General features: G+C 42.0%; 2 protein-coding genes, 1 long non-coding RNA gene, 1 other non-coding gene and 2 pseudogenes across 6 annotated transcripts; 3 read left to right on the top strand and 3 right to left on the bottom strand.

The window, feature by feature from the left end:
- Positions 1–15,096: 15,096 nt before the first annotated feature.
- Positions 15,097–15,869, top strand: LOC101150702 (inhibitor of growth protein 2-like; annotated as a pseudogene).
- A 6,140-nt stretch (positions 15,870–22,009) lies between these two features.
- LOC101150334 (heterogeneous nuclear ribonucleoprotein H-like) lies at positions 22,010–23,288 on the bottom strand (annotated as a pseudogene).
- An 11,306-nt stretch (positions 23,289–34,594) lies between these two features.
- On the top strand, positions 34,595–105,672 carry IL31RA (interleukin 31 receptor A). Its single transcript, XM_031003371.3, has 15 exons — positions 34,595–34,875; positions 42,750–42,840; positions 51,820–51,937; positions 55,278–55,459; positions 66,041–66,192; positions 72,982–73,147; positions 79,334–79,413; positions 82,842–83,058; positions 88,981–89,163; positions 90,232–90,333; positions 91,142–91,288; positions 93,413–93,553; positions 96,353–96,446; positions 97,721–97,802; positions 99,521–105,672. The coding sequence occupies exons 1-15, from the start codon at positions 34,813–34,815 to the stop codon at positions 99,995–99,997; spliced, it is 2,295 nt and encodes a 764-aa protein (XP_030859231.3). The 5' UTR covers positions 34,595–34,812; the 3' UTR covers positions 99,998–105,672.
- Positions 105,673–119,484: 13,812 nt separating this feature from the next.
- On the bottom strand, positions 119,485–178,319 carry IL6ST (interleukin 6 cytokine family signal transducer). Of its 3 annotated transcripts, none has more exons than XM_031003279.3 (17): positions 177,864–178,319; positions 165,797–165,884; positions 159,253–159,331; positions 152,578–152,883; positions 151,295–151,415; positions 147,160–147,326; positions 146,377–146,531; positions 143,425–143,584; positions 139,921–140,003; positions 138,737–138,947; positions 137,525–137,707; positions 134,961–135,062; positions 134,639–134,785; positions 134,174–134,314; positions 129,831–129,927; positions 125,475–125,556; positions 119,485–124,627 (listed from the first exon to the last, which is right to left on the bottom strand). In XM_031003279.3, exons 3-17 carry the CDS (start codon positions 159,314–159,316, stop codon positions 123,890–123,892), a joined length of 2,757 nt encoding a protein of 918 aa, XP_030859139.1. In that variant the 5' UTR covers positions 159,317–159,331; positions 165,797–165,884; positions 177,864–178,319; the 3' UTR covers positions 119,485–123,889. The 3 variants fall into 3 exon arrangements, with proteins under 3 accessions (XP_030859139.1, XP_030859138.1, XP_030859140.1); XM_031003278.3 differs by having other exon boundaries at positions 137,525–137,728; positions 177,864–178,315; XM_031003280.3 differs by lacking the exons at positions 146,377–146,531; positions 147,160–147,326; positions 151,295–151,415; ... (2 more) ...; positions 165,797–165,884; positions 177,864–178,319 and adding an exon at positions 142,650–142,695 and having other exon boundaries at positions 143,425–143,484.
- Positions 178,320–178,343: 24 nt separating this feature from the next.
- On the top strand, positions 178,344–186,896 carry LOC109023905 (uncharacterized). The gene is made up of 2 exons (XR_008673376.2): positions 178,344–178,744; positions 185,013–186,896. It is a non-coding gene; the product is annotated as an uncharacterized lncRNA (long non-coding RNA).
- On the bottom strand, positions 183,779–183,882 carry LOC115931347 (small nucleolar RNA U13). The gene has a single exon (XR_004067852.1). It is a non-coding gene; the product is annotated as a small nucleolar RNA U13 (small nucleolar RNA).
- Positions 186,897–272,601: the final 85,705 nt, after the last annotated feature.

Raw genomic sequence — 272,601 nt, 5'->3', positions numbered from 1 at the left:
TGCCCAGCTAATTTTTAGTAGAGACGGGTTTCACTATGTTGGCCAGCCTGGTCTCGAACTCCTGACCTCGTGATCCGCCCGCCTCCACCTCTCAAAGTGCTGGGATTACACGCGTGAGCCACCGCGCCCGGCCCGAAGTTATTAATTAATTGTTAAATGAACGAACCCAAATATTTAAGACCCAGTGAGGTGTAAATACTGGGGAGACAAAAATGATTGGTATTAAGTGTTACTGTTCACCTAAACAATCCAAAGTGACATGTCCCTGATGTATATCTTGTTATAGGAATTTAGTTAATAAATGAGGCATCACATATGAAAAAGGAAGGCATATCAACAGATAGTGTTAGGATAACTGGGTAGATGCCTACCTCATGCCATATTTAAAATTAACTTCATGTGAATTATAAAATATTAAAGCTAATAGTTAAATATTAACCCTTTGAAGGGTTGACTTTAAGCTAAGGAACAGAAATCAAAAAGGAAACAACAGATTTGATCACTCAAGGAAGGATTAGTTGCCTACATAAAAAGTAGTGAAAAGTAGACAAGGAAAAATATTACTGTGACCACAGTGGTTATCAGTGTTCTTTATATGTGGATATACTAATAGAAGAATACAAAGAACATAGAAACTCAAAAAGGGCACCAGCATGGCACATGTATACATATGTAACAAACCTGCATGTTGTGCACATGTACTCTAGAACTTCGAGTATAATAATAAAAAGAAAAAATGTTGACAACAAGAAAAAAAGCTCAAAAAGGGAAGTTCAATTAATAAAAATATGGGACATATTTCACTTTTATTCTGTTATCTCACTTCTGGGAAAGGCTAAATGAATGAAGGTGTTTGGATTGTTATTTGTAATATCTGTATGTCTTAATTTTCTAGTTTTGTTTAGGAAGAGTATAGACCAGTCTTGTCTCATTTTTTTCATTGCTTTTGTTTTTTTTTTTTAACAGATTGCTCCCTCTGAACTGATTCCTTTTAAGCTTTTGCTTGATTTGTCAGATTACCATAGTAGCATTACTGAATCAAATATAAAAAAGGAAAGGAAATGTATCATACATCTGCCACCATTACAGATGAACTGTAAATGTCCCTCTGTTTAATTACTCTCCTCATTTCTAGGTATAGGTTTGAATCATCTCTTTAAAAATTATCAAAGTAACATGCATAAATTGGAAAAGAAAATGCCATAGAAGCATTTATAATAGAAAGCAATATTTTTCTGCCCCTCCCCTTCCAAATTGCCATTCCACATCCAACAATCAGCTACTATTAACAATTTCTGTTCACTGCCATCATATAACAGGTTGAGTTTCCCTTATCTGAAATGCTCGGGACCAGAAATGTTTCAGATATCAGATTTTTTTTTTTGGATTTTGGAATATTTGCATAATATGTAATGAGAGATCTTGGAGATGGGACCCAAGCCTAAACACGAAATTCATTTGTTTCATTATACCTGATATACAACTTGAAGATAAGTTTTGATATTTTAAGTAATTTTGTGCATGAAACAAAGTTTGTGTACCTTGAGCCGTCTGAAAACTAAGGTGTCACTATCTCAGTCACCCATGTGGACAATCTGAGGCATCACATTGGTGCTCAAGGTTTCAGGTTTAGGAGCATTTGGGATTTTGAATTTTTGGATTAGGGATGCTCAACCTGTATTTTTATCTCACCAACCAGACGTCTGTTGACTTTGATATATAAAGACTTAACTCACATCTCTGACTCGCCTTAGAAGTATACCTGTGAGATGATTTTAAAGGCACCTTTTCCTTTCCTCTATTTGTATGTCATAACATCTGTAAACTGCACATTTACATTTCCCAAGTTAACATTTGCATTTTCTATAACCATAAAGTCTCCCTTATATACACAGATTCCAAAATTGAAAATCAAAAGCATGTGTTTATATAAATATTGTTCACTGGATGGGCCAATTCACACAGTCTTGATTGCCTCACCTTTACTATCTTCCTAATTTTATGACTTTTGTGTCTGCAGGGAGAATGGGAAGTGTCAGGGTCAAATGAAAACTGCTCAGAGCCATTCCACATACCAGCTTGCTTTGAATTTGGATCATACAATTTTTGAGCAATTTGTTTACCCTGTTTGTAGTGTTTTTTTGTTTTGCAGGAGACAAATCATGCATTTTTCATATTACCTTCCCAGGTTTGATGTTAATTTTCTTAAAAGATCCCAAAAGATATTTCGTTGTCTTCACTTTTATGATGAATGCGACTTTTGTGTGATACTCAGGGTGCTTTGAAAATTTTTTTTTTTTCTTGGTCCCTAGGAGTGTTTTTTGTATTTGATAATTTTTTCCCCAAGTTTTCTCTGTTCTCTATTTTTGGAGCTTCTATTAGATTCCAGAACTGAATTCTCTATTGTATCTTTCCTGTTTTTTTCGTCTTTTATATTCTAGTATATGTTTTTTACTTTCAACCGTTTTATTAGCAATTGTTTTTAATTCTCCAGCGCTCGCTTGCTCACTCTATATATGTTTAAATGTTGCTTAATAATAGTGAATTTTCTGTTTTACTAGTGCTTTTTAAATTCCTGGAATTTAACCTAAGAAATCATGTCTTATGTTGATGATTTGTTTTTCTGCTGCTTGGTGTCAGATATCTTAACCCTTGATCATTTTATAAGTTGTAGGTACACATGCTTCTCAATTTACAATGGGATTACATCCCGATAAACCCACTGTAAGTTGAAGATATCAGTAAGCCAAAAATCCATTAAATACACCTAAACCTGCTGAACATCATAGCTTACCCTAGCCTGCCTTAAACGTGCTGACAACACTTACATTAGCCTAAAGTTGGGCAAATTCATCTATAAAAAGCCGATTTCATAATGTGTTGAATATCTCATCTCATTTATTGAATACTGAAAATGAAAAACTGGTTGTATATGGGCACTCACCATTAACGTACACAGCTGAAAGCACACTGGGCCGAAGAATGTTTGAAACATCCAGAATTGCTGGATGACAGGGATGCCACGGTGACAGGGCAATCAATTTCTCTTCTGGTGAGGCTCGAGAATAAGCACTTGGGCATCCACACAGAACGCTGTAGCGTTTGGGTGGTTTACACTCGTAAAAGCTGTGTCTGGCTGCTGCTAAAAGCTAAAAGCTGTGTCTGGCTGCTGCTGCCCATCATCACAGTCTCCATCCACCACATACTGCTAGCCTGGGAAAAGAGCAAAATTCACAGTACGATTTCTGCTGAATGCATATCGCTTTTACACCATTATAAAGTCAAAAAGTCATGTAAGTTTAACCACTGTAAGGGTCCGTTTGGTATATTTAATGCAACTCAAGATCAACTTTCATCAGATTCTGCAAGCTCTTCCATTTTTGTACTTTTCCCCTCAGCCCTTAGAATTGAGTGTCCTTTTTCTAATTATTTCAAGGTCTGCTCTCAAGGCAGAGGTTGAGATGTGACTGATAAGGCTTAACTTTTCTTCCTTGAATTCTTTGCATTTTAATAGGAGTGAAAGACTGTGGCCTTAGCTAAAAGGAAGCTCAAAATGTGGAATCGCAAACACCAGCTACATATGTGAGAGTTGGGGAATAATGGTGATGTAGTGGGGAAGGAACATCAGGGGGTACCTGATATCACACAGGATGGATAACCTACCTGTTCCACCAGTCCCTGGGATCTTGGGGGTGGAGTAGATATGTCTTTTCTGATTTCATTGTTTGCACTTATAACATTTTCCCCTATTTATTTACTAGAGACAGGGTCCTGCTGTGTTGGCCAGGCTGATCTCGAACTCCTGGCCTCCCAAAGTGCTGGATTACAGGTACATGCCACAGTGCCTGGCCTTGATAACATTTTTATTATATAGGACGGCAGCAGTGGTCAGTTTTCCCCTCGCACCTTCCCCATAGCTTCACACTTGTGCTGGTTTGCGTAGTTCTCTATCATTAGTGCCCTAACTTGGGAGCAGTCATTTTTTCATTTTGTTCGGTGTGGCCTTCATCGATTTTTTTAGCGTATTGGAAATAGGGTGGTATTTTGTTTTCTAAAGCATTTTCTAAAAACTTCGACTTGCCAGTATGTGCTTATGCTCACTGTTGGATTTAGATTCCCCGGTCCACACCGAAGCGCGATCCTAGTACCTCCAGCGTGAAACAGTCCAGAAAGGAGTCGTCGATGTCCCGGGGCCCTGGCCGGGAGAACGCCTCGCGGGGCGGGCTGGTGGGTGGCTGTGTGCGGGGAGCCGCGGCGAAGCTGCTTCCGCCCGCGTGTCCCGAGCTCGCGGAGGCGGGCTTCCACGGGCGGCCCTGACCCGGTGGTCCTGACGCTCTCCCAGCCAGCGGCGGGAGGCTTCCCAGGGGCGGAGCGAGAGGTTGGCCCGGTAGGATCGGGGGACTGAGCCGAGAGTCACCGCGGTTCCTGCCCCGGGAGCCCGGGCTGGCCACACCCAGGTGAGTGGCACTGTGGGGCGCGGCGCAGCTAGGCTGGCCCCGCGGGTTTTCCTCGGGCTCTCACTTTAGAATAGCAGTTCTGATCTCTTTGGATCACATAAATTATAGAACCAAGTTTTACATAAAATTGCAGGGGCTTTAACCTTTAACCTCCTTGAAATCCATTAACAGACCCCAAGGGAGCCAAGAACTGCACATTGACCCCTGCTCTAGAGACAGATGGTGCCATGAGGGATTCCATGCCAGGAGGGGACAGGGGACCAGGGGTTGGCGTGTGGGGACACTGATGCTGGACACTGAGCAAATGAGATTTGTCCCAGTTCTTTGATCTTTACCTAAGTGATTCATTGTTTTGCTGTAATTTTTAGGATGTTTATCAAATCATCAAAGTAGGTCATCTGGAAGATACTTTTCTGTGGGAGATTTCTTGAAAGATTTTTTTGTCTCCATCAGAGTTTTCTGGATTTAGAGTCTCATATTTCTGTGGGATTCTTTTTCAGAATCAAAAATCTTTTCCCTCTCTTTCTGAACATAGGAACTTACTATCCCACCATCTTGGATATTTTAACTTGGTTTTAGTTTTGGAATGAGGCTTACCGTGTGGGAGATTGAAGAATTCTCAACAGAAATCAAAGCACTTTAAAATAGTTTTAAAAATTATGGATAGCAGGAGAAGCTTCTTCTATATAACAAAGTAAGCCTGATACTAGTTGGAGTAGCCTTAACACTGGCTGTATTTGCCGACTTGTATAGTACCTAGCGTTATCAATGACCTGCTTTAGGCTTTGATTTGCTTATGTGTAAAAGGAAGATAATAACTAGATTTTTTCCCCCACATCTCCATCTGATGAAGTCACACAGTCCATACAGTTACATAAAGTATTTTTAAGAGGCAGCCCTGTGTAAGAAGGCTCAGTATCATAGCTGAATGCTGGTGCATTTGGATTTTAGTACTCAGGTCTTATTCTGGTATTGCATTAACTGCTTTGTCGATTTTAGAGAGTTGATTCTTAAGAAGTCAGTGATCACTTTGCCAACTCTAGTGGTTGAATCTCTATTATGATACAGTTTGCCCTTGGCATATCATACAGCAAGAGTGATGCCTGTTAATTGACCATCTTGGCATCTTATTATATACCTCCTCTAGCAATTGTTTCATTAATCTTAGATTGTTCCATTACTGGAGATTTATTCATGATAATCCACTGATGCCAATCAGCTAAGCATACTTCCCAATGTGTTCATGCCAGTTAAATGTTGCAATACAAGTTCTGGCAATTTCATCTTAACATGTTTGTTCTTCAGCTGAGTTATTTTATTGGGCTAGCAGTCATCTGGATAGGTGGAAAGTTTGGTTCCAATAATTTACTTCAGTTTTATAAACAGAATTACTGTTGCTATGATGCCACAAAGAAAACACTATCATTTGGAGTAGAATTTAGAATGTATACGTGCCAAAATAAGTTCAGTTTATCATAGTGTGAATACTATAAAATATGTACTGAGAGTAATGCCAATCACTTATTTAAATAGTAACAAACCTGTAGTTTTCTCATCTGTGTATGTAATTCACTAGGAAAATGAACCCTACTCTGGTGAAATGACTCAGATTAACCAAAGTTTGAATCCTATTACTAATTGTGTGATCTTGGGGAAGTTAATTTTTTAAATTTGAAATAAAACTTACCTACAATAAAATGCACAAATCTTAAGTTTACAGCTTAAATGTTTACCTATGTGTGCTCCTTGTAACCATCACCTAAATCAAGATGTGAAACATTTCTATCACCCTAGACAGTTTCCTCTTGCTCCTTTACAGTCAACTCCCTGGCCCAGAGCACTATTTTGATTTTTATCACCATAAATTGGGTTTGCCTGTTCTTGAACGTCATATAAATGGAATCATAGAGTATCTCTCTTTTGTATATGGCTTCTTTTGTTCAACATAATAGCCGTGAGATTCATCCATGTTGTTTTGTGTAATAGTTTCTTTTTATTGTATCATATGAATAACTACAAATTATTTTTGTAGTCTCCTATTGACAGGCGTTTGGATTGTTTTCAGATTTTGAACAAAGCTCCTACAAATATTTTACTACAAGTCTTTTGGTCAACACAAGGACTCATTTTTCTGGGCATATACTCAGAAGTGGAATTGCTGGAACATAGGGTATAACTTTTTATTAGAAACAGCCAAAGAGTTTTCCAGAATGGTTGTACCATTTACTATAGCCACCAGCATTATAAGAATGTTCTGTTTGCTCCACATCCTCACCATCAGTATGTGTTACTGTTGTTTTTAATTCTAGCCATTTACTGTGGTTTTAATTTATATTTCCCTGATGATTAGTGATATTGGGCGCCTTTTCATATGCTCATTGGCAGTTTCCTTCTTTCTTCACCTGTTTACGTGTCTGTCCAGTCACATAAAAGGGGGTGGAGAAAAGGTGGTGAAGCGGTGTTGTTTGTCTGGGGTAATGCCTGAGATTCATTGTCTCATGCCAAGGAAATCGAAGATGCGGCCATACAAGGAGTGGATTTAGGAGCAGAAAGTTTAATAGGCAAAAGAGAAAAGAGAATAACTCTCTCTCCTGCAGAGAGAGAGGGATGCCAGAGTGGGTCTTCTGGTCCCATGGTGAAGTGCACAGGGTTTTATAGTCTGGCTTGAGGAGGCAGTGTCTGATTTACATAGGGCCCAAAGATTGGTTGAACCAGGTGTGATGTTTATATAACAGTCGAAGAAGTTGGCCACCCCAATCTAATCTTTTATTATGCAAACAGATTTTCTACCTGGCTGGTGCCATGTTGTCTGCTCCCTACTGTACATATGGCTGACAAAGAAAAGGGAAGATGGAGCCACCATGTTGAACATGCCTAGCCCCTAGGTAGCCTTTTCCTATTGTCACAGCTGCCAGCTTTCACCCGTGCAAGCTTCTAGCTTGCTTCTCTATGTCTGCGGCTCAATTTTACAGGCTGCTTTTTGTTAGAAAAGAAATGATTTGAAGGCTGCTTTTTATTAAAAGGGAAACCTGATCAAGGACTTCCTTACCCTCACTGTCTGCCTAAATAATTTTTTTAAACTCCTATATCATTGGGATCAAAGGATGAGGTGCTGTTTTGCTCTTCAGTGGTGATACCAAGAGTTGTGAAAATAGTTTATCCTTAGGCTAAATTACAGTCCTTTGGGTTGCTCATTATATCTTTAGGGTGACATTTGCTGCTGTTACAACCCCAAAACTTCAGTGGCTTAACAAAATAGAAGTATGTTTTTTGCTCACCTGACTGTCCAAAAAGGGTATTCCTGGTAGGTAGGTGTCCTTCCCAGTAGTTACTTAAGAATCCAGGTTCCTTCCATCCTGTGGCTCTGCAGTCTGATACAGCTTCCAAGATCTTTATGCTTCTCTTCGTCAAGCCAGAGAAAGGGAAAGAGTTGGGGAGGAGAGAGACAAAGTGGACTTGTGGAACATTTTTATGGGTCAGGCAAAGAAATAAGCATATACATCTCAGATTCCACTGTTACAAACTTAGTCACATGTAACTGTAAGAGAGACTGGGAAATGTGGCCTTATCTGTGTGCTCAGAAAGCTGGGAATCAGCTAGCAGTTTTTGCCAATACTGTTGAAATGGGTTGTTCTCCAGGATGGTCAATGGATTTCTGTAGTAAATTGAGTCAGGACAAGACTTCTTGATCTTCTCGTATCAAGGAATCTGTAAGCTGCTAAGAGTTCTTAAATAAGACACCTTCCCATTCTCTGCTTTCTGCAGCATGAAGGAGAGTGACCATGGAAATATAGATAATGATAACTGAAATCCATTCTGTGATGGTACAGAATGCTTGGCTGAAAGCTCTTCTCCATTCATGATGATTTTTAAAATCTAGTATCTAATATTTATAAAATAAATGCAATTTGGAATAAAGTAATCATATTTCATCTTTCATAAATAATCCAGAACTTAGGATTTTAAAACTTTAAAATAGTGATTAAGTAGTTTTAGTGACTTATTAGAAAATGACTTCTAAGACAGTCCGTGGGGAAAAGCAAAGCTGTTTCTTTCACACCTTTTTTTCCATTGGGCTACTAATATACTCCTATATTTGAGTTGCCAAGTCATTATACTGTTCTTTTGTCTTAAAATCCTCTATCAACGAGAGAGAAATTACTGTAAATCATTTAAACCTTGGGTCAGCAATCTTTCTAGCTCTTAAGAGTTCAGTACACATCATTGTTAGAGGAAGGAGAGGAAGAAGAAGGTAAAGGGGGAACAGAAAATGATCATGAGTTGAGGTGCAGTAGAGCTTCTCCAATTCCTATGTCTTGTAATAAAGTGGCCTTGTGTTGTCTAAGCTTTTCTTTGACAAATCATTACTCTAGAACTGTCCTGTAAAAATATAATGTGAGCCATATATGTAGTCGATATATCCCAAATACTGTCATTTCAACATGTAGTCAAATGTAATGATTATTGAGGTATTTTACATTTACGTACTAAATCTTTGAAACCCAGTACGTATTTTGCCTACGCTTACATCTCAATTTGGACGCAAAGTTATCATTGGAAATATTTGATCTGTATTTAGAGTGTATGAAATGTGTAGTTATAGAGTAGATTCACACACCCAAGTTGTCCAAACATACTTGAAAGTTTTCCAACAGCTGAATCAAGTCTCAATTTTTAAATTTAAATTTAGATTAAGAAACATTAAATAAAATTAAAATTCAATTTCTTATTGCACTAGCCATGTTTCAAGTGCTCAATAGCCACATGTGGCTAGTGGCTACCACATTGACACTACAACTGTAGAGTCTAGATTGAGTTTAGACTGTAAGCTCAAAAAATGTTTGTGGATTGAAAATATTAATGTAGTTTTAAAATGTCTAAAATAGAATTGAAAGTAGTGCTTAATAAATAAGCTAATTTAATTGAATAGCTGGAGGGAAGCCAGACTTCCAAAGCTAAACCTTTATTTCAAAAACCTATTCCTGGTAAACATGCCAAGTGCAGATACTTAGATCAGAATGGCTATACCTTTTTTTGGAGAATGCCTCTTTCTAGCCCAATGGCTGGCAATTCTGGTCAAATTGCATGTTAATTGCCACATAACGGTTAGCTAACCAATTGTGGAGGAAAATTTTAAGCTGTCATTTCTGTAATCCATTGGTTTGCATTTGGGCATTATAAAGTAAACATGAATGTAGTCAAAACAATTAGGGTTGAAATTCTGAAAATAATTATGTCCCATTCCATATTCCATGTCACTCTGCAGAGGAAACCATTTTATTGTTATAGGGGCATGCACATCTAATTTTGAAAATCTAACCTGCCAAATATCCTGTGTGAAAAAAGCACTCTATTCTTTGAGAATGTGACTCTTCTACCCTAATGCCCAGACATCTTTTGTACTACCCAAATTTTACTAGTTCAATGCTTTACTCGAGTCGACCTTCTTTCACAAAGCTTTCCTTGATTACTGTAGTTCACATTGATCCCTCCCTTCCCTGAATTTCTTTCTCACTCATGGTAACAACCAAATATTTTGTCAACCAAATACTATGTATCTACAATGCTGTGAATTGTTTCCCATTTGATTATTGAGTGTCATCACATCTAGCACATCCAACTCAGTGATTGATAAGTGGCAGTTGCTTAACATTTGCTTGAGTACACAGAAAACAAGAACACCATAGAAATCCTGGGTAATAAACATAAGAACCTCTGACTGTTCCATGCTTTGTGCTCAGATTGCTTTACTGCATTCTCTTGTCTTGAGTAGTGTCAGGAGCTCGGCTCAACTGGAGAGAGAGTGCTGAACTGCCAGGTGTTGTTGGAATACTGGATTAAAAGACAATCAAAATGAAAGTGACAGTCAAGCTTTTCATCACTTATTGCAATAGTATAAACAAGAGTCTAAACCAGAGAAAGCACCTGCTCCATTCCATTCCTCTTGCAGCCCCCATGGAATGGCCCACTAGTTGAAAGTCAAGTAGACCAGCACAGAGAGAGGAGTTGTCCTCACTGTCTGAGAGCTCCAAACAAAAGGCTTGGGCAGTTTTATGGGCTCAGGGCCTAGCAGGAGGCAGAGGGAAGGGCTAGGAGTGCAAAAGCACTGAGTCAGGGTGGAGCAAATCGTCTTCGAGTTTTCCCGATAAGGATACCTCTAAATGGAGGCAGCTGAGCCAGGAATGCAGCTACGTGTAAGGTCATGGTGGGCCAGGGGACTGTAATGACTTCCAGAGACTGCAGTGCACTGGCAGTGCCACTAAGTCTGATGTGGAGAGAGCAGCTTTCACCCGTGAGGCCTGTCAGATAAAGTGTTTGTAATTGCCTATGATCAGGCCTGAAAAATCACTCAGGTTTTTTTTTTTGCCAGGAACCAGGCTCCTCAAGTAGGAAATCACTTCTATTGTCAAGGCCCAAAACTACTCTCATCTATTCTAGAAGGCACATTTTCTCACACTTTAACATCTCTGAAAGCAGGATGCATTTTACAATTGATGTCCTACAATTGTAGTGTCAGGTAACAGTTTATGATCTAGTTCTATGAAAAGCTTCTTTTGACACTTGTGTAAAGTCAAGAAAACACTGGCATCAAAAAGTCTTAGGTTTGATGAGATACAGTGTTCTTTTACATCATAAACAGTGTCTACATCACATCTAGAGTTTGGCAGGTTTTGTCTTTGGCATCTCCATTTTAGGCCTTCCTAACATGTTCCAGTGAGCTTCCCAAGACTATGTAAATTCTTTGTCTGCCAGCTGAGAAGAATACAGTTTCTTTTCTGTTTTTTCTTTGACCAAAGTCTCTTGTTCTGTAAAGGTCAACATAGTCTAAAAAAAACCCTATCAGATCATATATCCTTTTTTTTCCCTTACTGATGTTTACCTTTTCCAGGGATTTTTGGAATCTTAAATCATGCCAAGCCTTTCTGGGAATAGCTTGAAGAATTCTGAGAAATAAGTGACATGACTAAAAATGAAATTTCACTCATTTGGCTAGCTGATGGGTCTAAAGTGGAAGGAGCTGGGAAGACCCTTCACACATGCAGTGGATCCCCTCACTTGACTCTGTTGGGACTGCTGTGAACTGTCATAAGCTCTGCCAGGGCAGAACAAATTAATTAAACTGTGGAATGTTCTGTGGGCTTCAGCACCCAATTGGAACCATTTTCCCCAAATCCAACTGTTAAACGTGTTTAGGATTAAGGACTGGGGATAAGATTCTGATGACATTCCAGTGGTGAACATCTGCATTGTTATTTGTCTTTAATGCAATTTGGGAACTAAATTCAAATGGTAGATAGGAGGAGGAAACCAAAGGATCCTCAGGGACCACATAAAAAATGTGGCAAGCAAAAGCCCTTTTATAGAAAAAAGATGTGGAGACCAAATTTTGGGATAGTGGTCCTGACAGCCCTCTCTGCCAGTGACTGAACAAGAGGCTCAGGCACTGGACTCCCTGAAATGGACTCTACCTTCCTTCTTTTGTGTGACCCTGCTTTACCTTTTCCGTATATTCTCCCTTCTAACACTCCCCTTAGCCTTGGGTTATTCTGATGTGCACCCCGCTCAAGAACCACTGGCTAGACTTTAGATATAGACAGCATGTTTAGGTAGATGTATAGTAACACCTCTGTTCATTTTCTGCCTTCTTGAAATTTGTTTTAGTTACCCATCGCTGCATAATAAGTTACCCCAAAGCTAAGTGGCAGAAAAACTACATGTATTATCTCACTCTTTCTGTGCATTAGGAGCCTGGGCATGGCTTAGCTGGGTACTCTGGTTATAGGTCTCTCACAGGATACAATCAAGGTGTTGGCTAGGATGCACCCATCTCAGGGATTAACTGGGAAATGATCTGCTTCCAAGCTCACTTGGGGTTGTTAGCAAGGTTCAGTTCCTTTGGGTTGTTGGACTAAAGGTCTCAGTTTCTTATGAGCTGTTGACCAAGGGCTGCCCTGAGTTCCTTACGATAAGTGCCTCTCCCTAGTGCAGTTTACAGCAAGGTAGCTGACTTCATCAGAGCAGGCGAGTGAGAGGGCTGGAGGGAGGGTGAGAAAGACAGAAGTTCCAGTCTCCTAACCTGATCTCAGAAGTGACATTCCATTACTTTTACTGTACTCTGTTTGTTAGAAATGACTCACTCACTAGTTTCAACCTACACTCAAGAGAACATTATGTAAGAGTGCGAATTGGGAGACATTTTAGAAGCTGTCTACCACAGAATGCAAATTATTGCATGAATGATATACCATTTAGAACAAGGGTATGGGTTTGAATCCTATTCCACATGTCTTGAATGTAACAATGTCACAGCATTAAAAATTCAACTTGAATCTGACAGTCCCCATCCTACTGGAATAGCTGGAAGTTTTATCTCAGTCATTAGCGGGGAACCCCTCACCTTGTCACACACACTCATGCTTGTGCTGAGGTTCCAGGGTCATGAGCACCACCAAAGCCCTCAGGAAACTCTTCAGTTATCAATTGCCTGTCCACACTGCTTACTTCCAAGTTAGTTGTGGTGCTCTCAGCTCCATAGGCAGTGCTTTCGGGGCCAGTAGCCTTGCTGCTGCTGTGCCATCCTGGGGCAGGGAGTCTTTGTCAAGGCTGAGAGCTCCTGTTCCCAAGACCTGGCCACCCTCAATGTACCCTGTAGTCACCCTCTTTGGAGCATGACTACTAAGAGGAACACAGGCCACCAAACTATATGTGTACGTAATCTGGCTTTTGTTGTTAGTGTAGAAGTGACATACATTCTTTTGCAGTTTTCTACATTCTAAGCCAAAGTCTGAACTCAGCGTTCTATGACTTAGAATAAGCAAGACATTTTCCACAAATATAACTATAAGTAATCTTCAACGTAAAAGCTGTATTACAAAAGCAGAACACAAAACGTCCTTGTTGTAGTTAATGTAGAATCTTACAGAATTGTTTCTCACAAAACAACAGCAGCAACAACAACAACAATACACACACAGACACACAATGATAACAAAATGAAGAGTACACATAATCTTCCAAGAAAGAAAGCTTCATCCCAACTTGGTTAATGGGATGTTTATATTCTTAGTGTCTTCAGGATACCTTCTGTGTGCATACATATCTTTTGGTTTTTTAGTTTATCCATATAGCAAGATGTAATGGCCATCTGTGTCAACTGTCTTTTGATTTTTTCAAAATTCTTTGACAAATTGCAATATAAGTCCTGTGCTCTCTGGCTTTAGCTCTACTTGGCCAAGACTGATTTCCATTCATGCATTATAATAAGCACCCCAATAATAGTGCAGGCTGTGTTTGGATCTGGTGGTTCCATACCACGTAGCCCTAGACCTTGATTTATTTTTATCTGCTCCTTTGGACCCTTAGGATAAATACAGAGTACATGTATGTTTTAAATCAGCTGTCATATTCCACCTTATGACAGGCTTTACTTTGTAACAGATTAACTCACTCTTCCCTTTCACCTTACATATCCTGCAGACTTCCAAGGAATGAAGGAAAAGATTGCAGTTACCAGTGTGGGATTGATATGGTTTGGCTCTGTGTCCCCACCCAAATCTCACCTCGAATTGTAATCCCCACATGTCGGAGGAGGGGCCTGGTGGGAGATGATTGGATCACGGGGGCAGATTTCTCCTCTGCTGTTCTTGTGATAGTGAGTTCTCATGACAGCTGATGGTTTTAAAGTGAGGCACTTCCCTGCCTCCCTCCAGGGCGCTCGCTTCTGCCGCCATGTAACGTGTGCCTTTGCTTCCCTTTCACCTTCCACCATGATTATAAGTTTCCTGAGGCCTCCCCAGCCATGTGGAACTGTGAATCAATTAAATTATTTTCTTTATAAATTACCCACTCTCAGGTTGTATCTATAGCAATGTGAAAACAGACTAACAGTGATGTATCCCTTGTTCCAGCTTTGGGGCAGATCTGTGTCAGAGGCAGTGGTTAGTCTCAGGGACAAAACCCCTTTCTGGTAGGGGTTTTGATTTTTGTAAACCTTGGCTTTGATTCTGTCATCCTCTCCTGAGAAAGTAGGTAGGTGGCTTCTGTGCTCTGTGTTGTTCAGGGAAACGGATGCTTTGATTCTCATGTGGTGATATAGTTTGGATATTTGTCCCTGCCCAAATCTCATTTTGAAATTTAATCCCCAGTGTTGGAGGCAGAGGTGGGGCCTGGTGGGAGGTGTTTGGGTCATGGGGGTGGATCCATCATGGCTTTGTGCTGTCTTCCTAATAGTGAGTTCTCATGAGACCTGGTTGCTTGTGTGGCACCTCCCCCTCACTATCCCTCTCTCTTGCTCCTCTTTCGCCATGTGATGTGCCTGCTTTCCCTTTGTCTTCTGCCATGATTGGAAGCCTCCTGAGGCCCACCCAGAAGCAGATGCTGCTATACTTCCTGTACAGCCTGCAGAACTATGAGCCAATCAAACCTCTTTTCTTTACCCAGCCTCGGGCATTTCTTTATCGTAATGCAAGAATGGACTAACACAGGCCTGGAAAATGGCTGGTCGCGAGAGGGGCGGCGGCGAGCCGGTTGCTGGGGAGGGAGTCGGGGCTGTGCGGCGGCATTGGTTCAGCCCCAGCAGAGTCCGAGTCAGGGTTTGCAGCATGTTTTGTGGTGATGTTTCCAATCTCTTTCCCAACCAATGGATCAGGACGGCGATCAGTAGCTTGGACGGTCGCGGATCCTGGCTCCGCAAACGTTAAAGGAAATTGATGATGTCTATGAAAAATATAAGAAAGAAGATGATTTAAACCAGAAGAAACGTCTACAGCAGCTTCTCCAGAGAGCACTAATTAATAGTCAAGAATTGGGAGATGAAAAAATACAGATTGTTGCTCGAATTGGTGGAAAATCGGGCAAGACAAATGGAGTTACATTCACAGTGTTTCCAAGATCCTGCTGAAAGTGAACGAGCCTCAGATAAAGCAAAGATGGATTCCAGCCAACCAGAAAGATCTTCAAGAAGACCCCCGCAGACAGCAGACCAGTGAAAGCCGTGATTTATGTCACATGGCAAATGGGATTGAAGACTGTGATGATCAGCCACCTAAAGAAAAGAAATCCAAGTCAGCAAAGAAAAATAAACGCTCCAAAGCCAAGCAGGAAAGGGAAGCTTCACCTGTTGAGTTTGCAATAGATCCTAATGAACCTACATACTGCTTATGCAAGCGTCTTATGGGGAGATGATAGGATGACAATGAACAGTGTCCAATTGAATGGTTTCACTTTTCATGTGTTTCACTTACCTATAAACCAAAGGGGACATGGTATTGCCCAAAGTGCAGGGGAGATAATGAGAAAACCATCGACAAAAGTACTGAAAAGACAAAAAAGGATAGAAGATCGAGGTAGTAAAGGCTATCCACATTTTAAAGGATTATTTGTCTTTTATATAATTCGTTTACTTTCAGAAAATGTTTTAATGCATAAGACTATGCAATAATTTTTAATCATTAGTATTAATGATGTATTAAAAGTTGTACTTTGAAAAAAAAAAAAAGAATGGACTAACCCATGTGACAAAGCCTGACGCTACACTGAGGCAGCCTTACTGGCAGAACTCTCATCACAGTCACCAAGCCTTTTCAAATACTTAGCTCAGTGCCCACTGAGGAGCCTACCTGCACCACATCAGTACCATTGTAAGCATGATTCATTCCATGTTCATTAAGTGAGGGAGTGTCACAAGAAGATGAATTTCAAGAACTATTTGAAGAAAGAGAAAGAGAATGGTGAGTTCTTCTTCTAGGGTACCATTTGGAAAACGGCTATTCCCAGTGAATTATCCTTCCCAAATAGCATTTTGATGCTGTTGTTCCTTTCTTTGAGGTTCACAATGGTTCTTAATTTTCATCTAATTTATGAGACCCAGTTATCCAGCACATGAGCTATGGGAGGGCCTTTCCAACATAGCTCACAATAAGCTTACTGCTCTGGCTTGGCAAAAACACTCCTCTGCTCCTCAAACACTCCTCCACTGTGCTCTGGGATGTAGCACCTGTCAGTCCTTTATTCAGAATGCTCTCACTCTGTGGAGCCACATGTTTTTCCTCTTCTGAAATTCTGTTTGAGACCCATCACTCTAGGAAGGCTTCCCTACTGGCTCACTTTGATTTGATGGTAAGTATGTTTCACATTCTGCTGAGACTGTGAGCCTTTCGTGAGAAGGGACTGTGTGGCACTAGCATGTTAATATGTGGGTGCCCAATAAGTGGTAGCTGGCTGGTTGTGCCAGGATCCCGTTGGTACTTATGCTACATTCCACTCACTGCTGTGGGCTCAGCTTCCATCCTTTGTGCCAGGAAAGAAAGCCATGGGAGAGATAGGATGTGACCAGAGACGAAAGCCTAGGAATCACAGAAAATGTGTGTGACAGTAGAGACAAAGTAATGCAAACTGCAATGATGAATTTTAGTTATGGTTGCCATGTGTATTTGGGAAAGGAATTAGATGATTCTGATTAGCACCCCTCATTAAGAACCAGACCTGGCCGGGCACGGTGGCTCATGCCTGTAATCCCAGCACTTTGGGAGGCTGAGGCGGGCAGATCACGAGGTCAGGAGATCGAGACTCATGCTGGCTAACACGGTGAAACCCCATCTCTACTAAAAATACAAAAAAGTTAGCCAGGCATGGTGGCAGGTGCCTGTAGGGAGGCTGAGGCAGGAGAATGGTGTGAACCCAGGAGGCGGAGCTTGCAGTGAGCCCAGATCGCGCTACTGCACTCCAGCCTGGGCGACAGCGAGAATCCATCTCAAAAAAACAAAACAAAACAAAACCCAGACCTGTGGACAGGACTGGCTATATACGTATATACGTTGTGGAGCTTAGTGCAAAATGAAAATATGGGGCTTGGGCTCAGAAACTTAAGACTTTCAAGACAGCTATAATAGCAAGGCCTTAAACCAAATTCAGGGACCTTCTCATTGTAAGGCCCTGAGTAACCCAATTGTGCAGCTTGTGCATCTTGTCTATAAAAGATTAACAAGTAAGAGACAGAAGGTTGAATGTGACTCACCGAAAATAAAGATTTCTTTATTTAAAATCAAAACCAAAGAAGCCTATTACATTGCCAATAAAAATTATAGAGTCATGTTAGACTAAATCTTCTTGGTCTCATGGGATACACAGAGAACTGACTCTATCTTCAGTAAGTCAGAGATTTTGAAGTAGAGAAAGTCACCGACTATGTGCTATCTCTGAGAGTAGGAGTGAGTCAGATTTTTATGTTGATAAGAAGAGTGGGCCGGGCACGGTGGCTCACGCTTATAATCGTAGCACTTTGGGAGGCCGAGGTGGGGGGATGCAACATGGAGAAACCCCATCTCTACTAAAAATACAAAATTAGCCGGGTATGGTGGCACATGCCTATAATCCCAGCTACTCAGGAGGCCGAAGCAGGAGGATCACTTGACCATGAAGGTGGAGGTTGCAGTGGGCTGAGATCATGCCATTGCACTCCAGCCTGGGCAACAAGAGCGAAGCTCCGTCTAAAAAAAAAAAAAAAAAAAGTGAACTTTTTATGTTGAGAAACATGGCTCTAGAAGAGATACAAATTTGGATATGAAAGATTGCTGTGAGATTTGCAAGAGACAGTGATTGGTCTGTCTATACCTTCATTCAATAAATATTCATGGCCTAATATATTGCCAAACGCCAAGCTGCATGGCCAACTTCCTCTTGTATTGTGGAAATTTCCTGTGCTTGCTTTACTTCGGGGCTTTTGGGACATAGGGTGTTTATCAATGCCTGTGAATGGGAAGGGGCAGGAGCAGGCTTGGGCAGAGGGAGAACTCTGAATTGAGTTGCAGGTCCAACAAAGCCTGGGGATCTGCATTTCTTTTTTATTTGTTTATTCTTCTTTTAGAGACAGGGTCTCACACTGTTGCCCAGACTGGAGTGCAGGGGCACAATCATAGCCTCAAACCCCTGGTCTCAAGTGATCCTTCCTCCTCAGCCTCCTGAGTAGCTGGGACTATAGATGCATGTCACCAGTACCAGCTAACTTTTTTTTTTTTTTGAGACAGAGTCTCACTCTGTCACCCAGACTGGAGTGCAGTGGTATGATCTCCGCTCACTGCAACCTCCACCTCCCAGGTTCAAGCAATTCTTGTGCCTCAGCCTCCTGAGTAGCTGAGATTACAGGCATGCGCCACCATTCTCAGCTAATTTTTGTATTTTTAGTAAAGACGCGGTTTCATCATGTTGACCAGGCTGGTCTCAAACTCCTGACTTCAACTGATCTGCCTGCCTCGGCCTCCCAAAGTTCTGCGATTATAGGCATGAACCACTGCACTTGGCCCAATTTTTTATTTTATTTTTATTTTTATTTTATTTTTTTTGTAGAGATGGGGGTCTCACCATGCTGCCAGGGTGATCTGAAACTCTTGGCACTAAGCAATACTCTCACCTCAGCCTCCCAAAGTGCTGGGATTACAGGCATGAGCCACCACGTCTGGCCAGAATCTGCATTTCTACACAAGTTTCCAGTTAATGCCCATGTGACTGATCATGGCCACAGTTTGAATAGCAAAGTTCTGTAGCAAACTGACTGGTTTTCAGCTGATAATAAAACAATGAAGGAAGAAATGAACAACTGCTAACTGTGTCTATGGGTTCTTCATGGTTTCTTTTTTAATTATAATGATGTGGAAAAACTGTGAGCTATGCTTAATTATGTGATGAAAATGCAAATAATACTTTCCCTTCATGGTCTTAAATATTTTTGAAGATTAATGAGGTGAATGCTTGAAAGGCTGGTAGAGTTTCCAGAAAGCATGGTACTGCTTTAGTGCTTGGCATGAATATGTAGTGGAGTCCACATGTGAGTATTTCCTCGGAAAGTTGTTATGTGATTCTATTATATTTCAGAAAAGGAGACTTCAGAAACTGCATTTGAAAGTTTCTTATTCACATCACTGTTCTTAGGGACAGTGTGCACAGAGGTTTGGGCATTTTACTGCAGCTTTCCCTGCTGAGTTAGTGTAACCACAACCATATTCCGTGATTAGCCTATTAAGCTCCCAAGCCCTGGGAATGGGATTGTTTCTTCTTGAAGGTATAGAGTTGGAGGTGAGCACTGCAGAAGGCATAACTATACAGTCTAGAGATTTATTTTTTGAAAACAAACCGGAATTTAGTGATCTGAAAGAGTGTTATCCATCAGGGTGTCTGCTTATAAGACCACAAATGTATTTCAAGGATATTGCAGTTGCTCAACATTCAGTAATTCCGTCTGCCCTTTTGGATATCCACGTCAACTGGCCTTTCTCGGCCAGGGCTCTGTGCAAGAATTAAGCCTGATTCCCTAAAGGTATCCATTGTATATAGTACATATTGTATGTGATAGGAATTAACTTCTCTTCTGTACATTTAGATTGGTACTAATTATGTTCCATTCTTGGTAAAATAAGAGTCACTTAAATTCTTTTCTGTGTTTTGTGGTTCAGATAAGGAACCTGGATGGAAAGGCTGCCAGTGATTCTTATTGTTTTCATAGAGCTATAATTATTAACTGGCAGATTGCTGTGTAATTAGTTCCTGCTATAATTGTTAATTACAATAATTTAATAATTATTAAATTGAAGGAAGAAGGAAGGAGTCAGAAGTTTAAAGAAACAGTAACATATTTGCAACCTCCATTTGAGCTGGGCCAGGAAAATAGTCTTTGACATAACACCAAAAAGTAGTATAGTGCAGCTGAAGATTTTCAGAGGCGGCGTAGAGGATGAGAGAGGTAGAGGCAAGTCTGGAGTAAAGATCTCGAGCAGCGCTGTCCAATAGAAATACAATGTGAGGCCGGGAGTGGTGGCTCAAGCCTGTAATCCCAGCACTTTGGGAGGCTGAGGCTGGTGGATCATGTGAGGTCAGGAGTTCAAGACCAGTCTGGCCAACATGGTGAAACCCTGTCTCTGCTAAAAATACAAAAATTAGCCAGGGGTGGTGTCGGGTAGCTGTAATCCCAGCTACTTGGGAGGCTGAGGCAGGAGAATCGCTTGGGAGGTGGAGGTTGCAGTGAGCCAAGATCACACCACTGCACTCCAGCTAGGGTGACAGAGCAAGACTCCATATTAAAAAAAAAAAAATCACAATGTGAACCTCATTTTAAAAACTAAAAAAGATAAAATTAACTATAATAATATATATCATTTAACCCAAAGTGTTTTTAAATTATGATCAATATAATTATTTTTAATGAGAATTTTACATTCTTTTTTTGTATTAATCTTCAAAACCTTGTATGTATTGGATTTCCAGCACGTCTCAGATTGGAATTGTCACACTTCAGTTGCTCAGTAGTCACCTGTAGCTAGTGCTACTGCATTGGACAGCACAGCTCTAGATGCCATATCACTACAAAGATTATGTAATTTATAATTAAACAGTAAAGTTGTATTTTTCAAAATGTCATAAAATACAAATATGCTAAAAGTAAAAATAAGTCATTTGTAGATTTTCTCTTTTTTTCCTGTCTCTCTTCCATCTTTCGTTCTCCCTCCATTCCTTCTGTCTAAGCCTTGGGGCACTCTAACATAGAGAAGTCAGGGAGAACAGGAGGCCTAGGTAAAGGGACTGAAAAAAGACCGGTGAGACAGGAGGAGAACCAGGAGAGTGTGGTGCTCCAGAAGCCATGGTATCCTGGAACCAGCTTCTGTCAGTTCACGAGGGCTGATTGGTAAATTTTCTGGAATTTAGTAAACAGGTTGAAATATGGTCATTGATAAAAATTATATAACTTAAATAAATTGTACTTTTAAAAAGTAGTACTCAAAACTCATTTCTTCTTAATTTTTTTAAAAAAATGAGGATTTATTTGACAAGTTTTACTTAGCGCAATATACGTAAAAGGAAATCACAGTACGATGAAAGATTTAAATCAAGGCCTCAGAATCTCATACAAACATCAAGACCAAAATCCTAAAGTATTGGTATTGCATCTCAAATTTTTCCCATTAACTTAAAAAAAAAACAAAACTTAAACTTATGTGCCTTACAGGTTATTAAATTAGAATTAACAAAGAAGCCAAAATGTTTCACTTTAATTGTAGACAGACACAGCTCCTATATTGAGTTTTACAACAAAAAAAACCCACGTCTTTCAGCATGCATCTACACAGTGTTCAATGTAATGTAGCAAAGGGCAACAGTGAACATAATTCAACTCCTTTTACCTCAATACACTTACTGCTTAAGAACATCCTATAATATAACTAACTTGAGCAAAGCTGGAACTTGTTTAACAGTTATAGTTTACTCAACTTCACTGTTACATCCTAGATGAGTATTGTGTTAAAAAATACTGAGCCTTAAGTCTTCATAACAATCCTGATTTCTACTTAGAGAGTAAGCATAAATCATAAGCTTGTATTGCAGAAACTGTTAAACTGAAGTTTTGGGTTTTTCTTAAAAAAAAATTGAGCAAGGGTCAGTGATCAATTATATTCCCCATCCACCACTCATACTGGACATGGTAGACATCCCTCCCATTCCATTCACACCTATAGATGCACAGCTTCCATTACTGTAGTAGCTGCTGTTCATTGCTCCTTGGCTACCTATGCAATGTCTGATTGAAAATCACATGAGTATTCCTGTAAAACTTGGTCATATCCACTCATGCTGCTGTGGCCACCATAGCCACCTCCATAACCACCACTCAGCTGCAGGCTGGCTGGGCCACCATAACTGGACTGGATTGACAAGCCCATGCCCCCCATCATTTGGCTACCGTAAGCAGTACCGCTGGCTCCTGCTGCAGAATTCAAGGAGGGTTCTACATAGCTGTGTTGCATATTTGCTTTGTCTTTTGACATAGCTGCCACAGCATCTTCATGAGTTGCAAACTCAACATCTGCTTCACCAGTTACTCTGCCATCAGGACCAATTTCAATGTGTACCCTCACAGGATTGAGCAGTCAAAAAAAATTACAAATGTCATTCTCAGTAGCTCTGTAAGGTAATCCACACGTATATACAGTGTCCTGTTGTGCTCTGGAAGGTAGAGCCACCATCCCCATATTTGTGATCAGACATTCCTGAAAAACAATAATTGAGGTCTCTTCCAAATCTATCTGACCCAAATCCATAGCCATAGCCATTATAATTGTCATAGACTCCATATCCTCCACCATAAGCACCATGCCTCATCCTCTGTAAGCCAGCTCCTCTGCCAATGCTGTTAAAACCTCTGCCAGAACCAGGTCTGTCATGGGACCTGGCCGCTGCATGGCCATAAGCTTTTATGGTGGATTGTAGTGAGTTCTAACTTCAGCCCTGCTGCTCTTAAAGATTTCAATATACCTGTGCCCTATTCTTTCCTTGTGTTTCTTTAGAGCCTTTTTGGTTATTTCCTGTGAAGCAAACTGCACGAAGGCCTCCCCTGTACTCCCACCCTGGAGTCCACTGGCAATGTTATCCCATTTGGTACGATTTCCAACCCTGAGAAGAACTGAACAATTTCTTCTTTGCTGCATTCAAAGGGAAGTCCTCTAAGCTGTACAAAGCCATCACTGGCCGTGTCAGGACTATTTGGACCGGTATGCTTCAACACCCAATCCATTTCAACGTTGTTTGACTTGAATGCTTCAACAAAACTGTGTCACATAGTTTCTCTGTCCTTTTTCAGGGCCAATTTGACTTCATCTTCTGATTCAAGTTCAACAAAAGCCTTGTCACCCAGCCTGCCTTCTCTGTTGTAGATGAAACGAATACCTTGAGCCTTATTTTGAATTTTGCAGTCAGAAAAAAACGCTGCACTTCATCGGCCAAGCAAGACCAGGGCAAGCCGTGGACCTTCAACATAAACCGCTCGCCACCTTTGGTGCCCAACATCATTGTCTCTTACGTGGTCTGGTGTCAAAACAGACCAGACACCTGACTTTGGCAGGGCTAAAAAGAAATGGCCCACTTCTTAATTATTTTGGTGGACTTTACTAGTATCTATGCTCCTGAGATTATGGCTGTTGCATCTGTGTGGTGGAAATACTACATAATGGGGTGTACTACTGTTCATCTCTTTCTAACTCAGCAGTCACGCTGGTAGACTGAAATTGGCCACAGTGGGAATACTTACATCACAGAAATCAGCAAAGGCAACAAATCGGAACTTTTGAAAATTTTTTCTGGAGAACCTGTTGTTAAACATTTACCAGCACACTACTGCCTGGAAGCCAAGAGAAGATGGAGTATCAAGGGGAAAGGAATCAGTTGTGTCAAGTGCTGCTAAGATGAGGTTAATAACATAAGGTTTGGGAATTGAACATTGGATTAAGCTCCATGGATTTCACAAAGACTAAAAAAGACAAAATCGCTGCCTTTGTGGAACTTACATTCTGATGATTAACTTGGAAATTTAATAGCAAATAGAACAGAAAAAAATGTCCTGCCTTCATGGGTTGGGATGTAGTAGGCATTTTGAAGGACCTGCTGTTCTTGGAATAGTAAATGTCATTCTCTCCACCTTCTAAGCTTTGTATGTTCTCTGTGTTTAGACTGCCCTTTGCTGTCTTATTCTGCTGGTGTACATCTGTCTATTCATTTCTCTAGGTTTCAGCTCAAATGTGTATTCCTTTGGGCAGCTGTCTCTGAACTTTGCAGGCAAAATTAAATGCTTGCCCTGAATATTCCTGTGTTTTTCTTATGCCTGTATTTTTCTCATTGCTGTAATGATGGCCCATTTCTACATCTTTCCTTGATGAGCCCACTGACTGATAATGGCTGCGATCTTCATCTTTGTATCTCAGGGCCTGCCACCATCCTTGGCACATAGTAGATGCTATGTTTCTCTACATCTTTAGAGACTGAAGGAATCAAGTAATTAATCTGGGATTAAGATATTGAGATCTGATCCAAGGCAGAGGGACCACAAGACCTACTCCATGGGGGGATGTAAATGGTTGTCAGTAGAACTGTGCTTATTTCTGTCTCTGAACCATTTGACACTCTCTCTTTATCATTCTCTCTCCTGATTTGAATATCTAATCTGGGGCCTGAAACAATCAATGTGCTATATTACAAAATAAAACTTGTTGGCTTTTCTATTCAGAGACCTTTTATTGCTAAAATTTTCCACTTGTTACCTTTTCTTTCTCAATCAATTTACACTTTGAATTTATTCATTTGTTTAGCAATTTCCATTTTATTTTCACCTCCTCATGTTTTCTTAAAACTAAGTTACTTCTTAGCATCATGGTTACATCAGGGATCATTTGGTTGCAAGGAACAAAAACATGTTCAATCTACTTTAATAAGCAGCAGTTTATTGCATTGATATAATAGGCAATGTCATGGGCATCCACAGGCAGGGACTTAATACAACAGGGTCTCTTGTGTTCCACATGAGCACCTGTACTGAACTGTCAGTCATCACATGGACTCTCACCCTTGCTTCTCTCTTTGCTTTTATTCACTCTCTCCTTAGCCATCTTTCTTTTCTCGCATGTCTAAAACAGGGCTGCCAGAACCCATCACCTGATAGCTCCACTCAGCTGACTTTGTTTCACATTCCCATGTGAGAGGATCCGGTGAGTTAGCCAGGTCTATGAACCACGTGTAACCTGGGATCCTATCTCGATGAAAGGGTGTGTTCTTCATTTCCTAGGGATGTTGTAGCAAATTACCACAAACTTGGTGGCTAAAAAACCACAGAAATGTATTCTCTCACAGTTCTGGAGACCAAAAGTCCAAAATCAAGATGTCAGCAGTGTTCCTTCTGGAGTCTCTGAGGGAGAATCTGTTCCGTGTTTTTCTTTAAAAAAAAAAAAAAAAAAAAAAAATTTTTTAAGAGATGGTCTTGCTATGTTGCCCAAGCTGGTGTGGAACTCCTGGCCTCAAGCAATCCTCCCACATCAGCCTCCTAAAATGCTGGGATTACAGGCATGAGCCGCTGCCCCTGGTCTTATTTCATGCCTCTCCTTCTCCTAGCTTGTTGTGGCTCCAGCAATCCTTGGTGCTTCTTGATTTGTAGACACATCATGCCAATCTCTACTTAGTCATGTGGTTTTTCCTTGTGTCTCTCTGTGTCTGTCTCTTCTGTTTCTTACAAGGGCACTGATTATTAGATTAAGGGCCACCCTAATCCAGGATGATCACATTTCGAGATCTTTACCTTAATTATATCAGCAAAGACTCAATTCCAAGTAAGGTCATATTAGGGTACCAGGTAGACATATCTTCTGTGGGCCACTATTGGACCCACTATGGGAGGTGTATGGGAGTATATGAGAGGTATAGTCAAAGGCTACCAGCATGGCTTTGAGGCCCCATTGCAGGTGCCAGTAAATGCCTAGTTGTTCCACACCTCTACCAGGAATACTTGTCACTTTATCATTTTGAACATTTACTTTCAATTAACATGTTCTGCTGAAATGTCCCTTTCTCTGAATAACTTTCAGGGACTCATATCCCTTAGGGCGGAATTAATGACTTACCTTTCCCATTTCCCATAGCATTTTATACACACCTCTGACAACACTTGCCATTTTCATTTATAGCACTTTGTTTACGTGTCCATTTTCCCACTTAAGTTGTGGACTTTTCCTGGGTGGAGCCCGTTCCTTACTCAGTTTTGCTTCCGCAGTGTCAAGCACAGGATCCAACTTTGAGTTATGTTTGTGGAATTGCGTTGAAAGTCGGGGCTTCATGGATTGAATCTCTCCCCTTCCAGCCTTAGTGTTACTTGATTCAATTGTGTTAATTGTCCATTCCAGCCAGTTTCATCTGGGATTGTACTCTGTTGTGTTCTCTGTTACATGCTCAGCTCTGCCCCGTCTTTCCTGCTGCCACAACCTATGTTAGCCCTCATCAGCATACTTCTGCTGCCCAAATTCTTTAGGCCCTGCATTCTCAAGTTGTCCCCACCACCCCTTCTGTTCAGGTTAATCTTCCCTTTTGCATGCATGTGCCCACACATGGGGATCCACTTTACATGTTTATCTTAGCCATGGTCGATGCAGTTAGGATTTCCAAATTACATTATCAGTACCAAATTAGGTTTGAAAAAGGAGAGGGAGCATTTCTTTCTTTTGCAATCTTGTCACAGTGTTTCCTGTGGTCCCAGAAATCATGGTGGAAAGAAAATTGGGATTTCAGGAAACATTGCTTGATTCTGCAGGAAGTGAACAACGTTTTCTAATGATTTCCAGAAAAAGAAATGTCATATTTTTCTGGAGTACTTTAGGAGGAAGTAGTGCAGTCAGTGGTGGGAAATATGTCCTCCACTCCCTGTTAAGTTCTCTGGGGCAGATCTTACATATTGCCAGTGAGTTCCTGCTCTTATTTAAAGAATGAAGATAATGATATTCTGCAGCTATGAATTTTGAGTTCAACTATGTAGTTGCTGATTTTCTGCCTACTGGGTTTGTCCATTTCCAATACAGGGGTGTCAATATCTTCAACTATCATAGTGGATTCTTCTATTTCCCATTGTAGTTCTGTCAGTTTTTGCCTTATGTATTTTGATGCTCTGTTGGTAGATGCATACAAATTAAGGACTGTTATGTCTTCTTGGAGAATTGGCCCCTTTACCATTATATAATGTCCCTCTTTATCCCTGATAACTTTTCTTGCTCTGAAGTCTGCTGTTTCTGAAATTAAGGCAGCTACTTCAACTTTCTTTTGATTAGTGTTAGCATGATATCTCTTTCTCTATCCATTTATATTTAATCTATATGTGTCTTTATATTTAAAGTTGGTTTCTTTTGTTTCCTTTTGTTTGTGTATGTAAAATGCAATCTTCCTTCTGCAGCTTTCTTTATTGAGGTGTTTGGTATATATTTGGTGCTAGCATGGCCATTGCTAATTCATGAATTTTTTTTTTACTTTATTTATTTGTAATTTCAACTTTTATTTTAGAATCATGGGGTACATGTGCCAGTTTGTTACATGGTATATTGTGTGATGCTGGGGAGCCAGAGGGGAAAATAAACCACCTTTCCTATAAAGGCACAAAAGAATTACATCCAATGTCTCCTCAGAAATCATATAAGGAAGACGAAAGTAGAATGAAATATTTAAAGTGTTAAGAGAAAAAAAACCCCACCAACCTAGAATTGTTTATCCTATAAAATTATCCTTCAAAGTGAGGGAGGAATAAAAACTCTCGGACAAAAATTGAGATAATTTGTTGCCGGTAGACCTGCCTTGCAAGAAATGTTAAAAGTTCTTCCAAGAGAAGTAAATAATATGAGTCAGAAACTCAGATCTACATAAGGAAAGGAAGAGATCACAGAAGAAATAAGTGAAGGTAAAAGAAACACTTCTATTTTTCTTATTGTGAGTTGACCTAACAGATAAGTTTGTTCAAAGTAATAATAATTATAACAATGTATCTGATTAATATAGTTTATGTGTAAGTGAAAAACAGTCATTTTACTTTTCATTTTCTACAGTTTTAATGATATACCTAGGTGTAGTTTTTCTGGAATTTATCTCACTTGGTGTTCTCTGAGTTTATTGGATCCTTGGTTTGTTTTCTGATGTTAATTTGGGAAAGTCTCTGTTTTTACTGCTTTAAATATTGTTTCTGTTCTTTTTTCCTTCTTCCCTTTCTGGTATTCCCATTATGAGTATGTTACACCTTTTGCAGTTGTCCTGAAATTCTTAGATACTGTTGTTTATTTTTAGTTTTTTTCTCTTTGCTTTTCCACTTTGCAAGTTTCCATTGTCAAATCCTCAAGCTCAGAAATTATTTCTTCAGCTATGTCCAGTCTACCTATGACCCCAATAAAGGCATTCTTCATTTTTGTTAGTGTTTTTAACCTCTAGCATCTCTTTTTTATGCTTCCTTAGAATTTCCATTCTGTGCTTACGATATCCGTCTGTTCTTGCAAATTGTCTACTTTTTCCACTCACCCTTACCATATTAATTATAGTTATTTTATATTTATAGTCTGATAATTCCAACATCCATACCATATCAGGGTCTGGTTGTGATGCTTGCTTTGTCTCTTTAAACTGTGTTTTTTGCCTTTTAGTATGCCTTATAACATTTTGTTGAAAGGTGAACATGATGTACTAGGTAAAAGGAACTGGGGTAAACAGACCTTTAGTGAGGTGATGACAAGATGTGAAGGGAGAGGAAGTGTTTGACAGCCCTATGATTAGGTCTCAGTCTTTTAGTGAGCCTGTGCCTCTGGACTGTGAACTTCACAAATTGTGTTAATTGTGATACAGGTGGATTTCACTTAGGTGGTACAGGATGGCAAGAGAGGGCTGTAGTGGGGTATTTTCTTTCCCATTAGGTTAGGCTCTTGTAAAATAGTTTCTCTTGAGGGCAGGTGATATGGTTTGGCTGTGTCCCCACCCAAAATCTCGTCTTGAATTGTAATCCTTGTAATCCCCACATGTCAAGGGCGGGACCAGATGGAGGTAATTGGAACATGGGGGGCTATTTCCCCCATGATGTTCTCATGATAATGAGTGAGTCACATGGGATCTCACAGTTTTTTAAGTGTCTGGCATTTCTCCTACTTGCACCCGTTCCATCCTGTTGCCCTGTGAAGAAGGTGCCTACTTCTCCTTTGCCTTCCACCATGATTGTAAGTTTCCTGAGACCTCCCCGAGCCATGTGGAATTTATAAAGGAAACCTCTTTCCATTATAAATTACCCAGTCTCGGGTGTTTCTTCATAGCAGTGTGAGAACAGACTAATACAGCAGGCCTTGTTAAGAAGAACGAAATGCTCTAGTATATTTCAAAATTGTTACTCCCCTCTGTCCCTCTGCTACCTGCTATTTTTCTCTAATCTTTGCTATGAGAACTTGATGGTTCTTATACAAGCTCCTGTAGGTAAAACTCGCAAAGTATGAGGGCCTCTTTATGACTCGGGCTCCCTGGAGTTTTTGACTCTTATACTTGTCCACACTGAGCCTTGAGTGATTTAACAATGATAATTCAGGTTTTCCTACCCTGGTACTGGTTCCTGTGGAAATGAGTTTGTGTTCTGGGGAGCTGTGATTCTCTGTATATCCACCTATCTGTCTCTCCAATTTTGGGGACAGTGGTTTGTCCTGTGACCTCACTTCTCTGATGGATCTAAGAAGAATTGCTGATTTTCAGTTTGTTTAGCTTTTTACTTGTTGTTAGGACAGATTGATGCCATTTAAGCTCATGGGGAACCAGAACCTGGAAGTCCCAGCTGTAAATATTGAAGGCATAATGATTTCTTAACTTTTATATTCTGATTCGTATTGTTTGGTTCTCTGCCTTTCCAAAATAGGAATTGACCCCATAATATTTCTGTACATTTTAACTGGGAATGTTAAGACCTGGATAAATTCTAATCTTGGCTCTGCTGCTAATGATGTTACCTTGGGCAAAACAGAGACTGAGTTTTCTCATCTATAAAAGTGAAGGGTGCAGACTCATTTCTAAGTTTCCTTCTAGCTTTAAAATTCTGAGGTGGGCGGATCACGAGGTCAGGAGTTCGAGACCAGCCTGGCCAACATGGTGAAACTCCGTCTCTACTAAAAATACAAAAATTAGCCAAGCTTGGTGTCGTGCGCCTGTAATCCCAGCTACTTGGGAGGCTGAAACAGGAGAATCGCTTGAACCCGGGCAAAGTTCAGTGAGCCGAGATCGTACCACTGCACTCCAGCCTGGGTGACAGAGCAAGACTCCATCTTGGAAAAAAAAATCTATATTTTATGATGTTACAAAATATTCTCTGATTTTGAACACTAATATCAGTACTCTGGGTAAACCTGTGTGCTCAAGCAGGTGCCCTATTATACTTTCTGGAATTTAAAAATAAACTTTTTATTTTGGAATAAATTTAGATTTATAGAAAAGTTGTTAGCCAGACATGGTGGCTCACACCTGTAATCCCAGCACTTTGGGAGGCTGAGGCAGGTGGATCATGAGGTCAGGAGTTTGAGACCAGCCTGGCCAACATAATGAAATCCCATCTCTACTAAAAATACAAAAATTAGCTGGGCATGGTGGTGTGCGCCTGTAGTCCCAGCTACTTGAGAGGCTGAGGCAGGAGAATCACTTGAACCTGAGAGGTGGAGGTTGTGGTGAGCCGAGATCATGCCACTGCACTCCAGCCTGGGCAACAGAAAAATAAATAATAAATAAATAAATAAATAGAAAAGAAAAGTTGCAAAGATAGGGCTCGGCGCAGTGGCTCACACCTGTAATCCCAGCACTTTGGGAAGCCAAGGCCGGTGGATTACTTGAAGACCAGCCTGGCCACCATGGTGAAACCCTGTCTCTACTAAAAATACAAAAATTAGGTGGGCGTGGTGGTGCACTCCTGTAATCCCAGCTATTCTGGAGGCTGAGACAGGAGAATCACTTGAACCCAGGAGGCGGAAGTTGCAGTGAGCCAAGATCGCACCACTACACTCCAGCCTGGGTGACACAGCAAGACTCTGTCCCCCCACAAAAAAAGTTGCAAAGATAATGCAGAGTTCCTGAATACCCCTTACTGTTTTCCCCATTGGCAACATTTTATATTATTATGGTACATTTGTCAAAACTAAAAAGCAGATCATGAATAGTACATTACTATTAGCCAAACTCTAGGCTTATATTTGGATTTCACCAGTTTTTCCATTAATGTCCTTTTTCTGTTCCAGGATCCAATGCAAGCTACCATATTACATTGAGTCGTCATATCTTTCCAATCTCCTCTGGTCTGTGACAGTTTCTCAGTCTTTCCTTGGTTTTCATGACCTTGATGGTTTTGAAGAGTGTTGACTAGATATCCTGTAAAATGTCCTCAAACTTGGGTTTTTCTGATGTTTTCCTCATTACTAGACTGGGCTTGTGGGTTTTTGGAAAGAAACCACAAAGATGAAATACCTTTCTTGTCACATTATATCAGGGATTGGTTATATCTATATAACATCACTGGTGATGCTAACTTTCATTAATTGGTTAAGGTAGTGTTTGCCAGGTTTCTCCACTGTAAAATACGCTTTTTGTCTTTCCCAACTCTGTTCTTTGGAAGTGAGTCATCAAGTCTAGCATACCCTGAAGGTGGGAGAAGAGAGGGAATTAAACTTCATTCACTTCTTAAAGATAGCAGTATCTACAGATCACTTAGAATTTTTCTATAAGGAAAATTAGTCTCTTCTTCCACATTTATTTATGCAATCATTTATTAATATTAATATGAAGTAATGTATATTTATTTTATACTTTGAATTATAATCCAGTATACATTATTCACTTTTTTGCTTAAATTGTTCTGGCTTTGGCTGGAAGTTCTTTCAGACTGGTTCCTGTGTCCCTTTGACATGCTCTATCCTTTTGCTTTTTCAACATTTCCTTACTTTCTGGTACTACAATATACTCCAGGCACATTTTGTATTTTCGTTGCCCAAGTCCTGAAATCAACCTTTTCTCCAAAAAGCTCTGGGTTTTAAAACAAATTACAGTTTCTCTGTTTTGGTTTTTATAAGCATTGCCATGATGACCATCCTTGATGTTATATCTCTGGAAAACTCCATGATTATTTCTTTTAGATAAATATCTAAAAGTGGAATTCCCGGATTAAAGGCATCTAAAATGCTTTTACTATGTTTTCCACTAACAAGGCATGAGATGGGGGTGCTGCCTCAGGGGCTGCAACTCAAAGACCACTTCAAATGGGAAACACTATCCATCCATCAATCAATTTATCTATCTTAGAACTCTCTTTCTATGACTTTCTTATTTTCAAAACAAACAAGGAATAAAGAAAGAAAAAAATGAAACAAATAAACAAAAGACCTCTCATCTAGACTCTCTAACCACCCAACAAATCACATTGCTCCTCCTAGGAGGAAATGGTTGAGGTGTCAGACTGAGAATGACATCTATTTCCCTTCATGGGGAGAGCACTTGTTAATTCACCTATTAATTCACTTTTAAAATATAATTTTACATTTTATCAAAGTAATACATATACATAGTTTGAACATTCGAGTGGCACTCTAAGACTTATCACGAATAACAGCAATACAGTGCTATATCCCTTCCCATTGCCAAACTTTCTTCACAGAAAAAATCACTTTCATTTCTTTTAGCTTTTTTTTTTCTGGGGTTTATTTCCATATCTATAAAGAACATGTTTATACTGCAATTTAAATTTTTTTCAATTTTAGACATTATCTATTGACTTCTTACTAACTATGGAAGATAAAGACTGAAGTCTCTTACCAATTCTATACACAAACACACACATATGTGCATCCTTTCCTAACCCCATTCTTTCAATATAGTTATAACTTTTGTTAAATCCATTAATGTTTTCATTGTTGTGACTCTATAGTTATTCATAGCTGAGCCACATATTGGGCTTTAAATATATTTTCTTATATAACATTTTCTTTTTCCTGGAATTAATAATTATGCCATTTTTTGGTTTCCTTAACTTACTGAGCCGATTACTCATCCTTCTCCAAACTTTCTAAGAGAACTGCAAAACTTTTCAAGTTTCAACATCTGTCAGATCCATTGGGTCCCCTCCATGTATTTTTTCATTGGAAATATCCCTCCTTGAGCCTGGCGTCTGCCACTCACTTGGGCTAGTTGCTCTCCAAGCTGGCTGCACTCTTATCATCTTGGGATCTCCCTTGGCCACCATTCTTGGAATTCTCTCTCTTCTATTTGAAATTTGCTGTTTTTGGGAGCCCATTTTTCCTTTTTGTTTTGGCTTATGCTCTTGTTTTTGTAGTCACTTTTTTCAATAACATCTTGAAAATGGTCACATGGGAGATAAAGTTCTTGAAACTTGGCATGTTGGAAAATGAAGTTTCAAGAACTTTGTTTTACCTTTCTTTCTGATGGATCATTTGGATGGGTAGAGCATCCTAGGTGAGAAATAATTTTCCAGTAGAGTTATAAAGGAATTAATCCATTGCTTTCTAGCTTCTGGTTTTGTTATTAAGTCTAAAGCCATTCTCATCCTTGATCCTTTGTATGTGACTTATTTTTTTCCTATCTGTAAACATTTTTTTTCTGTTTATTGTTGATATTCTGAAACTTCACTGTTTTGTACTTCAGTGTAGATTTATTGTCATTTATTATGCTGTTTACAGTGGGCCCTTTCAATCTGGAAACAAATGTTCCTCAATTCTTGGGAATTTTATTGTATCACTTCTCTCATTATTTCTTTCCCTCCATTCCTCTGTTCTGTGCTTCTGGACTGCTGGTAGTCAGATGTTGGCTATTCTTCATCTCTTTGTCTTTTCTTCTATCTTCTGGAAGATTTCCTCAACTTTATTTTCTAGTCTTTAGACTTCAGCTCTCGTATTTTGAATCTCCAAGAGTTCTTATTCTCTATGCCTTTATCATAGCATCCTATTCATATTTTGTGGGTACAACATTTTTTCTTATATTCTATGAAGATTTAAGTAATAGTTTCTTTTAAAAAATATTCTGCTTTCTGCATTGCCTTTCTTTCAAGTTTTTTCCCCCCATCTGCTGTTGGGATGGGAGAAATTTAATGAATTTGGCTTTGTGGGGTTAGGATTAGGTAGTCTGTTTCTTTTTCAGATTTTCAACCAATCTTATGATTTTTGTTTCAGAGGTATAGTCAATTCTCATTATTCCTGGCAACTATGTTCAATAAAGTCGCCACAAACACTGAATTAGAAAATACTGCTGATTGTGGTGGCTCATGCCTGTAATCCCAGCACTTTGGGAGGCCGAGGCAGGTGGATCACCTGAGGTCAGGAGTTTGAGACCAGCCTGAACAACATGGAGAAACCCCGTCTCTACTAAAAATACAAAATCAGCTGGGCTTGGTGGTGCATGCCTGTAATCCCAGCTACATGGGAGGCTGGCCTGAGGCAGGAGAATCACTTCAACCCGGGAGGTGGAGGTTGCGGTGAGCTGAGATGGCGCAATTGCACTCCAGCCTAAGCAACAAGAGTGAAACTCTGTCTCAAAAAAAAAAAAAAAAAAGAAAAAAAGAAAATACTGAATTATTCTCTGTGGGGGAAATATAGAGTTAGGTGCCTCTGAGCCTCTGGTCACAACATTTTTGTCAGCTAATCAATACATAACCTTGTTTTGTGTGTGTTTCTGTTTAAAGACATCTTATTTAATATACATTGTTGATTCATCAACATTGAACTCATGGCTAATAACAGTACTATGACGCATGCCTGAATAGAGCTTATTTAACACACATATTTTCTCCATGAGGCACAGCCTCCTTCTGCTTAGGAACACCAGACAGCACTCCAGCACTCTGCTTGGGGGGCATTCGAAACAGCAAAATCACTCGTAAAAGGCAAAAAATTGCAAAAAAAAAAAAAAAGTAATAACCAGCATGGCACTAAATAGACCATGAAAAGACATGTGTGTGCAGTATGAAAACTGAGACAGGAAGGCAGAGTGTCAGCTTGTTCCACCTCAGCTGGGAATGTGCATCAGGCAACTCAAGGTTTTCACCACGGCATGTGTCTGTGAATGTCCGCAAAACATTGTGAGTATTGATTTGGGGGGTTACAAATAATTCCTAGCAAGTAGGTGAATTCACAAATAAGGAAGCTGTGAGTAATGAGGGTTGATTTTACCTACCTAGTGTCTCAAATCCTGAGCCGTATGAGATTCCGTGGCATAATTATGTTTGCTTCTTGTTGGCAACCTTATTAGGCATTTCTAGGTTTCTGCTTTCTCATCTTTACCAGTTCAGTTATGGCTTGATTCATTTCTCTTTTTCCAAAGATTTGTTGACATCTCTTATTTGCTGTTGCCTCTTCCCATTTGTTTTGTCTTGTGGTTCTATATCTTTGCATAATTTTTGTGGAGTTTCCTGAGAGAGTGGAGATAAATGTATATGCTCAATTGGTCTTGTCTTAACCAGAATTCTATTTAATACACAATACCTTTAGTGAGCCGTTATGCATGTAATAGGTGTTTACTAAGTATTGGTTGAATAAATTCAAGAAATGCTTGCTATTTTTGTGCTAGCATTTAGCTTTTCTCTATAGTATGTTATAATGGAATTTTATTTTATTTTATTTATTTTTTGAGACAGAGTTTCACTCTTGTTGCCAGGTTGGAGTACAATGGCATGATCTTGGCTCACTGCAACCTCTGCCTCCCGGGTTCAAGTGATTCTCCTGCCTCAGCCTCCCGAGTAGCTGGGATTACAGGTGCCTGCCACCATGCCTGACTAATTTTTTTGTATTTTTAGTAGAGACGGGGTTTTGCCATGTTGGTCAGGCTGGTCTCGAACTCCTGACATCAGGTGATCCGCCTGCCTCAGCCTCCCAAAGTGCTGGGATTACAGGCGTGAGCCACCACCCCTGGCTGGAATTTTAAATATCTCATAATTATAATCTGCTAGGTAAAAGACTAGCTCTCTTTCTCCCCCTTATTCCTCCTACTTAGTGGAACATTGCCTAAGGAAGATGGGGAATGGGTTAAAAATTAAAATGTGGGGCTGGAAAGCATAGCTTGTTTTAAAACTTAGTTTTCTTTCCTTTTGCATCATAATCTCTTCCCCGGTCTATTTATTTCTCGTGGTTTTGTCAGTCCATTACAAAAGGTTGCAAAATTGTGGTACTAGAAGGGATCCTAGAAATAATCTAATTTGAACCTTTGATTGCTAGGAAACTGAGAGTCAGGCTGCCTTGGTTCAAGTCTTGGCTCCACCACCCATGTAGGACATGTTGCTTACTGTTTTGACCTCAGTTTCCTTGCCTATAAAGTGGGAATAAAAATACTCCTGATGTTATAGGATTGTTGTGAAGATTAAAAGAGATAATTAATGTGAAGTTCTTAGTACTATGCCTGACACACAGTAAGAGCTCCACAAATTATTAATGATGATTATTACTAGCGGCTAAACTGAAGCTCTGGTTTCTCAGTTCAGTGTGTTTTCCTTTAGACGTAAATAAGAATTTGTAAGCCTCTTTTTGGAGTCAGCTACCATTATTTTCTTTCCTTCATCTCCTTCATTGTCTAAAGACAGTTAACATGATTGCGTATTTCTCATTTCAAGCTAAAGATACTCTCACTGTTTCAGCTATTACCACATTTGTAAGGACTTCCTGAAGAGAAAATTTAAAAGTTAGTCACTTCTTTTAGTTGTTTCTGGTCTTTCAGATGATCCTTTTTTTTTTGCAGAGTTGAGTGTTTTTGTTTTTGCTTTTGTTTTTAGTTAACAATAATGTAATCCATTTCCCAGCATAAGTGGGTAAGTGCCACTTTGACTTGGGCTGGGCTTAAAAGCACAAGAAAAGCTCTCTGACAATCAGAGTGGAAACACTCCCACATCTTAGTGTGGATAAATTAAAGTCCAGATTGTTCTTCCTGTCCTGACTTGTGCTGTGGGAGGTGGAGTTGCCTTTGATGCAAATCCTTTGAGCCAGCAGAACATCTGTGGAACATCCCCTGATACATGAAGGTGAGTGCTAACTCATTTAGAAGAGTGATAGTTTGATCATCTTTTTCTACTCTATAAAAGTCTTTTTCTGTTTTCTTCAGTGAAATTATGGGTCAGACCCACCACGTGAATTTCTCCTTGAACTGGTTGTTGATAGTTAAGGGAATCTAATCTTTTGGCAGGCAATATTTTAAAATGCTGAGATCAGAATGGAGAATCATGAGTGTTAGAGGTGAAGGATTGGGGAAAATATCTGAAATAATGGATTTATCTTTCAGGAAACTCTAGGCTAGAGAAAATTAGACCTAGAGGATTCAGAGGAAAATCCTTGTGTGTACTGGTATTTCATGGCAGGAGAGCTGAGAGACAGTAAATCACTAATAGCTACCACATGATTTTAGTGGAAAGAGTCCAGGTTTGGAATAAGACAGTCGTGAGTTTGAATCTCATTTATGCTGCTTACAAACTATTATTTTTGGACCATTTACATGATATCTCTTGGCCTCAGATTCCATATCTGTAAACTAGAGATGAGTAATACAAACCCTACACGGATTTTTAGAAGTACAGGATGTAATTTGTATAGTGTAGTTAGCACTTTGCAGGCTGTCACTGTTCCAACATGATAGTGCTTTTGCCAGTCTCACTACTGGCTGTCTCAGAATGTTCTTTAAATGAAGGCAGCCCACAACCCAAATGGATTTATAGACTTTGAAACTGGAGGTAGGCATCCGACAGCTCGTAATCTCATCTTGGGCAATGTATATATGATCAATATCCTCATCCAAAAAGTAAGGATGTCATTATTTTATTAGGCTGAAATTGCCAATATTTAACTGTTTTTGACTTAATAAAAATAGCAATTTCATTTGATTTAACCTAAAACATAATATAGAAATAAAATTTAAAATATGCAGGCCGGGCAAAGTGGCTCACACCTGTAATCCCACCACTTTGGGAGGTTGAGGCAGGTGGATCACCTGAGGTCAGAAGTTTGAGACCAGCCTGGCCAACATGGCGAAACTCTGTCTCTACTAAAAATACAAAAATTACCTGGGCCTGTTGGCAGGCACCTGTAGTCCCAGCTACTTGGGAGGCTGAGGCAGGAGAATCACTTGAACCCGCGAGGCAGAGGTTGCAGTGAACCGAGACTGCACCACTGCACTCCAGTCTGGGTGACAGAGTGAGACTCCGTCTCCAGGAAAAAAAAAAAAAAAAAGAAATAAAATATAAAATATGCAACTATAAATATAAAATATATAAATAGAAAATACAAAAATATCTGTCTCATTTACCTGAAGGGTGACAAGAATCTAAGGAGATGGTATACATGAAAGTGCTTGTAAATCTAAGGCCATTATTATTGCGACTATTATCATTACTGCAAGCTCCAAATAAACATTTAAAAGAGACTGAGAACAGGGCACCCTTCTACTTGATCAGTGAAAGTAAAACTATAAACCAAGTCCTGTGGGTCTTGAGGAATTCTGAGGCACTGAGAGAGGCTGAGCAGTGCATCGCTTGGCTACCTCCCTCTCAGTGTTATGAGTCTACAGGTGCTTGAACTTATGGCCGTAGTGCTGGCCCTAGAAGTTACTCCCTCTTCTTTGCCATTTTTTATTTTTTTATTTGAGACAGTCCCCCTCTGCTGCCCAGGCTGGAGTGCAGTGGTGTGATCATAGCTCATTGCAGCTTCAAACTCCTGGGCCCAAGCGATTGTCCCACCTCAACCTCCCGTGTAGCTAGGACTACAGGTGTGCACCATGACACTCAGATAATTTAAAATATATATATATTTTTTTAGAGACAGAGTCTTGCTATGTTGCCCAGACTAGTCTTGAACTCCTGGTTTGCCATTCTTTAAAAACCCAGTTCTATACTGCAGGAGATAGTGTTTGGCACAGAATGAGAATCAACAAATAGTAGCTGAGTGAATGTATGAATGAATGAACCAAAGGAAGGCAAGCCCTGGGAAAATCACGTAGTGGTACATTCTTGTACAAGTGAAATGAGATGAAGCTCAGCATCCAGGACACAGCCTTGAGTGGGAGCTGAATGGCCAAAGAGCACCCTGTGAAGTATCCATTTGATGGGGGATTGCGTGGGAGTAAAACAGCCACACTCTATTTCCTTTGCTTTGGTCCTGTGAGACAGGATATGGGGAGGCAGGGATAATTTAACATGCTGAAATGTGTAGCATTTCCCAGCAGAGGCAGTAGCTTCCGTCTTTGCTTTCTTCTCGCTGTGTTCCCAGCCACTGCTGGTAGCCAGTAATAAGTGCTTAGATTTGTTTGCAGTTGTTCTACTCCAAACAGTAGCTGCTACTAGGTTTACATCTCTTTTGTTGTTGGTTTTGTTGTTGTTTGTTTGTTTGTTTTAAGATGGAGCCTTGGTCTGTAACCCAGGCTGGGGTGCAGTGGCACAACCTCTGCTCACTGTAACCTCTGCCTCTTGAGTTCAAGCAATTCTCCTGCCTTAGCCTCCTGAGTAGCTGGGATTACAAGTGTGGGCTACCTTGCCCAGCTAATTTTTGTATTTTTCGTTCAGATGGGGTTTTGCCATACTGGCCAGGCTGGTCTCAAACTTCTGACCTCAAGTGATCTGCCTGCCTTGGCCTCCCAAAGTGCTGGGATTACAGGCATGAGCCACCACGCCTGGCCAACATCTTTAAACATAGGACACCACTAGTTACTTAAGTGGCATCACTGTATATTCTAAGAGCCTTTTAGTTCAATATGGCATATTTGCAGTGTTGTTGGAAGATTTTATAGAGCTCTGCTAAATGCTGTACTCAAATGAGATCCCACCAATGTGAGATTGTTTCTAGGAAATGACCCCTTTTTGAAGACCAGTTATTCAAAACTGCTGCATTTCAAAGTTAAGGCTGATGACCCAGGGATGCAGGAAATGATTGATGGCTCTCCTCAAGAGCACAGCAGAATCTTTGGGAATTTCTTATGGCCCAGATTTGAGGAGGCTGGTTCACCTCATTTAAGTCTTCAAGAGAGTGATATATTGAAACCAATAAGAAATAGTCTTTCTAATGCCTGGAAGGCTCATATTCTTTGTTCAGGGCCTTCTTCCGTTAAATTAGTAATCAGAGAGGGCATCAGAGAATCAGAGCAATCAGAAAGGGAGATTCGGGGTTTTGAAGTGTCTTTCATCAGGTTCGTGGTGAGGTCTTGTGGCTGCCCTGTCAGAGTCTTTCGCTCCAGGGACAGGAAATTTCATAATTTCCTTTCGTAGATAGTACTGGATAAAAACTGCCAACTTCTGTCTTTTTTAACCATCAATATTTTACATTCTAAGGTGACCTCTCCTTTCTTTCCTCAAAGCCTTCTGTTTAGGTTACAATTAGTTGAGTACATTCCTGCAACTAAATGATAATGAAGGTTTTCCAAATCCAACTCTTTGAGATTATACACAGGTTTCTTTGGCTGGAGTCCTGAATGAACTCAAGCTTATCAACTGCACATCTACCCACCACAGATAACCAGGATCACCTTGAACTCTCTACTGGACTTATTTCTAAGCCCCTGGGAGGCATCTCACCTTTTTGCATTTTTTTTTTTTTTGAGACAGGGTCTCACTTTGTTGCCCAGGCTGAAGTGCAGTCATGAGATCACATTTCACTGCAGCCTCAACCTCCCAGGCTCAAGCCAGCCTCCCATCTTAGCCTCCCAAATAGCTGAGACTACAGGCACATGCCACCATACCCGGCTGATTTTATTGTGTGTTTTGTAGAGATGGGGTATCACCATGTTGCTCAGGCTGGTCTTGAACTCCTGAGCTCAAGTGATCTGCCCACCTCAGCCTCCCAAAGTCTTGGGATTACATGTTGTGAGCCACTGCGCCCAGCCTTTGTTCACATTTTTTACCAGCAAGCAGTCCTTTTTGTGGTGAGAGGAGAATGTGGGAAAGGCTGTGGAGGACAAGCAAGTATTAGAATGAGAGATTTCATCCTAATGGCAAGGCTTGTTGACTTCCCACAGTCATTAGCTCATTTCTCTTTTTAGATGCTCTTTGCGCTCATTTCACTATTGTAACTATACTTACTATGTGATATATGAGACTACTGTCCAGGCTTCTGTCTCTGCAAGTGGACCAGTGGTTCTTAACCCATTTCTGTTCAAACCTACTGCAGAAATATGACATGAGAGTCCTCAGTAACAACAGTTCACTCTGAAATTGGTAGTTTCCAAAAATATTCCTGCTATCCTCTCCATCCTTTTCTCCCTTCCCTTTGTTAAAAATCACTGAACTAGAATATGAGCTCTTTGAGGTCAGAGATGTGCTCTTCTTTGATTCCAACCACCTAACACATGGCTGGGACAGTGCTGAACACATAGAAGAATACCTGAGGTCACCAATTTGTTTGTGAGAGGGCCAGGACCACAACTCAGGCAGTCTCAATTTCTAGAATGCTACACTTTTCAACTACTGTAACTTTTCCAGTTTTGTCTCTGGGATGATTTAGTACTGCTGATTTTTTTCTAAGGTTTTTTTTTAAATTTCACAAATAATAGCTGAGTATTTTTATTGTAAAGGAGTCAAGCAATAATTACCATTAACTTAAAAATATTTTAATATTTTATTCAACATTTAATATTGATAGGATTTTAAATGCAAAACCACTTGTCAGAATAGCAATTTTAGTTTTAGCATCTATTATTATTCATTGATTCACTTATTAAGACTGCCAGCATCTTGGCTTTCATAGCCTTCCTTTTTAATGTGCTTTTAGGACTTGTAAATAATGTGAGCTAGGACTAAAGGCGTGTCTTCTTCTTAACAGATGGAGAAGATTAAGACAACATTCTGAATAATTAGACACAAAAAGAATGTTCTTAGTGTTATAGTTATTTTTAAAGACACCTTTTTTCTTCATTGAAAAATTGAAATGTTTCCCTTTGAGTTATATACCCATTTAAATCAAACTGGCTATCTTTATTATCTTAGGCATTTGCAATTCGCTAACGATTTCAGTTGGTTCATATGTGAGAAAATGTTATCCCTCTAATTTTCTCCAGAAATCCTGCATGCACATTTTTCTAAAGTAACTTATTTTGTAAAGAACCCTTTTCTTTTTTTTCTATAATGATCTGGCAGATGAAAATGTAACATCATTTATTTCTTCCTGAAATGAATTACTGGTTTTACATTTGCTTTATTCTTAGACTATCCCACCATCTCATCTTAGATGAGATGAAGAGCCAGCATTCTTTTTGTTCCAATAAACAAGTAAATGCCACAAACAGTATTGTCTACCAGGTACCAGGCACTGCCTTAGATACCAAGGCTTCAAAGAGGAAGAAGAGAGGTTCCACTGTTAAGAAGGTCCCTGTATGTAGGGAAGCCATCAGGTAAATTGCTGACCACCATTCTTGTGGCAGATGCTCTAGGACACATGATATAGTGGGGCGTGGGGCACAAAGGAGGGACCAACTGGCAACTCCATGCGGGAATTCAGAGAGGGCGTCTTAGGGAAGGAGAGCCTTGAAATGAGTCTGGAAAGGTGATTAATTTGTCAGAAATAAGGGGAAAGGAGCACTGTGGGCACGCATAGAGCATGGAGATGTGAGATAGCGTGGTGCTTGGCAAAACTGTGAGTTGTTCCATTTGGCTGGAGGTCCTAGGCACTGAGGCAAGGGCCAGAGGATGGCCTCGGAGCTGCACATACTCATTTTTTTTTCTGGAGCATATTCTTGGTAGTTGGTATACTTTTTATAAGACATAGCGGAGTAGACTATGGACGAAAGGAAAACGTGTTGTAATTGCAAATCTTTAAAATGTTGACTGGGGTTGATGGAGTAATTATGAAGGATCTAGGTGATGATAGTAAACAAAATAAAAAAAAAATAGGATCCTTCCTCCTTCCAAAATCCCCAGAATCTATTTGCCATTGGAAATAGAGCTTTTGAAAAGAGATACGAAGCAAACCAACTCTTGACTGATGTCATTTTCAGCTCTCTCCCCAGCCTTCGTGTGTTAACCTGGGGATGATGTGGACCTGGGCACTGTGGATGTTCCCTTCACTCTGCAAATTCAGCCTGGCAGGTAGGTTGACCTGGGCCCTTTTACAGATCATGTGATTATTATTGCCTTCTTTGGACAAGAGTTGTTAACTTTAAAGCGACACCTGGACTATGGCCATCCACAGATAGAAAAGGGGACTTGTGAACACCCTGAATTTGTGTGTGTGTCTGTGTGTGCACACATGCATGCAATTTCACATATACTCATGCATGTGCAAATGTGGCAAGATGGCTTACCATATTTCCAAAGGGAGATACAACCCCAAAAATGCTGAGATCTACTGTTTTAGAATATAGTAGTCTCCCCTTATCTGTGGGGGAATATGTTCCAAGATCCTCAGTGGATGCCTGAAACTGTGGATAGTACCAAACCCTATATATAGTATATTTTTTCCTTCACATATATACCTATGATGAAGTTTAGGTATGTTTAGGCATGAAGAGATTAAAACAATAACTAATAATAAAATGGAGCCATTATTAACAATTTACTATAATAAAAGTTAGGTGAGGTCAGGCACAGTGGCTCATGCCTGTAATCCCAGCACTTTGGGAGGCTGAGGCAGGCAGATTTTTTGAGGTCAGGAGTTTGAAAGCGGCCTGGCCAACATGGTAAAACCCCCTCTCTACTAAAAATACAAAAATTAACCAAGTGTGGTGGCTCACGCTTGTAATCCCAGCTACTTGGGAGGCTGAGGTGGGAAGATCACTTGAACCTGGGAGGCGGAGGTTGCAGTGAGCTGAGATTGTGCCACGGCACTCCAGACTGGGCCAGAGCAAGACCTTGTCTCAAAAAGAAAAAAAGTTATGTGAATGTGGTCTCTCTCTCTCTAAATATCTCATTGTACTGCACTCACCCATTTTCAGATGGCGTTGATCACTAGTAACTGAAACCACAGAAAGTAAAACCATAGATAAGAGGGAACTACTATAATAGGAAGTGCTTATCTCCATAGTTTTTGTGTTGTTGTTATGGCTTCATATAATACACATACATAAATACAAAAATAAGCAGTTTTCATACTATTTGTCATAAAGGGAAATAATGAAACAACATTTCTATAGTATTCCAACTCAAGACTACAGGCCTGATATCCATACAATAGCTTGTAGATCTAAGATCCATTTGTTTGATTATATCTTATGTTTAAAACAATATTAAGAGCAGAGACACTGGTCTGGTAGTGGGAAGGTGGGGAAGGAGTCATGTAGCGTATTCGTGTGCTTGGGCTGCCATAACAAAATACCTCAGACTGGGTGGCTTAAGCAACAGAAATTTATTTTCTCACAGTTCTGGAGGTGTCAAGGTGGCAGCAGGGCTGGTTTGCAGGTGGCCTTCCTTTTGCTGCCTCTTCACATGGTCATCCCTCTGTGCCCACACAACCCTGGTGTCTCTCCTCCTCCTAAGGATGCCAGTTAGATTGGATTAGGGCCCATCATAATGGACCCATTTTAACTTAATTACCTCTTCAAGTGCTCTATCTCCAAATATAATCACATTTTGAGGTACTAGGGATTAGGACTTCATTATATGAATTTTGGAGAGACATAATTTAGCCTATAACATGTACTAATTGGGGTCACCAAGAGGGCAGTCATGACCCAGAGATAATGAGAATGCCTTCAGACTTCTGGCATGGCCTGCCTTAGCCCCTTGGGGTTACACCTGTGGCACTCAGGAGCTTGATAGACCAGGGGTCCCCAACCCCCAGGCTGCAGACCATGTTAGGAACTGGGCCACACAGCAGGAGATGAGCTGCTGGTGAGCCAGAGTTACTGCCTGAGCTCCGCCTCCTGTCAAATCAGCAGCGGCATGAGATTCTCATGGGAGCACGAACCCTATTGTGAACTGTGCATGCGAGGGATCTATTAATAGGTTGTGTGCTCCTTATGATAATCTAATGCCTGATGATCTGAGGTGAAACAGTTTCATCCCGAAACCATCCGTCCCCCAGGTCCATGGAAAAATTATCTTCCACAAAACTGGTCCCTGGTGCCAAAATGTAGGGGACTGCTGTGTTAGAAAATAGATGATACAGGCAGGCAGGACTATTGCTCTCCCTCTCATCAGCAATTGCTCCCAGTTATCTAATCTAAACTTCTAATTACAGACACTGTGGCTCCTATCAAGTCACCCTTTCCCTCAACTTGTCTTTTTCTGTCTTCTATCTCTGTTTTCCACTCTTTCTATGCTGTACATATACCAGCTCCTACAAAACTGGCTCCAATATCCACCATTCTTTTCATCCAGAATATCCTTCCCTTGGTCCTGCTCAGCCTTGCTCTTCTTCTATGTCAAGATATTTTTCAAAACACTGACTTTGCAACAGCACCAAAGTGATATGAGTATAGAGGGAAGGAGGGAGATGGAGAACATCTCTATAATTTTGGAAAATGTTCCTCTTGCATATGGGAAATTCTCTGATAAGCAAGAACATTCTCCCAATTTTTCTTAGAGGAAAGTGATGAATGTTTTTCCCCTTATTTCTAGAAATAGGGGAATATTGCTATGGTTCATATTTTGAGGGTATAGGGAAAGACAGATAGGAGTGACCAGCAAGCCTAACCTTCAGTTGTTTGTGTTTATAAAATAAAAATTCTATTTTGACTAATTTTAGATTTATAGAAAAACTGTGAAAATAGCATAGAGAGTTCCTTTCTACCCTCATCCAGTTTATCCATTGTTACTATCTTATAATAAAATAAATTTGCCAAAACTAAGAAACTGATTTTGGCACATTACTATTGACTAAATTCCAAATTTTATTTGGATTTCACTAGTTTTTTCCATGAATGACTTCTTTCTACTTTATTTTTAATTTTTTTTTCTGAGACAGAGTCTCGCTCTGTTGCCCTGGCTGGAGTGGAGTTCAGTGGTGCAATCTCAGCTCACTGCAACCTCTGCCTCCTGGGTTCAAGCAATTCTCCTGCCTCAGCTTCCTGAGTAGATAGGATTATAGGCGTGTGCCACCATGCCTGGCTAATTTTTGTATTTTTAGTAGAGACGGGGTTTCACCATGTTGGCCCGGCTGGTCTCCAACTCCTGAATTCGTGATCTGCCCATCTTGGCCTCCCAAAGTGCTGGGATTACAGGCGTGAGCCACTATGCTCAGCCTGAATGACTTCTTCCTATTCCAGGATCCAATTTAGGGTACCATATTGCGTTGAATTGTCATGTCTCCCTGGTCTCTGCCGGTCTGTTACAGGTTCTTAGTCTTTCCTTACTATTCATGACTGTGGCAGTCTTAAGGAGTACTGACAAGTATTTCTGGGTTTAGGGGGAAAAAGGCAACAGAGGTGAAGTGTTCTTCATTGTGCATCACAATTTTACCCATGTTTGTGACAATCTTCTGAGGGAGAATTGAATAAGACTTAAAATAGGCACACTGATTGCCAACAAAGAGGAAGGCAGGACAACAGATGTGTAGGCTCTGCCAGCCAAGGCAGTTCTAGTACATAGAGCCAAGGTTGTTCAGCTATGTGGAATCACTCCAGATAACTGAAACTGGAAAAGGTAAAGAAAATCTAGAAAGTAGAAGTGAAGTCTAACATTGTTGATTTGGTTCAATTTTATTCCAGTTTCCCTCAACCCCCTAATCTGTGATAAAATGAATCTAAAATCCTCATATGCAAAATTTAAATGTCATGAGGACACAAAACTAGGGAAAGCTATTGTTAAATTCCTCCTCCAAGTCTGAGAATACTGGAGAGAGCAGGCTATTTAGGTATTAGTCAGGGAGAGTTGTTTATGCTGTAATAATAAACAAGCCTAAAATGTTAGTATTTAAAACAGCAAACTACATGTCCATCACAGGTAAGCAGGGGCTCAGGCTGGTGGGGCTCTGCTATCCTCACACACACCATGTTAGCATCCGTTTTCAAGGCGTGCAGTAACAGGAGGAGGAGAGAAAAGAGAGTCATGCGCCAGCACTTGGATGCTTCCTCTCACATGGCAAAGGCCAAGGCAAATCCCATGGCCACCCTATTGATGAGCACTGGAAATATTGCTGAGCATTCATTTTATCTACCACAAATCTCTTCTGTAACACCAATATCAAGAGAGCCTTTGTAAGACTATTGTTCTCTCTTACCATGTGCCAACCAGTAAGGGAAAAACAAATGTAGTCTCATAAGAACAGCCTGGGTTGAGCGGAAAATCATTTTTGGAGCCACTTACTCTTCTCCTGGCGGCTCCAGAAATCATTGACACCTGGTGACACTTAACGGTTCTGAAAAACAGATATTTAACTCTCTTTTTAGCTTATGGCTTCTAATATATGTTAACCAAAGCTTTTGAAGAAGCTTAGGAGAGGTATTTAAGGAAGAACAGGAAAGAGCAGGATTCACTTAGGTTTGACTGGAGTGTATTTAGATCCACGAGGATCTACTCCTCCATTGATATCTTGGTGGCTGGCTTTGGATTCAACCAACGCAAGGGAGAGCAAGAATGAAAAGGAAATACAATAAAATATGACTGCAGGAGGCCGTAATGAAAATAATATAAGACTAAGACTGTTCTAGGGAAACGGGGAAAGGCTTCTTGTTTCCTTGTTCTCTGGCCAAGAATCAACTTTGAAATCCTCCGGCGAGTTAGTGTGACCAGTATGAGCGAAATGGGGGTGGGGCAGCCTACCCCTTTGTGAATATTTGTAAGAAACTTGGCCAGAGACTGAGGATAGATCCACATACATACACACAGACACACACACACACACACACACACACCACACTACACACACACACAAACACCACGCACACTACACACACACCACACATATACATCACACACACCACGCACACACCACAAACATACCACACACCCCACACTACACACACACCGCACATACTGCACATATACATCATACACACCATGCACACATCATAAACATACTACACACACCACACTACACACACACTATAAACACATCACACACACTACACACACTACACATATACCACACAAACACATCACACTCACCACACACACATCATAAACATACCACACACACCACACATATGTCACACATACCACACAAACACATCACACACACCATAAACATACCATACACACCACACACACACAGACCACACACACACACCAACACACTCCAGCGGACACACACTATATACGCATTATAAACACATCACACATACTACACACATACCACACATACACCAAACATACCCTGCACACACTACATACACACCACGTACACATACACACTACACACACACACCATTCACACATATACTATGCACACATACTACACATACCACACACATCACACACATACCCCACACACATTTTACACATGACATACACACCACACACTACACACACCCCCCATACACACACATGCACTGTACACGCACTGCCCTTATCTCTGAGCCATGGAGACAGGGAGTGAGTGGGACAGTGTGTGAGTTATTCCTCCTGGGTGTTGCAAGCTAACCCTTGGTTCACCTCTTGTAGGACTTTGCACTTCCTCCTGACAGTTGGGAGGCATGAGGTTTGTTAACATTCTGCTTGCTGACCCCAAAAGTCCTCAAGGAGGGTTCCAAGCTGCGTGCGCTCTTTGAGAAATGTGTTAATGGTGTAGCTTTCAATCTCTATGTAACGTGCAGTATTATTTGATTCAGATCCAGTTAACTTTGGTCTTTTTAAGCATTTGGATCTGGAGATCACTGGCTTCCTCATGGTTTTCAGCGTGCAAGTAGCAAAGATAGAAAGCCTTTGAACTGCTTGTTGGATGCGTGCTGTGGGTGCCTGGCTCATGTGCAGGACTAGGAGGAAGGCAGCTTCTCTGGAGACAGCGAGAAAAGTTGACACAACAGGAAGCCATCTAGCTCTCCCTCACCCTCATTTGTCATTCTCAGTGGCTCCTTTACCCATGTAGACAATGCTCAGTTCATAGACCAAATACATGAATGTATATACAAACACACACATTTACAACCCTTTTAAAATCCCAAACCTAAACAAAACAAAACAATGAATGCTACCCATTCTGGAACCCCTTTACACCACCTTCTTGTTATAGAGTAATACCTCTGACAGAGTTGAAATATATATAATATTATTCAGATGTGCAGAGAAATGGAACATCCCTATTTTCTATGATCAAACGAGTCATTTTCTAAAGTCCCCTTACCACTGGAAAGTCAGGCAAGGGTGAGAAAGAGGAGGGTAGCACTTAAATTTGTTAACATTGTGTCATTTCTTCTGGTTTAGGATGTCTTTGGCTAGCTCAGTCTCTTTGGGGTTCCTGCCTTGCCCTCTGCTCCTCCTTAAGATTGTGTCTGAATATATGAGCAAGGCTTATGTGACTGCAGACTTGGATGCATGGGAATAAGTCCTTGTGTTGCCCTCTGTCTTCCCTGAACTGTCTGGTGTGGTCTGATCCCCCTCTGCCATCTGCCATGGGACAGCTGGCTTTGCCTGTGCTTTGGGCCACAGCTTATGCTCCAGTTGTTTGTCCATGGTCCTGAAGTTCCTCTGTGAATGGAAGCTGCTTCATCCTCATCCCAGGCCTGGTCCAGTCTCACAGCTGTATCCTTGCCCCCAACTTTGAGGGCACAGGGAAATTTCTGGATCCCTGTGTGCTGCATTCACCTGCATAGAGCTCACATGAGAAGCTGCACCAGGCCACCCTCTGCCAGCACATTGTTAGGACTTCCATGCCACCATAGAGTTGGTGCTTAGTGGAACATGAGGCTTCCCCTAGACTAGTGGTCCCTAGCCTTTTTGGCACCAGGGACCGGTTTCATGGAAGACAATTTTTCCATGGACAGGGGGTGGGGTTGGGAGTTGGGGGATGGTTTCAGGATGAAACCGTTCTACCTCATATCATCCGGCATTAGTTAGATTCTCATAAGGAGTGAGCAACCTAGATCCCTCACAAGCACAGTTCACAGTAGGGTTCAGCTCCTATGAGAATCTAATGCTGCTGCTGTTCTGAGGCAGGGGTAGGGGTGGGGGCGGGGAGCTCAGGCGGTAATGCTCGCTCACCTGCTGCTCACCTCCTGCTGTGTGGCCCAGTTCCTAACAGGCCACGGACCCGTACCTTGCCCAGTGGTTGAGGAATCCTGCTAGACTACAGCCTGGCAACCTCCCCTGGACTTGCTGTACCTGGTGAAATAGGCTACCAGCCAGATGACCTTGGTGCATGGGACCCATCCGCATGTTTGTACCGCTCTATCAAGAACACTGACATCAGAATTCTTTGCTTTACCTTCCTTTCATTCCCTCCCCATCCCTGCCCCCATATTTACTTGTTAGAAGTGATCAGCTTTTTCCTACTTCTTGTCTGGTAGAGACTTCCTTCCTAGGAAGCGCTAGACCTTCCTTTGATATATAAAGGTAATTTAAGAAGTTGCCCTCCTCTCTCAAAAATGCCTGCTTCTTAAGACTATGATCTTGCCAAAGGCTCAACAAAGAAGTTAGTATAAGCCTCAGAGCTGAACATGGCCCTTAGTCTAAAATTGCTCTTAGTTCTTAGTTGTGCATGTGTGTTTGTGTGTGTGTGTGTGTGTGTGTGTGTGTGTGTGTTTAGGATCAACCCCTTGGTCATCTAGTGAAGTCTATGGGCTGATTCTCAAAACAATGTTTGTAAATGTACAAATAAAATAAATAGCATTACAAAGATACCAAAATATACTGAAATGAAATCATCAAAATATTAATGAAATCATCAAAATATTAAAGAAACAAATTTGTGATCTGGTAATATGTGGTCTTCTTTATTAACACATTAAATAAGAAGACCTAATAATTGCCTTAATTTAGGTCTAATATTAATAATTACCTTAATTCAGAAATAGTGATAATAGTATTTCATATTTGTATTAGTCCGTTTTCACGCTGCTGATAAAGACATATGCGAGACTGGGAAGAAAAAGAGGTTTAATTAGACTTACAGTTCCAATGGCTGGGGAGGCCTCAGAATCATGGTGGGAGGCAAAAGGCACTTCCTACATGGCTGCAGCAAGAGAAAATGAGGAAGAAGTAAAAGCGCAAACCCCTAATAAACCCATTAGATCTCGTGGGTTATTTACTTATTTACTATCATGAGAATAGCACAGGAAAAACCAGCTTCCATGATTCAATTACCTCCCCCTGGGTCCTCCCACAACACATGGGAATTCTGGGAGATACAATTCAAGTTAAGATTTGGGTAGGGGCACAACCAAACCATATAAATATTTTAAGGTACCTGCAGCAACGAAAATATAATATGAAAATATTTGTGATTTATAATGGTGACAAAGTCACAGGCAATGATGCTATTACTGTAGTTTGTTGATTACACTTATGACGGAAGGAAATCCTAAATTTCAACAGTAGGTTAGTGACAATTAAAGATGTAAATTTTCCCCATTTAAGTTCATGGACCCCTGAATTCTACCCATGGACCCCTTAAAGGTCTAGGTCCCTGTTCTAGATGGTAGTATCTGGTTTCCCTATGAAAGTGTGGATGCTATGGGGTGGGGAGCTCTCAGGAGCAAGATTTCTAAGATATGAAGATACAGTTGAAGATATTTCATAAATTTCTCTATTGTACAATCTTCTGGAAAAGAAAATTGTTGATACACATGGTTGAAGTGTGGCATGGTTGTATTCTTGCTTATGCCCACATCATCTGTTACCCATGAATTATCCAGAGTGATTCTACCATTTGATGCTTTACTGAGTATATCACAAATACTTTGTATGTATTTCTTGGTGTTTTAAAAATGCTTCCTTCTCAAATGTTACTTTTAAGTAAGAATGTAAAAAGGGATTTCTTAAAAAGCAGAAATCTAGCTCTTGAAAGGGAATAATTAAAGAGATGAAGTTAGATTCTTTCCATTGAACCTGATTGCTAGGTTACACCTAGCAACTAACCAAAAAAATCTAGCTTTTGATCAGCATATTTTCCATTAAAAATGTTCAATGCTGGCAATATTTATTGTGTACTGAAATTTTTGTGTTTGTGTGTGTGTGTGTGTTTAATTTATTTAGCTCTGCCAGCTAAGCCTGAGAACATTTCCTGTGTCTACTACTATAGGAAAAATTTAACCTGCACTTGGAGTCCAGGAAAGGAAACCAGTTATACCCAGTACACAGTTAAGAGAACTTAGTAAGTACAGGAGCTTGTGTTTTATCAGTCAGGGCATGGGGGAGGCAGAGGCTTCTGATTCATTCATGATTCACATCCCATATGAAGCAAAAAGTTTCCTCAATGACAGCTTCTGGGTGATTACTGTGTGCAGCCAGTGGCTTGTGGACGGGATCTGGAGCTGCAGAGGGAGGGGAGGCATAGCCAGTGTTGACCTCCTCCTGGATTCCCCATTGGCTGAGATGAGTCACCAGTTATAAGCACAGTGGAAAAATCTGTTTATTTACTACACCCAACTATACCCTGCCTCTTTCCAGAATGTGTTATAAAACTGTTCATTCTTTCTGGATCCAGATATAGTAAGTAAGGTTGTAAACCCAGAACTAATAGGCAATTGACCATGGTCTGCCACTAATTTGCTGTGTGACCTCTGTCAAACAGTATTCCACAGGACAATGATTCCCCAATTTTTTTCACTACCTCAAGCATCCCCCTTTATTCCAATTCTGTAGAATGAAAATTTTATAATTTTTAATTATAATTCTAGCCAAAAGCTAGATGTTTTAAGTAAATATTTGCAGGTTAAAAAAAAACTTTTTTTTTTGAGACAGAATCTCACTCTGTCACCCAGGCTGGAGTGCAGTGGTGTGATCTCAGCTCACTACAACCTCCATCTCCCAGGTTCAAGCAATTCTCCTGCCTCAGCCTCCCAAGTAGCTGGAATTATGGGTGCACACCACCATACCTGGCCAACTTTTGTATTTTTAGTAGAGACAGGGTTTCACCATGTTGGCCAGGCTGGTCTCAAACTCCGGACTTCAAGTGATCCGCCCACCTCAGCTCCCAAAAGTGCTGGGATTACAGGCATGAGCCACCGTGCCTGTCCTTTTTAACAAAAATTTTTAACATAGCTCATTACTTCCTTCTTGTGAATAATGAATAAGGGGGCCCATGTTGGGAAGCACTGTAAGATGGCCTTTAGTCTTTTTCATTTCAAAACAGTCTGTGATTCCAAATTCTTTGTTTTTAAGCAAAATCTCACATTGCAAGGGACCACTTTATGTTTTCAGTGGAAGAAATGAAAAAAACAAGCAGTATTCTCAGCAGCACTGATATAGCTACGAGAACCTATGTCAGAGAGATGCTTTAAAACAGGAGTCAGCAAATTTTTCTTCTAAAGGGCCAGATGGTAAATATAGTAATATTAAGAAGGAGATCGGTCTCTGTCAGAACTTTTCAACACTACTGTTACAGCACTCATACAGCTATAGGCAATATATAAACCAATGGGTGCGGCTGCTTTCCAATGAAACTTTATCCATGGACACTGAAATGTGAATTTTATATAATTTTCACACGCCCCAAAGTATTTTTGTTCGTTTTACTTATTTTTCAACCATTAACAGCATGTAAATAGTCTTAAGCCTACAGGCTGTGCAAGAGCAAGAGATGTGCTATATTTGACCTACAGGCTGTCGTTTGCTTATCCCTGTTTTAGAAAATAAGCATGATAAAGGCCCAATAACCCATGATCCAAATGACTTTTCTTCCAGATTTGTCAGTTCTAGTCCCAGTGTTGAATATCAGTTGCTAGTAGAATGAGAATCTGGGCACCTTTATAGGTTTACTGCTATTTTTCTGTCTTATAGAGACATTTCCCCTCTTCCTCCACCTTTCCCTTTGGGTTGTTATTATTATCACCAGTTGGACATGGAGAAATAGAAAACGCCTGGGAATCCCCAGGCCTATACCCAGCTCCCCTTGATGGCCTCAGGCCAGCTAGGCTGTCTAGAACTCCTAGGCCACTTGCATTTTTGTGAATTTATCACCAAGAGGATCTCTTCCAAGCAAAGTGGAAGGGTTTCCCTGTGGATGGCCTACCTGGGAGCACTTTTCAGTGGGTCATGGAATAAGCCAAAAAACCTTCTGATGTCCAGAAACAATAGGAAAGAATTTTTCCTGGGGAGTTGGGAATGCCTTCATGGAGATAGTGATTTTCGAACTGAGGCTGAAAGGAGGTCTAGAGGTGTGGAAAAGGAGAGAAAGGTTATTTCTCAAAGGTCACAGCATGAATAAATGCAGAAATATTCAACTACAATTACAGTAATAACAGCTCACATTTATTGACTCTGTGCTGGACATTTTTAAAGTGGCTTATGTGTATTAGCTCATTTCATCCTCATAACCCTATGCTACAGATATATTACTGTCTTCATTTTACAGATGAGAAAACTAAGGCACAGAGACGTTAAAGAACTTGCCCAAGTCACACAGTTAATAGGGGCAAAGCCACGATTCAAACCTGGTCTGATTCTAGAACCTGTGCTTATAACCACGACACATTGCCCTGGAGGCCATTTTTGTACTGTAAAATAACCATCAACCACTCTTGAGGTCCTTTCTAGTTTCAAAATTCCATGATTCTATGTGTCTATGTCTCCCTGTATGTATTCCATGTGTATATGTCTTCCCACACACCAGCAAACACTGGTACCTTGCAAGGTGGGCCTTCTTTTCTGTTCTCAGCCTGCTTTATCTCCTCCACAACCCCCAGAACCATGTGGACTCTAGCTAGAACCACCCATCTGATTCCCACTAATATGTGTATTTGTTTTCATTAAGTTATAGCTTGATAGTATATATCTAATCTGTCATCTTTCTATCTGTTTTAAAGATTTTTCTGAAAACAATATATACCAATGTTCAAAAATTCAACCTGAAAAATTATAAAGAATGTAAAAAGTTACCCAGAATCCCACTGCCAAGGGTAACAGCTTGAACATTTTGATGATCTCTCTAGATATCTCCACAAAGTTATGTAAATATCTTTATGTTTATGTAACTGTGATCATTCTATACATGATATGCATCCTACTTTTTTTCACCAGCAGTAGATGCATCTTTCCATATCAATAAATACAGTATGTTAAAAACCATCACTTAAATTCTATTTATGTATCTACCATAATGTATTTAACAAATCCTTACATATATGACTATATTTTTACATACATATGTAAAAGAATAAATTTTTAAGGCTAGAATCTGGAGTTTTCAGGGACCTACTCATGATTTCTTGCCAATAGGACATGCATTGCAACTATAGCTTTTCATGGCTTACAGGGATCCAAAGAGGTTTTCATGGCTCCTAAAGCATCTCAGGCGGCAGAAAGCAGGTAACCTTTACCTTTCCTTGGAGGTGAGGAAGGAATTTGGAAAGAGGATAACCAAATATCCTGGACTATACAGTTCTCAAGAAAACCCAGAGAAAAACTAACAAATTACTGCTTAATACATTAAATGTGGTTATGTTTCCAAACCATTGTACTAAACTCATGTTGAATCACTTTTTCTTTCAAAGCGCTTTTGGAGAAAAACATGATAATTGTACAACCAATAGTTCTACAAGTGAAAATCGTGCTTCGTGCTCTTTTTTCCTTCCAAGAATAACGATCCCAGATAATTATACCATTGAGGTGGAAGCTGAAAATGGAGATGGTGTAATTAAATCTGATATGACATACTGGAGATTAGAGAACATAGGTAAGTGTTATTTGATACTCTTATATACTCTTTATCAAATGTTTACCTCCTTCTTCTCTGTTCAAGAGGTATCTGTGGACTCAAAAGCAGGCTCATCAAGTTCACGGATATGTGTTGTGGGTATACAGAAAATTCATCTTCTAATTAAAGAAGAAAGGAAGTGGGGGAAGGAGGGAAGGAAGGAAGGGAGGGAGGGAGGGATTCACCAAATGGGAAAAAAGGAATGAGAAACAAAAGCTATTTTGTGGGCCACTGGTTTCTCTTGTAGTTTGTAATTGCACTCAAAGAAACAAAAAGGTCTCTCCCCACCACCCCACCCTGCCAATGTCATTGCTCATAAAGGAAAAGAGCATAAAATTATTATTTTTTAAAATGCCTCACCACTTCTGACTTAAAAAAAATCTTTTTCAAAGACTCATTTTCACCATATACTTTTAAAATTATAACTGTATTGAGATATAATTCACATTATGTAAATTTCACCTTTTTAAAATGTACAGTTCAGTGGTTTTTATCGTATTCACAAAGTTGTACATATGTTACCACTGTCTAATTTCAGAACATTTTTATTGCCCTCAAAAGAAAATTCATACCCATTAGCAGTCAGTCCCCAATCCTTTGTTTTCTCTTTCCTCCATTCTCTGGCAACCACTAATCTATTTTCTGCCTGTATGGATTTGCCTATACATTTTATAAAAATATAATATGTGGTCTTTTTATCTAAAATTTCTTTCACTTAGCATAATGTTTTCAAGGTTCATCAATGTTGTAGCATGTATTAGTGCTTTAATTCTTTTTATAGCTAAATAATATTCCACTGGATGGATATACCACATTTTGTTTACCCATACATCAGTTTATGGACATTTGGCTTGTTGCTACCTTTTGATTATTATGAATAATGTTGCTGTGAATATTTGTATCCAATTTTTTGTGTGGACATGTTTCAATTCCCTTAGATATATACCTAGTGAAATTGCTGAGTCACATGGTAACTCAATGTTTAACTTTTGGTAGAACTGCTAAACTTTATCAAAGTGGCTGCACCATTTAACATTCCCACTGGCAATTTATAAAGGTTATGATTTCTGCATACCCTCACCAACACTTGTTATTGTCCATCTTTTTTTAATTATAGCCATCCTAGTGGGTGTGAAGGGATACCTTGTTATGGTTCTGATTTGCATTTATCCAATGTCTAATGATATTGAACATTTTTCATGTGTTTATTGGCCATTTGTATATCTTCTCTGGAGAAATGCTTATTCAAATCCTTTGCCTATTTATAATTGAGTTGTCTTTATTGTTGAGTTTTAAGAATTCTTTATATATTCTTGGCACAAGTTCCTTATCAGATATGTAATTTGCAAATATTTCCTCCCTGTTTGTGGGTTTTCTTTTACTTTTTAAATGGTTAAGGTAGAAAAATATTTATATGAAGTCAAAAATGTATATATTTTTTATTTGATTGTTTGTACTTTAGGTGTCATATCTAAGAAACCATTGCCTAACCTGAGGTCAGAAAGATTTACTGCTGTAGTTTTTTCTAAGAGTTTTGAAGTCTTAGTTCCTACATTTGAATTATTGATCCATTTTGAGTTAATTTTTGTATATGGTGTTAAATAGGGGTCTAACTTTATTCTTTTGCATGTGGATATCCAGTTATCCCAGAATCATTTGTTGAAAAGATGATTTCTGACCCCATGGCCCCATCCCACGTTGTTGAATTGTCTTGGCACCTTTGTAAAAATCAATTATTTCACCATAAATGTAAGGTATTTTTCAGGGTCTTCAATTCTATTCCATTGAACTATATTTTTGTAATTAGGCCAATACCACACTGTCTTGATTACTGTAGCCTTATGATAAGTTTTGAAATTGGGAAAGTGAGTCCTCCAACTGTGTTCTTTTTCAAGATTGTTTTAGCTGTTGGGTCCCTTGCATTTCCATATAAATTTTAGTATTAGCTTGTCAATTTCTGCAGAGAAATCAGCTGTGATTTCAATACGGATATTGTCATCTTCATAATAAACAATCTTCCAATCCATGAACATGGAATATCTTTCCATTTATTTAGGCTGCCTTCAGTTTCTTTCATTAATTTGTTACAGTTTTCAGTGCAGAAGTTGTACATTTCTTTGGTTCAATTTATTCCAAAGTATTTTATTCTTTTAAATGCTATTGTAAATGGAATTGCTTTCTTAATTTTATTTTCAGATTGTTCATTGTTAGTGTATATAAATACAACTGATTTTTGTATATCGATTTGGTAATTGGCAACCTTGTTGAACTTGTTTATTGGTTCTAATAGGTTTTTTAGGTGGATTCCTTAGGATTGTCTGTATACAAGGTCATGTCATCTGCAAACATAATCTTATTTCTTCCTTTATGATCTGGATACGTTTTATTTTTCTTGTCTAGTTGCCTTGTCTAGAACTTTTAGTATAGTGTTGAATAGAAGTGTTGAAAGCAGACATCCTTTTCTTGTTCCTGATCTTAGGGGGAAAGCATCTAGTCTTTCACCATTTAAATTTGATGTTAGTTTAGCTATGGGTTTTGTAGATACCCATTGCACATTGAGAAAATTTCCTTCCACTCATAGTTTGTTGAGCATTTCCTTATTGTGAATAGGTGTGGGATCTTGTCACATGCCTTTTCTTTATCTGGTGGGATGATCATATGGTTTTGTCTTTTATTAAAATGGTGTCTTACATTGACTGGTTTTCATAAGTTAAACAAACCTTGTATTTCTGTAATAAATTCCACTTGGTTGTGGTGTATAATTCTTTTTATATGTCGCTGAATTTGGATTCCTGGTTTTTTATTGAGGATTTTTGCTCCTATATTCAACATGGATACGGTCTGTAGCTTTCTTGTGATATCTTTGTTTTTGGTATCAGGGTAATACTGGCCTCATAGAATGAGCTGGTAAGTGTTTCCTCATCTTCTATTTTTTGGAAAAGTCTGTGAAAGACTAGTGTTAATTATTTTTAAACCTGTCAATAGATTTCCTCAGTGAAGCCATCTGGGCCTGGGCTTTCTTTGTGGGAAGTTTTTAACTTGGTTTCTTTATAAAACTTTTTTTTTAAGACCTCCCTTTGGAAGACTTCCTCCACACTGTAAACATTGGTGTTAATTCATGATGATAGACCTGGAAGGGGACAAGATTATTCCCTTTTTCTCAAAAACCTTCATTATTACTATTTTTACTTTCTTAAAATAAGTGTATTATTACTTTAGCAATTAAAATATTAAAAAGCAAATTCAGTTACAAAGAAAACTCAAAACAAAACAAAACAAACTTTCTAGTCCTTCTTTCAACTAGATTTAGTATCTATTTAAATATTCTGTAATTGCCACTGCCTAAAACTTTGAGGAGGAATTTTGGCCTAAATTGATACAATACTGGAATTATAAAATTAAACTCTGAAGAAACTCTGTTTTTATAATATGTTTCTAGGACCTGGTAAAGTGTTGCTAAGTACTAAGATTTTTTTTTAATCCTTTAATGAAAGCATTTAATATCAGAATAATAAGCATAATAATTTTATAATAATTAGGTTAGTACAAAAGTAATTGTGGTTTTTGCCATTACTTTCAATAGAACTTTCCTTATTTAAATTCAAGTGGATAGAACTATGACAGTGCTTTTAAGAGCAATTAAAAATATTTTGGGCTGGCGTGGTGGCTCATGCCTGTAATCCCAGCACTTTGGGAGGCTGAGGGGCAAATCATGAGGTCAAGAGATTGAGACCATCCTGGCCAACATGGTGAAACCCCGTCTCTACTAAAAATACAAAAATTAGCTGGGCGTGGTGGTGCGCACCTGTAGTCCCAGCTACTCGGGAGGCTGAGGCAGGAAAATCACTTGCACTCAGGAAGCAGAGGTTGCAGTGAGCCGAGATCATGCCACTACACTCCAGCCTGGTAACAGAGCAATACTCCATCTCAAAAAATATATATATTTTGATCTCTAATTGAGATACGTCCTCCCTACCCCCAGTTTACAGTGATAATTTGCTTAAACCTTTTTCACAGATAATGCCGGAGTTTACTTTGGTCCAGCCTCTGACATAAATTATTACAGTTAGTGGTATCTAAATAAATAAACTTTAGCTATGTTTGGTATGCATCAGTTTTTGACTTAAAATGTATTCTGTCTGATTTTAGTATGCCCACCCTGCTCTCTTTTGTTTACTATTTGCATGGAACATCTTTTTTCATCCTTTCACTTTCAATCTATTTGTATTTTCAGATCTAAAGTTAGTCTTTGTAGATAGCATATAGTTAGATCTTTTTTTAATTTAAATTTTTTATTTTATTTTTTATAGAGACTTGCTATGTTATTCAGGCTGGTCTTGAACTTCTGGCCTCAAATGAACCCTCTGCTTTGGCCTCCCAAAATGTTGAGATTACCAGCATGAGCCCTTGTGCCCAGCCAGTTGGATTTTTTTTTCTTTAATTATCTGCTGATCTGTGTATTTGGGTTGGAGAGTTTAACCTATTTACATTTAAAGTAATTGTTGATAAGGAAGGACTTACTTTTGACATTTAAAATTTTTCTTTTATATTTTATAGCTTTTTTATCCCTCTTTTTTTCATTATTGTCTTCTTTTGTGTTTAGTTGATTTCTTTGTGGTGACATGTTTTGATTTCCTTTGGTGTATTTTCTTTAGATACTTTCTCTGAGATTACCATGGGGACTACAAATAGCATCTAAAGTTATAACAATCTAATTTGAAATGATATCAACTTAACTTCAATTGCATATAAAACTCTACTCCTACACAGCTTCATTCCCCACCCCCATTTTATGTCATTGATGTCACAAATTACATTTGTATCCATTGTATACCATAAAGCTATAATTGTTTTTCATACATTAGTCTTTTAAATTCTTTGGAAAATAAAAAGAGGAATTATAAACCATAATTACAATAATACTAGCTTTTATATTTGCTTGTGTATTTATACTAGAGATCTTTATATCTTCATCTGGCTCCAAGTTAATGTCTAGTGTCCTTTCATTTCAACCTGAAGGACTCCTTTTAGCATTTCTTATAGGGCAGGCCTATTGGTAATGAACTCTCTCAACTTTTATTTATCTTGGAATGTCTTAATTTCTCCCTCATTTTTGAAGAATAGTTTAGCCAGGTATGTAATTCTCAGTTGACAATTTTTTTTTCTCTTTCAGCACTTTAAATGTATTATCCCACTGCCTTCTGGGCTCTAAGGTTTTTGATGATCTTAGTTGAAGATCCATTGTATGTGATGAGTTGTATCTCTCTTGCTGCTTCCAAGATACTGTCTTTGTCTTTCTGGGGTTTGGTTGTAATGTGTCTTAGTGTGGGTCTCTTTGGGTTTATCCTACTTGGTATTCACTGGGATTCTTGGATTTGTAGATTTGTGTATTTCATCACATTTGGGGACTTTTTCGCTACTATTTCTTCAAATAATCTCTCCACCACTTCCTCTCTCTCTTCTCTTTCAGAAACTCCCAAAATGTGTTTATTGGTTGGCTTGATCCTGTTCCATAGCTTCCTTAGACTCTGTTTATTTTTCCTTATTTTTTTTCTTTCTGTTCCTCAGACTCAATACTTTCAGTTGTTCTATCTTCACATTTACTGATTGTTTCTTATGCCTGCTTAAGTTTACTGCTGAACCCCTGTAGTGAATTTGTATTTCAGGTATTGTGATTTTCAACTTCAGAGTTTCTGTTTGCTTCTTTTAAAAAAATAATTTATATATTTTTGTTGATATTCTCATTTTGTTCATGTATTATTTTCCTGATTTCCTTTAGTTATTTGTCCATGTTTAACTTTAGCTCTTTGAACATATTTAAGGTGATCATTTTAGGGTCTTGGTCTAGAAATCCTGATGGCTGGGCTTCCTCAAGGACAGTTTCTGTGGATTTATTTTGTTTACTTAAATGGGCCATGTTTTCCTGTTTCTTTGTATGCCTTCCAATTTTTGTTGTTGTTGTTAAAAATTGGGCATTGGAAAAAACAGCTACCTCTCCACGTCTTTGCAGACTGACTCTGTGCTGGGGCTGTTCTTCATAGATTGGCTGGGCTTACTCTGAGCCTAGGGATCAGCCCAAGGTGAAAACTTAAAGTCTTCTCAGTTCTTTTCTGAGTAGGCCTGGCTGGTGCTTTCTCAGTTACACTGTATATACACACAGCTGCTTTTTTTTCTTCTTTTTTTGAGACAGGGTCTGGCTCTGTTGCCCAGGCTGGAGTTCAGTGATGCCATCATAGCTCATGGCAACCTCCCCTTCCTGGTCTCAAGCCATTCTCCCACCTCAGCCTCCCAAGTGGCTGGGACTACAGGCACACACCACACCTGGCTACTTTTTATATTTTTTTGTAGAGGTGGCATTTCACCATGCTGCCCAGGCCAGTTTCAAACTTCTGAGCTCAAGTGATCTGCTTGCCTCAGCCTTTCAAAGTGTTGGGATTACAGGTGTGAGCCACTATGCCCGGCCACAGCTGCTTTTGAATGTCTTAATTTCCCAAAGAGTCTTACCCAGTTTCTCCTTATGATTTTATATAATTTATTGTATGTCTGCATACATAATCTCTTGCCCCAGGCTTCCATGTGTCTGTAGTCTCCCTGTAGCTTTTATGAGCAGTGCCTGGCTCTTTTCCTGGCTGAGATTAAAGTTAGGCAAAACAGAGACCAGTCGTTTAGTCTGCCCTCAGACAGGCTGGAATATAAGTAAGTGTGCTCTGTTCTCTTTAGTTGGTAGAAGGGAAATAGGACCTGAGATGCCACCTTCTTCAAACCAAGACCACTGATGTTTCAGGGAGAGGGTGGGGCAAGGGCAAGTAAGACAGCCACAAAACTATTTTCCTGCCACTTTGAAGGTGACTTTGTCTTGATTTGGTGTTTATAATGGTTATAAACCTTGGGTTGATTTCCAGAGCTCCTACAAGTTTAGTTCAGCCAGTTTCTGTCCTTTTTTTTTTTTTTTTTTTTTTTTTTTGAGATGGAGTGTTGCTCTATCACCCAGGCTGGAGTGCAGTGGCGCGATCTTGGCTCACTGCAACCTCCGCCTCCCAGGTTCAAGCGATTCTCCTGCCTCAGCCTCCCAGGCAGCTGGGACTACAGGCGTGCGCCACCATACCCGGCTATTTTTGTATTTTTAGTAGAGACAGGGTTTCACCACGTTGGCCAGGATGGTCTTGATCTCCTCACCTTGTGATCCACCTGCCTCAGCCTCCCAAAGTGCTGGGATTACAGGCATGAGCCTCCAAGCCCGGCCCTGTCTTTTTTTTTTTTTTTTTTCAATGTTTTCATGGGAGAACAAGAACTTAGAGCTACCTAGTCTGCCATTTTGCTGATGTCACTTGATATAAATCAGTTCTTAATGAGATATTCTGAGAGCTATTTTTATTCAGAGGAATAACTAATACTTTCTATCTCCTTCGTTATAGAGTATTAGAGTTAAGTGGAACTACAGTAGGTATTTGTGTTTATTCTGACTGGAGGTGGTTTAGTGTAATGAGCAAGGGCAGCAACTTTGGTGTGGATACAAATGAGTCTTAGATTGGCTTCTTATTAGAAAGTTATTTTCCCTTTTCCAATACCAGTTTCATCTTCTGTAGAATGGATATAATAAATGTTAGGTGGTTGAGAGGATTCAACAAAATGATTCACCTAAAAAAATACTTATCAAGTGCTCAATACATATCAATAATTTTATGGAAATATTTAATATGTCTATTGTATACAGCTCTACTTACTAGTGGCCACACGGATTGATGACCACCCTTTAGTCCAGGCATCAGTACAAATTATTTTTTGAGTAGCTACCAAGAGTTTTCTGAATATTTTTACCCAGTTAATGTTTTAAAGTCCATGTCTCTAAGTAGGGATTTTGCTTTCTAAAACTCTTCAAGAATTACAAAGACCCCATTCTCTATGATGTGATTATTTTACATTGCATGCCTGTATCAAAACAGCTCATATGTCCCATAAATATACACACCAACTATGTACTCAAAAAATTAAAAATTTTAAAAATTAAAAAAAGAATTACAAAGACTAAAAAGATAATACTATTCAATTCTAGCTAGCAAGAGTCTGGTGAGATGGGTATTCATACAGTGTTGATGGAAACTGAAATTGGTATAACCTTTCTGGAAAGCAAAATGGCACTGTGTGACAGCAGCCCTAAACATGGTCATGCCCTTTTACCCAGTCAGCCTCTGCTAAGGGGTCTAAGGAAACCACCAGAGATGTAAAGGAAAATTCAACCATCATCCATTTACTCATTCACTTAACAAATATTTGATACCTGCTAAATGTCAGGTGTTAATTCTAGACTCTGTGATCAAGACCAGCCTTTGTCCTCAAGAAGTTTTAAATGAAAAATTAGAAACACTATTGTTAGCGGTGGAAGTTATCTGAGTTACCAGCAGCAAATCCGTGTGGGTCTGCAGCAACCTCAGTTCTTGCCTCCTCGGAAGAAAGAATTCAACTGAGGGGCATACGACAGAAGAAGAAACTGAGGCATGTTTTAGAGCAGGAGTGGAAGTTTATTAAAAAGTTTTAGAGACCGGGCGCGGTGGCTCATGCCTGTAATCTCAGCACTTTGGGAGCCCGAGGCGGGCGGATCACAAGGTCAGGAGCTTGAGACCGTCTTGGCTAACATGGTGAAACCCTGTCTCTACTAAAAATACAAAAAATTAGCTGGGCGTGGTGGCAGATGCCTGTAGTCCCAGCTACTAGGGGGGCTGAGGCAGGAGAATGGCGTGAACCCGGAAGGCGGAGCTTGCAGTGAGCCGAGATCGCACCACTGCACTCCAGCGTGGGTGACAGAGCAAGGCTCCATCTCAAAAAAAAAAAAAAAGAAAAAAAAAGAAAAAAAAGCTTTAGAGCAGGAATGGAAAGAAGGAAGAAGGTAAAGAACACTTGGAAGAGGGCCAAGTGGGCATCCTGGAGGTCAAGTGCCCCGTTTGACCTTGGACTTTTCTACGCCTTGGGTTTTCTACGCCGGCCTACTTCTGGCACCTTGCGTCCCATTTCCCTTGATTTTTCCCTTACGGTGAGCTGCCCACTTGCACGGCGGCCTGCTAGCACTTAGGAGGTGAGCATGCGCAGTGTATTTACTGGAGTCGTACGCATGCTCAACTGAGGCGTTCTTCCCTTTTCCATTGGAATGCCCCCAGAAGCTCATATACCAGTTAAACTCTGCCATTTTGCCTCTTAATGGCCATGCTTGAGCCCACTCGCCCAGTTCCTGAGATTTTTTTTTTTTTTTTTTTTTTTTTGAGATAGAGTCTCACTGTGTCGCCTAGGCTGGAGTGTGGTGGTGCAATCTCGGCTCACTGCCACCTCCGCCTACTGGGTTCAAGTGATTTTCCTGCCTCCTGAGTAGCTGGGATTATTGGCGCCCGCCACCATGCCTGGCTAATTTTTGTATTTTTAGTAGAGATGGGGTTTCACTATGTTGGCCAGGCTGGTCTTGAACTCCTGACCTCCTGATCTGCCTGCCTCAGCCTCCCAAAGTGCTGGGATTACAGATGTGAGCCACTGCGTCCAGCCCAATTCCTGAGATCTTACTGGGGAGCTGCCAATCACCAGTTACAGGTGTTTTTATATATTGGGAAACTGCCTTTCCCTGGTGCTGGCTACAGCCAATTATTAGGTTTGCAAGGCAGCGTGACAATGGTCTGAGCATCACCTGATGGTCACCTGACTTTCCTGGTGGGGTGTAGGGGGAGCCCTCTCCTGTCCTTCTCATGCCTGATTATCTACCTACTGTAATACCATGAATGTGCGATAATAGAACATAAGTCAAAAAATTATGTTCATTCATAAAGTAGAATATTATGAACCTTAAAAATCATGTTTTGAAGAATTATTAATACAAGGGGATATATGCTGATTGCATAATGTTATTTTTAAAAAACAAAAGCTTTATTTAGCGTAATACCAATTTTGTTAGAAGATAATGCAAATAATTATACAGAAAACAGCTGAAAGGAAATATACCAAAATGGTAATAAGGGTTATCTCTGGTTGATGGGATAATGGATGATTTTTAGTTTTTCTTTGTATTTTTCTACACTTAAAAAATGTTGTATAATAAGCATATGCTACATTTATAACTAGAAAAATGCATATTTTCAAAGAGAGAAATTTAAGGCTAAAATGTTTGCAGTGTGCAAGGAAAATGAGAGTTATTTTCTGGTGTTTATAGTGGGTATTCCATCATCCTAGGGGTCAAGGAAGGAGAGGCCTAGGGGAGGTGAGAGTAAATAAGAGAGGCAGCCTATTTTCTGGTTGTGTGGTCTCTTTTTACCTCCCTTTGCTTGGCATAGCATATGACCAATCAATAAGAGGCTGATTTGCTGAAAAATCACAGGAATGCATCCTTCTCTCACTGAGTATTCCTTTTTCAGAGGTGTTGGGGTTGGGGGGGTGACATTCCTTTTGTACTGCCTTTCAAATGCCATCTTCGTTCCATATAGCAGACCACAATGCACATATCATTTTTTTTCAATTTTGGGTGGATGCTATTAGCAAATTCTTATCTTTTTGCAGATATGAGAGTTGTATGATTTTTATTTTCAGCGAAAACTGAACCACCTAAGATTTTCAGTGTGAAACCAGTTTTGGGCATCAAACGAATGATTCAAATTGAATGGATAAAGCCTGAGTTGGCGCCTGTTTCATCTGATTTAAAATACACACTTCGATTCAGGACAGTCAACAGTACCAGCTGGGTAAGTTATGCCATTATAATAATATTCCTATTAGAGGCCCAGAGGAAAAGAATCATTGACAACTATTGTTGACCTGGAATCATTATTTCACTTTTTACATTAAAAATAGAAGAGAGACATTGCTAAGTACTTCTCCTTCCAGTTTTCCATTTTTCCATCTGGACCTTTTAGATTGGAAGAGTGTTCTACAATAGGAATTTTTGCCTTCTGAGCACAGGGACATAATAAAGAGTGAGAAATTTACTTCTGCATTATATCCAAGTTTGTGTCTGGCTATGTTGGCTACCAGAGAGTCTATGGTTTGGCCATTTTATTTTTTATTTTTCTGACGTTTTATAAAATCATGAGGTATAACATACATTTGGAAAGGTGAACAAAACATAATATTACATTTAACAAATTATTATTAAGTCAGTGCTCATGTAGAAACCACTGCGGTCAAGAATAGAACTTCTCCAGGATGCCAGAGCCCCCTGCTTGCCCTTTGCTCATGACCTCTGTTAGAGCTTTTACCCTGATTTTCATGGTAATCTTCTTTGCTTTCATTTTTTACCATTTAAGGCTGCATCACTGAAGAACATAGTTTAAGAGACTATGCCCTGTTTCCTTGAGTCCCAGGATGAAGAAGCAACCAGTAGAAATAGAGGAGGAGCATATAAAGGGAATCCATATATTTTGTATTTTCTAATGTTTGGCTTCTATCTCTCAATATTGTGCTTTTAAGACTTATTCATGCTATATAATGCTGTAGTTTATACATTTTCATTGCTGTGTAGTATCTCATAGTATGAACATGATGGAATGGTGGCTTTAATTTGCATTTACCTGACCTTTAATGAAGTTACACACCTTTTCACATGTTTATTGGCCCTTTGGATTCCTTCTTCTGGAAGCGCTGATTTAAGCCTTTTGCATGTTTTTTCTATTGGCTGGTCTGCCTGATTTTTCAGTTGATTTGTAGGCATTCCTTACATATTCTATTTATGAGTCTTTTATTTGTTACGTGTATTGTAAACATCTTTCACTATGTGGCATGACGTTTCACTCTCTTAATGGTGACTTTTGAGGAATAGTCACTTAATTTTAATATGGTTAGAGTTTTATCAGTCTTCACCTTTATGCTTAATGCCTTTTGTGTCTTAGGAAATGTTTTCTTACCTCAAAGTCGAGAAAATATTCTGCAGTTTCCATCAATGCAGCCTGAAATTGTATCACCTTTTTGTAATCATCTCATATTTATTGCCTTTTTATAAATTTTAGACAGGGTCTCACTCTGTTACCCAGGCTGGAGTGCAGTGGTGTGATTGCAGCTCATTGCAGCCTTGAACTCTTGGGCTCAAACGATCCTCCTGCCTCAGCCTCTCGAGCAGCTAAGACTACAGGCGTATGCCACCATGCCTGGCTGATTTTTAAATTTTTTTTGTAGTGTTGCCCAGGTTGGTCTGGAACTCCTGGTCTTAAGTGATCCTCCTCCCTCAGCCTCCCAAAGTTCTGAGATTACAGGTGTGAGCCATCATGAGCAGCCACATTATTGACTTTTAATCAACTATTAGCCAATTAAATATTTAAGACTTTTTACCTCCTGAAGACTTGCTAGTAAAACATACCTCTACTATCTTATCATTTGTTGGTTTTTAACCTAAGTTCAGGTGTTTTATTTATTCTTATTGAATTTCTTCATGTTGGTCTTATCTATCATTCCAGCCTATTTAGAATCCTGTTTGGTCACCCAAAACTTATGATTAACTTTTTACTTTTTAACTTTTCAGTATCCCCAGATTTGATAACACTTCCTTCTATACCTTTATCTAATTATTAATAAAAATGGTGACTACATCAGAGCCCTGTGGTAAACCAGTAGAAACCATCCAGAGGATCAACCCCTCCTTTGGATATGGTCATTTATTCAGGTTTCTATGAATATACCTAATTACCACTATCATCATTCAGCCTACTTTTTTTATCTTGTCCAGGAGGCTATCATGCGACCCTTTCCCTTGTGGAAACCCATAGACACCCTGTTTACTGCAGCATGCTCTCCTTGTCTGGAACTCTTTCAGAAAAGCATTATTTGTCCTATTGATGCAGAATTTTTGCTCCTTAATTCAGCTAAATCCGGGTTCTTGTGTCAACAGGAAAAATTAGGCACGTGGACATATTGAAGGGTGAGGAGAGAGGAATTTATTGGGCGAAAAGGAAAAAGGAGAAAAAAATTCTCAGCAAAGCGAGATGGGCTCCTGCTAACAGGCTACCACCTCACAGATTGAATACCAGTCCACCACACAGGAGCTAAAGAGGCCAGGCTCCTTCCCCCTGCACAAAGCGTGAACTTCCCGTGGCTCCACCCCATTCTCCCAGTGCACAGGCGGGTCCCCAGTCTGTTGTCGACATACGCGGACAAGACCCTGGGCAGGTTTCCTCATCTACACAAAAGCATCTGATGTAAACACTTTGGCGGGTCAGAGATTCTCTGGGAACCCCCCTTATCTGCCTTCTGCCTCTATCTGTGTTCAGAGAGATGATAATGGCCACTTCTCCCCCCAGCTTCCTTTCTAAGCCAGCTCTGGAACCATTCTCTTTGAACCTGCCTACATGGAACATTAGATTCATTAATTGTAGTTTGGGGAACCCCTAAGCAGAGCAGTCCCCGGTATAGCACAAGCTCCTCTTCATACCACATGTCATGGTCTCCGTGAACCTGAGAAACTTCTGGGATAATCTACTGGCTATAAACCCTTAATTCCTTCTATTTGGCTGAGTGCAGAGTCACTACAGCTGCTGGGGGATAGGATTCAACAAGAAAAATAAACCAGGACCAGAGTCCCTCTGGAAAATTACTATACCGCATATAACACTAAGTGAGGGCAACCAGTATAAACTACCCAACCCTTGGCATCCTGTACCCCGTATCTTTGACAAACTCACCCACATCTGTACTCATCTTTGCTTCCTGCCAGTCCCAGAGGTAAAATGTCCTGCCTCCTGTTTTCCTGGAGGATGCAGGAAGGAAGGTGGAAGTCTGTACTACTCTTTCTCTCTCCTTAGCTAGCTTGCTTGCTTGCTTGCTTGCTTGCTTGCTTGGCTTTTTTTTTTTTTTTTTTTTTTTTGAGGTGGAGTTTCACTCTTGTTGCCCAGGCTGGAGTGAATGGCATGATCTTGGCTCACTGCAACCTCCGCCTCCGGGGTTCAAGTGATTCTCCTGCCTCAGCCTCCCAAGTAGCTGCGATTACAGGCTTGTGCCACCACACCTGGCTAATTTTTTGTATTTTTAGTAGAGATGGGGTTTCACATGTTGGTCAGACTGGTCTCGAACCCCTGACCTCAGGTGATCCACCTGCCTCAGCCTCCCAAAGTGTTGGGATTATGGGCATAAGCCACCATGCCTGGCCTTCTCCTTAGCTTTCAAATACAAGCAGTTATCCTCAGTTGCAATCCCAGCTAAACCCAACTCTGCTCTTCCCAACCTTCTATCAAAGATTTCCATTGTTGATGGAAAAGGGTCCAAATTATTAACTCTGTGAGACCTGGCCTCTACCGATCCCTTCACGCTCTTGCTCTTGCCTCTCTGGTCATTCTGAATTGCTTGTTTCCCTTGCATCATGTTCTCTCACTCTTTCTGTGGCTCTTCCTAGAACACCCTCTGCTTTTGCACCTCTCCTGCCCCAATCTCTTCACCTTTCAGAACTCAGGCCTGACATATTTCCTTCTGAGGGCCTGGGCCTGGTCCCTCCTCTGCATGCTTCTGTCATTGCACTTAACAGCAATGCATTTCAACTTTCTCTTCCAGTTACACTGTAAATTCTTCAAATGCAGGGACCTTAGTTTTCATCTGTTTTCCCTTTGCCTGGTGCATGCCTGTGCTCAATAAATATTTGTTTAAATGTAGCCATCTAAAACTAATGCTAAAATTCCAACATGTCGATATAACAAGACCCATATTTATATGATATTATGAGTAACAAAGAGCTTCCTTATACTCCAAATTATTTAATCCTTGCAAATATCCTGTAATTGAGGCCTTGCTATCCCCATTTTTGCAGATTAGGAAATCAAGATGTTGAAAGCTTAAACGATCTATTCAAGATCACAGGGCTTGTCAGTTGCAAACCTAAGCTCAGGTTTTCTGTCTCCCAGGTTTGCCATCCATGTGACCTTACCTCAACACCCTCCAGATTCTTTTGTGGCCCTAGTCTAAAGGGTTTGCACCTTTGTATAATAAAGCCATGTGAGCCTCTTAGAAAGGGATCTCAAAACTATTTTAAGAATTTGATTTATGGACTGGGTGCAGTGGCTCACGCCTGTAATCCCAGCATTTTGGGAGGCCGAGGTGGGTGGATCACCTGAGATCAGGAGTTAGGGACCAGCCTGGCCAACATAGTGAAACCCTGTCTCTACGAAAAATACAAAAAAATTAGCCAGGAATGGCCGGGCGCGGTGGCTCACGCCTGTAATCTCAGCACTTTGGGAGGCTGAGGCGGGTGGATCACGAGGTTAGGAGATCGAGACCATCCTGGCCAACACGGTGAAACCCCGTCCCTCTAAAAATACAAAAAATTAGCCGGGTGTGTTGGCAGGCGCCTGTAGTCCCAGCTACTCGGGAGGCTGAGGCAGGAGAATGGCATGAACCCAGGAGGCAGAGCTTGCAGTGAGCCGAGATCGCCACTGTACTCCAGCCTGGGTGACAGAGCAAGACTCTGTCTCAAAAAAAAAAAGAAAAAATTAGCCCGGCGTGGTGGTGCGGACCTGTAGCCCCAGCTACTGGGGAGGCTGAGGCAGGAGAATCGCTTGAACCCCGGAGGCAGAGGTTGCAGTGAGCCAAGATCGTGTCACTGCACTCCAGCCTGGGCAACAGAGTCAGAAAAAAAAAAAAAAACCACACACACACACACACAGAATTTGATTTAGGTTTTGTATCAGAACTTCTGACTCATCTACTAAGACAAACACTCTGGGTGAGTTAGGATTTGGCACGAAGCATAGATTGTTAACAGTGAACATGATGAAGCTAATTAATGTTTTAGTAGGGTTCCATTGCCTGTGCAGAGTTGGGGAAGTTTTGGATCTAAGCCTGTATATAAAGGATCAATTGATCCTGGATCCTGTTGGAGCCAGAGGCACCTTGGCTGGACAAAATAACAAAGTAAAGGAGCCTTACAGGCACCTTGATTAAAAGACTGAGCAGCGGTTTCATCTTCTCTGAGGCCGGGGCTGGGAGGAAGAGGCTTCCGTGGCTACATTAGGCAGAACTTTCTGTGTAATGTACGTGATGAGAACCACTACACAGGCTGAGCATGTGCTAAGGGTACAACAAAGCAGGAGGAAAAATTGAAAGGTTAAAAAGAAGAATATTATATATTTTTTAAAGCATGACAAGTAAAATAGAGGTTTATTAGACTTCCTTACACTTGCTGTGTGGATTAGTATTTTTATTTTAAATCACATTTGGAGGGCACCATGTGGTTGGGCCTTTCCTAGCAATCTTAATCCTGTTCTAGTTGGATCCCTAACTAACAACAGGTTGTCTCAAGTTACGCTCTCCACAACCCTAGTCTGCCATCACAGCATCTCCGGGGCCTGTTTGAAGAGGATGCTCAGGGAACCTGGGATTTAGCCCCCAAAGTGTCATTGCCTCTTCTTGTTCCACCTCCGTCTCACCAGGCTGGGAGTTCCAAAGTCCATCTGCGGCTGTCAGCTTTCTGCCATAGACACATATCCTCCTTCTGCCCAATTTCCTTAAAGCACAGGAGCTGCAATTAGGTACTAATTTTCACAGCTGGGACATAGATGCAAGTAGTATCAGGACTTCCTTCTCTTGCAGGATCCATGGGACGATGCTGTGTGCATACTAGTTAAATAGACATGCCTATTAGTGCAGTTTATTTTTTTTATTAATCAGCTCAAAATAAGCTTTGTAAACCTTTAGGTTTTGGGTTTTATAAACTTTAGGTTTATAAAGCTAATATTGAGCTAAATGTTTATATTGAACTAAAGGTTTATATTGCAGCAACAATGACTGTGCTCAGAAAAGGAATAGCTAAATGTTTAGTTTCTCTTGGAGAGCTGAGTCCCAGAAATTATATAAAGCAACACCTTCACTTTACCAATGAGAAGCTGACATCTAGAGAAAATAGCTGATTTATTTACCTCTTTCCTCCCCAAGAGAGTATCAAAATTAATTTATACATTCAGGCCATTGAGACTTTCAGCAGCTTGACTGGTCACCCAAAGACCAGTGCTTTGAAGTGAAAGATTTGGGTAAAACAAAAAAGCCGAGGAGTGAAGAAATCTGTGTTCTGATCCTATTCTGTAGATCTTCTAACTTTCATTTAAATGGTTATTTAACTTTCCTGGGTCTCGTGGATGACGTGAGGATTGCATTTGATGCAGCTAAGGTCTCTGTTTCTGCTGTTCCATGAGGCAGTATCTCTAGGTGTTGGAGTCACCTCCTAGGCCCAGGTTGCCCTGGGTCATGAGGCTTGCGTCTTCTAGAACAGCAAGCAGCAGAGCTCTGCTCACCCAGACCAGGCCAGAGGCAGGAATCTCTGCCCCATAAGCTTAGATACAGGAAATGGGAAGGGAGTTGGTGGTTCATGGGGATGTTCATATCTGTGTAGGTACCAATTGTTCCCAGGCACATATGGAAGTCTGTTAATAAAAATTATATATTTTAAAACTTGATTTAGAGTGTTACTAGTTCTAAAAATGTAAAAGTACACTAGGTAGTGAAGAGGAAAATGGGAGGATAACGTGTGGTCTCCATTTCAGTTTAGGATTGTCTCTGTCTTGTAGATGGAAGTCAACTTCGCTAAGAACCGTAAGGATAAAAACCAAACATACAACCTCACGGGGCTGCAGCCTTTTACAGAATATGTCATAGCTCTGCGATGTGCGGTCAAGGAGTCAAAGTTCTGGAGTGACTGGAGCCAAGAAAAAATGGGAATGACTGAGGAAGAAGGCAAGCTACTCCCTGCGATTCCTGTCCTGTCTGCTCTGGTGTAGGGCTGCTTTGGGCTAGACTTGGTGGGGTTTGTCACCACCTGGTTGGGAATCATGGAATCTCATGACCCCAGGGGCCCCCTGTACCCTCGAGAGTGAGCCTGCACAATTTTGTGCCCCAAAGGCAAAGGATCACATTTTAATACTCATGAGGTTCTTATACTATACATGAAAGGGTATCATATCATTTGTTTTGTTTTGTTTTGTTTTTGAGATGGAGTCTTACTCTGTCACCCAGGATGGAGTGCAGTGGTGTGATCTCGGCTCACTGCCACCACCACCTCCCGAGTTCAAGCAATTCTTGTGCCTCAGCCTCCCAAGTAGCTGGGATTACAGGGGCCCACGACCATGCCCGGTTAATTTTTGTATTTTTAGTAGAGAAGGGATATCACCATGTTGGCTAGGCTAGTCTTGAACTCCTGACCTCAGGTAATCTGCCCACCTTGACCTCCCAAAGTGTTGGGATTACAGGCGTGAGCCACTGTGCCCCGCCAGTATCATATCATCTGAAGGTATCCTGTGATAAATTAAAGATACATATTGTGAACCCTGGAGCTACTACTCAAAAAATAAATAAAGGTGTAACTAATACAATTTAAAAAATCACATTTTTAATGACAGTGAGGAAAGGAAAGAGGCGTGGGTTGCAGGTTGATGGAGTGCTTACTAAGTGTCAGTATGGTCATTAAGAGCAACGCTTCCAGTCAGTGGGCTTGGCTTAAATCCCAAGCCAGGTGTCTTTGGGCGAGATACCTAAACTCTCAGTTCATTCTCAGCAGTTTCCTCACATTTATTCCCCTTTTCTATATTGAAATAGAATATGTAAGTTGAGTTTATAGTAGTACCTATTTTTTAGTATTATTTTAAAGATTAAATGAAATAATGTGTTTAGCCCATAGTAGATATTCACTAACTGCTAGACTTCCTATTCTTATTATTTATCCTCCTACTATTATATTTAATCCTCCTTAAAGCACTATAAAATATGTAGAGTCACTCCCATTTTGGAAATGAGGAAACTGAGTTTCAGAGACGCTAATAAACAGCTCAGGGTCACTCAGCATGTGTTACTTTTCTCAAGAGCCTTGCCCAGAGTCTGACCCTCAGTGGATGATCAATAAATGTGTGATGAATGTATCAGTTTTCTATTGCTGCTGTAACAATACAAATTTAGTGGCTTAATGCAACACTAATGTATTCTTTCATAGCTCTGGAAGTCAGATGTCCAAAATCAGTTTCACTGGGCTAAAGTCAAGATGTCAGCAGGGCCATTTCCTTCTGAGACTCTGAGTGGAGAATCTGTTTCCTTGCCTGTTCCAGCTTCTGGTGGCTGCCTGCATTGTTTGGCTTGTGGTCCTTCTTCCATCTACAATACTTATCCCCCCATCATCACATCACCTTTCCCTACTCTTGTGTGTCAAACCTCTCTGCCTCCCTCTTATAAGGACTTTTGTGATCACAGTTAGGACCCACCTGGCTAATCCAAGATAATGTTCCCATCTCAAGATCCTTAACTTAATCACATCTGCAAAGTCACTTTTACCATATAAGGAGACATTTACAGGTTCCAGGGATTTGGACAAGATTTTTTTTTTGAGATGGAGTCTCGCTTTGTGGCCCAGGCTGGAGTGCATTGCCACGATCTCCGCTCACTGTAAGCTCCGCCTCCCGGGTTCACACCGTTCTCCTGCCTCAGCCTCCCGAGTTGCTGGGACTACAGGCGCCCACCACCACGCCTGGCTAATTTTTTGTATTTTTACTAGAGACGGGGTTTCACCGTGTTAGCCAGGGTAGTCTTGATCTCCTGACCTCATGATCTGCCCGCCTCGGCCTCCCAAAGCGCTGGGATTACAGGCGTGAGCCACTGCGCCCGGCCTGGACAAGATATTTTGAGGGCCATTTTTCAGCCTAACAGTAAATGAATGACTAATTGAATGAATACTTGGTGATGGCCACACATCTTCTGAATGATGGACAAGAAATTTTAAAATGCCCACCCTTCTAACCTTCCTCTGAGGCTTTAACCTTATTTATTTATAAGGGATGTGAGTTTTAGAATATGAATTCCCCCATGGCCATGATTTCAGGCCTCATGATTTCAGATGGTTTAGGGATACCCATATTGTAATAGAAAATTAGATTTCAGTCTCATACCCAAGTTGCAGACTGGTCTCAGATAACATCTGGGGTCAACTTCTGTGCTACCTCATCCACACAATAATGATTTATTCCTTTGGATCCTGGTTGAGTTTCCAGTATTAACACTAGTATTAACAGATGTTTGGTGCATTCACCACTATGGTCAGATGCCTGGAACCAATTTGATGCCTTCTGAATTTTGTGTTCCCCACTGGAGATGTTCATGCAGTATCATTTAGCAAATAGTTCTCTTCCTTTGCCTCACTTTTCAGCAGGCAAGCTGATGATTAAGTGCTCCCTTGGGTGCCATTGTGTTTTGCCTAGCTCTTCCCCTGCTATGGCTGTCACTCTTCTTTCTAGTGACCTCCTGGTGCCATCGTGGCTCAGAGTCTCAAGCTTATCACAGACCAGCCAGTCCCTCGTGTCAGTTTTCTCAGCTTGTTTTGCTGCCAGAAAAAATATTTGCTATTTCATCTGATTTATTAGTTCAGCTAGCTTGATTTAATTAGCAAACACTTATTTATCAAAGTCACCACTAGAGAACTTTTGCTTTTGTCCTTCTTCATTTTTTCGGGATCCCAGAAGAAACTGATTAAAATGCACCCCCCAGCCAATCCTCATTTCTTGTTTTCAAATTTATAAAGCGCGTGTTTTCCTATTTCAATGAAATGCCATTTGTTTAATGCGTACCACTTCAAACCTTTCTAATTGTTTGAAAACATGTATTCTAAGTTGAATGTGAAGCACTGCCTATTTTCTTTTGGATTTCAATATATTGATTATTAGAGTTACTTACCTATATTTAGGCATTTAAATATCTACTCACTACATGATACAGATATAATTTGATTCAAATCCTGGCTTTATTTCTTAAAAGCTTATGATATTGAATACCTGCTTAATTTCTCTATGCTTCAGAAATGATAATTAGTAACATTATTGCTGTATCTAATTACAGGGCTGTGGGCATTAAATGAGAAAATTCAGAGAAACTGACACTTGCTAAGAGTTAGCTTTTATTATTGTTGTTCTTTAGCAGGGGTACCTGTATATGTCTAACTGGTGGTGGTTGTGGGGATACCCATATTGTAATAGAAATAGTATAGCATCAATTGTTGCTGCATCAGTCCAGACAATTGATGCCTTTGAATATGTAGATATTTTGGTTGATTTGGAAAATTTTAATTTTTTTTTCAGAGTGCTCAGTTTCCCCCTTTGATTAAACTGAAAATCCATTATCAATTTATGGTTAATGGAAAGCTGGCTATAATAACTATAGAAGACTTACATGATAGTGAGGCAGCAGTTTCACTAACAGCTGCATCTGTGGGAAGTCTATACTGAGAAGACTGTCTCTCTTTGGACCATATTTGCAGGAAATAGTGGCCTCAATGAAAGAAGGAAATATCAATTTAAACTCATTTATTATTACCATCTACAAAAACAAAATGGCTGCCTATGAGATAATTTTTTTTTTTTTTTTTTTTTGAGACAGGGTCTCACTCTGTTACCCAGACTGAAATGTAGTGGTGAGATCTCAGCTCACTGCAGCCTCCGCCTCCCAGGCTCAAGTGATCCTCCCACCTCAGCCTCCCGAATAGCTGGGACTACAGGCGTGTGCCACCATGCCCGGCTGCCTATGGGCTAAATCCAAGAAGAATTTCACTCATATTTCTAGTCAAGTGCCTGGAATGATTATTTAATAATCAGTTTAGCTTTGCCTGTATCTATCCTTGAGATGAATATTTAGGACTGGGTAGTAATGAACACCTTGTCTTTAGATTTTTTTTTTTCTCACTCTCAATATTACTGGCCTTAAGTTTGACTCTCCACATGATTGGAACAGAGAGATTCTGCATGTGAGAGATGGAGTAAAGGTCCCTCTCATCCTGCGGGTTTCCTTGGAAGGTCTAATGACTTTGTAGCCCTGTACAAAGGCTGTCTTCTGGGAGGAACTTGGCCACTGCTTATATCTCACTGGCTTGTAGACAGGGTGAAACCAGCCTGTTGCTTCCTGTCTGAGAAACTTGAGTACCGGCTGTCCTGTCTTATGATTCAATAAAAGCCTTTGAGAAATCAGAAAACTCATGGCAGAGCTTTTGAGACAACACCTCAGTGGGATTCAGATGAAATAATATGTAAAGTCAACACAGTTCAATCTCCTTATAAGCAATTCTAATGGAATTGCATTTATCTCATTGGGAGATCCTGGGCCTAACAGCTAGACTGTGTTAACTAGACTTTGGCTTCTGCAAGAGTAGTTGTAGAAGTGTGACTCTCCATTAAAGGCAAAACAAGTTATTAACTCAATTGTACTTGGTACATTTTCCTCATTATAAGGTTGTCTTTAGCTGGAGTTCAGTTATTTTACTTTTTTAAAAACAATTCTTTTGAGACACGACTCGCTCTGTTTCCCAGGCTGGAATGCAATGGCACGATCTCAGCTCACCGCAATCTCCGCTTCCCGGGTTCAAGCGATTCTCCTGCCTCAGCCTCCCGAGTAGCTGGGATTACAGGCACACACCACCACACCCAGCTAATTTTTTATATGTTTTGGTAGAGACAGGGTTTCACCATTGGCCAGGCTGGTCTCGAACTCCTGACCTCAAGTGATCCACCTGCCTCGGCCTCCCAAAGTGCTGGGATTACAGGCATGAGCCACCGTGCCCAGCCAGTAATTTTACTTTAAGATATCCAATCACCTACAGTTTAAAAGATCCCTGAGGACAATCTCTTACTTCTAAAAAATAGTTTAGATATTGGTCTGAGTGGTAGACTCATTCTTTGTGGACCTAATTACATTATCTCCAGCCATGCTATTTCCTCAAGAAAAAATTCAGAGTGTAACTACTGCAGCTTTGACTAGGGACATTTACTCTCTTCTCCAAATCGTGGGCCACTAGCCTTCTCGACATTTGTTTAGAACTCTCTGCTTTCCTCTCATGGCTAAGGTGGGTGGGTCGTTCTCTAATCAGTAGCTCAGCATTTTGATATTTCAGGTGCATGTCAGGGCATTCAACTATAAATTGCCAGTGAGCCATCTCCTGACAAAACTTGCTTGAGACAGGATATTTGAGAGATACAGTCCAGAAATCAAGTGAAATGTAAATTCCTTGTTTTTTGTTTCATCCCTATATGGTTAGATCATCAGAAGCCTGTACACTTGGACTATTGTCTCAGACTGTGTTGTTTACTGGAAAAAGGCATGTGTCAGGATTTATGCCCTGGCTATTTATAGAAAACAACTATGAAAAATGCACATATATGATATTTCTGTGCTTTTGCTCTATTGGGATTACAGATATTGGCTTTTACGTTACTCTGTGTCCTTTTTGAAAAGATCCACGTGATAAATTCCATTTATGATTTCAGTGTTCGTAACCAGAAAATAGTTTCCCTTCATATGAATTTCTAGGTTTCCTTTTTATTGGGCCATGGGAAATAGGCACCTCAATGTGATTCTTTTTTATTTTGGGAAAACCAGCATTAAATTTAGAGCTCAAGGAGGGACCTAGTGAAGCTTATTGTCTTATTCCTTTGTCATTTAATTTTTTCTTTTATTTTATAACATCTCAAGTATGTAGTTTTATTTTTTTGGAAGTAGACTTGGTATAAATTGTATATACATATATCTCCTTGTGAGTTATCTGTGTCATTCCCAGCTATAATATGTATGTTAGATCTAGAGGACATTAGATAGTCACATTTTGATCTAGATTTGGGTGACAAATTATATTACAATGGGGCCTATTATACTTTTCCTTTATCTTACATTAAATCATCAGACTCAAGAGCAGTTTTATTTTTTTATCTTTGGTTGATTCCAGTTCCTTGACCACAAAATGAAGACATCTTTGGTCATTGCAAAGCTGCCATCCCTCCACTCCTCACCTTATTCCCAATGGCTCCCTCAAGCAAATCCTTCCCAACTGCTCAGCTAACCTTTCCTGTCTCCTCTGCAACTCCCTTATCTCTGGGTTGAGTACGTCATTCTTGTTCCTTACAGCTCCATGTGGCCTGGAACTGTGGAGAGTCCTGAAACCAGCTGAGGTGGATGGAAGAAGGCCAGTGCGGTTGTTATGGAAGGTGACCTCCCTCTGGATTCTTTTTCTCTCTCTTTCTTCCCCTTCCCTCCTTTCCCTCCCTTCCCTCCCTATCCTCCCTTCCATCCTACTTCCCTTCCCTTCCCTTCCCTTCCCTCCCCTCCCCTCCCTTCCCTTCCCCCCACCTTCCCCCTCCCCTCCCTTCCCCCACCTTCCCCCTCCCCACTCCCTCCCTCCCCTCCCCGCCTCACCTTTCTCCTCCCCACTCCCTCCCCTCCCCTCCCCACTCCCCTTCCCCCTCCCCACTCCCTCCCCTTCCCTCTCCTTCCCTCTCCTTCCCTTCCCTTGCCTTGCCTTGCCTTGCCTTCCCTTCCCTTCCTTTCTCTATCTCTCTCTCTCTTTCCCTCCCTCCCCACCACCGCCTTTCTTTCTTTTTGGCAGAGTCTTGCTCAATCACCCAGGCTGGAGTGCAGTAGTGAAATCATAACTCACTGCAGCCTTTAACTCCTGGGCTCAAGTGATCCTCCCACTTCACCTTCCCAAGTAGCTGGGACTACAGAAGTGTGCCAGTACACCCAGCTAATTAAAAAAAAAAAAAAAAAAAATATATATATATATATATATATATATATATATATATATATATTTTTTTTTTTTTTTTTTTTTTTTTTTGGTTGAGGCTGGGTCTTGCTGTGTTGTCCAGGCTGGTCTTGAACTCCTGGGCTCGAGAGATCCTCCCACTTTAGCCTCCCAAAGCATTGGGATTATAAGCATGAGCCACCTGCCCAGCCTGTTTCTTTATCCTGTTTAAAAGCCCTTGGTCTCTTACCCTTCTAAAAACTGTGATTCTTGAAATTTTACCTCCAGAATTTCCTTCCCTAGAGGGCTTTATGATGCTCCAAATCTCACATTGGTTGGCCAGCTCAAAAAAGCCCTATAGGTCATCTTGCAGATGGCCCAAACATGCATGACAGACGCTGGTCCCCTCCTCTTTGGTCTGAAACATTAACATTCGGGGTGGGTAGAAAGTGAAAGTGCAGGAGGCACCATGACCTTCTGGAGGAAACGATCACTGACCAGCCTCTGCTGGAAGGCAGCAGAGGAACCCCCCTCTGCTGGAACCCCCCTCCCCACCCAGCTGTCTAAGAAGAGCTCTGATCAGGGTCAGCTTGCTGGTGTGTCCTCGAGTCATTGGCAACATATATGGCACATGTGTGTTGAAATAGTGGGGCACAAAAACAGAAGAGGGACCACATGGTCCTTCCTAGGGCGGAGGCCTGGGAGTAAGGAACAGGAGAAGTCAGGTGGGGAATGCAGAGAAGAAGAGGGAAGAGGACCTGAGAGAGGGAAGTGAGAGAAGGAGTAGAAAATGGGGGGACAGGGGAATAAACAGAAAAGGAAAAGGGCAGATGGAGAAAAAAAGAGTGAAAAGATGGGGAAGAAGAAGGAGGAGAGGAGTGAGATGCCAGAATTCCTTCGTGTGCCTCCAGAATTCCCAGGAAATGCTCATGATGTTAGCTCATATTTGCTGAAGTCCAGGCAAGTTCAAAATCCTGTTGAAAATGGAGCAAGTGTCCTGCTTTGCCAGATGACATTCCAATTACCTCAGGGTTGGAGGCTCCCGCACCATCGCCCACTCCCTCCACACCCGCAGGGCTATGGGACTCCCTGGGTTGCGGAGGCGGTGCTGCCGCCGCATGGGACAACAGCCAGAGATGGCGGGGAATCCTAGAGAATCAATCCCAGATGCTGTGCGGTCTTTCTCAGCCATCAAGTATGAAAACAAATGATTGTGGCAACACATTTTTTGGGGGAGGAAAGCCAACAACCGCACACGCCCACATGTGGTCTTAGCTACATAGCAGTGGCGAAGGGCCAAGTAGGGCAGCTTGCAAAGTAGAGAAGATGGATTTCAGTGCCCGCCTCCTCCCTGTCGCCTGTTGGGTCTGGTCTTTTTCTCCACACCACCCCCCCCCGCCCCCCCGCACCTTCAAAAGGAAAGAGCTCTCTAAGAATTTGAGTTGGTTAAAAAAGAATGTACTAAAATGCTCTAAAATTAAATAATAGTGATAGTTGCATGACTGAACATACTATTAATAAAAGCCATTGAACTCACATTAAAACAGTGAATTTTATGGAATGTGAATTGTATCTCAATTTTTATTATTTTAAAAAGAATATGTTATTTTAAAAAGTTATTTAAAATGTTAATATGTTATTTTAAAAAGATTTTAAATAACATGTTAATATGTTATTTAAAAAGAATATGTGTTATTTAAAAGAGAAAATGGGGCTGGGCGTGGACTGGGCCGGTAATCCCAGCACTTTGGGAGGCCAAGGCGTGGGGATCACTTGACGTCAGAAGTTCAAGACCAGCTTGGACAACACGGCAAAACCCTGTCTCTACTAAAAATACAAAAATTAGTCGGGCATGGTGGTGCACACCTGTAATCCCAGCTACTCGGGAGGCTGAGGCAGGAGAATTGCTGGAATCCAAGAGGCGGAGGTTGCAGTGAGCCAAGATCAGGCCACTGCACTCCAGCCTGGGCGACAGAGAGAGACTCTGTCTCAAAATAAATAAATAAATACAATAAAATAGAAAATGGGTCGTCTTGAGAGATAAAAGGCTCCTGGTCATTAGGAAGATTCTAGCTGACCTTTTATGCCTAGACATAAAAGTAAAGGAAATTCCTGAACTGGGAAGGCAGTGGGACGAAGTGCCTGCTAAAGTCCCACTTATAAGTCCTGGACTTATATTCAGGTGTTACACTCCATCTATGTGTATAATCAGTAACAGAAGGGGAAGCCCTATCAATTCTGGGAAATACTCACCATGCTGTCTCCTAGGCAAATGTCTGGTGAGTGGGCCCAAGTTCAAGGCTGAAAATAAGAGTTTAGCTTAAAGTCCCCAGGATTCCACCTTAAACTTCTCGCCAAGGGTTTGGGACTGGCCGGTCAGCCCTCTTAGCTAGGACGCCTGGCTGGGGTGCCTGGTCCAGGGAAGCTGGCTCCCTTCTCAGAGGGAGAGGCATGGAAATAAAAGACTAGGGCATAGGGTACTCTCCAACCTTTGGATACTCCAGGCAAGAGATGACTCAGAGCCAGACCAGACTTGGGATGGGCTCAGAGGACATGTGTCAGCTTTTTAGCCCTTACTCCTTTACATGAGTGGGATGGAGCGAAAGATACAGGCAGAAGGAAATAAGGGTGGCTTGTTTACATTGTTTTGGGCATTCTTCTAGTTTAGCCTCATGGAATTAGACGAAATTTAGTAAATCCCCTCTTCTGGCACTTGAAGTGTTACTATCACAGTCCAGGATCTTATTCATCCCTGGAGGGTAATTACCTGATTGTAGTTTCGTATCTAATAGTTAGCCTTATTCCCCACCCTCACCCCCACCGCTTCTCACTGTCTCAATGCCTTTCTTTTTCTTTGTTATTGGCAATAAATTTTGTTTTCTTTGGGTTCAGAAGGCAAGAGGAGCCCCAGTCCTAGAGAAAACACTTGGCTACAAGATATGGTACTATCCAGAAAACAACACTAACCTCACAGAAACAATGAACACCACTAACCAGCAGCTTGAACTGCATCTGGGAGGCGAGAGCTTTTGGGTGTCTATGATTTCTTATAATTCTCTTGGGAAGTCTCCAGTGGCCACCCTGAGGATTCCAGCTATTCAGGAAAAATGTAAGTAGAGCATCAACTTTTTCCTTAGGTACCTGGTGCCATCGGTTGGCCAAGGAGCAGTCCCTGTGCTCTCAAGGGTGGCTGTTTCTCTTGAGTCAAAATGAAAATGGAGTGGGGACTTTTTAGGTTGTGGTGAAGCAATGAGAATTTGCTGGTAATTAATGAATCACTTGAAGTCATGTTCCTTTGGAACAAAGCCTGCGTTAAAAATCAGAGACTTTATAAATTACAGAATACGAAGCCATACACCTAGAAGTTCTGTGTGCAGCTTTGATTTGCTCTGGTCTGAGTGAATGTAAGCTGGGTCAAGTCCTATGAAACTGTCCTATTTCTCACATTTGTCCTCCGTGACCGAAGCTGCTCTTGAACTCTTCTCCCCACAAATGGGTACTCACCACATCCCCATCCTTGGTTTAATGCTTGCTGTCCTGTTTTCTTCCTTTTCCCCTTCCATTTGTCACTATGGAAAAATTCTAGTGTTTATACTTGCCAATAAATTGTTCATTACACTTTTGGTTAAGTAGTTTTTGACATATTACTGCTCCCAGGCAAACTCATATTTATCCTGTTTTGGAATAAAAAACTTTCATTCAAAGAATTGCAGACAATAGATTTCCTCTTTTCTCTCTTTTCTCTTTCAAACTTAGTACTATCCCTTATTCTATAAATTATCTTATTTATTTTACTACCTTTTTCTTCCTCAATAGGATGTAAATGCCATGAGGGCAGTGATTTTTTGTCTGTTTTCCTTTCTTTTTTTTAACCTAATTCCCAACACTTAAAATAGCATAGAGCAGTTGGCATAGAGCAGGTGTGCAGTAACTATTTGTGGAAACATATCATCATTAGGAATGTGCTCTCCAATTCACCACCTTTCTCTATTTGCTTACACCTAGACTGGTTCAGACATTTACACAACCAGTTCTAGAATTCTCTGCCTGTGCTCCCTTCCATCTCTTCCCTTAAACCCTCATTTTATAATTCCTAGATATTTATATTTTTGTATTTTGAGCTACACTTGATATTATTTTAGTTAGCATTTAATAGTACTCCCTGTAGTCCTCATTTCCTGACATCCTAGTTCCTGCCTGTCCAACACCCTAGTGATGAAGTTCCTGACAAATGCACGTGTCATTGGGGCACACATTCTTTGTTAATAGAGGTGCTGTTGAATAGTAACCTCAGTTTCCCAGTGTGGCCCCAGGATGGGAGGTGGTAAAGAATAGGGTATAAAAGCATGGGCTTTGGAGTCCAGCAGCCCCGGGTTCAAATCTTTGCTCTTCCACAAGATACCATTAACCTTGGGCAAGTTACCTAACTTCTCTGAAGCTTAGCTACTCGTAAAATGGAGCTATTATATAATAATACCTACCTCACAGAGCTGTAGTGAAGATTAAATGAGATCATGTATGTAAAATGCTTTGTCTGGTGCTAATTATTACTATTGTCATTATTATTATTATTATTATTAATTTTTGAGATGGAGTTTCGCTCTTGTTGCCCAGGCTGGAGTGCAATGGTGTGATCTCAGCTCACCACAACCTCCACCTCCTAGGTTCAAGCAATTATCCTGCCTCAGCCTCCTGAGTAGCTGGGATTACAGGCATGCGCCACCACACCAGGCTCATTTTGTATTTTTAGTAGAGACGGGGTTTCTCCATGTTGGTCAGGCTGGTCTCGAACTCCTGACCTCAGGTGATCCACCTGCCTCAGCATCCCAAAGTGCTGGGATTACAGGCGTGAGCCACTGCTCCTGGCTTATTGTCATTCTTAATAAAATTTCTGATTGATCAAATTTCTGTTACACACAGATTATCGACTTTAAAAATATTATAAAATACACTTTAAAGTTATGCTAAATTCACTTAAGTTTTTTTTGGCTTTGTGTCAGATACGACTGTGTGATCATCAATTATAAGGGTCCTAGATCAGGTATTGGCACACTGCAGCTTGCAGGTTAAATCTGGTTGGATTTAACACAACCACACATATTTGCTCACATATTGTTTATGGCTTCTTTTGTGCAACGGTGACTAAGTTGAATAGTTATGACAGAGACGACCTAGCCCACAAAACCTAAAATCTGAAATATTTGCTATCTGGCTCTTTACAGAGAAACTTTACAGATGCTAGTCCCAGACATAAAAGAAAATAATGTTCTGGATGTGCACGATGGCTCACGCCTGTAATCCCCGCACTTTGAGGCCAAGGCGGGTGGATTGCTGAGTTCAGGAGTTCAAGACAAGTCCAGGCAACATAGTGAAACCTTGTCTCTACAAAAAAAAAAAAAAAAAACAAAAATTAGCTAGGCCTGGTGGCATGTGCCTGTAGTCCCAGCTCCTTGAGAAGCTGAGGGGGATGAATCGCTTGAGCCAAAGAGGTTGAGGCTGCAGTGAGCCGAGATTGTACCACTGCACTCCAGCCTGAGTGACAGAGCGAGACCCTGTCTCAAAAACAAACAAAAGAAAGTAATATTCTACAGAATTTTGCTTACTAAAGTGGAGGCAACTGGAGAATGAGAATAATAACTGGAGAATAATAAGATAATTTTTGTAAGTATAACTATCATTAAGTAATAGTTATCATATATTGTCTACTAGTATGTGTCAGGAATTGTGCTAAGATAACATAGGTTTTCCCATTTTAGCCTTGACATGACTCATGATGTAGATGCTGTGAGATCTATTTTATAGATGGCAAAGGGATTCAGGCAAGCTTAGTAATGTGCCCAAGGTCTCTGGAGTGGGATGATTCCAGCTCGGATCTGCAGGATTCCCAACTTGTACCATATCCCACAACCTTAGATGTGTTATTCATAAAGTGACTTGAATTCCGGTCACAGATGCTGTGTGACACTGAACTGGTTATTGACCTGTGCGGGCCTCCACGTTCCCCTCTTGGAATAAGGGCTTGGAATGAGGTTCCTTCTGCTCAGCACGCCCTGGGTTTTGTGAGACCCGAGACAGCAGGCAGCAGCGGCGTGGTCCCAGGCAGGGCATCGGAAAGCCCGGCCACTGTGTCATAAGGCCAGAGGAGGAAGATGGGCCCAAGTTGGGGCAAAGCTCAGGATGGGCCAGGATGGTTGGCAAAGGAGAAGCAGCACCAGCACGTGAGCCCCGGGTGACTGTCTTCATTGCAGATCACAAGAAATCAATGGCTTTCACAGTCAAAGCCCCTCCCTGCTTCTTCAAGGAAGGATCTGTGTTTCCTACCACACCTGGGGATGTTTGGAGTAATTGCTCAGAAAGCTCTCATTGAATGATGGAAGGACCTGGCGATTCGTTTATATTGAGTAGAGTGATGACTTGGAAATTTCCCTTTTGGCGCCCCTTGGTGTGGCCAGGCTTTCCCCTTTCAAGGTTGACTCATGGCTTCCTGGGGCCGGCGCCACGCCCCTGTGGTCTCCGCAGTCTCTGCAGTGCACTTGGCGCTTTAGACCCGGATCTCCCTGCTCCTCAGAGCTCCAGTGTTGGTGAGAAGGAGTGTGGGTTTAGACACCAACACTGGCTTCTTCAGGCCAGGATTTGTGGGCAATCATTTTTTTAAAAAGTGCCTCCAGGGAGATGAGGAAGCTGCGGAAGCAGGCCAGGACAGGGCAGAGGCTGAGATGAAGGTGGGCTTTCAGGGCTGCCAAAACAAAGCACCGCAGACTGGGGGGCTTCAAACAACAGAACTTTATTGTCTCATGGTCCTGGAGGCCAGAAGTCCCAAATCAAGGTGCTGGTTGGCCATGCTCCCTAAAGTCTCTAGGGGAGAATCCTTCCTTACCCCTTCCAGCTTGTAGTGGCCCCAGGTATTCCTTGGCTTGTGGTAGCTCCAGTAACTCCCATAAATCCAATCTCTGCTTCAGTCTTCACATGGCTAGCTTCTTGTGTGTCTCTGTTTCCATGCCCAGATTCCTCTTTTCTTATAAAGGGCCCAGTGTCTTAACTAATTACATCTGCAATGGCCTATTTCCAAATACAGTCACATTGTGTGGCACTGGGGATATACTTTTGGGGGATACAATTCAACCTGTAACAGGTACAATCTGAGATAAAAGCCCCAGGGAGGGGGGTTCCCACTGGATCTTGCAGGGGACTCTATCTAGAGTGTGAGTGACATCTCATAGTCATCCCAGCCAAGCAAAACACAAGCACACAGTAAGAAGGAAGCTGAGTGGGTCTGGGTGGAGTGCCAACATTGGCTGCTAGAAGAGTCTAGTTACATCTCCAAGGCTCCAGCAGGGACTTTCAGCCAGGACTGGCTGGGGATGCTTCCAGGCGGTGAGTAGGGGAAGGCTGGAAGGAGAAACTCAGAGCCCTAGGGTTAGGTGGGGTCGATCTCCAGGCTCTGTGCTTCTTGCCCCGGCCTCTGCTCCTTCTGTGGCTTCACATTTCCTCCATGCCTCAGTTGTCCTTCTCAGAGTTACCTTTTCAGGTTGACAAATTACCTGGCCTTGCTGCTAGGACTAGCCCCTGGAGTGTCTCATAAGGACCCTGTTTGGGAAAAGGATCCGTCAACTGTGGCTTACAAGAACAAGACTCCTAAATATACACACAGCCTGCTGGGGTTTGTTGCCAAGGAATAGCAGGATGCAGGACCCCTGGTCCCCACCCCAGATTCCTACATATGGCCTAGGCTTCCAGCTTCAAAAGACTTTTGGGTTTCTTTTCTTTTTTTTTTTTTTTTTTGCAGGACACTTTTGCACCTGTATCCAGGATCATTTCTGACATTCATTGAAACACTCTTCCTGGCTGGGCGTGGTGGCTCATGCCTATAATCCCAGCACTTTGGGAGACCGACTGAGCTGGGCAGATCACTTGAGGTTAGAAGTTTGAGACCAGCCTGGCCAACATGGTGAAACCCCATCTCTACTAAAAATACAAAAAATTAGCCAGGTGTGTTAGCATGCACCTATAGTCCCAGCTACTCGGGAGGCTGAGGCACAAGAATCACTTGAACCCAGGAGGTGGAGGTTGCAGTGAGCCAAGATCATGCCACTGCACTCCAGCCTGGGTGACAGGGCGAGACTCTGCCTCAAAAAAAAAAAAAAAAAAAAGAAAGAAAAAGAAAAAGAAACGCTCTTCCCATGGATTCGAGTTTTGCAGGTTGAGGAGTGCAACGCTGGTGAGCATTGGGTGAGGGGAGATCACGCCCTGGAATTTCTGAGCCCCGCCCAGTTTGTACCTTCCACCTCTGCCTTGCTGCACCTCCAATAGTTCTCTTCTGTGTGTTCGAATATTTTCAATAAGATCTCTCTCTGATTCTGATTAAGTTCCAGATGTTGGATTGCAAGCCACACACTCAACTTTTCTATTAAATAAATCCTTGTGACCTGTTTCCAGATTATTTTGGCCAGTCCTGCAGAAAATGTTGCCATTTATGTATTGATCCACACTAGGTAATTTGGATGGCAATGTCTTTATCTTTCTGGTACAAATGCAATACTTGCTGCCTTGAGGATAGGAATTCATATCCAGTTTGTGCAGAGCCAGACTATATAGTGAAAGCGTAAAGCCATCTCCCTGGTATGATTTTAAGGTCTCCATCTCCCAGCTTCCCAGCCACACAATTCCCCAGAGCCTGAAATTCTACCTTTGGAAATTCTCTGTCTCAGGTTTCCTTTCCATTTGACTTGCAGAGACACCTGTGGAAGGTAAGTCTTTTTAGTCATCAACTCTCTAGTGAGATCGTTTTCTGGAAACAGGTCAATTTGGGGTTAGGTAAAGGAAGATTAAGAAGCCACTTACTCCTCAAGGTGTTGTGTAAGGAAAAAGGATGCAATAAGGGGAGTGAAAAGAGCCCCATCCGGGGAGGCTGCAGTGGAGATCCTGAACTTTGGCCTTGTTTTACAGCTGAGGCAATGAGGATGCCAATGTGGTTGTTGCATTTGGGGAATGAGTTGGGTAGCTGTGAAGCAGTCCTTTTCTCTCCTTTCAGCATTTCAGTGCATTGAGGTCATGCAGGCCTGCGTTACTGAGGACCAGCTAGTGGTGAAGTGGCAAAGCTCTGCTCTAGACGTGAACACTTGGATGATTGAATGGTTTCCGGATGTGGACTCAGAGCCCACCACCCTTTCCTGGGAATCTGTGTCTCAGGCCACGAACTGGACGATCCAGCAAGGTAGCCAGGGTGGAACCCACAGGTTCCCTCAGTGCAGCGTTTGGTTTCATTTTCATCCATTTTTAGATCTTTAACTTTGGCTTCAAAGCTGTTAGTGTGTTTAATAGCATTTGACAAGCTTGTGCAAGCTTAATGAAGTGTCACGCTTCTTGGTATTTCCAAGGCAAGGCTGGCACAGAAAGCTGTGGGTGTCAAGCAGACCAGGTATCTGATCGGTCTCCAGGTGGAAAACACCATCTTAACACCCACCATCAGAGAGTCCTTCCCGGATAGCTGGGTCATCCCATGGATAACTCCAGAATGTGGATCCCAGCTGGCCTACCTAGGATACTTTCTTCAGTTCTGATTGCCTGTTTAAGAGTTAGGCCCCCTTCCCAGGTGATTGTTATAGGAATAGCCTTCTTTTCAGGAAAGTCCCTGCCCTACGTAAGATATGCGAGTGAGGCTTTACTCTTTATTTTTAATTTTGTTTAAATTTTTATTTTCTAGAGACAGGGTCTTGCTTGATTGCCAAGGATGGAGTGCAGTGGCACGATCATAGCTCACTGTAACCTCAAACTCCTGGGCTCAAGTGATCCTCCTGCCTCAGCCTCCCTAATGAGGCTTTACCCTTTTAATCCTGTCACCACAATCATTTCTTAATGCTTCAAACATCCATATTAAGAATAATACACAGGCAGGGATGCAGGCAAGTAGAGGAGATAGAAGTCACAGTGTTTGAGATCCACAGGGTGATGATATGTTGTTCTAGGACTTAATTAGGCAGCGTGTTCAGTGATCCTATGGATCTCTCTGCTGCAATAGTATTTGGTCAGAACAGACCTGGGGATTCCCTGCCTCCAAAAAAGAAAAAGCTAAAAAGCTAAATTTAAAAATAAGAATTAATTAGAAAATCTGAGAAAAGCAATAGCTATTACAGACCATTCAACCTAACCTGTTTATTTTCCAGAGGTGGAAACTAGAGAAATGGAATATCTTCTATAAGTGTTTGTCCATAACTCTTAGTCTAGTATTCCTCCCACTCTGCCGTGCTCTGCACTTACACTTTTTTTTCTTTCTTTTTTACAGATAAATTAAAACCTTTCTGGTGCTATAACATCTCTGTGTATCCAATGTTGCATGACAAAGTTGGCGAGCCATATTCCATCCAGGCTTATGCCAAAGAAGGCGGTATGAATGGACAAGACCCTGTGGGGAAAAGGAAACAGTGTGACCTGTACCACATGCCAATAAGGCTGCAAGTGCCTGTAGCTCATTCCCAGCCATCTTAGGGCTCATTTGTGCTTCATCTTGTAGTGAGCTCTGTATGTTATGAATTTGCTGAATTCTGAAGCTGGGGTAGACATTAGAGATCATTGAGTCCAATCCCCTAATTTCACAGATGGAAAATTAAAACTCAGAGAGGTGAAATAACTTGCCCAAAGTCACAAATAAACAGTGCAAATAGAGCTGCTACCAGCAATAACACTGAATTAAGACCACATCAGGGAGCCTAGAGTTCATCCTAAGCTAGGGATGTTAAAAAATTATTTTTAATTATGTAGCAATAAGCAAAGGCTTTACTGGTGAATTGCTCAAGCTTTACTTTTATCTTTTTGGAAGTTCATGTCTTCCAGATTCAACACTGGAAAATATCTTCTGCCACTCAAAGGTAGCCTACGGAGCCATATTCTTCAACTATTTGATAATAACTACACTTTACAGATATGAATGAAAAAGCTGGGTACCAAATTGGAGTGAGACATCTATGAGAAAGGACTTTTTCAAGTGGTCTTGTTGCCACTTCTCTTCTTGCTTAAGAGAGATGGTTCTAGAAAACAATTTTCCCAAACAAGCTGATTCATCAATTCCCTACTCAACCCTCACCCGTCGCCTCCAGCACTATGGTTTGGTCTGAGTACTGGCCAGGGCCTTTGTGGGGGAACGATCTCCTGGAGTGCAGTTCAGTGATTATCATTTATCCCTCTGTCCTTTCCAGTTCCATCAGAAGGTCCTGAGACCAAGGTGGAGAACATTGGCGTGAAGACGGTCACGATCGCATGGAAAGAGATTCCCAAGAGTGAGAGAAAGGGTATCATCTGCAACTACACCATCTTTTACCAAGCTGAAGGTGGAAAAGGATTCTGTAAGCATGCCCATAGCCAAGTGGAAAAAACCCCCAAGCCCCAGATAGATGCTATGGATAGACCTGTCGTAGGCATGGCTCCCCCATCTCATTGTGACTTGCAACCTGGCATGAATCACTTAGCTTCTTTAAGTCTCTCTGAAAATGGGGCCAAGAGCACCCACCTTTTGGGGTTTTGGGGGTTAAATGAGAGTGAAGTGACAGTACCTGAGAGGAGAGTCCTGAGGAAATGGAAGGAGTTGTTATAATTTGTCGTGGTTGGGCCCTGAATTGACCTCCTGGGAGCTCCCCGACCATCATTCCCAGGAATGGCGTGCCTGGCTTAAAGAGTGAGGAGGAACAGACCCTGTCACCATGACTTCTACTGCCCCTGCCAAATCATGCTTTTGTTTTTCAGTCCACCTTTTCTCCTGACATCTTAAATACTGGGCAAGGCTTGGATTCTTGGTTAGGCTAAATAATTTTTTCTTATGGTAAAATACATGTAAAATATTTTTCCAGTTTAAACATTTGAAAGTGTACAATTTAGTGGCATTAGAAGCATTCACAATATTGTGCAACCATCACCACTATTTCCAGAACTCTTCTATTTCTGCCCAAATAGAAGCCCTATACCCATTCATTAGTCACTCCCCATTCCTCTCCTCCCACAGCCCCTGGCAACTACCAAACTGCTTTGTTCTCTATGGATTGCCTATTTTGGATGTTTCATATACATAGAATCATAAAATATGTGGTCTTTGTGTCTGGCTTCTTTCATGTAGCATGTTTTCAAAGTTCATCCATGTTATAGCATGATTTTGTACTTATTCATTTTTATGGCTGAATAATATTCCATTGTGTGGATATTCCATATTTTGTTTATCCATTCATCAGTTGATGAACATTTAGGGTGTTTCAACCTTTAGGCTATTGTGAATAGGGCTGCTATGAACAGATGTCTGCTATGAACATATGCTGCTGTGTACAAATATGTGTTTGAGTTTGTGTTTTTCGTTCTTTGGGGCATATACCTAGAAGTTGAATTGCTGGATCATACTGTAATTCTAGTTTAACCTATTGAGGAGCCACCAAACAGTTTTCCACAGTGACTACTCCACACTATACATTTTTTACTAGCAATGTATGAGGGTTTTCATTTCCCTGCATCCTTGTCAATACGTGTTATTTTTCATTAAAAAAAATTATTATGGCTGTCCTGGTAGGTATGTAGTGGTTATCTCATTGACTTGCATTTCCCTGCTGACTAATAATGTTGGGCATCTTTTCATGTAGTTTTTGCCCATTTGTATATCTTCTTTTTTTTTTTTTTTTGAGACGGAGTTTTGCTGTTGTTGCCCAGACTGGAGTGCAATGGCACGATCTTGGCTCACTGCAACCTCCACCTCCCAGGTTCAAGCGATTCTCCTGCCTCAGCCTCCCAAGTAGCTGGGATTGCAGGCGTGTGCCACCACGTCCAGCTAATTTTGTATTTTTAGTAGAGATGGAGTTTCTCCATGTTGGTCAGGCTGGTCTCGAACTCCCGACCTCAGGTGATCTGCCTGCCCCAGCTTCCCAAGGTGCTGGGATGACAGGCATGAGCCACTGTGCCCAGCCAGCCCGTTTGTATATCTTCTTTGGAGAAGTGTATTTTTAATCTTTTCTCTTATGTTTAAATTGGGTTGTCTTTTCGTTATTGAATTTATAAGAGTTCTTTATATATTCTGGATATAAGTTATTTATCAGATATATGATTTGTAAATATTTTCTCCCATTCTATGGATTATCTTTTCATTCTCGATATTGTCTTTTGATACACAAAAACTTTGAATTTTAGTGAAGTCCAGCTTGATCTATTTTTTTCTTTTGATGCTTGTGTTTTTGGTGTCATATCTAAGAAACCATTGTGAAATTCAAGGTTGTGAAGATTTATCCTATGCTGTCTTCTAAGAGTTTTTATAGTTCTAGCTCTTATATTGAGTTCCTTGATCCATCTTGATATTTAAGCAGGACATGAATAGGGGTCAGAATATGAGACAGCTGAGCTTGGAAGCACAGGTTCCAATGCTCTTATTTTGGTGCTACTGGGACACAATTTTCAGTCTGGTTTGGCTGTGGTGTTTGACCTTTGTATTTTTCCTTTAGCCAAGACAGTCAATTCCAGCATCTTGCAGTACGGCCTGGAGTCCCTGAAACGAAAGACCTCTTACATTGTTCAGGTCATGGCCAGCACCAGTGCTGGGGGAACCAACGGGACCAGCATAAATTTCAAGACATTGTCATTCAGTGAGTATTTCCTTCAAGCCTTAGATACCTCTCCCTCATGTTTACCTTACATCAGAGAGAAATGACATCTGCCAAAAGCTGGAGGAAGCCAAATGAAAGGGCAGTGCCTAGTGCCCTGCCATCCTGCTCTCTGTTCACCAACCTTCCTGGAAAGCATATAGGTGAGGAGACGGGAGGGAAGAGCAGGCAAGTTGAGAGCCGAATTTGGAAATGCTGGTCATTTTGGTCATTCCTCATGGGCAGCCACAAATCATCTGGAGGAGGAGGTGTCAAATTAATGCCAAGTTCAGTCTTAGCACCAAACCAGCTCCTGTCTCAGGGCTGTCTCCCCATTCACAGTCACCAGTTTCTGCATGTTGTAGGTTACGGTATGTATTAGTCTGTTTTCACGCTGCTGATAAAGACATACCTGGGACTGGGTAATTTAGAAAGAAAAAGAGGTTTAATGGACTCACAGTTCCACGTGGCTGGGGAGGCCTCACAGTCATGGTGGAAGGTGAAATGCACATCTTACATGGTGGCAGGCAAGAGAGAATGAGGACCAAGTGAAAGTGATTTCCCCCTATAAAACCATCAGATCTCATGAGATTTATTCACTACTATGAGAACAGTATGGGGGAAATTGCCCCCATGATTCAATTATCTCCCACTGGGTCCCTCCCACAACATGTAGGAATTATGGGAGCTACAATTCAAGATGAGATTTGGGTGGGGACACAGCCAAACCATATCACTGTACAACAGGGCCTTCAAGGGAAAACCTTGGTTAACTCAGGACTACTGACCCATAGGAAGAGGCTTAACCTCATCATTTGTGGAGGTTTTTTTTTGAGCAAAAAGACATATGATATATTTAACTTACCCGCTTTTACATTAAAAAATAGCAAGAAAAATTTACTAGAGACAACAAATAATGTAAAATAAAATGTAGCTTCATATGATGGCTGGTTAAGGGAGATATTTAGAGGCAGGCAGATGGAATGAGGAGGGGGATGAAGCAGAAAGAAGGAAGGAGAATGGGAGAAACAGATGTATATTAATTTTGCTAAGTCCTTGAGTGACAGAGATTTGATTTTTAAGTACGTACTAAAACTGTCTTAAAGAATGAACAACCCTTTTTAGATTAAAAATCAAGGAACACTGCCAAGTTTTTGCAATAACTGAGGCAAGCTAAAAATTGCTTGAAATATTCTTGAAAGCCTCTTATGCATCACATTTTTCAAGAATAAAATGCTTTATGACTCTGGAAAATGTGAGTATGACATGTTTTTTTAACAGAGAAAACATATTCTGTTTTGATGGACTAACATTGCCCTCTAGGAACTCTTTTTGATATGCTGTTTAAATTTTTTTAAAGCTGTATTGAATTTTTGCAACACTGGGCACAAATTTCATCAGCTCAAGGAGTTTTCTCCAAGGGTTAAATGAAGGCAAGATCCAGCCCTGGAACCTAGAAGTTTCCTACCCTGGTCTATAGATTATAAATCACCCTTCTTCCATTTTTGATCCTCTATAATCCATTTTCCACACAGCAGCCAGAGTTTCAAACCCTGAATTCTCTGCTTAAAAGCCACAGTGACTTTTATTATATTTTAAAGAAAATCCAAACTCCTTCCTATAACTTTCAAGGTCTTTCATCATCTGTCCCTTATTGACCTCATTTTTCCTACTGCTTTCTGCCTCTATTTATCTTCCTTACCTTGTTCCTGCTTCAAAGCTTTTGCATCCACTGTTTCTTCTGCCTGGAATGCTTTTCTCCATGGTTTTGCATGGCTGGATCCTTCTCACTATTAAGATCAGCTTGAATTTCACTCCTTCCTTGGACACCTTAGCTAAAGTTGCTGTCTGGACGCAGTGGCTCATGCCTGTAACTCCAGCACTTTGGGAGGCCAAGGCAGGAGGATCACTCAAGGCCAGGAGTTCAAGACCAGCCTGACCAACATGGTGAAACCCAGTCTCTGCCTAAAATACAAAAATTAGCCGGGCTTGGTGGCACGTGCCTGTAATCCCAGCTACCAGGGTGGCTGGGGCAGGAGAATCACTTGAACCCAGGAGGCGGAGGTTGCAGTGAGCCGAGATGCACCACTGCACTCCAGCCTGGGCAACAGAGAGAGACTCTATCTCAAAAAAAAAAAAAAGCCTAAAAATTAGCTGGGCATGATGGCTTCCACCTGTAAGTCCTAGGTACTTGGGAGGCTGAGGCAGGAGGTTGCTTGAGCCCAGGAGTTCGAGACTACAGTGAGCTATGATCATGCCAGGGCACTCCAGCCTGGGTAACAGAGCGAGACCCATCTCAAAAAAAAATTATAAAAATTAAAAAGTAAGTGCTCAATAAGTATTCACTGAATGAATGCTGTTGGAATGAATGCTGCCAGGAAGACACCTAGATGGGGAGGCACAAAATTCTGTTTTTTGTTTTTGTTTTTGTTTTTGAGATGAAGTTTAGCCCTGTCGCCTAGGCTGGAGTGCAACGGCATGATCAGCGCTCACTGCAACCTCCGCCTCCCAGGTTCAAGCGATTCTTCTGCCTCAGCCTCCTGAGTAGCTGGGATTATAGGTGCACACTATCACACCCAGCTAATTTTTTGTATCTTTAGTAGAGACGGGGTTTCACTATGTTGGCCAGGCAGGTCTCAAACTCCTGATCTGGGGTTTTTTTAGTAGAAAGAAATTGAATTTAACTGAAAGAAACTAATAAGACATTGTGTTGCTGAAGCTACTAGAAGAAAAAGTTAATCATTGATTTTTGTCAAGAAGGTGAGGAACTCACTACTGACTTTTGTTCTTTCTTTTTCAAAGGTGTCTTTGAGATTATCCTCATAACTTCTCTGATTGGTGGAGGCCTTCTTATTCTCATTATCCTGACAGTGGCATATGGTCTCAAAAAACCCAAGTGAGTCTGCAGACAACAGTGGGTGCCTTAAAAATCAGGGACAAAAAGGGGTTGAAGTCATCATAGTTGCTTCGTAGGAGAGGGCACTCTACCATTAAGGGGTGTTCATTCATTTATTAACTTGGTGCGTATTTATTGAGGTTATTAAAGGCCACGCTCAGTGGCTCATCGGAATTCTGATCAAGCAAGAGCACTTTCATTTCCCAGAGCTCTATGCCCAGGTCTAGGCCTTTTTGAGGCCAGGAGAGTGCCAGCTGCCCCACAGGCTCTGTCTGCTCCATTTGCCATCTGAGACTTGAGTTGGAGAGCAGACCCTTTCTCTCAGTGTCTAGCAGGGCCCCTGGCTGCAGCAAGAGGCCTTCTTGCAAGCTTCTGTCTCAGGCAGAGCGGGGAGCAGTGTCTCCACGGTGTTGGAGTGCTGGCCAGTCATCTGTGGGTGCAAGCTTATTGCTTGCTTGTGGTGCAGTGTTGAGGGTCTGGCTGCAGGGGCCTTTACCCTGCTTGCCCTGGCCACTGTGGGGAAGAAAGCATGTCTTCAGGGTCTTACACTTTCTCTCTGCAGTGAGCCTTATGGCACCCTAATGGTCCTCCCCTGGTTGAGCTGTCTCTCCAAATTAGACAGTTGTGAGTCATCTCTGTCAAGCAGCTGCACTTAGTTAATGGTCAAGCTAATATCAACCTCAGTTACCAACTGTAGGTAATAACCAAGCCACCAGCATAGATTCTTGTACATTATGCACTTAAGTAATCATTTTGATCTTAGCATGCATCAGAATCAGGCCTCACCCCCGAAGTTTCTGATTCAGTTGTTCTAGGGTAAAGCCCCAAAATGTTCATTTCTAACAAGTTCCCAGGTGATCCCAATGCTGCTGGTTGGGACCACACTTGGAGAACCATTGCAGGAAAGTGTGGGTAGCTTATAAGGTTTATAAAATGTTGTCCTTCCCAGAGGATAAGCCTCAAAGGAATGACTCTGTGATGGTGCAATTTACAGCATTGGGACCAGGTATGGAGATGCTGGGATGGGAGAGAGGGGAAGATAAGCTTTGTATGGGGAGAGTCTCCTTTGATCACATCCCACAGAGAACTTGCAATGTCACCCCCCAACACACACCACAAAACAACTCCACTTTCCCAGGTTCTATTAGGCAGACGTGCCCTTATTTAGGAGGGAACCTTACAATTCCCTTTAGCACAGCCTCACTCTTTTGACTCAGCCATATGGTGCTAATGCTTCTTGGATTCAATTCCCATCTTAAAATCTCTCTCATTAGCAAATTGACTCACCTGTGTTGGCCCAGCGTTCCCAATCCTGCTGAAAGTAGTATAGCCACATGGCGTGGAGATGATTTCAAGGTAAACTCTCCTGTTTTTATTAAGGAAATCATTGCCGTGGGAGGTAGACGAGGTGAATGGAGATGGGGAAAGAGTCCTAGGCTGAGCTTTTTTCAAGGTTCACATCAAGAGAACTGGAGTTGAAAAGTCTCAGGGAATGGCAGGCAGGGCAGATGGACTCAGCCTTCCTGGAATGACTTTGACTTCATGCTTTGACGAGGGGAAAGGGCTTCACCAGGCTCATGAGGACCCAGTGCGTTCCCAGGTGGAACTGGTCCCATAAAGGATGCTGCAAAATAAAGACACTGGCCCTACCCTTCCTGACCTGATGGGCTAGTTAGAGAGAGAGGAACCTTGGCTATAGGATTTGAAGCCATTTACAAAGCAGCCAAGAGCACATTAATGTAAAGACTGCCTAAATATCACCAGGGAATGTTGATGGGCATGGCAGTCTGAGGCTGCCTCAGGTTGTTTTTCTCAGGTTGGGGACGTCAGAGTCAGGCTTTATTTAACTGGCATTGGGGTTTTCTAGTGAGTATTCCTTAACTAGAAACCCTCCATTTGCATAAATTTTTAAGTGGAAAACTGTTAGGGAAATTTTAAGGTTTAATTTCTTGCTTACGTAGAAACAAGCCCAATCAAATATAACCTTTAAATCCTTGTTACTGAAAGGCTGTTTCCAGTTTTTCCTTGATGCACAAATTTTAAATATTAGTCCTTGTTCCCACTCAGAAGTCTTTTTTGAGCATGGGCATTTTGTTATAATGGGCTTTCTTTCTATTTCCTCCTCTTATCAGTCCGGTATACTGGACTGATTTATACCCCCATTTACTTTCCTGCTTATTAAATGTCATTTAGAGAGTAAATGGATTCATAGGCAGTGCTCTCTGATAACTAACATGCTTTTTGAATAATCCGTAGGTTGGGCCTCTAGAGCCGGCACTTATTAATCACTTACTACATGCCAGGTGCTGGGCTAGGCCCTAGGGATACAAATGACAAAGTCACTGTCCCTGCCATGAGGCCACTTCTGATTTTCTGGTGAGGTTGAACAAGTCTGTCTCTATGATGTGGTTTTTCCATCCCTAAGAGTTCTAATTTTAGTTCTTCCATCTTAACTGGGGTTTTGTGAACATGGGATTGTGTGGAAAATAGCCTTGCACACTCTAGCAGAAGAAATTGTTTGAATTGGCTGGGTACAGCGGCTCATGCCTATCATCCCAGCATTTTGGGAGGCCAAGGCAGGCGGATTGCTTGAGCTCAGGAGTTTAAGACCAGCCTGGGTAACATGACAACCCCATCTCTACAAAAATAAAAAAGTAGCCAGGTATGATGGTGTGCGTCTGTAGCCCCTGCTACTCAGGAAGCTGAGGGGGAAGAATTACCTGAGGCTGAGAAGTTGAGGCTGCAGTGAGTAGTGATCATGCTACTGTACTCCAGCCTGGGCAACGGGAGTGAGACCCTGTCTCAAAAAAAAAAAAAAAAAAAATTATATACATATAAATAAATAAATTTTTTAAATTGTTTGAATCCAGGGCACTGTTTCTCAGGAAATGTGCCACTCCTTCCAAGCTCTGTGGAAGGGCATGCAGAGAGGGTTGGCCACCACTTCTGGGCCTGGGAGGAAGGTGGGGGCTGTTCCAGAGGTGGGCATTTGCTGTCCCAAGCCTGACGAGTTTTTGGCTATGTCATATGTGACTCCTAAATGACCACTTGGGATGTCCCTTTTTCTTTTCCAGGATAAGCTAAACCTGAAGGAGTCTGATGACTCTGTGAACACAGAAGACAGGATCTTAAAACCATGTTCCACCCCCAGTGACAAGTTGGTGATTGACAAGTTGGTGGTGAACTTTGGGAATGTTCTGCAAGAAATTTTCACAGATGAAGCCAGAATGGGTCAGGAAAACAATTTAGGAGGGGAAAAGAATGAGTATGTGACCTACCTCTTCAGGCCTGACTGTCCCCTGGGGAAAAGTTTTGAGGAGCTCCCAGTTTCACCTGAGATTCCTCCCAGAAAATCCCAATACCTACGTTCGAGGATGCCAGAGGGGACCTGCCCGGAAGCCAAAGAGCAGCTTCTCTTTTCTGGTCAAAGTTTAGTACCAGATCATCTGTGTGAGGAAGGAGCCCCAAATCCATATTTGAAAAATTCAGTGACAGCCAGGGAATTTCTTGTGTCTGAAAAACTTCCAGAGCACACCAAGGGAGAAGTCTAAATGCGACCATAGCATGAGACCCTCGGGGCCTCAGTGTGGATGGCCCTTGCCAGAGAAGATGTCAAGACTCGGCATGCAGCGCTTGCTTGGCCCTGCCACATCCTGCCTAGGTTAAAGTTTCCCCTGTCCCTGAGCTGCCAGTTGAACTTGGTCGGCACAGATGCGACCTTGTACTGGGAAGAAGGGATGGTGATAAGCCCGAGTTTTGTAAAGGAACAGCAGTCCCTTTTCGTTTGTTCAGATACCAAGCTCTCACCGAGGCCTCCTGACAGATTGACTTTGGAGGAAGGGCCCAGGTTCTGAGCCCAAAGGACCCCCAGGGTGGACATATCTGGCCTCCCAGGAATTGGGTCATGGTCCCAGCCTTTGCTAGGGCTGAGCCTCAGAGTTCCAGAAGGCCTTTCCCTGCTGCCAGAGGACAGTTGTTTTGTTGGCTCTTGGGTGGTCTGGTGGGAGCCTGGGCTCTGGTCTTCCCCTACGAGGTAGCCCTGAAGCCTTCCTGTCTCCCCATAGTTGGGACTGGAGGTGGAGTGGACCTTCCTAAGGGGTTGTCTGAGGCTCCTCACATCCTCTTAGATCTCAAGTGTCTGTAGCAACACCGCACCTGAGAATCCTCACCCTCAATTTAGACTGCATTGACTACTAAAAAATCAAGGAAGGGGGAGGGCCCTGGGGAATGTACGCTGCCGGGCGCAGCTCTGTCCTGTCTCCAGGGGGCCACTTCCCAGCTGCTGCTGCCCTTCTATTCAGCACCCAGCCTGGGAGCAGAAAGGCACCTGACATTGCAGTGGTTGTCATATAGGGACGCTGGCCCCTCACACTGGTTCAGAGCCCAGGAATGCTTACTTAAAAGGCCTCTTCCCGGAAGCAGCAGGGCAGGGCCTGGGAACATGCAATGCCTAGCAACTTTGCAGCCCCAACAGGAGGACTTCTGCTCCTTTTCTCTAGCTGAGCACAGAGCTTGTGACGGTTAGTGGAGCCTTTCACGAAAGTGTGGATTGCTGGCTTCAGCAATGAGATGGTACTGGGCTCCTCCTGTAACTATAGTGACAGAGTCAGCTGTGACTCCCTTGACCTTTGTGGGAGGCCACTAGAAGCCTGGTGAGATCAGGGCAGGTGAGGCAATGAGTGAGTGGCCCAAGGTGCAGTGAACCCAGCACTTGCCAGCCAGGAAGGCTGATGGTATTTTTTCTAGGAGAGTTTGAGGAATCAGTACTAGGATTGCAGGCATGAACTTTGTAAGCCTCCCACTCAGGTGTGCAAAACATCACTTTACTTTCCTAAAACTAAAATTAATTGCTAGCCTGAGACCTGACACTTCAAAGTAACCTCAGCCCAGTATGATGATTTCTGAGTTGCCGTAGGTTTGTGACTCAGTCACATTTGGGGTTTTGCCCTCCCCTGTCCTGCCTGGGACTGGCTCTGAGTGCCGAGGATGTTCAATGGTGCAGCGTCCATGGGGCAGAGTTGGTCACTCAGTGGCGTCCTCTGGGTCATGTATTTGTCCAGCCGTGGTTTTGTCTCTGGCCTCGTGTGTTTACTATGGTCCCTCCTGTCCCTGTTGGGTCACCTACCACTTACCTTAGCCAATTGCTGCCTCGTTACTGTGGGCACAGGAAGGTGTGGCTGCTCTCTCAAAGCTCTGTCCTCATTAACATCTCCAGCGGCTGCAGCCACCCCCCCACCACCCACCCAGGACTCAGTACTCCTGGTTTACGGAACAGGGACTTCTGGTACACCAAGGAATGAGGGAGGCCCAAGGCAGGGCACTGGGGAACAAGACTCTAGGGCAATGCCCCGTCCCATTGTCCTGCACTCAAGTCCAGGTGTAGGAAGGGACCAAACAAAAGAGATGCGTCCAATTCTCATGCCGCCCCTGATGTCTGCTCTCCCTGCTCTCCACCCCTTCTGTGGTGTGGGCTCTTCTGTGAGCCCACTGTCCCCAGAGTTCCAGATGGGGCCTTTGGCAACCCCACCTTCAGATTCATGAACATATGGGGAGATTCTAGCCTTGCCTCCTGTCTTGGCCCGAGGATGGGGGAGGGCACGGGTACCCCCACAGCTGTTCTTTCAACCCTCCTGCCCACCTGTAGTTGGGGGAATTTTCTCAAATTCTGTGGGAGGTAGGTGAGAGGAGAGCCTGGAACGAGTTCTCCCAAACTTGTCTGTCTCACACCTGGATGTAGATGAAGCTTTTGAACCTAAAATCTAAGAATTTGATGGGAGAGAAAATGGATCCCCAATGGCTCCTGTGAGTGGATTCCAGAGATAAGGATGTTGCCCTCTGGCCCCTGCTCCTTCATCATCAAAGCCGGAAGCGTCTTCTGCTGGACAATTTGCAAATCCCCACCCAGCCCTTCCTGTTTCATTTCTTCTTTCCTTTCTCTCCTCTTGCCCCTATCTTGTGCTTTGTTTTCCCCCATTGCCAGAGCTTCTCATCTTTTAACACTTGCTATTTTTTTCTTGTTTCTTTTCATTCCTTTCTCCCGTTCCATCAGCCTCCTTTGATCATTTTCCATGGTTTTATTATCTTTGAGGGGTGGGAAGATGGTGGCTCTGTTTCTTTCTAGGTGAGAGGAGCTGTTTCTGTGAGTCCCCAGAATGCACTGGTGGGCCACACCTCAGCTCTCCTGAGCAGGTTCACAGATTGTAAGCCTCAGAGTTCAGAGCGCTGGTGACTTCCTCTCCTGGATCGAGTCACCAACTGTCCCCGCTCTGGGCACCTGGGACTGCCTCTGTGGCTGGGGAAGGCCATCTGTGTTTTCCCTGTTTACTGTCAGAGACATTGTGAGGACACAAACAGGAAGACTTGTGTTTTTGCAAGGTCATTAAAAATGGATAAACCAGTTTTCTGAGACCCTGGGATCCATGCAGACAGCTAGGTTAGTGGCCTTTCTTTAACAGTAAGAGCAGAAAATTTTAAAAGAACGGCAGAGAAACCAATCTGTGGCTTAAATAAAAAGACCACAAGTTCCTTCTGGTGTCTTGGGAGGCAGCGGTGTGAAAACACCACGCAAGGGTCTGGAGGAGGCAGGAGATGGGGAGAGATGAAAAAGGAGAGGCCCACAGTGTGGATCCCTCCGGCTGCTCTGCTGATGCTCTGTGTGCGAGGAAAGCCTGTGCTGGCCAGTCCACCCCAGTCTGATTCTGTCCCCATTTCCAGCACGCCCCTAGTTACTCCTGCTGCAGCAGGCACCCTGCCACCCAGGGCAGTGGCCCACGGGCCAAATCCAGGCCCTGTTTTTGTAGGTTCATGAACTAAAAGCTATAATGACCTATTTAATGGTTGAAAACAAAAAGAATAACATTTTGTGACAAGAAAAGTCCAAGAAATTCACGTAGTGTTGACAAAGTGTAATTGGAACACAGCCGTGCCCATCGTTGACCTATTCCCTATGGCGGCTTGCCCCTACAAAGGCAGAGTTGAGTAGTTTCAACACAGAGTTTTTCCCACAAAGCAGAAAACGTTTACTCTCTGACCCTTTGCAGAAAAAATTTGTGGACGCCTACCATAACCCACAGACATGAAACTCAGACTGCCACTATGTTTCAACTTTGAATTAGCTGCAAATTAAAAAGAAATCAGGATATGTCATTCTGAATTTCTGACCAAATAAGGACTGCCCTCTTTGAAGGGCGCAGACACACTTACTGGTTCCCCACCAGCCCTCCTAAATTCCTGTCCCCTTCCCATAGCTAAGGTCGAGAGTTGGTGGCTTACACCAGTGGTTTTTCAACAGGAGTGATTTTGACCCCCAGCCTCCCAACCTCAGACATTTGGTGATGCCTGGAGATATTTTTGATTGTCACGACTGGGAAGGTGCTACTGGCATCTAGTGGGTAGAGGCCGGCAATGCTGGAAATTATCTTACAATGCGCAGAACAGCCCTCACAACAAAGAATTATCTGGCAGAAAATGTCAGCAGTGCTGAGGCTGAGAAGCTGTGGCCTGAACTACCCTCTGCCTTCTAGATCCACACACAGTGTTCACATGGGTGAGACTCCCCTCTAGGTGTCCCCTCTTTTTTCTAATTTAAAATTTGTTTTAAATTCAACTTTACAGCAGTAATCCCAAGAGTTTTAAATAGCAATTATTTGTCATGCTTAATTGACTCCTAACATGATCTGTGTGCACCTGTACACGTTTTTCAGCTAATTGCAAATCATACTGAATACATTATGTTCTCCCATATATAAAAATTCATGCATGAGCAAAGCATTTTGAACATCCATGAAGAACCCCATGGCGGGCCTGCATGGTGTGGTTTGCTAAGGCATCCCTTGGTTGATAGGATTCGTTTAAAGGTCTTCCTAGTATAGAGTGCAAATGCGATAAACATTTATCTTTTCTTACCTTTGTCCTGTCTCTTTGGGGCTGTTTTCAAAAGTGGAATTGCTGGTCAGAATTTTATGGTTGTCACATTTTGCGTGACTGTGTCCCATCAAAGGTTATGCTGATTTACAGTATCACCAGACATGTCTGACGGATCCTTTGTCCTTTTCCACTGAGAATCAGCTGTCTACCACTGTGAGCTTGATTTTGTCAATTTATCGGGAATAGTTCATGAAACTTTATAGTTATTTGTGTTGCTTTAATCCTTGTGAAGCCAAACTTTTTTTATTGTTGCCATGTCCCTGTTTTGACATTACAGAATGTTCTCTGCCTCCGTGCTCCTGGGGACATTGACAGACCAGCTGAGTTGCTAGAAATAAGAGGGACTCAGTAGGCCCTTAGCACAGCTGGTGGACTTTGCCATTTGGTTGACTATTTAAAATACTTGTTTTTGTAGGGCATTTGAAAAAGAAATTTCACACTGGTGTATTTTGTTAATTGTTTCTACGTAAATGTTGATTATTGACAAGCCTACTTGTAATCAAAATGTGTAGTGTGGTCAGTGTCTTGCACTCTTATTGTTGTTGGTGGGGGGGCGGTTCCTGAAGAGTGGAGTGTGACTAAGGATAACAGCAGTCCTCATTCCCTTTGGACACTGGGGTCAGTGGGGAGAGAGTTTGCTCCGAAGCACAAACAGCTCCAATCCATGCTGGAAGAGACCCCAGGCCACAATAGCCCTTGACACAGAGCTCTATGCAGGGCTGTGCTGCCCAAGACGCTTGCCGTGTGCTGATGAAAAGGGCTGGGGAGAAGCGAGGGGCAGGGGAGGGGCAGAACTCCACAAGAGGGCAAAACCTGCTGACAGCAATGCTCTCGTGGCTGTTCAAGGGAAGTGAGATACTTGTACTATGCATTTCATTTTTAGGACTAGAATTCTCTCTTCCTGCCCAACTTCAATATAAGTGTGGACTAAAATGCGAGAAAGGTGTCCTGTGGTCTATGCAAATTAGAAAGGACATGCAGAGTTTTCCAACTAGGAAGACTGAATCTGTGGCCCCAAGAGAACCATCTCTGAAGACTGGGTATGTGGTCTTTTCCACACATGGACCACCTACGGATGCAATCTGTAATGCATGTGCATGAGAAGTCTGTTATTAAGTAGAGTGTGAAAACATGGTTATGGTAATAGGAACAGCTTTTAAAATGCTTTTGTATTTGGGCCTTTCATACAAAAAAGCCATAATACCATTTTCATGTAATGCTATACTTCTATACTACTTTCATGTAATACTATACTTCTATACTATTTTCATGTAATACTATACTTCTATATTAAAGTTTTACCTACTCAGCCAGGTGCAGTGACTCACACCTTTAATCCCAGCACTTTGGGAGGCTGAGGTGGGCAGATCACTTGAGGTCAGGAGTTTGAGACCAGCCTGGGCAACATGCTGAAACCCTGTCTCTACAAAAAATACAAAAATTAGCCAGGCGTGGTGGTGCACACCTGTAATCTCAGCTACACGGGAGTCTGAGGCAGGAGAATCACTTGAACCCGCGAGGCAGAGATTGCAGTGAGCCAAGATCGTGCCTCTGCACTCCAGCCTGGGCAACAGAGCAAGACCCTGTCTTAAAGTTTTACCTACTCAGCTATCTAAACTGAGGCTCCACAATGTAAATACATGAGAGATCAGGGAAGCCTGGTGGCTGTGGGAAAGGGCTCCAGTTGACCAGGACTCGGCAGCTCATTACACTCTTTGCTGCAGGAAATGACTCCTGCCTGCATTTGCTGTGGAGGATCCGAGACCCACGCGCGGGCTCTCATTGTCTTCCTATTCCAGACTCCTTCCCGCTCCTGGAGCTGCCTCTGGGTCTCAGCTCTCTGCTCTGAGGCTACGCCACAGCTACAGCTCCCTGACCTGTTCCTGTTCAGGCTCCCAGGAAACCTCAGAGTGGCAGGTGCCTGCTGTTTCCTCTGTCTCCCGCCCAACCCACCATGGCCTCTCCTGTACTTTCAATTTGTTTTTCTTTAGGCATTCCTTCCCTTCAGCTTCTAAACACAGTTGGGTCACTTCCATTAAAGAAAGAAAGAGCCCCCTGGATCTTCCTTTCCCTCTGGCTGCCCACAGACTCTTGTCACAGCGCAGGCCGTGGTTTAAAGGGAACGTGGTCTACAGCCCGTCTGGCAGCTTCTCCAGGCAGCTGAACTTGTTTCCGTTTTTGGTAGTGAGAAAATTGCACCGCTAGAACTTTCTAGAGGTGTAGAAAGCAGGGAGTCACTCAACCCATTCTGGTTTGGGGGACTGCCAGATTTTTTTAAAAAAAAGGGGTGTAGAAAGCAAGCCCTTGAGACCAAACAATCTTGGGACAAGGAATACGGACACAGAACAGACTGGTAAGTACCCAAGTATATGACAAACATCCACCATGGATCTAGGAGAAGCCCTGGGGCAGGGCGATATTCACCCGCAGAGACCCCCGTTCATCACTAAGCTTATGAAGAACCATTGACTGGCATTTAACGCCAGGTGCTGTGCTCAAGGTGTGGCACGCAGTACCCAGTAAGCCTCACAACTGCATTGTGAGTAGGTAGCTCTGGCCAGTGGCAGATGAGGAGGCTGTGCTCAGAGAGGCTAGATGACTTGGCGGAGGCTCTCTGAGGCTCTAAGCGGGAAGTGGGGGGTTGGAGCCCAGCCCTTTGACTTTCCTTGTGCTTTTCTACCTCGGGTGAGTAAGATGACCAAGGGACTGGGGAGATCAAGAGGAGTGGAGACTCCAAGGGGACCCCTTTTTGGTGAGACGTGTAGACCATTCCCCTCTCCCCTGGGTGCCTGCAGAGCTCTTGAGACTGGTTTTAGAGCCAGTGAGGTCTAAGAGAAATGCTGATGGCAGGTGTGGGGATGGAGAGGGGAACCATGTCCATGTTCACAGCCTTGGTGACAAGAAGACAGAAGCCCCCAGGGACCCAGAGCTTCAGAAGGGTTTACGATGGCTACAGAAGCAGGAAGTCCCATGACAGTGTAGAATCTGTAAGCACCCCCAGGACCTGGGCAGGGCAAAAGCAGGTCTGCTGGAAGAGTGGATGTCCCATGACTGTTGGAATAAGGTACCACGTGGGTGCCTCCTCCCACCCCTCCTTCCCCCTCCCCCACCCCCACCCGCCCTTGGGGCAAAGCGAGACTCGTATCAAAATAAAAATAAGTTATTGGCTCACGAGTTACACTTTCAGAGTCCACAGACTTAGCAAGGATTCGTGTCCTCTTGCTGCTGTAACACATTTCCATAAGCTCAATGCCTTAAACAACAGGAATTGATGATTTCACAGTTCTGCAGGTTGGAAGTCACACAGGGCTACACTCCAGGTGCTGGCAGGGCTGTGTTCCTCTCTGGAGGCCATAGGGAAGAGTCTTCCTTGCCTCCCCCAGCTCCTAGGCGATGCCTTTATTCCTTGGCTGGCGGCTCCTTCCTCCGTCTGCAGAGCCAGCGGTGTTGCGTCTCTCAGTTCTGCAGTCACACTCGCTCTGTGTGCAGGACCTGGGCTGCACAGCATGAAGGCCCCAACTAAAGCCTCCGTCTCCGTGTAGGGACTTTCTCCCGAGATGCCAGGTTTGTCCTTTTAGGAGTTCCTGGCCCATAGAAGACTGTGGCTATATAGTCTTACGTGAGATCATAACCCAATGGGAGCTTGATGAGAACTGAGCCCAGAAACCCATCAAAATCTCATCTTATTGTTGTCAAAGCTATAGGGCCAAAGGATCTAGGGCCTAGAAAACCTAGCCCTAGATCCATGGCCCAGGGGGCTCACTAACAGTGCCCCTGGAATTAGACATCCCAGGTCCCTGGCCCAGCTGGATTCCCACAGGCCTTGCTCTGCAGGGACAAGATCCTGAGAGAGCAGGAGGGGCAGACTCTGGGGGTAGAACCAGGGGCTGTCTTGGCCTCGGCCCATCAGAACCACAAGCGCAGGCCCATGGAAGGGCGAATAAGGGGAAGTCCAATAACAATAAGGTCCAAATGAACTTCCATCTGAATTCAGAATTCTTAAGCATTAGCAAGTGCTGGAGTTTGTGCAGGGCTCAGGGGTCCAGGAAGGTGCACCCCAGTTAGTGAAAAGCCTAGGGTGCTGGTTTAGTCAAAACCACGACTGCATATGTGCACCTCACACATCTCCCAGGGGCTTGATTTCAAACCTTCCTTCATAGGAAACAAGCCACAGGACACAAAACACATCCAGTTGGCCTTTTGAAAGAAATAATATGTATTTACTTAGAAACAAAATTGCACTTTTCCCTATAAGTCAACAAATGCTAAGGATTCTGGATGTCAAATACCTCCCAAGACGTTTTATCAGACAGACTTTGTTGTCCTTCAGGAAAAAATATGAGTTCCAGGAAAAATGACAGGCATGCAGGATGCTGATTTCCTTCCTGATGGTAAGACAGCAGCCTCCTAAACTGACGATTTCATGACTTCTCAGGGGCTGGGTCCGGAGAACACCTTACTTTAAACAAAGGGAGAATGCTCTGTCCAAAGGCATCTTCTCTTGAACCCAAAGCAATGTTTTCCCATCATATATCAGAATTTTCACTCTTTTCTCGATCCTTATCCCCTCACTACCCCTTCCCCATCAAAAATATAAAACAAGAAATTTTAAAAAAATCTTTTTTTTCTTAGAAACATGGTCTAACTTTGTTGCCCAGGTCAGAGTGCAGTGGTGTGATCATGGCTCACTGTAGCCTCCATCTCCTGGGCTCAAGGAATCCTCCCACTTCAGTCTCCCACATAGCTGGGATTGTGCCACCACATCCGGCTGATTGTTTTGTTTTTTTGTAGAGATGGGGGTCTTGCTTTGTTACTCAGACCAGACTGGTCTTGAACTCCTGGCCTCAAGCAATGCGGCTGCTACAGCCTCCCAAAGTGCTGAAATTACAGGCATGAGCCACTGTGCCCGGCACAAAATCTTCCAAAAAACAAAACAAAATGAAAACCCCAGGAGTCCTGAATATCATCCTTCGAGTGCTCCTGACCTCCTTGTCTGGGAGAGCCCTGAGTGAAGGAGCTCAGGACGGTACCCCTGAGGCCTGCACTCCAGCCTAGGTGACTGAGCATGGGTGACCCGTCACTGTGCTGCCGACAGCAGAATGGACTGACAGGGCTTCCAGATGGACACCGTCCCTGTAAGAGCATCTTAATGCCTCAGGCTAAGTCCCATGTCAGAGTCAGGGCTTAGCTAACTTAACAGGTGGGAAGCTAACTTAACTCACGGCATGTTTACAAGTGTGATAACATTTATAAATTCTAAAATAATAAAGCTAATTGTATTAGTCTGTTCTCACACTTCTAATAAAGACATACTTGAGACTAGGTAATTAATAAAGGAAAGAGGTTTAATGGACTCACAGTTCCACATTGCTGGGGAAGCTTCACAATCATGGTGGAAGGCAAAAGGTACGTCTTACTTGGCAGCAGGCAAGAGAGAAGGAGAACCAAGTGAAAGGGGAAACCCCTTATAAAACCATCAGATCGGCCAGGTATGGTGGCTCCTGCCTGTAATCCCAGCACTTTGGGAGGCCGAGGCAGGTGGATCACCTGAGGTCAGGAGTTCGAGACCAACCTGACCAACATGGAGAAACCCTGTCTCTACTAAAACTACAAAATTAGCCTGGCGTGGTGGCACATGCCTGTAATCCCACCTACTCAGGAGGCTGAGGCAGGAGAATCACTTGAACCTGGAAGGTGGAGGTTGCAGTGAGCTGAGATCGCACCATTGCACTCCAGCCTGGGTAACAAGAGTGAAACTCCATCGCAAAAAACAAACAAACAAAAAACAAAAAAACACCATCAGATCGCGTGAGACTTATTCATTACCACGAGAACAGTTTGGGGGAATTGCCCCCATGATTCAATTATCTCCCACTAAGTCCCTCCCACAACACGTGGGAATTATGAGAATATAATTCAAGATGAGGTTTGGGTGGGGACACAGCCAAATCATATCACTAATGAACCCACTTAATTAAATATTCTTCAATTTTGTGATTTTCTTTTCTTGGTTATTTGCCATCAATTGTTTTCTTCAGGTCAAGCATATTTTTGTAGGTCCCCAGAAAAACTCACTGGCCTGGGAGCCTGCCTCTCTGTTGCCAGGTGGATAGAATATCTCTGGCTAAGTGTTGTAATGAAAATGCCCTGCTGGCGTCTAATTGGAGACCATTGCCGGGTGGTCCCAGGTGGAGGGCATAGGGTTGGGGTCAGCTTGGGCTGTGGGTGGAGAGGCAGGAAGTCACCTGCAGGCTGACAGGACCCAGCCATCGTTTCTCCTCGTCCATATTTCCCAGTACAGCTGGTCCCAGACTGGGTGTTAAACGTGAAGCATTAACAGGTAGTCCTGATGGGCCTTTCTGGAGTTTGCTAAACTGAGGTCTGGTGAGTGAGTCTGACGCTTTGGGTGGTTCTGTGTGCAACTATCACCTGGACCCTCCTGTGAACACTGTCACCGCAGATAAGGACCACGCCCAAAGTGTCCCAATTCTGAATGCTGTATTTGTACAGGGATGGGGTTAGGAATGGAACCTTAGGTTAAGTCCCCCCAAAGCAAATCCTGAGACAAACATCCAGGTGTAACTAATTCATCCAGGGCACATTCCCAAGAGAAACTGGTGAGCGAGTGAGGGAGGCTTGAGAGGAGGGGAAGACGCCAGGGCAGGGTGGGATTTCAGGCAGAGCCCTGCAGGTCAGCGCCAGTCTCATCCCCAGATGATGCTGGAGGTAAGTGACTCAGTCCTTGGCGCGTGTCCTCCCCAGGCAAGGGGCCTGGGCTATCACACTCCTAAGCTCCTCAGTCTACTAACAGCTGTCCCCACAGGGTATGAAACCTCCAGGCACATTTGACTGTGTGCTTGGAGGCCAGGAGTCAGGCTCCGGTAGCCTGAGGGAAGCTGTGGAAAGATAACTGCAGGTGCCCGCAGTGGAAAGCAAAGCCCAGGGAAGCTGGTGGAGATGGGGGCAGATCCTGTTGCCAGATTTGGCAATACAAAATGCAGAGCACGTATTTACATAACACACACCAGGTACTGTCCTGTGTGTTTTTCAAAGACTATCTCGTCTAATCCCAGCCTGGCCAGCTCTGGAGTGGGTGCTCCCCTAGTTGTTTTTGTTTGTTTGTTTGTTTGTTTGTTTGTTTGTTTGTTTTTGAGACAGAGTTTTGCTCTTGTTGCCCAGGCTGGAGTGCAGTGGCGCAATCTCGGCTCACCACAACGTCCACCTCCCAGGTTCAAGTGATTCTCCTGCTTCAGCCTCCCGAGTAGCTGGGATTACAGGCATGCGCCACCACACCTGGCTCATTTTGTATTTTTAGTAGAGACAGGGTTTTTCCATGTTGGTCAGGCTGGTCTCGAACTCCTGACCTCAGGTGATCCGCCCGCTTCAGCCTCCCAAAGTGCTGGGATTACAGGCGTGAGCCACCGTGCCCAGCCCAGTGCGCCCCTATTTTGAAGGTAGAATGTAGTCGTTTGAAGCAGGAGCACTGGGGTCAGACTGAATTTTAAGCCCCAGCGTTGCTCCCTGCTCCTCTGTTGCCTTCCACGAGTTCCTCAACCTCTCTAAGCCTCAGTTGCTTTATCTGTAAAATGGGTGAAATAGTATCACCACAACAACTGGGGCAGTGAAACGAAGCAGTGATTCTACCACTTCATTCTACCACTGTTTGCTGCACATAGTGCTTGGCACATAGTAAGCGCGGGGTGAGTAACAGTGGGGCTTGTTGTCATCATTACAGATGAGGTAACTGAGGTGAGGAAAGCCCATGCTGTTTCTAAAGGGTGGCTTTGCATTGGTTTTCATTTCTGTGTGGGGCCAGGGGAGGGGTGGACTCTGGGGAGGTGTGAACCTGGCTGTGAGTGCATAGGGCAAGAGTCCCCTATTTTCCAGCCCCCTCTCAGGGTCTCCTTCCTGATACTGTCCACAAACAAGAAGGGGTCCGCCCAGTCTGAAGGACCCCAGAACCTCACGGCAGGCCTGGGGAGGCTAGGCGGCGATGCTGAAATAAAGGAGGAGGCAAGGAGGAGAAGCCGGGCAGGGGATTGTCTAGAATTGTCCAAAAAGAGGAAACGAGCTATTTCTCAGCTCTTTGCCTTTAGTGCTTGCCTGGAGATGCCATTGTTAGGGTCCCAGGCCAGTTCCACAATCTAGAAACCCTCCCTCCCCACATTTCATAGACATAGCCATAGTCGTGGCATGGACACTGCATGAGCCCCTGCAAGCAACGCACAGGCCTCCTCAGGAGGGGAGGTGCCACCTGGTTTCTGGAGCCTCAGGCCTCCCTCACCCTCCGCAGGATGCTTCTCCTTGGACATGATGTTCCCAGGCTTGGAAGCAGCTACCCTTCCTTCACCTCACAGGCTCATTGCCCCTCTCTTTCCCTGGAGCCTCCAGCTAACCAGTCGCCACGTCTGGCCGCACTGCTCCTGAGCTGGCTTTGCTTTCCTATTTTTCTCCTGGCCTCAGCCCCCTTCAGACTTCACCCTGATGAGAAAAGTGCTCCTGAGTAGTGTCCTGTCTCAGGCTTACCCTCTCCTGTCCATTCCTCAAGTAGGTGTTACAATAATCTCAAAGACAAGAAAGAACTAGAATAGTCCCCATCTCATGGGATGAATGACGGAAAGCCCAGCTCCCCAGCTGGCGGCATCATCACCAAGCAGGGCCTGGACCGGGGTGAGTCTAGGGCTCCCAACAGAAGGAGGTGCTCACTTTCGGGGTCATGCAAGGGCACCAAGTACCTCCCATGACTGTGTGCCCTGGGTACCTCTCTTATCTCACCCACTGTGTTTCTTACTCGTCTCTCTGCTACGGGAGGCCCTTTGACATCACCAGATCGTGACCTTTTGTTTACCATGGAATCAGTAGAAAATCTGACACCTGCAGAATTATCTGCACGAAGAAAGCCTCCTTGTTTGGAAATGGGGCTGGCTTACATTCACACATGACTCTATTGGAGAAGACAGAAACCTGTTTGATGTTGCCTTAAATGTAGTAAAAATGTTGTGGTTGGACTGGCACAGTGGCTCACAACTGTAATCTCAGCACTTGGGGAGGCCAAGGCAGGAGCATCACTTGAGGCCAGGATGTTGAGGCTAGCCTGGGCAACATAGTGACACTCCGTCTCTACAAAACTTTTTTAAAAAAATTAGCCAGGTCTGGTGGCACACGTCTGTAGTCCCAGTTGCTTTGGGGGCTGTGGCAGGAGGATTGCTCCAGCCCACGAATTCGAGGTTGCAGTTACCTAAGAGCGCATAACTGCACTCCAGCCTGGGCCACAGCATGAGATTGTGTTTCAAAAGCACGGTGGTGATTAGACGTCTCTTTTGAACCTGCCTCAATTAAGGTCGGAGGTGTATGATTAGGTGCCACCTTGGGCATTCCTTTCTGTCCTGGGAGTAGAAAAAGTGTAAGATTACCTCCCCACGAGCACTTGAGCATGGGTTGTAGATAAATCCATCTGTGTCCCTGCTGGGGCTGATGGAGATATGAGGACTGAGGGGTCCTCCTTGCTTGAAGTCATATCTTTGGCAAAGGGCTGGAAAGAGGGCAGGGAATATCTAGATGTTGCTCAGAGGGGTCAACAAAAATTCTTCCAGCCAGTCCTGAAATACAAGTCTCATTGTAACAATAAGAATTATAGTTTAGTCTGACCCAGAGAACTGAGGCAACATTGATTTGAAAACAGTTTGCGCACACTGCTGGCTCTCCTGGTCACCAGCTCATGCCTGCACAAAATTCTACGGAAGATGCTTTTCCTCCAGGAAGGCATCCCGATGAGCACAGCTTTTTGCCTGAACATAAAATGTTTTCTGAAAAATCTTTCCCCATAAAAGAGGGTGTGCTTTAGTAAAGTACTTACAAAGTTTCTCATATCACAGTTTCTCTCTTCTTATTTATTTATTTATTATTTTTCTGAGACAGATTCTCGCTCTGTCACCCAGGCTGGAGTGCAGTGGCATGACCTTGGCTCACTGCAGCCTCCGCCTCCCGGGTTCAAGTGATCCTCCTGCCTCAGGCACCCGAGTAGCTGGGATTACAGGCACCCACCACCATGCCAGGCTAATTCTTGTATTTTTAGTAGAGACAGGGTTTCACCATGTTGGCCAGGCTGGTCTCAAATTCCTGACCTCAAGTGATCTGCCCACTTCGGCCTCTGAAAGTGCTGGGATTACAGGCGTGAGCCTCTGTGCCTGGCCTCTCTTCGTTATTTAAACACAAAAATTCTGTTTGCAAAAGACCCATTCACCAAAATGACCTCATCCAATGTTAATTTTTAATTTTGAGAATCACATGGAGATCACCAGAAGGAACTGGCATAAAAGGAGACAAGGGATTTAGTCATTATTCCTGGGATATGATCTTCTCAATATTAACTAGGTTAGATTTCAGTATAAAGTTTTTTAAAGACCATTTTAAAAAGAAAATGGTAACAGGTTACATTACTGGGATGGGGGGAAAGTCTCTTAAGATAAAAGTGGATACTTAAGGCTTGAATACTGTTTTCCATGACAGCATTGTCTGCTGTCTCTCACACAACTAGATGGAAATGTTAGGAACGAGCTCCCAAAACCTGTGCCTATATTCACAAAGGGGATCTGGTAATGATGAGGAAGGACCTCAGTGTCCAATTGCAAGTGAAGAGTTGCATGGAACTATCTTCATAAAGTACGAGTGAAAAAAATCAATTCTATATTTCTGCATTGTTCCACATCATCTTATTTAAAATATGGATCATAGGCAGACATCTGACTATTTAATCAACATCTGTAAAGCTTACACAGTTAAGCTGTCCAAAAACTTTTCTTGGGATCTTCTCATTGAGGAGTTGGGGGATTGTTTTATACTGGGAGCTGCCTGGTGTTTGGCCAGGGGTTAGTCGTAGCCTGGTTTGTATGGCCTGAGCCTACTTGCACTTTCTGATGTGTTCTTAAGGCGGAGCCTGATCCTGGTTCACTCCGTCTTCCTCACTAGACAGTAACTTCCCAAAGGGCAGGGCTGTCCTTTCATAACCCACAAACCCAGCGTTTCTCCTATGCTGTTGGAAAGTTTGCTGGCCCCTCTTCTCTGGACCTCATTTTCCTCGTCCAGGATGAGGAGTTTGGATAAAATGATTTAATAAGGATCCATCTGACTTTAATTTTCTCTAAATTTTTGCTTTTGGATTGAGTATATATTTTGCTTCAAATGAAAGCTCTTGCCAAGGCACGGTGGTTCAGGGCTGTAATCACAGCACTTTGGAAGGCCAAGGATGGAAGATAGCTTGAAGCCAGGCATTTGAGACCAGCCTGGGCAACAAAGTGAGCCTGTGTCTACAAAAAAGAAAAAAGAAAAATTAGCCGGGCATGGCAGTGCTGCCTGTAGTCTGAGCTACTTGAGAGGCTGAGGTGGGAGGATTGCTTGAGCCTGGGCAACAGAGCAAGACTCTCTCTCTCTTGGTGGGGGGGAAGCTCTTGCCTGTAGCCAGGGTGGGATGGGAATCAGGAAATGATCCCAGGTTTGAGGTGCGAAGGAGGCAGATTCCTGACTGCCCATGGCACTGTGCGACTCTGGATTAGAAGAAACCTGAGACACATTTTAAACATTTTTTAAAATTAAAAATAACCTGTTTATTCACCCACTTACCTGTTCATATAAGCAAGCTCTGCCAAACACCGAGCACTATGCTGGGCCAGGAGAGGACTGAGCCGGGGCCCTCTCTCCAGAGGCCCAGCAGTAGGTGCCAGGATATAGAAGGCCCTTAACTCAGGGGGAAGGAGAGAGAAGAATGGAAGATTTCCCTGAAGAGGGTATCTATTTGAGTTGATTTTTGGTGAACCAGTAAGAATCTCCCAGCTTAACAGGGACTGGGGACTGGAGAACATTCTAGGGGAGGAAGTCATGTGCATGGGCTAGGTTAGAAGAAACTAAGTATGTTCTGGAAACTATAAAGTGTGCAGCTGGGGGGTTGGAAAGGTCCAGCGAGGCCCCAAAAGGACAGAAAGCAAATGTGGGGAATGAGGTCAACACAGCGGGGCAGCAGCAGGCAGCCCCTCCGGGAGTGGCAGGAGATGGAGAGGAGCAGCTGGCGGCACCGTGAAGGTGAGGCAGGCTGGAACGGGTGCTCGCGCTAGGCAGCGGGCCCAGGGGTCTGTGGACAGAACCACCTGGGGTAGGACCGTGGTCTGAGCACCCAGGAAAAGCCCCTGCCAGAGACCCTCCTGTCACTAGTTGCCATGGGCTAGATTCCACCATTAGAGGAGTCTTTCTTTGGCCAAAAGAATGAGACTCCAGGGATCGTGTGAGGGTGCATTCTCAGGAAAGTGGGACACATTGACCTCTTTTGTAGGGGTTGCTCTATAGGGTCAGAGCAAATGTATGTGCTAGTAGGGGTGGGGAGCCAGCCTCGGAGTAAGCCTTGAGGGCATAAGGAGAAGCACTGCTCTGGGCTCGAGGCTCAGTTAGGACACTTCAAGGTAGGCAATTGCAGGGGGCTGCTTGAGGGCACAAGGTGCCCCATATTCACAAACAAGGGTGGTGGGGAGGGAGATGAGGGGAAGAGAAACTCAGAAGAGTTTGAAGGGCCTGGGAAGCAGGTGTGCATTCTCCTTAAGCTAGCCTGGGCATGACGTCATCAAGAATTTTGCTTAAGTGGTTGGGTACAATTGGTGTACACATCAAAGAATGCGGACTTTGGATCAGGTTGGAGTTGGAACTCCACTGTTTGTCAACCACATGACCCTGGGCAAGTTATTCAACCTCTTGGAGCCTGCATTTGTAAGTGGTGCTGGTATTTACCTCATAAGTTTCTAGGATTTCATAACCCACAGTAAACACTTCATAGATGGCATATATTTGCTCACCTTTGGACACCCTGCTCCAGCATGTGGCCCCCAGCAGGTGATCAGAAAGGTCTGCCGGTTCATTTGAAGAGGAGCGGCCCCTCACTCCCAGCAGCAATATCTAGTGTCGATTCTGACTGTGGCAGTTAAGAGTTTCTTGGAGGTCCTTTCCTAGGCACTGATGCTGGCTGGGTAGCCCTGGTGTTCATATGTCTGGATTGAACAACTGGCAAAATCCACACTGACTTTGACCTGAAGAGTGGCTGACTTTTCATTCTCGGAACGCTTATGCAGAATTATGATTTCTATTGTCAGAATCTCAGTGCCTTTTTATTTAAATATTCCCCTTCATGCCATTCCTTTAAAAGCATTATCCCTCTCATAAAGCTTATAGAGCCTATTTCCAAGAATTTTCTATAAATTCATTTAAAAGCTATCATTAGTCAACAGGCTGCTTCTGACTACAGGCAAGACTGCAGGGAAAACCCTTTCCTACAGGGACGGGACCCAGATGTATACTTAATAGTTGTGTCTTGGACCTGTTACTAAGTGAAGATTGTTCTAGGAAAGTAGGACTTGACTGAGGTATTAGATTTCTAATCAACAGGCTGGTCTCATTTAGAGTTTGAACCAGCACTCTGGGGGAGAAACCACTTGTGGCCGTTGAATTACTCTGGCTAGCCTGTCTCAGAAGGACCATCCACAGCCAGGGCTAATGAGACAGTTGAAGAGAGAGAAATACTTTACCTGAGGGGTTTTTTTTTTTTTTTTTGGCTTTTATTTTTGTGTGTGTGGATTACCACCATATAGCTCACCATGTTATCCCAGAAAGACTACAAAATTTCATACAGAATGCAGAGATGTTTAAATAAAAAGCCATTTAAGTGAGGGGATAATTCTCACTAAAAAAAGCTCAAAAATAAGAAATGACAATTCTAGATAAACTTTTTTGACATGTAAAATGACATAACCATAGTCACAGGGAATAAAGAATCAGGTTTGAATGTCCACAGGTTTCTAAAACTAAGCTCTGGCTTCATATCTGTTGAAAATCTTTAGCGGTTGGGGAAAATAGCTATATTTAAAAATAAATATTGAATTTTGAGTTGGAAGGTACATTTTCCTCCCTCGATGGAGACAGAACTTTTCAGCTATGGAGAACCCAAGCAGCCTTTCCATGATCTTACTAAGTTGTCCAAGAGCCAACCCCAATCAGCAGCAACAGGACTCGAGCTGTTCACCCTGATTTCGAGTTGGCTGAGCTTCCTGCTGCTTTCACACATTCTTCTTTTTCTACCTCAGTTCCTCTTTGCTTGTATTCTGTTCACTCCATTAACTTGCCCAAGCACTGGACTTAAGTATGGAAGAGCCTATACGCAGTTGTAATATATTTCGTATTTTGAAAGTGTAGAAGTTTGTATTAATTTAAAAAGAAAAGGCTTAAATGGAAAGTTAAGCAATCCTGAACAAGAAAACTCTTTCACTGCCTTTGGGCTAGGGAAAGAGTATGCTCTCAAGGAGTCACATAATCTTTTCCAAAGCAGGATGGACTGTATCTATCATACAAATTAGGATAAGATGAGCCACCACACCTTAAAGAAATCGGGCGTGAGCCTATACAAGCCATAACCAAATAGAAGATTTTAAACAAAGGAGCACATAGCCCAAAGCTGACATGTTATTTCTATAAACTCTGGTATATATGTGAAGGAGTTACTGTTGGCTGGCTTGTGGGTTGACTCACTACATTTTTTTAGACAAAATCACAATGTGAAGGCACATTAATAGTTGAGATTGTCTTTTCCTTCCAGGTGGACTTGCTGACTGATTAGTTTCATATACTACTTAGTAACCTCAAGAAGTAGCAGGAGGATGCCATGTATCAATCTTCTTCAAGTCTCACTGCAACAAGGATGGAGACTCCAGCAGAGTGTGGGGTGGGCACAGACAGGCCACAAGATGGCGCAGCACCTCCATACTTGGGCTCTTGACAACCAAGTAGGTTTTTTGGTTTTTTTTGATGTCCACTAGGAGGGAGGATGCTACGATTTCAGACCTCAGCTATTAAATAGTAAATCTGGAAAACTAGTGGATAAATCTGCCATCTCCATTCTATGTTATTAAGGCCAAGATAGTGTACTGGTTTTCTTTTAAATCACATTCCATTATGTCATTTAAAATGTCACAACACCCACATGAAGCATCTCATTTACACTAAGATGCTTATTTACCTAACACCACTAATGATAAATGCTACAAATATGCATAGTCAGATGATAGTAACCACATACAGAAAAAAAATTTGAACAAGTATTTATTTCTTAAAATTTACTTAAGGGATTAGAGCTAATATATAATAGAACATTTAATATAACATTTGGAGTTATGTCAACATAAAAATAGCTGTGGTTACAATTAGCACATGCAATTCACTGCAAGGTAAAAATACATGCTATACTCTAGACAAGCCTTCCAAATGAAGTTAGAGTAGATGGGGTAAAAGAGCAAGTGAACATGAAAGGATTGCACTTAGAAGAAAGTGGGACATAGCTAGGATATAAAAGAAACATACCTAATGCTAGTCACTGCATTGTCCTACTAGCAAATTGCACATTTATTTTTAGAGTATATTCAATACACATATATATTGAGACTAGAGAATTTTCAAATATCTACCTTTGAAATATCCCTTTGTTTCTAACACATCACATTATGGTATTAATGTAACAGCACTTAAAACCTGTAGTTATCATTCAAAGCTTGTGTTCAAGAGATAAAAGAACATCGTTCAGACAAAGCTTGTGTTCAAGAGATAAAAAAAACATCTATCACTATCGGCCTTAAATGCATCTCATCACACGATCCATCAACTTTAATGAAATGGGTAATGAAGTTAAACTAACCAGTTTGTACAAACTATTGACTGAGAAAAAGCCCTTAAAAATTTAGGAACAAATGAGCAACAGAAGAGCTCACCCTGAGCTGCCAAACTTTTAATTTTTAATGCAATGTATATGAGAATATCATGCTAATGCACATACTAGTAGCATGTATGATGGAAAAAAATAGATTAATGCAAAAGATAATACGCTTGGCTTTGTAAAGTTTTGTTTTGACTTACATCGTCTGAATTCTGTTTATCGAGTCTGAAAAGGAACTGCTGCCAAGGACCAGTCCAAAGAATTAGGCTGTAAGACTGCTAGTTCATACCTTCTTTGAAATCAATGACAATGTCCAATTTTAGGCTAATCCTAAAACACCTGCCATTTTATGACTCCATATTCTTTTAATTTACAGAAAAGTACAAACTTTTTAGAAAGTAATCTTATCAGCACAATATAACAATACCTATAATAGAAAGCTATCCCAGTAAATTTTTTTTGAACAATTGAACTTTTGTCTTATGTAGCTTATAACTTTGTTATTTTATTCATCTCAACAAAATAAAACTTTATTGAAACAAAACTGTATGGTTTAGGAATATGCTCTTAATAACAACTGAGCAAAATTAGAATGATGTGGACTATAACAGAATGAAGGAAGATCTCTCCTGCTTGATGTACTTGGTCAATATATGTTAGTAAACAGAAATATTTTAGGGAATTCTATGATTATTCTACTTCTACATTTACATGTCATGGTTTTAACTAGTTAAATGGGTAGAAAAGACAGCTTTAATAATTGATTTCTATTTCTCAAACTAGATGCTCTACTTTAAATATGAGCTTTAATAAATGTTTTGTAACATTTTAAAGTTGTAACATTTCTAAGTATACTCCACTAACTTCACAATAAGAGCTAGGGTCACTGGATGACTTCATGTGGTAAAATCCCTCATCAAGGAATAAGGCTGAAATTTAAATGAACAATTAGGTAGAGAAGAGGTATGAACACAGAACATGTGAATGAAATTTGTTTTTTTTCCTTGCTGCTGTTCCCGAGTGCCGACTGATCCATAGTAAAAAAGGACAAGATTAAAATTTTAGGTTTTAATGGTACAAAGTGTGAAGTTTTATAGTTTTCTAATAATTATTCAGTATTATCCCTTTCAGAGATGAGGGTAGGATACCACAGACATCAGTAACTGACAAGTTATAATATCAACACATGTAACATTTGGGTCATTATTTTATAACCCTAAAGGGAGCAACTGCAGGTGCAGAAGCAGTGAGTGAACTAGTTTTGTCCAGACAAGGTTTTCTGATGTGCTATTACTTTAAACACCACTTTTGGACACTAAAGATTTAAAGTGATAAAGCCACTAACTTTATTAGACTAGTTTTTACATAAATAACCAGATTTCTTTGCCTACCTAAAGTACAATTTACATGCATCAACACATAGATTATTCTAAGACATGCTTGGGAAAGTAATTTTGAATGTAAAAAGTTTTATAATTTATTTTCTCCTTAGGGCAGATGTACATTACATATGAGTGCTCAAATATATGTTCATTTCCAGAATGAATTTTTGCACAGTAATCATATATCCATTTAGTATGTATAAAGTGTTCTTGGGGATGGGGGTATATTCACTCACTGTACCATGTTTTATACAGGCTTCAACATGCAAATTTGTTTATATCATGGCCTTCAATGATCCTCCATTCTCATTCCTGTAGATTAAGAGTTCACATTGTATATCTGACCCTGAAATGTACAAACTTCACACTACAACATTCTTCATGACACTATCTGTTATGAGGAAAGTTGCAGCTAAACATTAGTTATGTGACTTAAATTTTGAGAAAATGGAAAATGTAATAGGTATAAATTTCCTGACACATACAGCAAGACAAATCCAGCCCAGCCTTTGATGATCAACTTAAAAGCTGGAGATGTCATTATCTTGTTGTGTAAATTTGGGTCTATCCCTACCTTTACTTCTCTGTGCCTGATTTTCCTCATCTACTTTGAATTCGTCATTCTATTAATCTACTTTTGCCTGAAGTGGGAAACTGAATATATCAGAATAAAACATCTATTTTTTTCATAAAGAAGATCATATATGTGAAAGAACTTTGAAAGGATGAGGCATTATATAAATGCAAGAATATAAAAGATAAACAGGAAGTCTAATGTGAACAATATTCTGAGAGTAAAAAGTGTAATTATATTTCAATTGCAAATGTATACCAAGTTTTCTTAGCTTTCTATTCTCCAATAACCTCTAGAAACTATTCTAAGCATGCCTGGTTTCTGTAACTTACTTAAATATGGCATAAAAACCTGTTTCCTTTGAATTCACTTGATAGCAGTAGTCAATTACTAATAACGCTTGCTAATTTCCTCTTACTTTCTAAGAAAGCCCCTATATTTAGCATCTGCCTCCATATCACATGTGGTGGTTAGGGGACAGCATAAGTACACTAGCGGCTTTAGCACTAAACTCGAGGCCTGGGTCACTTCTCCCTTGAAGAAAAAAGGTTTTAAAAATTCCTAAATCACAATGTAGAACTAAGTTCCACCCTACCTCAGAACTGCAGATATTAAAATACCATCATCTCTTTATTAAGTGTCTCTACAATAATGATATTTGCTAAGAACAAGATGTACATTTTTTGGGGTTCTGTTTTGTTTTGGTAAATATTGCCCAAGTTGTCTTAGTTTGCCTCAAACATTTACTAAAAATAAAAAAATTTAAATCTTTGCCTACTTAAAAATAAAAAAAAATACTCAAAACAAATTTAAGCTGAAGATATATACTGTATAAAGTGTTCATCTACCCAATACTCTGAAGTCTTAAGAAAAGTCAATGATATGTGTGTGTATATATATATATATATAAGCAATTTAAGCCTTTTAAAATGCCAATTTTTTAGATGCTTTATGGTTTTTTTTCCCCTTTACTACTACTTCCTGTTTTCCCCTTTACTACTACAATTTAAGCCTTTAAAAATGGCAATTTTTTAGATGCTTGAGATAGTTTGGGGGATCCCTAGCTCGTATCATGGCACTCTGCTGAGTTTGTGAAATGCATCTTCAAAGAGGTTGTCAATAATACGCAAATTTTTGAAAACTAGTGAGATTACTAATTATTGATGAATAAAAAATGAGTACTTTTAATCTGCCAAGTTAAAGCTCTAGAATTCCTTTTCTCCAGTAATAACTCGCAGCATCACTACCAATGGAAGAGACCTAAGGAATACTGTGTACACTGATATACACGAGGCTGCTCCTCATTTTTTTGTCAGATTACAAAAGCTAGGCTCATGTAGTTATGGCCTATGGACCTCTTTTTAAGTTATTTTAGCAGAAGTAGATGGTCTACACCTTGCTCCTCTTTTATATTAAGTATCCCTAAGCCACTCTGATAACTATTCTAATCAAAATCAGTATAGCTGTGCTCACTAAGCATATCACTGCTTATTATTTAAATACCTTCTGTTTTCTATGTAGCAAAACAAAAAGTTTTATAAATTTCAGATAAGCTTTCTGTTTTTCTTCAGTGCAAACATCCTGAAACAGCACAAAATCATTCAGCTAGTCTGAGGATAAAGTCTGTTTATGTAGTGCTTAAAGTAGAATCCCAGATATTCTGGAATGGAAATAGCTCATGTGAAACTTCAGTTCATTTTTGTCCTTAAGGGCAAATGATCATCTTCAGAGAGTGAAGACTTTTTAAAATCTGAATTCACAGATAAAATCATTTTAGCTTTACTTTATAGGTACTGCTGAAGTTGTAGCAGGAACTACTAGTCCTTCACTGAGGCATGTAGCCGCCTTGCCGTACAGTCTGTGGTAAGTAACTTTTAGGCATTCCTTCATCAGTCGCAGCCTCCATGCCAACTGTTTCAAATCTTTCTACTTGTCCCTCAGTACCTGGACCAAAAGCATCTGCTGCAGAAACTTCCTGAAACATTTTCATTTGCCCAGATCCACAGGATTGTGAAATATGATCTGAAATCTGCTGTTTAAGTCTAACAAAATCTTCCTCATTGACAGATGAAACTTGCTTTGACCTTTCAAAATGTGAAATATCTGGACTGGATTCATGCTGACTGCAGTTCTGTTTGAAGTACTGTTGCCTGGGCAAAATACCATCACCGCCATCTACATGATCTACTAATTGCAGATCTTCTGGCCGCTCCTCTGAATCTAACAAGGGCTGGGTAGACTCAGATCTTGAGAAGACTTGGACTGACGGAACTTGGTGTCTGTAGCCACTGTGTACCACAGTAGAATACTGGACAGTGCTCGAAGTGTTTTGTGAAGATTCATTTTCATCACTGCTAGAAATGCTTGGCCTAGAAGATGACATGCATGAAGACCCCCCAATACCACTGCTGTGTCCTTCAGTATTAATTTTTTCCTTTTTGAACAGGTCCAATGATTTCAGATCTTCTGGAAAAGGCTTTTTGTCATTTGCTTCTATTTCCACAACACTTACATCAGTGAAATTGCCATCTGAATACATTTGATCTTTTGAATTAAAATTGTGCTAAGGAAGAGAAAAAATTGTATATGGCAAGTATTAGTTAAAGCCACAGAGCTAATGCATCTCTGAAACTTCCCAGTAACTCTCAGTGGTACAGAAATAACCTGTATTATGTCACTAAGTCACTGTCAACTACCCAAAATGCAGATACTACAAAATGAGTCTAAGTAGTCTAAATCAATATTGTTGGTGTTACATTTTGATAAGCTAATGGTCTACAAGTAGTATTTAATATTTCATGCCTAGACTAGGCATCCTAGGATTAACTGGACAGAAAACTAGAAAACATTAAGGAAAATCAAACCTGAATGACAGAGATTTTGTAGAATATAAAAATACATAACACATTTTAATCTGTTAATATAAAATTTAAGGACTACCGGAGGATAATAAATATAAATGAGTTCCCCTTTGGGGCATATTTAAAATTCAGAGTTTAGAGTAGGTTCCCAGAGATCATTTCATCAGTGCTAAAATGATAAACTGTTGAACTTGGTTTTAATACTCAACCCAAAATGCTTGAGGTAGTTACCATCACATAGCAGTTTCAGCACCTCAAGTTTTCAGTTTGCAAGTTCAACCAAACATCTGTAATGTGTACTAAACAATTTAAAATATCAGAAAAAATATACTATGATGGTGATAAACCCCTAAAATATGTCATACATATTAAATTTTGATTAAAATTTTGTTATGTACTGTTTTATCTTCATTTACTTTTTGATTCAACTTGAAAATCTTATCTTTTGGTACATTTGTAGATACTCAATATACCTACTAACTGTAGATACTCAATATACCTACTAACATGTCTGTATATTATAAACAACTCAGAAGCATTTTCTCTTACCCTTGGAGGAGTGTGAGGTGACCACTGGGCAATATGACTCTTTGAAGGATCTGGAACATTAGGCCAGATGTGTTTTTTAATTCTGAAGAGAAAAGAAAAATGGTCTACGTAAAACCACACATAATAAACAATGAATAGTCCCTATTTCTAAACATGTTCATCAAAGACTCTTACAAACCAAACCAATTACCTAAATGAACAAAAAATACCTACTCTACCCCAAACAAAAATTATTTTTCTTATAACCAATAGAAAAATACTGTTGAAAATGCATAAGGATTATACTGTATTCATAATGAATTAACAAAGCTAAATCTAATCAGTGTTCAAATTTTTTTTTTAAACTCTCAAAATTCTGCAATTAAAACCACTTAAAATCTTTACCCAGGCCACATGTTGTGGTATTCCAATTAAAAGAATCCAGATAACAAATTAATGTTCCCACTGATACCAAAAAAGTTCAAATATAAAAATCAAATTTAAAAAAGTGACTACTGAGAATGGTGCTTCAAAGAGTGAGAGCCTACCAGACTGACTCTCCTGTAGGAAATACCTATAACATTTGGAAGTAATATAAAAAGTAGTAAAGCTGACAACCTAGACAAACCAATGAATGAATCCTTGAAAGACACAAATTACCAAAACAGACTGAAGAAAAAGAAAGCTATATTTATAAAGAAATTGAATTTTTAATTAAAAACCTTCCCACAAAACTCTGGGCAAAAGGAAACAATTGTATTAATACTATACAAACTCTTTCAGAAAACAGAGGAGGTAACATGTTCCCATTCATTTTATGAGGCCAGTATTATGCTGATTTTAAAACCAGACAGATAAGGCACATAAAGACAGACTAACTTCACTCATGAACACAGACGCAAACAGTATTAAACTGAATGCAGCAAAATCCAAGGAATGCAATGATGGTATACGAAAAATCAATAAAATGCACCATATTCATGGAAGGAAGGAGAAAAACCATATGATCATCTCAATAGATTCAGAAAAAGCATTTGACCAAATTGTGACACCCATTCATGATAAAAATTGCTAGCAAGGCAAAACAGAAATAAGAACTTCTCCCCTGCAAGTAGTAGTAAAGGGGGAAAAAAAACACAAAGCGGCTGGGCGCGGTGGCTCACACCTGTAATCCCAGCACTTTGGGAGGCTGAGGTGGGTGGATTACCTGAGGTCAGGAGTTCAAGACCAGCCTGGCCAACATAGTGAAACCCCCATCTCTACTAAACTAAAAATACAAAAAAATTAGCCAGGCATGGTGGTGCATGCCTATAATCCCAGCTACTCGGGAGGCTGAGGCAGGAAAATTGCTTGAACCCAGAAGGTGGAGGTTGCAGTGAGCCAAGATTGTGCCACTGCACCCCAGCCTGGGCAACAAGAGTAGAACTCAGTCTCAAAACAAAAAAAACCCACAAAGCAAAAACTTCAACCTACAGCTAACATCACATGTGATGGTGAAAGACTAAATACTTTCACCTCTAAAATTAGGAACAATGCAATGCTCTTATATGGTCTAGATGTACTATATGTACTAGAGGTCTTAGCCAGTGCATTAAGACAATAAAAAGAACTAAAAGCATAAAGATTAGAACAACTATAATTACTCCCAAGAAGCATGATTGTGTATCTAGAAAATCCTAAGGAATCCAAAAAGCTACTAATAAATGAATTTATCAAAGTCTCAGTATACATGATGAATATATTTTAAAAAATCAATTGCATTTCTATATACTAAGAATTAGAAAATATTTTTAAACATTTCATTTATAATAACAAAAAATACTTTTGTCATGAATTCAAAAAAAGTTATGCAAGGCCTGTCTACTGAAAACTACAAAACACTGCAAAAGTAAATTAAACAAAACCCAAATAAAGAAATAAATAAACCAGGTTCACGGATTGAAAGACTCAGTAGCGTTAAGACTGCAGTTCTCTCCTATAGATTCAATTAAATCTGACCTATAGATTCAATAAAATCCCAATCAAAACTATAGTTTAAAAAAAATTGACAAGCTGAATTAAAATGTATATGAAAAGGCAAAGAACCTAGCCAAAATAACTTCTTTAAAAAAAGAACACACTGGAAGAATTCTACCTATTTTCAAAATTTACTATAGAGCTATACTCATCAAGGCAATGTGGTATTGGCATAAGAATGGACATATATACATTTATGATACAGAAGTGAGAGTATGGAAATAGATACAGACTTATAAAGACAATTGCTTTTGGCAAAGGTACCAAAGCAATTCAATGGGGAAAAGACACTCTTTTCAAAATAAATGACAATGGAATTAGACATCTGAAGGAACAAAATGAACCTTGACCCTGACCTCACACCATGCACAAAAATAACCTGAAATGGATCATAGACTAAGAGCTGAAACTATTGAACTTGTGGAAGAAAACATGAGAAAATATTTTGATACTGTGTTTGGCAGGACACAAAACTCAGGAACCACAGAAAAAAAACTGATAAAATGAACTTCATCAAAATAAAAAACTTATGCTTTTCTTTCTTTTTTTTTTTTTTTTCCAGACGCTCTGTCACCCAGGTTGGAGTTCAGTGATGTGATCTTGGCTCACTGCAACCCATGCCTCCTGGGTTCAAGCAATTCTCCTGCCTCAGCCTCCCGAGTAGCTGGGACTACTGACGTGTGCCACCATGCCCGGCTAAGTTTTTGTATTTTTAGTAGAGATGGGGTTTCACTGTGTTAGCCAGGATGGCCTCAATCTCCTGACCTTGTGAGCCACCCGCCTCGACCTCCCAAAGTGGTGAGATTACAGGCGTAAAACTTCTGCTTTTCTAAAGCCACAGTTAAGACAAAAAAACAAAGCACAGACTGAGACAAAAGTTTGCAAAACATATTTAACAATGTTGTAACCAGAACATATAAAGCACTCTTATAGCTCAATTATAAACAAAATAACCCAATTTGAAAATGGGTAAAAGATTTCAATAGACACATCACAAAAGAAAATACATAAGTGACACATGAAAAGATCCATTACTAGTCATTGGAGAAATGAAAATTAAAACGATATAGTACTACACACCCACTAGAATGAAAGAAGTCTGACAGCACTAAGTGTTGGTGATAATATGGAACACTGCTGGAGGCAATCCAAGATAGTGTAGCCACTCTGAAAAAGTTTGGCAGTTTCTTATAAAGTTGAACATATACTTACCATATGACCCAGCACTCTCACTCCTATTATTTGTTCAAGATAAAGGAAAACATATGCTCGCGCAGTTTTGGATGTGAATATTCATAGCAACATTATTTATAATAGTTAAAAATTAGAAACAACCTAAACTTCCATAACAGATCAGTCTGAGTTTTGATATATCCATACTACAGAATACTGTTCAGCAATAAAAAGGAAAAAGGTAGGCCAGGTGTGGTGACTCATGCCTGTAATCCCAGCACTTTTGGGAAGCCAAGGTGGGTGGATCACTTGAGGTCCGGAGTTCGAGACCAGCCTGGCCAACATGATGAAACTCCGTCTCAACTGTAAACACAAAAATTAGCTGGGCATGGTGGCAAGTGCCTGTAATCCCAGTTACTCAAGAGGCTGAGGCAGGAGAATCACCTGAACTCAGGAGGTAGAGGTTGCAGTGAGCCAAGATCATGCCACTGTACTCCAGTAAGGGAACAGAGTGAGACTCCATCTCAAAAAAAAAAAAGGGAGAAGTATATGCAACAACATGGATGAATCTCAAAAATATTATGTGAAAGACATACGCAAAAGACTACATGCTATTTGATTCTATTTATATAAAATTCTTGGCCGTGGCTCACACCTGTAATCCCAGCACTTTGGGAGGCTGAGGGTCAGGAGTTCGAGACCAGCCTGGCCAACATGGTGATACCCCATCTCTACTAAAAATACAAAAAATTAGCTGGGTGTGGTGGTGGGCGCCTGTAATCCTAGCTACTTTGAAGGCTGAGGCAGGAGTCTGAACCAGGGAGGCAGAGGTTGTAGTGAACTGAGATCACACCACTGCACTCCATCCTGGGCAACAAGAGTGAAACTCTGTCTCAAAATAGATAAACAAATAAAAATTCTAGAAAAGGCAAAACTACAGTTACAGAAAAGCAGATCAATGACTGCCTGGGGTTGGGTTGAGAAGAAGACAGATTACAAAGGAGAACAAGGAAGCTTTATAAAAGTGATGAAAATGTTCTATATTGTGATTGTGGTGGTAGTTACACATCTGTATGTAATTACAAAAATTCATCAAACTGTACACTTAAAATGGATAAATTTTATTGCATGTAAATTCAGCTCAATAAAGCTGGGGGAAAATGCAAAAATATGAATAAAGTTACTTACAGGTCTCGCTTATTAAAGCAGAACAGCACTCCCAGAAGAGTTGTCAATAGGAATGCTAAGCAAACAGGCACGACTATGGCTTCAATTTCTCCTTGGGCTTAAAAAAAAAAAAAGAGGTGTGATGGGAAATAATGTTGACATATGAACTAAGAAGATATAATACAACTTCCCAACCAGACTTACTGTTGAAAAGATAAAATACAATCCTAATTATTTTTCAAGGTCTCTTCAGACTTGATGATTTTTACCCTCTTCTCTCTTTGGTAAATCACATCCCAACCATTTATGTCTTATACATTAACCTGGCCACATAGCATAAAATATATGTTGGTTGGGGGATAAAAATGATCAGTGTATCGGGTAATCTACTGGGTTAGAGCTTTCAAACATAACCATTTGTAACATTTATGATCTGCATTTGGTAGAATCTTAGTAAAAATTTATCTCTGAGTTCTAATACTGTATAACAGAGAAATTATGTCAGAACAAATATAAATACTGGGTAAAACGGAAAAGCTATAAAAAAATAATTGAACTACACATTTAACCTTCTAAAAAATAAAAATGCAACTCTCAGAAGTTTTAAGAGTTATTTACCATTTTTCAAAAAGAGGATATAGCTGATACAGGGCTAAGAACTTTAGGAGCTGCTCAACGGGCATGAGGAGTGGCACGAGTAGGAATAAACTAAAAAGTAAACAAGCCTAAGATCCCTAAATACCACACAAATCCTCATCTGCATTTAAAAGAGGACTTGTCCATCAAATTAATCACTAATTGGGATAATTAACACTGGAGATTTTTTAAATGACTTTCCTGATTAATTTTGAATTTTACTTAGTCTTTTACAGTAAAAAAGGTATGAAAGTAATATTGCAGCCATATACTATTCACTTAATTTTATCCTTCCACCACACATATCTCTTTGTAAGTAACTACCATCCTATGAGGCTCAGTAGAAATCAAGAAATCAGATAAATGCTTGAGAATAAACTATGGGTTGGCAAATATTAACTCTTAAATGCTAAGCATCATATATATATATATATATATGGGTGTATGTATATATATTTATGTGTGTATATATATTGATATATGTGTGTATGTATATATTGATATGGGTATGTATGTGTGTATATATATATAAAATACCAAATCTAATTTAGGCAGAAACTTTGCTTTATTAAACATCTGCTTTTATGTTTTCAAGCCTGTGCCTTTGCTCATGCTGCTAAGATGCCACCTTATTCCTATTTGTCCACATATTAACTCAAGGCTCAAGTATTTTCTTCTCCATAAAACCTTTGAAGGTAAAATTATCCACTACTGGTATATTTAAATTCCTACTCTATTTACTGTCTACATAGTCCACAGGTTCTCCTCTTTCTGATTTACTTATGCAAAATTTCTTCAACTAAGCTGTAAGGTCCTCGTTGGCAAGACTCATGCCATGTGAAGAAGCCATAATGGATCCATGAGACTACAGATAGAGAATTGAAAAAAGGTAGGTTATAAAATAATACTAAGTATAATTTAATTTTAGGAAAAAAATATATACAGAGAAGAGACTAAAAGGATACACAAATATGTTATTTTGGGGTAAGGGACTAGGACTAATTTTCCTTCCTCTCTACATTTTACTGTACAGTCTAAATTCCCTATAATGAACACCTATGTAATAAAAAAATTTTAGGCTGAGCATGGTGGCTCATACCTGTAATCCAGCACTCTGGGAGGCTAAGGCAGGAGGACTGAGGCCAGGAGTTCAAAACCAGCCTGAGCAACACAGCGAGATCCCATCTCTACCAAAAAAATTGTTTTAACTAGCCAGGCATGGTGGTGCCTACCAGCAGTCTTAGTTACTTGGGAGGCTGAGGCAGGAGGATTGCTTGAGCCCAGGAATTTGAGGTTGCAGTGAGCTATGACTGCACCACTGCACTCCAGCCTGGGAGACAGAGCAAGACTCTGTCTCAAAAACAAACAAACAAAAAATATACATATGGGATTTTATGTGTGTGTGTATACACACACACATACATATATACAAAGCTCTGTAGAGATGGCTGGTCTCCACAGAAATACATAAAATATACATTTTTAAGTTTATTTTTTAATTTTTCTCAGGATTATGGTATAAAGTTTTATTTTAAATAACATTTCTATTAACATACCACCACATGGGACCAACCTTATCCCAGAAACTATATTCATTACTGACCCTAACAGCAAAGCTCAGGACCTTTTATCATTTATTTTATGTAGTCACTCATTCATTTATTCCCTCATTCAGCAAGCATTCAACCAACAAGGCACATGGAATTTACTACTTATCATTAACTAGGCTGGCACTTGGGGGTGGGGGTTACAATTATGGTAAAATAAGGTAATTTTCTATAATGATTCAAAATGTAGGGGCAACAAGAAAGAATGTTGGTTAAGTTTGCTTTAGGGAAGATACAGAAGAGCCAGATGATGAGGTGAAGACCTCACTGGGGGCAATGCACTAAGAAAAGAAAAGTTAGCATGAGGAGCTTGCAGTTGAAGAAAATGATGATGAAAGGGTACGCACAATCAACAGGACTTGACACTCAGCTTATGTGAGAGAAAAATATACGAATACATTTATTGTAATCACATCTAAATTTATGGCTTTGCCTAAGAGTTGGATAGTTGTGGCATAGAACGAGGGAGGGGAAATGTATTTGGGAAGGAAAGAGAAGATGGCTAAAGCCATGGACAGAGTTTGAATAGGCAAGTAAGAAAACAGGGTCAAGAGGCCAGGTGCGGTGGCTCATGCCTGTAATCCCAGCACTTTGGGAGGCCGAGGCAGGTGGATTACCTGAGGTCAGGAGGTTGAGACCATCCCAGCCAACATGGTGAAACCCCGTCTCTACAAAAATACAAAAAACTAGCCAGGCACGGTAGTGGGCACCTCTACCCCAGCTACATGGGAGGCTGAGGTAGGAGAATCACTTGAACCTGGGAGGCGGAGGTTGCAGTGAGCTGGGATTGCACCACTGCAGTCGAGTCTGGGCAACAAGAGCAAAACTCTATCTCGAAAAAAAAAAAAAAAAGAAAATAGGGTCAAGAACAGAGCCCTGGGGAATACAAACCATTTTAAAGTTAAAAGTAGATGCCAGCCACAGTAGCTCACGCCTGTAATCCCAGCACTTTGGGAGGCTGAGGCAGGCACAACACAAGGTCAGGAGATGGAGACCATCCTGGCTAATACAGTGAAACCCCATCTCTACTAAAAAAAAAAATACAAAAAATTAGCCAGGCGTGGTGGCACGTGCCTGTAGTCCCAGCTACTTGGGAAGCTGAGGCAGAAGAATCACTTGAACCTGGGAGGTGGAGGTTGCAGTGAGCTGAGATCGCACCACTGCACTCCAGCCTGGGTGACAGAGCGAGACTCTGTCTCAAAAAAAAAAAAAAAAAAAAAGCAAAAAAAGGAGAAGAAGAAGAAAACACCGGAGAACAAGGAGACTCAGGAGACTGTGCTAGCAGAAAAAGTATGGTTAGAAAACCCAAGGGAGGAGGGACTTTCAAGGATGGAAGGCCAACAGAGTCAAATGCAGAAAAGGCTGGAGGCAGTGGCTTATGTCTATAATCCCAGCACTTTAGGAGGCCAAGGCAGAAGGATCACTTGAGCCCAGGAGTTTGAGACCAGCCATCTCTATAAAAAAAATTAGCTGGATGTGGTGGCACTGGTCCCAGCTACTTGAGAAACTGAGGTAGGAGGATCACTTGAGCCCAGGAGGTCAAGGCTGCAGTGTGCCATGTTCATGCCATTGCACTCCACTGTAGCCTGGGCAACAGAATAAGACCCTGCCTCCAAAAAAAAAAAGTAGAAAAAAGATGAAAACTAAAAAGCATGCAGTACATATAATGATCAAGAGGTCTCCTGAGTGACACCAGAGAGGTTTCAGTGCAGGGGTGGGGTAGGACCCCTAATTTCAGTATGTTAAATACTGAGTGGGAGGTACGGAAGTGAAGACTGTAAAGTGGACTAGTCCTTCAAGTAATCTCTCTATAAAAGAAAGAAATGAGGATAGAGAAGGAAAGAACACACCCAAACCAGTGAAAAAAATGAACCCACATGGAAAGATATACACATTCTTTTAGGATTTTTAGTACAGCTGAATATAGTCAGAAGCAGTTAATGAAATACCAAAAAGGTGAGGAATAACACTTTCTATAAAGAAACCACCAACCAAAGCCAGATAATATAAAAATCATCATGAATCCAAAGATGTACTTTTTAACACAATTTTAGCACATAAACTAAGTTCATTTCTAATCTAAGTTTGAGAAAGAAAAAACCAAACTTCATTATTTCTTACCAAACTTTGGGGTAGTAAAAGTGAATTCTGGACCATCCTTCCCACCTTCATCTGTGTATGCTGCCATTCGTACCATGTACAATGTGTCACTAGTCAAAGAGGACAATGTATATTCTGTGTGGGAAGAATCCACATTCACAGCTGGAAGAAATAAGAACTGTGCTTCATTCAACTATTCAATGCTTTTGCTTATTTGGCCTATGTTTGGCACTGTGGAAGTGTTAAAAAAGCAGCAAAGTATTTTTGTCAGAAAACAACTTTTATAATGTTCTGACATAATTTTATGTTCTAAAGCACAACACAATACTTTTTCAATAAATCCATGAAAGTAACCATAAGGCAAATTCTCAGGTGTCTCCTGAGGCCAATATACTATAAGATGTATAAGAAGAACAGACTTAAATTAGTACTTAAAAGCTTAAGGAAAAAATAACTGATTCTTAATAACTGATACAGTTTTATTACCAGTTTCATTTCCAATGATGGTTCTATAAAATATAGTATAATTTCTGATAAATCCATTCTGAACATCAACAGGAAGTTGGTCCCACTCTAAGACAGCTTCGTTTTTCCCTACTTTTTTTGTCCGAACAGTAGGTCCTTTGGAAGGTGCTGTAACAGAGTGAACACATTTGCTAACTGAAAATCATTTACAATCTAGTAAAATTTCCTTGTCATAAAATCATTTGAACATAATGAGATACATCTTTATTTAAAAGTGATAAAATGTTTTTGTTAATACAAAGCCCTAAACTTTTTTTTTTCAAAGAAGTGAGTTTGGACTTACGAGCTTGTTTAAGGTATGCCTTTATGGATTCAGGGCTTCCTGGTCCGTCAGCATATACTGGAGTAACTGTTATCAAATAGCATTTGCTCTCTGCTAAGTTCCCTAAAGCAAGAATAGCAGATTAAGCATGTTTTTCCATAATGAAAAAGTCAAGTTAATACCATAATTTATTTTTACATTATAATTTCATGACCACTTAATTTTCTTTTAAAACTGCAGTTTTCTAAGTAAGCATTGCCTTTTGTGTACTGGATTCAGGCTTAATCAGGTAAAACTGTCTGTAAAAGTATTGCCAATGCAGTGGATAAAAAATACATTGTTAAGAACAATGATGGTATTTACATTTAGAATTTATAAAACAATGACCTCAAATTACTCTGGATTTTATAGAGTCTGACAATTTTTGTATGTCTTACCTACAAGAGAGAACAGCCTAAGGAGCAAGACGACTAAAGCAGTAAGACCTAGGGGAAAGCACTAATGGCCCTAGTTTGCGAGTTGGAAAAAAGGGTATCTTAAAAAACTTCCTCGGCCAGGCGCCGTGGCTCACGTCTGTAATCCCAGCACTTTGGGAGGTTAAGGTGGGAGGATCACTTGAGGTCAGGAGTTTGAGACCAGCATGGCCAACATGGTGAAACCCCCCTTTACTGAAAATACAAAAATTAGCTGGGCATGGTGGTGGGCACCTGTAGTCCCAGCTGCTTGGGAGGCTGTGGCAGGAGAATCACTTGAACCCAGGAGGTGGGGCTTGCAGTGAGCCAAGATCGCACCACTGCACTCCAGCCTGGGCAACAGAGTGAGACTCTGTCTCAAAAAAACAAAAACCAAAACAAACTTCCTTTATTTTTATCTTTTTTAGCATGCACCACTAAAATTTTTCTTTTTTATACAGTATATTATCTGTACATATTAGAAAATGTTTTATTGAAATTTATACCTTCAATAAGAATGTATATTTCTTAACTATTACTCATGAAGTTACATGCTCCTTTACCTTCTTAAACAGAGTGATTTTACCTTTTCTTGATAATTCAATATTACCAAAAAATGAACAATTTTTATATTCTACTCTAATGTGATGCTTTCAGGGTTACTGAGCAACATACGACTACCTACCCAAACTTAATGTCTCCACAACCTATGCTAGCTTCTATTTTTTTTGAGATGGAGTTTCATTCTTGTTGTTCAGGCTGGAGTGCAATGGCATGATCTTGGCTCACTGCAACCTCCGCCTCCCGGGTTCAAGAGATTCTCCAGTCTCAGCCTCCCAAATGGCTGGGATTACAGGCATGTGCCACCACGCCTAGCTGATTTTGTTTTAGTAGAGACGGAGTTTATCCACGTTGGTCAGGCTGGTCTCGAACTCCCGACCTCAGGTGATCTGCCTGCCTCAGCCTCCCAAAGTGCTGGGATTACAGGCGTGAGCCACCGCATCGGCTGCTTCTTTAAAAAGCTTCTATTGGCTCTGAGCAGTGGTTCACGCCTGTAATACCAGCACTTTGGGAGTTTGAGGTAAGAGAATCGCTTGAGGCCAGGTGTTAGAGATCAGCCTTTGCAACACAGTGAGATTCCCTCTCTACAAAAAAATAAAATTAGCTGAGTGTGGCAGCATGTGCCTGTAGTCCCAGATACTCCAGAGGATGAGGCAGAAGGGTCACTTCAGCCTGGGAGTTGAAGGCTGCAGTCAGCCATGATCATGCCACCATACTCTAGCCTAGGCAACAGAGTGAGACCCTGTATTTTTTTTTTTTAAGAAGTTTCTATAGTTATTTCCAGCCTGTTTCAGGACTTCCTAAGCTCCACCATGTTTTTAATTTGATAAAGTCAGTAAACTAGACAACCAAGCTTATTAAAACTGTACACTAATAACAGGTAAGTCCAAACAGCCTGTATTATGACTAAAGCTCAAAAACTTTATGGCAGGAATCTCTCTGCTTAGGGCTTTTCTTTAATTAACCATATTATTCACAGCTGAATTCTAATTATTAATTATCAACAAAAGAATATAAACTGAGTTTTTTTTCTCTTCAAAGTTGTTGTATCACTTTATAACCACTTAAGCAGCACCATAACACACACACTGGAGCGCTACGATTCATTACTTCTGTCCTTTGTTACTACTTCCAATTGAAAGACATAAGGAAATCTGAGTTCTAGTTCTGCTTCCTCTATCTGATGGTTCTAAGACATTACACAAGTCATCCAGATGCTCTAGGAAACTATTTTCTCATGTGAAGGATGAGGTACAGAGAACATATAACTAATCAGCAGCAAAGGTTGGACTCTTATATTTCTCTATACTCTATAGTTTTAGGAGTTTTCCCTTGACGATAAAATCATATTGGGGTACAAAAAGAAGAAAGTATTAACCCCACTCTGTTCAAAAAGAGACTGTAATTCAGAGAGGTTAAGTATGACTTGCTGAAAGTCACACATCTAGTAAGTCGTGAGGCTATGATAAATTGGAAGTCGTTTCAACGGACCAAAACACTATAAGCAAAAGAAAAAGCTGCCTAAAGAGTTAGAAAAAGGATATCAATTTAGATGTTTCTAGCCAGGTATACCTCTTAAATAGGTGCGATGCACGGTACCATCTTCTTGTTGCCAGTCTGCGATACAGGGTGCTTTATCTGATAACACACACCACTCAAGTATATATTTCTTTACAGATTCCCTTGGAGTAGTCCATTCCACCCAAAGCATGTTATCTTTGGGGAATGCTTTAAGATCCATTACAGGGTGAGTAGCTTTAAAACAAAGTTTGAATACTGAAATAATAAATATTAACAAATTTGAAATTTCCATATTTTACAGTCATTTCCAAAACATGTGATTTATCAATTTTTGTAGCATATATTTCCTTGCATAAAAGCACTTTATTATAACTTACAGGTAAAGTAGTCAATTTTTAAACTTAGATTTTGCTTCCCCGCTGGGCATTGTGGCTCATTCCTGTAATTCCAATACTTTACGAGGCCGAGGCGGGTGGATCACTTGACATCAGGAGTTCGAAACCAGCCTGGCCAACACGGTGAAACCCTGTCTCTACTAAAAATACAAAATTACCCAGGCATTGTGGTGCACGCCTTTAATTCCAGCTACTTGGGAGGCTGGTGCACAAGAATCGCTTGAAGCCAGGAGGCAGAGGCCGAGATCGTGCCATTGCACTCCAGCCTAGGCGACAGAGCAAGACTGTCTCAAAAAGAAAAAAAAAATTTGCTTTCCCTAAATTCTTCAAATGTTTTGTTTGTAATTGCAATTTTTCTTCTTTGAAAGCTACAAATAAAGCTACAGATAAACATTTCAGTCATATGTATACAAAGTTCTCAAAATCTTGAAATAATATTTTAAAAACCAGGTAAGTAATCAGAATATGCTTAAATGAATGAAGTAGCTTACTGTGAAGTTTAAGTGAGCATGTAGTGATGGAAATGTTTCTTGCATCCTGATGAAATTTGTCTGCTGACTGATTCCTAAAAATGCGATCACTAGCTGGGTTTGGTGGCATATGCCTGTAATCCCAGCACTTTGGGAGGCCAGGGGAGATCGCTTGAGCTCAGGAGTTCGAGACCAGCCTGAGCAACCTGGCGAAACCCAGTCTCTAAAAAAAAGAAAATCATTATTTATAAAATTTAAAAAATTAAAAAATAAACAAGTGATTATCCCTGATACTGAGGAGACAGTCTTAGATAACTTGTGTTTTTTATGGGAGCCCTGTCCATACCTAACCACCATTTTTCCACCCAAGAGTCAGGCTCCATCTCATAGATACAAACCTTGAAAGTCACAGGCAGGGATAGTTAAAACAGCTGCATCTGATTTGCCAACAAGATTTCTTACTGTTAGGGTTGCTACATAGCGATCATTTGTGAGATTTACTGTCAGTTTTGTGGCATTAACTGTGTAATTTTGTAAATGTGATTTCCATCTTGTGAGAGTCACTTCATAATCCAAGATTTTTCCATTGGCTTCAAAAGGAGGCAATGTCTGTAATAAAATAGTTTATTTTTAAAAAGAATTTCATAAATCTTGAATAAAAAATCAGTTTTTCTTCATATTCACAAATCATGCCATTATGTCAAATCTCTAAATATTTAACTGGAAAGGATTCACAATCTCCATTTTAAATTTGGTTCTAAAATAAAACTAGTACATACTAAATGAAGAGTAAAAGCATGACCTCAACTAAAAAAGGGTAAGTAGCATCATTCCGTTAGCTTTTGGTTCTGTATCAATTCTGCACTGTGGCTATGTAGGTCTAAATTATTTATTTTACGCTTGAGTATTTTTCTACCTTCTTTTTTAGTATGATCTACTCATGCACTTACCAGCATACATTTTGATTATCACAAACTTTTATTATTTTCTGAGTTACTCTGGAAAATTCCAAAGTACAAAAACAACATTCCTCTTCTTACAGAACTTACACTTTCACAGAACTGTACTTAAATACCTATAAGGTATTATTTGTAGTTTATGAACCTGACTTCTATATAATATTAATACATATAAAGCATTACCTTTCTATTTAGTAAAAATAGTAATCAAATGCTTTGCTATTAAGATGAATAAAAATTTATCTATTTAAAAGACCTCCATTCATAATACCATATAAAATGTATTTATAAGGGCTGGGCGCGGTGGCTCACGCCTGTAATCCCAGTACTTCGGGAGGCCGAGGCAGGCAGAACATGAGGTCAAGAGATCAAGATCATCCTGGCCACCGTGGTGAAACCCCGTCTCTACTAAAAATACAAAAATTAGCTGGGCATGGTGGCGCACACCTGTAGTCCCAGCTACTCGGGAGACTGAGGCAGGAGAATCACTTGAACCTGGGAGGCAGAGGTTGCAGTGAGCCAAGATCATGCCACTACACTCCTGCCTGGCAATGGAGCGAGACTCGGTTTCAAAAAAAAAAAAAAAGATTTATAAGAGATAAAATATAAATGTGATTTTTTACCTTCCACACGAGTTGTACAGTTCTGTAGCCTTGAGTATGGGATGGATCTATTTTATACCAGAAACTTGGTGCTTTAGATGGTCCTAAAGAAAAGACATAAACTCCTTAAAATAAAAAGGTTTTAACAGTAAAATAAAATTCTGCCAATTATTCTTTTACTTTGTTCTTAGTACTCTTGCCCTCCAATTGCATGGTGTCTCTACCTCTTTATACCAGCATTTTCCCAACCCAGCACAAAACACCTGGCTCTTCCTTTAGTCAGGGTGATAGCCTGATATTCCAATTATACTGGAACTCTTTTCTAACCTCAAAATTGTAAAGGTAAAAATGTATTCTGAGCAACAACTAAAGAGGCATCACTTTCTTATAACTTCATGTTCTTTATTCTGTTTGTGTGCTGGCACTGTATTTATCTACTTGAATCTCCTGTACCAGCAGCCTTTTCCCAGCCTTCCTGGTCTGCCTGTCCTCACTTCTGTTTTGTCATCTGTAATTGCCTCTTCATGATCAACACATCACTGCTTAGATTTTATTCAACTCCTCTCTTATTCTATTAAATACCAGGTCTTCTAATTATATTTATAAAAATTTTGAAAAATTAGTTAATATGATTTTTTAAAGAAAAAACGAACTTTTTTTTTTTTTTTTTTTTTTTGAGACGGAGTCTCGCTCTGTCGCCCAGGCTGGAGTGCAGTGGCGCGATCTCGGCTCACTGCAAGCTCCGCCTCCTGGATTCACGCCATTCTCCTGCCTCAGCCTCCCGAGTAGCTGGGACTACAGGCGCCCGCCACCACGCCCGGCTAATTTTTAGTATTTTTAGTAGAGACGGGGTTTCACCGTGTTAGCCAGGATGGTCTCGATCTCCTGACCTCGTGATCCACCCGCCTCGGCCTCCCAAAGTGCTGGGATTACAGGCGTGAGCCACCGCGCCCGGCCTGAACTTTTTAAAATAAAGTTTTTAACAGTAAAAGATAAAAATGAAATAAATATAAGTTGATACTACTTATCGCTGAAAATCAAACTGGAAAATCTATTTAAACACATTGCTTACCCCTAAATATTCACAGGAATAATAAAACAAATTAAGATAAATGTACTAAAATAAGTTTATTACTTTATATAAGGATGATTGAGAGTGATGGGATGTAATAAAAACAAATTCACAGTATTGTTGTGATAATCACTAACCATCTGAAAAAGCAATCCATAAAACATAGTGTTTTTTTTCCAGAGACAGTGTCTCGCTCTGTTGCCCAGGCTGGAGTGCAGTGGATGACTATAGTGCACTATAACCTTCAGCTCCTAGGCTCAGGTGATCCTCCCACCTCAGCATCCCAAGTAGCTGGGGTTTGGCCACCATACCCAGCCAAAACATAAACTGTTAAATACCAGTAATTAAATTCGGTTTTAAAAATACCTGTAGTATTAATTTTTCAAAACTTTTATAATAGCCATTAAATGTAGCATATAATTTTTAATTTAATTTTTAGCAATAAGTAATATCAACTGACATTTCATTTTTACTTATCATTAAGCTTTTTGTAAAAAGTTTGTCTTAAAAAAATCAATGGCATTAACTGATTTCTCAAAATTTTTATGAATATAGTAACAAGATATGGTAGTCAGTAGAATAAGACAGGAGTTGAATAAAATCTAAGCAGTGAGGCTGGGTGTGGTGGCTCGTGCCTGCAATCCCAGCACTTTGAGAGGCCGAGGGATGTGGTTCACTTCAGTTCAGTAGTTCAAGACCAGCCTGGGCACCATGGCAAAACCTTGTCTCCACAAAAAAATACAAAAATTTGCTGGGCATGGTGACGCGTGCCTGTAGTCCCAGCTATGTTGGGGACTGAGGCACGAGGATCGCTTCAGCCTTGGAGGTAGAGGCTGCAGCGAGCCGTGTTCATGCCACTGCACTCCAGCCTGGGCAACAGAGTGAGGCACTATTTCAAAAAAAAAAAAAAAATTTAAGTACTGATATGTTGATCATGAAGAGGCAATTACAGACAACAAAACAGAAAGGATAGGACAGGCAGACCAGGAAGGCTGGGAAAAAGGCTGCTGGTACAGAAGTTAAAATAGATAAATTCACATGAGTACAGTGCAGCACTCAAACAGAATAAAGAGCATGAAATTATTTAAAAAAATTATGAGCTGGAAATATTTCCTAACATAAAGGGAACCCAGAGACTTCATTCACTCATTGATTTGACAAAGATTATGTACACTTGTCCATTAAAAACGCACACAGGCACTAACCACAATATTTTACCTACATTTTAAAGTATTTCATGAACTCCTCCCCATGTATCTCATTTTAAGGATTCCTGGTCAAGACAAAGCAATCTGGCTGAGGACTCCCACAGCAGCAATAGCAAAATTGATTTCTTTCTCAGCATTCATGAGAGAAATCTTAGGGCAGAAGGGTACTTTTCTGCCTTTGATGTTCTCAAGTTACATGACCTAAACCTCTGGAAGAGCTGGAAGTAAAGGGATATAGGTGGTAGGGGATTTTTTCAGCCACAGCTACTGCCATTGATAACTAAGAGGTGAGTCTGTGATAGGAAGGTCTCAAAATGAAAAATCTATGCCACAGGATTATTTCTTGAACTTAGTAACATCAGCTGCTTTGCAGTGAGGATCTTACTTTAGACTGTACACTCTTTTTGTGCCTTTTTTATTCTATATCATATATATTATCTATAGCAGAAAAAAGGAAAATAAAAACTAACCAACCAAAATTCCAGGATCAACCGCTTCCCAGGGGCTTATCAAGTGCTATTAGAAAAAAAATGAATAAAAGGTATAATACAAGTATCTTTTTGATAGTGAGGATCTAAGGTATAGTTTGCTAGACAGTGTGGTTTTAATGATTCAGGATATGATTCTCTAGTTAGGAGTATCTCTGGAGAAGTCTCCTTGAATAAAATGTTCTAGACTTATCAACAGTTAAGTTAACGGTTTTCTGATAGTATCTAAGTCACCATTCCATGATGAATTTTTTTTTTTTTGAGACGGAGTCTCGTTCTGTCACCCAGGCTGAAGTGCAGTGGCGTGATCTTGGCTCACTGCAACCTCCACCTCCCGGGTTCAAGCGATTCTCCTGCCTCAGCCTCCCGAGTAGCTGGGACTACAGGCGCCCACCACCACGCCCGGCTAATTTTTGTATTTTTAATAGAGAAGGGGTTTCACCATATTGGCCAGGCTGGTCTCAAACTCCTGACCTTGTGATCCGCCCACCTCGGCCTCCCAAAGTACTGGGATTACAGGTGTGAGCCACCGCACCCGGCCTCCATGAAATTTAATTAGGTATCAAATAGGCTTATACTATCAATGATGCATATTCAATTTTACATCTTAATGTCCTTAAAAATTAAAACGTAAAATACTGCAGTTTGAATAAAATGATCACAAACTAAGAAGCAATGAGGCTATATTATTAAAACCAGAACCAACTCACATCCGGAATTCCAACAGCTTTACTTCTTCATATACTTATTTACTTACTATCTTCGTAGGTGATCCCACTTGCTTCTTCACTCCAGTCACTCCAGTATCCCTTACCATCTTCCTTCATACAGCGAATCCTAAACACATATTCTGTAAAAGGTTTAAGGTCTTGGACAGTGAATGAAGATCGGGTGGATGCTGTGTCTTCAGGAGGAATCTGAAACAAAGCAAATCAACCAACAGAAAACCTCAATTAGTAAGGTCTTCTAAATTGTGTTAAAATTCAGAAACTTTTTTTTTTTGAAGCACAGCCTTGCTCTGTTGCCCAGGTTGGAGTGCAGTGGTGCGATCTCGGCTCAACACAACCTCTACCTCTCCCAGGTTCAAGCGATTCTCCTGCCTCAGCCTCCTGAGTGGCTGGGATTACAGGTGCCCGCCACCACTCTCAGCTAATTTTTGTACTTTTTTAGTATCAAGACTTCACCATGTTGGCCGGGCTTGTCTGTAACTCCTGACCTCAAGCAATCCACTTGCCTCGGCCTCCCAAAGTGCCAGGATTACAGATGTGAGCCACTGCGCTCAGCCTAGAAACTATTTATTTTTGAGACAGAGTCTCCCTCTGTCACCCAGGCTGGAGCGCAATGGTGCAATGGCGTGATCTCAGCTCACTGCAACCTCCATCTCCTGGGTTCAAGTGATTCTATTGCCTCAGCCTCTTGAAACTATTTTATTGACACAAGACTAATAAATTAAACTCAACCTCTGGAGAGAAATAAGTGTAAGTTAAAAAGCAGTCCAAATCAGTAAAGTTATTTGGTTTTAGAAGTATGGAAACATCTATTATCTTTCCTTTTTTCCCTTTATTTCTTCCACAGGGCCTGTAATATAACTTAGGATTTCTGCAGGAAACAGATGGCACACTCCATTTAGAATAATTCAAGGAGGGCTTCATAAAGGGACTACCTGCAGAGTATATGGAATCCTTAGACAGTGCAGTTAGTACTCTGGGGCTTAGAGCTGTTTCTACCTCTAGGCCCAGAGGGATGAGGGGAAGTACCAGAACCTGAAAGAAGCCAGTCAGCTAGAGAGGGCTGTCTTGACAGGCAGTGACCCTAAGTTGAAAGACAGCCGGCTGGGTGCGGTGGCTCACGCCTGTAATCCCGGCACTTTGGGAGACTGAGGTAGGTGGATCACCTGAGGTCTGGAGTTCGAGACCAACCTGGCCAACATGGTGAAACCCCATCTCTACTAAAAATACAAAAATTAGCTGGGCATGGTGGCACACACCTGTAATCCCAGCTACTCGGGAGTCTGAGGCAGAAGAATCGCTTGAGCTAGGGAGGTGGAAGTTGCAGTAAGCCAAGATCATGCCATTACACTCCAGCCTGGGCAACAAGAGCTAAACTCCATCTCAAAAAAAAAAAAAAAGACAGCCAGTTCCTGGGAGGAAGCAGGGAAAATCAACATGCCAATTTCACTTTTCTTCTGTCTTCTCTCCTGCCTAGTCCCTTCCTTCCATTAACCACAGTCACAAGGAAGCTAGAAAGAATGGGAACCCACAGATGAAATCTATACAGGTCAGCATGACACAACAAAGAGAAGGGTAGAGCGTAGATGTGGACAGGCAAAAGGAAGATATCCAGCCCAATCAAGAAAAACAAAAGTTTTCCTGGCTTTTAAACTTGGCTTTCAGAAAAAAACAGGAGATTAAATACAGATAAATAACTGGTCATATTACTCTGATAATTTAATATTAGATACAAAATAAACATCAGTCTTTTTTGTAGCACTGAATTAAGATTCTATACTTAATACCACATTTTGAAGAACTTCAGGTACGTATATTCTCTGTACAACATGAAGCATTAATCCAATTTTGTTTTATTGCTTTTTCTGACTGTATTCTGAGCACTTTAGATAAGTGGGGTAAGGAGAGAAGTAGTAAAGTCATTAGCCCAATTCCCTAACAAGCTCACTGTGACCAGAGCAACAAAAGCAAAGACATACTGTTTGCGATAAATGGAATCAAAACAGAGAAGAGTATGGATAGCTGAATGCTATGGTGATAGCTTTTTTAAAAGCTCCAAGTATTTCTTTTGCTGGTAGCATCATCTTTGGGTATACTATCATTTTCAGTCTTACAAGTTCCCTATCAATCCCTTCCTCTACCTCAGTGGTTGGCAAACTTTCTATAAAAAGGTAGATAAAATATTTACTAATATTTTAGGCTTGTGGGCCAGAGACTATCTTTGCAACTACTCAACTCTTCCACTGTAGAATAGAGACAATATGTAAAGAAATGAGTGTGGCTGTGTTCCAATAAAACTTTATTTACAAAAACAAGTCACAGGCTGATTTTGGTGGACTGCAGCACACCAATCCCTACACTAGCTACCTTATCCTTATAATCTCTTTATTTTTGCTCCTCTACTTAATTTGCTTCTTATTACTTGTATTCTTTGTAACACCCATCAAAAATGCCATTTCTAGGCTGGTAGTGGTGGCTCACATCTGTAATCCCAGCACTTTGGGAGGCCAAGGTAGGAGAATCGCTTAAGGCCAGGAGTTTGAGACCATCCTGGGCAACACGGCGAGACTCCATCTCCACAAAAAATAATAATAATTTTAAAAAGCCAGGTGTGGTGGTGCACACCTGTAGTGAGACTAAGGCAGGAGGATCACTTAAGCTCGAGTTCGAAATTGCAGTGAGCCAGCGGCCTGGGCAAATGGAGACCCTGTCTCTAGAAGAAAAAAAAAGAAAAAGCCATTTCCTATCACCCTGTATCATTTTCATGTTTTACTTAAAGGCTACTGTATTTAGCAAAGCTGTATTTTCTATCTGGATATCTTCCTGATTCCCCTTGTTTGAAATAACGACCCAGAAGAGGTTATCAAGCAAAATATTTCACATAACCAGAAACTTAAAGACATTTAGAAAATGACTGAAACTTTTTAAGATTAGAGGGTTGAAAGAAGGACTATTTGAATAAACGGTAACTTTCAATTTACCTGGCTCCAAGTTGAGGCATCTTTGGTCCTATATTGAATGTTATATTTTAGTATTATAACACTCTTAATACTTGGGTTGGTCCATGTCAATTTTAAGATACTAGACAGTTCCTCTGAGTTGATCACTGATAAATTATGTGGCGGATTGGGCTTCACTGAAAAATAAAATAAATCCTAAGGTTTATTATGTTTTCCAATTTCATATACAAACTCAAATATACTCTTTATATTGTCCTTCCTTTATTTTACAATATTCATTTATCCTTACACCAAATGAACTAATTTCTCTGAAAATTATGCTATGCTATATACCTTATAATGGAAAAAAAAAGATTTCTAAACAATCTTTAGTTCTCCTTGTTAATTTACTACATTCGTTAATCTCTTCAGGTTCATATGTCAAAAGACAAATATTTATGATATCAAATTTTTAAAAAAGAGAATAAAAATGGAACATACATACTGTAATTACAACGGTGTAAGATGTTTGAGAACAGAAAACATTCAAAGTGAAAACAGCTGTTAAGTGTCGTTGGATTATGGATATTTTTCTTTTTCCAAATTCTATTTGATATTATTGATAAAATGACTTCATAAAAATCACTAAGATAAATGCCTGTTTCTACATTAATTAAAATCTAAAAAAATTAAAATCTAAAAACTACATTAATTGAAATCTAAAAATCTACATTAAAATCTAAAAAAAATCTAAATATAAAAACTACTTTAATTTGTAAACTACTACAGTGTCAAATAAACTCTCAAATTCAGGTTTATAACTACCTTTATATACAGGATCAAAATTGATATGGTCTGATGTAACCTTCCCAAGGGCATTCTCTGCTTCTACCCAGACTTCAATGTTGACAAAATACACAGTAGAATAATCAACAGTGCATGAGGTGGGGGTGTCACGTTTTGCTTTGCAATCAGCAAACTTGTGTGTTGCCCTAAATACAAAAAATTGAAGAATCAGTCATTAAAAACACATCTGAAAAAATTAGAGTGAAAAAAATTACTTGCAAAGAGTTTGATGAGACCTAGATTGTTGTAGCAAACTTTGCAATATAACTGCTGGTCACTAACAAAATTTCTTAAAAATTAACCTTTCTTTAAAATTAACTTTGATCTATATCTTAAAACATAAAATTATTTTCAAATTTGTAGTCTAAAAATATTGTGCTTTAAAATTTTATGCTCCATCCCCACTGACTCCTCTCCAAAAATTATCTATTTCCTTATGATCCCAGTGCTGTTTTTTCTTTTTCCTAAAACAGAACCCTTACTGTACCACAAATTTCTTTAAGCACAATATGCTAGAAGGTGACAGGAGGTTAGGGGTAAGAATTTCTATCACCCCTTAGCCTTTAGTCTTAGGGCTAAAATCTCTTAGCCTCTTTCTAGTCAAACTTAGGCAACTACTTTCTGATTTCTATCACCATGGAAAGTTTCAAGTAATATTACTATATTTATTTATAATTATATAAATTATGCCTCAATTAAAAATATTTATATACAACACTGTTTTTAAAAATAGAAGGATAAACCAAACCCCAAATTGAACCAAAACAAAAATGGTTAGCCTCTAAGGAGAAGGAAATAAGGTGGAGGATTCAGGAATAGAATATAGACTTTTCTGAACAAGCCTTAATACTATTAATAGATTTGACTTTTTGGATTGTTTTATATAATTAAGAAAAATTCCTAAAAATTAAAAGCAAAATGAAACATATGAACTTGTGTACTGAGTATGTAGTATAACCACATAGAAAAGAACTATTCCAAGTAACATTAAAACACAGTAATCTGACTATTACACATCCTTCACAGAGAAAAACAATCTTAAAATCATTCTTGGTAATCATTTTGTTGGTGCTAATACTGGTGTTATTATTCTGCAGCTGCTGTATTAACCGTAGGATAAAGCAAATGAATAATTATGTTAGTGTTGTTGTGAACTATGTTTTTCAGTTCATAAGAAAGAAGATGTAGACGTCAGGTAAATGTAATTATGTAAAAACCTATAGCCCTAATTTTAAACTGAAAATATCAGTATGGATTTGTATTTTTAAAAGATAGTATTATATCTCAAACCACAAAACATGTCCTAGCTCTTTCGACTGAAAAAATCTAAAAAATCTAAAAACTATGACAAACCAGTAGTGATGAATTCCTGTAGCACCCAGATTGTAGTCTGTAAATATTATTTCACACTAAATGAAACCAGAGAGTTTTGGGAAAAGGTTGATTCCAGGTCTGGGTGAGGAAATACATAAGATGACCCTCTAAAAGCACGTTATATCAGAGAGCTATCAAAGGCTAAGGAAGTTGTGTCAAGACGATGAATGAACCGGGCGGGGTGGTGGGTGCCTATAATCCCAGCCACTCAGGAGGCAGTGAGCCGAGATCACGCCACTTCACTACAGCCTGGTCAAAAGGTCAAAAGAGCAAAACTCTGTCTCAAAAAAAAAAAAAAAAAAAAAAAAAAAAAAAAGGATGAATGAGCCAATTTGAATAAACTGCCACTGATCAAAGATGGGACAATCCATAATGAATTAAAACACATCAAATATGTTTAAATATAAATTTATAATGAGAAAGAAAAGCCCTCATTATTCTACCTTTGGAGGATACTAGGGAATCAACTAATTATAAAACTGGTAATTAAGGAAAAATATTAAACCTATCTTGCTTCTCCTATCTGAACTGTACTTCAGAGTAAAACACAGTTCATAAAGGCAAGTTTTTCTTTAAGTATTTCAGCTAAAACAAAACACAGAATACCATAGTTTTGTAATTTATATACAAATTATAATCACTGATGACTGCTCAAAGCTGTAAGGGAAATACTAGTGGGACAACAACATGATTAAATTTCGGAAACATTCTGTTGAGTTATAAAACTTTTCACAGAAGAGTATATACTATATAATCCCATTTATACGAGACATTCTGTAACAGGAAAAAATAATCTATGGTGAAGAATATCAGACAGGTAGTTGCTCATGGGGTGGGGCACCTGGCGGGATTGACTGTGAAGGAGCAGGAAGGAACTTTTTAGGTGTGTTAGTCATGTTCTATGTCTTGATACTGATTTGAGTTACACAGGTGTCTGTACTTGTCAAAACTCACTGAATGATACACTAAGATTTGTGTTTTCACTATATGTAAATTTTATTTAAAAACATAATACTGAACTCTAGTTCATGTAAATACTGAAGTGATTAAGAATGAGGTATATTAATGACTGTAACTCACTATGAAATACTGAAGTGATTAAGGGTGAGGTATATTAATGACTGCAACTCACTATGAAATACATAAAAAGGAGATAGATTGAGAGATGGAGAGAAGGATGCATAGATAAATAGGTGATAAAGCAAAGACAGTAAAATGTTAATTGTAGAATCTAGGGTATGCAAGAGTGTTCACTGTAAAATTATTTCAGCTTTTCTGTTTGGAAAAAACAAATGGGAAACTTAGTAAATAAAGGAATAAGGCTGACAACACCCGAAACCACTGCTCAGTCTTAAAAAAGAAAAACAGTGAAACATTATCTGGTCATTCCTGACAGAAGTACACATCACTCCTACAAAATATTTTTTTGGGAAAAAAAAAAAATCAAACCCAAATCTGATGAAATCTGTAGATCTAAAAGCAATTTTTTGGAAAGAAAAAGACAAGGGGGCCAGGCGCAGTGGCCACGTCTATCATCTAAGCACTTTGGGAGGCAGAGGCAGGCAGATCACGAGGTCAGGAGGAGTTCGAGACCAGCCTGACCAACATGGTGAAACCCTTTCTATTAAAAATAGAAAAAAAATTAGCTGGGCATGGTGGCACACACCTGTAATCCCAGCTACTCAGGAGGCTGAGGCAGGAGAATTGCTTGAACCTGGGAAGCGGAGGTTGCAGTGAGCAGAGATCATGCCACTGTACTCCAGCCTAGGTGACAGAGCAAGACTCCATCTCAAAAAAAAAAAAAAAAAAGACAAGGGAATATGTTAAACAATGTACAATGTATAACAGTTTAACAACTGAATTGTAAGGAAAAAGAACAAATAGAACCTATAATTTAAGAGACAAGACATAAATTCACGAAGTATGGAGCTTATTTGAATCTTGACTGAAACAAATGTAAAAAAACTATACATATATGCATATTCATGAGACAATGGGGGAAACCAACACTAACTGAAAATGTAATATTTTATATCTGAGTATAACAGTGGTATGTTGTTATCCTTTTTTTAAAATGTCCTTATCTTTTAGAGATGCGTACTGAAATATCTTTGGATGAAATATGATGTCTGCGATTCTCTCTTCAAGACAATATAGGCAAAGAGTACCTTTAAAATAAGACTGGTCATGAGCTGACCAGTGTTGAAGCTGAGTGATGGGTATGTATGGGTATTCTACTATTCTTTCTACTTTTATTTTTTATTTATTTTTTTTTTTTTGAGATGGAGTCTCACTCTGTTACCCAGGCTGGAGTATAGTGGTGCAATCCGGGCTCACTGCAACCTCCGCCTCCTGGATTTAAGTGATTCTTCTGCCTCAACCTCCGAGTCACTGGGATTACAGGCGCCCGCCACCATGCCTGGCTAGTTTTTGTATTTTTGGTAGAGACAGGGTTTTGCCCTGGTTGGCCAGGCTGGTCTCAAACTCCTGACCTCAAGTGATCTGCCCGCCTCAGCCTCCCTAAGTGCTGGAATTACAGGCATGGGCCGCCACGCCTGGGGGATTACAGGCATGAGCCACTGCACCTGGCCTCTACTTTTACATATATTTGAAATGTTACAAAATAAAAAATTAAATGTTTTAAAATAGCATTTAATATTATTACTTGGTAAAATAAAAATTCCAGCAAAAATGACTAACTTTAATAAATCTAACATGAAACAAATTTAAAATAACGTACCATTCAGATTTTAAAGTGAAGTTTGTCTCCAAGTGTGTTTCCCTTCCACGATCCCACTCACACCTCATTTTCTTCCCCTCGTTCACAATGCAACTCAAATTTTTAGGTTTTTCTGGAGGCACTAAAAGGGATTAATTAGCATCTTTCAGAAAGCTTTATATCCACAAATATTATGCAATTTATATACTACCCAAGGCATTTGCGATCTAAATTAGATGAAAAAAATCAAACCCAAGCAAAAAGTATGGACACAATGAAAGGCTGATGACAATTTCTTTTCTATCCCAACTCTTACACTTCTTTTCAGGAAGTAATATATATACATCCATCCTAACTGTCATCAACTGGTTTGTTTCACATTAATTTTCTATGTAAAATCAACTTTCATTTATAACTGGAAAAAAATATCAACTGATTTCTCCATTAAGTATATTTTTAAAAGTAATATATACATATGTTTGTAAGAGGCAATTAAGTAGAATCCAAAATGATTCATTTATATTTCTCTTCTTATTGCTTTCCCAAACTCGTTGGAAGAAAAGCAAATGCCAAAACAGTAAAGTCTGGGTGATCCACAAATTAGATAACCCACTTTTGGATCATAGTAAGTTTATTTTGTTTACTTTGTTACTCCAAGGCCAGGCACAGTGGCTCACGCCTGTAATCCCAGCAGTTTGGGAGCCCGAGGCAGGTGGATCACCTGAGGTCAGGAGTTTGAGACCAGCCTGGCCAACATGGCGAAACCCCATTTCTACTAAAAATATGAAAAATTAGCTGGGCGTCGTGGCTCATGCCTGTAGTCCCAGCTACTTGGGAGGCTGAGGCAGGAGGATTGCTTGAACCCAGGAGGGCAGTGAGCTGCGATCACGCCACTGCACTCCAGCCTGGGTGACAGAGCGAGACTCCGTCACCAAAAAAAAAAAAAAAGGATTTACTCCAGTATTTGTTCGCTTTCTTCAGGTAGCTGCTTTACACGTGCATTTTCTCAGCAATTAAGGGATACTGAGAATTACCATCATTATGTCAATTCAACAATACTTTCCTGTGGTGGGGGGGGGGGGGTGTCTCATGTCAAATATTTCTCTAGTAAAGTGAAACTGCTTGACTTTCAGGAAAGACAGGAGACTTGTGGTTCCTACTTCTAAGCTTATTTTTTAAAAACCAAACATGTCCAAGTCACTAAGTCCACAAGTTACTACATTTTATAAAGATGAAAGGACAACATTAAAAATGCAGTTCAATAGTCATGACAAAGTCTGAAATAAGACAAAAACAAAACTTACAGCCTGAAATTATTGTGATTCCATAAACATTCTGTTCAAGCTGTCCGAATGTAAGAATGTTGCAAGTGAGCTGAATATTTAATGAAGCTATATCTGTAAAGGTGACACTGGATGCTGTTCTGTTTATGATAGTATATTGCTCCTTAGGAATAGTAAAATGGTTTGTTTTCCAGACAATGTAATTAGCATTTACATGAAAATAATCCATACATTTTTCCTTTAGCACACAAACTGCAGTGAAATTAGAATGAAGTTGTACAACTGGAGATTCAGGACTGATATAACCACATGGATCTAGAAGTTCACCTAAAAAGGAACAATAGAAAATATATAAATGGACTGAATTTTTCTGGTACAAAATGATATCTAGCTGGTAGCACTCAATGTAGAGTCCCTCAACCGTCACTAAAATATCCCTAAAGACACAGAAAAAGACAATACACAACTGAAAATTAATATGGTTAGAATTTAATGCATGAATTTGTAAAGAAATGTACAAATTATAAGGATAATAGAGCTGAATTAAGAAAAACCCATTCATGCTTTATAGCCCATGGTATAAACTATTTCTTTAAGAAACACAGACTGCCTGCAGCATGATTCATACTTGCCCCACAACCTATCCTGTCCCTCCATTTAGATCCCAGGTCTAAACTAAACTCTCCAGAAAACAGGCAGTGGTGGTCTCCTCTACAGTCCTGAATGCTGTTGTGGAGTACAGTTGGGGTCACAGACAGACAGTATACATTGTCCACACATCAAAACTCAGACAACAAAGGAAACAGCAAGGGACCAATACAAAACAGGAAGAATAGAACAAGATGGCCAAATAGTTCAGTTTTAAGAATAAATGCATGGCCCTGGGTATGATGGTTTGCGTCTATAATCTCAGCACTTTTGGGAGGCCGAGGCAAGAGGATCGCTTGAGCTCAGGAGTTTGAAACCAGCTTGGGCAACATAGGGAGATGCCATCTGTACTAAAAACAAAAAAAATTAGCCGAGCATGGTGGTGCACACCTATAGTCCCAGCTATTCAGGAGGCTGAAGTGGGATGACGGCTTGAGCCCAAGGGATTAAGGATGTAGTAAGCCACTGCACTCCACCCTGGACAACAGAGTGAAAATAAACGCATGGGATAAGATCCCCTATTTAAAAACAAAGAATCAGCCTAACCAACATGCTAAAACCCAGTCTCTACTAAAAATACAAAAATTAGCTGGGTGTCATGGTGGGCACCTGTAATCCCAGCTGCTTGGGAGGCTGAGGCATGAGAATCACCTGAACCCAGAAGTGGAGGTTGCAGTGAGCCGAGATCACGCCACTGCACTCCAGCTTGGGAGACAGAGTGAGACCGAGTCTCAAAAAACAAAACAAAACAAACAAAACAAAACACAAAGAATCAGATTGGGTAAAAAAAAATTAAACACAACTATATGCTTTACCTATCACCTACTCCACATTGATGACATCTCAATCCCTATCTCTAGCACTAAACCCCCATGCTTTCAATAGCCCATTAGACATATATCTACCTGAGATATCTCATAGCTATTTTTAGATGAGCATGTCCAAAACTATTATGTATCATAATCTTTTCAAACTTATTATTTTTTATTCTTATTTCTCTGCCTCTGCTAACAGCGCCACTCCCATCCAGACATCCAGGCCAGATACTCTGTAGTCATCTTCCAACATCTCCAATTAGCCTCCTCTAACCTCCAACTTAATAATAGTGCACTGTGTTGGTTCTATATGCTTAATAAGCATATCAACATCTTCTTTCCAATGCTACTTTAACTGCTGAAGCACAGGATACTATATCAGTCTGACCTCCTTCCAGTTTATCTTACATACTACTGTCAGTTACTGTTCTAAAATAATTAGGACATTTGTCTACTTTAAATTATTTAGTGGCTACCTACTAACAAGATAAAAGTCCCAACTATTTGACATGATTTTATTCTTTTTCTCTATAGCTTCAATGTCCACAATTTTAAGGTGGCTTTCCTCAATGAATCCTATTTGCTGTGGGGTTCCTGGGTAGTTACCCATGAAGTTTTTTTGAGATTAAAAATTACTAGCCTGGGCAACATGGCAAAACCCATCTCTACAAAACAAATACAAATATTAGCCAGGCATGGTGGCACACGCCTGTAGTCCCAGCTACTTGGGGGTGAGGGTCATGTGCTGAGGCAGGAGGATTGCTTGAGCCCAAGAGGTCAAGGCTGCGGTGAGCCCAGAAAAAATTAAAAACAGTTTTTGCAGTTAAAATTGTATCCCCAAATGGAATCCCAGGACCTCTCACAAAGCCTGTAAAACCCAGAGCTGGAATGTGTATTTCTTTGTTTCAAACTTATAATGTGGTCTGTTTATATCATCTTGCTGTTATTTATAAATGCCTACTGTAAATCTTAGTGCATATATTACTCTCAATTTCCAATAGCATGGTCCTTCATCCAGTGGAGAATCTCTACTAAGTTACTCTGTGATACTGGGTCAGACCTTACAATTCCCTAGACATCACTTTATTCTTTGGCAAAACCACTTGTTATACTTTCTCTAAAGTAATTATAGGGATGTTAAATACGAAATATACTCTAGAGTACTAAAAACATAAGATATAATTAGAGGCTCAGTATGAATAATTTTTAATCACATAGAATAAGAGAAATATTAAAAATGGGCAAATGGGCTGGGCGCAGTGGCTCACACCTGTAATCCCAGCACTTTGGGAGGCCGAGGTGGGTGGATCACGGGGTCAGGAGATCAAGGCCATCGTAGCTAACACAGTGAAACCCTGTCTCTACTAAAAGTACAAAAAATTAGCCGGGCGTGGTGGCGGGCGCCTGTAGTCCCAGCTACTTGGGAGGCTGAGGCAGGAGAATGGTGTGAACCCAGGAGGTGGAGCTTGCAGTGAGCCAAGATCACACCACTGCACTCCAGCCTGAGCGACAGAGTGAGATTCAGTCTCGGAAAAAAAGGGGCAAATGTTCCGTTTTTCAAAGTGAGACACAGCTTCACTAATATCATCCCATGTTAAATTAATCCCATTTTACAGGGCTACCAGGCTGAGATTAAATTGTAAAAAGAAAGTATTTTAATTAAGAAAGGTATCTGATAAAGTTATTTTGAATGTTTATAGGGCAAGATGAAGAAATGTGAATTAGAATACACTATAACTGGGTTGGACGCAGTGACTCACGTCTGTAATCCCAGCACTTTGGGAGGCCGAGGTGGATGGATCACCTGAGATGAGGAGTTCTAGACCAGCCTGACCAACATGGTGAAACCCCGTGTCTACTAAAAATACAAAAATTACCCAGGCGTGGTGACCTGCACCTGTAATTCCAGCTACTCGGGAGGCTGAGGCAGGAGAATTGCTTGAACCTGGGGGGCAGAGGTTGCAGTGAGCTGAGATTGTGCCACTGCACTCCAGCCTAGGTGACGAAACGAGATACCATCTCAAAAAAAAAGAAAAAAAGAAAAAAAAAAAAAGAATATACTATAACCGATATTACAATGAACATTATGAAATTGCTGATATTTTGCTACTTTTATAGGTTCATACTCAAATTTATATTTGATTACCCATATATAAAAAACTGACTAAGAAAAAAGTCAACTAGGATAGTCTTAAGTAGAATATGCTGAAGTGCATGCCCTCAATCCTTGGAGAAGACTGTATTTTAAGAATGGCCACACCTACATATTTATCCCATCCCACGTATTTTTCTTACAATGTCACGCATACTCTTTTCATGAAGAGGTGGGGACTGCATTTCCCCCAACCACATCAGATCTGTATGGGTGCCTTGTGTCCACTCCAGCCAATGGAGTGTGCTATGAGACTTCAGAGGCTAGATCATTAAAAGAATACAGACTCCGATTAACTTTCTTTCTCTCTCCTGGGATATCTGCCCTTAGAACCCAGCCACACATTGTAAGAAAGCCAGGGCCATAAAAAGAGGCCACGTATGGTGTTTTGGACAATGGCCCCAGCAAAGCCCTCAGCCTGCAGATACCATTAAGAACAGACATATAAGCGAAGGAGTCTGAAGATGACTCCAGCCCCCAGTCTGAATATTGCAGCTGAGGCCCCAGACATTGTACAGCAAAGATGAATATGTCTGATTGTGCCTGCCTATCTATAGTCCTGTCCTATACAAACCATGAGAGAGATTATCATCATTTTAGGCCTTGAAGATTTGGAGTATTTGTGAGGCAGCAACAGGTAACTAATGCAGTCCTGTTATTTTCAACATTTTAATCAACAACTTGGGAAAAGACAGACACACGTGCTTATCAAATTAGCAGAGGACAGGACTACAAACAACTGCCAACACTTCGGATGAAAATGTTGGGATTCAAAATTATGCTGAAAGAGTAGAACACCAGGCTAAAACTGATAAAATGAAATTAGCAACAGAGGAAATATATCCTATTTAGGTAATAAGAAATATACATACGGTGAGGGAGAACTAGTTTAAGAGTAACTCATGTAAAAACCACCTGAGAATTTTCACTGATCACTAGCTTAACATGAAACAAGGGTATATCTCAGCTACCACATAGTTACGTAACTTTATAAAAATGATGTTCAGATCAAAGTAAGTATGAGTGCCACTGTAGTCAGACTGGTTTTGGTATATTACATTTATTTTTTTAATAAAGAAACTTTTATTCAAAGACAACAATAACCAAAAACATGCAGTAACTATCATTTTTATAATGCTTACTGTAGGCCAAGCGCTGTCCAAATATTTCCTCTATATTAACTTATTTTTGGTTGTTTTTTGAGATAGGGTCTCAGTCTGCCACCCCAGGCTGGAGTGCAGTGGCACAATCTCCACACACTGCAATCTTTGCCTCCTGGGTTCAAGTGACTCTCCCACCTCAGCCTCCCAAGTAGCTGAGACTTTCAGGCATGTGCTACCAAGCTCAGATATTTTTTTTTTTTTTTTTGGAAACAGGGTTTCACTCTGTCACCCAGACTGGAGTGCAGTGGTGCGATCTTGGCTCACTGCAACCTCCGCCTCCCAGGCTCAAGCGATTCTCCTGCCTCAGCTGCCTCAGCCTCCTGAGTAGTGGGGATTACAGGCGTGCGCCACTACCGCCTGGCTAATTTTTGTATTTTTAGTAGATACGGGGTTTTACCATGTTGGCCAGGCTAGTCTTGAACTCCTAACCTCAAATGATCCACCCATCTCGGCCTCCCAAAGTGCTTGGATTACTGGCATGAGCCACCATGCCTGGCCTCTATATTAACTTCTTTAATCCTCACTAATAACCCTAGGAGGTAGTGGCCTTTATTATCACCATTTCATAGATCAGGAAATTGAGGTACAGAAAATGACTGACCAAGGTCCTACAGCTAGTAAGGGGGACAGCTGGGACAGTATTATTCATACACACACACACACACACACACACACACACACACACACACACACACGTACACATAAATATTTTTACGAGACAGGGTCTTGCTCTGTTACCCAGGATAGATTGCAATGGCGTGACCATGGCTCACTGTGACCTCGATGTCCAGGGCTCATGATTCTCCTGGCTCAGCCTCCTGAGTAGTTGGGACTAGAGGCGTGATATGGTTTGAATCTGTGTCCCCACCCAAATCTCATGTCGTATCATAATCCCCAGTGTTGGAGGCGGGGCCTGGTGGAGAAGTGATTAAATCATAGGGGTGGATTTCTCACTTGGTACTGCCTCGAGATGGTGGATGAGGAATGAGTTATTGTGAGCTCTGGTCATTTAAAAGTTTGTAGCACCTTCCCTTTCTCTCTCTCTTCCTCCTGTTCTCGCCATGTGAGATGCCTCACTCCCCCTTTGCCTTCTGCCATGACTGGAAACTTCCCAAAGCCTCCCCAGAAGCAGATGCCACCACGCTTCTGCACAGCCTACTGAACTGTGAGTCAATTAAACCTTTTCTTTATAAATTACCCAGTCTCAGGTATTTCTTTATAGCAGTGTGAGAATGGACTAATACCTGGCTAATTAAAAAAAAAAAACTATAGAGATGGGCCTTGCTTTGTTGCCCAGGCTGAATTCCTGGACTCAAGTTATTTTCCTGCCTATGCCTCCCAAGGTTCTGGGATTACAGGTGTGAGCCACCATGCCCAGCCAGTGTTCTATTTTAAATGTAATACAGGCAACTAAGAGAAGAATCAGTAGGGTAATCAGCATGCACAGGGTTAAAAACCAGATCCTATAGAATGATTAGATATCTGGGTAACTGTAATTTGGGGACGAGGACTTACAGACACAGAAAAGCAGCCCTTCAATACTTGAAGAGCATGTAGTATGAATGACGTAAAATTTAACAAATTTTCTCCTATTCATTTACTGAAAAAAAAAAAAAAAACCCCACACACTTTTTTCCTTCCCCATTTTAAAGTTATTGTTAGTATTGATATACAGCATTTAAGATTACTGACTTAAATTACTGACTTAGCATGTAAGATGACTGTTACAACTCAAATTATACAAAAACAGATTATCAAGAATATTTTTATTAAAATCAATTTAAGATATTACTCTCTCGATTATCCTAGAAAGAATATATGAACATAATAATTAAACATAAGCTTAATTATATAATAATATAAAAATATATAAACCTAATTTGTGAAGTTAGAAGATAGGGTATTTCATGAACCTTACCTGTAGATTCAGTGGTGAGGAAAATAAACAAGGCTTGCACTAGCCAAGTCTGCAACGTCAACATCTTGCGCGGATATTTCTGCAACAGACACATGTAATATTACTTTTAATATTTTTTTCTCTTATATACACATAATTTAAGACACAACCTTGTTTCCATGCTGTAGCTGTGTTTCTGAAAGGTGGTAAAATTCTTATGAGAATGTAGAAAACTTAAGTCTTCACATTATTTTTCTTTATTCCCACTGAAGTTATGGCTACGGAAAACACTGCTAGAAAACATAATTTATACTTTAAGGTTAATTAAAAGAGATATCTTGTTTCTTATGTGAAGTCCTATATTAGTAAATAACTGTGAGACTAAGAACTTCAGACTGACAAATTTCTACATGGCAAAACTCACCATAATATGTATACTTAAAAGATACCTGACAAATGGAAAAAAATGTTTGTAATTCATAGCATGGCCAAAAATTTTCCCTGATATATAAAGAATGCCTACAAATCACTAAAAAATTCTAACACCTAATAGAACAACAGGCAAAAATATCTGAATAGTTTATAGAAAAGGAAATACAAGTAAATCAAGCATGTGAAAAGATACTTTCAACCTCACTCAAAATGAGATATAAATTAGAACTACTCAGATAGGAATGCAAAATGATACAGACACCCTGGTAAACAATTTGATAGTTCGTTACCAAGTTAAAAGCACACCATAAGACTTGGTATTTCCACTCCAAAGAGCGTACTCCCCAAAATAAAAACATATGCCCACACCAAGACTTATACTCAAATGTTCACAGCAGCTTCATTCATAAGTCCCAAACTGGAAACAATCCAAATGTCCACCAACTGCTGAATGTATAAACATACATCCAAACAATGGTAGAGACATATAATAGAATACTACTCAGCAAACAAACAAACAAAAAAGAGTATGAACTAGTGATACATGCAGTAGTATGAATGAATCTCAAAAGCATTACACTGAATAAACGAAGCCAGACACAACAGGTTATACATTGTATAACTCTATTTACAGGAAATTCTTTTTTTTTTTTTAAGAGATGGGGGTCTCACTATGTTGCCCAGGCTGTCTCAAACTCCTGGGCTCGAGCAATCCTCCTGCCTCAGCCTCCCAAAGCACTGGGATTACAGGCATGTGCCTCAGAAATTCTTGATATGGCAAAACTAAGGTGACAGAAAGCAGATCCAGGGTTGCCTAGGGCTGAGGTAGAGAAGGCACACGTAAAAGGGCATAAAGGAAATCTGGGGTGATAAAAAATAGCCTATGACTTGATTGTGGTGGTGACTGTAAGACTCTATACATTTGGCAGGACGCGGTGGCTCACGCCTGTAATCCCAGCACTTTGGGAGGCCAAGGTGGGCAGATCACTTGAGGTCAGGAGTTCGAGACGAGCCTGGCCAACATGGTGAAACCCCATCTCTATTAAAAATACAAAAAGTAGCTGGGCGTGGTGGCGGGCATCTGTGATGCCAGCTACTCGGGAGACTGAGGCAGGATAATTGTTTGAACCCGTGAAGCAGAGGTTGCAGTAAGCCCAGATCATGCCACTGGACTCCAGCATGGGCAACAGAGTGAGACCCCGACACACACAGACACACACAGACACATACAGACACACACAGACACACACACACACATACACGCCGGGTGTGGTGGTGTACGCCTGCAGTCCCAGCTACTCATGAGGCTTGAGGCAGGAGAGCTGTTTGAACCCGGAAGGCAGGGGCTGCAGTGAGCTGAGATGGCACCACTGCACTCCAGCCTGGGCAACAAAGCGAAATTCTATTTAAAAAAAAAAAAAAAAAAGACTACATTTGTCAAAATTCACTGAATTCTGTGTCAACTATTTCAAAGGCACTGAGATTTTACCTTACTTTCAAGCTAACAAGTCAGCCTACCACAGTGTCATGGATACTGGCAAAAGGCATGACATTTTTGAGTCAGAAGCAAAGGACTGTATTACTCATAACAGTAGTCAGAGTATCAGCATTTTCTTGTGCCAGCTGCTTGAGTCCCAACTGCCACAGGGCATTGTGAAGTCAGATGACACCTGAACAGGCTGCTTCACAGGAAAGAAAGACAGATCTTAAGTAACCCTAAACTTGAAAAATATGCAGGAAGCATGTCTGCCGTTTACTCTAGAGGGAGACATTATCTGTATCTTTGAAGACTGTAAGTAAGCCTGTCCTTTGCTCCACGGCTCTGAGAGTCTACCTTCCAACATTCTTTAAAAGGTAAGTTGGCTAGGCACGGTGGCTCACGCCTATAATCCCAGCACTTTGGGAGGCTGAGGCGAGTGAATCATGAGGTCAGGAGTTCAAGACCAGCCTGACCAACATGGTGAAACCCCGTCCCTAATAAAAATACAAAAATTAGCCAGGCGTGGTGGCGGCCGCCTGTAATCCCAGCTACTCAGGAGGCTGAGGCAGAGAACTGCTTGAACCTGGGAGGCGGAGGCTGCAGTGAGCCGAGGTCACACCACTGCACTCCAGCCTAGGTGACAGAGCGAGACTCCGTCTCAAAACAAAGTTCAGAAAAAAGGCAGCCATCAGGGTTTTTGCTGGTAAGAAACGCAGAAATGTTAGACTCATGGGTTTCCTATCAAGTTGTAACTAAAAAATGGTGAATTTTATTGTTTATAAATTAAATCTTAAAAACAAACAAAATCTGCCCAGATAAGGTATAGCCAAAAGGAACGAGTGCTTAATACCTCCAAAGACATGTACAAGAATGTTTACAGAAGTTTTATTCAAAATAGATGAAAAATAAAATCAACCAAATATCTATTAACACTAGGATAAATTATGGTATAGTCAAGTAATTGAATCACAGCAATGAAAAAGAATAACAGATACATGCATCATGGATGAATCTCACATATAATACAGAATGAAAGAAATCAGACAGGCTGGGTGCAGTGGCCCACACCTGTCATATCAGCACTTTGGGAGGCTGAGGGGGAAGGATTGCTTGAGGCCAGGAGTTAAGAGGCCAGCCTGCACAAAATAGTGAGACCCTGACTCTACAAAAAAATCTTAAAAGAGAAGGCAAGAAAGTACGCTCTGCATGATTTATTTTACAAAAGTTCAAAAAGAGGCAAAAGTCTACTGTGTTTGGTGACAGAGGTCAGAGCAGTTGTTTTTTGTGAGGAAGGGTATAAAAGGGGACATTCTGGGTGCTGAGCATGTTCTGTATCTTGATCTGGACAGTGATAAATTCACTAAGCTGTACACTTATGAGTTCTGTTTTGCAGTATGTAAAAAAAGGTAAACAAACCAAAAATTATCCCAATACCATTCTTACATATTAGTGTTGGCAAAAATATAAAAACCCAAAAGGTATCAACAGGGTGTTGTGAGACTAAGCAACGAAAGTATCGTCACACACTACAGGTTATAGTGTAAATTGGCATAAGCTTCCCCATACATTGAACACTTTAAAAACGGTCAGTTTTGTTGTTTGTAAATTAGACCTCACTTAAAAACAAAGAAAAAAGCTCTACCCAAACAAGGTAGAGAGCCAGTTTGGCAATATCAATCAAAATTAAAACACACACATTTGATTCTAATGATTCTACTTTATTTTATCCTACAGATATGAATAAAACAACACATGTACAAAGTTATTCACTGCATTGTTTTTAACAGTAAAAGGCTGAAACAACCTGATTATGATGGGACACTAGTTAAATGATGGTATACCAAAACCATGTAAATGTAAATACTTGTAGCCATTTAAAAAAAATGAGGAAGCTCTATATGTACAGAAACATAAAGTTATCTAAAATACATTGTTACATTGTTAAGGTACAGAACAACGCATTTGCTATTATTTGTGGGCAAAACAATATACGGGAAAACAAAACACACATTCTTTTTTTATATATGTATACAGTATCTCTAGGAGAATAAAAGTTCAAATACTGGCTGTGACAGGGTATTTGAGAGATCAGGGTGGGAGGGAGACACTCCACCATATACTCTGCAGCCTTGCAATGTTGACCATGTGAATATTTAGTACTTATGCAAAAAATAAATTTAAATTAAAAAATACTTAATGTCAGCTAGGTGCAGTGGCTCACGCCTGTAATCCCAGCACTCAGGGAGGCCGAGGTGGGTGGATCATCTGAGGTCTGGAGTTCCAGACCAGCCTGGCCTATATGGTGGAACCCCGTCTCTACTAAAAATACAAAAAGTAGCTGGGCGTGGTGGTGGGCACCTGTAATCCCAGCTACTTGGGAGGCTGAGGCAGGAGAATCGCTTGAACCCGGGAGGCGGAGGTTGCAGTGAACGGAGATGGCGCCACTGCACTCCAGGCTGGGCGACAGAGTGAAACTCCATCTCAAAAAATAAATAAAATAAATAAATACTTAAGGTTCAAACTATTGGGTACTATGCTCCCTAACTGGGTGACAGTTCAATCGTACTCCAAACCTCAGCATCACACAATATACTCATGTAACCTGCACATGAACTCCCTGAACCTAAAATAAAAGCTAAAATTATTAAAGACAAAATACTTAATGTGTAATTTTTCTTCTAAATAAAACTATTAACTCTTCTTGATGAGAAATGGCTTCCTAGTTCTGCACTTGGAACACAATATTGTTTTATTAAATATACATACTAACTTGATTTTATGCACTCCCTAATCATGTAACAGCTTGCCAGCATGCCCAGCTAATTTTTTAAAAATTTTTCTGTAAAGATGGGGGGTCTCACTATGTTGCACAGGCAGGTCCCAAACTCCTGGTCTGAAGCAATCCTCCTTCTTTGGCCACCCAAAGTGCTGGAATTACAGGTGTGAGCCACTGTGCCAAGCCAAATGTACTATATTCTTGCAACAAAGCTGCTCCAGAACAAGAGGTCCATGAAAGAATTTATGATTACTTCAAAGCAATTAGATTTGTTTGAGTAGTACCATGGAACACAAGCAAAGTGAACTAGGCAAAGGTAGATTTCACATTTCACATTTAGAAAGTAATCTTTCCTAATTTTTAAAAGATTGTAATGGAGAGGTGATGAAGAAACATCTATTATGGGACTTGATTTCATAGTCCAAATCTAAGAGATGAAGACACAGTAACACTATATAAAATATTATATGCAATACAGTTAACTTCACTTGGGGATTGCTTAAAAATTGACAGAATTATGGCCGGGTGCGGTGGCTCATGCCTGTAATCCCAGCACTTTGGGAAGCCAAGGCAGGCAGATGACAAGGTCAGGAGTTCAAGACGAGCCTAACCAATATGATGAAGCCCCGTCTCTAATAAAAATACAAAAATTAGCCGGGCATGGTGGCGCACACCTATAGTCCCAGCTACTCAGGAGGCTGATGTAGGAGAATCACTTGAACCTGGGAGGCGGAGGTTGCAGTGAGCCAAGATCGTGCCATTGCACTCCAGCCTGGGCGACAGAGCGAGACTCCATCTCAAAAAAATTAAAAAAAAATTTGACAGAATTGACAGTAGTTTGCTTATTTTTTCCCTCCTTTCCTTCTGTTGATACTAATATTTAATTTAAAAGTATATTAATAGCACTATCACCTCACCTCTTGCAGAGTTTTCTATGCATATATTATAACCATACATTGCATACACTAACCTTCCTTGAAATCTGCAGGTAACTTGAGAAGCTTCTATGAAGCCAAAACCTAACTAGTAACCATAAATACAAGAAAGATTATTTCTGAAAACCAAAAGCTGTAATCATTCCTCAACTATGGTGATATAACATGGTAGTGTGCCAAAAGGAGCTAGATGATGTATAACAAGTATTGCTACTTTTAATGTTAGAGAAACAAAGTTTATAAATGATTTATTTAAAATAGAATAAATTCAAGATTATCCCTATAGTTGTTCATTCTCATTTACTTTCATTTCCATATGTTTTCTCAAGTGAGAGAAAAAGCAGTAGAGTTACAATTGATAAATATTTAATGGTTAGGCTCTTTATAAATTATTTTTGTCACCTATGGATTGTGATTTTTTTTTCATTTTCTAACTTAACCTAAGGATGAAATAAAAAGCACAAATATATTTAGATTTACATTGCATGTGAAAAAGAATGTCAATATAAACTTTGTTACTATGGTAACATTACTATTACAATTGTAGAACAGTATATGAACTAAAATTGCCAAATAGAAGGCAAAATAATGCTTGTTGAATGAATAAGTTGAGTGGGGATCAAGATGAAGAAAATTTCTATGTATCTTTCACAGTACAGTGTTACTGTGAATTAACTGCCAGACGTTGGTAATACCTACACAAATTAACTATTAAATTAGTTTTTAAATTATCCACACTCTGTTCTCTTCCATTAGTATCAATTATGAGTTCATAACAATTAACACTAGGATATTATTTTACATTACACAAAATGTTGTCACATAAATTATTTCACTTTAGTCTCCTAATATCCTAAAGAATCAGGTGAGTAGGGCAGGGATTATTTACTGGAACTTTGTAAAATAAAAAAACAAAAAATTCAGACAAGATCAATTACTTACCCAAATCACAAAATTAGTAAGTAAAGGAGTAGGGATTTGAAGCTAAGTCTTCTCCTTCTAAATGTCATGCTTTTTCCATTGGGTTTCACTGTAAAGAGAGGAGAGTCTTGTTCAGAAGGCTGGCTTTGATAATTTTATTATACGTGTACTTTTAAAATCCCCATCTGCTCTTAGGCTTTTGGGTTTGCAGAAAGTATTCCACTTTAGATATGTTCTGAGCTTCAGAATAAAATAAACCCATAAACACTTGTATAAGAGTATTCAAATATTCTAGTGCTTTTTTTTTTTTTTTGAGACAGTGTCTCACTCCCATCACCAGGCTGCAGTGCAGTAGCACAATTACAGCTCACTGCAGCTTCAACTTCCCAGGCTCAGGTAATTCTCCCACCTCAGCCTCCCGAGTAGCTGGGACTAGAGATGGCACCATCATGCCTAGCTAATTTTTTTATTTTTAGTACAGATTAGTGTTTTGCCATGTTGCCCAGGCTGAGCTCAAAGGGATCTGCCCACCTCAGACTCCCAAAGTGTTGGGATTACAGGCATGAGCCACCGCGCCCAGCCCTAGTGCTATGATTTGATATACACTTGCAAACATTATTGGCTCACCCACCTAATGCAAACTTCCCTGACGTCTATGTAATGTCACAGAAACATGAAAGGAACATTTATGACAGACGGAGTTCTTTAACAATCACATATTTTTTCTTCTACTAGCACTAAATTAAGCCTGCTAACAACTATTCTATGTAACCAGAGATAAAAATCCATTTTAAGATTTGGTCACTTAAATTCTAGCTTAAGTACTAGTGCTCCTCTTTGAAATACAACAAGTAACTTCAAACTTAGGCAAGGAGTTGAATCTTCCATTATTGTTTCATACACATTAAGCCTTTGATATAACTTAATAACACATAACGAATTAAATTTATAAAAATATTTTTTAAATGTCTAATGAAAAGAAACTGAAAAAATGCCATGTCAAAGTGCACTATAATCCCACCAAGAGATAACTACCATGAACATTTTGGTGGATATTCTTGCAAAATTTTTTATACATGTATTATATAACTTTACATTGTATAAATATACACACTTTCCTATTTTACAAACATGGGATCATATAAGTGAGAAATGTTTTATAACTTTTTTCACTTAACACTACATAGTAGACATCTTCATAAGTTAATATATATAGAGTAATTCCTTGTAGCCTTTGCTCAAATTCACCTCCTCATAGAGATCTTCCCTAACCACCCTGTGTTGCTTATACCCCTTTACTGTTTGGTTTTTTTTTTCCTACAACACTTAACATCTTCTAAAATAGGCTAGCAAACATTTTCTGTAAAGGGCCAGATAATAAATATTTTAGATTTCGTGGACTTTAAGTTCTCTCTTGCAATTAGTTAACTCCGTTATTAAAGTGCAAAAGCAGCCATACACAATATGTAAATAAGTGGGCATACGTATATTCCCATGCAACTTTATTTATAAAAATGGCTGCAAGCTGGATTTGGCTTATGGGCTATAGTTTGCCAACCCCTGTTCTAAATACAATATAATTAAATTAATTTTCTTTTTGTTTGTTATGGGCTGAACTGTTCCCCCCAAAAAATATGTTGAAGTCTTAACCCCAGTACCACAACATGTTACTCTACGGGCAGATTTAATTGGATGTTATAGTGGAGTATAATAGGCCTTTAGTACAATATGACTGGTGTCTTTAAAGAGACAGAGCCAGGAAGAATACCATGTGAATACACAGGCAGAGATTGGAGTTATGCAGCTGTAAGCTAAGGAATCTCAACGACGATGGCTACCACCAGAAGCTAGGAGAGGCAAAGGAAGATTCTATCCAAAGTCTCAAAAGGACTTCTAGCCTCCAAAACCTTGAGAGAATAAATTTGTTGTTTTGAGCCACCCAATTTGTGGTACAGGTTGAACATCCCAAATCTGAAAACTGAAATGCTCTAATTCCAAAACGTTTTGAGCTCTGGCATTTTGGATTTCAGATTTTAGGATTTGGGATGCTTAACTGTAAGTATATAATGCAAATACAACACAAACTGAAAAAAAAAAAAAATCCAAAATCCAATATACTTCTGTTACTAAGTATTTCAGATAAGGGATACTGTAACAAAGGGATGCTCTATTACAGTAGCCCCTAGGAAACTAACACATAGTGTGTGTCCCCAAAATAGAAGGTAAGTGAAGAGTGGAATGGCTAGGCCCTACGGCAGGTGTGTGCTTGGCTATATCTTCTTTGATGATGTGTCTGTTCAAACATATTGATCAACTGGGTTTCCTGTTTTCTCATTAAGTTTTGAAAGTTCTAAGAAGAGATTCTGGCCTTTATTAGAAAATGGATTTACGTATTATTTTCTTGTATGCTTGTCTTTTCATTCTTTTAACAGTATCTTTTGATGAATAGGAGGTTTAATTTTAATAAAGTTTAATTCATCAATTTATGTTTTTGATGTATCTAAGAAGGCTTTGCTTAATCTAAAATCATAAAGGGACCAATGCGGTAGCTCACACTTGTAATCCCAGCACTTTGGGAGGCCGAAGTGGGTAGATCACCTGAGTTCAGAAGTTCGAGACCAGCCTGGGCATATAGTGAAACCTTGTCTCTACTAAAATATTTTAAAAATTAGCCGGGTGTGGTGGTGCACATCTGTAATCCCAGCTACACAGGAAGCTGAGGCAGGAGAACTGCTTGAACCCGGGAGGCAGAGGAGGCTGCAAGTGAGCAGAGATAGCACGACTGCACTCCAGCCTGGGTGACAAAGTGAGACTCCTTCTCAAAAAAAATAAAATATAAAAAGTAAAAATAAAGTCAAAAAGGTTTTTTCCTACAAGTTTTATAGTTTTAGGGTCATTTAGGTCTCAGTTATTTCAAGTTAATATTTATGTATGGTGTCAAGCTGAAATTTGAGTTCATTTTGTATATACGGATAATTGTTTCAAAACTATTTGCTGAAAAAATTATCCTTTCTCAAGTGAATTGCCTTTGCGCCTTTCTTAAAAATCAGTTGTTCACACAGGTGTGGGTCTATTTGGGTACTCTCAATTCCAGGGTGGGCAAGCTTTTCATGTATGAGGTAGGAGGTAAATATTCTAGGTTTGTGAGCCATAACGTCTCTATGGGAGCTACCAATCTACTGTTACGACACAAAAGCAACCATAGAAAATACATAAACAAACAGGGGTGCCTGTGTTCTAACAGTACTTTATGAAAACAGAAGGAAGGTTGAGTCCTACTCTATTTGTTCCATTGATCAATTTGCTTATTTATATGCTACCACCACACTGTCGTGATGACTGTAGCCTTATAAATCTTGAAATCAATATTCTGTGTGCACTTAAAAAGCACTGCTGCTGCTGGTAGAGTGTTACATAAATGGCCATCACATGAATTTGGTTGATAGTGTTCAAATCTTCCATATCCTTACTGATTTTCTGACTACTACTTCTATCATTGTTCAAAAAGGGATATTGAAATCCCTGAATATAACTGTGGATTTACTTCTCCTTGCAGTTTTTACCCTGTGTGTTTTGAAACTATGTTATTTGGTAGATCCTTTTGATAAACTGACCCTTTTATCATTAGGAAATGCCCTTCTTTACCACTGGTAACATTCTCTGAAATCTACTTTGATATTACTATAGCCAATTCTGTCTTACTTTGATTAGTGTTAACATGACATATCCTCTCCCATTCTTTTTTGTTTAATCTGTATGTTTCTTCATATTTAAGTGGCATCTTTAGGGGGTAGGCAGCACGTGGTTGTATCCAATCTGATCATCTCTGCTTTCCAATTGGGTGTTCAGACCATTTACATTTAATATAATTTGTGATATGATTAGGTTTAAAGCTATCAGCTTCATATTTGTTTTCTTCTTGACTGTTCTTTGTTCCTGTTTACTTTTCTGCATTTATTTTTCTTAATTATTTTTTATTCTCTTTTCCTTGTTAGCTAATAACCTATAATTCTTTGTTTTCTTATTGGTTGCTTTAGGTTTACAGTGTACATCTTTAACTTTTCACAATCTATCTTCAAGTAATATTATGTTACCTCAGGCATAGTATATAATAGTATACTTCCATTTCTCCCCCCAGACCTTTGTGCTATTTTAGCATATATTTTACTTTTGCATATATTAAAACTTCACATTGGTAGCTCCCACCTGTAATCCCATCACTCTGGGAGGCCAAGGCAGGAGGATCACTTGAGCCCAGAAGTTTAAGACCAGGTTGGGCAATACAGTAAGACTCCCGCCTCTACAAAAAATAAAAAGTTAGACAGCTGTGGTGGTGCATGCCTGTTGTCCCAGCTACTCAGGAGGCTGAGGTGAGAGGACTGCTTGAGCCTTGGAGGTCGAGGCTGCAGTGAGCTGTGGTTGCACTACTGCATTCCAGCCTGGGTGACAGAGTGAGACTGGCACATATTTACTCGTGTGGTTACCATTTCTAGAGCTTTTAATTCCTTTGTATAGATCCGTATTTCCATCTGGTATCATTTTCCTTGGGCCTGAAAAACTGCCTTTAACATTTTTTTGTAGTGTGGGTAGAGAAAAGCCTAAATAGATTTGAAAACAAAACCAAAGTGTGAATGCTAACAAGTATTTAGCCTAAAATAAGCACAGTTCAAAATGAGAAAAGATACTGCTAATTACTAAATTAACAGATCAAAGGAAAATGACAGGGTCATTCCAACAGATGTTTGAAAAGCATCTGATAACATTCAACAACAGTTCATCTAAAACTTAAAAATAACAACAAAGTGTCAGAAAACTAAGACTGAAAGAGACCATCCTTACCTTGGTGAAGGATAACAAAGATGACACAGGGACTCTAGAACCAGATTGCTTGTGTTCAAATTTCAGCCCCTATATTTTAACATCTTAGGCAAGTTTTTTAATAGCCTTCACTTTTACTTCCTTTATCTGTAAAAATGGGGTACCACCACCACCTACCCATCTAGGAATGTTATGATGATTAAATAACTCAATATACATAAAGTGCTTAGAATCATTTGGCTCATTGTAACTACTCAATAAAAGGTTAACAGCTGTTATTATTAGTGCAGCTCTTGCTGTTGCTGCCACAGGTACTACTATAAGAAACCTACAAGGCCAGGCATGGTGGCTCACGCCTGTAATCCCGGCACTTTGGGAGGCCGAGGCAGGTGGATCACAAGGTCAGGAGTTTGAGACCAGCCTGGCCAATATGGTGAAACCCTGTCTCTACTAAAAATATGAAAATTAGCTGGTCGTGGTGGTGGGCACCTATAGTCCCCAGCTACTTGGGAGGCTAAGGCAGAAGAACTGCTTGAACCCGGGAGGCAGAGGTTGCAGTGAGCCGAGAGTGCACCACTGCACTCCAGCCTGGGCGACAGAGTGAGGCTCTGCCTCCAAAAAGGAAGAAAGAAACCTATAATAAGCATCTATAGGTTTAAAGGTAAAAATTAGAAGCATTCCTATTAATGTCAAGATTCAGACAAGATGCTTGAAGTCATCAGTTATTCACTACTGCTCTAAAGGGCTTAAGCAAAATATAATAAATAAGGTCTAAAAATGGAAAATAAATTGCGAATGATATGATCATCTATCAGAAAGAGTGAGAATCACATGACAAACTATTAGGACTACTGAGAATTTAACACAGTAGTCAAACAAAACATCATCAAAAAATAATAGGACTATTTAGAGTTTAACATAACAGTCAAACAAAACATCATCAAAAAATAGCTCTCCAGCTGGCGCGGTGGCTCACGCCTATAATCCCAGCACTTAGGGAGGCCGAGACAGGCAGATCACCTGAGGTTGGGAGTTCCAGACCAGCCTGACCAACATAGAGAAACCCTGTCTCTAATAACAATACAAAATTAGCCAGGAGTGGTGGTGCACGCCTGTAATCTCAGCTACTTGGGAGGCTGAGGCAGGAGGATCACTTGAACCCAGTAGGCGGAGGTTGCAGTGAGCCCAGATGTCGCCACTGCACTCCAGCCCAGGCAACAAGAGCAAAACTCCATCTCCAAAAAAAAAAAAAAAAAAAAAGCTCTCCTACATACCAGTAATAACTAATTAGAAAATGTAACAGAAGGCTGGTGCAGTGGCTCACGGCTGTAATCCCAGCACTTTGGGAGGCCGAGGTAGGTAGATTGCTTGAGCCCAGGAGTTCAAGACCAGCCTAAGCAACATGGCAAAACCCCATCTCTATAAAAAATAAAAAAAAAAATCAGCCGGGCATGGTGAAGCATGCCTGTAATCCCAGCTAATCAGGAAGCTGACGTGGGATGACCACTTGAGCCTGGGCTTATAGAGGCTGCAGTAAGCTAAGAAGCCAAGATCGTGCCACTGTACTCCAGCCTGGGTGACAGTGCGAGGCTCTGTCTCAAAAAAAAAAAAAGTCTCGCCAAAAAAAAAAAAAAAAGGCAGTCTAAAGGTAAAGTAAACATAGCACTGATTGGCAAATGAATAGACAACTAAATCAATGGTACAAAACAAAACACACTCAAGTGTATATAAGAATTTAGTATCTGATTTTTTAAAAGGTTGCTCATTTGCTGGGAAAATAAAGGACTATTCAATAAATAGTATTGGGACAACTGGCTCCATGAGCAAAAAAGAAAAAAAAGAACCCCATTTCATCAGACAAAAAGACACACACTCATGCACGTGCACATGCATGTATAAGCATACACTCTCTCTCCAGATTAAGGACCTAAATGCAAAAGCAAAATTATAAGCATATTGAAAAACATATAGAATATGCTTATGACCTTAGGGCCTTTTAAAATTAGACTATGTTAGCCAAATGAAAAGGTTTACAGAGCACTTTGATGAACATCCATGTTCTCACCATTGCTTAAGAAATAAAAGCTCAAGCTTTTATTCAATTTTTATTCCGTTACAAACATAATTGAAGCCATATAAATAGTTCTTGCCTTCAAGAAGTCCAAAGTTTAGAGATGTAGAATATGCACAAAGTGCCACAGGAGCACAGAAAATACCCAATTCAGACAGGGGCCAGGAGTGCCCAGTCATAAAATAAGGGTAGGGGTTCCTAGAGAGAGAAAATAGCACACATATGAACTATACATCATCTTTGACTCTAACTGTCAAGTGAAGATTACCAATGACAAAATCCCAGAGCATGCCAGTCTAACCAGAGCTATGCTATCTGAAACATAGCTCTGATTAACTTTGCACTAGGGGGTGGGGTTGGGGGTAATACATAAAACAGAACATTCAAACAAAAAAAGATTGAGCAGATCAATCAACCTTAGAGCAAAGGGTGAAGCTGATTGCTTAAAAGAAAATGAAACTTTGGAGGCAGAACATTCCAAATGTAACACGGCAACAGATTTACAGTGCTGAAAGGAATGAATCTCCTGCTCTGGATATGTATACACACAGCTTTAAAACAATCATCTATATACTATAGCCATTTTTCAATCAATGTAGCTCTCTTATTCACGATCAATCAGCTAATTTCTTATTAAATCTTACTAGGATACACTAGATAGCCGCAAAGTTAAAAAAAAAAAAAAAAAAAGAAGAAGAAGAAGAAGAGACTGTAGCCATTTTGACTATATATATCACAAGTGTTTCTGAAGCCTTTCACACTGTTGACCATCCCTGGTTCTTGAATTTCTCCCATATCCTGGTTTCTATGTAACCAGATAATGTAGCTGAATTCTTTCCTTTATCCTCTTTCTTGTCTCCTTTACTGAATTCTCTGCTAGCTTTTATCTCCAGGCTATGAAGGTACCCAAAGATAAAGTATTGGGCATCGACTTTTCTTTTTAAATACCAACTTCTTTGAAGACATGACTTTAACTATTACCTTCAAACAAAATAATTTCAAGAATTTTGGCTTGGATCTTTCTTTTAATTCCAGTTACATTTCATCTTCTTAGATATTCTGTCTCTGAGTCTTATCAATTTAAGAGGTCTAAAAACAATACACCATAGGTACATGCTCATGAACACATATACACATAAATGCCCACCCACTTTTTTTGTTTGTTTTATTATACTTTAAGTTCTAGGGTACATGTGCACAACATGCACGTTACATATGATACATGTGCCATGTTGGTGTGCTGCACCCGTTAACTAGTCATTTACATTAGGTATATCTCCTAATGCTATCCCTCCCCCCTCCCCCTACCCCATGACAGGCCCTGGTGTGTGATGTTCTCCACCCTGTGTCCAAGTGTTCTCATTGTTCAATTCTCACCTGTGAGTGAGAACATGCGGTGTTTGGTTTTCTGTCCTTGCAACAGTTTGCTCAGAATGATGGTTTCTAGCTTCATCCATGTCCCTACAAAGGACATGAACTCATCCTTTTTTACGGCTGCATAGTATTCCATGGTGTATATGTGCCACATTTTCTTAATCCAGTCTATCATTGATGGACATTTGGATTGGTTCCAAGTCTTTGCTATTGTGAATAGTGCTGCAATAAACATACGTGTGCATGTGTCTTTATAGCAGCATGATTTATAATCCTTTGGGTATATGCCCAGTAATGGGATGAATGCCCACACACTTTTTAAAGTCACAAGGACTTACCATTTTTCCCTATCTACGAACAACTCATCCTCTTCAACTGCCTAAGTCAATGGAGTCCATAGTTTCTCTCATCTATGCAGTACATTTTAGCTTTTCTCAGTTACAAATCTTATCCCGTCTTCTCTCCCATAATATCTTTCCCACCCGTCTCTTCTTTTTACTCTCTACCACAAACTAACCTAATTTGGACATTGATCACCTCAATAATTTCAACTGTGTTCCTGCTTCCAGTCTCTTTCCTCCCCACCAAGCATTCTGAACATTGTTGGTGGATCACTCTCTCTAAAACACAACTTTAAACCTGTCATTCTTCTCCTCAACAGCTTTTTAAATGGTGAATAATAATGCCAAATATTCTAACTATTTAAGAACCTAAAATTTTGGCTTTGGTGTGCCTATCCAATCTATCTTTTCCAATATTCAAGTTTCTCTATTCTTAAAAAAAAAAAAAAAAAAAAAATCCTTTCCTCAGACTCCTCCCTCAAGCTACCTTACTACTATACTTCTAGAGAGAACTGCCTGCAATTGCAAGCAATCTGGCTTTTACTCCAATAATGCTGAAATTATTCTTGTAGTTTCCGAACTGCAAAGCAAATACCTAAGCTCCTCATTTTGCTTGACTACACCATGCCATTTATAATTCGGTCTTATCTTTCATCACTCCCTACTAACCATCCCTGTAGACTCAGCAAACCACTAGACTTCCTCTAACATACCTTGTTCTTTCAGTCTGTGCTTCTACATATATTATTCCAATGTCTTTCCTGACTCTGCTGTGCACTACAAACTGCTTTTGAAGTATCATCTCTTATATGGAATTTCCCCCCACTTCACAAACATCTTTGCTCTCAGTGTACTCTTACATCATTCCCTAATAGGACTCAGAACACTGCACAGTAATTGTTTCACATATCTTGATATCCTCAGAATCTAACATAGTTTGAGGCACCTGGTGGACAATTAAGGGTGGGTTTTTACAGACTTTCTGGTATGATCTTATTATTCTATCTACTCACTGTCACTCAAGTGTACTGTATGGAGAGGCAGGATGTATCATGGTTAAGAGGTCAGATTCTGAAGCCAGGCTGTCTATGTATGACCTTTAGATCTACCACTTAGCTGGACAAATTAATTAACCTTCTTGTGCCTGGGTTTCCCTATGTGTAAAAAGAGGATTTTATCCTATTATTATTAGACCTACTTCATAGTATTATGAAGATTAAATGCCTTAATATGGGCAAAGTGCTCAAAACAGCAACTGGCACAACATAAGCACTAAATATATATTGCCTGTTTTAATTAATAGACCTTAGTTATTGCTGATCCTTTCCACAAGCTAGTCCTATATTATGTTCTATATTCTCCATTCTATATTTTGTCCTCCATTCGCTATTATTAATGGGCTGTCTTCATTTTTCCCTTTATCCAAATCCTACCCAGGTTTCAAGGCCAACTTCTGGTAAATCCTTTGCTCATTCCAATCTTTAAATGCTCACTCCAATCCTTAAACGATCATTCCCTAATTTTAATATCTACAGGATTTTCTGCATCACTCTGCATTTAATTAAAACTGCTTTGCACCCTTGTAGTTTTTCTCGTATAAGTTTGTCAATCCAATTGTTATAAACTCTTTGAAGGTCCTGATTACATCTCCTGCACCTTTGTGAGTTCCTACAGCAGGTAGTAATTGCTTAGTATTTGCTGTGTAAAATAATAAAGCACAATAGGAACCTCAATTCTGATCATTCTGCCTTTGCAATCAAAGAAAGGGAGAAGCTGTGAGAACATTCCATGCTTCTCTAGGAGCCAAGCTGCAAATGTATTAGGGCCAGAGAATTCTGACTCCCATTAAAATGAGCAGCTCTGAAAGGAGGGAGCGGGGGAAACCCTCCCTGCCACTGTAGAGGATTTATGGGTTGCCCTTAAGTTCCCAAACCAAATTGTGGCACTGGGTTTTTTATGAGAAACGTGTCAACATGACAAAATGATTCAGAGCACAGGATTTGGAGTCACACAGATCTAGGTTTCAGAGAGACTCCTGTTTCCTTCTCTATAAAGGGGACATTTTAACACCTACTTCACATGTATTTAACTTTCGCCCTAACACTGAACTGAAGTGCAAAGCCTTGGAAACAAATTTAAATAAATTGAAAATACTGCAATTCACAAATAAAAGTGAGAACAACATTTTTAGTTACATAAGACTATATTATATTAAATTAGGTGGCGGCAGTATTTACAATAATCTAAATTGCCAGTGAGAAAATTAAACTGGTATTGTCAATACATACTTAAAATAAGAAAAAAAATCCCACTACAATCTGTCCTTTTTGACACTTTCTCCTTCCTGTAATTTTTTTCTTTCACTCAAGGTTAAAAACAAATGTTCAAGATCATCCCCAAAGAGAAATAGTTGGAAAGCACAATCTAATAGCAAGTTGGTTCTATAAATGTAATATTTCAGTTCATAGTTCAAAAATACTTCCAAATAGGAATTAACATGAATTTAAGAAATTAACATAATGGCAAACAGCTAAACTGATGATCTGAGTTCGTAATTTCAAATTAAGAGTTGTTCCAACTTGAAGCTGGCAGTCATACACAGTTTAAAGGGTTTGTTTACAGCACCGACAAAAGCAAATACCACAATCTTTCAGAAAATTCACCCTGGCATTCTAATAACTAGTTATTTTAAGGCAGTATAATTGTTGAAATACTTCACAAAACTAAGCCAAAATGCGTTTCCTTCTGAAGGCAAAAAAAAAAAAAAAAGGTGACAAGTCTTATTTTTAACCTGTGATTTTTTTTTTTTTTCAGTTTCGGATTATGAAATAAAATGCTGTTCATCCACTGAAGGACAGACCCTTGCTTCCTGGACTATCTTCAAAAGCTTAGGTCGGAGGAGGTAAAATTTTAAAAACTGATTTGTTCTCCTTGGGATACAGTGAGATGTGGAATTCGTTAGGAATGATAATTATTAATAGAAGAGATCAAAAGAAGGAAAGAAACGTTAATAATGTTTATAAGCATTGTGAACTTTCAACAATGCTGAAACGTTACGATTTCAAGATGAAAAAACGGCTTTGGGGAAGGGAAATCCACCTCGAGAATGAAGACAAGTGCGGAGCGAATAGAATTTCAGGGGAGATGGAAAGGGGATTGGGAAAAACGTGGGATCTGGTAACAAAAACGGGGGTTTGTTCTTGAAGGGCGTTCTGCGGGGCGGGCGTTAAGAAGGGTGCGTGCGTGCGCCTGGGTGAAGTTTGTACTCAGGGCTGCGATAATCGAGGTGACAAAGTTGTGGAAGTAGAATTCGGAGGTGCGGGAGCAGGAAGGGGAAGGAATGTGGGGATTTCCAGGCTGGGCTGACAAGTTCCGGGAGCTGCTCTCAGGGGGAAGGGAGGTCTCCTCGAGCGCCAGATAGCCCGTCCGAAACCACCGACACTCTACCTCCAGCTACGCGGCCCAGCACCCGGCCCCTCCTCACCTCAGGCGGCGCCGCCTCGACACTCCGCGTCTCCACAGCGCACGAACCCCTTGGCGCCAGGCTGGGCCAGACCCGTCGGCCTGGCAGGCGCGGCCCCCGGTTCAGCTGCGCCGGGGCGGCCCAGCGCGACTCCGCGGGCCTTTTGGCTGCTCGCCCCGGCTCCGGAACGCTCTCGGATCCCTCTCCGCAGAGGTAGCGCGCCACCCCAGTCCCGCGGCGGGGCGGGGCGCTCCCCAATCCCGCCCAGCTGCGCCCCCGGCCGGCCAACGCTGCGCCCCGCCCCCTACCGGGACCTAGGCGCTGATTGGCCCCTGAGAGACCCTTTGCGCCCAGGCATTGGTCCAGTGGCCGCCCGTCGACGAGGGGGCGGGACTCCGAGGGGTAGCGATTCCCGTAACGCGGCTCTTCGCGTCCCGGATTCCGGTGGCTGCGTCCGCGTCGCCTCTCCCAGACTAGATCGAAGGGTTCCCCCCACCTCCCCTCTGTGGGCGGAAAGAGCGGAATGTTCCATTTTTCTGTGGAATAACGGGGTCATGAACTGAAGCCCGGGTGCTGCCCGCCGCCCGCTGCCCCCGCCCTCCCTTCTCTCCAGGGCGCCTGAGGCCTCTCTTCGCGGCCTTCCCCGAGGGACTCAGAGCCGAGAGGGACCGCCTAGCTCCCTTGGGGATGGGGAAGGCGTGGGAGCCTCTTGGGGAAAGTGAAGAGCTCGGTGGCTGTGACTCCGCACGAGACTGCGGCAGATTGTGGCGGCGGCTTCGCTCCAAGACTTACGTAAACGGGCCTTGCCACAGTAATTTTTTTAATTAGTAAATGAGTTTGGGTGCGATTGATCAGTGAGCCCCAGAGCTGGTGGCCCACCAAGCGACTAGTGTTTCTTTACGGTTTGTACCTCCCCGTTTATGATAAAAAATACGGGGTAAAAACCTATTCATCCCGCCTCCGCCCCCCCCTTCCCTCAGAAAATGGACCTAAAGGCTCATGATGTTTGTTTCTCCCCAAAGGAAGATGAGAATCTTGAGTTAAAAGATAAGGCATGTGCGTGCGTGCGTGTGGGGTGTGTGCGTGGGTGTCTGTAAAAGTAAACACCCAAAGGTAGAGGTTTTTGTGGAAGAGAGGATATAGGAAGGAAATAATGGTTTAATGAACTTAAGTTATATCTATAAATTAACAATTATAAAGTTCTTCATTATATTGAGGATTCAGATAGAGTAAAACATAGATCGAATTATAATCTCTTAGTTGTTGATCAGATAATTTATAAAAGGGCAAAGTGGGCCTGCTAACAGAGTCGCAGGCAAAGTAGATGGTGCTGCAGCTGATGTGTTCAGCTCTTGCTCCTCCCTGTCATCCTATATCTAACCTATAGATTGTGACCAGATTCTATTCTAGCTTTGCCATTTAGAGGGGTGTTTATTTTAAAACAAATTTTTATAAAAATCTGTTAAATTGAAAATTTTGTATAGATCCAGGAAACTTGATTTTTTTGTTGTTGTTGTTCAGAGTCTCACTCTGTCACCCAGGCTGGAGTGCAGTGGCTGGATCATGCTCACCGCATGTTCAAATTCCTGGGCTCTAGCGATCCTCCCACCTCAACCTCCCAAGTATCTCAGACTACAGGTGCCCCTACAATAACTGGCCAATTTTTAAAATTTTTGGAGAGACAAGATTTTGGTATGCTGACCCGGCTGGTCTTGAACTCCTGGCAACAAACGATCCTCCGGCCTTAGTGGCCTCCCAAAGTGCTGAGATAACAGGTGTGATGCAAAGATGTATTTAGGGGAGATGTATAGTGGTTAAATGTACCCTCTGGTTCTAGATTGCCTAGGTTTAAATGCTGATGCCTCTATTTCTCATCTCTGTGACCTTGGGCAAGTCTTTTCAAGTTTCTTCATCTGCAAAATGAGAATAACAATACCAACCTAACAGGATTGTTGCAAGGATAAAATGAGTTAAAATACATACAGTGTTTGGCACATAGCAGGTGCTCTGTAAGTATCAGCTATAATCATTATTGAATGTCTACTCGGTCAACACTTCTGAAATATTTTAGTATCACAACATATATTAAAAATGATGATAGTTTGCTGGACGGGGAAGGGCAGGTACACAGAAGTGGATTGATATGTCACAACACACCAGCCTGCCTTGGCACCATTAGGAAAACAAATGACTGAGTTAGTGCTTTTATGGGTGTCTTTTTATTGGCTCAGCTCTGGTCCTGCTCCCAAGAAACTCACATTTTATGGGAGTAGTTAAAGTCTGAGGCCAAAAGGATGAATCAATATTGGAGAAGTATTTTTCAGAGCAACAGGACAGAAGACCTCTGCTGTGCTGGAATTACATGACTTTGCAGATACCTCTGTAGAGTATTGGCCTTGAAATTACCAATTTCAGATTAAGGATTTGTTACTAGAAAGCCTTGTCAAAATGCAAAGGTAAGTAGGGGAAAGTAGTATATTAATGGAGAACTCTCCATTGTGTCCTGTGACTATTTGAGATTTTAGATATGTCAAGAGCAGGCCGGGTGCAGTGGCTCACACCTGTAATCAGCATTTTGGGAGGCTGAGGCAGGCGGATCACTTGAGGCCAGGAATTCAAGACCAGCCTGGTGAAACCCCGACTCTATTAAAAATACAAAAATTAGCCAGGCATGGTGGTGGGTGCCTGTAATCCCAGTTACTTGGGAGGCTGAGGCACAAGAGTCACTTGAACCCAGGAGGCAGAGGTTGCAGTTAGCTGAGATCCTGCCACTGCACTCCAGCCTGGGTGACAGAGCAAGACTCCTTCTGAAAAAAAACAAAAAAAAAGCAGATTGAGGAACCTGTACAGTGAGAAAGTAACATGAAGTCACCAAAATTACAATTACTTGGGAGTAAGTGAACAAAGCTTAGGAAATTGTGCCATGGAACAAAGGTGATAAATGTCAAAGACAAACTTTGCCTGCATTTCTAATTCCCTAAATCTGGCGCTGACTAGGATATCCCTTTACTTCCTTGTCTGTGCCCAGTTATGTTTCTGAAACTCTGTGTCAGCCCTGGAATTATCCTCATGTTCTGCATCAACTTAATGATTTCAGCATCCATGTTCATGACTCATTAGCACTCTGACCTCACAATTTCTCATCCTTTTCTTTTCCAATCATCTTCAACTTCACTCTGTATCAGCAACCCACAGATGGAGCCACACCTTCAACCTAGTCATCAATGAAATTACTTCCCCTCCAAAATGTTGGATTGTGAGTTTCCCTCTCTGTACCTACAGCCACCTACCCCCATCTATCTCTATTCTGTGGTCACTCCCATTGAATCTGTAATTTGTCGTCAATGTGACAGCCTGACAGCCAGTCTTTCTTCTCATAGTTTATCAGCTGTTTCCTATCATTTTTTATCATACTTATCAGTAAGAACCCCCTTTTTTTTTTGAGACGGAGTTTTGCTGTTGTTGTCCAGGCTGGGGTGCAATGGCGCGATCTTGGCTCACCGCAACCTCCGCCTCCCTGGTTCAAGTGATTCTCCTGCCTCAGCCTCCCAAGTAGCTGGGATTACAGGTGCTCACCACCATGCCTGGCTAATTTTTTGTACTTTTAGTACAGACGGGGTTTCACCAAGTTGGCCAGGCTGATCTCCTTAAAGTGATGGGATTACAGGGGTGAGCCACCGCCCCCCAAGAACCCTTTTATCAACCATTTTAACTGCACTATTATCTTCAGTTCCCTTGACCTTCAGCTATGTTTACCTTATCAGGCTATTTCCTAACTATTTCCTTTTTCCTTGAGCTATCAGCCCCACCCTAACATTTATTCTTAGTACAGAACCTTGTTTTACTCCCTTAAAATCAAGACTATGATTTGTGAGCATCCTTGACTTTTCTCCAACTTAGGAAGCAAATAGATATTTATCCTCTTTCTCTTTTCCCCACTCAGAGGAAGAAAGGCCCCTTTACTTTTAAAAGGTTAATTCCTCCTCCTCTGTTCTTGGTACTACTTTAAGTCTTAGTCCCCTAGTTTTATATTTTTCATTATTAACACTAAATGACTTTGAAATGTTTAAAAATTAAATATTAACTCAGTGGTGAGTTGAGGACAGCCTCTCTGCCTGTGTTAAAACCTTTGTAACCTGATAGCACCTAATTCACCAAAATTAAAAATAATTAAATGTCTAAAAATGAAGAATGTTAAGCTACATTGAAATTCACTTAACAAAATGAGGTGAGAATGAAAAATGAACTTAAATTTCCAAACTAGAAGACAAGAGAAATTCATTTCATAGCAATAAAACTCAAAACCATTATGACTGCTATTTCAAAAAATGTTTTGAAGAATGTATATTCAGAAAAATCAACATACCGTAAGAGTACAGCCTGAAAATTTTTGACAAAATGAACACATTCATGTTTATCATCTATATCAAGAAACAGAAGGCCTGGCACGGTGGCTCACACCAGTAATCCCAGCACTTCCGGAGGCCAAGGTGGGCAGATCACGAGGTCAGGAGTTCGGACCAGCCTGGCCAACGTGGTGAAACCTCATCTCTACTAAAAATACAAAAATTAGCTGGGCTTGGTGGTGCATGCCTGTAATCCCAGCTACTGGGGAGGCTGAGGCAGGAGAATGGCTTGAACCTAGGAGGCGGAGGTTGTAGTGAGCCAAGATTGTAGTGAGCCAAGGTTGTATAGTGAGCCACTACACTCCAGCCTGGGTGACAGAGCAAGACTTGGTCTCAAAAAGAAAAAAAAAAGAAAGAAAATAGGCTGGGTGCGGTGGCTCATGCCTGTAATCCCAGCACTTTGGGAGGCCAGAGGCTAAGGTGGGTAGATCACAAGGTCAAGAGTTTGAGACTATCCTGGCCAACGTGGTGAAACGCAGTCTCTACTAAAAATACAAAAATTAGCCAGGCGTGGTGGCACACGCCTGTAGTCTCAGCCACTCGGGGGGTTGAGATATGAGAATTGCTTGAACCCGGGAGGCAGAGGTTGCAGTGAGCTGAGATCGCGCCACTGCACTCCAGCCTGGTGACAAAGTGAGACTCTGTCTTAAAAAAAAAAAAAAAAAAAGAAACAGAAAATGACCAGTACCCCAAAAGGGCCCTCCTCCCATCCAGTTATTAGAAGGTCATAACTGACCAGTATTCTAATGTCATAGTGTTGTACCCAAGCGAGTTAGAGAAAACGCCACACTTTGAGATGAATTAAGAGTCCTTTATTAGCCAGCGACCGAGAGACGGCTAACGCTCAAAATTCTCTCTGCCCCGAAGAAGGGGCTAGATTTTCTTTTATACTTTGGTTTAGAAAGGGGAGGGGGGTCTAGTTAAAACAATTTTACAGAAATAAAGTAGGCAAAAAGTTAAAAGGATAAATGGTTACAGGAAAGTAAACAGTTCCAGGTGCAGGGGATTTAAGACTATTACAAGATGATAGACTCAGGGCTTTGGGTGTTATCAGACGAATTCCTGGGAATTGCGGATATAGCTTGCCACAGTATCTTATCAGTTAATTGCCTTCTTGGATGTGCTGGGAGTCAGCTTGCACAAGTTAAGTCCTTGAGGAAGGGGCTGCCAGTGAAAGAGCCAAGATGGAGTCTGTCTGGCTCTCTTAGCTAAGGGAGAGTCAATTCAGGTGGAAACAAGCCTAAAAACAGGGTTGGTAAAAACAAGGTTGGGCATTACAATAGTTTTATGCTGTCTGGCTCTCTTAGCTAAGGGAGAGTCAATTCAGGTGGAAACAAGCCTAAAAACAGGGTTGGTAAAAACAAGGTTGGGCATTACAATAGTTTTATGCTGTCTGGCTCTCTTAGCTAAGGGAGAGTCAATTCAGGTGGAAACAAGCCTAAAAACAGGGTTGGTAAAAACAAGGTTGGGCATTACAATAGTTTTATGCTGTCTTTTTAAACTTGAAAAGTGTACAGAAAAATTTTTTCACATCAGATGGGTAATGTGCCAACGTCGTAACAAGGTTTGAGGGAGGCACATCTCACACATGCACATGAAGACCCAATCATCAGGCTTATAAACTACAAAAGAATCTGAAACTTCTTAGGCTTAATATTAGGTTGGTGCAAAAGTAATTTCTGCCATTACTTTTAATGTTGAAAACCACAATTTTACACCAACCTAATATATTTACTTATTTTATTTTAATGAATATACTAAGCCAAGAGAGTTTAAAATGAAATAAGTACTGCTCTGTGGCCCGGCGTAGTGGCTCACGCCTCTAATCCCAGCACTTTGGGAGGCCGAGACGGGTGGATCACAAGGTCAGGAGATCGAGACCATCCTGGCTAACATGGTGAAACCCCATCTCTACTAAAAAATACAAAAAATTAGCTGGGCGTGGTGGCAGGCGCCTGTAGTCCCAGCTACTTGGGAGGCTGAAGCAGGAGGATGGTGTGAACCCGGGAAGTGGAGCTTGCAGTGAGCCGAGATTGTGCCACTGCACTCCAACCTGGGTGATAGAGCAAGACTCTGTCTCAAAAAAAAAAAAAAAAAGAAAGAAAGAAGCACTGCTCTGTAAAGGTAAACACAGAGGAAGGGATCTAGCTCAGAGATCTCCATACTGTGGACTTCTAGGGAAAACCCTGGTCAAATAGCCATGGGCTGGTCAATGATCTTGAGTTACTCTTTGAGAGGGAAGCTTGGCTTCAGAGAAGGAAAGGCCAGTGCAAGACGTGAGCAGCAGTTAGGTGCATCCTATTCCTAGACACATACATAGGATAAGGAAGTCAGGTATTGGGACTGTAGCTTTGGAATGGACTATACTTGCTTCAGAATATTATCATGGGGAGTTTGAGAAGCAAGGGCTTTCCTTTGTTGATTCTCCTTTCACCAGTCTTCCTGGAAAGAATATTCTGCAGTTACAAAATAGGTTCCTTGGCTGCAAGTCTGATACTTGTGCTAAAACCAAATAGATGAAAAAGTATCAACATGAATTTTAAAAAATATATTGTGTGAGCTTGTATAGCTAAGAATTCCCAGCCCCCTACACAGGATCTGAAGAAAGATCTAGTACTAATTGTATTAAATAATGGTTTAGGCAAATGTGTATCTGTCTCCCTAAGAGAGGAAGGCAGTCCCTACTGTAAAGTAAAAATGAAATGGATATACTTCCTGAGAGGGCTGGAATTTTCTGAAAATTGTCCCCTCTGATTTTTCACAGGATTTACGGAATGGCCATCTTCCATAATTAACGAATAAATAAATGAAATTTAATGTCAGGGTCAAATGAAACTGGAAACAAAGCTTATCTGGTGATATATCAAATTATGAGAGTCATTATTTGGATGTAAGGATATATGACAGATAGACTCTTAGGAGAAATGCTATGACCTCCTGCTTCTTGGTATTCCTTGTGTGATTTCCTCCTCTTGAGTGTGAAGGCATGTATGTCATCGAGTTATATAAGATAGTGCCCATCTTTCTAGTGTCTCTCACTCTCTTGTGGCTCTGAAAAATCAAGCTGCCTGCCATGTTTGAGCTTTGATATGGAAAGACCCACATGTTAAGGAACTGAGGGCAGACTCTGCCAACAGCTAGCTTTGAAACTGAATCTCCCGGCCGGGCGCAGTGGCTCATGCCTTTAATCCCAGCACTTTGGGAGGCCAAGGTGGGCGGATCATAAGGTCAGGAGTTCAAGAACAGCCTGGCCAAGATGGTGAAACCCCATCTCTACTAAAAATACAAAAATTAGCTGGGTGTGGTGGCAGGCACCTGTAATCCCAGCTACCCAGGAGGCTGAGGGAGAGAATTTCTTGAACCCAGGAGGCAGAGGTTGCAGTGAGCTGAGATCACGCCACTGCACTCCAGCCTGGGTGGCGGAGCGAGACTCCATCTCAAAAAAAAAAAGAGAGATAAAGAAACCAAATCTCTCAGTCCTACAGCCTCAAGGAACTGAATTTTGCCAACAAAAGCAGATCCTTCCCCAGTCAAGCCTCAGATGAGACAGCATCCTCAGCTAACAACTTGTTTGCAGCCTCGCGAGAACTGAAGCAGAGAACCCAGCTAAATTGTGCCTAGACTGCTGACCACAGAAACTGAGATAATAAATGTGTGTTGTTTTAAGCTGCCAAGTATGTGATAATTTGTTATGTAGTGGAGAACTAATACAACAGGGAAAAGTTAAAAGCTATTCACATAAATATTTATAATGGATACTATTTCTACACATTTAAATCAAGCTTTTCTTACGTTCATAAGAAGATACGAATCTGGAGAAGGAAATTATATCAAGCAGAAGGCTGCTCTGATGTTGTGAAGACGGGATCCAACCATTCTAATGTATTCAATTTATTTATTCAATAAGTATTGAGCATCAACTATGTTCCAGGCACTGAGATATTAATCTAAGGAAGACACACGTGTTGTCCTCATTGAGGAGCTCAAAAGTCTAATACATAAACCAACAATCATACAAAAATCATAGCCATGTTACAGTGCCATGAGGAAGATGTTAAGAGAATATTCTGGAAGTACTCATACATAAATACTTCAGAAACTGGGCATTATAAGAAGTCAGTTGCCTCTCTCTACTTTCAGTTCTACATTTTTATACCTTGTAGTGGATTTAAAATGGCCACAAATTCTTCAATACTCTTCTATGGAGAGATTTGAGGGCTATTTCCCTTCATCTTGAATTTAGGCAGGCTTGTTCAGGGTCTGGCTTTTAAGAGGAGCTTTCACCTTGGTCTGTGGAAGTCCTGAGTCACTGTGTACAAAGTCCATCTACCTTATTACACCATCTGGAGAGAGCTGAGACTACAGGGAGAGGGGGAGTGGCCCGGCTGATCCCAGTCTTCCTAGTGACCCTGCCCAGGAACTTGGCATGTGAGTAAAGCCATCTTGGAACCTCCATACCAGACCAGCCACGAGATGAATAATACTAACTGATCCCAGTCAATGCCACATAGAGCAGAAGAACTGCCTAACTGAATTCTTTCCAAACTGCTGACTCAAAAATTTGTATGGTCTAATAAAATGTTTGTTTTAAGTCACTGTTTTGTTAGGAGTAATAAGCAACCAGAATAAAATTCTAATCTTTATCATGTACTGTGCTGAAAATCTGACCATCTCACTCTCCTTAAAACTCCGTCAATCCCTTCCCATTACCCAAATCCCTCTTGTATGTCATAGAAGTCCCTCATTACGTGACCTCTACCTACTTCTCTGGTCTTGTCTCCTAACATGGCCTCCAACTCCAGGCTCTCATATTACCTATTTGCTAATGGTTCCTGGGCCAACATCCAACATACTGTTCCCTCCTTCCATGCCAAGAAGAGACAGCTTATTCTGTTTCCTTGGCCGGTCATTGCCTTCTTCATTTGCTTTGCCTAACTTGCTCACCGTGTAAAAATATTCATCTAAGTAGTTACTTCCTCTCAGAAGTCTGCTCTAGGCCATGAGAAACTCACAGCCAAAAATGCAAATGATTCCAGATGATCATTCACTGTAGAAAAGGAATTGATGGGCCGGGCGTGGTGGCTCATGCCTGTAATCCCAGCACTTTGGGAGGCCGAGGCATTAGGATCACAAGGTCAGGAGATTTAGACCATCCTGGCCAACATGGTGAAGCCCAGTCTCTACTAAAAATACAAAAACTTTGCTGGGCGTGGTGGCGCACACCTGTAGTCCCAGCTACTCAGGAGGCTAAGGCAGGAGAATCGCTTGAACCCAGGAGGCAGAGGTTGCAGTGAGCTGAGATTGCTCCACTGCACGCCAGCCTGGTGACAGAAAGAGACTCCATCTCAAAAAAAAAAAAAAAAAAAAAAAAAAAAAAAAAAAAAAAAGAAAGAAAGAAAGAAAAAGAAAAGAAAGAAAAGGAATTGAGGAAGAGATTTCTAGACCACAGAGCAAAAAGGGAATGGGGGAACCCAGATAAAATGGCAGACTGAAAAAATTCTTTGCTCTTTAAGTTAGTCTCTCCCAACATATACAATGTCATGGATGCTGTATTAGTCATTTGAACAAAGTGCTATGTTAATTCAGAAAAGAGACAATTAATTTTCCCTGGAGAGACTGGAGATGCTTTCTAGAGGAAGTGTGACATTGAAGCAGGTTCATGAAAGATGAGTAGGAACTCACTAAGGGAGATAATGGAGGGAAGCAGTTCTTGGCAGAGGGAACAGCAAGAGGAAGCAGTGGGAATGTGAAAGGACAAGGTATTACCAAGAGGTCTGGTGAGAGTAGATCAGGGAGTGTGGGGTGAGAAATAAAATGAGACAAGAAGGTGGAGGCCTTCCTTAAAAGCCATGCTACACAGAGGATTTACACTTTATTTTGTAGGGAGATATTAGAGTTTTTAAAGCAGGATACTGTTGCGAACAGATTTGTGATTCAGAAAGCAAATTATATTAATACTGTGAAAGATGAATTGGGGGAACAAGAAACTGGAAGAGAGCTTGAACTAGAATAGCTCCTTATTTTGGAAGAGAAGGAAGAGGGTGTTCTGAATAATGCCAGGGAGATAGAATGGCAAGACTTGACAGTGGGATATGGTAAGAAATGTATGAACAGATCTGTGATCAAAGCCTGGGTTAATCATTGCGGATAAGCTGTATATTCTTAAGTAATTTCTTCCCCCTCCCCTCCCCTCTCCTTCCCTCGTCTGTCCTCCCCTCCGCTGTCCTCTCCTCTCCTTTTTTTTTTTTTTTTTGAGACAGGGTCTGGCTTTAATGCCCAGGCTGGAGTGCAGTGATGTGATCATAGCTCACTGCAGCCTCAAACTCCTGGGCTCAAGCGACTTTTCCACCTCAGCCTCCTAAGGAGCTGGGACTATAGGCACACACCACCATGTGTGGCTAATTTTTTTGATTTTTTGTAGATACAGGGTCTCACTTTATTGCCCAGACTGATCTCAAACTCCTGGGCTTTCACTCTAGTTGTGTCCTTTGTGGTTCTTGGATGTCATCACCCCCACATTAGGCACCTGCAGGTATGTCCTTGTCCCTACCTGAGCTCTGGATGTACATTCCATGCTACTTTCCACTTTTGTGTCTCATGGTCATGACTGTAAGTCCCCTTGGACCCTTTGTCAGCTAAATTATGTGTCTTTCTTGGGGGCCCGTTAGCTTTTCTGTGCCACTCTCGGGGCTGCAAAAGATTCAGAGGGACTGCCTCAGACTTTCCCTACCTAGGGCACTATATGTGGTCATCTTTACCTTACTTCTGTGACAACATTGTGGTCTAGGAAACATCTGCTAGGCTGCTGTCTCCCAGGATTCCAGATGTTAATAGATTCCCAACATTGTCATGAGCCTCCACCATGTCTCCCCAACTTGGAGCTAACCCCAAGTAAGGGGCATGGTGGAGGACCTTTTCTTAGATCTTTGTTACCTGAAGTTATTTTGCTTAACACTCATTTCTCTACTTTTGCCCTCCCCAACTTGGAAAGTCTTTATCTAGCCTAGGGGTGGGGGTGGGGTAGTGGGGTTGATATTAGTGGGAGGGGCAATTAAGATGGGTCAGCAAGTATCTCCCCAAATCTTTCTGTCTTACTACTAAGGCTTTTGAATTTGAGAGTCCAAGAGTTTGGCACCTTCATTCTCTGCTAGTCAGTGGGTTTTTGTTGTTTGTCTTTCTAATGCAATCAGGGAGAGTTGTTAAGTGAAGAGTGTAGAGAGAAAAAAATTCTGGAACAAATACCTTACTTAAATATCTTGATATACTGAAATAAAGTTTTTGTCTCTTCCAAATATATGCATCCTCTTCTCACATCTGCCAAGACAGTCATAGGTAAGAAACCTCAAATTAGAATAAAGAGTATCCGCTTCCTTAATCTGATTTCTGTGTGCAGATAATGAGAAGAGGCGAAGGATCAACCAGATTCTGAAAACTTGCTTTCAGGTACCAGGGGCCAGAGCGTAAAACTAGATATTTTCCCAGGATTGATTGATTTAGGTACTGACCCTCAGGAGTCATATAGAAAATTTCCCAGTGACATTAAAGGAAGCCCATACTCTATTGTGTAAGAAAAGAGAAAAACTAAACAAGCTGCCAGGTGTTGAACTTCTCCTTGTGTCCAGTTCTCGTTCTGCCTTGTGGAGCTGTAGGAGAGGGTCACCAATGCCCAGACATGCCACTACACCTTCCCTTCTTTTGCCCACCTTCTTACCTCTTAACATTCTCACGAATTTTTTTCATATACTTGCTACCTATTTCTAACTGTATAAAGACAGAAAAATAAATAAAGAATGAATCATCTGTCTTGTGTGTTAGATGTCATGGCAGGAGGTAGAAAGGAAACTGAATATATCTTTAAACCCCTGGAGCATCTAGCTACAGATGGACTAAATGGTCCAACCCAAATGCAGAAAATCAGTGTAAACCACTTAGACTGTGATTCTGATTTCAATAAAAAGTGAATTTTTTTTCCAAGTAGGAATATGTTAAGCTGTTTTCTCTAATCAGAGACAAATTTTCAATGCCTGGATAACAAGTATTATCCTAAGTGCTACCCTTTTTTGTGTGCCAGCTATGTGACAGAAACTCACTATACCAGACACTTTATATCCCAATTAATCTTTGCAACAAACAGGGCAGGAAATAGCAGTTGTTCACTGTAGTCACACTCTTATGACCTAGAAGTGTTAATTTATATATATATGTAAATTGTACATCTTCCTTATATATTATAATTATATAATTAAATTATATAATTATATATAATAATATAATATATATTATTAGATTATATATTATATTATAATATATAATATATTATAATATATTATATTACATAATATATTATAATATATATTATATTATATATAATTATTATATATTATTATATACATTATATTATATTATATTATATATTATATTATTATATATTATATATGTTATATATAATATATATTATATATGTTATATATAATATATAGTATATATGTTATATATAATATATATTATATATGTTATATATAATATATAGTATATATGTTATATATAATATATAGTATATATGTTATATATAATATATAGTATATATGTTATATGTTATATATAATATATAGTATATATGTTATATTTTATATATAATATATAGTATATATGTTATATGTTATATATATTATATATTATATATGTTATATGTTATATATATTATATATTATATGTTATATATAATATATATTATATATTATATATATCTTATATATAATATATACTATATTATACATTATATTATATATAATATTATGTATATTTCATATATAATATATAATATAATATATAATATATAATATAATATATAATATAATATATAATATTATATATTATATAATATATAATATTATATATAATATAATATATAATATAATATATAATATTATATATTATATAATATATTATATAATATATAATATTATATATAATATATAATATAATATATAATATTATATATAATATTATATATAATATTATATATAATATAATATAATATATTATATATAATATAATTATTATATATAATATATTATATTATATTATATATAATAATTATATTATATAGTATATATTATATAATTATAATATATACTATATAATATATAATTACATTATAATTGTATAATTAAATTATATAATTAAATTATGATTTATATAATTATATATTCCTTATATATTACAAATGTATGTATTATATATTTATTATATGTAAATATTATATATATAAAGAAACATGGTATCTCTGTCATGCAGTGGCTCTATTATAGCTCACTGCAGCCTCAAACTCTTAAGCTCAAGTGATCCTCTGGCCTCAGCCTCCTAATTAGGTGGGACTACAGGTGTGTGCCATTACGCCCAGCTAATTAAAAAAAATTTTTGTAGAGATGAGGTCTCCCTGTGTTGCCCAAGCTGGTGTCAAACTCCTGGCCTCAAGCAATCCTCTCGCCTTGGCCTCCTAAATTGCTGGAACTACAAGCATGAGCCACTACACACAGCTATTTTGGTGTATTTCTAATATCTTTTAGATGCATATAATTTTTTATTTGTTTTGTCAATTACCACCATGGCCTAAACAATTTCCTGTGTTGTTAAAAGCTTATTTTACTGACTACACTCATGACATTTTTAATAGGTCATTGAAATTTTCCAATACATTTCACAGATATATTGGGAGTAGACATAGCAGAGGGTATGGTAGCCTCAGATTAGCCTGGGTGTAATCTTGGAAGGAGGCAACTGCCTTGCTGCTCCCTCTACTTTTGCCTCTCCTGTAGCCAAGCGTCAGGAGAGGCTTTTCTGCAAGGTTTCCAGGGTTTGGTTTGTGAGGGAAGAAGATGAGGGTAAAGTCAACTCAAACTTCATCATAGCATTATGCCCACTTTGCCCTGTCACTGCCATTCTCCAGCAGAAACACTTTGGACACCAACACATGCTCCCTCTTGAAGAAACTTTCTAGTTTGGGTAAAAAGACCAAAAAGTGGGAAAAAAATTAATTAGAAATATGGAGATCACGGGTGGAAGGAGCTACCATGGCATGACCCTGAAAGCCCTCAGCATACTCTGGCATGGATCTCTGAGGAAATACAAGATGACCTCTGTGTGAGGTGTTTGTGACCTCTTGTGAGAACACAAGTACCTTTAAGCTTTGGCCAGAAGGTTTCAGATCTTGAATAAGCCCAAACTCATTTGTGCTTTTTCTAAGTAGAATAGTCAGGTTGAACCTGTGGATCAACAGTTGACATTATGCCAACCAAAATATTTCTCTTTTTGGAAGCAACTAATGAGTTTCAATAATTCTTCTTGAGTCTTTCTCACATAAGGAAACAGGGCACATCATTAAAACTGTCCTGGAGGAAATTATATGATAGTCTTTGTAAAGCTAACATTCCAGAAGGGAGGGGACTTTACCAATGCAGGGGATTATTAATAGCTATTTTGTGCCTTCAGATGGCATGATGCTTTATGTGTTAGTGAATTTCACAGGATCACATATGTGCAAGGGGGCCAGGCTCGGATCAAGGGGGTATGTGGCTGCTGGCTCTGATTTTTGTTCTGCTGGGCCTTGGTGGAAGCAACCAGTTAGGCAAATAGAGCCGGGCACACTATCCTTAATGTATTAGACAATTGGTAATTCTTTGTTGTTTATGATGATAGGTTTGATAGGAATTTCTGGACATGGAGACAGAAAACCAGGTGGCTCTACCATTTATTAGTTCTATAACTATAGACAGATTACTTGTCTCACCTGAACCTCCATTTCCTTATCTGTAAAATGGAAATACAATCTCTTTCAATAAGTTGTCATGAAATCTAAATAAGATAATATATGTAAAAGTGCTAGACATGGAAAAATATTTTATAATTTTTAAGGTATATTATTATTGTTGTTATGATTATCATTACTAGTAAGTTTAATCATGGAAGACTTATGGACTGACTAGTAAACTAGGATAACTTAGTGGGGATCTGTGGTTTGGGGTCTCAAAATAATAATGAAAGCCTAAATGTCAGACCTTTTTCTTTTTCCCCTGAGACGGAGTTTCACTCTTGTTGCTCAGGCTGGAGTGCAATGGTGCAATCTCGGCTCACCGCAATCTCTGCCTCCTGGGTTCAAGTAATTCTCCTGCCTCAGCCTCCTGAGTAGCTGGGATTACAGGTGCCTGCCACCACGCCTGGCTAATTTTGTATTTTTAGTCGGGACAGGGTTTCTCCATGTTGGTCAGGCTGGTCTTGAACTCCCAACCTCAGGTAATCTGCCTGCCTTGGCCTCCCAAAATGCTGGGATTACAGGTGTGAGCCACTGCGCCTGGCCCAGACCTTTATTTTACACACACACACACACACACACACACTGCAGTTTGTTTCACTGAAGACATTGGGACTTGGTTTCAATTTGTTTCTGGTTCAAACAATTAGTTAATGGCAGGATCAAGATGATAAACCACTGTTTTGGCCAGGCACAGTGGCTCATGCCTGTAATCCCAGCACTTTGGGAGGCCTAAGCGGGTGGATTACTTGAGGTCAGCCTGGCCAGCATGGTGAAACCCTATCTTTACTAAAAATACAAAAATTAGCTGGACATGGTAGCGGGTGCCTGTAATCCCAGCTACTTGGGAGGCTGAGGCAGGAGAATCACTTGCACCCAGAAGGCAGAGGTTGCAGTGAGCCAAGATCACACCACTGTACTCCAGCCTGGGAGACAGAGCGAGACTCTGTCTCAAAAAGAAAAAAACAGCAAAAAAATGATAAGCCACTATTTCAAGTAAATGTGAAATAGGACTGAGTGTTGAAGCAGCCTGAATCTGACATTAAATCCTATGGCGACCTATCACATGGAGACACAGAGGCTTGCGGCAAATAACTGAAGTTCTTGATAACTAAGCTTGATGGAGGACACAGAGAGATTGTTCAGGCTAAGAATCACCAATGGATTTTTGTCATTTTAATGATATTATTAATCTGTAAAGGTATTGTTTAGAAAACATTGCCATCATATAATTCTTGTTAATTGCTTAGGATAATAAATAATACCTGCCATTTATTATTAATCACCCATTACATGCCAGGCATTCTACTTAAATCATGTCACTTAATCCCTTCGACCATCTGGAAAGTGGCACTACTGTCCCATTTTACAGATGAAATCAAAGCTCAGAGACACTAGGGAACTTGCTCAAGGTCACACAGTGGGTAAATGTCAGAGCCAGGATTCTAATTCACGTTTGTATGACACTGAAGCTCAGGCCCTTTCTATCACTTACAGTTAATGAGTGTGGATGACCCAGAGACTAAGATTGTTTCCTTCATGGCCACATCTTTAATTTCTGCCATCTGAAAACAAAACTTCTGCACAAGCATTAGTGTCCTTAACCGGAGCTGCTTGCCCAACACAGTCCACACCATGAAGATTCTCTACTGCAAACACGGCTTTCGATCCTTCCCTTTTACAGTAAATTCACACTCAGTTTGACCCCAGCTCTCCAAAGCTTTCTATTTGATCTTGTTTTCTGTTTTCAATTTTCATAAGCATGTCAGATTCCTTTCTTGAATGTGAAGGGGAGGAAAAGAATCATTATATAGGCCAGGCGTGGTGGCTCACGTCTGTAATACCAGCACTTTGGGAGGCCGAGGCGGTCGGATCACCTGAGGTCAGGAGTTCGAGACTGGCCTAGCCAACATGGTGAAACCCAGTCTCTACTAAAAATACAAAAAAATTAGCTGGGCGTGGTGGCGGGCACCTATAGTCTCAGCTACTTGGGATGCTGAGGCAGGAGAATCACTTGAGCCTGAGAGGCATAGGTTGCAGTGAGCCGTGATCACACTGTTGCACTCCAGCCTGAGCAACAAGAGCGAAACTCCATCTCAAAAAAAAAAATCATTATATACAGTCAAATATGGATACCTTTTGTTTGAATAAACATGAGAGGTAGAGATTAGGGCAAACACTCAGGTTAAATAGGATATGGCTACTGCTTAGGGTTAAAGCATGACAATAAATACTTTTTAGACAACTAACTGAAAGACAGGTCTGTCCTCTCATTTTCCTGAGGCCCATATACATACTTGAACATGAAGCAACGGGTCCTGGAGAGGGAGGTAAGAAGTATTTCACATTTCTACAATTTTGCTGAAATAATCTTACATGTAGAACATACACATCATGCTTTTATTTGGAAAACCTCATTCCACATGGAGGGCATTTGGGCTGTGACGGGGTGGGCAGATGACTAAGTCGGAGTCAGAACATCTATATTTGAGCTCTGTAACTTCCTGACTGTGCAGCCTTTGGCAAATCACATAATCGTTCTGAATTTCACTTTCCTAATCAGTAAAATGTGACTAACAACAGCTGTCCCTGACTACTGCAGAAGGATAGTATGAGGGCCAAATGGGAGAAGAGATGGGAAAGGGCTTTCTAAACTGTAAAGTGCTGGGCAGATGTTAAGAGTTAATGTCAACTCTTGGAGAACATCCTAGCTTTGTGTATTACTATGCGTGAGAAGGTGGCAGGCTGAGGAGGTGGTGGTGGTGTGCTAAGGAGGATACTGGCAGTTTTTTTTGTTTTTTTTTTTTCTTTTTTCTTTTTCTTTTTTCTTTTTTATTGATCATTCTTGGGTGTTTCTCGCAGAGGGGGATTTGGCAGGGTTACAGGACAATAGTGGAGGGAAGGTCAGCAGATAAACAAGTGAACAAAGTTCTCTGGTTTTCCTAGGCAGAGGACCCTGCCGCCTTCCACAGTGTTTGTGTCCCTGGGTACTTGAGATTAGGGAGTGGTGATGGCTCTTAACGAGCATGCTGCCTTCAAGCATCTGTTTAACAAAGCACATCTTGCACCGCCCTTAATCCATTCAACCCTGAGTGGATACAGCACATGTTTCAGAGAGCACAGGGTTGGGGGCAGGGTCACAGATCAACAGGATCCCAAGGCAGAAGAATTTTTTCTTAGTACAGAACAAAATGAAAAGTCTCCCATGTCTACCTCTCTCTACACAGACACGGCAACCATCCGATTTCTCAATCTTTTCCCCACCTTTCCCCCCTTTCCATTCCACAAAACCGCCATTGTCATCATGGCCCGTTCTCAATGAGCTGTTGGGTACACCTCCCAGACGGGGTGGTGGCCGGGCAGAGGGGCTCCTCACTTCCCAGTAGGGGCGGCCGGGCAGAGGCGCCCCTCACCTCCCGGACGGACCGGGTGGCCGGGCGGGGGGCTGACCCCCCCACCTCCCTCCCGGACGGGGCGGCTGGCCGGGCGGGGGGCTGACCCCCCCACCTCCCTCCCGGACGGAGCGGCTGGCCGGGCGGGGGGCTGACCCCCACACCTCCCTCCCGGACGGGGCGGCTGGCCGGGCGGGGGGCTGAGCCCCCCACCTCCCTCCCGGACGAGGTGGCTGCCGGGCGGAGACGCTCCTCACTTCCCAGACGGGGTGGCTGCTGGGCGGAGGGGCTCCTCACTTCTCGGACGGGGCGGTTGCCAGGCAGAGGGTCTCCTCACTTCTCAGACAGGGCGGCCGGGCAGAGACGCTCCTCACATCCTGGACGGGGCGGCAGGGCAGAGGTGCTCCCCACATCTCAGACGATGGGCGGCCGGGCAGAGACGCTCCTCACTTCCCAGATGTGATGGCGGCCGGGAAGAGGCGCTCCTCGTTTCCTAGATGGGATGGCGGCCGGGCAGAGACGCTCCTCACTTTCCAGACTGGGCAGCCAGGCAGAGGGGCTCCTCACATCCCGGACGATGGGCGGCCAGGCGGAGACGCTCCTCACTTCCCAGACGGGGTGGCAGCCGGGCAGAGGCTGCAATCTCGCACTTTGGGAGGCCAAGGCAGGCGGCTGGGAGGTGGTTGTAGCGGGCCGAGATCACGCCACTGCACTCCAGCCTGGGCACCATTGAGCACTGAGTGAACGAGACTCCGTCTGCAATCCCGGCACCTCAGGAGGCCGAGGCTGGCCGATCACTCGCGGTTAGGAGCTGGAGACCAGCCCGGCCAACACAGCGAAACCCCGTCTCCAAAAATATACGAAAACCAGTCAGGCGTGGCGGCGCGCGCCTGCAATCGCAGGCACTAGGCAGGCTAGGCAGGAGAATCAGGCAGGGAGGTTGCAGTGAGCTGAGATGGCAGCAGTACCGTCCAGCTTCCGCTCGGCATCAGAGGGAGACCGTGGAAAGAGCGGGAGAGGGAGACCGTGGGGAGAGGGAGAGGGAGAGGGAGAGGGAGAGGGAGAGGGAGAGCTGGCAGTTTTTATATTCAGATGCTAAGTCACAGCTGTTGGGCAGGCAGAAAGCCAGGGCAAAGCCTGCTCTCTCTAGCTGCACCTGAAACCCCAGTTTCCTCTACACTACTCACTAACTGCCCTGCCTATGAGCAGGGAAGTGTAAGGCCCTTCACCTCCCACAATCACAAGCAGGAGGGAAGAAGCCAGCACTGAGCCACAGAAAGGCTGAGTCACTAATGAAAACTACCATTTATCAAATGCTTACTATGTGTCAGGCAAGATGCTAAGCATTTTACATACATGATCTTATCTATTTCTCATATCAGAAAATAAAGCTGGTCTGATTATTATCCCCATTTTACAGATGAGGAAAGTGAGAGTCAGAGAAGTCAAATGACTTGCCTAGGATTGTAATTAGACAGGAGTCTCTACCAAGAGTCGAATCCAGGAGATCTGATTGTAAAACCCACATCCTCAAACACTAAGCTATACTGCAACTTCTGGTAGCAACCTCACATGCTCAGCTTCCTGCCACCAAACACAACTCCATTGGTGGTATCCAGTTCCAAAGAGAGCAAATACAGAAAAGGAGTTTGGGCGCTGATGCTGGCCGGGCAACTCCATTTCCTACTCACCACGCAGACCTCCCTTAGTACAATAATGTCCTAACTTGAGGAGTGACCAGGCATTTACCTGGTAACCTGTATCTTCTCAATGGGGAAAGAAAAGGAGAGCAGAATATGTTTGTGCCTCGAGTGTCTGGCTAATAGTTGTCATAAAGTTGTTTAACTCTAGTTAGGCCACAGCAGAATTAGAGTTATAATTTTTTTTTTTTTTTGAGACAGAGTCTTGCTCTGTCTCCCAGGCTGGAGTACAGTGGCTCAGTCTTGGCTCACTGCAAGCTCTGCTGCCCGGGTTCACACGATTCTCCTGCCTTAGCCTCCTGAGTAGCTGGGACTACAGGCGCCCACTGCCACGCCCAGCTAATTTTTTGTATTTTTAGTAGAGACGGGGTTTCACCATGTTAGCCAGGATGGTCTCGATCTCCTGACCTCGTGATCCGCCCGCCTCGGCCTCCCAAAGTGCTGGGATTACAGGAGTGAGCCACTGCGCCTGGCCAGAATTAGAGTTATAATTAAGGCAGGACGTGCCAATGTGATCACAGCCAAAGGTCCCACTGTGACCTGGGAATGCGGTTGTTGCTAGCAGCGGCAGCAACTGGTACTTCACCCAATCCCTCATTTCCATAGATCAACACAATCTCCATCTATAGCAAACATTTACTTAGCATCTGTGGAGTGCCATGCTCAACGTCAGGTGCCAGGAACATACACATGATAAGGCACTTTGACATGAGAAAAAGCAGTAGAAGGAAGTATATAATAACAGATTGGTGCTTCAGAAAGTACATGAAATTGAATTCTGAAGAGGAGGTGATATGGTTTGGCTGTGTCCCCACCCAAATCTTATCTTGATTTGTAGCTCCCATAATTCCCATGTGCTGTGGGAAGGATCTGGTGGGACGTAATTGAATCATGGGGGCAGGTCTTTCCCACGCTGTTCTCATGATAGTGAATAAGTCTCACACCATCTAATGGTTTTATAAAGGGGAATTCCCCTACACAAGCTCTCTTGCCTGCTGCCATGTAAGATGCGACTTTGCTCCTCCTTTATGTGAGGCCTCCCCAGCCTTGTGGAACTGTGAGTGAATTAAACCTCTTTCCTTTATAAATTACCCAGTCTCAGGTATGTTTTTATTAGCAGTGTGAGAACAGACTAACACAGAAAGTGGTGACAATTTGGGATGGAGTAGTCAGGGTAACTTTTATGAAGGAGGGAGCGAATAAGACTTTGAAGGATGGGTGAGACTTGACTAAATGAGAAGGGATGGGATTGAAAGCAGAAATGTCAGAAGAGATGACATTGTGGGAGAAGGTCTAGTGCAAAGATAGGTTCAAAACAAGTGAGAGTGAGCACTGGTGTGTTAGAATGCTTTCAGCTATTTGAAGTAGAAATGGCTTAAACCAATTATTTTTTTCACATAGTCCAGAGGTAAAATGGGCTTCTGAATTGCTTGATTCAGCAGTCAAAGTGTGCCATGAAAGAACCAAGTCCTTTTCATGTCTCTGCTCTGCAGTTCACAGAGTCATCGCAGAGTCAGGCAATATGCTCCCTTGTTCACATCCAACGAGAGAGATTGATTTATCTTTCCCAGAAATCGCAAACTAGCCCCTCTCTGTATGTCATTGGCTCAGGCTGGCTTGGGACCTGCTTATTCCTAAACCAATCATTGATAAAGGAAATGAAATATTTTAATTGGCTTAGACTGGTGGACTAAAACTTTAGCCTCCATTGGAGGGCTTGTAAAAACATATTGCTGCCTGCCCTACTCCAGAGTTTCTGACTCAGTGGGCCTGGGGTTGGAAGTCGCATTTATGATGCATTACCATGTGATGCTGGTGCTGCAGGTCTGGGGCCACAAGTTTACTTTTTTTTTTTTTTTTTTTTTGAGACAGAGTCTTGCTCTGTCACCCAGGCTGGAGTGCAGTGGCATGATCTCGGCTCACTGCAACCTCTGCCTCCCAGGTTCATGCCATTCTCCTGCCTCAGCCTCCCGAGTAGCTGGGACTACAGGTGCCCACCACCATGCCTGGCTAATTTTTTATATTTTTATTTTTTATTTTTTTATTTTAATTTTTATTTTTTTTTGAGACAGAGTCTCGCTCTGTCGCCCAGGCTGGAGTGCAGTGGCACGATCTCGGCTCACTGCAAGCTCCGCCTCCGAGGTTCACGCCATTCTCCTGCCTCAGCCTCCCGAGCAGCTCGGACTACAGGCGCCCGCCACCGCGCCCGGCTAATTTTTTTGTATTTTTAGTAGAGACAGGGTTTCACCGTGGTCTCGATCTCCTGACGTCATGATCCGCCCTCCTCGGCCTCCCAGAGTGCTGGGATTACAGGCGTGAGCCACTGCGCCCGGCCTTTTTATATTTTTAGTAGGGACGGGGTTTCCCCATGTTAGCCGAGATGGTCTCAATCTCTTGACCTTGTGATCAGCCTGCTTCGGCCTTCCAAAAGTGCTGGAATTACAGGTGTTAGCCACCGTGCCCAGCCCTTTTTTTTTTTTTCCTTTTTTTTGAGATGGAGTCTTGCTCTGTCACCCAGGCTGGAGTGCAGTGGCGTGATCTCGGCTCACTGCAGCCTCCGCCTCCGGGGTTCAAACGATTCTCCTGCCTCAGACTCCTGAGTAGCTGGGATTATAGGCGTGTGCCACCACGCCTAGCTAATTTTTTTTTATTTTCAGTAGAGATTGGGTTTCACCATGTTGGCCAGGCTGGTCTTGAACTCCTGACCCTGTGATCCTCCTGCCTTGGCCTCCCAAAGTGCTGTGATTACAGGCATGAGCCATTGCTCCTGGACCGCAACTTTCAAGACCACTATTGTAGGATAATTAATTGAGGTGGAATAGATGTTGGGGTATCAATCCATGGTCCCCTATAAATGTCCTGGTTTGCCTGGCTGAGCTGGTGTAATTATGCCCCCCTTTACTGTCAAAAGTGTTCTGGTTCTTTTCTTTTCTTTTCTTTTTGAGATGGAGGCTCACTCTGTTGCCAGGCTGGAGTGCGTTGGCACGATCTTGGCTCATTGCAACCTCTGCCTCCTGGGTTCAAGCGATTCTCCTGCCTCTGCCTTCTGAGTAGCTGGGACTACAGGCATGTGCCACCAATCCCAGCTAATTTTTGTATTTTTAGTAGAGACGGGGTTTCATCATGTTGGCCAGGATGGTCTCAATCTCTTGACCTCGTGATCCACCTGCCTTGGCCTCCCAAAGTGTTGGGATTACAGGTGTGAGCCACCACGCCCGGCCGGTTATTTCATATATAAATTATGTGATCACCTTACCACACAGGGCTTTGAGTTCAAGTCAAGATTCTTTCACTACAAGTGAACACAGGAGAGTGAACCAGTATTTGTCAATAAAATGTGTGATTCCAATTGGGAGATCTCTTCTTTGTTCCGTGTCCAAGGATCTATAAGAGACAGAGAAAAAAGCCATCAGTATCAATCATATTTCACATTAAGTATCCTGACTAATGTGTTTTAAGGGCATTGCTTTTAATTTATATGGAAACTATTCTTATAAATATAGCTTTTGCTATCCTTTTTGCTTAACATTCTTAATAGCATGATTTGATTTATAAAAAAATAAGGCATTGATTGCAACTAATTCATTTTATGTCTTAAGTTCATTGACTTATAGTTTTACAAAAATGTGAAACATCATGTATTAAGCTAAACTATCATAGTTTTAAAACATTGGTCATGGCTGAGCATAGTGGCTCACACCTGCAATCTCAGTACTTTGGGAAGCCAGGGTGAGAGGATTGCTTGAGGCCAGGAGTTCAAGGCCAGCCTGAGCAACATAGCAAGACCCTGTCTCTACCAAAAAAAAAAAAAAAAAAAGCAGGCGCCTGTATTCCCAGCTATCTGGGAGGCTGAGGCAGGAAGATCACTTAAGCCCAGGAGTTTCACGCTGCAGTGAGCTTTGATTGTGCTACTGCACTCCAGCCTGGGTGACAGAGTGAGACCTTGGCTGCAAAAAAAAAACAAAAACACACTTTGGTTATAATGCAGGTCACAGTTAAACAGAGTTCAGAAATAGTGTTTGTTGCCAAGTATTTCTGGTTCATCCAGAACTAAGAGTTTTTTATTGAAAATTAACTATATCTGGCAATCTTAGTAGAGGCCATGTAATTTCTGAGAGCAAATAGTGAATACATATTTTTGTTTTTCTTTCTTAATCTAGTTTCTTTTTCTTGTTTTTTTCTACCTAAAGGTTGCCAAAGACTAAGTTTGAAATTATCTTACATATTACCTACCTCCAATCTTGTCATGGAATTAGATGTAATCTCTTTAAGGTCTTTCTTCAGAAATTGATTGCAAGCAGTTTGGGATGCCACTTAAGAATTTGCTTAAACCACTTCCTCCCAACCCCACAAAAAATCACAAACCCAAGCACAATCCAGATGAGAATCATAAACATCTCACTGCTCTTTGCAACAGCATGAATTGTGAAATTTTAGTTAATCCAAGAATTTTTTAATGTTGTTGTTTTAAACCTTTTATTAGATTTTCTTCTTATGCCAAAATAACCACATATGGTTCCAATCCTTCAGGATAAGGACAATTTGGGGTAAGTCTAATAGAATAGCAACATTTAAAAAGTTCAAATATGGTAGAATTGTTTTGTTTATATGGTAGAGATAAATTTTTGAGTTAGAGAGATCTAGCAGTCTTCTATTCTAAACTTACATTCATTGTAGGAAACTCCTCAACATCCCTGAGAGAGAGGGTTCTTTAAACTGGATTATTAATTCCAGTAATAGAGAGGCTGCAGCCTGACGGGGAGGGGTGGCATTGGTTTTATTGTTGAACCACTTTAGCTAGTTTTCTTACAGTGAGTTACACAGTGTCTCCCAGTACAGTTTGTGTTAGAGGACTATAGACTATGCTATAGACTGTACCGTACCCTCCTCAAATTGATTTGTTGAAGCCCTAACTCCCAACGTGACTGTATTTGGAGACGGGCCTTTTAGGAGGTAATTAAGGTTAAATGAGTTCATAAGAATGGGATCTTGGCCAGGCACAGTGGCTCACGCTTGTAATCCCAGCACTTTGGGAGGCCGAGGTGGGTGGATCATGAGGTCAGGAGTTCGAGACCAGCCTGACCAACATGGTGAAACACCGTCTCTACTAAAAATACAAAAATTAGCCAGTCGTGGTGGCACACACCTGTAATCCCAGCTAATCAGGAGGCTGAGGCAGGAGGATTGCTTGAACCTGGGAACTGGAGGTTGCAGTGAGCCGAGATTGCTACTGCACTCCAGCCTGGGTGACAGAGCGAGACTCTGTCTCAAAAAAAAGAAAAAAGAATGGGATCTCTCGATGGAAAGGCCATGGGAGGACACAGTGAGAAACTGTGGCTATCTGCAAACCAAGAAGAGAGCCCTCGTTATAAACCAAATTGGCCGGAACCTTGATGTTGGACTTCCCAGCCTCTAGAACTGTGAGAAATAAACCTCTGCTGTTTAAGCCACCACTGTGGTATTTTGTTATGGCAATATGAGTAGACTGAGATAGGCTATATGTAATGCCTTTTCTTATTTTTTTATTTATTTGTTTTTGAGATGGAGTCTCGCTGTGTCACCCAGGCTGGAGTGCAGTGGCACGATCTTGGCTCACTGCAAGCTCTGCCTCCCAGGTTCATGCCATTCTCCTGCCTCAGCCTCCGGAGTAGCTGAGACTACAGGCACCCGCCACCAGGCCTGGCTAATTTTTTTGTATTTTTAGTAGAGACAGGGTTTCACTGTGTTAGCCAGGATGGTCTCCATCTCCTGACCTCGTGATCTGCCTGCCTTGGCCTCCCAAAGTGCTGGGATTATAGGCATGAGCCACTGTACCCAGCCTGTACTGCCTTTTCTATACCACATTTCTCAGCTATCAAGCCAATCCTAACACATCTATTCTTTAAAATTAAACTTCACAGGCCAGGCACAGTGGCTCATGCCTGTAATCCTACCACTGTGGGAGGCCAAGGTGGGTGGATCACCTGAGGTTAGGAGTTCAGGACCAGCCTGGCCAACATGGTGAAACCCTGCCACTACTAAAAATACAAAAATTAGCCTGGCATGGTGGTGGGCACCTGTAATCCCAGCTACTCAGGAGGCTGAGGCAGGAGAATCACTTGAACCCGGGAGGCAGAGGATGCAGTGAGCCGAGATCACGCCATTGCACTCCAGCCTGGGCAACACGAGTGAAACTCTATCTCAAAAAAAAAAAAAAAAATTAAACTTCACGGTGAGTTCCATTTTTCTTTATTTGATACGATTTCCAGATTGTTGTTCCAACTTGCTGCCCACTTTGAGATCACATCAGTTTGTGTCTACCTCATCAAAATGGTGGTGTCTAGAACTGAACATAATATTTTAAGTGAATTCTGATTAATACAGAATATATTAAAACATTACTTTCTATGAGCTGAATTCCATATCTTCTTGTGGGCCACACATAATATAGTGTTGGTTTTGCTTTTTCAGAAAACACATTATATGCAGGTTAAACTTGTTGTCACATAAAATATGCATATTTTTAAGATGAGCTTTTTTTCTGGGCCTTGTAATCCAGTAGGCTTTTTTGGATTACCAAGTATGAAACATACGAAAAAGTGCAAATGTTTAGAGGAATCAATATTTCACCATGCAGATGTGAACTTCAAAAAAAGAAAGAAGCAACAACAAAAACCAAAAAAAAAAAAAAAAAAAAAAAAAAAAAAGATAAGATGTTAACTCCAAGAGCTAGTTGGTTTAATGGTAAAATGAATTCTGTATTTGAAACCTGGCCTAGTACACATAACTTCGTACTCAAAAATTGACGCTGTATAAAAAATGTTAGACTGAGTGTTAGAAGAGGTGAATTTAAATCCCAGCTTTATAAATGATGAGCTAAGTGGCTCTTGGGAAGTCACCTACTCTTTCTAAGCCTGAGTCTCCTTATCTCTTTACCTGTAAGGAGTTGTAGCATACCTCTCCTAACATACAGGAAAACACATACACACAAACACATGCCACCAGTTACCGTCTACTCTCACGAGTATTTTACCAAATAAAAACGTTTTAACACCAAAAAAAGGAAGAACAACAGAATTTCAGGATGACAATTGGCAAATATACATGCACATTTCCTTTAAGGCCTGGTGAAAACTGTCACTTACTAAAGGACCTTTTGGAAACTACTGAACTAGATCATCTCTAAGGTCTTATCTAGACCCTCAAGTTGGGTGTGGGGCTTCTGAACACTGGATAGTAGTGAGATGATAGATTTGGGGGTGTAAAGTTATTCATTAATCTATTCATGTGTTAAATCAACAAATATTTATTGAATACCCACTATGTGCCATATATTTAAAAGCTGGGATATATCAATGAACAAAATAGACAAAAATGCCTGTCCTCATGGTACTTATATACTGGAGGGAAGAGACAGAAAACAAGTAGTAAACATAAAACAGAAGGCAATTATAGGCTGGGCGTGGTGGCTCACGCCTGTAATCCCAGCACTTTGGGAGGCTGAGGTGGGCGGATCATGAGGTTAAGAGAGCGAGACCATCCTGGGCAACGTGGTGAAACCTCGTCTCCACTAAAAATACAAAAATTAGCTCGGCGTGGTGGCGTGCGCCTGTAGTCCCAGCTACTTGGGAGGCTGAGGCAGGAGAATTGCTTGAACCTGGGAGGTGGAGGTTGCAGTGAGCCAAGATTGCGCCACTGCACTCCAGCCTGGCGACAGAGCAAGACTCCGTCTCAAAAAAAAAAAGAGGCAATTATATACAGTGTACTACTTTGGAAGATGCTGACTGCCATGGAAAACAAGAGAAAGCAGAGCAGGCAGGGTAGGCAGGGAGTCTGGGGACATTTTTCTGGTCACAGCACAGCAAGGAGCACTGGATCTCATTAACATGATAGTCACATTTTTTGGCTTCTACTTATTGCCTCAAACCTAGCCATGAGTAAATTGATTAATTTAGAAATTTATTACTTATTTCACATATTTAATATCTCTAATGCAGGGTTGTTGTAGATCATAGTAATTAATTCAGCTTGGGAAATTGTCACTGAGTTATTTATTTAGAATAACAGCTTGTGATTTTATTAGGGGTGTATCTGATTTTGAAAATGCCTTAATTCAATCAAGTGATTAATCATTTATCATTTAGTCAATAAATATTTATGGATTGCTTGTTATGCAGAAGGCTGAATTATATGTGCATGTATTAAAGTTATAGCTATAGAATTATTAAGTCTAGAATTCCTGAGTGTTTATAAAGGTGGAATTAGGTGCTGTGAAGTATTACAGAGTTAAAAACGGCAATATTTTTAACCCAGAGAATATAGCATATTTGTTTGCTAATTTGCTTTACAATTATCTAAGAACAGGTTAGTTGATCTCACAATACTTCTCTGGTAGATAGGGTAGCATATTTTCCTTATTGCATATGTAGGGAGACTTGAGATTCCAGGAAGTTAGATGCCTTATCCTTAGTCACTTAGGGAGTGTAGTGTCGATATCGCAACGAGGACCTTAGGTTTCAGGGGTCATTGTTTAGCAACATCTGATCTTGAGCCAGTTGGTATAAGAGGACACATACCTTTGGTTCCTGATCTCTCTGGGAGATGGGGGTCCTTTAATGTGCCCACCCAGAGCTCCCCTTCCACAGCACCCACCTCTTTCTGGATTCTACATCTTTGATGCCAAAAGGCCTCAGATTGCAAAAATTATTTGGTGCTTCAGGTCTTCTGTCTCAGCGAATGGGGTTCAGGCCTCCCTCTGGTCTAGGTGTCGGCAAGTACAGAAGGAAGGTGGAGGGGTAAGAAAGGGGGCAGAGGAAAAGGCCAAAAGAGAGAAACTACCATGTTCATTTCAGCTCTTTCATCTTCCTGCAGCTCGCAGCTTACTAATTATTCTTCTCCTTCCCAATTACAGAAAAAAGAGAAAGGATCATCATAAAGAGATTCTAGAAATGTGACCTTGACCATTTAGCTTTTGGGAATGACATGTCTAGCCTTAACTTTTGGACATTTTTAGCTAGCAATTTTCAACTTGGTTACAAAATGAGCAGAAGAAGTATATTACCCTATGAAGGATTTTTTTTTTTTTTTTTGAGTCGAAGTCTCACTCTGTCGCCCACGCTGGAGTGCAGTGCTGTGATCTTGGCTCACTGCAACATCTACCTCCCGGGTTCAAGCAATTTGAAGGAGATGTATTAAAAATACCTGAAGGGATCCAGGCTTGGTGGCTCATGCCTATAATCCCAGCACTTTGGGAGGCCAAGGTGGGCAAGTCACTTCAGGTCAGGAGTTCGAGACCAGTCTCGCCAACCTAGTGAAACCCTATCTCTACTAAAAATGCAAAAATTAGCCAGGCGAGGTGGCGCATGCCTGTAATTCCAGCTACTTGGGAGGCTGAGGCAGGTGAATCGCTTGAACCCAGAGGCAGAGGTTTTAGTGAGCTGAGATCATGCCACTGCACTCTGGCCTGGGTGACAGAGTGAGACAAGACTCCGTCTAAGAAAAATTTTAAAAATAAAAATAACTGAAGAGAGGTTGTCAAAATATGGATCTCCCCCCTCTCCCAGGATCTCATTCTAGCAAAAGTTCTCAGCCTTGGCTATATATTAAAATCACCTGGAGAACATTCACAAAATGCCCAGGTATACAGCCTACCTCTAAGAGGCATTCTGAGTTCATTGTTCTGGGATATAATCCTGCTGATATTGTATTAAAGCTCCAGGTACTTTTAAGGTGCAGCCAGGATCACTGCCCTGGCGATCCTGAATTACTGACAGGAGTGTGTCCTAATCCTGGTGTGCTGCCCTCAGGTGTGTTGGAGTGTGGAGAAAAAAACTCGAGAACCATTAATCCAGTGTTTCTCAAAGGGTGGTCTGCAGAACAGCAGCATCGGCATCACCTGGGAACTTACTAGAAATGCAAATTCTTGGGCCTAACTCCAGACCTACTAACTCAGAAACTCTCAGGGTGTGACCCAGCAATCTAGGGTTTCAGGAGCCCTCAGGTGATTTCTGATGCATGTTGAATTTGAGAACCACTGTCCTAATCTAACCTGTAGTATTCTGAACTGATAATCTGAATATAATTGAGTTAGATACCTTCTTTTCTGATAAAAAGAACATTATATCTATAAGCAGGTGTAGGGAGCTTTGTTTAGCTAAAGAAATTAAAGTGCTATGATAGGAATGTTAGACATTAATTAGAAAGGAATCTGGGAATAGGGGCAGAGGTTGTTCATGATTTTCTTTTTGAGGTACAGGATCCTTCCCAGAAAAATCACACCATGTGGTCAGCCATCTTCTCTCCTTGAGCTAAAGCTCTTTTTGTGTTGACTATGAGTTTATATTTTAACCTACTCCAGGCAAACTCTTCCCCATAATCAAATAAAGTTTTCAAAGACAGTGAAGATTAGCAAACAAAGCCTTGCATTAGACAGAAGGGCTGGGAAACACTAAAAGCAACCTTGAGCCAAGATGTCTCCCTGGTAATCCAGCAGGTCCACCACTAGGATAGTAAATAACTCTGATGACATCATGGCTTCTTCAGTGACCCCTTTGGCGCTGATAGAATCCTTTTTTTTTTTTTTGAGAAAGGGTCTGGCTCTGTCACCCAGACTGGAATGCAGTGGTGCAATCTCGGCTTACTGCAACCTCTGCCTCCTGGGCTCAAGTGAGCCTCCTGAGTATCTGGGATGACAAATATATGCCACTACGACCAGATAATTTTTGTTTTTTTGTTTTGGTAGAGATGGGGCTTCACCATATATTGCTCAGGCTGGTCTTGAACTCCTGGGCTCAAGTGATCTGCTGGTTTTGACCTCCCAATGTGTTAAGATTACAGATATGAGCCACTGTACCTGGCCCATAGAAATTTATTTATTTATTTATTTTGATACGGCGTCTGTCTCTGTTGCCCAGGCTGGAGTGCAGTGGCGCGATCTGGTCCCACTACAAGCTCCGCCTTCCAGGCTCACGCCATTCTCCCGCCTCAGCCTCCTGAGTAGCTGGGACTACAGGCGCCTGCCACCATGCCTGGCTAATTTTTTTTTTTTTTTTTTTTTGTATTTTTAGTAGAGACGGGGTTTCACCGTGTTAGCCAGCATGGTCTCAATCTCCTGACCTCCTGATCCGCCCGCCTTGGCCTCCCAAAGTGTTGGGATTACAGGCGTGAGCCACCGCGCCCGGTCAGCTCATAGAATCTTTAGAGAAGAATCTTTGTAGGTGGGATGATACGTGCTTCTGGACATCATGTGAATCATCATATTTCCAGCTTTTAAGCATATTAATGAGGATTTGAACAATGTCTTAAAGCAGGAGTACTGTTTTATTATGAAAGAAGCTTCCTAGTTGACAAACTTTTCATACAGAGTCAAACTTCATTCTAATGGCAATAATTATTATATTATAAGAAACTGGGGGGCCGGGCGTGGTGGCTCACGCCTGTAATGCCAGCACTTTGGGAGGCCGAGGCGGGTGGATCACGAGGTCAGGAGATCGAGACCATCCTGACTAACACCGTGAAACCCCATCTCTACTAAAAATACAAAAAATTAGCCAGGCATGGTGGCGGGCGCCTGTAGTCCCAGCTACTTGGGAGGCTGAGGCAGGAGAATGGCGTGAACCGGGGAGGCGGAGCTTGCAGCGAGCCGAGATCGCGCCACTGTACTCCAGCCTGGGCGACAGAGAGAGACTCTGTCTCAAAAAAATTAAAAAATTAAAAAATTAAAAAAAAAAAAAGAAACTGGGATCATGTTGAATTTGCCTGAAACAAATCCAAGGAGTTAGATTGCTTCAGAGGTCACCTGATAGAAATAGCTCATAAATTCCCTAGGGGTAAATCACTCTTACTAGGCCTGAAGACATGCTTCAAGTCAGAATGTGATAGTAATGATTCACTCTGGGATTTCATTTCAAGCCACAGGAACTAAAAATGCAAGTACAGTTCCCAATGTGAAACGCAACCTGTAATCTTAATCCATTTAACTTCCTCAAATTTCTGTATTACTCAAAACAGCTGATTTCTTCATTGAGCATAGATGAATTTCCTCTGTGGCAAATGTCACCGTCTGACCCAAGGATATGTCTAGGCCCTCCTTACCACCTGTGAGCTCTCCTTCAAGGAAAGGCCGTTGAGCAAGCCCAATTGGTCTAGTTAAGAGCCTGTGCTTTAGAATCACTTAAGAGCCTGTGCTTTGGAATCAGATTACCTGTGTTGGAATCTACCAATATGGCTTGGTAGGAGCGTATTTTTGGATGTATCTCTTAACCTTCCTAAACTACAATTCCCTCAACTGGAAAATGGAGAAACAATAATACTGACGTCATAGTATCAGCAGTTGCACAGGATCTGGTATAAAGGTGGTCAGGTATAAAAGTGGTCAATAAATATTAGTTCTTATTTAAGGAGGTAATATTATAATGGTTAAGAGGAGGATTTTAAGGCCAAATTGTCTAGTTCGAATCCTAATTCTGCCGCTTACTTTGTAAAAGTTACCTAATCACTTGGGGCCAAGGTTGAGGACAGGTGCCTGGGAAACACTGGGAAGTACTCCAGGGAATAAATGAGAGGCTCCAATTTTTATTTTAATTTATTTATTTATTAAGACGGAGTTTCACTCTTTTGCCCAGGCTGGAGTGCAATGGTGCGGTCTCAGCTCAGTGCAATCTCTGCTTCCCGGGTTCAAGTGATTCTCCTGCCTCAGCCTCCCAGGTAGCTGGGATTATAGGCACCTGACACCACGCCCAGCTAATTTTTGTATTTTTAGTAGAGATGGGGGTTTCACCATTGGCCGGGCTGGTCTCGAACTTCTGACCTCAGGTGATCTACCCACCTTGGCCTCTCAAAGTGCTGGGATTACAGGCGTGAGCCACCGCACCTGGCAGAGGCTCCAGTTTTTAAAGAAAAAAGGACAGCTCCGGAAAAGGGATTGAATGCAAAAGTTGTTCATCAGGAATTCTCATTAGTTTACAGGAATAACACTGAATAGTGATTGGCTATACATTGCTGAACTGTAGGCTATGAGTTATGGTGTCCAGGATATGGCATTTTTTGGCTCCTTTGTGTCAGTCTAGAGCTCATATAGCAAGTGGCTTCAAGAAGTGATTCTTGGGCCGGGCGAAGTGGCTCACGCCTGTAATCCCAGCACTTTGGGAGGCCGAGGTGGGCGGATCACGAGGTGAGGAGATCGAGACCATCCTGGCTAACACGGTGAAACCCCGTCTCTACTAAAAGTACAAAAAATTAGCCGGGCATGGTGGCGGGCGCCTGTAGTCCCAGGTACTCGGGAGGCTGAGCCAGGAGAATGGCGTGAACCCGGTAGGTGGAGCTTGCAGTGAGCTGAGATCATGCCACTGCACTCCAGCCTGGGAGACAGAGTGAGACTCCATCTCAAAATAAAAGAAGTGATTCTTTAGCTTAAGGGAAGAGTGATAGTCCTGTCACATTTCAAATGCCTCTCTGGGCATGATAATTTAAAGGGGCTTGCATGCCTCAGATGCAAATTTCTTTTTCTTTCTCATAGCACACTAGGAGAGAGTACAAATGAGGCCCACCTATCGTGTTTTAAATACTTAGAAGTTGTACGTCAAGTTAAATAACTCTTAAATAAAATGTTTTCTGTTCTCCTATCTTGACAAATATACCTTCATAGCAAACTAGGTTCAGGTTCAAATGTAGAATTTTTAGAGTTCCACACCAGAGGTTGGAGGAACAGAGGGAGCCAGCCCCTGGACACTGGGTCCTGGCCTCCAGCTACTTCTCTTACCCAGCTTCTTCCTGCACCCAGCCCTAGTATCCAGGGCTCCCCAGCCCCCGTCCCATACACATACCTGTGGTAACAGTGTGCTACCTGGAAATCTCCAGGGAAGTGCCAGGTAGATGCTCTGGAAGTTGGTGTGTGCTCTTTGGGCAAAAGAAATTCCAGAGTCAGCCGAGCACAGTGGCTCACGCCTGTAATCCCAGCACTTTGGGAGGCCCAGGCGGGCAGACCATGAGGTCAAGAGATCAAGACCATCCTGGCCAACATGGTGAAACCCTGTCTCTACTAAAAATACAAAAGTTAGCTGGGTGTGGTGGCACACGCTTGTAGTGCCAGCTACTCGGGAGGCTGAGGCAGGAGAATAGCTTGAACCAGGAGGCAGAGGTTGCAGTGAGCTGAGATTATGCCACTGCACTCCAGCCTGGTGACAGAGTGAGACTCTGTCTAAAATAAATAAATAAATAAATAAATAATTCCAGAGTCCAGGAATGCATTCTGAAGTGGAGTATTATGGACTAAATGTTTGTGTCCCCCAAAATTCCTGTGTTGAAGCCCTAACCCCCAGTGTGGCTGTATTTGGAGATAGGGCCTCTAAAAAAGTAATTAAGATTAAATGAGATTATAAGGATGAGGTTCTGATCTGATAGGCTTAGTGTCCTTATAGGAAGCGACATCAGAGAGCAGTCTATGCACAGGCACTGAAGAAAGGCATGTGAGGACAGTGAGAAGGGGTCACCTGCAAGCCAGGAGGAGGGTCCTCACCAGAAATGGACTATGCTGGCACCCTGCTCTCGGACTTCCCAGCCTCCAGAACTGTGAGAAATACACTTCTGTTGTTTCAGCCACCCAGGCTGTGGTACTTTGTTATGGCAGCCTGAGCTGACAGTGAGTGTGGGGCTGGTTCCTGGGGGACACACCCCTGCAGACTCCTTGGTCTGTGAGGAAGAAAGGCAACCAGAGAAAAGCTAGAGTCTCCTCTAAAGAGCAGGCCTTGGTGTAGGGACCCCCTTGAGCTGCAAGGACGGAACTGCTCTTCAAAGGTGCTCAGGGAGAAGTGGAGAAATGTTGAATTTCATGTATACTTGGCCTGGGCAGAGAGACTCAATGTGGAAATTTAAGCCAAGAACTAAGTGGACCTGACAGTTATGGTCACAGGCTGTTTGGCTAGAAATTATCTTAGAGGTCATCTAGCCCTCACACAGTTAGAGAACTGAGCTCCAGGGACTTTCCAAAGGTTGAACAGAAACTTGTTGAGATCATGGCTCTCTAAAATCTCAGGCATATACCTTTGTATGTGTTAGGTTATAAAAGTTTCCCAATTTGTGGATTAACTTTCAGAGGCCTGTTGAATTTGCTAGGAGGAGAACTTTGAAGAATGCATTAAGAATTCTTGCTTCACTGCAGGCCAGAGCTACTTGTGTTTGCCTAACCTGGAGCTGATGAAACAAAGCATCTGGTTAAAAAATTATACATAAGGCCGGGTGCAGTGGCTCACACCTGTAATCCCAGCACCTTGGGAGGCCGAGGCACGTGGATCACGAGGTCAGGAGTTCGAGACCAGCCTGGCCAACATGGTGAAACTCCATCTCTGGCCAGGCGCAGTGGCTCATGCCTGTAATCCCAGCACTTTGGGAGCCTGAGGCAGGCGGATCATGAGATCAGGAGATCAAGACCATCCTGGCTAACACAGTGAAACCCCGTCTCTACTAAAAATACAAAAAATTAGCCGGGAATGGTGGTGGGCGCCTGTGGTCCCAGCTACTCGGGAGGCTGAGGCAGGAGAATGGTGTGAACCCGGGAAGCAGATGCAGTGAGCCGAGATCATGCCACTGCACACGCCACTGCACTCTAGCCTGAGCGACAGAGCAAGACTCCATCTCAAAAAAAAAAAAAAAAAAAAAAAAAAAGAAAAGAAAAGAAAAAAAAGAAAAAATGCTCAACGCCACTCACTGATTATCAGGAAAATGCAAATCAAAACCACACTGAGATATTATCTTCCCCCAGTTAGAATGGGCATTATTAAGAAGACAAAAACAAAAACAAAAACAAAAACAAAACACAGATGCTGGCGAGGATGGGGAGAAAAGAAAACTCATCTCCACTGCTGGTGAGAATGTAAATTAGTACAACCACTATGGAAAACAATGCAGAGATTTCTCAAAGAACTAAAAGTAGAACTACCATAGCATCCAGCAATGCCACTACTGGGTATTTATTCAAAGGAAAAGAAATCGTCCCTCTCCCTCTCCCTCTCCCTCTCCCTCTCCCTCTCCCTCTCCCTCTCCCTCTCCCTCTCCCTCTCCCTCTCCCTCTCCCTCTCCCTCTCCCTCTCCCTCTCCCTCTCCCTCTCCCTCTCCCTCTCCCTCTCCCTCTCCCTCTCCCTCTCCCTCTCCCTCTCCCTCTCCCTCTCCCTCTCCCTCTCCCTCTCCCTCTCCCTCTCCCTCTCCCTCTCCCTCTCCCTCTCCCTCTCCCTCTCCCTCTCCCTCTCCCTCTCCCTCTCCCTCTCCCTCTCCCTCTCCCTCTCCCTCTCCCTCTCCCTCTCCCTCTCCCTCTCCCTCTCCCTCTCCCTCTCCCTCTCCCTCTCCCTCTCCCTCTCCCTCTCCCTCTCCCTCTCCCTCTCCCTCTCCCTCTCCCTCTCCCTCTCCCTCTCCCTCTCCCTCTCCCTCTCCCTCTCCCTCTCCCTCTCCCTCTCCCTCTCCCTCTCCCTCTCCCTCTCCCTCTCCCTCTCCCTCTCCCTCTCCCTCTCCCTCTCCCTCTCCCTCTCCCTCTCCCTCTCCCTCTCCCTCTCCCTCTCCCTCTCCCTCTCCCTCTCCCTCTCCCTCTCCCTCTCCCTCTCCCCTCTTTCCACGGTCTCCCTCTGATGCCGAGCCGAAGCTGGACGGTACTGCTGCCATCTCAGCTCACTGCAACCTCCCTGCCTGATTCTCCTGCCTCAGCCTGCCGAGTGCCTGCGATTGCAGGCGCGCACCGCCCCGCCTGACTGGTTTTCGTATATTTTTGGTGGAGACGGGGTTTCGCTGTGTTGGCTGGGCTGGTCTCCAGCTCCTAACCGCGAGTGATCTGCCAGCCTCGGCCTCCCGAGGTGCCGGGATTGCAGACAGAGTCTGGTTAACTCAGTGCTCAATGGTGCCCAGGCTGGAGTGCAGTGGCGTGATCTCGGCCCGCTACAACCACCTCCCAGCCGCCTGCCTTGGCCTCCCAAAGTGCCGAGATTGCAGCCTCTGCCCGGCTGCCGCCCCGTCTGGGAAGTGAGGAGCGTCTCCGCCTGGCCGCCCATCGTCCGGGATGTGAGGAGCCCCTCTGCCTGGCTGCCCAGTCTGGAAAGTGAGGAGCGTCTCTGCCCGGCCGCCATCCCATCTAGGAAACAAGGAGCGCCTCTTCCCAGCCGCCATCACATCTGGGAAGTGAGGAGCCTCTCTGCCCGGCCGCCCATCGTCTGAGATGTGGGGAGCACCTCTGCCCTGCCGCCCAGTCCGGGATGTGAGGAGCGTCTCTGCCCGGCCGCCCCGTCTGAGAAGTGAGGAGACCCTCTGCCTGGCAACCGCCCCGTCTGAGAAGTGAGGAGCCCCTCCGCCCAGCAGCCACCCCGTCTGGGAAGTGAGGAGCGTCTCCGCCCGGCAGCCACCTCGTCCGGGAGGGAGGTGGAGGGATCAGCCCCCCGCCCGGCCAGCCACCCTGTCCGGGAGGTGAGGGGCGCCTCTGCCCGGCCACCCCTACTGGGAAGTGAGGAGCCCCTCTGCCCGGCCAGCCGCTCCGTCCGGGAGGGAGGTGGGGGGGTCAGCCCCCCGCCCGGCCAGCCAACCCGTCCAGGAGGGAGGTGGGGGGGGTCAGTCCCCCGCCCGGCCAGCCGCCCCGTCCGGGAGGGAGGTGGGGGGACCAGCCCCCCGCCCGGCGAGCCGCCCCGTCCGGAAGGGAGGTGGGTGGGTCAGCCCCCCGCCCGGCCAGCCGCCCCGTCCGGGAGGGAGGTGGGGGGGTTAGCCCACCGCCCAGCCTGCCGCCCTGTCCGGGAGGGAGGTGGGGGTTCGGCCACCCGCCTGGCCGGCCACCCGGTCCGAGAGGTGAGGGGCGCCTCTGCCCGGCCGCCCCTACTGGGAAGTGAGGAGCCCCTCTGCCCGGCCAGCCGCTCTGTCCGGGAGGGAGGTGGGGGGGTCAGCCCCCCGCCCGGCCAGCCACCCCGTCCAGAAGGGAAGTGGGGGGGTCAACCCCCCGCCTGGCCAGCCGCCCCGTCCGGGAGGTGAGGGGCACCTCTGCCCGGCCGCCCCTACTGGGAAGTGAGGAGCCCCCCCGCCCGGCCAGCCGCCCCGTCCCGGAGGGAGGTGGGGGGGTCAGCCCCCCGCCAAGCAAGCCGCCCCGTCCGGGAGGTGAGGGGCGCCTCTGCCCGGCCGCCCCTACTGGGAATTGAGGAGCCCCTCAGCCCGGCCAGCCGCCCTGTCCGGGAGGGAGGTGGGGGGGTCAGCCCACCGCCCAGCCTGCCACCCCGTCCGGGAGGGAGGTGGGGGGTCAGCCCCCCGCCTGGCCAGCCGCCCCGTCCGGGAGGGAGGTGGGGGGTCAGCCCCCCGCCTGGCCAGCCGCCCCGTCCGGGAGGGAGGTGGGGGGGTCAGCCCACTGCCCAGCCTGCCGCCCTGTCCGGGAGGGAGGTGGGGGTTCGGCCCCCCGCCTGGCCAGCCGCCCCATCCGGGAGGTGAGGGGCGCCTCTGCCCGGCCGCCCCTACTGGGAAGTGAGGAGCCCCTCTGCCCGGCCAGCCGCCCCGACCAGGAGGGAGGTGGGGGGGGTCAGCCCCCTGCCCGGCCAGCCGCCCCGTCCGGGAGGTGAGGGGCATCTCTGCCCGGCCGCCCCTACTGGGAGGTGGGGAGCCCCTCTGCCCGGCCACCACCCCGGCTTGGAGGTGTACCCAACAGCTCATTGAGAACGGGTCATGATGACAATGGCGGTTTTGTGGAATGGAAAGGGGGGAAAGGTGGGGAAAAGATTGAGAAATCGGATGGTTGCCGTGTCTGTGTAGAAAGAGGTAGACATGGGAGACTTTTCATTTTGTTCTGTACTAAGAAAAAATTCTTCTGCCTTGGGATCCTGTTGATCTGTGACCCTACCCCCAACCCTGTGCTCTCTGAAACATGTGCTGTATCCACTCAGGGTTGAATGGATTAAGGGCGGTGCAAGATGTGCTTTGTTAAACAGATGCTTGAAGGCAGCATGCTCGTTAAGAGCCATCACCACTCCCTAATCTCAAGTACCCAGGGACACAAACACTGCGGAAGGCCGCAGGGTCCTCTGCCTAGGGAAACCAGAGAACTTTGTTCACTTGCTTATCTGCTGACCTTCCCTCCACTATTGTCCTGTAACCCTACCAAATCCCCCTCTGCGAGAAACACCCAAGAATGATCAATAAAAAAAAAAAAAAAAAAAAAAAAAAAAAAGAAATCAGTATATTAAAAAGATACCTGTACTTCTTTATCAAAGCACTATTCATAATAGCAAAGATATGGCATCAGCCTAAGTGTCCATCAGTAAATGAATGGATAAAGAAAATGTAGTATATATATATATATATATATATATATACACACACACACACACACACACATATATATATACACACACAATGAAATACTATTCGGCCATAAAAAGAATGAAATAATGTCATTTGCAGCAACATGGGTGGAACTGGAAGTCATTATGTGAAGTGAAATAAATCAGCACAGAAAGATAAATATTGCATTTTCTCACTCATATACGGGAGCTAAAAAAGTTGATCTCATGGAGGTAGAGTAGAATGATAGGTACCAGAGGCTGGGAAGAGTGTGTGGGTGGGTGGTGAGGATTAAGAGAGGTTGGTTAATGGTGAAAACATACAGTTAGATAGAAGGGATAAGTTCTAATGTTCAAGAGCCGAGTAGTGTAACTATAGTTGGCAACTATGTATTGCATATTTCAAAATAACTAGAAGAGAGGACTTGAAATGTTCCCAACACATAGAAATGATAAAGACTCAAAGTGATGAATACCTTAAATATCCTGACCTGATCATTACACATTTTATGCATGTAACAAAATATCACATGTACCCCATAATTATGTATCAAAAATGATCAGAAAGTATAAACATATCTTACTCAGGCTTTGCCTATGCTTATCCAATGAAATTATTTTTAAGTCAGAAAGCAGGCCAGGCACAGTGCCTCACGCCTGTAACCCTAGCACTTTAGGAGGCAGAGGAGGGTGGATCAGCTGAGGTCAGAAGTTCGAGATCAGCCTGGCCAAGATGGTGAAACCTCATCTCTACTAAAAATACAAAAAATTAGCCGGGCATGGTGGCAGATGCCTGTAATCTCAGCTACTTGGGAGGCTGAGGCAGGAGAACTGCTTGAACCCGGGAGGTGGAGGTTGCTGTGAGCCAAGATCACACCATTGCACTCCAGCCTGGGTGACAGAGTGAGACTCTATCTTAAAAAAAAAAGACAGAAAGCTGATATATTTTATCTTTTCCCAGTAGAGCTCCAAGTTTGCAGATGTTTTCTGCTTACAGCTTGGGCAGTCCAGGTAGTTTCCAAATCTCTCTCTTCTATTTCCAAGACAGAACTGCGGCCCTTTTCCTTCACAGTAGCTCTGCCTTGGACAGAAATGATCAAGAGCCACTACCACTGCTCTTAGGTTTGAGTAGATAAGATTTGGGGGGTATCTCTAACTGGTATTCCATTTATCTCCCCAAAAGAGTAAAAGTGGCTCAAAATAATGTTCCAAATAATTTTCTCAAAACAATATAAGGTTCATTGGCTTTTTCTCATTATAAAAGACATTTTTGTTCTGTTTTGTTTTGTTTTTTGAGATGGAGTCTCGCTCTATGGCCAGGCTGGAGTGCAGTGGTGCCATCTCAGCTCACTGCAACCTCTGCCTCCGAAGTTCAAGTAATTCTCCTGCCTCAGCCTCCCGAGTAGCTGAGACTACAGGTGCGCGCCACCACACCCAGTTAATTTTTGTATTTTTAGTAGAGACGGGGTTCACCATGTTGGCCAGGCTGGTCTCGAACTCCTGATCTCAAGTGATCTGCCCAAACTTGGCCTCCCAAAGTGCTGGGATTACAGGCGTGAGCCACTGTGCACAGCCTTGTTTTGTTTTTGAGACAGGGTCTTGTTCTGTCAGCCAAGCTGGAGTACAGTGGCACTATCATAGCTCACTCCAGCCTTGACTTCCCAGGGTCAAGTGATCCTCCTGCTTCAGCCTCCCAAGTAGCTGGGACTACAGGCATGCACCACCACACCTGGCTAATTTTTTAATTTTTAGTAAAGAGGAGGTTTCGCTATGTTGTCCAGGCTGATCTTGTGCTACTGAGCTAAAGTGATCCTCCCACCTTGGCCTCCCAAAGTTTTGAGATTACAGGCATGAGGCACCATGGCTGTCCAATAAATATTCTTAACATGATTATCTATTTCTAACTCTAATATCCTTAGAATTGATTCTTAGAAGTGGAGTTACTATGAAAGAGCCTTAATACTTCAAGTCAAATTGCTTTTCGAGAGGCATTACCATTAATTCCAGCAACAGCAGTGTAGAATAGTGCCTGTTTCACTACGTCCTCCTGGATAGACTCTTGCCTATTAGTGTAGCACTGGGATCTGACTTCTGAATCAGCCTGTCTAGAATTGAATTCCAACTCGACCACTTCTAGCTGTGTGGATTGGGAAAAGTTGCTCAGCTGCTCTATACCTTGGTTTATCTTTGTTCAAATGGGCATAGTAATACTGCCTACTTCATAGAGTTATTATGAAGTTTAAAAGAATATATTACAGGTACTCAATAAAGGCTAGTCTATTACATTAATAAAATTATCTTCCAATTTGACATGTGAAAAACTGTACTTCATTGTTGCCTTAAATTGCATTCTCTGATTACTACTGATTATAAACTTTAAAAATGTTTATTGGCTAATTTGTGTGTGTGCATGTCTGTGAATTGACTATTCATTTCCATTGACTTCTCCTAATTGTGGCTGGTGTTTTCTTGTCATAGATTTGTTGGAGCTCTTTATATATTGACATTAATCTCATGCATGTCATATACACAAGTAGTTTTCACAGTATTTAATTTGCTTCTAATCTTTATGATTTTGGGGGTTATATAAATGCTTAAATTTCTATGTAGTGAAAAGTGAAATCAAATATGATAATGTTTTCTTTGACTTTTTTTTTTTTTTTTGAGACAGAGTCTTGCTCTGTTGCCCAGGCTGGAGTGCTGTGGTGTGATCTCAGCTAACTGCAAGCTCCGCCTCCCAAGTTCACGCCATTCGCCTGCCTCAGCCTCCTGAGTAGGTGGGACTACAGGCGCCCGCCACCACGCCCGGCTAATTTTTGTTTGTATCTTTAGGAAAGACAGGGTTTCACCATGTTAGCCAGGATGGTCTTGATCTCCTGACCTCGTGATCTGCCTGCCTCGACCTCCCAAAGTGCTGGGATTACAGGTGTGAGCTACCGTGCCCGGCTCTTTGGCTTTTTAATTGCTTTTTTATTTAGAAATCCAGCTCTCTTCCCAGGTTAGTTTTTTTGTTTTTGTTTTGTGTGTATGTGTGTAGAGACTAAGTCTCACTATATTGCCCAGGCTGGTCTTGAAACCCTGGTCTCAATCCTCCCACTTCAGCCTTGCAAAGTGCTGGGATTACAGGCATGAGCCGCCATGGCCAGCCCCATGTTAGTTTATAACACATAATTTATTATTCATAAATTGAATTTTTACATAGTCTGAAGTTTGTTTTGAGGTTCCCTAAAAGATTCCATTTTTAATCAATACTACTTTAATTATTCTAGGTTTAGAATAATTAGTTAATTAAATAATAAATAATTAAATAAAATTATAAATAGTTAAATATTAACTGTTAATTAAATTACGGATTATATATTTATATTTTCTTAATAATATATAATTTATTATTAATTATAATTCTAAATTAAATTATAAATAGCTAATTACACTATAGTTAATTACATAATTAATACCTGATAGCCTTTTTTTCAAATATTTCTTAAAAATTCTTGAATGCTTATTCTTTCAGTTTATTTATTTATTTTTTTGAGACGGAGTCTCACTCTGTCGCCCAGGCTGGAGTGTGAGTGCAGTGGCGCCATCTCGGCTCACCGCAACCTCTGCCTCCCGGGTTGAAGCAATTCTCCTGCCACAGGCTCCCAAGTAGCTGGGACTCCAGGCGCGCCACCACGCCTGGCTAATTTCTTGTGTTTTTAGTAGAGATGGGGTTTCACCGTGTTAACCAGGATAGTCTCAGTCTCCTGACCTTGTGATCCGCCTGCCTTGGCCTCCCAAAGTGCTGGGTTTACAGGTGTGAGCCCCTGCGTCTGGCCTCTTTCAGTTTATTAAGCATCGACAGATGTTAACATCTTGACAAGATGTTAAATTTTAACAGCATGTTAAGTTCCCACACGTGAATTTTTTTTTTTTTTTTTTTTTTTTGAGACAGGGCCTTGCTCTGTCACCCAGGCTGGAGTGCAGTGGCACAATCTCGGCTCACTGCAGCCTCTGACTCCCTGACACAAGGGATCCTCCCACCCTAGCCTTTTGAGTAGCTGGGACCACAGGTGCAAGCCACCACACTTGGTTAATTTTAAAATTTTTTGTAGAGATGGGGTCTTGCTGAGAGGTGGCAGCGTGCTGGCAGTCCTCAGAGCCCTCGCTTGCTTTCGGCACCTCTCCTGCCTGGGCTCCCACTTTGGTGGCATTTGAGGAGCCCTTCAGCCCCCCCACTGCACTGTGGGATCCCCTTTCTGGGCTGGCCAAGGCTGGAGCCCACTCCCTCAGCTTGCAGGGAGGTGTGGAGGGAGAGGCACGAGCGGGAACCGGGGCTGCGTGCGGCGCTTGCGGGCCAGCTGGAGTTCCGGGTGGGCGTGGGCTTGGTGGGCCCCGCACTCGGAGCAGCCAGCCAGCCCTGCTGGCCCTGGGCAATGGGGGACTTAGCACCCGGGCCAGTGGCTGCGGAGGATGTACTGAGTCCCCCAGCAGTGCCGGCCCACCAGCGCTGCGCTCGATTTCTCACCGAGCCTTAGCTGCCTTCCCGCGGGGCAGGGCTTGGGACCTGCAGCCCGCCATGCCTGAGCCTCCCACCCACTCCATGGGCTCCTGTGAGGCCGGAGCCTCCCCGACGAGCACCACCCCCTACTCCACGGCGCCCAGTCCCATCGACCACCCAAGGGCTGAGGAATGCGAGCGCATGGTGCGGGACTGGCAGCCAGCTCCACCTGCAGCCCCTGTGCGGGATCCACTAGGTGAAGCCAGCTGGGCTCCTGAGTCTGGTGGGGACGTGGAGAGTCTTTATGTCTAGCTCAGGGATTGTAAATACACCAATCAGCACCCTGTGTTTAGCTCAAGGTTTGTGAGTGCACCAACCAACACTCTGTATCTAGCTGCTCTGGTGGGGCCTTGGAGAACCTGTGTGTCCAAACTCTGTATCTAACTAATCTGATGGGGCCCTGGAGAACCTTTGTATCTAGCTCAGGGATTGTAAATGCACCAATCAGCGCCCTGACAAAACAGGCCACTGGGCTCTACCAATCAGCAGGATGTGGGTGGGGCCAGATAAGAGAATAAAAGCAGGCTGCCCGAGCCAGCATTGGCAACCTGCTCGGGTCCCCTTCCACACTGTGGAAGTGTTGTTCTTTCGCTTTTTGCAATAAATCTTGCTACTGCTCACTCTTTGGGTCCATGCTGCTTTTATGAGCTGTAACACTCACCGCGAAGGTCTGCAGCTTCACTCCTGAGCCAGCGAGACCACAAACCCACCAGAAAGAAGAAATTCCGAACACATCTGAACATCAGAAGGGACAGACTCCAAACGCGCCACCTTAAGAGCTGTAACACTCACCGCGAGGGCCCGTGGCTTCATTCTTGAAGTCAGTGAGACCAAGAACCCACCAATTCCGGACACATTGCTATGTTGCCTAGGCTGGTCTCGAAATGGCCTCAAGTGATCCTTCTGCCTCAGCCTCCCGCAATGCTGGGATTACAGAAATGAGCCACCACACCTGGCTGACAAATCTTTTAAATTATACATATATATATATATATATATATATATATATATATTTTTTTTTTTTTTTGAGACGGAGTTTCGCTCTTGTTGCCCAGGCTGGAGTGCAATGGCGCAATCTCGGCTTACTGCAACCTCCACCTCCCCGGTTCCAGCGATTCTCCTGCCCCAGACTCCCGAGTAGCTGGGATTACAGGCATGTGCCACGACGCCCGGCTAATTTTGTATTTTTTTTTTTTTAGTAGAGATGGGGTTTCTCCATGCTGGTCAGGCTGGTCTCGAACTCCCGACCTTAGGTGATCAGCCCACCTCGGCCTCCCAAAGTGCTGGGATTATAGGCGTGAGCCACCGTGCCTGGACTTAAATTAGATTTGACTTAAAGCTACATATTAATTTTGTTTTAGGAACATGGAGTATTTCTTCATTTATTACAATTTTATTTTTTAAAGTTTTGCAAGTTTGCTGTTGTTTTTGTGGTTGTTTTCACATAGGCACACTCATTTCTTGCTAGGATTATTTCTATAGTTTTAAATATTTTTGTATTATATTTGGGCTTATTACTCCTATTAGGTTGTTTAACTTACTAATGGTATATGGAACATTTATAGATTCCTGGATATTTTGTATTTGATGACACTGAAGAACTTTCTTAGGAATTCTGAAAGGCTTGTAGTTGAGCCACACTGGGTTTTCTAAGTGCATAATCCAATCATCTGGAAAAAAACATTAATCTTTTCCAAATCATTATGTCTCTTATTTCTGTTACATGAATATTTTTAGTTGCTGAAAATGTGTGAAAAGTGCACTGTCTGAAACAATCTCTTTTCTGCTCTCTTCACTCCTACAACAAATACAGTGAACTGAGGATGAGGTTAGGGGAGGGGAAGAAGGAGAGGAGCAGGGCTGGTGCTTATCTGGGAAGCGCAGAAGATGTCTTCGGGCTGCAGGCAGCAGTTTCTGCAGATCTAAGTGCTGGCCAGGGGCTTCCCAAGGCAGCTGTGGTCTAAGCTACTGATTTGCTGTATCAGCGATCTGCCACCTTCCTTCCCCTTGTTTTCTTGCCCTCTGCCTCAGCCTTGATCCTCTCTCCCCAACCTCCCTTCTCAGCTCTGCTCCTCTCTGTCTGCTTCCTCAGTAGGGATATGGCAGTGGCCACAGCCTCTGCACTGAGGAGAGAACTTGCCAACATGTTTTTTGCTCCAGTAGGAGCTCGTTCATCTGTGGCCCGATCAGACCTTGGCTCAGTGGCATGGGCTGCTTAATGCACCTACCCTGATGTAATTCTTCCCTCTCTCCATCTTCCCTGCTCCCACCTTCCTTTGAGCCATCATCAGCTATCACCTTGACTCCTGCAATAACTTTCTAAATGGCTCTCCTCCAATACATTCTTTTCACAGGGCAATATTTTAAAAACATAAATCAGAATACACTCCCTTATTAAAAACCTTTCAGTGACTTCCCATAGCACTTAGAATAAACATAAACTCCTTAACGTGGCCCTGTGTGATTGGTCTCTTCCAATCTCTCGTAGCCTCTTGTACCACCTCTCCTCTTGTTCTCTGGAACACCGCTCTGTCTTCTCTTCTGTCCCTGGAACACACCAAGAGTGTATTCACCTTAGAGCCTTTGGACTTGCTACTCCCACTGTCTGGAACATCTTCTCCTAGCCCTTGGTGTGTGTTTGCCTCCTCATTATTCAGGCCTCATATGCAATATCCATATTCCCACCCTTTCTGCTCTCAGAGCACCCTGTTTGTGTTCTTCATGGCATTTACCATAATCTGTAATGATCTTGTTTATTTGTTCACTTATTTGTGTCTTTGCCACCTGGAATGTAAACTCTATAACAGCAGATAATTTTGTCTTGTTTACTTCTGATTTCCTGGAATCGAGAACTGTGGCACATAGAAAACACTAGAAAAATACCGTTTTTGCCTGGGTTCCCTCTATAAAATAGTCTGTTATCAGGGGTTGCATGCGTTTTGGGAAGTGAATCATGCAAGAGGAATGAGGTTGGGGAAGTAAAACAGTGAAGGAGGGAAGGCCAATACAGATATCTGTTGTAAGTGGTCACTGCAGTGGACTACTCAAGACTGGATTGTGATGATGGGCATCTTCTGTGAAGCCATGTGTCTAAGAACTGTGCATTCTAGGGACAGTGGAAGGTGTATCTACCCACCAGATTCTGTTTCAGCTTTGGGTCAAGGGCTTACGTTTCCATGGATGCATGTAGGACCAGCGACATGATTTGCAAGGCCCAGTGCAAAATAAAATTACAGGTCATTGTTCAAAAAGTATTCATAATTTCAAGATAGAGATAGTAGAGCCCTAAACCAAGAATGAGGCCCATCTGAGCACAGAGTCCTGTGCCACTACACAGGCCTCGTGCCCTTGCCCTCATGCGCTAGGCCAGGCAGGTTCCTGCAGCATCCCACTGATGTCAGAGTGTCAGAGAAGCCCCAGAGCATGAGAGCTGGAGTGATGAAGCGTGGCTGAAGTCAGGTGCTGTCACGTTACACCTGTAGGAAGCAGGTTGCACAGCAGTGGTTGGAGCAAAAGGTGGACTGAGAGGATGTCAGGCCTTGTCACTTGAGATAACAAGATACCCAAAACAATAAATGAGTTTAGAGTTTCTACGGCTTACTGTCATTTGCCTAAAATTCCAGAAGACTTATATGGTAATTTTGAGAGTAATTATTCTTGTAGTTTTGATGATGCTAATGGATGAAACTCTTGTGCTTTCCCATTGAGTATGATCATGGTATTGATTTAAATGACTATATTTCCTATGTGAGAAGCCCTATTCCTTATTATTATTTTTAATTGAGACAGGATCTCACTCTGTCACCCAGGCTGGAGTGCAGTGGCACAATCTTGACTCACTGCAGCCTGCGCCTCCTGGGCTTAAGCAATCCTCCCACCTCAGCCTTCCAAGTAGCTGGGACCACAGGTGCACACCACTACTCCTAGCTAATTTTTTTTTCTTTTTTTTTTTTTGGTGGAGACAGGGTCTCACCATGTTGCCCAGGCTGGTCTTGGACTCCCGAGCTCAAGCGATCAGCCTGCTCTGGCCTTCCAAAGTGCTGGGATTATAGGAGTGAGTTATTGTGCCCGGTTCACAATTTTCTAAGACACCTTAGATAGAAACTCTGTCCAATAGAATGTTCTGTGATGATGAAAAAGGTCTTGTCTACACAGTTTAATATGGTAGCCAATAGGCACATATGGCTATTGAGCACTTGACCTGTGAGGAACTGTTGGTTAAATTTTATTTAATTTTAATTCATTTAGGCCAGGCACGGTGGCTCACGCCTGTAATCCCAGCATTTTAGGAGGCCGAGGCAGGCGGATCATGAGGTCAGGAGTTCGAGACCAGCCTGGCCAATGTGCTGAAACCCTGTCTCTACTAAAAATACAAAAATTATCTGGGCGTGGTGGCTGGCACCTGTAATCCCAGCTACTTGGAAGGCTGAGGCAGGAGAATCCCTTGAACCTGGGAGGCAGAGGTTACAGTAAGCCGAGATTGCGCCACTGCACTCCAGCCTGGGTGACAGAGCAAGACTCCATCTCAAAAAAAAAAAAAAAATTAAATTAAATTTAAAAAGATTAATTCATTTAAATTTAAAGCACCATGTGGCTAGTGGCTACTGTATTGCAGAGTGCAGCTATTGATAGTAAACGACACTTGTACGTTCTACCAATGGTAAAATTCAAGTCTTTACTTCTGTTCAGTCTCTCTGTGAGCTCCACTAACTCAGTAAGTTATCTCAAGCCTGCTTTATTTTAAGGCAATGAATTCTAGATCCAGGAAAAAAAGTTCCATTTCCCTATCTTGTGTCCAAGGCAGACATAGATAATTGACCATGGCATTTTTATTTTCTCTGAGTTTAGAAGTAGCTTTGTCATCTTTCTCACAGTGAGGATCTGGAAAGCCACTACTCATTGAGAGGGGGTAACAATAAACTCATATTTATTGAGGGCTAACTGCGTGCCAAGTACTTTAAGTTACATTAGAAGGAAATCCCAGTCCCTCCAACCACACAGATCTGCATTGTCTTCTTTGTGTTGGGAACCAAGATACTCTTCCAACTGGGTTGGATGTCAACCTGCTCAGCCACCTCCATGGGACAGACCAATCAATCATTCAAAGGACAAAGGAGTTTATTTCTCCCCTCACAATATTTGACAAAACTTAAAACATTGATGTTTCCATCTTCATTCCACTACAATAATTGTATGTTCATAATGGAGACTGGACATGGGGAAAGCAAAGTAAAAGAACATTTACTGCGTGTCAACATCAGCGCTGTCCAGGATGCTTTAGACATTTTTGTCATTTAGCAGCTATAGAAACCACAGGGACAGGATATATAAAGCATCTTTAGTTTGTCCTTTTCTGCTGTGCCTCACAAGAAGTGAGTAATTAATTTTGTCAGAGGGTGTTTAATTCAGTTTACTTATTAATTCATTTACTAAGTCAATGATATTAATTAAGTGTCCAGTAAGTGCAAAAAGCAATGCTAGGTTCTGGGAAGCCACATAGACATCAAGGTCCTGGCCTCAAGACATTCAGCTTTGTGGACTATAAACGCAGTATAATGAGCCATGGCAATACAGGGAAGAGAGAGTTTGAGGAGACAAGGAAGGCTGCAAAGAGAAGGTGGCCTTTGAACTAAGTGTTGATGAATAAAAAGAATTCACCAGGTAAGAAAGGAGATTCTAGACTGAGGTAAAATTATGTGTGATAGCATAAACACAACAAAACCATATGGAATATTTCAGAAATGGCAAGTGTTTTAGTGTAATTTACCAACACTAGAAATTCTGCTCTTGGAGTGACGTGTATCTACTTATAATGGTACATTGTAAATTACTTTGCCATTGCATGATGAACTCAAAGCGTATGTAAGTTAAGCTGTCAACAGAATATCAGCATATTATATTATTGAAGTAAAATCAGAGGGAAAGTGATCTACTGCTAACTAGCTATCTGACTTTGGGCAAGTAAGCTTGGTTACTTTAGGATTTAGTTGCCTTATTTATAAAATGAAGAGGTTGATGTAGAATGTATTATTTATCCTCTCCACTATTCTAAGAAGCAACAATAATACCAAGGGCTTATTCTCAGAATGAAGGAAAGAAGAAAATCAACAGGTACTTACTGAATCTGCCCCTAGTAAGTTGACAAAGGAAAGGAGGTAAGTATATATTCATTGTCAATTTGCACAAAACAATTAAAAACTGCTAAGAAGATATTAAGGTGTTAGTTTGAACTTCTGAATTCTTTTTTTTTTTTTTTTTTTTTTGAGATGGAGTCTCGCTCTGTTGCCCAGGCTAGAGTGCAGTGGCGCAATCTCCGCTCACTGCAAGCCCCGCCTCCCGGGTTCACGCCATTCTCATGCCTCAGCCTCCTGAGTAGCTGGGACTACAGGTGCCTGCCACCACGCCCGGCTAATTGAACTTCTGAATTCTAATGGCTGGGAGAGGGTGGGACATGGTAGGGAAAAGTGCAGATATGAATCTAAGAGGCTCGTTTTGAGGAAGGACTGCCAGATTTGTACAAAGCAATCAGAAAAAGGATACTACTATGCTCTTTCAATATCTTGTTCTTAAAAAACAAAAGTGATCATTCCTGGAACTCTGATAAGAAAGATTCCAGTAGGCAGGTCAGCGGAGGTTCAGCCAGGAAGGCTGTTTATTTACTTAACATTGTCATTGCCTGGACTGAAGAGAGATAATCACTTTTAGTTTCAAACTTGATCTAGTCTATAACACATGGAAAGGGATTTCATGTGTTTTCTAGGAAGAAACAGATGTTACCCATAAAAAACAAAGCAAAAAAACCCAAAAAATCTATATTGCTATTGCAAAATTTGAGTATGAGAATTCATGTCATATTCATACACGATAAATGCCATATGCTATTTGTATAAAGAAAGGTAATAATGCATTTTCACATAATTAGTTAAAATAATTTTGGTTGGTCAAAACTGTATTAGAAGATGAATTATCTGAGGCCAACTGGTGACTGTCTGAGGCTCCCACATTTACAGATTTTATGTTATTTCAACAAATATCCATGGAGTGTGGGAGAGGCACTGTGCTAGGTGCCAGATATACACTGGAGGATGAAACAGACACAGCCCTTGTCCTCATGGAGCTTAGAGTCTGGTAGGGACAACATACCTACAAAATAAACACCATAATAGGTATTTCATTCATGCCTTAAAGGAAAACAACAAAGATCGGGGGTGGGGTGGAACTAATTCAGGGCAGGGCAGCCAGGAAAGCAGAGACCCTGGCTACTCTCTTCACTGACAGTTAAACAGATCCATTCAGCTGTTCACCAGGAATTTCTCAGTGTAACTTTCAGAGTAAGAGTAAAACAATTCCTTTTTTAAGAGACCAGGGTATCACTCTGTCTCCCAGGCTGGAGTGTAGTGGCATGATCATAGCTTACTGTAACCTCAAACTCCTGGGCTCAAGTGATCCTCCCACCTCAGCCTCCCAAGAAGCTAAGACACCAGGCACATGCCACCACACCCGGCTGGTTTTTAAGATTTTTTTGTAGAGACAGGGTCTTGCTGGTCTTGAACTCCTGGCCTCAAGTGACCCTCCCACCTTGGCCTCCCAAAGTGCTGGGATTACAGGAGTGAGCCACCTCACCTGGCCATAACACAATCCTTTAAGCATCTAAGGGATTTAAGTATCATTTCAGGGTTTTGTGGTCACAAGAGTTTTAAAATCTCCATCCCTGACAGGTGAGTCAAAAACTACTCTCATTCATGGCACCCTGAACCACATAAAAATAACAATGTAAACCATACATCATTTGGCGATTGCTGGTTCCCTCAGATTTAGACGACGTTTCCTGAAACCTCCCCCATCCCATGCTCAGTAGAAGTCAAGGCCCATTCCAATACTTCTGCAAATTCCATAGGAGTGGCTCTGACTCTGAACTCTTTGCTTTTGCAAGTGGGTTTAGATCATGGAACATGTTGCTTTACTATAAATGTGGTTTGTGTTTTATGCTATGTTAACCTAGATGTGAAACGTAGTCTCCTTTTGATTGCCACAGAGCTCTTTTCTTTTTTTTTTTTCCTTGAGACGGAGTCTTGCTCTGTTGCCAGGCTGGAGTGCAGTGGCGCGATCTCGGCACACTGCAACCTCCGCCTCCCAGGTTCAAGTGATTCTCCTGCCTCAGCTTCCTGAGTAGCTGGGACTACAAGCACGTGCCACCATGCCCAGCTAATATTTTTGTATTTTAATAGAGACGGGGTTTCACCGTGTTGGCCAGGATGGTCTCGATCTCTTGACCTTGTGGTCCTCCCGCCTTGGCCTCCCAAAGTGCTGTGATTACAGGCGTGAGCCACCGCACCTGGCCAGAGCTCTTGTAGGACATTTGTATGTATAGTAGGTTTTTTTAAAAAAAGATTTCAGAGGGGATGAAGTGAAGAAGAGGTTTGTATTAGTCAGGATAAGTCAACTGCTGTAACAAACAAGCCCTATTATAGTAACTCAGCAATAACAACAAAAGGATTCTTTCTTTCTGATATCACTGTTCAGTGGGGGTTGGAGAGGGCCTGATCCATATAGTCCTTCACAGACTGGAGCTCTTCTCTGGCGGCTTCAGAATCTTCTAGGGTATTAGAGTCCCCAACTTGATTCTCTGCAATCAGCCTGCAGGAGAGGGAAAGGCATGTGGAAGAACTGCCAGATTTGAAGAGAAGTGTTTGAGGAGACAAGGAAGGCTGCAACGAGATACTTTGGGAGTTATATTGGCCACATCTGGAGGTGGCACACACCACTTCTGCCCACTTTCCGTTAACTCGTAGTCACATGGCTATACCTAACTGCCGTGGAGGCTGGGAAATATAGTTTAGTTTTGAGGCCAGGATGAAAACAGCTTTTGTAATCTGTCTCTGCCACAGGATTTATTCTGTAGTGGCACAAACAACTTCAAATTTAACGTTTAATCTCCTAGTTTTTAGGAAGTCCTTGGCCTTCTCACTTCTATGGATTTTTTTTTTTTTTAAGACAGAGTCTCATTCTGTCACCAGGCTGGAGTGCAGTGGTGTGATCTCAGCTCACTGCAACCTCCGCCTTCTGGGTTCAAGTGATGATCCTTCCTTAGCCTCCCGAGTAGCTGAGAGTACAGGCACGTGCCACCAGGCCCAGCTAATGTTTGTATTTTTAGTAGAAACAGGGTTTCACCATGTTGGCCAGGATGGTCTCGATCTCTTGACCTTGTGATCCACCCACCTTGCCTCCCAAAGTGCTGGGATTACAGGCGTGAGCCACCACGCCTGGCCTACTTCTACGGATTTTTAATGTAATTTTCAGACTCATGCCAACTCCTCTTCCCCTCTCCACTTCGTTCCTTCCTTCCTTCCCTTTCTGTCTTCCCATACGCTAATATTTTTGTTATTTTTTTTCTGGCAGAGTGTATTCAATGACCCCTCATCGCCTTGTCTCCAACAGGCTACTGATGTAACTGGGCAGCTTAACTTCGACATGCATCTTAAAACCTGTTTTCCTTTCTCTTGGGTTTCAAGATATAACCTTGACACAAACTGCAGAAGCCTTTTTCCCTTAGCCTTAAGATATCATGTCCCTCCCCTTCTCACCATATATACTCCCTTCACATTTACCTAACTGTATGCTAGTATCTAATTATCTGCCTTCTTAGAAGTTCCCGGGGCTAATCTTGAGACAGGCAGACCAAGCCTGAGACCCAGCTGCAAAATTTGAGAGATACTTCAAGGCAACTAGTCAACAACCCAACCATTGTTGAGATGATGCCAGCCCACGCTCCAGGTAGACTGGGACCCAAGATATCCAACAGAACAAGACATGCAGACATTGTACTCAGCACAATTCTTCCCTGCCTTCCATATCAAGTTCCCCCCCCACCTTTTTTTTTCTTTTTTTTTTTTGAGATGGAGTCTCGCTCTGTTGTCCAGGCTGGAGTGCGATGGTGCAATCTTGGCTCACTGCAACCTCTGCTTCCCGGGTTCAAGTGATTCTCCTGCTTCAGCCTCCCGAGTCGCTGGGATTACAGGCACCCGCCACCATGCCCAGCTAATTTTTTGTATTTTTAGTAGAGATGGGGTTTCACCATGTTGGTCAGGCTGGTCTCGAGCTCATGACCTTAGGTGATCCACCCGCCTCAGCCTCCCAAAGTGCTGGGATTACAGGTGTGAGCCACCATGCCTGGCAAAATTTTCCCTTTTTAAGCCCTTGCCTTTCCCCCAAAAATCAAAGTGATTACTTTGGAGGGCATCAGGCTACTTCCCCATTGCTAGATTTGGTTAATGAAGTCACTTTCTTTCTGCCATACCTCACTCATGTTAACTGTACTCTGCAAACGACGAGCGACCAAACCTGCATTGAGTTACACTGAGACTCTCACCATCCATCTAACTGTCTTATTTATATAGGCAGGAGGTGGGAAATACTGGGTAGAAGAGGGCAGGGTGCATGGTGAGGGCTCCACCCTCAAGCATGGACCCATGGCCCTAAGTGAGCACATGCATTCCTGTTTTCCCATCTGAATGTTGCCTTTTCCCAGCCACCCTGGCCTGCCATGCCCCTGGCCCTGTACCCATAAAAACCCCAGGCTCCCCTGTCAGAGGAGCAGAATGGTGCAGCAGAGAAAGAGAAAAGTGTCTGAATGTCGAGAGGAAAAGAGGCAGCTGGACACCAGAGACTATGGTTGGAGGGGAGTTTGGCCAGGGATGGTCAGAGAGGAGTTCCTCTGGGGACGGCCAAACTCCAGGGGAAGATGATCTTCCCACTTCATCCCCTTTCCAGCACCCTATCCCACTGAGAGCCACTTCCATCACTCAGTAAAATTCTCCACATACACCACCCTTCAATCCTGATTCTTCCTGGATGCTGGACAAGAATTTGGGACGCACTGGGTGCAAGAACCCAAAAAGGCTGTCACACTGACTCTTCACTGAGGTGTTTAACCCTTAAGCCCTCTGTGGATGGCAAAAGCTAAAAGAGCATTGTTTATAACACGTGCCTTCTGGGGCTCCAGAGGTCCCGGGCAACACCTAGATGCTGCTGTAGTCTGGTACGGGGCTTGTTCCTACCAGTACCCAAAGGCACTCACCCCGGCTCCTGCACCCGCTCACCTGCGGCTCCCTCTCTCACAAGGGAGTTGAGTATGGAGGTAAACAAGCCACACCCCTGTTGTAAGGCCCTAGAAGGGGTCAAAGGAACTCTCCCATCTCATTATCAGAGAACCAAGGCAGTTCTTCACTAGAGAACTCATTTATAGGACATCACATTTGAAACCCTCTGAGGCCTATATGACATATGGCATATGTCTGTATTTCTCAAACTGATGTAAAATATATTCTTCGGACTGTGGGGCTTTATGCCTGGAAATTCCTGAAGCCACAAGCTAAAAACAACCTTTTTTAGCTCAGAACAGTTCCCCCCAGGGCTGTGTCTGTGCTCTTCCCCTCCTTTTGGGGGAGTTGTTCCTTTGCACCCTACTGTTTTAATACACAACTTGAATCTTCTAAATATGATGGGTGTTTTTGCATATGTATATTATATTAATTCTTTTAATTAATTAAAACTGAAATATGGGCCCACAAATCCACTGCTTGTGTAAAGAAACAAAAACAAGAAGTGGAGAGGAAAAGTTTTCTTGTGGTCATAAGCTTTTCTTTTTTTCTTTTTGAGACGAAGTCTAGCTGTGTTGCCCAGGTTGGAGTGCAGTGGGTCAAGCTTGGCTTACTGCAACCTCTGCCTCTCAGGTTCAAGTGATTCGTCTGCCTCAGCCTCCCGAGTAGCTGGGACTACAGGCGCCTATCACCATGCCCGGCTAATTTTTTGTATTTTTAGTACAGACAGGGTTTCACCATGTTGACCAGGCTGGTCTTGAACTCCTGACCTAGTGATCTGCCCACCTCAGCTTCCCAAAGTGCTGGGATTATAGGCGTGAGCCACTGCACCCGGCCTACAAATATTTTTATTTTTATTTTTTTTGAGACGGAGTCTTGCTCTTTCGCCCAGGCTGGAGCGCAGTGGCGTGATCTCAGCTCACTGCAAGCTCCACATCCTGGGTCCACACCATCCTCCTGCCTCAGCCTCCCGAGTAGATGGGACTATAGGCACTCGCAACCACGCTTGACTAATTTTTTGTATGTTTAGTAGAGACAGGGTTTCACCGTGTTAGCCAGGATGGTCTTGATCCCCTGACCTTGTGACCCACCTGCCTCGGCCTCCCAAAGTGCTGGGATTACAGGCATGAGCCACCGCACCCGGCTGCTCGTAAGCTTTTCAATCATCCTTTCCCTTGTCCTTCCTGCTTATATGAAACAATAGGCGCCCTTTTCTTTCTAAGCTATTTAAGATCGTATTTAAGTTCAAAATATGGTCTGTCACAACCAAAAGAATTCTGATTCATACAATAAACATAGCAACTTTCCTGAAGAGTCATTTTTTACTATCAAATTTTTGCAAATCTCCCAATGTCATTTTTGTTTTAAACCATAGATATACAGTTGTTTCTCAATATCCATGATGGAGATTGGTTCCAGTACCCCCTATGCATACTAAAATCCATGATGCTCAAGTCCCTAATATAAAGTGGTGTTGTATTTGCATGCAATCTATGCAGATCCTCTTGTATTCATACAATGCAAATGCTATGCAAACAGTTGTTATGCTATATTGTTTAGAAATAATAAGAAGAAAAAAAGGTACGTACATGTTCAGTACACAGTACAGATGCAGCCATCGTTTTTTTTTTTTTTTGAGACGGAGTCTTGCTCTGTTGCCCAGGCTGGAGTGCAGTGGCATGATCTCGGCTCACTGCAGCCTCTGCCTCCTGAGTTGAAGCAATTCTCTGCCTCAGCCTCCTGAGTAGCAGGGATTACAGGCACCCACCACCATGCCTGGCTAATTTTTGTATTTTTAGTAGAGACAGGGTTTCACCATATTGGCCAGGCTGGTCTCGAACTCCTGACCTCGTGATCCGCCTGCCTCGGCCTCCCAAAGTGATGGAATTACAGGCGTGAGCCACCGCGCCTAGCAGCCAACCATTTTTTTCCCCCTGAACATTTTCCATTGGCAGTTGGTTGAATTCATGGATGCAGAACCCATGGATATGGAGTGCCAATTGTATATTATTAAACAGAATGTTGGGATATGCTCTAGGTCTCCAGGGCTGTGCATTCCTATCTAGAGGCACTTAAGTGAGAAAGTTGGAGGACTGCTGTCACTGTTTTAAGCTTAAGACAGGGTCAAATTACTTTTTTCCTTCTTGTATATTCCTTCATGGGGGAGGAACTTTTGCTGGGAACCTGTGAAATGATGAGCTTTTTATGCACTTTCTAGTTGGATGCATTTTTGAGATGTGGGGCAACAGAAGCAGGAGCCTGCAAGAGAGCAGCAACATCTGAAAAGTCTGCTGAGCCATCTGGCTTCAGGAGAATTTACTTAGTTTGCTTCCTGGAAGTTGTGATAAAATTTATAAATAATTTATAACACAAGGACTTCAAGAGAGGCATATTGGAAAACTCAGTGCTATCTCAAACTGTCTGGAGCAAATTATAAGCCTCAGCTATCTCCCCCACTACAAAAAAAAATGCAAGTTTTGAAAGGAAAGGAAACACTTGTAGCTCCATTTCCTCTCAGGCACAAGCAGCTCTAAAAAAAGAAGCAATGTGAACAGAGCGTCTCAGAAAGAGTTGCAGCTATTGTTTGCAAAGTAAGGAGGAAGCAAAGCAATAATATTAACAGAAACAGTTTGAAAATAGAGCAAGCAAGGAGAATTCCAAAGTAGAAAGTATAGCTAAGGGGGTAGAAACATCAGATAGGATCTACCTCGAGGCACGGAGAGATCTTTGTTTGTTTCCTTTGTTCCACAGTTGAAATTATCTTTATCTTCCAATCTAAACATTGCCTACTTTTTGTTTCTTTTCTTCTTATTTTATGTGGGAGTTTCTATTTGAATTTTAGTCATGTTGTTTTGAGTGGATGATCAGCCACAGCAGGATATGCCTTTTTTTTTTAAGTGAGATTAAACACGAGTTAGATGGTAATCAGTGAGGCTGGTTATATACATAAATATCTGCACATTATTTTAATGTTTTCCATAGTTGTAAATTTTCACAAAGAGATCCATGATTCTATGAGGAGTCTATTATAAAATATGCTATCTACGCACTTTGAATCTTGTCTAAGTTAACCTCTTTTCTTTTCTATAAAATAGGTATTGAACTTTATGAAAAGAACCAAAATGATCTTCACTGGAGTTGGTTAGGATTATTAGCTTTATCACATAAAAGCTTCTGGATTTTTTTGTTTATTTGTTTTTTATTTGGGGTTTGTCTTAGTCTGTTTTCTGTTGCTTATACCAGAATACATGAAGCTGGGTAGTTGATTTAAAAAAAGGAATTTATTTTTTACAATTATAAGAAATGAACTTATTTCTTATAAGGCTGGCAAGAAGGTCAAGCCTGAGACTGACAAGTCCAAAGTCACAAGGCTGAATCTGGTGAGGGCCTTCTTGCTGATGGGGACTCTCTGCAGAGTCCTGAGGTGGTACAGGGGCTGAGCATGCTAGCTCATCTTCTTCCTCTTCTTGTAAAGCCACCAGTCCCCTCTCATGAAAACTTGTTGATCCATTAGTCCATTAATCCATTAATCCCTCTTGACCCAAGCACCTCTTAAAGGCCTCAGCTCTCAATAATGTCACATTGGGGATTAAATTACAACACGAGGCCAGGCGTGGTGGCTCACACCTGTAATCCCAGCACTTTGGGAGGCCAAGTCGGGTGGATCATGAGGTCAGGAGATTGAGACCATCCTGGCTAACCTGGTGAAACCCCATCTCTACTAAAAATACAAAAAATTAGCTGGGCGTGGTGGCACACACCTGTAGTCCCAGCTATTTGGGAGGCTGAGGCACGATAATCGCTTGAACCCGGGAGGCAGAGGTTGTGGTGAGCTGAGATTGCACGATTGCACTCCAGCCTGGGCAATAAGAGTGAAACTCCGTCTCAAAAAAAAAAAAAAAAATTACAACACAAGCTTTGGAGAGGATAGATATTCAAACTATAGCAGGACTGATCTTAAAAATCAGTTGCTAAATATTATGTTTTGTTAAACATGTTTCAGTTGTTCAACATGTTTTGTGCTAAATTCACAGATTGTATTTTGATCACATCAGTGGGAATGACTTTCATATCAATGGATCAAGATTAATTTGATGAGATAAAGTATAACTCATTTTAAAGAAAATTCTAAAGTCACTACATATGGTGTGGTGATTTCAGCTTGGCAAACACTAGAACAAAACCATTATGTAGCCAATGTCCTGTGGTCTATCATATACTCAAATACATACCATATGTGTTGTGTCAGCATGCCAGATTACTTTTGTACCTCTACTCTGTGGAAAATATTCAAATGCTATGATAATGACCAGAGAAATAGTAATGATAAGTCAATGAGTCCCGAGTGTCCAAAGTGTAACTTGAATGGATTAAAGAATAACTAGGTTGTCTAACATCATCCTGATATGGACAGGAGGCAGGGAAATACTAGGTAGAAAAGGATGGGGTCCCTGGAAAGGGCTCTACTCTCAAGCCTGGACCCACAGCCCTAAATCAGAGCGTGCATTCCTGTTTTCTTGCCCAAATGTTGCCTTTTCAAAACCACCCTGGCCCACCACACCCCCAATCCTGTACCCATAAAAACCCCAAGGGTCACTGGCAGAGGAACAGAGCGGAGTGGCAGAGAAGGTGAGAAGAGAAGAAGCAGCTGGACGTTGGAGAAAAGCAGTTTGACTTCAGAGGGATGGTTTGATGGGTGGGACTTTGGGGAAGAATTTGGCTGAGGATGGTCGAACTCCAGGGGAAGATTATCTTCCCACTCCATCCCCCTTCCAGCTCCCTTTCTCACTGACAGCCACTTCCACCACTCAATAAAATCCTCCTTGTACACTACCCTTCAATCTGTTTATGTGACCTGATTCTTCCTGGATGCCAGACAAGAACTTAGGTACTAAGAGGGCAGGGTATAAAAGGCTGTCACCTTGACCCTCCACTAAGCTGGTTAATGCTTAAGCTGTTCACAGATGGCAAAGCTGAAGGAACACACTGTAACACACACCCTCTGGGGCTCCAGGGGTCACGGGCAATCCCTAGATGCTGCCATGGGCTGGTAGGGGTTTCATTCCCACCAGCGCCCAAAGACACTCACTGTGGCTCCTGCACCCACCTACCTGTGTGGTCTGCCTCCAGCAAGGAGTTTGAGTGCTGCAGGCTGAGTAAGTGAGCCACCCCTTTGCAAGTCCCGTGAAAAGGTCAAAGGAATGATCCCATCTCAGTCCTATGAACTGGTTCCCCAAATAGGCTGCTCATCAGAAACCAACAGAGAGGTCTAAAACTTTGTAAAATTTAAATCTAGTAAAATTCACACTTTTGGGGGCTCTATGAGTTTTGACATATGCTTGTCACTACCACAACAATCAAGTGACACAACTTGGGGTAGAACAGTCCATCACCCCTCCAGAAATGCCCTGTGCTACCCCTTTGTGCTCAAAACCCAGCCTCAGCCTTTCAGTCCTGGAAACCACTAATCTATTCTCCTTCACTATGGTTTTGCATTTTCCAGCATGTCATATAAATGGAATACAGTATGGAAGATGGGTTGTATCCCTGCGTATAATACACAGGAGAGTCATCCTTGCTGTTGCATGTTTGTTCTTTTTAATTGCTGAGTAGTATTCCATTGTACAGATGTATCACTGTTTCTCTGTGTGTTACTCAACTGAGAGACATTTGGGTTTTTACCAAGTTTGGGTGATTATGAATAAAAATATTATAACTATTCATGTATATAGTTCATTGTAGGAACATGTTTCCACTTATCTTAGGTAAATACCTAAAAGTGAGATACCTGAGAAGTTTTGAAAAATATTCCCCTTCCCATGGATTTGCAATTTCTTCAGTATGGGGCCTTGGAATATATACTTTAAAAATGCTCCTCTAGTGTAATTTCTTTGTTTTTTGGAGACAAGAGTCTTGCTCTGTTGCCCAGGCTGGAGTGTAGTGGTGCAATCTCGGCTCACTGCAACCTCTGTCCCCCTGGTTCAAATGATTCTTATGCCTCAGCCTCCCGAGTAGCTGGGATTACAGGTGTACACCACTGCACCCAGATAATTTTTGTATTTTTAGTAGAGACGGGGTTTCGCCATGTTGGCCAGGCTGGTCTTGAACTCCTGGCCTCAAGGGATTTGCCTGCCTCAGCCTCCCAAAATGCTGAGATTACAGGCATGAGCCATAGCCCAAGTGTGATTTTTTAATGGGTAAGGAATGTCCTTGCGAGTGGTGAAACTTCTTGGAAATAGAGGTAATGATTGCACAACATTGTGTATGTACTAAATGCCACTGAATTGTATGCTTTAAAATGGTTAATGGTTAATTTTATGTCATATACATTTTATCTCAATTTTTAAAAAACCTAAAAAAATGTGCTCCCAGGTCATTCTGATATTTGGAAGATCTGATCTTGGAAGGTTGTACCTGGCTGGACTTTATGTTAAAAGATATTTATTTATTTATTTATTTATTTATTTTGAGATGAAGTTTTGCTCTTGCTGCCCAGGCTGGAGTGCAATGGTGCAATCTCAGCTCATTGCAACCTCTGCCTCCTGGGTTCAAGAGATTCTCCTGTCTCAGCCTCCCAGGTAGCTGGGATTATAGGCACCTGCCACTACACCCGGCTAATTTTAAAAGATCTCTATACTGATCTCAGACTCTGGGTCTTGGTCCAGTCTTCTCCTTGTGAATCTGTAACAAACTGAATTCTCTTTAGAAAGTTTGAGGAATCTTAAAAAATTGTTGATAGGTAGCAGGTAAGCCTGTAGCTTTTGTGCTATCTTGGAGATTGCTCCTGGCTCACATGGACCCAGAGTTCTGAGGTCATCATCTCTGCTGTGGTCTAACCAGAGCTCTGAGGGCTCAGCATAGGTCTGGATCCAATTTCTCTGAGTGGAGTAGCGTGGGTGAGATCCTTCTTACCAGAGGATTAGCAAGGCTAGACTAGTCCTAGAGTCTGTTGAGACAGTCTACAGAATAATTTTGAGTGCTTGGGATTGACTGGCTATCAATTTGCATCTCTCTGGGGTTTTTACTATTTACCAATAGATATACAACTGGTTATTGCAGCATCGAAATAGGTCCAATCTCATTCATTGGCACAAGTTACACCATAGAAGACCTTATATTCATAACCCTGACCGTGTTAGAGTATGGCCAGGCTTGCAGATATGAGAAAAACTAGCCAGACATCCTTACGAGACAGAGTTGTGATATAGAAAGAGCATAGGATGATGATAGTCAATACCTTGGTTCTCGAAGTTTCTTTGTCTTTAAAGACTAAAGCAGAGGCACAGAGTCAGAGAGTACCCCCTGTTCTCTATGTGCATCCATTCTCCATTCTAGTCTTTCTTCAGCCTCTGCTGCTATAGACATCCCTATGTCCTTATACTTCCTGTTTTTGTCTTTTCTGTGCCACTTGAACTTTGAGCCATCTGTCAAACCAGGGGATCCTTATACCTGAACACTTTCTTCTTCCGGGTTTTGTGTATGCCTAGCCACTTTGAGGATGAGGGAATAAGCCAAAGGGAGAAGGTGGTTGGGAGTTGGAGCTCAGAGTTGAGCCCTGTCCCTGTGGAATTTCGTAAGCTGGCACCACAGTGGGGTGTGGAGAGTGCTTCTGAAAGACAGGCATCATCCCAAGCCCCGTGCAAGTTGGAGCTCAGAGTTGAGCCCTGTCCCTGTGGAATTTCCTAGGCTGGCACCACAGTGGGGTGTGGGGAGTGCTTCTGAAAGACAGGCATCATCCCAAGCCCCGAGCATCTCAGGTAGGACTGAGTCTTAGACTATAAGGAAGACATGGTTTGGGCTCCTTATTACTACCTCCAGAGGACCTAGCATCTACGGGGAGTCTTTTCTCTTCCCTTTTCTTGCCCTCTGGAATGGAAGCCTCTTCAGATAGATTCATCTCATTGTTGCAGAATTTTAGACGTTTGTCTTTTCCATTTGCTTGGTCATCTTGCCTTTTCCCATTAGGTTTCATGACTTGAATCATGAAAGGGCAGAAAAGCAGACAGTACTCTAGTTAAATAAAACAGAGATGGAGGGAGGGTCCTGGAGAAGAAGGGTACTGTGTATGATGCTGGGGGGAGGAAAGAAGAGATGAGGGAACCGGGGGTGGGACCACAGAGAGCTTATAATTCTGACCTGAACTTGTGAAGAAGAGATCATTGATTTGAACATTCTGCCATCTGCCTAGATTGCATTCGAACGTGAGTAAGAAGAGAAAGTTACTGTCTACCACATATAACTTTCCTTTCCTACCCTCCCTCGATTTCTCAGACTGACTCAGGTACTGGAAGCATTTACTGAGGACTTGGCCATGGGAAATGAGAGACCACCAGGCAAACTCGCAGGGAAGATGATTTGTTTACTTTCTCTTTATTTCTCTTTCTCAACGTCTCCCCCGAGAACCTGGAGTCTATAGATTTCCACAGTAGAGAGCTCTGGCTCTCTACTCTAGTAGGACTTTGTGTACTGGACCATTTCTGACCACTTCTGTTTTCTCAACATTACTTTTTCTGTCTCCTATCCTCCCTCTAGAGTTGGTGTGAAACTAGACCTAAGGTGTGGTGAATAGCAGGGTCTTGACATGTTTGCCCTTTCTCAGTTTCCAGGTGACATTTTATTCTCTCCTCTTATTGCCTGAAGAAATGAGCTAAGCAAGGTGTGAGGAAACATAGTGGGGCTGTTGGCAGAGATATCTTTTGATAGGGGGAACATTTAAATGGATATTTTGAAGGAAATTGGCTTGAATATATTGACCTGTGTATATAACTGATCAAAATTCTAGAGTATTGCCAGGTGTGGTAGCCTGTGCCTATAATCCCAGCACTTTGGGAGGCCAAAGAAGGAGGATGGCTTGCGGCCAGGAGTTTGAGACCAGCCTGGGCAACATAGTGAGAACTTGTCTCTAAAAAACTAAAAAATAGGTTGGGCGCAGTGGCTCACGCCTGTAATCCCAGCAGTTTGGGATGCCAAGGCGGGCGGATCACAAGGTCAGGAGATCGAGACCTCCTGGCCAACAAGGTGAAACCCCATCTCTACTAAAATACAAAAAATTAGCCGGGCATGGTGGCGGGTGCCTGTAATCCCAGCTACTCCGGAGGCTGAGGGAGGAGAATCGCTTGAACCCAGGAGGCAGAGGTTGCAGGGAGCCGAGATCGCGCCACTGCACTCCAGCCTGGCGACAGAACAAGACTCTGTCTCAAATAACTAACTAACTAACTAAATAAAAATTATTGCATGTGGGTTGTGCACCTGTAGTCCCAGCTACTTAGGAGGCTGAAGTGGTAGGATCATTTGAGCCCAGGTGTTTGAGGCTGTGGTGAGCCATGATTGCACCATTCTACCCCAGGCTGGGCCACAGAGTGAGAACCTGAGTCTTAAAAAAAATTGGCCAGGCGCGGTGGCTCACGCCTACAATCCCAGCACTTTGGGAGGCCGAGGCGGATGGATCACAAGGTCAGGAGATTGAGACCATCCTGGCTAACACAATGAAACCCCGTCTCTACTAAAAATAAAAAAAACTAGCCGGGCCTGGTGGTGGGTGCCTGTAATCCCAGCTACTCAGGAGGCTGAGGCAGGAGAATGGCGTGAACCCGGGAGGCGGAGCTTGCAGTGAGCAGAAAGCGTGCTACTGCACTCCAGCCTGGGTGACAGAGCTAGACTCCATCTCAATTAAAAAAAAAAAAAAAAAAAATTCCAGAGTGTTATATCCATCCAGTAAATGGTTATGGAGCTCTCCTATAAATTACTGACTCAAGGCAATTATTGTCTGGAATTTAACGAAAGAGAGAGAGAGAGAATTTGACAAACTTGGCTGGCATACACATTGATGATCCTTAAGGAAAACAATAAAACTGCCTCACAGGCTGTAAGGGAAAGCACACACTGTAATGACATCTCAGCAACTCGTAGCACAGTGCACATTTCCCACAAGGCTGTGGTTCCCCATGTCCTCACCCACCTTGGTTGTAATAGTGGCTAGCAGGCCATGTTCCATCATTAGTAGCATCTCTCTTTGTGGGAATAGTGGTGTAATTGTGGACAGAAGTTCATGTTGAGTTCTATTTATAGCTTCTGGTGACTCATTAATATGTTACCTTAGCAAAGGGTAGCTCCAGAGCCAGACTTTTATTACTGTATTAGTCAAAAACATTCTCACTGGCGTATTCTGATAAAATGAAAAACAAACTGTAAAACACTTCTAGCAATTTGCGTGTCAGCCTTTTAATTGGTGTGATATTAGCACCCTTGCACGCTTTATTGGAAGCTACAGTTGTCAAAGGTACCCATGTCTACAAGTGCTTACCAACATGTAGGTTCTGTGTTAAGGGAAAGAAAAAAGAATCCACTTGTAGTCTTCTGAAGAGTTAAACTCACAGTTGATCTGGAAAATATGTTAACCAACCTTCAAAAGTATTTCCGCTCCCGGAAGTCTTCAAGCCCTCTGTGACTATGCCCTTTGTAACATTTTCACACATGTGACCTTCACACTCACCACTTTGATTCCAACAGTGAAGTCGAAGTCGTGGTCAGGAGTAAGACTGAGCTGGGTAGAGATAGTAAGGTAAGACTTTGAAGCTGCTGTACTTTTATCAATTCAGTCTGAAAAACAGTCTCTGTGGTTAAGCCCGTTAAATCCCTTGTGCTTTCATAGCAGCTTGGCTAAAGGTTATTACTATGAAGGCTGGAGGGAGAGTGGGAGATAACTTCGACCAGAGAGCTCTCGCTGAAATGGGTTCAAAGGAGTTACTCATCTTCTATTCCCTTTAGCGGAACCTCATAATCAGATAGCACTTACTCTGTGCTTTGTTAAAAATATAGCATACAGGCTGGGCACAGTGGCTCACGCCTGTAATCCCAGCACTTTGGGAGGCCGAGGCGGGCAGATCATCTGAGGTCAGGAGTTCAAGACAAGCCTGACCAACATGGAGAAACCCCGTCTCTACTAAAAATACAAAATTAGCCGGGCGTGACGGCACATGCCTGTAATCTCAGCTACTCTGGAGGCTGAAGCAGGAGAATCGCTTGAACCTGGGAGGCGGAGGTTGTGATGAGCCAAGATCACGCCATTGCACTCCAGCCTGGGCAACAAGAGCAAAACTCCGTCTAAAAAAAAAAAATGTAGCATACAATGAAGCTACCAATATCAAGTGCTAGCAAGGATTTGGAGCACTTGATATTTTTAAGAATTTTCTTACATTGCTGACGGGAATGCAAAATGGTACAGCCACTCCGGAAAACAATTTGGCAGTGTGAAAGGAAATTAAATCTTGGGATCCCAAACTCATTAAGCCAAAGGGAAAAGTCAAGCTGGGAACTGGGTCACACAAACCTGCTTCCCCATTTTTGGTTCCTAAATAAGATGGCTACAAGATGAAAAGCTACAAGCTTCCCCCATATTTTGCCCACAAGGAAATTCCTTGTGAGCTACAAGATCTTCTAAGGTGTTTCTGTTAAAATTTCACCATGGCAATGTAAACTGATCCTTATCTTTATGGATGCTGTCACCCCTGGCCCACCAGACACAAATGCATATCAGATTGCTCTCCTGGCCCATTTTCATTTATGTTATCTTATGGAAAATGCAGATTCCCAGCCGGGCGTGGTGGCTCACACCTGTAATCCCATCACTTTGGAAGGCGGAGGCTGGCGGATCACGAGGTCAGGAGTTTGAGACCAGCCTGGCCAACATAGTGAAATCCCGCCTTTACTAAAAATACAAAAAGTTAGCTGGGCGTGGTGGCAGGCGCCTCTAATCCCAGCTATTTGGGAGGTTGAGGCAGGAGAATTGCTTGAACCTGGGAGGCAGAGGTTGCAGTGAGCCGAGATCGTGCCATTGCACTCCAGCCTGAGCGACAGTGCGAGACTCTGTCTAAAAAAAAAAAAAAAAGCAGATTCCCTGCATTTTTTCCTCTGCCCCATTTGTCTATGTCATCTTATGTAAAAACTTCAGATTCACTGAGCCAGACAAAGGCATGAATGGCTATTTTTCCTTACCCTGCTCTTACATGAAAATTCTATACATCTCAATAATCTTCCCTTTCCCCTTTAAATTTGGAGCCCTCAAAATCATCTTCAGAGAAAGGCATAGACCTGTCTCACAGGTGTGCAGCCTTAACTTTGGCAAAATAAACCTCCTAAAATGATTGAGACTTGTCTCGTCATTTTTCTTGATTGACAGCAGTTTCTTAACAAAGTTAAGCATACACAAAGCATGTAACATAACAATCTCACTCCTAGGTATTTACTCAAGAGAAGTGAGCAGGGAACGGTATGAGGTAGGTACAGAGCATTCAGGCAGAGAGGACCACCTGCAGGAGAGTGACAACTCTGAGGAGGTGAGGAGACAAGGCATTGTTGTAGATGGAAGCTTATGGGGAGGCAACGAGATGAGGCTGCAGGCTGGGCTTTGTGGGCTGTGGTAGGGATTTTGGTTTCTATTCTGAGAATGATGAGAAACCATTAAAATGATTTAGGCAAGAGGGTGGCATAATCAGATGTACCTTTTTAAATGATCAGCCTGGCTGCAGTGTGGAGAGTGGACTGGAGGGAGGCAAGTATGCCCAGGGAGGTCACTGAGTTGTCTGGGAGAATTCCTGATGGGGCTTGGGATAGGGCTGTAACCTTAGAGATGCTCTCTTTTAATGCCCCAGATACCCCTAGGAAGGTTTGCACTGATGGCTTTTTTTTTTTTTTTTTTGAGACGGAGTCTCTCTCTGTCGCCCAGGCTGGAGTGCAGTGGCGCCATCTCGGCTCACTGCAAGCTCCACCTCCTGGGTTCATGCCATTCTCCTGCCTCAGCCTCCCGAGTAGCTGGGACTACAGGTGCCCACCACCATGCCTGGCTAATTTTTTGTATTTTTAGTAGAGACGGGGTTTCACCGTGTTAGCCAGGATGGTCTCGATCTCCTGACCTTGTGATCCGCCCACCTCAGCCTCCCAAAGTTCTGGGATTACAGGCGTGAGCCACCGTGCCCGGCCTCACTGATGTCTTTTATATAATAATATTTCTAGTAGAAACAAGAATAATGAATCACTTTTTTTGAAATACAGATTATAAAATACTCCATATATAAAAAAGAATTTATGTGATATTAAAGGAAATTAAATAACATAAAAAAATCAGGACTTTCTTTCCTTTCTTCCTTTCTCCCCTCCCCTCCCCTTCCATTCCCTTGGGGTCTTGCTCTGTTGCCCAGACTAAAGTGCAGTGGCACAATCTCGGCTCACTGCGCCTCCCAGGTTCAAGTGATTCTCCTGCCTCAGCCCCCCGAGTAGCTGGGATTACAGACAAAAGGCATGCCACCACACCTGGCTGATTTTTTTATTTTTCCTAGAGATGGGGTTTCACCATGTTGGCCAAACTGGTCTTGAACTCCTGACCTCAAGTGACCAACCAGCCTTGGCCTCCCAAAGTGCTGGGATTACAGGTGTGAGCCACCACACGCATCCCAGTATCAGGACTTTCTAATAGTTACAGCTTGTAAGCATTGGAAGAGGCTGGCTTGGGAGGTGACGGGAGGCCAAGCTGTTGACAATTTGTGTAAGGGTGTGGAAGAAGGATTCCCAGGAGAGGAGAGAGGTTGGGTAGTTGACTGCAAAGGTGCTGATCCTAAAATCGTCTGCCACAATGCAACAAAAAGCAAAAATATTTGTTACAAGCAAAGCTCTTAAGGGGCTTTTGAAAACCTGGGGTGTTGGTTTCTTAAAATCAAATGTGGAATTGTAGCTCCTGTTTTTGGTGAGTCCTTTGATTTTTGGAACATGTAAGATGGAACCATGTGCATACATATACTCACTTATATAGCAATAAATGTGGTGGAGGTATTTTAATTTCTTGAGTCCCAGAGGTAGTGGGTTAAGAGCAGAGTGAGAGATTGGATAAGGAGATGGTTGCAACGATTCCTTTTTCTATTCCACAGAAGCAGCTCGCAGACTATGACTTGTGGGCCAAATGGCGCTTGTTTTGTATGACCCATGAACTAAGAATGTTGCTTACATTTTGTTTGATTAAACTTTTAAATCTGAGGCCAGGCGTGGTGGCTCACACCTGTAATCCCAGCACTTTGGGAGGCTGAGGTGGGTGGATCACCTGAGGTCGGGAGTTCGAGACCAGCCTGACCAACATGGAGAAACCCCATCTCTACTAAAAATACAAAAAAATTAGCCAGGCATGGCGGCCCATGCTTGTAATCCCAGCTACTCGGGAGGCTGAGGCAGGAGAATCGCTTGAACCCAGGAGGCGGAGGTTGCAGTGAGCCAAGATTGAGCCATTGCACTCCAGCCTGGGCAACAAAAGCGAAACTCTGTCTCAAAAAAAAAAAAAAAAAAAAAAAAAACACCTTTTAAATTTGAGGTAATTCTAAATTCACTTGAACTTATAGAAGATACATTACAGAAAAAAACATAAAATATACTTCATCAAAATTAAAAATTTTTGTGCATCAAAGGACACTATCAACAGAGTGAAAAGGCAATTCACAGAATGGGAGAAAATATTTGCAAATGATAATCCAATAAGGAGTTAATATCCAGAATATATGAAGAATACTTATAAATCAAAAACGAAAGTCAAACAACCCTATTAAAATATGGTTAAAGGACTTGAATAGACAATTCTCCAAAGAAGATACATTAATGGCCAATAAACAAATGAAGAGATGATAAAGACAAATAATCATTAGAGAAATGCAAATCAAAACCACTTCACATCCATTAGGGTGGCTGTCACCAAAAATAACAAATGTTGATGAGGATGTGAAGAAGTGGGAACGCTTGTGCCCTGCTGGAGGTATGTAAAATGGTGCAGCTGCTCTGGAAAACAGTATCACATTTCCTCCAAAAATTAAACACAGAATTGCCATATGATCCAGCAATTCCACTTCTATCCAAAAGAATTGAAAGTAGGGACTTGAGCCGGGCGTGGTGGCTCACACCTGTAATCCCAGCACTTTGGGAGGCCGAGGCGGGCAGATCACCTGAGGTCAGGAGTTCGAGACCAGCCTGGCCAAGATGATGAAACCCCAATCTCTACTAAAAATACAAAAATTAGCTGGGCGTGGTGGCAGGCACCTGTAATCCCAGCTACTCGGGAGCAGGAGAATCCCTTGATTCTGGGAGGAGGAGGTTGTAGTGAGTTAAGATCGTGCCACTGCACTCCAGTCTGGGTGACAAAGCAAGACTCCATCTCAAAAAAAAAAAAGGAAAGCAGGGACTTGAACAGATATTTATACAGCAATGTTTATGACAGCATTATTCACAATAGCCAAAAAGTGGAAACAATTTAAATGTCTATCAATGGATGAATGGAAAAACAAAATGTGGTATATACATACAATGGGATATTATTCAGCCTTAAAGAGAATGAAATTCTGATACATATTATAGCATGGATGAATCTTGAATACATTAAGCTAAGTGAAATAAACCTGATACAAAAGGACAAATATTGTGTGATTCTACTTAGAGGAAGTGCCTAGAGTAGTCAAATTCACAGAGACTGAAAAGGGGCTGTGGGAGGGAATAATGAGGAGATATTATTTAATGGATACAGAGTTTTATTTTGAGGTGATGTAAAAGTTCTGAAAATGGATGGTGGTGATGGTTGCATAATAATGCAAATGTATTTACTGCCAGTGGATTATAAATTTTAAAAAATGTTAAAATGATAAATTTTATGTTATGTATATTTTACCAATAAAAAAGAAGTAATACAGAGAGATCCCATGTGCTCTTTACCCAGTTTTCCCCAACGGTAACATCTTATAAAATTATACAGTATAATACCTGCCAGGCGCAGTGGCTCACACCTGTAATCCCAGCACTTTGGGAGGCCGAGGTGGGCGGATCACCTGAAGTCAGGAGTTTGAGACCAGCCTGCCTAACATGGGGAAACCCCGTCTCTACTAAAAATACAAAAATTAGACAGGCGTCGTGGCACCTGCCTGTAATCCAGGAAATTGACAGTTATATAAACCCAAATCTTATTCAGACAGCCTCAGTTTTACATGTACTCATTTGTGTTTATTTTAAAATTATTGAAAATGATAAAAAGTAATATTTTGTGACACATAAAATTGATATGAAATTCAAATGTCAGTATATATAAATAAAATTTGATTGGAGCATAACCACATTCCTTCATTTATGTATTTTCCTTTTCTTTTCTTTTTTTTTTTTTGAGACAGAATCTCACTCTGTCACCCAGGCTGGAGTGCAGTGGCACAATCTCTGTACCTCTGCCTCCTGGATTCAAGTGATTCTCCTGCCTCAGTCTCCTGAGTAGCTGGGATTATAAGCACATGCCACCACACCCGGCTAATTTTCATATTTTTAGTAGAGACGGGGTTTCGTCATGTTGACCAGGCTGGTCTCGAACTCCTAACCTCAGGTGATCCACCTGCCTCGGCCTCCCGAAGTGCTGGGACTACAGGCATGAGCCACCGCGCCCAGACCATTTATGTATTTTCTATGGTTACTTTTGTGTTGTAGTGACAGAGTTAAGTAGTTGGGACAGAAACCTATAAAGCTTTAAATATTTATTATCTGTCCTTTATAGAAACAGTTTGTTGACCTCTGTTCTAGAGTACAATCAGCTGCCAAAAAGAAAAAAAAAAGGTTGTGAGTATAAAATTACTTAAGGGAAATGACTGGATAACGTGTTTAAATTTGGGCAAATGAATCATAATGAAAATGGTAAATTGTCAAGAGTGGTATTTATGAAACTTAGGTTGGTGCTACTTGGCCTTGCTGGGAACTTTGATTGTTCCCAAGATGCATTTGCTTAGCTCTTCTCACCAGGGCGAGTATTGAGTATTGTGCTTTTTGGTTCCCATGCCTTTGTACCAATGGATATGCTTTGATGCAAGTAACAGAAAACACGGTTAAATGTAGTTTAAATTTAAAAATTTATAATACCCCTCATTACAATTTTAGAAGAAAGGGGATTCTGGAGCTGCTTAATTCAACAGCTCAAAGATGAGATCAAGGACACAGGTTCTCTCCACTCTTCCGCTCTGCCATTTGCAGCTTGTTCTTAGGTTCACACCCCATGTCCTCAGTGTGGCTGTGGTAGTTCATCATGACCTAAGAGTGGAAGAGGGGAAGAGGCCTGTCCTTTTCTTCGTGTTCCATTGTAACATGATGTGATGAAAATTATTCCAGAAGTTCCCTACAGACCTCCTTTCTGAGTTAGTTCCCATACCTCTTCTAGCCTTAGTAAGGGGAATAGAATACCATGATAAGGCCTAGACTAATCAGAATTCATCCCTAGATAGAAAAGGGGGCCAGGCCCAGTGGCTCACGCCTGTAATCCCAGCACTTTGGGAGGCCAAGGCAGGTAGATCACCTGAGATCAGGAGTTCAAGACCAGCCTGGCCAACATGGTGAAACCCTGTCTCTACTAAAAATACAAAAATTAGCTGGGCATGGTGGCACGTGCCTGTAATCCCAGCTACTTGGTAGGCTGAGGCAGGAGAATTACTTGAGCCTGGGAGGTGGGGGTTGCAGTGAGCCAACATCGTGGCATTGCACTCCAGCCTGGGCAACAGAGTGAGATTCCATTTCAAAAAAAAAAAAAAAAAAGTTAAAGGGCCCAATATTTCAGAAACACACAGTTATCTAATTCTTGAACGAAACTGGGATTTTGCTAGCAAAGAAAAATGTGGGGGGATGGATGTGGTGGCTCACACTTGTAATGCACTTTGGGAGGCTGAGGCGGGTGGATCACCTGAGGTCAGGAGTTCGAGACCAGCCTGGCCAATATGGTGAAACCCTGTCTCTACGAAAAATACAAAAATTAGCTGGGTGTGCAGCATGTGCCTGTAGTCCCAGCTACTCAGGAGGCTGAGGCAGGAGAATCGCTTCAACCCGGGAGGCGGAGGTTGGAGTGAGCTGAGCTCCTGCACTGCACTCCAGCCTGGGCAACAGAGCAAGACTCCATCTCAAAAAAAAAAATGTGGGAGAATGAATGAATGTGGGAGGTAACAAATGGTGTCTGGCATAGCCATAACTTGATGTCTGCAACCTCAGTTGTGGCGTTCACCATTTTTACTAAGCACAGGTGTGTAAAAATGATGTGCATATATTATTATTTTATTTTATTTTTGAGATGGAGTCTCGCTCTGTTGCCCAGGCTGGAGTGCAGTAGTGCCATCTCGGCTCACTGCAACCTCCGCCTCCTGGGTTCAAGCAATTCTCCTGCCTCAGCCTCCCGAGTAGCTGGGACTACAGGCACCCGCCACCATACCTGGCTAATTTTTTGTATTTTTAGTAGAGATGGGGTTTCACTGTGTTAGCCAGGATGGTCTCAGTCTCCTGATCTCGTGATCCGCCCACCTCGGCCTCCCAAAGTGCTGGGATTACAGGCGTGAGCCACCTCCCCCGGCCTGTGATGTGCATATATAAATGAGGACATCTAAATGACTAGACTTCCTTTCTTTTTTCCTCCTCCTTCTCTTCCTCTAAAAACTGCAAGCCAACATGATGTGTCTTCTAGGGGCATGAGAGATGGAGAAAGAAAGCCTCAGCTTCCATGAGACTTTGTTCAGTGCTATGATCTGAATGTGTTTCCGCCAAATTCCTATGCTGAAATCCTAACTCCCAAGAAGATGGTACTACGAGATGATTGGAAGGTGATTAGGTCATGAAGGCTCTGCCCTTATGGGATTAGTGCCCTCATAAAAGGGGCCCCAGAGAGCTAACTGCCTTACCCTTTCCCCATGTCAGGACGGAATGAGAGGGTGCCCTCATCCAAACACTGAATCTGCTGGTGCCTTGATTTTGGACTCTACAGCCTTCAGAACTGTGATAAATAAATTTCTGTTTTTTGTAAATGACTCCATCTATAGTATTTTGTTATAGCAGCTTGAAAGGACAAAGACGTTCAGTTTAAATCATGAATACAGACCCATTTGTACCAAAAACTAACACAGCAACAAACCTTTACTGAACACCATGATGGGCCAGCTTTTGGGGACATAGCAGTTAATAAAATAGAAAACCCCCCAACCCCTATGGAGCTTACATTCTACCAGGCAGATTCAGTGTATTAATCTCTAATGTGCCAGTTCACTATCTCCTTCCATCTGAGTCTTAAAAGTATTTTTTTTTCTTTGAGACTGAGTCTCCCTCTATTGCCCAGGCTAGAGTGCAGTGGTGCAATCTCAGCTCACTGCAACCTCTCCGCCTCTCAGGTTCAAGCAATTCTCATGCCTCAGCCTCCCGAGTAGCTGGCATTACAAGCACCCACCACCATGCCCAGCTAATTTTTGTATTTTTAGCACAGACGGGGTTTCACCATGTTGGCCAGGCTGGTTTCAAACTCCTGACCTCCAGTGATCCACTTACCTCAGCCTCCCAAAGTGCTGAGATTACAGGCATGAGCCACCGTGCCCAGCCTTAAAGTACTTTTTTGAATGTTGACTTTTCTTTCTTAGGTGATATAATTTAGTAGTAGTCATCTCAATTTGTGGGTGGAAATAAAACACTTAGATCATTCTGGTTTATGCAGAATCTCAAATTTACCCACAGCCAACCTGCCTCCTCTTTTGGAAAACAGGAGAAAAAAATCCGAGAAAGGGATCGCTGATTGAAATAAACAAAGAGGGCCGGGCGCGGTGGCTCACGCCTGTAATCCTAGCACTTTGGGAGGCTGAGGCGGGCGGATCACGAGGTCAGGAGATCCAGACCATCCTAGCTAACACGGTGAAACCCCATCTCTACTAAAAATACAAAAAATTAGCCAGGCATGGTGGCGGACGCCTGTCGTCCCAGCTACTCGGGAGGCTGAGGCAGGAGAATGGCGAGAACAAGGGAGGTGAAGCTTGCAGTGAGCCGAGATCGCGCCACTGCACTCCAACCTGGGCGACAGAGCCAGACTCCGTCTCAAAATAAATAAATAAATAAAAGAAATAAACAAAGTGGATCAGCGGTATCAATGAGAAGGCTTCTAGGAGAGTGCAGCTGGAGTGAGTACAGGATGATCTGAAAGGCGTTTGGGGGCTGAACACTTACGTGATAGGAGCACAGGGCAAAAGGACATTAGAACGAGAAATTCAGGGGTCATGGTGAGACTGTTCTCACTCTGACTTGAATCTGAAATCTTGACTAACGAGAAGTTTGAGATGGGGGCTAGTGAGGTTGGACCCTCCAGAGGAAAACTGGCTTGACCCAGGTTAACCCAGTGACTCATTCCTCTGCTAGGCCACTGCTTTCCCCACCCTAACGTCTGTCCTTGCCTGCTTCTTCCAGGAGGTCTTCTGTGCCCACAAACATAGCTCAAGTCTTGAAGCACATCCGGGGGTTTGAGCCTCCCCCTCCCATGGTCAGAATCTCTTTCCTGTCTGAATTACTTGAGATGCCATTTATAGGGCCAGAGTGCCTTCACACTCTTCCAGACTTGAGAACCTTCCCTGAAACTTCATTTGTATCCACTTGAACCTGGATACACGGGATTGATATCCTACGTGCAACTGGGATCCTGCAGGTGCCCTTAGAGCATCAGGGCTTTATTAGAAATGAGGGTGGGGAGAGATACAGGGAGAGTAGATTCCGAGTGTGGCAAAGATGGGTTAGAAGCAGTTGTCATCATTAATATTCTCTGAGGTTAGTGACAAAATGCTGGCACACTTGACACTCCCAGTAAACAGGCAGAAGTATGAGTGTGAACAAGGCAAGTGGGAAGGAACAGGCAGATAACATCAGGTCACAGTCACCTTCTTTCTTTTTTTATTTTTTTTTCTGAGACGAAGTCTTACTTTGTCACCCAGGCTAGAGTGCAGTGGCACAGTCTTAGCTCACTGCAACCTCCGCCTCCCGGGTTCAAGTGATTCTCCTGCTTCAGGCTCCTGAGTAGCTGGGTTTACAGGCACCTGCCACAACGCCTGGCTAATTTTTGTATTTTTGGTAGAGATGGGATTTCACCATGTTGGCCAGGCTGGTCTCGAACTCCTGACCTCAGGCAGTCACCTTCTTTCAAAATCTTTTTTTTTTTTTTTTTGGTGTGGTATGCAAAGATTTTTTGCTACAAATCCAGATACCCATGATAAAACTATAACCAGAAAGCCTTTATGAATGGTTTATTAAATCATATCCCTACTCTCTCAGGAAAGGATATATAAAATGTAACAACATATCAAGAATAATAATTAGAAATAAAGGAATAAAATGGAGTCAGGAATGTGACTACAAAAACACACCATAATTACTAGGCATGACCTGGCTGCAGATTTAACTTTGGGCTTACTAACAAACAATTCAAAGTGAGAACTGTGGCTGGTTATACAATTCACATAGTTGATAAGATTAAAAGGCCAGTGGCCCAAAAGAAGTACAATCATTCCTGGAACGAAGACTAGAAAAATTCTTTGGAGAGGCCCTGGGAAAAAGACAGGGTGAAATGTTGAGTAACGTGCTCAACTATATCCTTAGAGGAGATTCAGTGACAAGCTCTTTCTAACAGCATCTCTTGGTCTGGCAAATTCTTGGGACAGGGTGGGTAGAGGTGGTGGTTTCTTTGAAGTATCGGTCTGTGTCCATAACTTTGAAGAACCACAAACATACTGCCAGTTTAGGACAAGTCAATGTTTTAGTAAGGAAAAAATATAACAGTCTATTCTCTAGTAGAAGGAGAAAGCCCTCCCTTCAAAGCCCTAATATCACTGATTCCCTGCCAACACACACACACACATACACACACACACACCTCTAAATGTTCAATCCATAGCTTGGCTGAATGAAGGAAATGTTTTAATGTAATATGGGAGCCACCACTTAAGGAAATGAGGACCTGAGAGTAGGCAATAAGTTGAAATTAAAAATTATTCATTCTTAAATAACGGTGGAGTCAGATTTTATGCGAGGCCTGAAGCTTATACAATTTTAGGCGCTCTCTTTAAGGAAAAGAACATACAGTTCTGAACATAAAAGATGGTATGAAAATAAATATATGGAAAGAGGAAATAAATCACAACAAATGACTGCAGCCACAGAGATCCACATACTTTTCTTCTGAGATTAAGTACTTTACCAGAAATGCTTACAGAGAAACATTTCCTGATTGTAACCTGCTATCCCTTTCCTACCAGCAACTAACCCCCAGCACTAGCGGGGGCCTGTGCAAGTGAGGCCCCCCACCTAAGCTTAAGTTTCATTAATTCATGGCTATACAGAAAATCGTCTCAATTCCCATACCGAGTCCATCATCATTTCCTAGAAGACTAAGCCTCTTCCTTCTCCTTGATACTGCACACTTTGAACTGTTGTTGATAAGATCCCAAATAAATCAATGCCTTTATTTCTTTGAATATGACTTCATATCCATCTGGAAGAAATAATAGCTCCCAGTCTCATTCTTTTTAAAGTGATCATGTGTCCTCATTCAGCATGCAGGGCTCTAAATTTGGGTATCCTTGGCTGTCATGTGACAGAATTTCCCTAGAAGTGTTTTGGGACTAAACGGGAGGAATGTGAGATTTGCTCTGTTTTGTAAAGCAAACAGCAGGAAGTTGGGAAAGTCTGATAAATCTGAATGCATTTTCTGTACTATCTTGTCCTCTATTCAAATCAATTTTATTTTTTCTTCTTGGATGAGGAGCCATAATCAGGTTTCCATTGACAAGCTGTGAAAATGTTGACTACAGTTTTGAGTTGAAAGCAGAAAAGCCAGATGGAAAAACAATCTCCAACCTGAAAAGTAAAAAGCAAAATGTACTTCTAGAAAAATATTGCATGTGACTTGGAGAAAAATTAGAATAGGATCTGCCTATTTTAAAATGAAACCTCAAGCATGTGGTTTAGGCTTAGGGTGTTTCCTCTTTTTTTCTTGTAATTTTACTCTGAGATTGAAGCAGTGTTGGCATATTTGCCACACAATAGGTTTCCTGTAGTAGGAGGAAAGAGTCATAGGTTGAGTTTATATGAAAAAAGGCAAGGCCTGCTGATGATCATTTAACACAGAATGTACAATGATCAGATTTTTTAAAAGTAAAATATCAGTTGAACGTAGGAAGATTCTCCAATATGCTATGGTGCCTTGTAGTAACTGAGTCCTTGCAACTGCTTCCTGGCAGTGATTCCCTCCCAGACCTCCAAAAGGTTGTATGTGCTGGGGAACCAGGTAAGTGTGAATACCCAGTAGGGACAGGGCTCTGATCCAGGGCCGGAAGGCAGCACCTGGGATCCTCAGGGCTGATTTAACAACCTTCTGATCCATGGGTCTCTGGGGAAACATTTTAGAATTGACATCTTTGCTTGGAGACCACGGAGCTGCCAATAAGAACATAGCAAGCTTATCCACAAATGTGTTTTTATAGGAAATTTTGTGTGGGAAAGAAATGGGGAGGAATATACAAGAAGAAAAGAAAGAAGGAAGGGAAAGCAAACCTAAGCTCAGGTGCAACGTAGGGAGAAGAAACACTTGCTAATTGTTTTGAGGCATACAACTACAATGAGCTCTCAGTAAGTCAGAATAGTCTCAAAGAGATCTGATCTGAATTAAAATGTAAACTAGACAATAATTTTTAAGGTAAATATAAATTTATTATTTTAAGGCATACTCCTTAATACTTAAATAGCTGAGAAAACAAGTAGAAATCCTCCTGGGATTGCTCAAATGCCTTAAGGAAAAAAATTGTAATGAGGACAATTAATTGTTCTTATCTAAATAGATGCTGCTAAAACTACTTTAAGTATTTGAAAACTTCGTTTCCTTAAGAAGCTAAACATGATTTCAGCATTTGCTTTGCAAATCTTATTTTTCAAAATATTGCTTTGGCAGATTTTGGCTTTCTACTGAAATTATAAATTATTCTGTACTCTTTTAGCAGGGTGAGAAAGAATGTGGTCTTATTCCATGTGGGATAGATTAGTATACTGTAGCCATATATGTACTAGGCTCTGTACTGATGTCTCTCTTTTTTTTTCTTTTTTTCTTTTTTTTTTTTTTTGAGATGGAGTCTCCCTCTGTCGCTCAGGCTGGAGTGCAGTGGCACCATCTCGGCTCACTGCAACCTCTGCCTCCCTGTTTCAAGCAATTCTTCTGCCTCAGCCTCTCAAGTAGCTGGGATTACAGCGCCCCCACCACCATGCCTGGCTAATTTTTTTGTATTTTTAGTAGAGACAGGGTTTCACCATGTTGGCCAGGCTGGTCTCGAACTCCTGACCTTGAGCGATCCACCCGCCTCAGCCTCCCAAAGTGCTGGGATTACAGGCATGAGCTACCGCGCCCGGCTTGGATTTCTATTTGTGTTTTTTTTTTTTTTGCATATTTTTTTTAGATTAAAATTTTTTTTTGAATTGGTAAAACACTTGAAAGAAATTGAAGAAACCCAGTAAAACATTTAAAAGAAATTAAAGGGCATGAAGTGAGATGTACATAAAGTAAGTCTCCTGTCCATTCTTGTTCCCTAACCTTTTTCCCCAGAGTCCCCCACAGCTCACCAGTTTCTTATGTGTGCGTTCTAAGATATTGTGCTGAACATTTAAGATATAATATCTCATTTAATCCCATGTGGTAATTGACTACATATTGTCATCTTCATTTAATAGATGAGGAAACTGAAGCACAGAGCATACTTGCCCCAGATCACAAGGAAATAAGAGAACCAGGATCAGAGCCCGCGCCAGTGCATCACTGCTTTACATCCTCCGCGTTATCTTCACTCCAGATGGCCACAAAGCCTGGTCTCTACTTTCTTGTCCCCACCCCTCTGCTTGTTTAAATTTGACTCATGCTTTAAGGCCCTGTTTAGAATAATGACAGCATTTACTGAGTGCTCACTATGTGCCAGGCACTTACATACACTATCTTATTTAACCTTCATAATAGCCTTAGGAGGTAAGTAAGTATTACTATCTCCATTTAAGAGAAGTGAAGCTGAGACTTAGAAAGCCACATAGCTAGTAAGTGGCAGCGTAACACTGCCATGCTGGTCTGATCTGAGGCCCTAACCTCCCACCTCCGGCCCATTCACTCACAAAGTTCTCCCCAGCTTGCAGTGATTTCACTTCTAGGAATAGCCTTAGCACTTCTTATCACAAACCACGATGGTATTTGCTTGCAAATTTTTCTGTATTGTTCTTTGGCAGTTTAACCTCCTAGATTCTTCTCTTTCAACCTTGCTGTCCACTCCTAGAAAGCAAAGACTCTATTTGTAATGCTCAATCATAATGCAATTGTACAAATCCTACTGAGACCTTACAAAATAGAACAAGAAAATGGACTAATGAAAATGGAACTCTTTAAACTTCAGTCTGGAATTACATCACTGGCATATTTAGCTTTTGAAAAATCAAATATATGTGCACTAGAATAAGTGAGAGAGGAAAAAGGCAACTTGGTGAGGTGGTACTGTCTGCCATTGCTCTCCCAGGCTCATGCCCCAGGGTATGCACCAGGAGGCTGGCACCTGCCTTTGCTGGATGGGCTCTCCATTCCATGGGTTCAGAGTACCTAAGTACCTGTCTCTGAGTGTGACTCTATTGCTTCAAGATGAATTTCTCTCTCTCTCTCTCTTTCTCTCTTTCTCTCCCTTCCTTCCTTCCTTTCTTTTTTTTTTGAGACAGAGTTTTGCTTGTTACCCAGGCTGGAGTGCAATGGCACAATCTCGGCTCCACAATCTCGCAACCTCCACCTCCTAGGTTCAAGCGATTCTCTTGCCTCAGCCTCCTGAGTAGCTAGGATTACAGGCGTCCACCACCACGTCCAGCTAATTTTGTGTTTTTAGTAGAGACAGGGTTTCTCCATGTTGGTCAGGCTGGTCTCGAACTCCTGACCTCAGGTGATCTGCCTGCCTCGGCCTCCCAAAGTGGTGGGATTACAGGGGGTAAGCCACCGCACCCGGCCTCTCTCTTTCTTTCTTGTCTCACTCTCTTGCCCAGTCTGGAGTGCAGGGTACAATCATGGCTTACTGCAGCCTCAACCTCCTGGGCTCAAGTGATCCTTCCACCTCAGCCTCCTGAGCTGCTGGGACCACAGGGGCATGCCACCATGCCTGGCTAATTTTTTTTATGTTTTGTAGAGATGGAGGTCTTGCTATGTTGCTCAGGCTGGTCTGGAATTCCTGGTTTCATGCGATCTTCCTGACTCAGCCTCCCAAAGTGCCAAGATTACAGGTGTGAGCCACCACGCCCTGCTTCTTTTTAAAAAATACAACATTGGCTGCAAGGTGGCTCATGCCTGTAATTCCAACACTTTGGGAAGCCAAGGTGGGAGGATCACTTGAGCCTAGGAGTGCTAGACCAGCCTGGGCAATATAGTGAGACCCAGTTTCTACAAAAAATTTTTTAAAAAATTAGCTGGGCATGGTAGTGCATGCTGGCTGTCCCAGCTTACTTAGGAGGCTGAGGGAGGAGGATTGCTTGAGTCCAGGAGTTTGAGGCTGTAGTGAGTTATGATCATGCCACTGCACTCCAGCCTGGGAGACAGAGTGAGACTCTGTCTCTAAAACAACAACAACAACAACAACAACAACAACAACAACAACAACAACAACAACACAGGGCAAGCAGGACATGGAACTAGGTTCAAATGCTGGAAGAAACTCTGACTCTATATCTGACTTTTAGGGAAATTAAAGGGATCTTAAAATTGAGCATACACATTTTCTACCTTTAGGACCTAACCCAATCTAAGGTGGCTGCATTTTACCTAAAGTTGAAGGATTGTCCCTAGCCAGAAAAACTTCAGATCCCTTTAGTTCACATTCCAACATTGGGAAAATAAACTTGAAAAGTATTTTCCTTAGCAAAGAAAGATCTGGGTGTGAAACAAAGTTCATTTTGTTTTGTTTTGTTTTGTTTTGTTTTGTTCTGTTTTGCTTTCTTGATCATCAGTCTCCAGTGCCAATGTCTCAGTTTGCAGACTAACTGTAATTACATGTGTGGCCTCTCCTTAGGAGAAACAGCAACACATTCTCTGATGGATCAATTTGGCATAAACTGTGAAGTAAAAGGGATTCCACGCTGGGTGGAAGGTTGGACCAGAAGTTCTCCAAGTTTCCTTTCAAACCTCTCTGTGGTAGTATTCCAACTGTTCTAAGGCCATTGTGAAAGGTCTTCTGAGTAATTTATGGCCTCTTTTTTCCTTTAACCGAGCGCATTAGATGATCTCCAGATGTCTCTGTTATTCCTTTCGGAAGCAGTAGGGTCCTGGATCATTAGCTGGGCTGTGGGGACTGCTGCCTGGGAACTGTGAGGACATATTTAACCTGCTGATCTTGAATGTCTCTAGTTCCTCACTGGTCTTGCCTGCCTCTTGTTAGGTCAAGGCACTCACAGGAAGTGGATTAGTTGCATTTAAGGAGAATTAAGTGTTGTTTGAAAAAATATCTGGATCCTGGGGCCCCAAGCAGGGGTAGAGATTTACTGTGGAGCTCTTTCCTGAAAGCAGAACAGGGATCTGGAACTCAAGGCCAGGGCCTTTGGGTTAGGAAAGCGGGGCACCAGGATGGGTGATGAGATTGGCTGGGGAGGGCTACCAGCCCCTGCCTTAAACTTTGGGCCTGCCCAGCAGTCTCTGTGTCACTGTTAAGGCCATCTTCACCTTGTGGTGACCCAGTTTTGGCTTTTCTGAGAAAAGGCTTTGTTGAGGCCAGGTGCGGTGGCTCACGCCTGTAATCCCAGCACTTTGGGAGGCTGAGGCGGGTGGATCCATGAAGTCAGGAGATCGAGACTGTCCTGGCTAACACTGTGAAACCCCATCTCTACTAAAAATACAAAAAATTAGTCGGGCGAGGTGGTGGGTGCCTGTAGTCCCAGCTACTTGGGAGGCTGAGGCAGGAGAATGGCGTGAACCCGGGAGGCACAACTTGCAGTGAGCCGAGATTGCACCACTGCACTCCAGCCTGGGCAACAGAGGGAGACTCCATCTCAAAAACAAAGAAAAGAAAAGAAAAGAAAAGGTTTTGTTGGCCAGTGACCCCTACACAGAGACCCTCAGAAAACTTGCTCTCCCCTTCTCAGATTTTACGCCACTCCAGGGGTATATTAAGCTAGGTTGCCACCTCCTCTGATGACTCTTTCCCGTATCCCCTTTTCCACGTGTTCTGCCTGCCTTTCACAATAAACTGTTATCTCCTGAAGAAAAAAAAACTGGATTTTGCCAGGGGAGGTGGCTCATGCGGATGCTGAGGGAGGATTGCTTGAGGCGAGGAATTCAAAACCAGCCTGGGCAATAAAGTGAGACCTTATCTCTACAAAAAAAAGTTAAAAAATCAGTGGGGCGCGCTGGTGTGCACCTTTAGTCCCAGCTACTCGGGAGGCTGAGGTAGGAGGATTGCTTGAGCCCAGGAGGTTGAGGCTGCAGTGAGCCACGATCATGCCACTGCAATCCAATGGGCGACAGTGAGACCATGTCTCCAAAAAACAAAACAAAACAACTTGGATTTTATTCATCCCTCCATTCTTGGCTCTGAGCCTGGCCCACAGTCCTGTAAATTGGTGTTGGGGATCTGCCCGGGGACCTGTATGGGAACTTTCCCCATCTTCCTATATTGTCCTTGACTTTTTTGTTTATTTGTAACTTTTAAGATCGCACATTTTCAAATAAAAAGAAAGTATAGAGAATAGTATAATGAATACTCCTTTATCCAGATTTCCCTTGATTGCAACACTTGCCTTATTTACTTCATCTGTTCTTTTTGCCCAAATATTTAAAAGTAGATTTCAGATATAATGATGTTTTACCCCTAAATACTCATGTATGCGTCTCTAAAATAAGGATGTCTCCCCACAGAACCATAATACTGTATTCTATATTAGTATCACACATTATCACACCTAATAAAATAAATAATAGTTCCTAGCCTGGGCAACATGACGAAACCCTGTCTCTACAAAAAATAAAAAATTAGCTGGGTGTGGTGGTGAGCACCTATAGTCCCAGCTACCTGTGGGTCTGAAGCAGGAGGATCACTTGAACCTGGGAGGTCAAGGCTGCAGTGACCCATGATCACACCACTGCACTCCAGCCTGGGGGACAGAGTGAGACCTCGTTCCCATAAAGGAAAATAAGTAAGTAAATTAATTAATGTAATAGTTCCTGGCTGGGTGCAGTGGCTCATGCCTGTAATCCCAGCACTTTGGGAGGCCAATGCAGGCGGATCACTTGAGCTCAGGAGTTCAAGACCAACCTGGACAACAGTGAAACCCTGTCTTTAAAAATACAAAAATTAGCCTGGCATTGTGGCACGTGCCTGTAGTCCCAGCTACTCTGGTGGCTAAGGCAGGAGAATCACTTGAACCTGGGAGGCAGAAGTTGCAGTGAGCCATGATCGTGCCACTGCACTCCAGCTTGAGCGACAGAGCGAGACCCTGTCTCAAAAAGAAAAAAAAAAAAGTTCCTAAATATCAACTGCCCTCAGAAAGTCTTTTATAACTGGTTTATTCAAACCAGAATCTTCTCAGGGGCAACACATTGCATTTAATTGTTTTGACTCTAGTTTTTCTTCCCCTTTTCCTCCATGCTATGTTATTGACTTATTGAAGAAATCAGGCCAGTGCTTTTGAAAGTCCCATTTTCATGGTGCTATTTAAACTTCACCAGACTCCCAAGGTAGAGCTGACTTAAGGAAACATCGTAGCCACCACCGTGGGAGTCTCCTCCACTTTAGGAACCCTCCATTTCCTTCTTTCTTTCTTTTTCTTTTTTGAGATGGAGTTTCGCTCTTGTTGCCCAGGCTGGAGTGCAATGGTGCGATCTCGGCTCACCACAACCTTCGCCTCCTGAGTTCAAGCAATTCTCCTGCCTCAGTCTCCTGAGTGCTTAAGAACCCTCCATTTCTATCCTCCTCTTTGCTCCCATCATCCAGGAGCAAACCCCCAGGGCATTGAAACCCAAGGCTAAAGACTCATCTATCCCATGCTCTCTCATCTTTTGCTTGGAGGTCCATTTCCTGGCTTTGCAGTCAGCTGGTGTGAGCTTTCCAATAAAGCAGGGCCTGGACAGCTCTCCCTACAGCTGCCAGCAACAACCTCAGGAAGCCCCAGGGTCCTTCACTTAAGTTGCTGTCAAAGCCTTTGAACTTGGGGCTCCGGGGCTTCATTATGGGTAGCAGCAAACAGCAGCCACTATTTCTCAAAATGAAGTTAAAATCCTCCCCTTCTAACTCAATACATCTCTTAAATTCATCCCAGAAAAATAACCTGTTTTCCAAGTGACGTTAGATTCAGCAGCACCACCCCTACCCTATTGCCCCTGGGACTGATGATCTCCAGGCAGATGCTTCGCACCAGTGGCTTCTCCTGCCAGTAAAAAAAAAAAAAAAAAAAAAAAGAAGTTTCCATTGATTTGCTTGAGAAATGTAAGTTTGGGGCTGTAGTCCCTGCCGCAAGGTCAATAGAGAATTGTCTTGCCTGAGGTGCCCCAGGAAATCAGCCAGGAAAAGCAGGGATCTACTTTTCATTTCATAGGTAAGGGAAGGGGTGGGAGGCTGGGGCAGGGAGAGAATGGAGGAGGGGAAGGTTCAGATAGCTGTGTGTTTAGATCAGAGGACTTGGGCTAAAGTCAGCAAGAAAACATGAATATTCCAACACAAAGAGGAGTGGAGTTACGCCATCAGCGGTGTGGGCTGGAAACCCTAAAAGGACAGTTGCCTCCAGCTTGACATGAGTGTCTAGCTGTTTACTTTGGCTCACTGGATTTCTCTTTTTTTGAGACAGAGTCTTGCTCTGTCTCCCAGGCTAGAGTGTAGTGGCTCAATCTTGGCTCACTGCAACCTCCACCTCCCGGGTTCAAGCGATTCCCTTACCTCAGCCTCCCTAGTAGCTGGGATCACAGGTGTGCACCAGCACGTGCAGCTAATTTTTGTATTTTTAGTGTAGATGGGATTTCACCATGTTGGCCAGGCTGGTCTCAAACTCCTGGCCTCAAGTGATCCGCCCACCTCACCCTTCCAAGTGCTGGGATTACAGGCATGCACCACTGCGCTTGGCCTGGATTTCTATTTGTGTGTATTTATTTTTACAAGGAAAAACTCTCCAACAGCTATGTTTCTATAGGTGGAGTAGATCACATTTTATTCTTCCTGAACGTGGTAAAATGTTTCACAGGCAATTAAGAGTGGAGAAGAGAGAACTTTATACTTTTAACTAAATTCTCAATTTATGGATTAGTTAAACCTTTTCATTTTCTGGCTCTTCCTCTTAATTCTGTTTCTTGTTTTTCCTTTCTCTCCCTGCAAGTCTCCCCTTTTTGTTCCCCACACTCCACTTTATTTTCCTACTTTTATTTCAGTGGCTGGCAAAATCAGAGCATTATATTTGATTTTGAAAGAGTCAATATGGAAGCTTAGGCAATCTTTTTCTCTAGAACGTTGAGTAAGGTGGGTCTGAGCCTGTCCTTTTTGCAGCAGCTTAGGGAGGGTGTGTGTCCATATGTGTGTGAGTATAGGAGGGGGTGAGGGAACCCAAGGCACCCCCTCCTTGTGAGACATGAAAACCTGATCCCCAGAGTAGGGGCAGAAGGCCAGGAGTAGGAGAAGTTTCTCTGTTTACTCCTTAAGATCTGGTGGTTGGGGGCTGTGCATGGTGGCTCGTGCCTGTAATCCCAGCACTTTGGGAGGCAGAGGCGGGTGGATCACCCGACGGCAGGAGTTTGAGACCAGCCTAACATGGTGATACCCTGTCTCTACTAAAATTACAAAATTATCTGGGCGTGGTGGTGGGCGCTTGTAATCCCAGCTACTCAGGAGGCTGAGGCAGGAGAATCACTTGAACCCTGGAAGGCTGAGGTTGCAGTGAGCTGAGACTTCGCCATTGCACTCCAGTCAGGGCAACAAGAACTAAACTCCGCCTCAAAAAAAAAAAAAAAAGATCTGGTGGTTGGGGCATTTTGGCAAATAGCTTGGCCACCACTTTATTATATGGTTAGTTTTGAAAGATTGCTGAGAATGACAATGAAAGACAGAACTTACACTTTTTTTTTTTTTTAAAGTGAGAAGAGCAAGGCAACTAGTTAGCATCTTCAGGTTCTGGATAACCTGCGGTGTGGGCTTCAGGAAATTGACTAGGGGAATCTGAGAGTAGACTGCACTGGCTCTCTCTGGACTTCGGCCTTTAGGTTCTTTTCCCCTTTTCCTTTGCCTCTGCTTCTCTGAGGTCAGCACCCACTTCAATAATCCTGTCCCAGGGCCACCAGATCTCCTTGAGCTTCAGAAAACCCTCCTCTCACTGTCCTTCCCCAATGTTTCAATGAATGAAGGCTCACTGAGCACACAGCAATCAAACCTGTGATCCAGGTGGCACTCGGAATTCAGCAGTAGCAGTGGTGGTTCCCACACTGCTCACTGGACCTTGGCTAAGACACCACCTGGGACCACAGCTGATGGCTGGGTGTTAACACCTACCTATTGAAGAAAGGAAAGAGAACAATTAAATGACAAGTTTTGTTTTTACTCCTAAGTGAAACCACAATCAGGGATAATTTGTGATCGTAAAGTTGGCACATATACCTTTTTTTTTAATCAGGGGAATTTTTCTTTTACTTTATAAGAGAAAATTAAAAGCCACCAGACAGGAACTCACTCAAATTCTTGCCACAAACTTACCTGCAGAGGAATTCATCATTTCCTCCTTCTCCTCCATCATAGTGAAAGAGACATCTCATTGACAAAGCCAATTCTGAGGCTCTAAATCTCTCTTGCAGCCTCATTGACTTTGCTGCATTCCAAGTTCCTTTTCTCTCTTGATGCTTCACTTGCTGCTGATTCATTGCCATCAGCATTTAAACAAGCCCAAGTGTCTTCTGTCCTTAAAATCTTACCCTTCCCAGCTTCCCCACCCTTTTAATTCACTTCTTTATCTGACTTGTTTTGGTTACAGTTAAGTTTATTGAAACAGGTGTCCACACTCACTACCACTTCCTTACCCTCCACCCTGAAACTCTCCTTGAAATCTGGCTGCTGCCCCAACGTTCCTCTGACACTGGTCCAGCCAAGATCACTAACAACCTTGTTGCTCAATTTTAGGCTGTTTTCCCAGCATTATCTGACTTGAGCTCTAAGTAGCTGATACCAGTGACCATGGCCTTCTTGAAAGTGTCTTCTAGCTGGGTGAGTGGCTCATGCCTGCAATCCCAACACTTGGGGAGGTTGAGGTGGGTGGATTGCTTGAGCTCAGGAGTTCAAGACCAGCTTGGGCAACATGGCAAAACCCCATCTCTACTAAAAAACAAACTGAAAAAAAAAAAAAAAAACTGAAAAAAATTAGCCAGACATGGTGGCATGCGCCTATAGTCCCAGCTACTTAGAAGGCTGAGGTGGGAGGATCACCTGAGCCTGGGAGGCCGAGGCTGCAGTGAGCCGTGATTGTGCCACTGCACTCCAGCCTGGGTGACAGAGTGAGGCCCTGTCAAAAAAAAAAAAAAAAAAAAAAGGAAACTGTCTTCCTTGGTTTGGTGACATCTATCTTTTCACCACCACTTCTTAGAATCCTTTGTGGGCTATTTTTCTGTTAATATGTTTATTGTAGAATCTTTGGGAAATTAAAAAAAAATAGTCTACTTGTTATCTCCACATGGAAGTCTTTCTTTCTTTTTTTTTTTTCTTTTTTTGAGGCAGGGTCTCACTCTGTCACCCAGACTGGAATGCAGTGGCATGATCATGGCTCACTGTAGCCTCAACCTCCCAGGTCCAGGTGATCCTCCCACCTCAGCTTCCTGAGTAGCTGGGACTACAGACATGAGCCACCATGCAGGCTAATTTTTCTTTTTCTTTCTTTCTTTTTTTTTTTTTTTATAGAGACAGTGTTTCCCCATGTTGCCCAGGCTGGTCTTGAACTTCTAAGCTGAAGCGATCTGCCTACCTTGGCCTCCCAAAGTGCTGGGATTACAGGCATGAGCCGCCATTCTGGCCCCCACATGGAAGTCTTAGCAGCATTTTAGAATGCGGACATCCTAAATAGAGCTCATCATTTCCATTCCCAAGCCTGCTCCCCAACTATAGTCTCTTTCTCAGTGGATGGCTCCATCCTTTCTCCTGTTGCTCAAGCCAGAGTCCTGATGTTATCTTGGACTCTTCCCTCTCCCATATTTCTCATGCCCAATCAATCATCAAGACCCATCAATTTTATCTCTTGAATATTTCCAGATCCATTTATAATTGACCCTCGAACAACACAGGTTTGAACTGTGGGGATCACTTTTACGTGGATATTTTTCAACCAAACGCAGAATGAAAATACATTATTTGCAGGATGTGAAACCCACTCACATAGAGGGCATATATGCAGGTTCTGCAGGACTTGAGTATGCATAGATTTTGGTACGGAATTGCGGAGTTCTGGAACCAATCCCCCGCGTATATGGAAAGTATGGAAGGACAACTGTACTTTCTATTTTTTTTTTTTGAGACTGTACTTTCTTTTTTTTTTTTTTTTTTTTTTTGAGACAGGGTCTCTGTCTTCCAGGCTGGAGTGCAGTGGCACTATCTTGGCTCACTGCAACCTCCGCCTCCCAGGTTCAAGCAATTCTCCTGTCTCAGCCTCCCGAGTAGCTGGGACTATAGGCGTGCGCCACCATGCCTAGCTAATTTTTGTATTTTTTAGTAGAGATGGGGTTTCACCATGTTGGCCAGGCTGGTCTCGAACTCCTGACCTCAGGTCCCAGGCTGGAGTGTGGATTGCAGTGGCGATCTCGGCTCACGGCAACCTCCGCCTCCCGGGTTCAAGTCATTCACCTCCCTCAGCCTCCCTGGTAGCTGGGACTACAGGTACACGCCGCCATGCCCGGCTAATTTTTTTGTATTTTTAGTAGAATCGGGGTTTCACTGTGTTGCCTAGGCTGGTTTCGAACTCCTGAGCTCAAGCAATCCGCCCGCCTCGGCCTCTCAAAGTGCTAGGATTACAGGTGGAGCCACCGCGCCCGGCTGCCACCGCGTCTGTTCTTACTGCTTCCGTGTTAGTTTGAGTTCCTCTTTCTCGCCGACTCAATTTAACAACCTCCTAACTAGTCTTCCTGACTCCATTTTTTGCCCCATTCCTTTCCATTCTTCCTACTACAGCCAGCCTCCTCTGTAAACAGTCACATCTGAGCGCGTCACCCCGCCACCCCTCTATTACATAAACTCTTTGATAAAGGGTAATCCTCAGGACAAAGTCTACATTTCTCAATGTGACCTTCAAGGATCTGCATTTTGTGTTCTTTGCTTGCCTCTTTGGTCTTTTTTCCATCACACCCATCCCCACCCCTTTCAGCCATACTAAACTAATTGTACTATTTTAAGTGCCCCTTCTCATCTCCCAGTTTTTTTTTTTTTTCGAGATGGAGTCTCGCTCTGTTGCCCAGGCTGGAGTGCAGTGGCGCGATCTGGGCTCACTGCAAGCTCCGCCTCCCGGGTTCACGCCATTCTCCTGCCTCAGCACCCCCCACAAGTAGCTGGGATCACAGGCGCCCCCCACCAAGCCCAGCTAATTTTGTTTTTGTATTTTTAGTAGAGACGGGGTTTCACCGTGTTAGCCCGGGTGGTCTCGATCTCCTGACCTCGTGATCCGTCCGCCTCGACCTCCCGAAGTGTTGGGATTACAGGCGAGAGCCACCGCGCCCAGCCTCATCTCCCTATTTTTCATGTGTAGTTCTTGAAATTTTTCTGTTCCCCTTCCTGGCTAACTGAAACTCATGTTGGATTTCAGGTTAGAGATATGAACCTCTCTTAAAGCCTTTCCTAAATTTTAGGTGCTCCCAGGGCCCCTACCAAAAGTCTTATGCTTTATTGTCAATGCCTGTCTGCTAATGATTGTAAGCCCCCAAGGAAAGGAATATGTCTGGTTGATGGGATCATTTCCCACACCTTGCACAGTGTGCAGCACAAATAGACAAATAGTTACTGAATATGATTGTGATTCCAACCACTGCTTGTGGGGAAAAAGTGGTTCAATGACATGGTCTGTCCTGAAACATTAAATTTTTTATCCTCACGTTCTTCTTCTTCTTCTTCTTTTTTTTTTTTTGAGATCGGGTTTCACTCTGTTGCTTAGGCTGGAGTGTAGTAGTGCAGTCTTGGCTCACTGCAACCTCCGCCTACCGGGTTCAAGCGATTCTCTTGCCTCAGCCTTCTGAGTAGCTGGGACTACTACAGGCACAGGCCACCATGCCTGGCTAATTTTTGTATTTTCAGTAGAGACCAGGTTTCACCATGTTGGCCAAGTTGGTCTCGAACTCCTGACCTCAAGTGATCCGCCCGCCTTGGCCTCCAAACGTGCTGGGATTTTAGGTGTGAGCCTGCGCTCCCGGATCCCTCATGTTCTTTTCATCATAAAGAATAATATTCATACAGCACTTTACTGGGGGCCATTCCATTTTCCGGGGATAGGGATAGAAGCCAAACAAACCACTTCCTTGTTTCTTCCATTGAAATGATATTGAAATAACGTCACTTTCATTTGTTTCCTCCTTTTATTCCAGTGGTGATTAAAACTGAAATCACTTTTCCAGGGATTGGTACATAAAAGCCCCAAGGACTAATCACTGATATTAAGCAACACTGACCTCAGGGCGATAGGTTTCCCGGTTATCCTTGATATATGTTGACAATATGCATCTAGCCATTCACTAGATGTCTGGAAATGTTAATGCAAAATTAGCATCACTTAACAACGGTACTTGTTTAGGGGTTGTTTTTAAAATTTTTGAGCTGGTCTACTTGTTTCCTATCTCTAGTAATTAAATGAATAATAAAGGAATAAGCTGTCTTTTGGTTTGCTTGCGGGAATGCAGTTGCTAGTACTGGGTAAAAGGAGGTCATTGTAGGGCACAGTGAAGTCATTATTTACGAGTTAGTGGAATTTTCAATGGTTTCCTGGAGCAAATAGATGTTTATATGTCTGATATTTTGAGCATATCTGACACAGGCTGTAAATAATATTGTATCTTACACATCTGACTTTTGTGGTTGACATCTAGGGGGCCCTTTCCCACACTTACCATAGAACAATATGCAGAGACCTAACAGGAACAGCCAGGCTCCCTGGATTAAGCTACTCCACTTCCATCTTCATAGAGAGGAAATTGTACGATGCAAAGCTTCTTACTTAAACCACGATTCAGACCAAGGAGAAAGGTGTCAATAAGGTCAATGCTATAGTCAGGATCTGAACTGAAAGCTGAATAAACAAAATTAATATCCTGAGCCAAATCAAAATATTATTTTTATTTTGTTTTATTTTACTAGATCTTAGTTACTTTTTATTCTTAAACTAAAAAACGCATTCAGTGGAATCATGTAAACTCAAAATTGGGTCGTCAAACATTTTTTTCCCCTAGAAATGTTTGAATTGGAATAAAATCAAAATATTCAAAGTTTCTTAAATAGAGCGTGTAGAGTTGTTTTATGTGAAATCTTGGTTATAACTGAAGACAAATGTCCCTTTGGAAATTTAAATTTCTCTGGGGTTCAGCTGCTTACCTGTTTGTGAGTATCATCAAGAATGAAAGAGTAGGGCTAGGCGCGGTGGCTCACTTGTAATCCCAGCACTTTGGGAGGCCAAGGTGGGCAGATGACGAGGTCAGGCAGATCACGAGGTCAGGACCATCCTGGCTAACATGGTGAAACCCCGTCTCTACTAAAAATACAAAAAAACCCCCCCAAAATTAGCCAGGCGTGCTGGCGGGCGCCTGTAGTCCCAGCTACTCGGGAGGCTGAGGCAGGAGAATGGCGTGAACTCGGGAGGCGGAGCTTGCAGTGAGCCGAGATGGCGCCACTGCACTCCAGCCTGGGCGACAGAGACCCCGTCTCAAAAAAAAAAAAAAAAAAAAAAAAAGAAAGAGTAGGTGTCGAAAGTCCCTTCATCCTAAACTGAGATGCTAGAGTTCCCAGCCAGGCAGCACATGCTAGGAGGTATGAACCAATTAGCCCATTATCCCCTCTAGGCTTCAAATGAACTAGTTGTGAGGTTGGGAAGTTGAAAAGTTGATGGAGGGAAAGCCCTGGGTTAAGTTGGACTCCCGGGGCCTTTCCCCCTCATTCTCCAGAGAAGTTTCAAGTCCTCCCCCGCCCCCACTTCCCGCCTACCACCAACCTCAGCCGGAGAGGGGTTTCTAAGAGATGACCATCAGGAGAGACTCACCTGGGAGTAAAGAAGGTGTCTCAGGAGCAAGCTGCAATAGTGCGTATCTCCTGAAGACCAAATAGGAACCAATATCATCTTAAGATGAATCTTGCCCAAGAAAACTTTCAGAACAGAGAAAGGGCCCCAACAGAAGCACGAATAGTCAGAATCTAGGGACTAGTGGGAGACGTAAGCTGCCACCCAGAGAGGAATTGTTCCCAGCATGGGTGATTGAGTGAGATGATTTTTTTTATGAGATGGAGTCTCTTATTCTGTCACTCAGGCTGGAGTGCAATGGTTGTGATCTCAGCTCACTGCAGCCTCTGCCTCCTGAGTTCAAGCGATTCTTCTGCCTCAACCTCCCAAGTAGCTGGGATTACAGGTGCACACCACCACGCCTGGCTAATTTTTGTACTTTTAGTAGAAACAGGGCTTTGCCATGTTGGCCAGGCTGGTCTCGAACTCCTGACCTCGGGTGATCCGCTAGCCTCGGCCTCCCAAAGTGTTGGGATTACAGGCATGAGCCACCGCACCCGGCCAAGTGAGATGATCTTTTTTTTTTTTTTTTTTTTTTTTTTTTTTGAGACAAAGTCTCGCTTCTTCGCCCAGGCTGGAGTGCAATGGCGCAATCTTGGCTCACTGCAACCTCCGCCTCCCAGGTTCAAGCGATTCTCCTGCCTCAGCCTCCCTAGTAGCTGGGATTACAGGCATGTGCCACCACGCCCGGCTAATTTTTGTATTTTTAGTAGAGACAGGGTTTCACTGTGTTGGCCAGGCTGGTCTCTAACTGCTGACCTCAGGTGATCTGCCTGCCTTGGCCTCCCAAGTTGCTGGGATTACAGGAGTGAGCTACCACACCCAGCCAAGATGCTCTTTAAGAAGTCCCATTGGAGGCCAGGCATGGTGGCTCACGCCTGTAATCCCAGCATTTTGAGAGGCCGAGGCGGGTGGATCATTTGAGGTCAAGAGTTCAAGACCAGCCTGGCCAATATGGTGAAACCCTATCTCTACTAAAAATACAAAAAAAATTAGCCGGGTGTGGTGGCCACACTGTAATCTCAGCTACTAGGGAGGCTCAGGCAGGAGAATCGCTTGAACCTGGGAGGCAGAGGTTGCGGTGAGCCAAGACTGCGCCACTGCACTCCAGCTTGGGTGACAGAGTGAGACTCCATCTCAAAAAAAAAAAAAAAAGAAGTCCCATTGGAGAAAGAGGCAGCATTGCTGTGCCTGGCACCTGCAGGGCACTGAGGCCAGAGCGCAACTCTACTGGCCTTGCGAGACTACACCCTTCTCCCTCTTCCCCTTGCTCCTTGGGTCTGACCTTGAGGGTCTAAAACATTTGCTTGCGAGTTGGAGAGGAGGTGGATAGGGGAGAGAAGAAGCCAATGATACCTAGTCCTCCACTGCAGGGCTCCAAGCCTGAAGCAAACCTGAGCTAGAAGTTAAGAGAATAAGATAAGAGAATAAGGTTGGAGTTTTATATTAAACTGTTCTCAACTTTTTAAAACAGACTGTT

This window comes from Gorilla gorilla, chromosome 19 (assembly GCF_029281585.2).
Source record: "Gorilla gorilla gorilla isolate KB3781 chromosome 19, NHGRI_mGorGor1-v2.1_pri, whole genome shotgun sequence".
In the NCBI taxonomy this organism is placed as follows: domain Eukaryota; kingdom Metazoa; phylum Chordata; class Mammalia; order Primates; family Hominidae; genus Gorilla; species Gorilla gorilla.
This window is presented reverse-complemented; position numbering and strand designations above follow the sequence as displayed.

Coding starts and splice junctions, on each gene's coding strand:
- IL31RA (XM_031003371.3), top strand. CDS start 34,813: ATGTGCATCAGGCAACTCAAGGTTTTCACCACGGCATGTGTCTGTGAA. Junction 34,876..42,749: donor GTGAATGTCCGCAAAACATT/GTGAGTATTGAT, acceptor TGTCATTTTCAG/CTCTCTCCCCAGCCTTCGTG. Junction 89,164..90,231: donor GAACTGGACGATCCAGCAAG/GTAGCCAGGGTG, acceptor TCTTTTTTACAG/ATAAATTAAAACCTTTCTGG.
- IL6ST (XM_031003278.3), bottom strand. CDS start 159,316: ATGTTGACGTTGCAGACTTGGCTAGTGCAAGCCTTGTTTATTTTCCTC. Junction 151,416..152,577: donor AATCACAATAATTTCAGGCT/GTAAGTTTTGTT, acceptor AATCCCTTTTAG/TGCCTCCAGAAAAACCTAAA. Junction 129,928..134,173: donor TTTTACTACCCCAAAGTTTG/GTAAGAAATAAT, acceptor TTTTTTTTTAAG/CCCAAGGAGAAATTGAAGCC.